The 288,358-nt window shown below is 39.1% G+C and overlaps 2 protein-coding genes across 7 annotated transcripts in view; both read left to right on the forward strand.

Annotated features, from left to right (window-relative positions):
- The first annotated feature begins 20,416 nt into the window (after positions 1–20,416).
- Positions 20,417–155,839, forward strand: LOC117703140 (uncharacterized). 5 transcript variants are annotated; one of them, XM_076928856.1, is made up of 78 exons: positions 20,417–20,925; positions 22,220–22,334; positions 22,500–22,673; positions 25,961–26,067; positions 27,296–27,433; positions 28,580–28,632; positions 30,418–30,446; positions 30,529–30,610; positions 32,241–32,269; positions 32,352–32,433; positions 35,869–35,897; positions 35,993–36,065; positions 38,042–38,112; positions 39,332–39,395; positions 39,960–39,988; positions 40,073–40,160; positions 42,415–42,593; positions 46,621–46,672; positions 47,077–47,126; positions 47,397–47,427; positions 52,306–52,355; positions 53,597–53,627; positions 53,987–54,036; positions 54,396–54,462; positions 54,783–54,829; positions 55,503–55,551; positions 56,527–56,576; positions 57,998–58,079; positions 59,703–59,731; positions 59,825–59,897; positions 61,163–61,236; positions 63,916–64,012; positions 65,925–65,998; positions 68,235–68,331; positions 71,207–71,274; positions 73,776–73,872; positions 76,844–76,908; positions 79,739–79,844; positions 83,026–83,066; positions 83,157–83,229; positions 85,048–85,121; positions 85,540–85,639; positions 88,115–88,185; positions 88,391–88,487; positions 89,909–89,943; positions 90,034–90,106; positions 91,797–91,870; positions 93,813–93,906; positions 97,105–97,169; positions 97,808–97,901; positions 99,573–99,643; positions 100,909–101,005; positions 101,873–101,949; positions 105,417–105,498; positions 108,212–108,282; positions 109,089–109,185; positions 111,193–111,260; positions 111,826–111,922; positions 112,517–112,587; positions 114,516–114,609; positions 116,452–116,522; positions 117,820–118,031; positions 127,335–127,368; positions 127,638–127,758; positions 132,119–132,329; positions 133,134–133,305; positions 135,458–135,528; positions 135,953–136,070; positions 137,578–137,762; positions 138,476–138,695; positions 139,385–139,500; positions 141,069–141,195; positions 142,809–142,877; positions 143,922–144,136; positions 146,136–146,358; positions 149,095–149,309; positions 150,241–150,466; positions 155,647–155,839. In XM_076928856.1, the coding sequence occupies exons 1-78, from the start codon at positions 20,687–20,689 to the stop codon at positions 155,674–155,676; spliced, it is 7,272 nt and encodes a 2,423-aa protein (XP_076784971.1). In that variant the 5' UTR covers positions 20,417–20,686; the 3' UTR covers positions 155,677–155,839. The 5 variants fall into 5 exon arrangements, with proteins under 5 accessions (XP_076784971.1, XP_076784972.1, XP_076784974.1 ...); XM_076928857.1 differs by having other exon boundaries at positions 65,928–65,998; XM_076928859.1 differs by having other exon boundaries at positions 65,928–65,998; positions 139,445–139,500.
- A 97,420-nt stretch (positions 155,840–253,259) lies between these two features.
- Positions 253,260–288,358, forward strand: part of Cers6 (ceramide synthase 6) — a 248,062-nt gene continuing 212,963 nt past the window's right edge. Inside the window, exon 1 of one of the 2 annotated variants that reach the window (XM_034494978.2) lies at positions 253,260–253,632. In XM_034494978.2, coding sequence (XP_034350869.1) covers positions 253,463–253,632 — 170 coding nt within the window. In that variant the 5' untranslated portion in view covers positions 253,260–253,462. The remainder of the gene's footprint in view (positions 253,633–288,358) is intronic. The other variant, XM_034494979.2, reaches the window with a different exon arrangement.

Below are 288,358 nucleotides of genomic sequence, written 5' to 3' on the forward strand. Positions count from 1 at the left end.
AAGAGATAATGTAAGTAGGAAAGTACACCAGGATATATTCTTGTCCCTGACTGGACAAAGGTGAGGAGCACATAGTCTTATGGATTTTGCCTTTATAAGCACCCAACTAGTGTAATCTGTGACTGTTCTCTGGGAATTCTGGGTATCGACCTAGCCAGTTGTCCATCCTCCTAGCTAGTATTTAATAAAGCTTGTTTCAAATTTGGCTCAAAAATTGTGGTAATTGTCTTATTCTTGCCTAGTGCGATTAGCGGGCTTTTACCAGACAGCTCCCCAAGCAGAATGTTCTCCATCAGTAGCAGAAATAACATTGAGGGGGTGTGGGATAGGGTGGGATGGAGAGTCCAAACCTGTGAGAATATAACATGAAGCAGTTATACTTAAAGACAAATCAAAACTAAGAAGTAATATGTTTGAGAATATACTTGAGACTCTATTCTAGGAATTAGAAATTATTAAGTCTTTTGGTTTTCTAGAAAATTCTAGATTGGCTCTTTTGCTGGAATCTGCAATACTGGAAGGTTGCTCTCATCGTGAACCTCTTGGGCAAAAGACTTAGAATATTTTCTTGGGTAAGACATTCCCTTCCTCATTCTCAACCACACTGAGTAGATTTGCATTTCATTTAATGGATCAGCTTCTTTTCACAGCAAAAGGTGGCTTAACTTTAAGTATGATTGTTTTCACATATTTTATATTGCTAAAAATTATAAACTTCTAAAAACAACATGTGTTTCTTGTCTCTATATACAGCCTGCGAATCTGTGGTAGCATTATATACATTTATTTGAAGTACACAACTCAAAAAGACATATGTCTCTTCAGGGACACAATAATATTACTTTTAATGTTTGAGATGCACATACTATAGGCAGTGACTGATGAAGGGGATATTTTTATAACCTAAAGAAAAAATTCTTTAAAATCCTCTAATTCATCTACTTATTCATATTCTCCCCCTTCAGAAATTCATTATAACTATTTATTATTATAACATTTGTTATTGTCTATGGAGTACACTTGGCTGCCAATTACATCAAAATTTATTAAAAATAATTACCTTTGTCAACATTAAAAAACTACTAGAAGGAAAAATGACATAAATCATTCATCATTTTATTAATTCTGTGACAGCATTTCTAATGAATTACCTCATCAAGTTATAGATAGGAAAACATTTCCTTCCCTAGTTTCTAGTGAATTAGACACTGAACACAAAGAAGGATTCTCTCATTATAGTACAACACAGCATTCTTTCTGAAATAAGGAGCTGCTTCCACATCTGGGAAGAAAATGAAATCTAGCCTTCCTGCAGTTCCTTCTCATAGGCCTTACAGAAGACTTAATTGAACCTGGCACTTCCTCCAGGGTTTCTCACATAAAGCTCACTGTTTATTACTTTTTGAGTAATTGCAAGAATGTAATGCATTCTTTAGATTGGGTGTCATAAATTAGCACCTGAATTTTGTTTTTCATTTTTGATCCTGGGTCCCCAGTGGGTACCAATGAAATCTAGCTTCTCTACTTTAGTCTTCATCAATGGCTATAGCCCAATCCCATGCCTGTCCTGAAATAAGTGTTTTTCTGGTTATCTCATGATTGTCACAGCTCTATACATTACTGTCTATCCTTTGGTTCAGAGCTGGTACCTCATGCTTGAGTTTCTGCCTGTAGCATGTTGTGATTCTCATTGGTAACTTAGGAATGGACTAACAGCACGGAGCTCTAGCAGGTTTGAGAGGACCAGGGATATATTATGGTAAGTCTCTCAACTGCCTTTTGAATACCATAGCAGTAAATTAGATTTACCCAAATAAATAAGATAAATAAAAATGACTATTGCTTGCTACATCAACACAGAAGATATGAGTCTTACTGGATGGTCATAACAAAGAGCCCAACTATGTTCCATGCTGGATGAAGAATTGCCAAGAACGGGTTGGGAAGAGGGTACTAGAAGAAGGTGGTGTTTTGCATGGGGCTAGGAGGTTACCAAGATTTGGACTGTCTGAAAGAGATGTTAAATGTGGGCAAGTTGGATTATATAAGGATAAATTCAGCTGGTAACATGTGATATGGTCTAAAAGAACTATCATTAATAATTTGGCTCCAGGTGTGGTAATTTGCAAGCTAAGACTAGCTATGACTAGGCTCATTACAACATAGGTCTCTAGGCCCCCCTCCCACCTGCTTCTACTGCCAAGGATTCTGTGTTTGAAATAGGAGAATTTATTTCTCTAACAAGGTCTCTGGAATTACTTTCATTGATGTTATAAACTATCTCTGAGCAAAATGTAGCATTTCTAGAAGATCAAACAATAAATGGAGTCTGATTGTCAGTGGCTCTGAAACTCAGGATGAGGAGTTTGTGCTTCGTCATTTAGGCTATGAACAACCTTGAGCAGTTATCAAAGAAGGTGGAATAGAATTGAAAAGAAGAATGGCATGCTTTAGGAAGGCTACTTTAACTACTGTGCTGAAAATAAGTTGGGAAAGGAGAGGACACGGTGAGGATTTCCAGAGCTCTATGGATACAGAAGAGCCTAGCTAAAGAAGGGAGCTGATACAACCCTGCGGCCCATTTTCCTTTAAACTAAAATCAAATTAAACACTATGTGTGTGATAGATTTTGTAAAATGCCTTGCAAAATTTTTAAGGTTATAAATGTGTAAACATAGGCTAACGTACTCAAAAAAAAATGTCAAAAAAATGCAAATGCCAGCTGGAGTGGCAAAAACTCGAATCTCAGTGAGCAAAAAGTTGAGGTAGAAGAATCAGGAGAACAGACCAAGCAACCAGCCAGCCAGCCAGCCAAACAATTACCAAGTCTTCAAATGCTGTCTAGGTATATACCTCAAAAAAAAAAAAATAAATAAAAGAAGATAAAAGAAACTCTGAGAGAATCTCTAGATTCACATTCTAAACAGTATGATTTATAAGGGCCAACTATGGGAATAATATATGTTTTCAGTATCCCATGCAGATATGTAGATAAACAAAATGTGGTTTGTATATACAATGGGGTGTTAGTCAGCCTTAAAAAGGAAGGGGATTTCTCTGGGCACAATGACAATAATTCTGGAATTTAAGAAAACAAGGTAAGAGGATATTGAGTTTGAGGTTAGCCTAAGCTCTATAGTTATTTCCAAATCAGCTACATCTTGGATGAATCCTAAACTTATTAGACTAAATGAAATAATCCAGACACAAGATAGTATACATTGTATGATTTTATTATATGAAGTGCCTAGAAATGGAGACAAGAGGACAGAAGTTGCCATATGTTTGGAAGAAGAGGACTTGGTATTTAATATGTATAGGGGCTTAGTTTGGTGTGATGAAGACATTCTGGACAGGGATGGTGGTGATGGCAAACGGAAAGATGCAAACACACCTGAAGTTACTGCGTTTGGAGAATTGTAAGTGAACATGGTAAATTCTATACTGTGTCTATAACCTGTAAATAAATAAGACATTCTCTCAGGTAGACATTCATTTGGTTTAGGTGGGCTGTCTTAGTTACTTTTCCAATTGCTGTGCTAAAATACCCTGACAAAATCAAGTTAAAGAAAGAAGGGTTTGTTTCCATTCAAGATGACAGTCTACCATGGTGGACAAGTGATGGTGGCTGGAGCTTGGCCAACTGGTTACACGGCATCCACAGTCAAGAAACAGAGCGATGGATGCTTGTGCTCAGCTAGCTTTCCTTTTTCCACAGACTCCAAGCCCAGAGAGTATAGTGACACCTACTTTTACCAATTAATGAAATCAATATAATCCCTTGTTGGCAGGTCCAGAGGCTAGTTCACCCCCTAGAGTTGTGTGCAGAGTCTTGTCTCCCAGTGATTCTAGATCCTATTAAGATGATAACACTAACCATCACATGTGTCCAGGAATCTTCTTTTTAGTAATAGGTCTAGGAGATTAAAGACATAAATTTGGGGACAAAACACCTCTATGTCAATATCTTGGTTCTATTTCCAATGCTGTGAAGAGACATCATGACCAAGGCTACTCATATAAAGGACAACATTTAATTTGGGCTGGCTTATAGTCTTTGAGGTTCAGTTCATTATCACCATGGGAGGCAGCATCCAGGCAGGATGCTGGAGGACCTGTGAGAGTTCTACATCTTGATCCTAAGGCAGCAAGGAAAAGACTAACTCTTCCATACTGGGAGGAGCTTGGGTACTAGGAGCCCTCAAAGCCTGCTTACACAGTGATACACTTCCTTTAACAAGACTGTACCTATTCTCATAAGGACACACCTCCTAATAGTGTCAATTCATGTGGGCCAAGCATCCAAACACATGAGTCTATGGGGACCAAACCTATTCAAAACACCACACTCAACTCTAAAGAAAATAACTCTTTTGGAGAAAAATTCTTTTGGAAGTGGATACTGTTGTGCACAATGGGAGGATTTTCCAGGTAACTAGAAGCATCCCCTAACCTGTACATAGCTGTTTAAAACATTTCTCTGACTCATGAAATCCAAGTAGCAGCCTGTATGCAGGGTTTGCTTCCAACATAAAAACAGCCATCTGGAAGTTTCCCTTTCTGCAATTCATTCTCTCTCTCTCCTTCTCTCTCTCCCTCTCTCCCTCTCTCCCCTCTCTCCCCTCTCTCCCTCTCTCCCTCTCTCCCTCTCTCCCTCTCTCCCTCTCTCCCTCTCTCCCTCTCCCCCTCTCTCTCTGTGTTCCAATAACTATTAGAGGAAGAAACAGAGCAGTGTAAACAGAGATGATGGGTTTGTGCGGCTGAAACAGAATGCCCGAATTTATGGCTTGAACTTTGCACAATTATTGACTGGCTGGGAGCCTTCTGCAGTGAGTATTAATTAATACAAATCAGGAAGCAGCTCAGCAGGAGAGAGAATAGGATATGGATGAGGATAATGGGAGCTAGAGACATGGAAACACGATAACAAATGTGAACAAGGATCTGAATTAGGGCCCGAATTATTTAACCATGGAGACTACAGAGTTGATCGTCCCCAGCCTGAACTTGGACATCACATTAATCTACTTTAAAGTATACTTACCATCGGGAAGATTTCCAGGAACTGAAAGGATAAAATGTATTTGACTCTTGCCACTTCAAATGGTAATTTAGGGGGAAGAACTCTCCTATGGTTTGAATCAGAAATGTTCCCACAGGCTCACGTGTTGAACACTTGAAGCCAAGCTGATCATGTTATTTTGGGAGGTGATATAAATTTTAGATGTATCCAGATGGATGAAAGAGGTCACTTTGGGGATTATATCTGGTCCTTAGCCCCTTCACATCCCTCAGTGTAGATTCTGTCCTTTGTAAGGCAAAGGGCATGCTTCTGCAACCATGACTATTTGCTTCATCATGGGGCCAGAAACAACAGAACCATTAAGCACCATTAAATGAAGTTTTGGGAGTCGAAAAACTATATTTGAAAGATAAATATCAAATACTTATCCATCTTAAAAGTATACTTGTATCATAATTGTCAGAGATTTACAAAAGAGTTCCTTGGAATTAATTCTTAATTCTGCCATATTCACAGTTTTCACACTGTGTCTGTCACTTTACCAGATCCTGTGGCAACTGTTTAAGAGTTAACCTTATCTCATGCTTCTTGTAGACTACTAGAGTCAGTAAGATTTGATTGCTTGAAACATCAATGATATATCTGGTTGCTGAGGCACAACTGTTTCCCTGTGTATAAGTGCATTGAGAAAGGAATTAATCAGGTCAACAGAAAAGAGAAGGGAGGTGTACTGATGACCACAGAATACTCATGTTCGCCTAACACTTTGTAATTTACAGAAGTATTTCATAGGCTTTCCTCTCTGTTCCACATCTAATCTGGAGACTTGGTAGTATTCCAAAAATCTGCTTTGAGGAAAGAAATGCTGAACATAACAACACAGTGCACAACAATTGTCCTGAACAGTTTCTTTCATATTTCCCACAATTTATTATTTCCCACAATTGCTAACAATTTATTTAAATTCCCTTATTTATCCCGCAAATGTGCATTGAGTATCGATGCTAGAGAGACATCGGTAAGAGAAAACATGTTTATATTCTCGTGGCTCATACAGTCTATGAAAGGTAAATGTTCTTAATTAAATAATAAATCAATCTAAATTTAGAAGTGTGATCAGTGCCCTCAAGGCAAAGTACATAGCTTTATGAAAGAGATATTTGGGCTAGTCGTTGAGGAAGTGACCAGTGAATTGAAAATAGGTACTGGGCAAGATTCAAGCATCCTCCTTGGGCCATCCTTGTTACTTAGTTTCTTTGGGTTTGTGGATTGTAGCATAGATATCCCGTACTTTATGGCTAATGTCTACTTGTAAGTGAGTGCACACCATGTGTGTCTTTCTGGATCTGGGTTACCTCACTCTGGATGATATTTTCTAGTTCCATCTATTTACCTGCAAATTTCATGATGTCTTTGTTTTTAGTAGCTGAATAGTATTTCATTGTATAAATGTACCACGTTTTTCTTTATCCATTCTTCAGTTGAGGGATACCTAGTTTGGTTCCAGTTTATGGCTATTACGAATAAAGCTGCTTATGAACATAGATAAGCAAGTGTTCTTGTGCTTAAATCTCATTCAGAAGGGAAATAATCCATCCGAGGTAGGTGGAGGGAGAAAACTGGGTGGGAGAGGGGATGAGGAGGGGGATGGGACTGTGGTCAGGTGTGAAGAGTTGGGCAGGAGAGAACTGGGAGAGAGAGTGGAAATCCACTGGGGGGTGGATCTCTTGGACTAATTGAAGACTTGAGACTGGAAGGTCTCCAGGGAGTCTATGGGGGTGAGCCTAGTTTAGACTCCTATCGACTGGGGATATAGAGACTGAAGTGACCACCTCCTATCTTCTATAGCTAGGTGGGACTTCCAGTGTAGGGAGGAGGACATCAACCCACTTACAAAAAATTTTTCCCTGCCTACTAGATGTGCAAGGATAAAGACGGAGTAGAGATTGAGGGAATGGCCAACCAGTGACTGGCCCAACTTGAAACCCATCCCATGGGAGAAAGCCAGCCTCTAACACTATTAATGATAGTCTGTTATGATTGCAGACAGGAGCCTAGAATAACTGTCTCCTGAGAGGCTTCATCCAATAGTGGATGGAAACAGAGACTCACAGCCAAACATCAGGTGGAGCTCTGGGAGTCTTGTGGAAGAGTGGATGATAGAATTGAACAAGCTGGAGAGGTCAAGGACACCACAAGAACACCTATAGAGTCAACTAACCTGGACCCATGGGGGTTCACAGGGACTGAACCACCAATCAAAGAGCATGCAGGGGCTGGACCTAAGCCCCCTATACATTTGTACAAGACATGCAGCTTGGTCTTGATGTAGGTGTCCTAACAATTAGAGAAGGAGCTGTCTCTGACTCTGTTGCCTGCCACTGGATACCCTTCCCCTAGCTGGACTGCCTTATAGGGCCTCAGTTGGAGAGGTTGCCCTTAGTACTGCTGGGACTTGATGTTCCAGGATAGAGTGGTACCCAAAGGGATCTTTTTCTATGAGGCATATGAGAGTGAGACTGGGTGGGGCAGAGGGAGGGGGAGCTGTGATCAGGATGTAAAGTAAATAAGTAAGTAAATTAATGGGAAAAAGGGGGGAAAGGGCACTGGCCAAAGTAATGGGTGGTGGGAAGAAATGGAAAGGGGAGGGCCCTGAGAAAGAATGGGTTGCTTTTAAGAACTGGAGGAAGGCTGGTGTGTCTTCAGCACTGGGCCAATGGGATGGGTCTGCTGTTTATATTAATCCCACCTTCCAGATGAAGGAAAGGAAGAGCAGAAACATGCTAAGACAGCCAGGCGAAGCCCAACCACGAGCACAGTCATTTTCTTTCCCTTGCTAGAGACCTTGATGTTTTCTACAGTTCAGTTTTTGCATTGTATTTAATGAGCATGAACGTGTAGTGCCAGACACTACTGCAAGGATGCAGTTGTACGAAGAGATCTCCAAGTGAGAAAACTCCAAGAAGCCAAGACAATGGTCTTGTGACCTCAGTTTTGTTAAAAACACAGAATTGTTCTTGGATTATCTTTTGTGTCTGTCCCAGGTGGGTGGATAGGAATCAGTTCACTTTAGATTATTCATTGCAAATGGCTATTGTTATTTGTTTATTTACCTCTATGGAAAAGCATTTTTTTTTTTTTTGCCTAATGTGGCTTGCCCTTGTGATTATACACTTTACCTATGTGATTTCTATTAACCCCCAGAATATGAACTGCCTAATGCTCTGAATAAAGTTGGCTATTGCATTAAAACTTTATTCTACCTCATTTATTTCTCCATTCTCCCAGGCCCCACTGGCTCTAGGGCAGTAAACAGGGTAGCATGGCTCAGGACGAATAAAATACATCTAGACAAGAAGCTAATTATGTGTCAGATAAAGCAGGGAGGAGAACAGACAGGAATGAGCTAGGATCATACAATCAGGGAGCTGAGCTCCTGTAGAAGGCTCAGGGAAGGGGTGACCCAAACTGACAAAACCAAAGATGATGAGGGTGGGATTGTAGTTTCAGGATCCTGGGTTTGAAATGCATATGGATTTGGCAGTTACTCAGTCTCCTAATAGAGGAAGAGAATCCGGGACACCTTCTTTTCTAGTCATCGGTACTAGGATCCATGTATATCATAAAACAATTTCACATGTGTTCTCTCAAAATAGCAGATGTGAATGGACTCACTGTCTCCTTACAGTGGTAGTACATCTGAATCTGTGGCCAAATATAGGGCTCAACAAAGTGGAACCAAACCCCCAAGATTCTTTGCTTCCATTTCCAGAAATTACTACAGGACAAGGAAAGACTACACTCAATGAGACACAATATTTTATACATAAAAGATACACAAGTGTTAGCTTTTTTCAAAGAATGGCAAAGCTCAGAGGATTAATATGTTTGGAAATCAATTTGAGGTTCTTATTCTGTTAAAGTGTTCAACAGACAGATGTGAATGGTTCAAAGATGTCTTTCTCTTTGCCATGCTGGATGGTTTCATCTGCCTCAGTTTTTTGCTGCCTTTTATTACAACCTAAGGTCCAAGGTTCTCTTAGGATTTCTGCAACTCCTTAAAGGGACATAATATAATTTTTGTTCTCATCCCCAATATATTTTGCCTGTAGTCTTTGAAGAATGTTGAGCCCTTTCACTGGGGTCCACGAGCCTACTAGTGGCTACAGTGTAACCTGGAAGAAGCTACAAAGCAACAGAAGATGCTCAGCAAGTCTCCAGTGCTCATCTTTGCAGCTACCAGTGTGCTAGTTCCCAGATAACAGTATCTCTTCTTATATACCCCACTTCTATATACTACGTAACATTGCAACAGGTGATATTTACATAATTAGCTTAGTTCCTTAATAGTATATGCTTTTACCTTTATCTTTGACAAAGCACAGAAGTTAGAAAAGACTGTGGATTTAATTGGACCAATTAACTCAAAATTGTCACATACAGTTATTTTTTTTAAAAAATAGATGTAAGAGAGCCTACTTTGTATGATAGATGAAATAAGAAGTGTTGGCCTGTGTACTAAGTCCACACTGAACGTATTAAGTACTTGAAGAACAAAATCAAACACAAAACGCAGCAATCATAACACAAAGCTCTGGGTAATAGGAGTTGGAATGGAAAACATGAGAGGAAAAAAACCCCTCATGTTCCTAATTCAGAATCCTCTGCATGATATACACTTAAGTATGTGCAGATGGCACCTGAATTGGGAAATGGCAACATTCAACTTCAAAATGAAATAAAGCAAGACCATTTCCACCAACCAAGAAACACTTACTACAGTGACTTCACTAAAGTCAATGTGACCCTTAGATGGGAAAGATCTAGTCAATATACAGTGATCCTCTTATCTTTGGGGTTGCATTTGGAGCTACCCCTTTATTGCATAACTGAAATGGGTGTGTTCACTTTATGTATCTCATATTTTCCACAAACGAAAATACCCATGAGAAAGTTCAATTCTCTGAGTCACCCAGACTCACAACATCTAACAATAATTTTCATTTAAATACTTGATGGGTTCTTGTGGCCATCTTATGGTACTTTGGGACTGTTATTGATTCAGCTCAGAATTACCTGAACACAACTATTATGAAATGGTGACTGCCAACTGATAACCACAGCTTACTAAGCCTTATTTGTGATAAGATTTTTTTTCCTATGTGTAAACACTCATGAGAAGATTTAATTTATAAATTAGACAGCAAGAGATGAACTACTGAGCCATCCAACTCACAATAACTAACAAAGTAGAAAATTACAACAATATGCTATAATAAAGTTCTATGATTACCGTCTTTTTAATCTCAAATTTTCCTATTGTATTTCAGTCAACATTTCCCCGTTTCCCCATTAAGCGTGGTGCTGTCATTTTCTACTTAAAGGAAACACTTTGTGGCATCTCTCTGCATATTTGGTTTCCAGCATCATTATTGTATCTTCAGTGACATTTCCGAGTCAACACAGGAGTAGTTAAACATACACAGCACGGTACTGAGATGGGCAATTGATAGTGTAGATGGGTAATATATTGCTAGTTTAACAGGTAGCATCTGCAATGAAGATGTGCAGACAAAGGGGCTTCATGTCCAGATAGGACATTGCAGGACAGAACATGATCTCACTCTACCACTTACAGTGACAAGGTTTAAGATTTTAGAATTTGGTTCTAGAGTTTTCCTCTTCTTATTTTCAGATTGCATTTGACTTTATCTCCCATGGGTAAAGCAAACCACTGTATGTATTTCTGTATATGCAGAAATGTACTTAGGGAGATATGTCAACTTGGAAGGCAGGTGAGGGAAGGCTTTTGTTTTGTACTTTATCTTTCTACAAAACCAAAATCCCAATGCTCATGTCTTAAATGTTATAAACATTAGTTTAGTTATCATCGTAAAGTTAGGTATGCATTTCATCTCGCTAGCTGTACAGGTCGGGTATGGGGAAATTATGCCAAACACTTGGAACTTCTGTCTCTCCCTGTCTTTCTGCATTGCCCGTTGCACAGCAGCCTGTAGAGACGAGACGTGCAAATAGTTTGCAAGGATTCTGAGCAAATTACATCCTTTCTTTTTCTCTTTGCTAGAAATGACAGTCTGAGCGCCTCAGGAAGGGGCTGCTGTGGAGGAATGATTCAGACAGTGTTTAAAAACAGCCCTCAGTTGCACAAATATAAAGCCAGCGCCAGCTCTGACATAACAGCTTCTCTTCCCTACAATTTTCTTCTTGCTCTCACCCCCAGCCTTTATCTACCAGACTCCTTAGTATTTATTTTAACCCAACATTATCTCTACAACATGCCCGGAAATTATTGTGCTGCTTCCGGGTAGGAACAGCCCCCATTCTCAGGTTCCCTCAGTCCTCGAGCTAGCTAACAGCGGGTGTCTGACCATTAGCATCTGGAGACAGACACTTCAGTTGGCCACTCTCTCCTTTCTCAATACAAGATGCCCGCCATATGGAAATTAATTACAGATCCTCAGTGATTCCATAGGATCTTATCCGGGTCCTTTCCATCATGTGGCGTTGTTCCAGTGACAAAACCATTTCCAGCAAAATAATATGTGTGACGGATTTGAGGTGCCTTGGCTTACTGACAAAAATTCCTATCTATTTTTTTAAAGTTTACAGCAAAGTGAACTTTAAATGCATGCCTCTTTTAAAGTGCACAAAATTTTGTTTAATGATCTGTAGAAGGAAGAATACCTTGTGTATACATGTAATTCAAATAAATCAAATCAAATTTTTCTTGCTTTCAGTCCTGGCTACATTAAGTCACACTAGACTAGACTCTCAGATACTTGGTAACTGCTCAAAGTGTTCCTTGATCGTCTTTTCTCAGTGTAAGGAACAGTGAGTTGTCGCTAGACTCCAACAACTCCAGTAACTGAAATCCATGTCGGCACTGTCTACGCTAGCTGCCCACGGAAGGGATCTGCACAGAGAGCAAGGTCAGGCAGCCTCATGTGGTAAGGATCTGTCTCATCCCCAGCCTCCCATACAGATGCACACAGGTGAGATACCCTGGGCCACATGAAGAACATTCTGGGAGCTTCAGCTTCAGATGCTCTGTGTTCTGTATTTTCACAGTCTCAAACTAAGGAAGAGTTTCTAAAAGAGACACCTGGTCCTGCTGCCATCATCGTGTTCCTCCTCTCTGGAGATGAAGCCCAACAGAGTCAACTACCCTGGACCTTGGAGCTCTCAAAGTCTGAGCCATCAGACAAAGAACATACACGGGCTGGGCCTAGGCCTTCCTGAACATATGTAACAGATGTATAGCCTTTATGTGGGTCCTGAACAACCGGAGCTGGGACCTTCCCAAAAGTTCTTGCCTGTATGTGAGATACGTTCTTCTAGCTGGGCTGCCTTGTCTGGCCTCAGTGGGAAAGGAAGCATCTATCCTCAAAGAGACTTGAAGCAAGAGGGTTGGAGTGGGGGAATACCCAGGGAAGTCCCCACCCACTCAGAGAAGAAGAGGAGGGGGGATGGGAGAAGGATTAATCGTAGGAGGGGGTGATAGGGAGGGGGCAGTGAGCAGGATGTAAAGTGAATACATAAAAAAATAAAATTATAAAAAAAAAAAAAGAAGAAGAAGCTGGGTTTGGGAATATGGATGAGCAGACACTGTGCTCAGAAAAGGGAAGCACATGATTCCTGACCTTTAGATCCAGGTTCCTGGAAATGGACTCTGCCATAATTTAATGCTGCCTGTAAGGCGTCCTCCCGAAGGCTTACCCTGGAAGCCTTATTGCCTTGATAATTATAGTCATTTTTATTTATTGCTCCTTATTTGAGCCTAATTGCTATGAAACACAATAAAATTATGCACACCATTCAACATATCATATTAACTAATGTTTCATTCCATTTAACCAGCTTGTGTTCATTCCCAGTTGCATGTTATTACTTGTGTGGCTCAGTTATGTAAAACTTTAACGGAGAAAAGCCATTCTCAGAAGCCAAGTCAAAGTAGGGAACCCTAGGAGCAACTATAGGAAGCTGACTTTCATTTATCTACATAAAACCATTTGAGTTTTTAAAAATCCTCTTTCCGATTTTTTTTTTTTAATGCCTCTCTGTGGGCCTGGCGGGAGATGCTCTTCCATGGAAGGATTCTGAGCTTATGTGGTCTGATTCCAAATTTTCTCTCAAAAGAATTTGATTAACTTGGCTTAGTTGACTCTGTCTAGTCCAACCAGCTGTGGTAACTTCATGGGAGACATTAACAATAAAAAGCAGGAAGAATTTGTAAGGTGGTAGGGTTGGGTGTCATTGATGAAACTCTTGGAGCCTATCTGCAGAGCAGCAAAAGGAATGCACCTTGTCCTGTAGAGTCACAAAGAGTGACTGCAGGGACCTGGTGTAAATAAAAATTTATCTTTTTATTGCCTCTTTATTTTATTACCTCTTGTGTCATTAACTGACTTGGGTTTGTTTGTTTGTTTGTTTGAGGAGTTTTGATCTTGTGTAATCACAAAATATATACAATACACACAAATATCTATGCAAAATTTTTGGAGACTTTCAGGAAAATATATCAAAGAACTTTCATTTATTTATGTTGTCCCAAACACTTACCAAAGGGTACTTCCACATAAATGCCTGTTTGGACAACGTTTTAAATCTGGCATGTAATATTTCAAGAATCCAGCAGAGGGCAGGACTCTCAAATGTAAATACTTTTTGCCAAGGCTATGGAAGTGGATTAGCAAGCTTACATAGAAGCTGTTGGCTTTCCGAAATAGGTGCTACTGTTAAGAAGTAAAAAGTAAGGAAATACTTTCAAGCCTTAGATGAATTTGTTGTTGTGCAGCCGCAGCCCCCGCCCCCCGTTTCAGTTTTTGCTTTTGCTTCAAAATCTCTATCCACTTCTCCACTTCTTTGCCCCTTTATGACAACCTACACTCAGAAACTAAAGCATTACGAACAAACGATAAAATAATTTAAAAAGAAAAAAAAACAAAAACAACAACAAAAAAACACCCACAAAATCAAAATCTTAGGGAATTCTTTTTTTCTGAGGACGCAAGTGTGACGTCAGTCCAAAGAGACTTCCGTTGCCAAGATGTATGTAGGAAGAAGTAGAGAGTGCTTTAAAGACAGGATGCTGAACATGGACACGCCTTTGGATGTTTTTCTCTGGTTAAAGACATCAATAGCTCCACAAGCAGCCTGTAGTTCTGTGGCTCTGGGGGAGTTACTGGATAGTGTTCTCTTCACTTATGAAAGCCAGATAACCTGCTTTAGAGCGCACCAGGACAGAGAAGACAGCTATATGCATAGTATCTAACGTCAGGCACAGAAATACGCCTTCAATGTGATCATCATAATAAATGCCTTATTCCAGTGATATTACATCCACCCATTATCACATGGATACGAGCCTACACTGCTTTATTATTACCCTTTTCATAATGACCCACTCTTTCTCCCATGACAGGCGGGCAGTCTCTGGGCCATTACTGTAAGGTCTGAACTGTAGGGAGAGGGCATGTTTTCCATGGGGAGCTGATACATCAGAGCAAGTACTGAGGAAAATGGCCAACGTGGGGACTGGTTTGTTGACTCTCTTATGGAAATTAGTTGATGGAGTTGGAGGCTATTGAAACCAGAGTATATTCCATCTGGGGGAAACGATAAGAGTTGTTTTCAAATATGTGAAGAAATAGGATCTAGAGGAGTCTAGACACCAGTCTAATTCTGCAGATCAAGTGGGGTTTGCTTTATCTATTAGCTGCCAAGGTGAGTCTCTGCCCCCACCTCAGCTTATGTCTGTTTCTCATTCAGCAAGGGGGTTCTTGAAGCTAATGTAGTGACAGACTGAGGGTAACAGTTTCTTAAGGGAGCTTATATTCCAGAGTCTAGAAAAGACACAAAAAGGTCTCAGTATGCCTTCCTGAGTCAATGGCACCATTTCCTCTGATTTGTCCTCCCCTCTGAGCAGAATGCTTGCAGGAACCAGGTTTTCTTTAAGAGGTAGCTGTTGGCCTTTCTGCTTGGATGAGAAGGTATTCTGGGTTTCTGAAGCCCAGGAATCACACAGTTTTGAGGTGGGACAGTGTGCCATAGGAAAAACATCCTGAGACAGGGGAGCCCAGGAACCTCATAACTCTGAGAGGAAGCCTCCTTAGCAGAGGTGGTGCAGCTCCCAGGGGAGGATATTCCCAGCTGAGCTTAGGAGCTCAGAAGCCTCATCTCAGCTCCTTCTCTTTGCTTCTTCTCTTCTTCTCTTCATTGCTTCTCGTCTTCTTCTGATGAGTCACACCAGGCAGCAAATCTCATAAAAGAGATGTATTAAAAATTCCAGGGTTCCTATGCTCATAGGAGGTTCCTATGCTCCCAGGAGGGAACAAACAGCAGCAAGAAATTAGACAGCACAGGGCTTGTACAGGGGTTTTGGCAGTGTGTGTGACACGTTCTAGGGTGGAGATTTCCAGGGTGAGGATTGGTGGGATTTCAAGTCCTGAGCTTGGGGGAGCTCAGGGATTGGTGAGCTTTCCTGTTCAAGGATTGGTGGATTTTTGTGGGAAGTTCAGGGATTGGTGAGTTTTTCTATGCAGGGATTGGTGGGTTTTTCTATTCAGGGATTGGTGGCTTTTATTCAGATGTTTTGCCTAAAATTTGCATGCTTTTGGGAGGGTCCTATTGAGTGGCTGGAGATGATCTTTGTGACAGATGACCTTTACAGAGACTGTAAAGATCTTTATGACAGTTAGGTCTGGGGGAGGGGCCAGGCTGCTGGAGCTCCTGGGTGAGGTGGCAGGATTTACAAAGTATACCAAGTTTACAAAGGGGATCCATAGAAGGGAAAGACTTTCCTGTCACTTGAGTGGCTTGAATATTCAAAAGTAGAGGTTTGTGATACTCAGCACCCTGCAGGTCTAACCCACTTCTACCTTGGCCAGAGCATAATAACATAAGCCTTCTATTAGTTTCAGTGTATCTGGTTTTATGTGAAGACCCTTTATCCACTTGGTCTTGAGCTTTGTACAAGGAGATAAGAATGGATTAATTTGCATTCTTCTACATGTTGTCCTCCAGCTGAACCAGCACTATTTGTTGAAAATGCTCTCCTTTTTCCACTGGATGGTTTTAGCTACTTTGTCAAAGATCAAGTGACCATAGGTGTGCGGGTTCATTTCTGGATCTTCAATTCTATTCCATTGATCTTCCTGTCCATCCCTGTACCAATACCATGCAGTTTTTAATCACTACTGCTCTGTAGTACAGTTTGAGGTCAGGGATGGTGATTCCCCCAGAAGTTCTTTTATTGTTGAGAATAGTTCTCTCTATCCTGGGTTTTTTATTATTCCAAATGAATTTGCAAATTGCTCTTTCTATCTCTATGAAGAATTGATTTGGAATTTTGATGGGGATTGCATTGAACCTGTAGATTGCTTTTGGCAAGATGGCCATTTTTACTAAGTTAATCTTGCCAATTCAGTAGCATGGGAGATCTTTCCATCTTCTGAGATCTTCTTTGATTTCTTTCTTCAGAGACCTGAAGTTCTTGTCATACAGATCTTTCACTTGCTTGGTTGGATTCACTCCAAGATATTTTATTTTATTTGTGGCTATTGTGAAGGGTGTCATTTCCCTAATTTCTTTCTCAGCCTGTTTATCCTCTAAGTAGAGGAAGGCTACTGATTTTTTTGAGTTGATTTTATATCCAGCCACTTTGCTAAAGTTGTTTATCAGGTTTAGGAGTTCTCTGGTAGAAGTTTTAGGGTCACTTAAGTATACTATCATATCATCTGCAAATACTGAAATTTTGACTTCTTCCTTTCCTATTTGTATCCCTTTGACTTCCTTTTGTTGTCTAATTGCTCTAGCTAGGACTTTCAGTACGATATTGAATAGGTAGGGATAGAGTGGGCAGCCTTGTCTAGTCCCTGATCTTAGTGGGATTGCTTCAAGTTTTTCTCCGTTTAGTTTGATGTTGGCTACTGGCTTGCTGTATATTGCTTTTACTGTGTTTAGGTATGGGCCTTGGATTTCTGATCTTTCCAAGACTTTTAACATGAAGGGATATTGAATTTTGTCAAATGCTTTCTCAGCATCTAGTGAGATGACCATGTGGTTTTTTTCTTTGAGTTTATTTTTATAATGGATTACATTGATGGATTTCTGAATATTGAAACATCCTTGCATTCCTGGGATAAAGCCTACTTGATCTTGATGGATAATTGTTCTGATGTGTTGTTGGATTCGGTTTTCGAGAATTTTATTGAGTATTTTGGCATCGATATAAGAGAGATTGGTCTGTAGTTCTCTTTCTTTATTAGGTCTTTCTACGGCTTAGGTATGAGCGTAATTGAACTGAACACCAATGGCTTACGCTCTAAGATCAAGAATTGACAAATGGGACCTCATCAAATTGCAAAGCTTCTGTAAGGCAAAGGACACTGTCAATAAGACAAAACAGCAACCAACAGATTGGGAAAATATCTTTACCAATCCTACATTCGATAGACGGCTAATATCCAATATATGCAAAGAACTCAAGAAATTAGACCCCAGACAATCAAAGAACCTTATTAAAAATGGGGTACAGAGTTAAACAAAGAATTATCAACTGAGGAAACTCGAATGGCTAAGAAGCACCTTAAGAAATGCTCAACATCCGTAGTCATCAGGGAAATGCAAATCAAAACAACCCTGAGATATCACCTCACACCAGTCAGAATGGCTAAGATCAAAAACTCAAGTGATAGTGAAAGGCCTAAGACTCCCCAGAAGGGGACTCCGGGGGACCCCACTTGAGTCTCAGGATGGCATGCACCCAAAGGACACATGAGAAACTGTCTTGTTGCAAGCACATGCGGCAGTTTAATGACAGAACGTTCCGGGCCGCCCAACACATCTCATGTAAGAGACAGAGGGAACGACCCCAAGGCTCCAGGTTTTAGAGATTTTATAAGGACGGAGTGGGGAGAAAGGGGGAACCTTCTCACGGGTACACACAATTGGCTGCTTCACATCAGCAGCTGTACAAGTCGAGGGGGCAGAGTGTAGTTCCTGCAGGTGGAAGCTTATCTAAGTTAGCATAGTGTCTAGTCTAGTTAAACTTAAATTGCAATTTCTTGGACCTTGAGAGGACCTCAAGGGGGAGGAAAGGGTTTGGAGGAGCACCAGATGGCCCATTATTCATTTAGACATACTCCGGGGCACATCCCTATTTTCTATTTAAAAGTGTCCTTGCATACCATTTTTTATCTATATGTCCAGCCAAGTCCTTGGGAGGCTCAACAGGCCTTTGTCCTTGGTCTTATAACTCTATATTTTCTGTAACTAATTAACTGAGCCCAAACCTGCTGACAGGCATTTTTAACTATTTAGGTTAGGGAAAAGGAATCACAGGGCCCTGCTAATTTTATTAGTTTGGGCCTATTTCAAAATTTTCTTTCAATAGTAGATGCTGGCAAGGATGTGGAGAAAGAGGAACACTCCTCCATTGTTGGCGGGGTTGCAAGCTGGTACAACCACTCTGGAAATCAGTCTGGTGGTTCCTCAGAAAATCAGACATAGCACTACCTGAGGACCCAGCTATACCGCTCCCGGGCATATACCCAAAAGATGCTCCAACATATAACAAGGACATATGCTCCACTATGTTCATAGCAGCCTTATTTATAATAGCCAGAAGCAGGAAAGAACCCAGATGTCCTTCAACAGAGTAATGAATACAAAAAATGTGGTACATTTACACAATGAAATAGTATTCAGCTATTAAAAATAATGAATTCAAGAAATTCTTAGGTAAATGGATGGAACTAGAAAATATCATCCTGAGTGAGATAACCCAACCACAAAAGAACACACATGGTATTTACTCACTGATAAATAGATATTAGCCCAAAAGCAAGAAACAGCCAAGATTCAATTAACAGACCACATGAAGCTCATGAAGAAGGAAGATCAAGTGTAGATGCCTAGGTCTTACTTAGAAGGAGTAAAAAAAATACCCAAGGGAGCAAATATGGAGACAAAGTGTGGAACAGAAACTGAAGGAGGGGCTATCTGGAGACCATTCCACCTGGGTATCCATCCCATGTGCAGTCACCAAAGATAGACGCTGATGTGAATGTCAGGAAGTGCATGCTGACAGGAGCCTGATATGGTTGTCTCCTTAGAGGTCTCCCCAGAGTCTGACATACCCAGAGGCAGATGCTCACAGATAACCATTAATCTGAGTTAGAGAGAAGACTGAAGGAGCTGAAAGGTTGGTGGCCCCATGAGGAGAACAACAATACCAACCAACCAGAGCTCCCCAGGGTCTAAACCACCAGCCTAGGAGCACATAGGAAGGGACGCATGACTCCAGCTGTATATGTAGTGGAGGATGGCCTTGTTGGGCATAGGTGGGAGAGGAGATCTTTGGTCCCATGAAGGCTGAACACTGAGTGTCGGGGAATTTGAGGGTGGGGAGGTGGGAGTGAGGGGTAGGTGGGGACACACCCTCATTGAAGCAGGAGAAGGGGGGATGGGATAAGGGGTTCCTGGGTAGTGGGGGGGGGGTGGGCTAAGGGGATAAAATTTGAAATGTAAATATAATATCTAATAAAAAAGAAAAAATAAAATAAGTCTTGTCTTACTAAAGCTGGCAACCCCCACATTAAAAATGTAGTTTTTTTTTTTTTTTTTTCTGAAAAGGTTATGATCACATTTAGAAGGAACTTGAGTCTGAGAGGCAGGTTCTCTGCCTTACAGGAAGGTGATTAGAAGGGCTTGTCCCATAGAGATGTAAATATGAGGGAAGAGCAGGCAGGGGGCGGGGCCACAAGATGATGCCACCAAGAAGGTTCTCATTCTGTAAATCTAAGGCTGAAAGAATTTGCAGAAATGTATGACTTGCATCACAACCGGTCTACTTGGGACTAGCTTGTGTTAGTGATGTAAGATTAGCTAGCACAATAACCAATCAAAAGGCTTATCCCTAGGAAGACCAATTCTCCTTCTCTTGGCAGTTAATTGCTTGTAGCTCTTCACTAAAACAGAAAGTTGACAGTAAACAAATCTCTAGCTCGCATTCAAACTCACAGAGGCTAAACAACTCATTACTGAATGATGAATGGGTCACAGAAGAAACCAAGAAAAACATACTTCCTCTAACTAAATTGAAATGAAAACGCAATTCAAGAAAACTTCCTTAACCACCCCTAGAACTACATGGAGAGGTGGTGTGGGCAAGGCCTCATTTGAGGGAATGTAAGTGGCCTCTCAAGCTGGGTTTTTTGTTTGTTTGTTTGTTTGGTTTTTGGTTTTTTGGTTTTGTTTTGTTTTGTTTTGTTTTGACTTATCAGATTCTACACATGCGCAATAAGCACCTCCCTTGCTGGCACACAGGACAGCCCTCTGAGTTGAAGGTGCACCCGCACGTGGCACGAGCCTGGGCACCCGCTTGCCTGGCACGAGCGTTGCTTGGCTACCGCGTTGCCAACTGCTCCTGCAGTTGAGAGCTACGATATCAGCTCGGAGCTTCCCTGCTATGACCTTGTGGAGACTTGACTCTGGGTTTTCTTTGATATCAAAATCTTTAGGAGCTGGCTTATTATAAGCTTCCGTTCTGGGTTTGGGGGCCCTTTTAGCATAGTCTTTTTGGGTTGGGAATGTGGGAGAAGCTTAACAGGAGGGAAGGGGCCTTCGAAACAGACATTTACCATGCATATGCTCTTCCACAAAAAACAAAGGACGCCCCTGGGCTTCTGTGATGGCCTGGATAATATCTTCGTGGGCTTTGGGAGCAAGGATGAGAGAGGTTGTCGACCGCCCAAATACCACGCCAGCTATGCACCTTATTATCCGATCCACAAGGCTGCAAGCATGGGTGACGTAGACGCAGTAAAGAGCTTTATCGAACGGGGAGCTTTTGCCATGGAACAAGCAGACTGGAAGTACAGGTAACGGTGTGGCGGGTGTTGGAGCAGTGAGAGAGTGGGCAAGTACCTTGGAAGGAGGGACAGTAAGTGGGGAGTAGGCTAACTTACTGTCTGAGGTAAGAAAAGAGAATCATCTGTCATTAATCTTCCCATACACATTTGGGAACGGTGTAACACCCAACTGGTCCTCATTAGCAGCGGAACGAATCAAGATCAGTGCTTCACATCCTTGACAGTTCTCCTTTGAGAGCACTTACTGGCCTCTTCAAGGGTTTCAACAAAACTACAGCTTTAGTGTAGCCATTGCAGAAAAGCATAATGATGTGCCATTATGGGGAACTGCATAAGAGAAATTTCTAGAAATGTATCAACTTCCCATCTAAAAGGTTTTTTTTTTTTTTTTTTTTTTTTTTTTTTTTTTTTTTTTTTATGAAAGTTGATACTTTATGTCAGTGTATAGCAGGTATTCACATGGTTGCATTTTCTACTGAGAGAATTTACAAGATTTTAAATGCAAGGACAGTTTTGTGTTCCCGTACTTAGGTATTCGCTTATCTCATCTTCTTTAGTTATGGGCACCATGTTCAATTCACAGCTTTCTATACTTGCAGCCTCCCCCAGCTCCTCGATAGTTTAAACACTCCTAAAGGGTTATCAGTGTCTTCCTCATAAGCCAGGCACGCTCACAACAAGGTTGACGGCGAGTTCTGATTTTCCTACAAGTGTTAGCTCCAGTGACTTCGGTCACATAGTAGGGCTCACTGGTACGTTTGCCAGTTTCCAAATCACTAAACTCATCTTGACTTTTCAGTGTTGTCCTGCCTTCAGGCCACTACTGTTTTCCAACCCGTCCTGGGCACATGCCCAGATTCCCAGTGTTCCCTGACTTCTATGGAGTCAGGTTTCTCTGCTTTGGTACCCTAAGAGGAGCAGGTCCCATGAGAACTGTTCAGCTCATATATGTCCTCCATCATTAGGGCTGTGCCTCTGAGGCTGAGTGCTCCTTGACACACATAGGACATTGTTCAGAAGGCTCATAGCAGAGTGCCTGGACACTGGGTCCGTGCTGCTCAACAGGAAAAAAAATCTATATTCTAATCCACAGAAACGGCTCACATTTGGGGGATGTTACCACCAGTGAAGTTGTCTGCTCTTTGTAATAAGAGGCAATACAGTGTCTTTTTCTCCAGGAGAAAATTAAAATTTAAAATGCGGAGTCATTTCAGTGCTACCTGATGATTCTAATGGCTTGTGTAAGCTTTAAGAAAATGCTTTTGAAGTTCATATTTTAAAAAAGCCCCTTTTGTACTCACAGGTCTGCTCTGCATTTCGCCTGTGTCTATGGCCATCCAGAGGTGGTGACTCTGCTGGTGGAGAGCAGCTGTGAGATTAGTCCAAAGGACGCTAAAGATGCCACACCTCTAATTAAGGTATACTATAGCCATCAGTTTCAGATGATATGAATTCGAAAAACATCATTAGATTAAAAAAAAAAGATGAAGCTATGTTATTTTAAAAGGCAACTAAGTATTGAAGCCCGAGGAACACTGATGTTGAAGTCTTTGACAATCTGTGTGTTGGTATCACACCCACAGGCCTCCCAATGCAGACAAATGGAATGCCTTGATATTCTCCTGAAGCACGGTGCCGACCCAAACATTGTGGACTGTAGCGGTAACACCGCTCTACACTATGCTGTCTACAACGGAGACATCGAAACAGCCACTAAGCTGCTTGAATACAAGGCAAACATTGAAGCAATAAACGAGGTATGCACTGCCCAGCTTTAATTCTAACCTGTAGGAAACAGGCAGATTTTTAATAGCCATGTGTACGGAGAGTCAATTTTCTGTGTTTTCAAAGCTCTAGTCCTTGGGTGAAAATGTTTTGAAATAACTCACTCATTGAAGATGCCACTTTAAATAGTGGTGCTTTGAAAGAAGTATTACATGGTACGGCTTTCTCGAATGTGTTTCTGACAAATATTTGTCAAAACAATGAATTTGCCAAAGCTCCAATTTGCCTGTTTTCAAGTCTTACAAAAGCTTTTTCTTGACGAGTTTAAAATGACAATTGAAGTAAATATTTGCCTTTGATATCAAATTTACCTTGAAGAAGGAAATATTTTATGATAACCGGACACCTGGATGCTCAGACAAGGAATTCCATGTGATCAAGCTTCGAGGGATAAATCGAAAGAAGGAAAGATAGAAGGGGAAGGTGATAAAAAAAACTTTCATGCAAAATTGAGGAAAAGATAATTGAGGGAAAGCATGAAGAAGTCTTGAGGTTTTTTTTTTTTTTTGAAAAATGATTCGCTTTATGTATATTTATTCTGTGCTCTACAGCTTGGTGATAATAATTCCTAATTAGAGAACATTACTAATTTACGAGCATGCTTAGAGAGAACTTTAGTAGTACTCTGAAGAAATCAGACTGTCATTGAATCAGTGGCAATTACACACAAAATAAAAAATAAGAGATTCTCCATGAAATGACTTTTGTCTGATAGAAATTGGCACTTGGGTAAGAGCCTGAATTCTGCTCTCAAATCTACAATGCTTTGATGGGATGTGGGGGAGTTTTTGACTGCATTTTTCGCATAATCAAGTTATATTTTGAATCCTCTATTGCTGCTTCTGCCTCTACTTTGCCAATGAAATGGAGTTTTCAGCAAAGATGGTGTTTGTCTGTTTCTCTCTTTGGGCCAAATCCTGAAATAATAAAGAGAACTGGTCTACCTGTGAGAGACAAGGTGGAAATGATGCTTGTCTGCTTCTCCACACAAAAGGAAGAACTAAGATTGGGCAGCACAATGATTGGGAGAGCATCTTCAAGACACACAAGTGTCTAGACTACACCTGTAGTGTCCGAGTTAGCACAAGTATTTAAATGTTTCCTTCGGGTTCTTCAGGTTCTAGAAAAGAATTTTAGTCTTTTTTTCCCCACACAAAATACAAACCATACCCACAATAAAGATAGTTTTAAGGTGGAGTCCATAGATTAAATAGTGTCCTTCAGGGACTGAATCCACAGTTAAATTCCAGGAGAACCTTATTTGATCCCTTTTTTAAATTAAAAATAAATTGTGGGTAGGTGTTTTGCCTACATGTATGTAAGTGTACAACATGCATGCAGTACCCACACAGGCCAGAAGAAGGTGTCAGATCTCCCTGAAACAAATTATAGATGACTGGGCTGTGGGTGTGCATGTGGGTGCTGGGACTGGGACACAGGTCCTTTAGAAGAGCAGACAGTGCTCTTAACTGCTGAGCCATTTCTCTATCCCCTGGATGATTCAGTTTTGTTTTGTTTTGTTTTGTTTGTTTTTAGACAGGGCTTCTCTGTGTAAAATCCCTGGCTGTCCTAGACCCACTTTGTAGATTAGGCTGGCCTTGAACTCATTCCTCCTGTCTCTGCCTTCAGAGTGCTGAGGCTGAAGCCCTGCACCACCACACCCAGCTCAAGGAGATTCTTAAAGAAATGTGGCTTTCAAGCTGCTCTCAAGTGATCAAGTCTAGAATGCTTTGAGCTCATTTTATCATCTGTTGCCTGTGAGGTAGGTGTCCCTAGTGTCTGAGGCCCATAAGTGCTCCAGTTTGCTACAACCCCCTTCATGTTACCAGACATCTACTTAGCTTCAGTGTGTGTTTGCAACAATTTGACGGTGTCTTGTGATAAAGATTTTTAAACTTCTAAAACAATTTAAAAGATATGGTAATTTTCTCCTCTTATTCTCTCAGAAATGGGATTGAACTTGAAGTGTTCAAAGTTGCCACTTAAAACTTTTTCTTTATCTCTGTCTTAAACATATGCATATTGAAATGCCCTCATGTATTTTAAGGTTAACTGTAGTTAACTCTAAAAGGTTTTGACAACTGCAAACAAAATTGCACCTTTCTTAGTCATAAAAGTAATATGTATAGATCAATGTTAGAATTATTATTGTTAAAACCATTGCCATTTTACTCATAGCTTATCTTATGGTTTGCTTAAAAACAGCTTAAAGTAGTAATTAAAATGAAACCAGAATAAAAATAGATTAAAAATAGCATAGGCACGGTCATGGTGTCATAGATCCTAGAATCATAACACTTAGGGGACTGATGGATCCCATGATCCCAAGATGCTAGGCTGGGCTACACAGTGAAATTCTGTCTCCAAAACAAAACAAAACCTCAAAACAAAAACAAAAAAACAAAACAAAAACAAACTAACCAAACCAAAACAAAAGCCAACTGCAATAAAGCCCAAAAGTAGTTGTGCTTCACAGTTAAAAGATAGGTCATCATCATCACCATCACCACCACCACCACCACCATCATCATCATCATCCTCACCATAAGAATCTTTTGATGCCCGTTCATTTAAGTGAGAGCCCACTTTCCTAGGTGACAGATGGACAGGGATTGGGAGTCTGATGACCCCACAAATAAAAGGAAATTAACAAGTTTCCTCTGTAACTGCAGGAAACCTCTACTCCTTCTCAAAGCTCTCAAACTGTCCGTTAAATGCTAACGTATGCCGTAAAAGGCAGTTAAAGTCAGAAATGCAAAATAAGATAATTTTTTTCTGTACTTCAGTTTTGTCACGTGCTCAGACAGGTGGTAATGCAATCGTTGCATTGGGGCACCTGGAAAAGAGATCGTTTCTCCATAACTTAGGTGGAAATACAATCCAGACAGAGGAGTTTAGCGTCTTTGCCAGCAACAATAAAGGTTTGGGTTTCGTGACTTTCGTTTTGGATTGTTGAAATAAAGACACAGAATCAAGACGCTTTTGCTAAGATGGCAGCTATCACGTGACCACAACATACCATGATGCATGTTTTGACAGAAGCAAAAATCTGTGGCAGTAGGAAGGGTTTGCCATGGATTTGGGGGGTGAATCTGTTATCACCCTGGGTGGGAGAAGTTCATGGAAAAGGATGGGCATGCGTGGGAGTCAGCGAGCTGCAGAAGGAACCACCAGCCATTTCCGGTCAGCGTTTATGATTTTGTGCTCAAGGATTTATTAACTTTCAGTTCATGACTGATTTTTTTTTTTATTTGAACAGAACAAGATCACACCGCTTTTGCTTGCTCTGAAGCAAAACAAGGAGAAGATGGCAGAGTTCTTAATCAACAACGGAGCAAATGCAAAGACATGTGATTTCCTAGGAAGGTATAAAAAAAAAAATTCTTGTACTTTAATAAAGTTAGTGGGTTTGACGATGTAAATATCATTCAAGACATGATGTTAAATTAATAGGAAGAAGTTACCTTTTACTTACTGCAATAACTTTAATCTAGACCATCCGTTTGGTACAAAAATACTTACTCAGCATGAACAACACAAAATAACATATAAAGGTCTATATTTCCTGAAGATATAAAATGATTTTGATTGTTTGCATTGCAACTTATTCATCGGGTAGCTAATTTAGATAAATGGGTTTCATCTTTTATTTGTTCTTAAGAACTTAATCTAAATTTTTTAGCCATAGTGTGGCTTTTAATGTCTTTCTAGTATTTGTCAGCTTTGCTTCATATATGTCTATGCTGTTTTCTTAAAAATAAGAATCTGCTGGATGGCTGCTTGCACCAAGTTTCTTTGCAAACTATTATTGGGGTATCCCAATAATAGTAACTATGAATTTCTATTACCTCATGGTGGTCTACTTTTTTTTTTCATTTACTCCGCTTTATTTTGAAACGTTATTATTTAGCATGGTCAAAAGAATGAAACGCTACATTTGTTGAAGAAGTTTGGATGAGTAAAAATCATAGCTGGGTGATAACGAAGAAACCTCAACATTCATGCAAGACTGAGCTTCATTCCAGCTTTCACACTTTCCAGTTGTGTGACCTTAGAAACTTTGCACATTGCTAGATTTACTTCCTGATTCAAAATCAGGGTTATGCCAGTGCCTATTATATATTATGCCCTATTTACTTCCAGTATATGATCATCTTCTACAAACCTTGCTGCTACTATTTTTATTAAAGTGATTTATTTTGTAATTATATTATTATGTTGATCATGCAAATAAGCTTTTCTCTTTGGATCTTCAGTTAAAAATGAATTATAACATACCAGACTAAGGAAGAAATGACTAATTCTTTACTTAAATATTCACCTACTTTAATAAATAGTTTCGGTATTTGGGAAAGGGCATTGAACAATAAATTCTACTCTGCAATACCTAAGTGGGAGAATGAGTTTTCTATTTATTTTCCCCTATTAGTCCTGGAGATACTTCACAGAAGGAATATCTGCACTCCCAAGATGCTAGTGTCTGTTAGTCAATGGTCAATTCTGTATATGTTAGCAATACTAGTAAAACATATGAAGAGAGAGGCTTAGCAATCTTACTGAAGTATCCAACAAGTCTCCCTCTCTGCACTTTTAGAAGCAGCCTTATGTATGCTGTAAGATGTGGGTCTGAACTTATCATCAAGCTGCTTCTTCAAAGAGATATCGATACCTTTAAGCAAGATGTTTTTGGATGGACAGCTAAGCGTTACGCTGTTGAGAGCAAAAGCAAAGTGTAAGTCTTTCCATTTACTTGTTAATTAACACGAAATGGAGATGCAACTCGATTACAAATACCACATCTTATCTATTCAGTTTAGGTTGTTTGGGAATGGCAGTGACATAGTCTGCCCCATCATTCAGAAACTAATCAAAGTTGTAGATGAATTAGAAGTAGTAATAGAGCCAGGCGGTGGTGGCACAGGCCTTTAATCCCTGCACTTGGGAGGCAGAGGCAGGCGGATTTCTGAGTTCGAGGCCAGCTTGGTCTACAGAGTGAGTTCCAGGACAGCCAGGGCTACACAGAGAAACCCTGTCTCGAAAAACAAAAAAACAAAAAAACAAAACAAACAAAAAAAAGAAGTAGTAATAGATGCAAGATTCTTTGTCTCAGAGTTTTTATTTTGGCTATGTGTGTGTAGTGAAGAGGGGGTGGATGCTGACAATTTAACCTGGGACTTCACATGACTTAGACAAGTATTTTGTCCAAGGATTATATTGCCATCTTTTTGGTTAGGACTTTTTAAACTCTGTAGGTGAAGAAAGTTTGGAAAACTCCAGTCTTGAGAGCATGTAATGATACTCACTATGTGACAAAGAATAGCTAATAACAAAAGCAGTCCTTAATATTTTTTGGTAACTTCAACATAAGAATATCAGATTTTCCAAGGAAATACATATGGAGTGTTGAGAGTTTAAAACAGTTCATTCATAAGACACAAAGAACCTTGTGGCTTTTCTATTTGTCATACATACTTAGCTTATTAAATCATACCAGCCTGGTGTATAAAAGCAGTAAAGTCATCATTTTTAAGAAGAGACATCAAACCTAAGAGAAATAACATGTCCAAAAACAAGCAATTATTGGCTATGAATGTAGGATTTCCTGAGTTCAGGACACATTTCCGTTATGCTGAGAAAACTTAGTTCATGTATGGAGTTGACTTCCTTTTGATTCATGACCCTTATACTCTATATCTTCCTTGGTCAGTTATAAGCTTAATACAATACAGAATCCACATGTTTGTAGCATATGTTTAAAAGTTCTGGAACTGTCATGGACAGTGCCTGAAATACTCCTTCAAGTGTAAAGTCATAGGCAAGTGATTTCATGTCAACACGGAATAGTAAATTGATTAACCATTCTCTGGGTACATTACAGTAGGAAGCTACTTATCGACTACGATGAAGAGAAACCGAGACAAAGATGTTCAGGTAAGACTTCTGACTGAACTTTCCCAACTGGAAAAAAGAGGGAACAAAGTTTGAAACTAAATATAAATTGAATTGTTTTTCCCCTAACTTGTTTTCTAAGGTCCTAGGGATAAGAATTTTTAAAAAAGAATTTATTTTATTTTAAATAAAATATTTAAATAAATATTTTAAAAAATTATTTATTTTATGTATATTAGTACACTGTAGCTGTCTTCAGACACACCAGAAGTGGGCATAAGATCCCATTACAGATGGTTGTGAGCCACCATGTGCTTGCTGGGAATTGAACTCAGGACCTCTGGAAAAGCACTTAGTACTCTTAACCGCAGAGCCATCTCTCCAGCCTGAGATAAGAATCTTTTTAAAAAAATAAATTATATAAAATTTTAATCCAGAAATCTTATCTAAAATTGTTTTTATTTTTCTTTTGAAATTTGTACATGGTTATATAGAAAGAAAAATACTTAAAAATCACATTTATTAAGTGAGTATGTTCATGTATGTCATAATCTTCCCTAATCAGCACTGAAATGTACTCATTTGGGCTCACGGTCACCTCCTCCTCATGGAGATGAGGTTTTAGTCCATCATCTTCACACTGATATAGGTGCACTGCTGATGTTACATTCACTGGGAACCAAATCACACTTGTAAATCGTAACGGTATACTTTATTCCACTATGCGTTCCTTACACCCAGCAAGAAAGCAGACGGGAATGCTGGTGAGAGGAGGGAAGTAGGAGGAAAACTCCTCTGGATGGGGGAGGGTGAAGAGAAAGGAGAAACCAGAGTACTGTATTGTGAATGTCAGGACCAAGCTCATTACATTGCATATTAACTTAGAAACCAATAAAATGTGTGTTCCTATTCCCTACAAGTGTACTTCTGTCCTAGTTTCAGAGCTAAGTTCCAGCAGCCTAAAAGAGCTATGCTTAGCCACCCATCCCAATGGGAGATGGGAATATTAACAGTTCCAGTACTGTGAAAACCAGAGAAACATTCAGTCAGTGTACACTTTGGGAAGAGGAACACGTAAAGAAATACCAAGCTTATCTTCAGGGTCCTGATTTAGGGACAGATAATGTCAGAATTGAGGCTGGCTGAAGATGTTGCATAATTCAGAAATCATGAAGGTGTGTCTGAATGGACACCGTGATGGTTCCGCTGTACAAAGTGACCTGAAGAGAATCCTTGTTGGTTGAGGGGACAAGCTGCTTCCCACCACATGATTGTTCCTGCTCCAGGGATAGCCTTGCCATTTAACTGACTACTGCCTTTCTCGGGGAGTAGGTTTCTCATCCAAAGTTCTCTTGTCACTGGGGAAGTTTTCACAGGGTAAGTAGGACTCTTTGGGCACCATTTGGGAGCCTTGAATGGGAGACTGTAAAAGCTGATTTTAAGTTGGCTCAGTTACTCTTTGTGAGTTCAGCCCTGAAGGGGAATGGTATACATGACACCTCACTTGTTTTTAGGAGGACATTTCTTTGGTGTTTAATATGCCTGTGTGCAAAGGTTAGTAGGCTGTGTAACACACAGGCCACAGATTTCAAACGGAGAGGTGCTGAAGCCCTTTTACTTTTTCAGTTATATTGCAGGCCTAAGCCAGTTGTTCATACTTTTTAAGCATGGTTTCTAAGTGCCTATTGGATCCGGATGAGTTAGAAAAATTAAAATACTTGATTAGAACTACAGGCTTTGTGAGAATCTGCTCATTGCCGAGCCTTTGTGAATCTTGGCCACCTTTGCTGTCCACATGCACTGATTATATCTCCTTTTGCTTTTTAGAGATTACCAAGAAAGATGCTTGCATAATGGTAAGAACTTTTATAATAGCATTGAATTACTAATTAGGTACTGTGTGATGTATTTAACACTTAACAATCACCTGTTTTAAAGCCCATCCTGCCTACCACGAAAGTGAAAGATTCTCCTCAGAGTGAAGCAGTGGAAAAGTCAGAGGCAAGACCATCAAAGTCAGGTAAAACTCACAGTTTAAGTTGCTTTGAAAAGAAGGTTAAATATTAATGTCCTCAGGCTGTCCATCCCTAATGCTATGTATCCACAAAGAGATGGTATAGGTTGTCATAGGCAGTAAAATGGTCGATCATTTAAGACATCAATATTTTAAAAAGAGTTATTAGCACACATAACAAGTGCTGAAAATAGGAATTTTGACTTAATTCTTATCCTTTCTTGTTTTAATACATTGAATTTACTAGATTTGGAATCTCTGTCTTTTATAGGCATTTAAGGAGGTTAGTCATGAGACTTGTTAGGTTTTCCCCAAGTTTCAAACTGCCCTCAGTGTGGTTCAAATGAGAACAAAGCCCAACGATAATTATGTGCATGTATCCCAGGGTGAGGCATCACTTTCCGTGTTAATGTGAAAGATACAAAGTAGGAAAGAAGGACGGATGCTTGAGGTGCAAATTCTGTGATCGCACCCATGATCCCAAACCTTTGGCGGTCAGGCAAGAGTCTCCTCAAACCTAGAAACTGCAGGTTAGCCTTGATACATAGTAAGGACCTTCTATTATAAACAGACAAAAAAATCCATTTTAATTCTACCAGGATACAAGGCCTTCTGTTTCTGACTCCAGTTATTTACTAGCTAACTCAGTGATCTCATAAGCTATGTACCTGATCATAGAATATAGCATTAAAAAAATTGATTATAATACATAATATCAAATTCATATGCTTCCCATTGTCATGTTTATGATTGCATCTTCGTTTCTCTCTTTAGTCAATTTGAATGACTTAACATTTCTAACCATTTCCTGGGGTGCACTATGATTATGTTCAGCTCATCACATTCCCATCCCTCCCTGCCCCCATCATCTGTCTATCCAAAATAGTCCATTTTTTTCTTTTCTGGAGCTGGGTTAAATTCAGGCCCATTCACATGCTAAGCATACAGTACCTGAGCTACCCTTTAGCTGTTCTCTCTTTGATGAGTTCAGTGAACATGAGAAACTTAACATGTAATAAACTTCATGAAAATGAGTTCCTCCAATATTGTGGAGTAAAATACAACCCGGCAACGAAAATGGCTTACGTGTGTTCCCTCATCTCTCATCTTAAAGTTTTTAACCTTCTCTTCTGGACCACTTCTGCAGCATCACTGGGCATCCGTTGATGACCTCATCAAGGAGCTCTATGTTGCTGACTGATGTGCAGCTCACACAGGGATTTCCCTCTGTCCCCACCTTTCATGGTCTTGTCCTTACTAAACTATGCATGCCCAAACAGACATGAGTGTGAAGTCAGGTAGTACTTCTGGGTGGAGGAAAGGCACCAGTAAGTGCACGTGTGGAGTCAGGGTGATGTTTCTGAACAGGAACAAAAGGACAAAGTGGACTGGCATGTATGTGTGCCAAATGCCATGAGGAAAACCAACAAACACTTATACGAATAAAATAAGATAAATTTAAGAAATTTAAGTGGAAAATGGGTGGAAGTTTTTTACTCTTTCACTGGTGTACTTCTGTCCTGTTGCTGTTCTTAATTGTGACCCGTTTCATGGCCAACCCTTGAGAAGTCCCAAATTGCTATCAGCGTTCCTCCAATGGGGTGCAGAGTTGATTGTGTGTCCCTTTGCTTTCTAGAGAGCACTTCGAAGGACACTTGCACAACGGTAATGACTTTTATAATAGCATTGATTTACTAAGTAGGTGCTATGTGACCTATTTAACACTTAACAATCACCTGTCTCAAAGCCCATCCTGCCAACCATGGAAATGAAAGATTCTCCTCAGAGTGAAGCAGTGGAAAAGGCAGAGGCAAGACCATCAAAGTCAGGTAAAACTCACGGTTTAAGTTACTTTGAAAAGTAGTAGGTGAACTATCATTGCCCCAGGCTGTCCATCCCTAATGCTATGTATGCATCCACAAAGAGACGGTGTAAGTTGTCGTAGCCAGCACAAGTGAGATTTTGGGCATCCATATTTCAGAAAAAGGCAACAAGCACACATGAAACGGTTCATTTGAGATTTTTCTCTTTCCATGTTTCAAAACCTTAAATTTAGCATTCTGGAATCTTTGTCTTTTGTAGGCACTTGATGAGGTTAATCATAACAGTCAGTTAGATTTCCCCAAAGTTTAAATTGCTAGAGGGTAGTGGACTGAATGGGAGCAGTGTGTAATGAAGACTGTGTAAGAATATGCCACAATAAAATGAAACCACTGTTCTTTACAACTTGAAAAAATACATTTGACATGTTTGGGGTACAGCTGAGGTGACACTCCTACAGTCTTAAGTCCCAGGAAGCCAGGCAACTGTTTTCTTGAGCCCAGAAGTAACCTGGGCACATATAAGATATATGATACCTATTCTTCATAAACAAGAAGAAAATCCATTTGATTTTGAATAGGAAAGCAAACCATTTATTAATGATCTCAACATTGTCCGGGTAATTCAGTGGTCATGTCAGTTATGTATCTGACCCTAGAATATAATATACTATTGGGTGTAATGCTCAAATACAAATTTACGCCCTTCCAAGTTTCTTATTTATATATGATTACACTGCTTTGCTTTTTTCTTCCTTCTCTCCTCATATTTTTAAATGAATTTCTAAAATCTCAACCACTCTGTGCATGTATCCGATGCACTGTGAACATGTTCATCCTCCCCAGGCTTCCTCAGCCTCCTGCCTGCCATCCTCCCAACTATCCCAAACAGTTGTCCTTTTGGTATTTTCACTTTCCCTTGCATCTTTTGTGGACCTGGGACAAACTTACTCCCATTTGTGTGGTAAGCATACAATGTACTACCACTCTGCCTGTTCCTGTTTCCTACCAAGTTGAATAAAAATGAAAAAAAAAAAAAAAAAAAAAAAGAACATTTCTCTGGCTCTTTTGCTCCTGCTTGGTTCCCTTGCTTCTGCCCCCCTTCTCTCCCCATTTCTCTCCCCCTCTCTCTCCAAAGTGCTCATGGCCAACCTCTACTCCTCTACTCTCTCTGCCTTTCTCTGTTTCTACTCCTTCAACTCCCCTTCTCATGCTCTGAATAAACTCTCTTCTATACTATAGATATAAAAAAGAACATTTAACTTCAAAGTATCCAAATGGGCAGCTTTAACATAGAAGAGGTGGCACACAATCTACCAAAACAAACAATAAAGCGATTCACTTGTATCCCTTCATATATTACAGTTTGTAAAAATTACTTACCATTTATTTATCAGTGCTTATGTTTGCATGCACAGGAAACACATGCAATCACACACATGTGGAGGAATATGGGTCAGAAGACAACTTGCAGGAATGAGTTACTACACACGTTCCAGTTACTGAAATCATATCCATATTACCTGCCCAAGTGTTTCATATTTCCGACCAGGTTTGAGTTCTTCAGGATTTAAAAAAAAAAAATTAACAAACTTTCTTCTGCAGTGGCAATAGATACATTTGTGTCCTAAATATTTCATAAAACTTTACCTCAGTGTAGGTCAGCTTCATCTTCACTCTATAGTAGTGCCTTCCATTTACTCTCTGTGATCTACTCATTTTTAAGAATGTTACATCCATCATTGCAATATGGGAAGTGATAAATCACCATTGAAAATATGAAGAAAACATGCTTTGGAACATTAGTAGCCAAGACTCCAAAAATGCATGAGCTACCATCATCTCAGTGTAGGGCTGACTATGCCAGACTCTGCATCCTTAACTTTCTCTTCTGGACCACATCTGCAGCATCACTGGGCATCTGCTGATGACCTCATCAAGGAGCTCTATGTTGCTGACAGATGTGCAGCTCACACATGACTTTCCCTGTCCCCACCTTTCATGGTCTTGTCCTTACTAAACTATGCATGCCCAAACAGACATGAGTGTGAAGTCAGGTAGTGCTTCTGGGTGGAGGAAGGGCACCACCGGTAAGTGCACATGTGGAGTCAGGGTGATGTTTATAAACAGACAGAACATAACGGCATGTATGTGTGCAGATGCAAACCATCACTTTGTATCCAAACTCAAAAAAACAGTCTTACTTAGTGTGCTTCTGCCCTGTTCTTGCCCCTTACTTATAGTTTCAGAGCAAAAGGTTCAGCAGCCCCGAAGAGCTATGTACATCCACCCACCACAATGGGAATATTAATGCTTCCAGTAAGTGTGAATGGAAGTAGACATTGGGAAGTGGGACACATAACAGAATCCAGGAGTCTCAGGCTTATCTTCAGGGTCCTGGCACAGGATTAGGTGCAAATAATGTCAGAATTAAGCCAGGCTGAAGAGCTGGTATAACTCAGGAGTTGTGGTCAAGGTGTGGTCTGGATGCACGCTGTGCCAGTTCTGATCCTGTACTACGATCTGAAGGGAATCCTGGTTAGTTGAGACAACACACTGCTTCTCAGGAGACAGTGGCTCATGCTCCAGAGACAACCCTGCCCTCATGGATAATTCCGATGCTGCCTAGATTTTTGTCAACTTGATAATGCAAGAACATCAAGGGAAGAGTGATGTAGATTAAGAAATTGTCTCTATCAGATTGCTCTTTAGGGAAGTTTATGGGGGAATTTTCTTGATTGATCATTGACTTGGGAGGGCCCCGTTCCCAAGGACTACTTCTGGGCAGGTGGTCTTAAGTTGTTTAAGAAAGCAGCCTGAGTAAGCCATGAGACGCAAGCGTTCCTCCACAATTTCTGCTTCAGTTCCTGTCATCAGTTTCCTGTCCTGAGTCCCCGTTTGGACAGCCCCTAATGATGTACTGTAACTATAAAGCTGATGGTCGCAGACATGTTAATGTAGCTAGAACTGCCTTCATTCAGGAAAAGGTTTACCCTACAAGCCTCCTTTCTCCCAGAACAGGCCTTACGATATTAATGTAGACCTCCAGACACCACTTGGGAGTCTAGATGGGGAAACTAAATGCTGACAGTCAGTTGTCTCAGTGACTTCAGCCCTGAATAGGACCCATGTAAGTTAGGTGTCACTTGTTCCTAGACAATACTCTCCTTGTTTAATATGCTTGTGTGTTAGCAGATGGTCTAAAGCACAGGAGACTAAGTCCAGAAAGAGGGCTACCAAGGTTTAATCCTGTTTTAAATGGCATTGTAATTCAAGTGAGAAGTCGTCATTTTTAGAAAAATAAATTTCTAAGTGCCTGTTAGATCATTTAAAACCAAAGTAAAAATGTGCCGATATGAACCTTAGAATTCTGCTCTTTACCATGTCTTCATGAATGCTGTCACCTTCGCCCTGTGCATGATCGTATTTCCTGTTGTTTTCTAGAGAGCACCGAGACAGATGCTTGCTCAACGGTAACAACGTTTATGATTTTTATCTTAAGAAACCAAGTAGATATTGTGTGACACATACAACATTTACCAATGACCTTATTTCAAAACCCATCCAGCCTACCACCAAAATGGAAGATTTTCCTCAAAATGTAGCAGCGGAAGAGGCAGAGGCAAACCCACCACAGTCAGGTAAGACTGCAGTTCTACTTACTGGGAGCAAAGTACACGAAATGTTAATACTCATAGGCTTCCCACTCCCACTCCACTGGGGATGGTGACATTTGTTGGGGCCAGTGCAGGTGGTGTCATTGACACTCATTTCTCATAAAAAAAAAAAATCCATGAGATGTCGACGAATGAGTTTCAACTTAGCTCTTTATCCCAATTTGTTTCAATACCTTACATTGACCAGTTTTGAATCTCTGTCCCTCATAGGTGCTTCCCAAGGCTAATCACGAGGCCCACCAGATTCTCCTGATTTACTCATGCTGGGACTGGGTACTATTGAGAACATTGCCTAAGTCAACTATGTATGAGTGTGTTATATGATTGATATAGGTATCTATTATCATTTGAAAAAAATCAGTCAAAATAGAAATAAAAAGTCTGAGACACAAATGCTGTGACATAACTCAGAGTCTCAGATCCTGGAGCCTGGAGTCCTGGACTAGCTTTGACACATAGCGGGATGGTTTCTATTCAAAGTTAAAGGAAAGCCCATTTTATATCTTGACAGTAGATCATTTATTAGTGATTCAGGTTTTTTCCAGTTAATTTACTGGCATCATTACATATGAGATATGATATAAATAATATATTTATTATATAATTATCATTATATAACATATAATGTGGTTAATTGTATAATGTAATAAATATAAATAATAAATCCAAACGTATATATCCTTCAAAGTGAATTAATTGTAGTTAAAATGTCTTCACTTTTACCTTTATTCTTATTTGCTTGTTTTTAGATCCGTTTAGGGCATTTCATAACATATGAGAAACACTGTGATCAAAGCCACTCCTTCTCTCACATGGTTCAGTAGAAGAGACACACAGAACCCCTGCTGGAAAGCATCAGGATCCCCTTTGTACTGACCATAGGGCTGTACATCCCAAAGCAAGGCCATGGGGATGTGATCCACAAAGTGTCCACAGCTGGCGGATCCCTGGGACCCTTCTTATTGCATTTGCTAGTTGTCCATGTTAATGACCAGGGTTCTGCTCTTCAAAAATCCAGATTAGTACTTTAAAAAAAATATTAAAATTCCTCTAGGGTGGAAATTGGTGTTTGTGTTATAAATTTCTAAGTATTTCTGGATGCTTCACTTCAACTCTGTCTAGTTTCATCTTCATTGTGTAATGCTGCTGTCTATCCACACCCTTTAGTGGAGACTCTATCTAAAAAAATGAAGAAAGGAAAGGAAAAGAGAAAGAAGAAGGAAGGAAAAGAATGTTGTAGCTCCCAGTGTATGAGTAGACGTGTTAGGAAGCATATACATCAATAAATTCCCATGTTAAGGTTGTAAAAGGAACTCTTAAGGCATGTATACAGCCTACATGAAAGCAATTCCTGTACATCCAGGGAGAGGGTGACAAAATGAGGGAAGACACAGTGTGAAGCATTTGTCAGAATAGTGCAGTTAAAAACGTGCCAGATGAAGGAGCAACTCCACTGATAAATATGTATGCAAGAACAGTATTTTGATGACTACATTTTTGAGTAGCTTAAAAGTTATTTTGAAGTAGAAAATAGTGTAGAGTATTTTTTTTCACATGGCATTTAAAATTTTTGTTGTTGGGGTTTTGTTCATGTGTGCTGAGTAGATTAATTGTGGACAAATCTTTGCAATGCTTATATGCCATCTTGAAAACATACAATGTCTATGTAAATGGTGCACAGATGCTTTGAATAATTGGATCTATTTTATAAACAAACTTTGAAGCTTATTCAAATAATTTCTTGGAAAAATACAGGTGCCATTTTTATTATCACTAATGTTAAATAGCTATATGTTGCTATATAATGCTCTCTTTCTCTATGTAATATTATATATATTGCTATGGAAAATGTAACTTTAACTCTTTTTAAAATCTAACTCTTGTTAGTAAGGTAGTTTCACCATATACAAGTGATATACACATGTCTGTTTTATGTCCAGAACCAGGCTTAGGAATGTCCTCAGAGGAAAAAGCAAAGACGGCTGACCACGATGAAAATGACTGGTCACTGGTAAAGTTTCAATTTCTCATTTAATATTGCCCTCTCTTTGACTGGAGATTAAAGACCAATGGAGTTTTCCTCAAACTGCCCTGAAGATTTAGCAGATGATTCCGTGTTTCATTTTTAGAGTGTTTCAACTAGTTATAGAACTTAGAATACTCTTAAAGGACATTGACGTGTAATTACACTTTGTCTGTGAGTGTGTAGACTGTTGGAGTTTCATTTGTTTAACCTTCTACAGAAAGTTCATGTAAGAATCAGACCTAATGGAAAAGCAGCTGAAGTCACAAACAACATACCAGTTACAGGCCACTGGGGTCAAGTGTGTAGTTTCATGTTACCAGCCAGTAACACTTCAGTTAAACTTTGAATCCTTCCTTTGCTATCTGATTGACTTCAGTGTTGTGTTACAAGAGAGACTAGGAAATTTAACAACCGCATTGGCCAGCCAATGACTAATCCTTCCATGATGGACCCTCCGGAATAAGTAGAGCAATCTTTCCTCTTTGTTTTCATCTCAGTGAAGGAAATCACTAAATACACTAACATTGTGCATTAGTCTCCGTGTCCATAAGAATATATTAGGACCAAATAATTTTATAGGGAACTATGACACTAATGTTATGTCAGTAAGTGGCAGCAATGGCCTTCTGACACATGGATACTCACATACATAACACACACCTCTCAACACACAAACTTGTATATGAACATAGGCACAAGGTAAATTTTTGCAGGCTGAATGAAGTACCATCTGGGATTTCCTGTTTATTTTCCATGTTATATTCTGCAGGTTCAGTTCTCAAGCTGGGTATCATATTTCAAAATAATATTTTACGTCCATTAAAACATTTTAAATAACTAATGTTGGGTTTATAGCAAGAAAATATTTAAGAATTTATATGTGTCGTAAAAATATTCTTTTAGGTCTGAAATACAAATAAGGTATTTTAAAGGTGGTTTCCTTGCTAAGGTTTTCATGAGATCAAATATTAGAATTTTTAAGACCGTGCTTGCTGTCAACACTCATGTTTGATTAAAGCCTGAGGAGCCATGAAAGAAAAGCACAGGCCTGATCAAGGGAGAACAGGCCAGAGTCTTTAGTGACATGGACTGACTCACTCTTAGTGTATTCTAATTAACTTTCAAAATAAAAAAAATTGTGTCGGATTTTTAGATAATGTTTAGAAAAGGTTATGCTACTTTTCCCTGATGTGAATTTTTCTAGAACAGTCATAACTCTGAGGATGAAGAAGAAAACAGCAAAGACATTACACAAGAAAAAGTGTTGGGTAAGAAACATTATTTTATTCAAAAGCTTTATTGAGAGCATGGTATGGAGAGAAGGTGCAGCCGTTGAGAGCACTCCTTGCTCTTGGGGAGGACCTGGCAGCCACATGGTGATTCATGAGAGATTTCAGAGGACTGGTTGCTCTCTTCTGTCCTCCACAGGCACCCGGCATGTATGTGCTACACATTTTTATGTACAGGCAAAAAATGTATACACATAAAGTAAAAAAATGTTTGTTCAACCATTTGTATGATTAAAGGGATGGTTTTTAAACTATCGTTCTGGAACTTTATCGTTCCACTATTTACTCCCATCAATTTGGAAACTTATTCTCAAAAAATGAATTGTACATTTCCTTTCAACTAATATGAAAACACTTTTGTTAAGTATGCAATCAACCAGCATGATTTACATTTCATATTTTATGCTAACCAGAGTAAATATTAAACTTAAAAGCATCAGTTTCAAGTAAAGCATGATTGCCATCCCATCCTGTCTCTTCATGTGTCCAGAGTGGGTACTGTCATATTTTATAACTTTGTCCATTTTCCCTATTTCCTTTTAGCATGGGATGAGAAAGATGATTCCTCGAAGGTAAAGGCATATACCTTTTTTCTTTAAATTATTAAGAATATACATTGTAAAGTATACAACATTTACTAAATATCCTGCTTCCAGCCTAAATATCCTATCCAGCCTACAACTATGGAGAAAAAGTCTTCCTCAGATGACGTAGAAATAATCGTGTTAAAACCATTCAATTCAGGTAAATTTTATATTTCAACAGAATCTGAAAAGAAAAAATATTATAACTGCTTACCATTTTCTCAATCTTAATTCTTATTCATTCATTTATTTATTTATTTATTTATTTATTTTTGAGACAAAGTTTCTCTGTTTAACCCTGGCTGTCTTGGAACTCACTTTGTAGAACAGGCTGACCTCAAACTCAGAGATCTGCCCCTCTGCCTCCTGAGTGCTGGGATTAAAGACACGACCCACCATGCTCAGCTCCCAAAATTAATTCTGTTCCTTCAATACTTGTTGCAAAATATGACATAGAGAAATCAATTTTCACTACTGCCATCAGTGTTCTGGGGAGACTCATTACAAACATAAATAGAAGGTTTGATTTGTTTTGTTTTAATATAGGGACTGGCTTAGAAGCTTTCGGTTTTTACGCTAAACAACGTGGGCATTTATAAAGGCTATCATTAGACATCTTAGATTTTCCCAAACTTTAAAAATGCTTACAAGAGATCCGAGTGTCAATATCCACGCCTCTATTTTCAGCCATTCCAGAGGCTGAAGCAGGACATTTCTTGTTCCCAGAAGTTCTGTGTTAGTGAGATTGCAAAGCATGATATGGTCTCGTAAAGAGGAAAACAGAATCATTTCAATTGTACATGCAGTCCATTTGTAATCTCAGCATAAATTGAGACGACATTCTGTAGGAGTTAAGTGCTGATAAATCCATTGCTAATGCTGTGTAACAACCATCAGATATACCGTTGTAGACTTTTGAGTAGGCTATGAATTAAAAAATCCTCCTACCTCTTTACCTATTATGTTAGCTGTTGCGTTTTCTTCCTTTTCACACTGGGGGATTTTCCCATTGATGTTGCACGGGCTTCTGTGTGTGTTACTCCTCAGACCTTCTCTTACTCCTTAGTATTATTACTTCTACTCAGCTTTGTAGCAACAAAGAGCAGAATTCTTAGAACAAGAGCTAAGTGGATGTCCTCAGAATTTACGGTGGAGTAGAAATATTGAGCAACATAGGATAATTACAAAGGATTGAGTATTTCTACATTTATACCATTTATATCTATCTATATATTTATCTATCATCTATCTGTCATCTGTCTATATATCATCTCTTTATCATCTATCATATCTATCTATCTATCTATTATCTGACTCTATCATCTATCTATCTATCTGACTCTATCATCTATCTATCTATCTGACTCTATCTATCTATCTATCTATCTATCTATCTATCTATTATCTGACTCTATCTATCTATCATCTATCTATCTATCTATCTATCTATCTATCTATCTATCCTCAGTAATTACTAGTATTTTGTACTTCAGGGTTTCAGATTTGTGCATTTTTCATTTAACACAATCACTCTCTTCTTGCCACCAATAAGGTTATTGAGTTATAAGGTTATAAGGTCTCAGTATTTCTGAGACCGCTACCTCTCTGTCTGCCCTTTACTTTCTTTTTTTAATCTCTGCCTTATTTTCTTCTCTGAATTCATCCACCCGCACTCATTCATTCTCCACTTATGCCTGTTCTCTATCACTTTTAGAGTACACAATGCAACATGAAGAAGTTAACCCAACTTCTCAAAGCTACACGACTCTCATAACCTCCCTCTGCAGGAATCTGTCTGCAGTTCTCTTCCCTGGCATTGCTGGCATTTCTGTCCTCAGCAGTGACTGTACAGATGCTTCTCTGATGAGGACTCTATTAATATTCCTCTCCATCCACTGTTGTTGCCCATGCTCTCATCCCCTCCTGCCCTATATCTGCCTAAAGTCGCTCTTTCAGTGTCAGGTCAGGCATCATCTCAAGGAGAGATACAGCACATTTCAAGAACACTTTCAAAAGTGCTGGGCCATCACCTAGAAAATGCACAGAGATTGATTCTTGAGCAAAACAAAGAGAGACTATAATTAGGTGGCTGAAAAGATTGCCCAGTCCCATCTGAGGGTGAAATGTATAGACACATAAATAAGTAGTTTGCCATAGTTACCACAATGAGTAGATCTTCCAACACAATGCTGTGGTAGTCCTGCTTATCTAGAGAGAGCCATCGTCAGGACCACTTGAGATAGTAGATGGAATCTTAATGGATAATGTCAGAGCATGTCACATGGTAAAGTTTAAGGTTACTTGGAGTTCCTTTGGAAAATAAAAACGTACTTTATTATTATTGATTTTAAGCATTTCTAGATATTGATATTATTGTGTATTATTTTTAATGTTTATGTTCACAAAATATATAGATTTGTCTGCAGAGGTAGTCATCGAAGTGTCATCAGAAGAAGAACAGAAGGGAGAAGACAATGATGGTGATGATGGTGATAATGAAGAAGGTGGTGATGATGAGGATGGTGATGATGAGGATGGTGATGATGAGCATGGAGGTGCTGACAAAGATGGCACCAGACACCCTTCACACGTGGTAAAGAAACATTTAATTTCTCATTGAATGTTTTCTTTTGTTTAATAGCATAGCCCCAGCCAAATGCAAACACCTTCAAGTCATCTTATAGAATCAATAGAAATTTTTAGTTTTTCTTTTTTCTTTTTTTTTTTTAAAAACATTCTATGTAATTATAAAGTTTAGAGTATTCTAAGAGTGTTCTACCAGTAACCTCTTATCAAATTTTATGCTCAGCTTTACAGCATTTTTTTTTCCATTTATCTTTGGTCTTCCATTTAGATCACCTCTTTAAATGATAAAAAGTAGAGACTGGCCGTGCCCAGTGGTTAAGAATTTGTGGCTTTACACTGTCAGTATCATTCAGATTACAGTTGGAATTCTATCTTTCCATCTCTCTTGATTTTGGCTCGTTTATGTAGACCTATACTAAAGGCAAATAGTTCACAATGCTATCTCTAATGTTTTGAGAGGACGTGTGGCCTGGACTTGGTGCAGACACTGCATAGGCTGCATGACGCTATCATTACGTACAATTAGAATTGAAGTATCAAACCTTTTCCTTCTGTTTGGTGGGGTTTTTTGTATTTTTATTTGTTACTTTTGCATTTTTTCTCTCCTTACCTTCCACAGATGAGTTCTCACAGCTAAATGTTCCCTTGCCACAAGTAGTGTTTCTGCATCTGATTTGTCAATCCACCATGATCTCCAACATTGCCTAGTTTAGTTACATGTTTCTGGTCAGGAGCCAAGTGGGGCTGCCACCCATCAATCATCCCATATAAGATTCATCAGAACTCATGCTTCTTTCATGGAAGGAACAACATTTATATAGTTATTATATGATTATTTGTGTTTATTGAACACACAAGACAGAAGCCACTAGCATAGTTTAATTCAAACCCACATGAATAAAATAGTAATAAAATGTGAAGTTTTACATTATTCAATTTGAGTTAATATAAAACATGTAGGCAGAAGCAAGTTTTTAATTCAAATTTAGTGAAACACAAGCATAGAAATGCATTATGTGGAATTACAAGGAATTAGAAATTTCTCAACATCTTAGTATTTTGAACATACTGAATATTAAGCCAAGCATGGTTGAATATGCCCTTAATTACAGCACTCAAGAGGTAAAGGAGGCAGATCTCTTAAGTTTGAGACCAGCCTGGTCTACATAGTAAACTCCAGGACAGCCAGTCCTGTATAATAGTGAGACCATGTCTCAAAAAGACAAAATACTATGTATCAAAGTTTAAATTACTGGCTATTTGGATTCAGACAATAGTTTGGTGAAGACTAGGGCATTGCTCAGAGGATAAAATGTTATACGAGTCCAAGAACCTGCTGATTTCAGATTCCCAGGCTTGATGATGTATAACCCTGTGCTGGGGGTGGGGTGGGCATAGGCGTATCAGTGCTGCTTGTTAGCTGGCCAGTCCAGCCAAAAGAGACAATCCTAGAAGAAGGAACACAATCAATCTCTGGCCTGCACACACACACACACACAGTCATAGATGAGAACATATGTGCACTCAAGAAGTTGAAAATAAACAAAAAAAATTTTATACGAATAAAGGCATGCACATACAGACACACAGACACACACGCACGTGCATGAATGCACACACAGACACATGTGCACGTGCACACATGGACACATATTTGCACACACACACACACACACACACACACACACACACACACACTGAAGAGCCCATTGTTTTTCGCTCAGCTACGCCTGAGCATGAGACCTGCCCTGGAGTGTTTGATATACCCACTCTCATTCCATTGAAGAAAACTGTTTTCCCCTCTCCTATCAGGTATAAATAACAAGTTCAGTTGTTAATTTTCACCATAGTGCCTAGGTTTTCATTCATTCATTTGTTCATTCATTCATTTCTTTTAAACAAAACAAAATAAAATGTAAGAAGATAAAATAAAAATTATCACATGGAAGCTGAAAGACAGAGGTAAAAGAACCAAGAAGACACAAGATACGGATGCTCACATGTTTGCACACTCAAGAATCCCATAAAAACACTAAACTGGAAGCCATAATATAGACATAGCAAACCTGGTACAGGCCCATGCAGGCCCTGTGCATGCTGGGTCAGCCTCTGTGAGTTCATAAGAGCGTGACTCAGTTGATTTACAGGGCCTTGCTTTCTTAGTGTCTTCCATTCCATCCCCTCTGGCTCTTACACTGTTTTACCCTCCTCATCCACCAGGTTCCCTGATCCCTGAGGGGAAGGATCTGATGCAGACCTCCCATTTAGGGCTGAGCAATCCAAGATCTCTCACTCTGCATAAAGTCTGCTGTGGTCTCTGTATTTGTTCCCATCTGCTGCAGGAGGAAGCTTCTCTGATGATGGCTCAGCAAGGCACTGATCTATGAGTATAGCAGAAAATCATTAGGAGTCATTAAATATCACTACTGTGTCCTTATTTTATCTCATTTTTTTTTTTTTTTGGCCAGTCTTGTTTGGTTTGACTCTGGCCTCTGGATCCTTGGGCCATCTAGTCTCAGGTCAAGTGCACAAGCTGCGCTGGTTATAGTTACATCTCCTGGAGTGAGCTTTCGGTCTAGAGCAGTTATCCAATAGTTACATTGGAAACAGATTTTTCTCGGTGAATATTTTTTATACTGAAATGTTTTCCACAAAATTTAGTATGCATATTTACATTGTATCCTGGATATCAGAAATTGTACATGTCAATATAATTGCATTCTATAGACATGAAACAAAAGCTGACCACCAAGACATTATTTCCTCTTATTTTGCCACCTCTGTTGTTCTCAGCATCTTAGGGTTCTGTATCCATACACATTAATCATGGCAGAATTATATTTTTTACACATATTTGCCCCTGAAACTCATATGTATGCCCTGAATGATGCCATCTAATATTTGCTAATGTCCCAGTGCAAACCTGTCTTTAGGACTGCTGAGTGACTTGTTTTCTCTCTGAAACCAAAGAGATTGACCTTATATTTGCCTGACTCCATTACTCTACACTGATCTCTATTTTCCCCTTTATCAAAAGTACTGTCAAGTGAGTATCACGAACTGAAGCTGTGGAAATGCTGGACTCAAGCCATCCTCACAATTTCACTCTTGGCTTTCTATCTGATTGTCAGGTTTCATATCACAAAGGTGACTGCATTTACAACCTACTCTCCTCCTCCTCCTCCTCCTCCTCCTCCTCCTCCTCCTCCTCCTCCTCCTCCTCCTCCTCCCCCTCCCCCTCCCCCTCCCCCTCCCCCTCCTCTTCACTGTATATGTGCATGAACATACACATGCTATTGCATGCCTGTGGACGTCAAAGGACAACTTTGGGAGTCTATTCTCTCCATTCAACACAAATTCTGAGAATTGAGCTCAGATCAGGCAGCCTTGTGTATCACACACATCTGTTGAGATGTTTTGCTGGCCTATCATCAACTATTTTGAAATATTTTTCTTACCCTTCCTCCCTATATTATGGCTATCTACTTTTCATAGTTGCAAATGAGATTTGTGTATAATGTTTTCTTCTGAAATACCTTAGTTCTTATTGTGTGGGTTGCCTGTGCGGTGAAGAGGAGTGGTCATCTTCTAACCAGAATGAGATATTTCTCTGTTGATTTGGCCTTGATCCTTGACCAATTCAGCTCATTACCATAACTGCAGTCCACTTTCTGCTCATGGTGCCTCATGTGGTGCCCCATGCCCAAGGCCTTGTGCACTCTCCCAGTCTGCTTTCTCTGTCTTTCAAATTTTGATATCATGTTTAGAACATTTCCTAAGAATCACACGAAGAATAGATTGTTCCTTATGTGATTGTAGTAAATTCACTTCAGTGATAGAAATAATGAACTAAAACTTTTCTCATTTCTTATCATGAGTCACTGACTCTATTTGAAAAAAGCATCTCACGAGATTGTGTCTAAAACTTGACAGAATATAAATATGTTTGCTTTAGTGACTGACAAAGTGAGTGAGTGATGGAGAAAATGAATGAAGACATCATTTCTGAAGTTTATTTTTCTTTTTCATGACAGGAAGAAGAAACACAGCAGCCTGCAGGGGAAAGAAACCAAGATAATCCTTCCAGTAAGCAAATGAATAATGATGATTTCACCTACGCTAATAGGGGGAATAACAGTAATAATGATGATAAACTTGAAAATTCCTGTGAAAAGTTTTTATGTCCAAGTCCCAATATGATAAAAAAAAAAGCACAAATATGCATATTTTCCCATAAGCATTGTTTTTAAATATCTTTTCTTGTTTAATTATTACTGTAACAATGTCTTTCTACAAATGCTTCAACTATATCAAATTTTGTCTTGTTTTATCAAAATATACAAACATTAAAGTGTAGTGATAACAGTGATAATATACACATGCATAATATATTTTTAAGTATGAGTATTTAACTTCACTGTAACAAATGCACTCTTTAAAAAAAAAAAAACAAATGCACTCTTTAATGTTTCTGTGACTACATTGTACAGATAAGCCGTCCATATTCCAGGAAGATGAAGATTCAAGTGAGCACTCTGAGGTTTGTCCAATACCATATTTGTTTTTGAAAAAAAACTGTGAATAATTTGTCTGTAGTAAATTCATTTCAGTAACACATCTCATGACTTAAACTTATTTTCTCATTCGTTATCAAATGTTACTGACTCTAATATAGAAGTTAATCTCTTTTATCTGTCTATAACTTAACAGACTAAGTATTTTTCTTTTACTGGCTGATATATAAATGGGTAATGGAAAAAATAAAAAAAACAATTTCTAAAGTTTTTATTTTCTTTGTTTTTCATGACAGGAAGTAGCAGCAGGACAACCCTTGGGAAAAGGTAAATAAGGAAGTCCTTCTTGTCAGCAAACAAATGATAATTTCAGTCATGATGATGGGTAACACAAAATGCCAAAAATGATAAATTTGCAAATATACAGGAAAATTGTTTTATGCTTGTATACTAAATGGTAATAAAGGCAGTACAGATACTCTAACCTTTCTGCCCAGATAGATCTTACACATTCTTTCTCAGAATCTAGCTCTGTGAGTCTACCTGATCCTTCCTCCTGTGTAATCTTTCAAAGCCCCCAGATCTAGCCAGAATCCCACATCTTGTGTTCCAGGCTAGACTGGCTAATCCTGCTTCCTCTGACACTTTCCAGGCTCTGATCAAGATCTGTTCTACCCCCCACCCCCCAACCTGTAAGCTCCTTTAGTAACAACCACATCCAAATCTTCTGCCCAGTCAGGTCATTCACTTCCTTGCCAGGTCTAGCAGGGTGAGTCTGCTTTACCCTCCCCTTCACACACATGACTCTACAGATCTATCTTCATACTCTAGGCAAGGACCAGGATGCATGTCTTGTGTGCCAGCCCAGCTCCTTTTCTCTACCCAACTTCATTCTTCTTAAGCCATATGCAACTTTCAGACCCAGCAGGCTTGCTTGTCATCTGATGTGTCTGTATTATAAACAAAACTCAACAAAGAACTCTATGTGCCCAGAGCTCATATCAAAAATAAAAACAAAATGAAATATTAAGACAGCAGTCCCTCTCCGCAAATCCACCAGTCTTGTAGAAATGTTTACTACTGAGAATTACATATATGAAACTAGGACACAGAATTTGAAATGATAATAACCACAAACTTTTGCAAAGTATTCAAGGAGTCCAAAGAAAACACAAAAGAACAGCTCAGTGAAGTCAAAGAGAATCCATGTCTGATTGAAGCCCAGGAAAATCCAGGATTTCAAAATAAAATTCAATAAATAGAAACATTGAAGAAAACTCAAGGCAAACTGTAGATGAAATTGAAAACTCCAATAGTCCAACCAGAAAAGTGAAGGGGAAGCTTTACAGGTCAAATGAATCAAACAGAAGATAGAAAATCAGGGCTCAACAGTCAAGTATATAATCTAGACAAGATAAAGCACAGGGAAAATTTAAAAAGAAAAGAAAATGAAACAACCAAAAAACAGCAGAAATGTGGTTCACCGTTAAAAGACCAAACTTCAATTGTAGGAGAAGGTGGAGAAAAAGCCCAGGTCAATGGCATAGGCCAGATCTTCAACTAGATCATAGATCTCCCCAAACTAAGGATACACCCATACAGACACCAAATAAAACCAGAAAAGAAACTCTCCAGGATATATCATATTTAAAACTCTATGTATATCCAACAAAAAAAGTATTGAAAGATGAAAGAGAAAAAACAAGCCACATATTAAAAGAAGCCCATCAGAATAGCAGCAGATGATTTTTCAGTGGAAATTATGAGGGCCATAAAAGCCTGGAACAACACATTACCATTCTTAAAAGACCACGATTATCATCTTAGACTAATGTTTCCAGTAAAACTATCTGCCATAGTTGAAGAAGGTAGAAAAAGTTTCATGATATAAACAGCATGAACACTTTATATGCAACAAACTAAACCAAAAGAAAATATAGGAGGTAATATTTCTGCTGACAAAAGGAATGGGCATAGCCAAGTGATTTTAGAAAGAAAACAAACACAGCTACAATTATTGAAATACAAAATACATGTAGAACACAAACAATACCAAAAATGAACAACAGAATGAGCCTAATCAACACACATTTCATCAAAACCTTTAAATATCAATGCCCTTAATTCTTCAATCAAAAGACACAGGTTGACTGAATGGATCAAAAACTGAAATCCATCTTTGTGTAGTCTACAAGGAACACAACTCAGCTTTACAGACAGGCACTGCCTTAGAGATAACAAGTGGGGTAAAGTACTCCAATCAAGTGGAATCAGGCAGCAACCGACAGATGCTATCCTAACATCTGAAAACATAGACAACATAGACTTTAAACTATAACTAATCAGAGGGGTACTTCATTCTAATCAAGGGAACAGCTAACATATATATATATATATATATATATATATATATATATATATATATATGTATATATATACATATATATATATATGTTATATATATACTTATATATACTTATATATATAAGATATATATATATTTATATATATATCAAACTGATATATATATACCAAACTGATATATATATATATATAACTGAATTTCATAAAAGTATGCTATTATCATTAAAGACACAGATTAATAGTAACTCATTAGCAGTTGGTGATTTAAATATTTCCCTTTCTTCAATAGAAACATCATATGGGCAAAAAGTAAGTAGAGAAACATCAGAAATAAATGATATGACACATAAAATGGATTTAACAAGTAGATTCACAGAAAATTCCACCCAAACACCAAAAAGTATGCATTCCTCTCAGTCTGCAGCCCATGAGACATCTCTATAGTAGACCACAACCTGGGACAAAAAGCAAAAGAAAGTCTTAAATTCTGAAAAGCTGAAACATCAACCATGTGTATCCTATATGACCATAAAGCAATGAAACTTAAAATTGACAGCAAACAAATTTCTGGTGTGCATATAAACTCATTGAGAATAATTACTCATTACTGAGAATAAAAACTCATTACTGAGTGTTGAATGGTTCAAAGAAAAAAACATAAAAAAATTCTGAGAACTAAATAAAAATGAAAGAACACCACAAAAACTCTGGAGCACATTAAAAGAAGTCCTTGGAGGGGGGTTTATGGCTCAGAAAGAGTGTAAATGACTTAGTGATATAACTTAAGAAGTAGAACAAGAACAAACCAAACCCTTGCCCAGTAAATGTCAAGAAATAATAACAGAACAGAAATTATTAAAATAGAGGCAAAGAAAACAATACAAAGGATCAATAAATCTGAGTACTGGTTCTATGAGAAGATAAATAAAATCAACAGACCACTGACCCAATTATTAAAATATATATATATAAAATGAATGTTCGGTCCAAAGTAGGACACCCCAAATGGCAGTGCTGGTGACAACGTCCTAAACAGGATTCTGACCAGGTAAAAGGAAGGATTGCTGTTGTTTAAAAAGCAGCTTAAGTCCAGCATTCCTCAGGAATCAGGTTTGGTAGGTTTCTGTTCACTAGGAACCTCCCTTAATCTGATTCTAAAGATCAATACCTCTCCCCTGCTAGCTAGTTTTATGTGGCAACTATTGACACAAACTGGATGTATCTGAAAGGAGAAAATCTCAATTGAGAAAATGCTTCCGTAAGATTCTGATATAGGGCATTTTCTTAATTAGTGATTAATGTGGAAGGGCCCAGCTCATTGTGGGTGGTATCAGCCCTGAGCTGGTTGTCCTGGGTTCTATAAGAAAGCAGACAGAAGCAAGCTAGTAAGCGGCAGCCTTCCATGGCTTCTGCATCAGCTGCTGCCTCCAGGTACCTACCTTGTTTGAATTCCTGTCCTGACTTCCTTCAGTGACAGAAATATAAACCAAATAAACCCTTTCCTCCCCAGGTTTTTTGGTCATGATGTTTTATCACAGCAGTAGTATCTGGCAAGGATACATAGTTCTAGGTCAATCAAACAGCCTTTATCTCCTCAAAGACACCCCACACCCACAACCTGGTGACTGCCATATAAAATCTGCTTGTTTTCCCATCATTTTGCTTTTCTATGTCCCCCCCCCAAGAGATAGCTTTGGCAGTTTGATCCCCAGTAAATCTTTCTACTCAGAGTGTAGTAGTTCATTGATTTCACTGTGCCCTATCTTACAGTGAGAAATCAAATTAACAGAATGGACAGGGAAATGCTACAGTAGATTCTACGGTCATTTAGAATGTCTTTATGGAATATTAAAAATACCTGCACCCCATTAAGTTGACAAATATAAGAGGAATAGATTTCTAAATTCAGCCAAACCACCAAAATTAAACTATGAATTCAACAACCTAAACAGACCCACAACAAATGAGGAGATTAAAAAAATATTTTTTAAAAAAGGTAAAGTGAATTCATAGAAAAATTTTACCAGATATCTAAAAAAAAAAAAAAAAAATACACAATCTTTCTTAAACTATACGAAACAAAAACAAAAAGATAACAACAACAAAAGAATCTGGAAGGAGCACATGCTAATACCTACGAACCCAGGATCACTATAATACCAAAACCTCATAATACACAACAACAAAGATAACTAAAGGCCAATATTATTGATGAGCATAGGTTCAAATATCAAAATATTCAATAAAATACCTGCAAACAGAATAAAATGTTCATCCAAAAGATTACCCACCATGACCATGCTGGCTTTTTTCAAGAGAGGCAGGGATTATTCAACACATTCAAGTCAATAAACGTCATAAACCACATAAATGGATTTAACGACAGAAGTCATTGATTCATGTTAATGGATGCAGAAAAAGCCTTTGATCAAATCCAACATGGCTTCATGATAAAAGTTCTAAAAAGGGTAGGACTGGAGGGGACATCCCGAAGTGTAACCAAAGCTACCTGAGAAGCACACAGCCAGCTTCATCACAAATGGAGAAAACCCTGGGTGAGTCCCAAATGAGTGGGGTGCGTTCTCATCCATGTGACCACCTGATACACAAGGCAGAGCGCGAGTGTGCACGATCCAAGCAAGGGTTGACTGCTTTATGTATTTTTAATTTCTTCCTTCATCCCTAACGGTGTCTTCCTGAAATGCATCACTTCTCTGAAATTTTTCTTAGTGTTTTATCAAAATATATAAACATCAAAATGTAAATACATATACATACATATATATTTAATTTCACTGTCACAAATGTTCTTATTAATGTTTCCGTAATTATATTGTATAGATGAAGAGCCCAAGTCACAGAGAGATGAAGATTCAGACGAGACCACTGAGGTTTGTTCAATATCTCTGTTTTTGACAAAAAGCTTTGAATGCTGTGGCTGCTCTATGTTCATTTCAGTTCTAGAACTTACTAATTAAGCCATTAATTTCTCATGTCTTATCATATGCCACTCACTGAGCTTGAATATGGAGGTTGAACACTGTATTTCTTAAATTCTGTATCAATTTTTAATTAAAATAGAATCACGTAATTTTCCTGTTACTTTCCTTTCTCTAACCTCTTCTAGATCTCTTCCCTACAACACACACACACACACACACACACACACACACACACACACACACACACACACTACAAGCTGATGAGACTTTTGTGTTGTTGTTTGAATGTATGTAGTTTTAGAGCCGACCACTTTCTATTGGCTAACCAATAAGATGGCCCATTCTTGAGAGACACTTTTTTCAGCAGTCATTAGTTGCCCGTAGTGCTTTGTGTAAGGGCGGGGACACTGAGATAGTCTGCTTCCAGATGATTGTGTGTGTTGGTATTACCAATGTTCTGGTCTAGTTTATACAGCCCATTTCTCCTATTTCTAGGAGACTTTTACAGCAAAGTTCCTGATATTCTGCCTCTTACAGTCCTACTGATCCCTCTTCATCAATGTTCCTTCAGCCATAGATTCAGGAGCTGTAATGTAGATTGTCTATTTGATGTGGGCTCCCCACAGTCAATCTATTAATCTCTGTATTGTTGTGTCCAGTTGTGGTTTTACTGATGGTTTCCATTTGCTGTGAAGAAAGGCTTCTCTGGTGTGGGCACACTTAACTGTGGGCTGTAGAATAAGATCTAGGATGCAATTAGGAATTATGCTGCTCTAGCCAAGTGGTGGTGGTAGAACCCTTTCTTAGAATCATGACCTAAATGATGTCTAGGTTTCTAGTATCAGGCATGATAATCTCACCTACTGAGTGATATTTAAGCCCCATTAGATAGGCATTCGTTGTGACCAAAACGTGAGTCTCACTTATTGCAATCTAGCTTTCATAGTTCCAGAAAATACTATACAAGAGGGCAAAGGAAGCAAGCAATACACAGCCCTATGGGGCTGCTACATCTATGATCTATAACAATGTTATCATGACAAAAGTTTAATCTGTGTTAGTGTCTCACGGGATTGTGGCTATGATGTTTAGAGTGTAAATATTTTTGTCTCAGCAACCAAACCATCTAGTGAGACAGAAGATTATAGAAGAAATATAATTTTGAAGTTATGTTTTTTTTTTCATGATAGGAAGAAGAAACAAAGGAGCCATTAGGACAAGGTAACCTAGGAAGTCCTTGTAAGCAAACAGATTACATACATAATGATGGGGGTAACAATAACAAAAGTGATAAATTTGCAAATGTGCATCAAGATTGCCATACTCTCAAGTACTGTTATAAAAAAGTACAAGGCGAGTGTCCTCAGACAACCTTTGTGACTTTAAAAGCTTTTTAATTGTCTTCCTGAAAAAGCTTTTACTGTTTAAATTTTTGTTTTTTTGTTTTATCAAAATATGAAGATGTGAAAATGTAGAGATATGGTACACATGTTAATAGCCATTCATGTATCTTTCAACCTAGGTATTGACTTGACGGCCCAAAATGTTTTCATTAATGTTTTCATGGCTTTGTTGTATAGATAAGACATCCATACCACAGACAGTCGAAGATTCAGCTGAGGACTCTGAGGTGTGTTGATTTCTGTTTTAAAGCTATAAATGACATAGCTTACAAAATTCATTTCAGTCAGATTTAATTTCATTCGCATATATGATGAATAAAGTTTTATTTTTCATTTGTTAGCTTATGTCACTAACTCTATTTGAATATAGAAGTTAATCTCACTTTTTCTTTAGCTTTTTAAAAAATTTTTAAATTTCTTTTTCTTTAGCTTCTGACAGGTTTGTATCTATAACTTGATAGACTGTATATATCTTTTTCCTAGTGACTGATACGGTGAGTAAGTGATAGAAAGAAAGAAATATACCTTCCAAAATTATGTATATGTATGTATATATATAAATACAGATATTTGCTTTTCATGACAGGAAGAAGCAAAACAGCAGCCAGTAGAAGAAAGAAACCAAGAGAGACATTGTCAGAGAACAAATAATGGTAACTTCAGTTATGCTCATAACAATAATAAAATTCTGAAATTGCAAATGTACACAAAATGTTTGATACTCACTTCTAGCAAGTTCCCAAGTGCATGTCCCTAAACAAACATCACTCTCTTTAAGTATTTTTTCTTGTCCACTTCTACTATAATAATTTTTCCTCAAAAAAATTGAATTATCTGAGATTTTTGTCTTCAGGTGTTATTTCTTTAAAATATACAAATATCAAAATATAGATATAAGATATGTAAGTGTATATACTTATAAATTCACTGTGACAAATGTTCTCACTAATTGTTCTGTTACTACATTGTTTAGATAAGAACTTTTCACAGATATTTGAAGATTCAAGTATGGACTCTGAGGTTTGTCCAACAGTTTTGTTTTAGAAAAAAAAATTAGTCTGTGCTAAATTTATTTTAATAGAACTAGTGAATCAGTCATTTAATTTCTCCTTTGTTATCATAGGACATTCTCTTTACCAGTATATAGAAATTAGTCTGTTTAAGTTCTTTATATATTTTAAATTAAAATAGAATTATATTACTTTCTCTCATCCTTTTCTCTTGTCTTCCACACCTCCCAGCTTGCCTCATGTCCCTCTTTCTCTTTCATGTCCCTCTCTAAAAAACTGATAACTTCTTTTCTACCGGTTAATATTGATACACACACTCATATAATTTCCCTTCTTTTGAATGGGGCTTTTAGTTTAGCTTTTTTTTTTTTTTGCCGTCAACACACGAGTGCCACTATTGCTGACTGGGTTCCATAGTTCCAGAAAATACTACCCAGGCCCCAAAGGGACAGAATCATTTAATCCTACTCAGATGCAACATGCATCAAACATAACCATAATTAGTGTGGCAACAGTTTAATTTCTTTTATCTTCAGCTTCTCACAGGATTGTACCTATAACTTAAAGACTGTAAATGTTTGTCTTAGTAACTGATGATAATGGTGAATAATGATAAGGAATGAATGAAGAAATATAATTTCTGAAGTTAGGTTTTCTTTCTTTCTTTCTTTTTTTCATGACAGGAAGAAGCAGCAGAGCAGCCAATGGAGAAAAGTAACCCATGGAGTCTTTGTAAGCAAATGAATAATGATGGTCTCGCTTATGCTAACAGTGGGGATAACACTAACAGTGACACACTTGCAGATATGCAGGAAGACTGTTCCATGCTCCTGCACTACTAAAAGCATGCATGCCCCCAAATAAACATCACTTTTTTTTACAAGTACATTTAGTTTTTAATGATTAAAAATGTATTCATTCCTCAAGGGAGTAATTGTTGCTTATAATTTTTTTTCCAACATCACTTCTTTAAAATATTTTTCTCTTACTTACTTCTTACTGTAAAAATGCCTTCCTGGTTGGTGGTTCAGTCTCTGGGAGCTCCCAAGGGTCCAGGTTAGTTGACTCTGTTGGTTTTCTTGTGGAGTCCCTACAACCTTCAGGTTCCTCAATCCTTCCAATTCTACCACAAGACTCCCAGAGTTCTGTGTGATGTTTGGCTGTAAGTCTCTCCATCTGTTGCAGTCAGCTGCTGGGCGGAGCCTCTCAGAGGACAGTAATGCTAGGCTCCTACAACAACTAGAGTGGGGGTGAGAGGGAGGGGTTATCCCCAACTCTGTTGCCTGCCTGTGGATCCTATTCTCCTACCTGGATTGCCTTGTCTGGCATCAGTGGGAGAAGATATGACCAGTCCTGCAGTGACTTAATGTGCCAGGGTGGGCTGGTGTCCAAGGGGGCCTCCCACTTCTCAGAGGAGAAGGAGGAGTGTTGAGGGAAGGGGCTGTGTGCCAGGGACTTGGAGGAAGAGGGGGCTGCGACCGGGATTTAAAGAGAATAAATAAATACATAGATAGATAAATACCTGGGGAAAAAAGTGCCTTCCTTAAAATACACAATTGTCTACAATTTTGTCTTGCTTTTTTATATTAATAAAATATAAAAATATCAAAATGTAAAGCAATTATACATGAAATATATACAAGCATATATATTTACTTTTACTATAATACATATTCTTATCAATGTTTCTGTGACTGCATTGTATAGATAAGAAGTCCATATTACAGAAATTAGAAGATTCAAGTGATGACTCTGAGGTTTGTTCAATGCCGACTTTCTTTTTGAGAAAATTCCTCGTACGAAGTGTATAAAGTCCTAACACTATTTAGAAAGAAATTTGCAACATAGTGTTTTGTGTCATGAAACATAAGCAATTGATGACTGTGGGACTATAAATTATGAACAGAAAAGGAAAAATTCACAAACAGAAAAAAATCAGTATGTGTGTATGTGTGTGTGTGTGTACATTGTCTATACAAGTGTGTATGTGCATGTGTGTGTATGTGTTTGTATGTGTGTATATATGTGTATATATATGTGAGTGTTGTCTGTTTATGTATATATATGTGTGCATGTATGTGTATGGAGGTGCATGTGCATACTTGTGTGTGTGGTGTATGTGAATGTTGTGTGTTTATGTGTGTATGTATGTGTATATATGTGTGCATGTATGTGTGTTATTGTATGTATGTGTTAAATTTTGGTTTCATATTATTTTACCTGTACAAATAATTTTTAAAAACCAAGATTATTTTTCCTTTATGGGAACAGTGGGTTTAGAATTACAGATACGCCGGGCGGTGGTGGCGCACGCCTTTAATCCCAGCACTTGGGAGGCAGAGGCAGGGGGATTTCTGAGTTTGAGGCCAGCCTGGTCTACAGAGTAAGTTCCAGGACAGCCAGAACTACACAGAGAAACCCTGTCTCGAAAAACCAAAAAAAAAAAAAAAAAAAAAAAAAAAAAAAAAAAAAAAAAAAAAAAAAAAATAGAATTACAGATACACAGCAATCTCATATTCCATGGGGCCATTGCAAAAAGGGTTGTACTGATGTCCTAGGTAAAAGGTAAAATCCCAGATTGTGGTCTCACTAAGCACATAGCTGAAGTGTCAATATGTAATAATACTTGGCTCTCTCTGGTAGTAGCCAGATACATTTTAGTTTCTTTAAACAGCAGGGCCTTTACTGTATTATACACAAGGTTACGGCATCTGCTTATCAGGCCTGTGCACTGTCTTTGCAGTACTCTGTACTGTGAGGTCTGCAGGTGCTGCACATCTGATTCTTCAGAAGTAGTTTTCTCATTCTAAATAGTAAGGATGCCTTGAAGCACTATTACTTTTGAGCACTTTTAGAAGGGTGGTTTTGTGAATGTTCTCTAATTTTTGGTTTAGTCTAGTAAACTGCCCTGTTCACTCCTTGTTGAGACTGTCACATTTGATAATATTTTGCTGCTTGGTGTCATATGACCTTTCCTGGTCAGTTCTCATAGTCATTGGCCATATGAAGATAAATTTGATCTAATAGCATATATGAGGTTCTTGGTTCAATGATTCTGATTTTTATACAATGTTTTTTTTTAAATATTCAAATCTGTTTCTAGAAGAGAAAGTTCAGATACCTTTGAAAATCATTAAGGGGCACTGGTGCAAATCAGTTTCGATGCTTATCTTAACAGAGTATATTTGAGTGGCTTCCCAAGAAGGGTATTGATCATTTACATGGTGCTGCAGATCAATCAGGAGATAAACACATTAAAGGTAAGAACTATACATCATGTAAAAAGCCATTTGGTGGAGCCTTTGCTTAAAGTAGAAAGGCTGATATATGATAGAAGTCAAAGAATATCATTACTGATGTTTCAGGAGCTTTGGGAGGGAAAAAGAGAGGGGGAGGGAGGGAAGATGAAGAAGAACAGAGGGAGGGAAAGACAGATAGAGAAACCGGACGTGGAGTGAATAGCAACCACTCAATTCTGTTCCTCACACCTCCTAGTTATCAGAGTAGTGGGCTGATTAAGCTTGTATATTCAATGATTAATCTGGATAAAATGCTTCTACTGTTTCTGAGGTTGTTATTTTTGAATGAGGAAATTGTCTTTTTCCTTGAGAGGATGCCATGATACTTCAAACCAATGAAATATTGTATGCAAACCACATAACAGAGCTCATTTCTTAGATACTGAAATTGCTTTGCACAGCCAATATTGCACTGACTTGAAACGCAACAGCTTGTCAAAACCTAACATTGTGTGAAGGTTCAGTTCGTTTTGATAACACACATTTCAACCCTGAACTCTTGTACATTATTTCCTTCTATTCTGCCCTTTAAAATTCAGTTGAAAAAAATTTATACAGTATTTTTGATCAGTGTGATCAGAATATTCTTTACTTTGAATTCATTTCCTTTTCACATGAATGGATCAATAAATTTGTTTTTTTTGTTTGTTTGTTTGTTTTTTGGCTGGTTTGGTTTTTGTTTTCCAAAATAACTTTTTCACTTTAGCCCTGGCTGTCCTGTAACTCACTCTACAGACTAAGCTGGCTAAGAGCTCACAAAGATCTGCCTGCCTCTCCTTCTAAGTGCTGGGATTGTGCACCACCACTACCCAGTAAATAAAATTTAAGGCATCTAAACTTGAAGAAAAACAGGCCATATAAATACCACACAAATGCATGCAAAATAAACTCATTTTATTAATTATTATTCTGTAATGAATAGTTGAGAACCACTTTCTTGATATTAAATGACTCGTGCTCTCGAAGAGTCATCACCACTGTGCAATTCCTAAATTGCAGGACAAATTGAAGAATGTAGTGTAAATGACTCAAAGGTATTTTGTGAAGTGTCTGTTCTCTTCCATTCTAGTATTGTTTCCGAGAGTTCAGATGTCATTGCAAGGGTTAGGTTTGATCATATATATTTTTCTATATCAACCACCACAACTTCTTTTGTATATTTCCTCTTAATATTTCAGTTAACTGCAGTCATAGAAATCTGTCATTAAAGATTTTAGTTTCATGTTTTATTAAAGCTAAAAACTTGTTTCACTGCAGGATATTTCTTCAATGTTGCTATATACAGCAAGCAAACAAAACTCTCAAACAAAACAAAAAAAAAACCAACAACACCAAAAACAAACCAAAAAAAAAAAAAAAAACCAAAGAAAAAACCCCTATGCTCCCCCAGTTTTCATGGAATGAATTTTCATGCAACTGTTAGTTTTTGACAGTTTCCTGCATTTCAGATCAGTGTAATATTGAATATGAGAAACTAGACCATTTATTTAGTTATTTCTAAAATTAGCATCAAGGTTTTGTTGCATCAATATAGGTCTGCTTTGACATGTTTACATAAAACTGTTTTGTCTCTTTGGTATTTAGAACCTTCAAAGAAGTATCCTCTTTTTAAGGTAATTGCTTTGATATATTCATAGAGGATCAATAACTGCACCATGTATATAGTATACAATGAGCACTAAGTATTTTGTTTCCAATACATGCAGCCCACCATTGAAATGAACGACTCAGTTCCTAAAAATGCATTAGGAATGGCAGAAGTGCAGACATTAACATCAGGTAACTTTTGTGATGAAAGTCTCTCTGGAAAAACGCCTTGAACTATTGGGAAAGGTTACAGCACTTACTTTTTCTTTTTTTGCTTCTAAATTAATGAAACAATTTGATGTAAATAATCCAATTGCCACTACTAGTATCATGATTTTTTTTACAATGGGAAACCTTTTAAAATTGTAAAGTGTGTGTGTGCATGTGCACGTATGTGTTGCATAATACTTCACTTCCCTAGTGAATTCCTTTAATACTCTAACCTTTCTTTAATGTGTTCTCTGTATTTATGCTCAGTCTCTATGTCAGTGGTTCTCCATCTTCCTAACCCTGCAATCCTTTAATACAGTCCCTCATGTTGTGGTGGCACCCAACCATAAATTTATTTTCTCTGCTACTTCATAACTATAATTGTACTACTGAGTAGTGTTTCAGTTGCTAAGTCCACTGCAAATGTTTTCTAATGTTTGTGACCCTGCTGTTCTACATGTTGGATAAGGCGTCATTTCTAGAAAAGGCATTCTGATATTTTTTTAATCGTTCTTGCTTTTTAGAACACAGGGAGGGAGCCAAAAATCACTTAGTGGGTGAAATAAACAGGCACCCAAAACAATTGAAAGAATTGCTGCCTCCCCTTCAGAGTGTAATGGGTAAATGAGTAAGAAAGTTATTGAACTTTCAATAAGTAAATAAAAATACTCTAGAAAAATCATAACATCCCTGAATTAGAGTGGTACTTAGTAGTACCTGTTAGAGGAAGATGACCAAATCGTGGGGGCCTCATATAAAAGTCTGAGCAGAAAGAAGACATAATACTTGTCCAAATGTTGTATGACCATACGTGGGACATTAAGGAGTAGGGTATTGACTGATAGAGGCAGTAAGCAATACTTTTCACAAGGTAAAGGATTACTGGGTAGTTTAAGAGATCCTGGTATGGAATAGAAAAGAAAACTGTAAATCCATTTGCTTCTCAGTTATTTTAAGCTAATTTCCAGCTTTGATCTCTTTTGTAGAGTGGTTGCATTAGTGGATGAATATGAGTACAGTGTGCATTAGAGATGGTGGGTTTAGATGTCCATTCAAGTGTCATATGCAGCTTTTGCATAATTAAAACAGTATTTTACAGAGAAAGTTATCTAGCTAACATTTAGGCCAATTAAACTTTTAACACAATCTCATTATTATTAGTTTAAAATTGTCTATTATTATAAATACTATCATTCAATTAATAAATTTATTGTAATTTATTTTTTTCTAAATCTATACATTTTCAGCAAATTCAGATTTAGAACTGACATCATCAAAAAATGAAATAAGTCACAGTGATAGTACAATTAATTCACCATTGGTATGTAATTATTTAAATTTTTATTTGTACATTAAATGCTGAGATTTGTGTGTGTGTGTGTGTGTGTGTGTGTGTGTGTGTGTGTGTGTGTGTGTGTGTTCATATGCCCATTTGCTTGTGTACCTGCACAGGCTTGGTGTGAACTTGCTACTGAAGGTTTGAGGTCACTTTTAAGTGTCCTCCTCCATCATTCTTCACACTATTAAGACAAATTCCTTTTCTGAACTTGGACTGGCTTCCCCAAGGTCCACTGATATTTTTTCTTCCCCAGTGCTAGAATACACTGCAACATGGTACCTACCTTTTCATGTGGGTCCTTGGAGCTTCTATTCAAGTTCTGATGATTGCAAAACCAACCTACTGAGCCATCTCCTAACTTGAGTACTGTCTTTTCTTAAATTAATAATAAGGTGAAGGCATGTGAAATTGTATTTCAGGTTATCTTACAGAATAGATTGTTATAACTTAGTATTTAATTATAAAACATTTTACCTTCTTTAGCTTCCATAGAATTCTTCAAATATGTTTGGTTTGATAGAAAAATATCACCCTTCTTTTAAAAAATTACAGCCTTACTTTATATGTAGCAATATAATTTCCATATCAAATGATAGCATAATAAAGTGATTTGATGTAGTTAGAAGGAAAAATTCAGGTTACAAAACCCTTCCCCACAAGAAATGTATTTTTTAAATTCACTTTTTCTACATGAGTCCTGTGGCAATGAACTCATACTAGTCACCTCTGATCCCCAGTGTGCTAATCATCAATGGAGTGGAAAGGGTATGCAATTTTCACAATCATATTGCAAAGAATAACATATATTAGATTCTTCTGCAATGTCAAAAATGGCACTTTCTACTTGAGTATACCATGGTTGAACTCATCTATCTACCACTGGAAAACCATAGACAAATTTTAATCCAGCAGGATAGCTCTTCCTGGGAAGGGATCACATCCAAACATATGATCCAGCCAGAGTGCAGACATGCTCTAGATTACAATATGATCTGGCTGGAATACAGACACATCTTTAGTACACACTTTTAATATCTAAAAATGAAGGTTAAGGTTAGTTTGTAGAAGGAAACAGCCATGTTTGACAGCACCATCTAATTGGGGGGCAGACAAAGTAATAAATCAGAGAAAGATTTGACAGAGTAGGTCAGAGATGGGATACACCCAACTCATTTGAACAGCAGAGGAGGACAGAGACTACTTGAGAGCAGTGTGAGAGGGGAAAAAAAAGGTGGTGTATGTGTACAGGAGTTTTACAGGGACAGTTGTTCAGAGACAGGTTACAGAGAGGACAAGCTAGACACAGGTGAAGACAGAACAAGTCAGAGAATGAGAAGGAGCCAGAAAATTAGAACGGATTTCCAAAGTTAGTATGAGACCAGGCAGAGCAATTCAGTCAGAAGCCAAGAGAAGCTTGATGGAATCAGTCAGCCTGGAAGATAAGCGTGTATTGTGATTAGAAGCTTCCAGGTCTAGGCCTAGGGATAGTTAGAACAGGGAAAGAAATGCTCTGGTCTCAGACAAGCTCTGTATGACAAGAGCTTGTCACACATATGCATGTGAGAGACAAGCTCCCACACAGCTTTGTTATGGCTCTCATCATTTCATCTAAAAAAATAAAAATGACATTTACACAAAATGAACAACTACTGTGATAGAGTTAAAAGCCACACAGAACTCCCCCTATGTGCATTCAGGCAGATTGTGTGCTTTTGCTGGTGACTCTATCTTTTCTTGTGGGGTCATATGATCTTTTCTATGTCTGTTTTCTAAATATTTAGACATTATCCACATATACCCCTTTGTACATCTCTACATGTACACATTATAGGCCAGAATCTGCTTGTGAGGGAGCACATATAGTCCTCATCTTTTCTCCTTTGGGTCACCCATTCTTCTCCAAGTGGATGACTGTAAAAAATTGATTGTCATCAGTTGTTCGAAATTTTCAGGTTTAAAGATTGAAGTCCTCCATGGGCTCTGTGGTGCCCTTCATTCCCTTCACGGAAGGAGAAAAACCTGAGGTCATAAAATCAATAGCAGTTAGAAAATTAATAGCCTATCAGAGAATGACTGCTTTCTGAGAGGGGCATTTTGGTGTTTGGGTATAAACAGTAGCTTTCAAACTTACTTTATTTTAGACAGAGTAAGTCAGAAAATGTTGCCGAAGATGTCATGTACTGTCTTTATTCACTATTATAGTAGTTTGTGTTCAAACATAACACTATGTAACTTTCTCACCTTTAGACAATTTTATGCAACATATGCTGTAGAGACATTCTTGGTGCCCTTGGAGTGTTCTTGCTGTTGCTTTAAATGACTAGGATTTAAATGTTTCTGGTATTGAGTATGTACTGTATGACAGGCAGCGTAACATTGAATGTATCAGATAAGGTCACGTGGCAGACCGACAGGACAGAAAAACAGGTAAACTAGACTTGGAGTCATGGTAGTCATTAATAAGAAGGAAAAGGTTTGGATAAAACCCATTGATAACATTAGCAGTTGCAATAAATTAGAGGTGTGGGTGGAACTCTGTTGTCAAAGTAAATTGCTGTATGAGACATTGAAGCTGCATCAGTTTTCAAAATGTCCACTTATGTTCTTTTAAAATAAGCTCACACATCTTATGCATATCATTTATATATTAATTTTTATCAGACTGTATTTAACTACATTCCACGGAAGGAGGAGAATGGTTATTTAACTGGAAGTGCACATCTACAAGGACAAAATACAGCAATAGGACAAATGAAAGGTAGAACTATGTTTTCTTAAAAGTCATTTGTAAAGTTACTTTAATCATGTAGGTCAACATATACTATTCAAAGAAATGTGTCAATGGTACAAGAATTGTATCTCCATATTCTACAAAGGTTGCAAATGAGAACATCATTAACCCAATTGAGTTAGTAAATAAAGAGTTAGGTGTTTAAAGATTGAAGGATATTAACCATAGAGAAGAGGAGAGAATAATGACCAAAAAAGAAGTGAGCAATGTTTGTGAGAGGAAGCAAATGCTGGAGAATATACTAAAATATGCAAAATAATAAAGTTTTTTTTTTTTTAAAGAAGGATAGATTGTATAGTGTTGAGAGAAGACTATAAAGGGATATTGTAATGCCTAAACCTGGCCAGAAACTAGAGCCAAATATTCTTTCTTCTTTTTGTCCTTGATGTTTGCTTGCCATTAAACTTTAAAGTATTCCACCATGTAGTCTATTTTTTTTACACTGGGCAAACACAAATCAATGTAGTACATCATATATAAATGGGCTCTGATGCCATGTAACTCATGACTTCATGATAGAATCATACAGAGAAGAGAATCAAGAAGAAGAAGAAGAACATCATGGGCAAATTGTGAAGATTAAGGCATAAAAACCAGAAAAGATTGCCTATATATTCTCTTTAACACTTGAAAACCAAATTTCAGTGTTGTAATTCCATGATCTATTATTTCCATTGTATAGTTGCCAAACCTTCTCATACAAGTTAGTAAGGAACATTCAACCTGTTTAATCTTGGAATTTAAAACTTCCAAGTGGACTTAATGGTTAATGACTTAATCATTCCATTTCACATAGTTTTTTTTAAAGCAATAATTAGACTTACAGTTTTACTCCTTCAGTAAGAACTAATTGTGCAGGGAATGGGAACTGACAGTTTTAAATCTTAAATATTCAGAACCATTGTCTCAGTTCAAGCCTGAATCATCTATATTTGGAGATAAGGAAAACATGGCAGCAGGAAGAGAAGGCATGATGGCAGGAACAGGAGCCTGGATGGTGCACTTTCTGTCTGCATGGGTGACCATGAGGTTGCATTGGGCTAAAAAGCCCCAAGGCCTGCTCCATGCCAGGGTCGACTTCATTCAGCAAGGCGCCACCCCTTAAACCATTCATCACCCTCCCCAGCCAGTGCCAGTAGCATTCAAACACCTGAGGACATTTTACATTACTGTCACAGCACATTCATTTTCCTTAGAAAACATAGTCACGACCAATGAAGATTTGCCTTAGTAACCTGGTCTCAAAAGTAAAAATATTCCAGGAAATTTCAAACATCTTTCCACATATAAGGATAATGGAATAGTAATTTTTATGAAGGTAACTCAGGACATTTTAATTTTTCTCTTTAAGGATGTTTTAAATGGAAATAAAATGACATCACATTGCCCCTCCTTTCTTCCTGGTGATAGGCTATTTTCCTTTCATTGTTCTGTTGCAAGTGCGAGTGCGTATGCTGCATTTATAAATGCAAATGGTAGTCCCTTTTTACTGTTTGCGTGTGTATGGCTCCAGGGCTGTTTCTGTTAGTAGTTAGTCATAGAATGTACAATGAGGTAGAATGTTCCTATGACATTTTAAACTTTTATAGCAGAGGTTTTGTTCATATATGTTAAATTCACGACTTTGTAAGTGAATCTTAGGAATTAGATTCCTTGAACCTATTAACATCAAATATCTTTGATGTACTGAGATTATGTGTAATTACCTAACTAATTATACACTGAGTAAATATTCAAGTATTAATGGTAGTTTAAAATGTCTCAATAAGATCCAAGTTTTATTATTAGCAAGTTTTATTATTTGAAGCTTTGGTATTTATTATGACTACAGTTTTAGCCAATGTTTCATTATAGTATAATTAACATATGCCTTCACCAGCAGAGCCAGCAGCTGATATGACATTAAGAGAAGAGGAAGAAATTGATGATGACAGTGACTATACCCAGGCTTTTGTATGTGGACCCGTATATTTATCCTATAATTTGATATGTTTTGATGTTCTAACAATGTAGCATAGGTGAATGAAGTGTAATTTCAGATTACTATATAGAATGACTGATCATGAGTTACTATTTAGATTTTTAAATATTTACATTGTGATGGTTTTTAGGATATTTTCAGAGTCTAAATTACCTTAGAGCTAAACATGATGTTTGAATTTACTACCACATACCTGGTGCTAGCCTATGCTCCCACTTGTACAACTGTCTCACTATGATAATATATGAAGATAAATATCATATCTGATGAGAAGTCATTTAATGTTACAGTCTAGACAATATGGTGACTTACAAGTTGGATTCATATAGAATGTGACTGGTTCAATGATTAAAGATTTGACATTCATGACTTCTTCAGTCTGTATGATTCAGAACTTAAATAACAATACCCATTAAGAGAATGTCTACTTGCAGAATGTGACATTTTGTTATTAGTATATAAAAATATTTCTGAATTATCTACATTTCAAAGAATCAAATTAGGAAATGTCAAAATACTGTTTATTCTTAATGAAAATTATAATGAACTTAATATAATTCATATTGGTACCTATTACTACAAAGAATTCACATTCCAAAAACTTTTAATAAGCATATGTTATGAGAATATTCTCATTGATACTTGAGGTAATCGGATGGGTGCTTTATAGATTTTGAAATTGCATATATTTTTTCCCATTTTATATGATAGATAGGCAAGCATGTAAGATTACACATAAGGTTTTATGACATGGTCACAGAAGAATAAAACAAGAGAACAGAATACACTCATAAGTCAGAATATGTGCTTCAGTAGAAAATAGAATAACATTAACAGTATAGTCATTATCTAGCCAGAGTTTATCCCTCTGAGTATGAAATTGAAGATCAGCCTTATATTGAGAACATCAGTTAAGTTAATCACTTGGACCATGCTACGTAGGACATACAGTACAAAGAATCACATCTATTCATCATTAGATTTGGGAATTACTGAGATGTAAAGAAAGGTACACATATTTTAGTCACCTTTATCCTTGTAATGTATAGATTAATGTAATGAGTAGCTGTCATATTTCACAATATTCTTATACTCCTCTTCTTATTAAAACTTATTTTACACGTTTGAAGTTCTCCTTCAATTGGAATACAGTATTATTCATACTGATATTTGCCTATTACACAACACAGTCTAACACTAATTCTCTTTACTACATTATAATTTCCATTCTGATTTTTTTATTATTTAAATATTTACAATTAATACTTTGGTTTTCTAGCCCCTGTTTGTCTAGAAGAAACTGGCAGTATAATTTTCTTGACATATGCTACTTAGAATACAACCTTACTAGCTGCCTACTCTCCTTTTCCTTCAATATAATATGTCATTGAAATTATTCCTATTTATTCATATTCTACTATAGTAAGTTTCCTCATTTTCAGTATATTGTAAAAATAATCATTTTTGATTAATTTGATTAATTGATCAATCATTTTCAGTATATTGTAAATAATAATGTTATTTTTTCCTTTTGGCCACTTAGTTCCCATCAATAGTGACTCTGAGACTAATTATTTATTATCAAATGTCTAAGCCACAAGCGTTGGCTCAATCCTCGACTAGCTTGTAATTTATTCACCTGTCCAAACTATTCTGTCTCCTGCAAGGTTAGTTACCTCTCCTTTAGTCCCAGTCTTCCTCTTTTTTCGTGTCTCCTCACCATCTCTTGCAGCATTTCACTCAGCATCTCCATCAACACATTTTTATTCTCTTACTATTTCTCAGAATCCTCACTCTTCCTGCCAGTATCCTTCCTTCTATTTCCTGCCTCGGCTCACTGGCCACCAGCTTTTTTTTTTTTTTTTATTGACAGGTGATGCTGTATAAGAGATTATCTTTACAACATATGTTTAAAACTATCCTCTTATTTGTCTAGGAATGCGTGTAGAGTTTAGTGATCACACTTTTTCACCGTTAACATTTTATTGTGATGGCTTTCCGTGGTTTAGTTTATGTAGTCAGTAGCCATAAGAGGACAAGAGAGAAACTTGATATAGGTTACCTATATGAGGTTCTCTACTGAGATGATGTTTCAAATACATTCCTCTCTCCATTTTTCAGTACTATTCTTTTTCAATAAGAAATTCACTTGTGTGTCATAAGTGACTGAGATTTAGTGAAAATCATTTTTAATATCCCTCCTAACAGAATATCTCTGAGACATATGGATTAAAGAAGATTTTGGGTTATTTACAGAGGATACCAAACCAACGAACACAAAATTTGGTCACTGGAGGAATGGCTGGTAAGGACTATCTTATTTTAAAGCCATTACTGAGTCTGAGGAAGTATCTCAGCAGTGGATAGTTGAGTCCAATTCCATGTTCTGTCAAAAGAAATCTGTCAATGGGACTATTCCTTCTAAACCAGGATACCTGATACATTCTAGTAGCCAAAGAAATTCACTGTTTTATGTATTTTAAATTAGAAGAGAAGTTGAGTTACAGCAAGAACAATATGAATGGAACAAAAATATCAACCTCCCGAGGCACAAGGAACATCACAGGGGATAGAAAAACCATGAGAGCCAGAGGTTGGGGAGGACTGCCATAAAGCTGTGTCTTCTGGACACGAAAGAGCCATTGCACATGAGTCACAGCAGCTATGGTTGCTTGTAGGAATTCTACATGACATCAAGCCAGTTAACATCCCCACATGGATTGGGGATGGTTGTATGAAGCCCCATCTCTAGCTGAAGCATTAAATGTCAGTTGATGGCTACTGTGAGAGGGAAAATAATTTTGTTCAGGTGTGCAGTGTTTGGTAGGTTGTACATGTTCTGGTGGATGGCTCAGTACTCATATGCATATGGGTAGCAATAACTTGACTCTGTGGACTGTAAAAAGAAGTAAAGGACATTAACTTGGAAAAGCATGTATCTGCAGGACTTGGAGAGAGAGTTGGTGGAAGATATATCAAAATATATTGTATATATGTATGACATTCTTAAAGCAACTTTCAAGCAAAAGTAATCATAAGGAATATATGTCATTCACTTCTGCAAAATTGGAATTTGATTGTTCTTAAGCAGGTATTATATACATTTGAATATATTCCCAGGTATCCTAATATCAGGAGTAGCAAAACAAAATGAAATACAGAGCAGACAGGTCATGAGCCATAAGTTTTGAGCACAGGAAATAATAACCAAGGCCTGACTGTAGAGGAAGTGTGTGAAAATAAAGAAATTTTTATAAAATGAAAGACAATGTACTTTACAAGTCTGACTGTAGATGAATCTAACACCTAACTGTCAAAAAGAAAAAAAAGCAGTATTTTCCATCACTTTTCCTTCCTCACTGTTGGAAAGACATTAGAAAATATTTACATCATTCTGTAAACCTGTGCTTTACTTTCCTTGGTTAAATGTAGAGATAGATTTAAGTCATACTGAAGGGATCCTGTGGCATCCTGTCTTCTCTTCAGTGACCATTTTAGATAATAAGATGAATCTTCATAAACAGAAGGCAGTTTTCAAGGAATTGGATTTGAAACTTCTAAAATATTTCTGTCTTCACATATAGTGACAAGAACAATCATTGCGATATGGACATAAGGTTAAAGAAGAAGAGTGGTTAGAAAAATTGTAAGAGCCAGAGGATCATGGCATTTGCTGTGACGCTGTGTCTTCTGGGAATGTGTCTTCTGGGAATGTCAGAAGCTACACCCAGGAAGTCTCACAAATGAGGCTGCCTAAACATGAGCTGATCAAGGGCAACACCAACAGACAAGCTGATGTGGATGGAGGAAAGCTCAAGAGGCCTCAGCACTACACAAAGACCTATGGGAACTAGGGAAGGCTGAGAGTGGGAGCAGCAGCCTTCTCCAGTGAAGAGCACACTTTGTTATTCAATACCAAACCCTGGAAACATACATATAAATAACATTATACAGACTAAGCTGGTTAGTCTGATATACATACAAACATGCATTCATACACATGCATGCACACATGCTCATATATACGCACATAACAATAATTAAAATTTAAAAGAGAACAAGCTGGGTATATTGTAGGATATTGTGGGAGGTATTAGAAAAAGCACTGGGCAGTGTGATCCTGCTAGCTCCTGGCCACCACCACATTCTCGATCTAAGTTCCAACACTAATGGCACCGGTTAACCAGAAGTGCTGGCCCAGGGCCCGCAAAAGTTGGCATGGCTGCTGCCTCTACTGGTCAGCTCCATGGACTCCATGGCTCTAAGCATGGCCCTTAGGCCAACTCTGCCACCCATAGTGGCTCAGTTCAACTCTAGACAATGTCTGCCATCCTCACAATGCCCGGTAGAATGAAGACTCTTAATGCTTAAAGATTATCCAATGGATTTATATATTAGCAAATGCTCAATACACAAGATGCCCACACAATTAGAATTGTCAACCCAATTACCTAACCTTGATATTTATAACTATCTTAGACTTGTTGAGACACACGGACATCCACTGCATGTCCATCTTCTCTCCTCTCTCCTTCCCTTCTTCTTCCTTTCTCATTTTTTCCTCCTCCCAACCCCTCGCTCCACCTACCTCTTCTACTGCCCAATCACAAAGCTCCACTGCAAATACAATGGGCAGGAAAAGTCCTGCAACAGTAGGTTTGGAGGAAAGCAAGGAAAGGGAAAAACAATGTAATTATAATGATCTAAAAAAATATTTAAATAAAATAATTTTGCTGATTGAAATGCATGTTGTTCAGCTATTGAGACATTCAGATACTGTGATATTGAAAGCAGTGAGCATTGCAACTGTGAATACACTGGTGGTATTGCACATTAAAGTTTGTTCATTGATACTAAGTTGATGATTTGTAGATAAATCTTTTTAGATTCATATTTTTCAAAAATTGCAATCATTTTATTTTTTAGCATTGAACAAACTTGGGTTTTTCTGAGTGATCCATCTGTCTGTCTATATTTATCAAGTTTTGAAAAATTACAACTATTTAATACAGATTACTTTTTCAAACAAAGATTAAGGGGGGTTAATCCATTGACTGAGAAATAAAAGTTTAATGTTTAATTTTAAATTAGCATAAAGTGTATTTTTATGGAAGCTTCATTTTACCTACCATCTGTCTCACTGTAGCTCATTTTAATGAAATATCTGTCTTTGCCTGCAGAAGTCAAAGAAATGACATCGAGAGAAGAGCAAAGCCTTGGTGTGAGCAGTGTCAGCAACCACTCATGGGTACGCAAACAGTTATTTACTTTTCCTCTTATAAGGATGGATTTTTTTTCCTCACATAATATATCTCAGTTTTCCTTCCCTCTGCTCCCCTCAGTTCCTCCCCACCTCCCCTCACATCTGGAGCCACCTCCTTTCTGTCTCTCACTAGGAAACCAGCAGGCTTCTAAGGGATAATAATAAAATACAATAACACAAACCAAAAACTAACACATTGAAATTACACGAAACAAGCAATCAGAAGGAAAAGAGTCCAAGATAAGGCACAAGAAACAGAGGCTCACATAGACATTAAACACTAACCTGAAAGCCATAATGTATGTGCAACGACCTGAGCAGACCTATGCAGGCCCTGTGCATGTTGCCTCAGTCTCCATGAGTTCATACATGCATTGATCATGTTGATTTACAGGGCTTCATTTTCTTAGTGTCCTCCATTCCATCTGGCTGTTACACTGCTTCTGTCTCTTCTTCTGCCAAATTCCCTGAGTCCCGAGAGGACTTGATAAAGACATCCCATTTGATGCTGAGTGTCCCATAGTCTTCCAGTCTCTGCATTTTGTCTGACTGTGGGTCTCTGTATTTGTTCCCATCTGCTGCAGGAGGAAGCTTCTCTGATGATGGCTGGGCCAAGCACTGATCTATGAGTATAGCAGAATGTCATTAGGAATCAGTTTATTGCTACTTTAAAACATTAGCACAGTAGTATTTGGATTTACTCTAGGTTCTAGGGCTATCTAATTCTTGGTTCTTGAACATTGAAGCAGTGTTGGATCTGGGTTCTGTCTCTTGGAGTAAGCTTTAAGTCAAATCAGATATTGGTTGTTTATTCCCATGAGACTCATGCCACCATTACACTGGTGTATCTTTCAGGCAGGACACTATTGTTGATCAAATGGTTTGTGGCTAGGTTGGTTTTTGCATTTCTACTTTGGTAGCTTGCAGGACACCTTTCTGTATCACTCATACTAGAATGTATGAGTGAAGATTTTATGTAGGCATCAGCCAGATACCTTTATGTTCAATACCTTGTATAGGTGGTATTTTCAGCAATAAAGTCTTGGGTATACAAATATGTAAAGTGAAGATTCTTATTTAACAATTTGGTTTATAAAAGTGGCATAGAAAAATAAAATAACATGTTAAATTATTCTGTGTAATACTAGATCACAATTTGACTTAGTATTTATACAAATATTTTAGCTCATTTATAATTAAAATATTCTGAGAATGCTCTTGTATTTAAAAGTAAACATCACCTTTACTTTGTTGCAAAGTCTATTTCTGAAAATTGCCTAAATCTACATAGAAATAAACGTCACAACATACTAAAGAGTTAAGATCCAAATATAGTCTCATGAACAAGAAGATAATTAAATCACTTCTAGGCCTATATCCTCTTTCTTTTTAAAGTACCATCTAATTAAAATTATTAACTGGTTAATTCTGTTCTGTATCCATCCATCCATCCATCCATCCATCCATCTGTTGTACTAATGAGAGTGAGTTTCAGTTTGCTGCACTTACAAATATCCCCTTATTCTTTTGGGAGGTGATTGTTGAATTTGGTATTCCTAAGTATCTTTCTGCTCACAACTTCATTTATTCATCAGTGGCGTTACCAAGTGACATTTATTGATGAGATACAAGAAAGCGCAACCTCTATATATTAAATACAGGAAGCCTGTAAAAACAAAGGGTCTTGGGCACTTTTATATATTATAAATATTTGTTCAATTCATCAGGCAGGTGTTGAAATTTGATTTAAAAAGGAGATGCTATGAAACAAGGCCATGCCAGAATGTTCACTTTACATGGCCATGTTAGCACCAATTCCTCCATCAATGAAAAGGAGATGTGACTTAATTTAGAGGTTTGACATGAGGTTTAATATGATAGCATGCATTTTAATTTATGTTACCATTTTTATTGTATTGTTAAGATGATCATGTTGTTACCACCAGGACATTGGAGGAGACACACTTTTATTTTGCTATTTTTTATGATGATCGTGGTAGATTTTTCTGAGTCTTTATTTTTGGTTGTATAATGCTCCTAACTGTATTCATGTGTGAATTGTTTTGTTATAAATGGAAGTTTAACACATTTGTGGTGGTGACTTCAATTTGAAAATAATGCAAATTAATTTTGGCATTCATTTTCATAAAGGATAGTTCCTTATGTGGATATATGCAATATAATAGTCATTCATTTACACAATTACTAACAAATAATTAAATCGTTCCTTGTTGACAAGTATTTAAAGCCACTCTTGTTTCTACCACAATGTTTTTTCTGGGTTTTTATGTTGGTTTTCACTGCTAATGACCATGGGATGATGAAAGTTCTTTGGTTTAGATATGCACCCTGTTCAAATGACAGGATTCCACCACCTACTCTCCTCATCTCTCATATTCAGAGCTTTTGAAATGAGGTATTCAGATGCCCTCCGATGGGAGAAGGTTATGCTCTGCCACTTATTTTTAATATTATTTTTTAAACAGACATTCTCAGATCTTCTGCTACAGAAGGTAGATGTGAGTCCTTTGATTAGAAGCAGAGATCAGACTGGAGAAAATATGGCAAGAGAAGAATCGAAAGGTAAATTCCATATTTTTATGAGTAACCTTTAAAGAAATGTTTGTATAAAACAGGAAGGCTAATGCATGCTGGCCCACAAATATATTTACCTATGTCTCCTACAGTAAGAATATGGTAATAAAAATGTGTATAATGCACTCTCTTGAGTGTGACGCTTAATGCAGCTGAATTGCTAAATAGATGAAACTAAAACTTCAAAGTATCTTAGGAGTAGAACACAAGGAAATAGAAAGGATACATGGTAATGAACACCAGGAAATGTATTTAGTATAAGAAGTAACAAACTTCCAGGACAGCCAGGACTACACAGAGAAACCCTGTCTCGAACCCTCCCCCCACCCCCCAAAAAAAGAAGAAGTAGTAACAAACTGAGGAGGGTGTGTAGAGGCATTTGTAAAACACTGAGTATCTGAGAAATCAATGCTAGGATATAGAATTATTAAAAAATAAAAGAAGCTTGTCTGTTAGCTCACTGTGTAGAGGCAACAGAAGCACACATGTAAGTTTAGATCCACCAAGGGCAGTTCAAATGTTTATTTGGAAATATATGATATCCTCTTCTGCTTTAATGTTGTAGACATGAGATTACATAAGGGACAGTCAAAAAGATTTTTAAAGGTAAAGGTAATAAACTGAGGTTAATCGAATTATGAAAGTGATTGCATATGGACCATGGTTTCTCAAATTTGTTGAAACGCCATGATAAAGTTGACATTGGAAATCAGCAGCTCTGCTAGTCTGTATTTGTCACTAATTAATCAAGAGACATGTCACCAAATACATAGTTTCTGAGGCAGTCATCAATGATCTCTGTAAAGGATCATTGGGTGACAGTGTGATAGATAGATCACAACAAAAGGAAGGATAAATGTTCCAAAGTGAGAAAGAAAAGAATATTTGAATTTCCTATTGGGATCAGCCTATTAATTCTCCATAATATAATGTAATCTGTTGTTCTGATTGCATCAACACAAACTTAATTACCACAATACTTGTATAGTGGATGGGACATGTTCTTAGCTCCTTGTAATCCCAGATGCTGGGAGGTAGAGACAAGAAAATACTAAAAGTCACTGCCCAAGCCAGTCTTGCCGAATCAGCCAAATCCAGACCAAAAAGAATGTCCATCTCAACAAATAAGGAGTATATTTCCTAAAGAACACCATGGGACTTTGACTTTGAACACACACACACACACACACACACACACACACACACACACACACACACACATCGACAAAGCAAAAATTCTGAAGCATCACTCATAGCTGCAGTATAGATTTTGGCAATTCATTACCAAGTTTTTGGCTCCAAATTTGTTAGTCATAAAAATCTAATTATTCAAGTGTTAATACAAAAGCAGCAGGCATTTTAAAAATGAGTACCACTTGATTATGTCATTGCTTCATTTAAAGAATTCTTAAAAGACTAACACAATACATGAGACCAACTTCATTTTTCAGGACAAGACATTAAAGTATCCATTTCTGAAGTCAGAATTGCTATAATGGGTGGAACTGCACCTACTCACACAGATCTGATGACTAAATGATAACACATTTTATTTTATTTTTATTCTTTTTTCTGTCTTAGTCAGGGTTTCTATTGCTGCAATGAAACACAATGACCATGAAGCAAGTTGGGGAGGAAAGAGTCTACTCAGCTTACACGTCCACATTGCTGTTCATCACCAAAGGAAGTCAGGACAGGAATTCACACAAGGCAGGAACCTGGAGGCAGGAGCTGATGCAGAGGCCATGAAGGGGTGCTGCTTACTGGATTACTTCCCCTGGCTTGCTCAGCTTGCTTTCTTATAGAACCCCAGGACCACCAGCCCAGGGGTGGCACCACCCACAATGGGCTGGGCCCTCCCCCTTGACCACTAATTAAGAAAATGCCTAACAGCTGGATCTCAAGGGCGGCTCCTTTCTCTGTGATAGCTCCAGCTTGTGTCAAGTTGACACAGAAAAACAGCCAGTACACTCTCCTTTCTGGGTCAGCATAGTTCTATCTGTGCATATTTGCAAGTATTTTCTGTGTACCCATGAATAGTTGTGAGAAGGCCAATGTCTCAGGTCTTGTTCTACCTTGTTTGGGGACAATTTCTTATGCCACAACACAGAGACCTCTGTTTAAGCTAAGCTGGCTCGTCAGTGAGCCCAAGCTAACCCCTGTGTCCCAGATATCAGATGGCAGGGTGACTCTGAAAAGAGAGAAAGGATGCCTTCGACAAAGTGGACAAAACCTTCTTGAGTTTATCTGTGCTCAGACATGGAAAAAACAAGTCTATTTTGATGATAAAAGTATTGTTGCTTAAACCGCTCTTTACTCTTCTTCCTCCTGTGTGTGCCACTTACGAGTGTATATGTGTATGCTATGGCTCTTGTGTGGAGGTCAGATGACAACCCGAGGAAGTAGGCACTCTCCTTCCCTAGGATTGAAGTCAGGTGATTAGGCTGAGTGCCAAGTCTCTACTTGTTGAGCCATTTAGTCAGCCACAAGTGATTGATTGATTGATTGATTGATTGATTTCTTTCTTTCTGTTTCTTCCTTCCTTCCTTCCTTTCTTTTTTTTTTCGTTTGATAATGAGAACAGTTCACACTAAAGTTGAATACTTTTTCTTAGCATCTGTGCACTTAAATTGATTTAATACATTTCTGCGTGAATCTTTGGAATCATTTTATTCCTTTTACCCAGAGAAAATTAGTTTGTACAAATTCTATGTCCACACATATATATGTATATATTCATATAGATATGAATGTGTTCTATAATAACAGGTGTCTCTCAAAGAATTACATCTTCAATTAAAGATTATTTGTAACTAAAACAATTCCTAGAGAGGATAAAGTTTAATATTTATTTTAAGTACGTTTGAACAATATTTATTTTCAAATGTGTTCATCCTATGCGTCGTTTTGTTGTATTTTATTGTATTCACATATACCTCTCCATCATTATAATTACCAGGCAACAAAGTGACACCCATAGAAAAGCTCAGAAGGCATGACAGCAGTGCAAGTGTGGAGTCACTGGTATGTAAATATTTAAGGACCTTATTTAACACTGCTTTCTTTCATTTAGCTAATTATAATGTGTAAATAAAATTACATTCCTGGCTATTTCACAATTTTGTTTAATTAAAAGTATTTATCACATAGTAATTTTTCAGATCAATCTAGAAGACTTCATATGATAATATAGATTGCAGGGTCACAAAACTTAATTGCAGTGCTCAGTAAGAGTATATGCATTTTCAGTATGAAGGCATGTTTGTGCTCACACATAAACATATCTTGCTAATTTATCATCACCTAAAGACTATAAATTGACAAATTTTACAAAGTTACTATGTCCTGCCATTAGTAGACCTGCTGATGGTCTTAGTACAGATGATTCATGTTGATTTACATATCCAAGGAGATTTCATTTTCAGAAAACTTTTCATATATATGTGTAGCAGGAGATATTGAAAACTTGGCGGTCTATCTCGCTAGCTCCCTGGCCTCCCCCATGTTCCCACTCTAGGTTTCCAGACTAACAGCATCAGAGGCACCAGCCTGGGAGTGCCAGCCCTGGCTCCACAAGACATTAGCGTGGCTGCTGTCTGTGCCAGTCAGCTCTGTGGAGTGGCTCTAAGCATGGCTCTTGGGCCAACTCTGCCACTCTCATAACGCTTGGCTCAACCCCCAACAATATCCTCTGTGCTCATCGTACCGGTAGAATGAAGACTCATAATGTTTAAGATTATTCAATAGATTTATATATTAGCAAATGCTCAATACACAAGATGCCCACACAATCAGAATAGTTAACCCAATATCTAACCCTTTGATATGAATAACTACCCGAGATTCCTAGAGACACGCACGTCTTCCTCCATCTTGCTTCCTTCCTCTCCCCACCTCCACGTTCTCCTTTCTTCCTCCTCCCAACTCTTTGCTCCACCTTTCTCTTCTGCTGCCCAGTCACAAAGCTCCATTGCAAATACAATGGGCAGGAAAGGTTCCTGCAACATCTATGTAGCATTTTAACATTCTAAATAGGCTTGAGATACTCTATGCTAGGTTTCAAGGGTTTTGACTTTGAACATACTATTGTTATTACCTGTCTACTGCATGGTAGACATTATATCGGTAATAACTCAGATTAGCAACCATGGCAGAGGTAGACGAGTATAGAGTTAGTAAGGTATAAACACTTATAGCTTAAATATATGCTTCACACAAATAAAGTACAAGATCTTTTACTATCAAGACAGTCTGTAATTACAGTTGGTTGGATTTGGAGTGGAATACCCTGTAGTTACAGTAAATTGTTGTGTGTAATATTTAAGATATACTAAAAAAAAAAAAAAAAAAAAAACTGGGGTAATGTTAGCTATGCCAATGAATAGGAGTGTTCCTCAGGCAACTCTTCTGACTGGTGAACAGCCAAGAAGCAGGGATGGGACAAATATCAGCGTCACCCTCATCCTCACAAAAGACAGTACATTTTAGACACTAAGTGAATTCTTGTGCTTCTTAGTGGGCTTGCGACTCATTCCTAGAAGTTCTCACTTGGTAGTGTTTACGTTGCATATCCTTTCTAAGGTTTGCAGAAAATTATCTAAATGTGGTCTAAAATTAAAATTTCTTAATTTAATCCAACCTATTTTCTTACTGTTAAAATTGTTATCATCAGATATTAAGACTCTTTTCTAAATTCTTTAGCTTAAATAAGCAACCTGCAATGTCGACCATATTGGCAGTGTGCCAGACAATCTACCCTTTCACTGGCCAATGCCCTCTTTTCCTTCAACATATCGATAATTGACTATTCCAAGTCAATAATACTCTACTACAGCCATCGTACTGATAGGAATTTGTTTACATCTATAAATTTTATAAGTGTGCTCCCATTTTTCAAGAAATTCAATGTAGATTTTTGTTTTTCATAAGTATATTTTTGTTGACAACTTCAACGTGTTTTCTTTTATAGCACCCATTATTTATCATGGCCATTACTAGATGACAGTAACTAAAGAAGCAGCTACAGATGCTTATTCACCTAGGTGTTCTAAGTACAAAGGGCTTATTGATTTTGCATGGTGTTTATATTGTTACACAGAAGAGATGTTAAATATTGATTTAAAAGACTCTATATTGTGGTACAAGGCCTTGTGAAGCCTCTGTTCTACCTGATCTCATTAGTACAAGATTCTCCATTTATAAAATGGAGATAGATTTCCATTAAAAATTCATCATGGGAGTATAGTTGCCATAATATAGACTAACTCTAAAATATTGATAATGAGTTTTTATTTTCAGGATAAGAAATGAGACTGAGATATTTTTTTGTTTCTTGTCATGGAAATATCTTAGGACGTCTATGGAGCTTTACCTTTGATGGTGGCATGTTTCCCTCACTACACTCATTTGTCAGTTGCTTTATTAAAGATGGGAACATAATTGTGTGCTCTACTTATTTTAATTTGAAAAATACAAATGTTCTCTGGAACATGTTTATATTTAGAAGGAATCGCGTGTCTACATGTGTGAGTTCAGTTTCATTTTTATATATTGGTGTAAATAATTTTACTCCTGTCTTACACACTACCATATGTATTTCACACTACCATATATTTGATACCTACTACTACTCTTCCTATAAAACTGGTTTTCATAGCGTTTTATGTTCTTGTTTTGTAACGTCCAAAAGAAGTCCAAAGGTGGAAATGATAGAAAGGTATATTAACAGTTTCATAAAAATGACATGCAGCAGAAACAAATCTTTCCTTAATTTCTAGTCTTTGCTTTTAAAATTAGAAGCTGTAGTTTCTTGGAAGCTAAGATGACGTTTCATGGAACTCATTTTTCTTGTTAGTCTTCTCAGTCTATGTCTGAGCGTCCTCCTGAGGAGCAAGATGTGGGTCATTTGCCAGATACTGCAGCTCTAAGAAGAGAAAATACCAGAAATGGTGGAATGAAAGGTATAAAACATATTTTATTAGCAACCTGTTGATGGGATATGTATTTAAATCATGACAACCAGTATTTTGTAATAGACATATTTTTACTTATTAATTATATAGTAAGTCAAAAAAGAAACTAAATGGTAATAAGATTGATATCTGTTCCTAACTTAGCAAACCCTGTAATTGATTTTGCCAGTAATCTAGCAGGATTTTTAAGTAAGTTATAAGAAATGGTACTACCATAGGTGTGGTTTCACATAATGAATTCAGAGAAGACAGGGAAATGAGAGAAGGGGGAGTTTGGAGTATATTAACAGAAGGGAGTGTAATGTGGTTAGAAATGCTTCCATTGGGTTCATAGTTTCAAAAATAGTCCCCATCTGGTGGCAGTCACTGGATATGCTGTCACTCTCCTATAGGTGAGACTGTTAGAGAAAGTGAGTCACTGAAGATAGGTTGTAATGTTTTCTGGCCTAGCCTCACTTGCATCTACATTCTGTGTGCTGACTGTGTGTCCCATGTGGCTCTCTGTTCTCTTGCCTACATTCCTTCTCTGCCAGGGGGAAGAAAGAGCCTAAAGCCAAAATCCTGACTAAATCCTTCTGTCAAATTGTATCTTGTTGTGTATTCTGTCCCACCATGAGCAATTTAGCTAATGTGCAGAGGAGTGTTTGAAAACAACCAAAATCTTTTTAAATTAATGATGACACAATGAAGATGGTTGAGGAAGAAAATATTATTCTAAGATGAAACTGGGTATTGAAAGTACAAAAGAGAATTTCATCATTTCTTTCTTCTTTATGATGGTGATGGCATTAACATATATTAATAATACACAGTTAATATATAATATTAATTATATATTAATTATATTATAACATTAATATATAATATCAATTATGTTTTATTAATAATATAATTATTGCACAATTAACATATACTAACTATGTATTATTATATAATCATTACACAATATTATATGTTAATTATGTATTATTAATACAATTATAAATTAATTGTATATTATTAATATATTATAATATATTATTAAAATATATTATATTATTAATTATAATTAATATATAAATAATATATAATGTGCTATTGATATAGTATATTATATTAATAATTAATTGTATAATTAATATAATTAATAATTAATCATATAGTTAATATATTATATTATGATATGTTGTGTATTGTATATAATAATATATTAATATAATATTATATATATTAATATATCATAGTAGTCATCATGAACATGTATGTTTTATTTACCTAATATAAATAGAGACAAAGTTGTAATTAACACATGAAAAGAAGTCAACATCATATAAAAGGTTGCTCTTAGGATAGTAACTAACTTTTAGAAGGAAAGAAATAGAAGAAAACCTCAGGTTCATCTGCACCATGACAAAGGAAGCTATAGCAGTTCAAGTAGCCACTCTGAAATGTGTCATTTCTTCTGTAGTTTTGCGAGTGTAACAGCAGGAGTAAAAGACTGGATTGTAGAGAGGTAAACTGAAGTTACAGATTCGGGACATAGAATATTGACAACAGATGTTTTTCAATTTGGTGAATAATCTCTGGTGTACCATGGCAGACTTGACATCTTGACTCAGCAGCTGTGTGATTATGGGTTATCCTTGGTTGTAGAAGTATCTAATCTACCACGCCTACGCTGAGAAGCAGTTATTAAATATGTTATAGTGATCCACTGCTTACTAAGTAGATACAACCAAAACAAAAGGAGGGTTTGCTTCTGATTCTAATGAACAGGTAATTTACAAAGAGATGAAAGACAGTTTCAATTTTTTTTACAGTCAGTATATAATTCTCTAAGTATGAAAATAGGTCCTCATTTCTTATTTTATGATACAATGATACTACAGCTAAGTACAAAAGAAGAATGTGACATATATAAAAATTTAACAGAATGAAGTCTATAATTCTAGTGATTATTTACGTTTTAAGTGAGGTATTTCCATTGGGGAAGACAAACATTTAATTTTGATAAAATAGGAATTTGTGTTTAGGAAATTCAAGAGTACTTCCTTCATGCATTAAACCCAGTAACTAATATTTATAGAAGGATAGTTTGATGGAAGCAGAATTAAGTGCTAGTATTTTAGCAAGGTCATCATTTAAACTCTTCTCGTAATACATGTATATTAAATTCTTCATTCCATCACAAGGACCCTGTTTATGCAGGTGATGTCATCACTAATAGAAATCTGTGGCTGGTTTCATACTAATGAAATAGATGTAAACAAAATGAAGTAAAGACCAATATGGAATAACTTTATATATTATATATTATTATAATTATATATAATTAATAATATATTATTAAATATACATGTAATGATAAAGAAAATACACTAAGCTATTCATTTCCTGAATCATACAATTGTGGGTTATAGTTCATATTTTATGGATTTGATCTGTTGAAAAGGTTACAAACACCCATTCAATTCTGATGTTCTGTTTCAATGACAAAACCAAAGACCCACTAATTCCAGTGCTTGATTTACGTACTTATCTGGATGAGTTGATCTAGAAACCTTAAGGTCCCAGTCTAGGGGGAAAATGTAATTATATCAGCACCCTGTGGGTGTTTTACATAAAAAAAAATTAAGGTGTATAACCAAGCACTGCAAGTTCATGAAAAATTTCATGGATATGATGACATTCTAGATTTCTTAAATACGATCTCATCTCTTTATTCTTCCTGAATTACAAGGAATTATACACAATGACATAAAAATGTATTGTGAGAGAATGAATGCTTCTAATATATGCTAATAGAAACATGGTCTTAGGCTGTTTCCATGACCTGTACAGGGGCGGTACACCCCCTGTGTCTCGTTTAGTTCTCTGATTAGAGAGCCCATTCTTCACTTCTCAGCATGTTCAAACCAGTATATTTGCCTTTTCCTCCGTTATGCTCATTAGAATCATCATCTAACTCTGAAAGTCATACTTTTAAGTTAGGCAAGACTTTATTGTTACTTCTATCAGTTTGTTTTCCTCACCAAAACTAGAAACAGAGACAAGCAATTATCCCCAAAGACCAACACCAAAGCCATTCCAATGCCCTAAGTTAACTGCTAGGGTTCAGATCTTTGCGAGTTTTGTATGATCAACAGTTTCTTTTGCATGGTTTTTACATAACTGATTATATACCTTTTAGTATTTTCAGATTTTTCAAAGGAAAGTCCTCCTCAGCTCAAGGTAATTAATGTTATATTGTTCCATGTGTAATTGACTGCGTGTTCTATGTAAAAGATATTCATCGACATATTTCCCTCTGTATCTACACAGCCTACTGTTAAAAGGAAAAGTTCATTTCTAAACAGAGCAGTGGCAAAGAGGCAGGAAAGGTCGTGGGAATCAGGTGATTTGCTGTATTATTTATTGTGGTGAGAAGTAGTTTAAAATATGTGAAAAGTTTACCACGTTCTTATCATTCTGTCTTTGCACACCCAAATCTAAAGAAACATTTACACATCCTTCTTGACATTGGCATTTGAATAAACGGCAGAGAAAAGTCCGGGGGTGGGAAAAGCTTTAAAATGTAAACTTACTTGGATAGTTTAATGTGTATGACTCCCCATCCTAGAGTCCACACAGCTTGAAATCCTATACCAGTTGAGAAATTCTCATTGGTTAGTGATTGTGTGTTATTTTTTTTCTAAGTTTAGAGCTAGTTGTTGGAGAAGTGACAACCACTGAGAATTCTTGTGTTTTCTGATACTATGGAGATTTTAGTCAAATTCACTCAGCCTTTGGAATTCAGGCCTATCCTGAAAGAATGGAACTATTTATTGTTCAGTGTGTGCATAGTAAAGTCACATTTTCTTTCCTCCTGGGTTTCATAGCCAATTGAAACTATGCACTCAATCTTCTATTTACTTTGCCATGGAACTCAATATCAGTGCTGATTCACACTTAAGGTCCATCGCTACAGATCATGTGATTCATGTGATAAGATCACATGCTATAATGTATATAATGTATATAATATATATAATGTATATAATATATAATGCTATAATGTAACATAATCTTATATATGTGAATGTTTCTTATGAAATAATCATTTTAACTAAGGATTATAAATGATTTGCTGTGGATGATACATAAGCCACAAATTTAAGTGCCTGCCCAGGACATGGTCACTCAGCTTTTTACTCTGTCTCCCCAACTACCTCTACCTACTTTCGTTTGAGCATTATAAGCCAGATCTGTCTGTTACACTAATGTGTTTTATAGATGTGTGTTACGTCCCCAACTTGCCTGGTAATTTTTCAGGTGTCCATTGTACTTGAAAAAGAAGTCACCTGGGGCAAGACAATTACATATGTCACATCATTGCATAACACTGTGTAACAGACACCAAGTAGTCAAGTGACATTTAACAAGTTATTGAAGTTCAGCTTTCACTTTTCATACAGTTCTTCAAGTATTGAGTATTCTTTCATCCTTTCATTGGACTTTTACTTACTTAATAACATCAGTATACACTAACAGAGTATTGACATATAACAGGAATATTTCTGGACCATTTCTTGGGCTCAAGCCTGTGGCCCCTTATACTGAATTTTTCTTGCATATGTCACATGCTACTGACAATTCCTTTGTCTTAAATATGGAAATACAATTAAAATGAATAAAAAAATCCAAAACAAATAAAACATGAAATGCTTGATTCCTTACAAATTGTAAGTGATTGTGTGTGATTCAAATTTTATCTTAGCTTCCACTATGCTGTCTATCCCTAATGTAGGCATGAACATGGGGCACTTAAAAATATTAATCTCTAAGTACTCCAACATGTATGATATTTTAACAAGCAAATTTTGGTCAATTCTGTGACTTTGAATTTTGAAGTATCTTCCCTTTGCTCACATTCCCAAGCAAGCATTTCCTATTCCTCACAAACTCATGTTTTTTGAAGTAATTTTAGCCTCCACCTATTTCTAGCATATTTTGTTCCCACAATTTCTACCCTCCCATGTATTGTAGAATACATGTAAGGCTTTCATAACTACATCTTTTAAAGAATTTTATTTTTAACTTGACAGTTAAGATAAATGAGCAAATTAGATGGGAAGCTATTAATTTTAAACAATTTAAAACATATCTATTGATATCTGTAGAATTTCAGGTGACCTGCCATTTTATTATATTTTAAATATTTTTATATTATCAGCAGAACCTGACAATGAATTGACATCAACAGAAGAGCAAAGAAGCCAGGCAATTAGTGAAAGGTCTGAGTCACTGGTATGTAAATACCAAACTAAAGGTATCACTTATTACTGTGATGTTTACAAGGTAGCATAGGTGGTTAAAATCACATGCCATATTGACCTATAGAAAAATTGCTCACTATTTAGTATTTAGTTAAATAAATATTTTATCTCACTATGATTGTTAAGATATTATTAGAATCAGCAAGAATTCAGAAATAAACTTTGTTTTTCCTTAGTTAAAAATATTTTTCTGCAAATGATCTATACTTCTATGTGTGTAAAGCACAAAAGGGCTAATTTTTCACAAAGAAGTCTGAAGAGTAAGCATTTGAACATTGGAATGAAATTAAAATGAATAAGGAAATCTTTAAAAAAATAAAATAAGTATCACTTGGCTCCTTAGGAGTTACTGGAAATTATGTATTACTAGAATTTAAACTTAACTTTAGCACGCTGCCACTGATTGTACTCAGCAGAAGGAAGTTGTGGAGCATTTAACTGGAGCTGAAGATCAAAGAAGAGAAAACCAGACAAGACACACAATGGGAGGTATGAACTACATTTTATATATAGACCTCAGATGGAGTGTCTGTTTAAATGAACTGGGACAACACATGCTAGTAGACAAAGCTCCTACGTTGTTTATATATAGTCAAGCATAAGAGACATTGAATTGTAGCAAGCTTAGGATGTAATCCAGTGTCAAAACTACAACAGCTGATTCATTAGATCAACTACAGCTAGTGTAATATTTGAGAATTCTAAGGGACAATAATCACAGGTGTGGAAAATAGGAAACTGAGTGATGGGGAAATAAAGGGGTGCATGGAGTGATCAAAAACCAGTTTAGGAATATGTGGTCTGAATGTGAAATGATCGTGTGTTTGAACATTTGTTCCTTGTTGTAGCAGCAGAAGGTTGTCAACTCAATGTAGGTGGAACCCTCCTGTAGAGAGTATGTGTGTTGGGCTGGGCAAGAGTTTTAATAGAATTTTAGGTAATGTCCCAAACACACAATATCCATGTTTATGGGTGTACACTCTATTTCTGTCCTGCCCCTTTGTTCCTACAGAGATCTTCATATTTCTGTAGCTACTTCATATCTGAAACAGAATTCCTCAATGGGTCCTAATGATGTAGAACATTTGGGAGTACAAATGGATCATAGTCAGTGACATTTAATACATCATTTAGTTATAATAATCAGAGTGATATCTTCCAGGTTTTCCAATTAATACATCCATTGATACAGTAATAATTAATTATATACTAACTAGCTATTGATAGTTTTGAGCCTTAAAATGATTTCTAGTTGAAGCCCAATCTTTCTGTAAAGTTATTTCTTAAATGAAATCATTCATACCCTGCTGATAGTCCTTCCTCTACAATGTCACATTGATCCACATCTAGGACTGTTATGACCATGGGGCACTTTAAAATATTAATCACTAATCATTTAAATCTGATTTATGATGTTATAACAATGAATATATGCCCAGACACTAACTTTGCATTTTTGTGTCTTGTCTTTTCTTTCATATTCCCTTTTGTTCCCCCAATAATTTATATGTTTTAGTGTGACTATTATCTTTCTCCTGAATTTCTTATCTTAACAAGTTCCAACCTTCTATGTACCTAACAACAAAGTTTTGATTAAGTCCAGCCTGACCTATTGGAAGCCCTGCATTCATGCCTTTGCTGAAAGTCTATACATATCAATCCCTAGTATCTAATAGAGTATTAGTAAATTATTAATGAGTAAGATAAATTATGAATGTTTTAAAAATATTATTTAAATTTCTCCTTCCAATTCATCATCTCAAACTCTACACATTCAACATTTTTTACAGTCGAAATATTAATATACAGTAGGAAAACAGGTAATTGTAAAGGACTCCAAAATAGAGGTGCCTATTTTTCTAAAAAGATGGGCAATCAATGAAAACTAAACAGAACTGATTGAACTTTCACAGAAGCAAACAAAAGGTAGAAAAGTTTTAAATTATATGTGATGGCTAGTTTTGTCAACTTGACACCACCAAAATCCACCTGGGAAGAGTCTCAATGAGATTGTCTAGGTCAGGATTGCCTGTAAGTATTTCAGTGGGGGATTAATGTGATTACACTAAAGGAGATGGCAAGACTTGTCCACTGTAGGGGTATAATTCCCTAGAAATGGGATCCTGAGCTATATACAAGAGTGGAGAAATGAAGCTGAGTCCAATCATGTGTGCACTCATTCTCTCTAAGCTGGTTACTTCAAGTCCCTGACACACCGACTTCCATGCAATGAGGACAGTAATCAGTAATTGCGAGCCAAGGAAAGCATTGTAGAATAAAAAATGCAGTATTCCAATCACAGAAAAAAAAATTAAAAATTCTAAAAACTTAGAAATAGAATCTAAACTCAATTTAAAAACTGATGCAAGATTTCTTTTTGCCAATGTACTAATCACAACAGCAGGAAGTGGGAACTAAGAAAATATGTATGTGTTCATAGTCACTGCACAAAGACTAATGGGCTATGAATATGAACACGGTGTCCTAACTCTTCTGTAATAAGGCTGAACACAGTGCATACTGTGAATCTGAACACAACAGTATTCTAAAATATTGTGTGTATGGGTTTGTTTATTAATGTTAACTTGAAGGATTTGTGAATAAAATTTTGAAGTCATTCAACACCACTGAACTCTGTACAGTCTACTGTCAGTCCACAGATATACATAAATCTCGAATGACTATAAGGATCATATAAAGTAAGTAGTCTCAACTAAACATAAAGGGTCCTCAAAACTACAAAATTGGAATGAGTGTGATTGAATTATAACTATGGAATTCTTAGGGAATAAATGAAAATATTAAAATATGAACACATAACTAAGCAGTAAACATTGTTATTTAGTTTTACATAACACTTCCATTTTATCCATGCATTAGTCAGGGTTCTCTTGGAGTAACAAGACTTACAGAATGAAACTGCACTGCAGTTAATGTTACTTTAATGTTTGCCTTCACCTGTAGCTGTATGCAAAGAAGTGACAACCACAGAAGAAAAAAGGATACATGATAGTCCGAAAAGTTTTCAGTCACTGGTAAGTAAATATCTAAAAGGTTTTGTATAACGAGACAACACAAAGAAAATTTCTTGTCATATTTGGAATAATTGTTCACACCTTATTTAATTTAAAAAGCAATCTTCAGCCAGATTTCCCAGTCCCACTGCTTCTGCATTGAGATATTCATATCATCTTGAAGTCATATGGCTTTCTTTGCAATTCATTTCTATAATTTTAACAGGTTATCCCCCAGCCTCATCCAATGAATGAGGCTATTATTTGTCTTACTGGGACTCCAGGTCAAGAAAGAGAAAATGAAGTGGATATGGAAATGAAAGGTAAGAGCACTAGTTTATGTGTAGAGACTTGAAGTGTATAAATCTGGAAACACTATTTACACTAGAAGTCAACATACATACCTTATAACATTAGCCAAGTTAAATGGTTATAAGAATTTGGTTCAATCCACTCTCTACAAATGTGAAGTTCTCTATGCCACTAAAATAGCTGAGTTGTGAAGTAGGTTAAATGTGAGTTATTGTCTGAGAAGTAGCATAATGAAATGCAGCCCATGGGAATGGGATATGAGAAATTTGTTTAGATAAGGGAGTTTACCAGGAACAAAGTGGGGGAGGGTATAGAATAATGTGCAAAAATAATGACATTTGTGATGGTTTATATATGCTTGGCCCAGGGAGTGGCACTATTAGGAGGTGTGGCCTGTTGTGGTTGGTGTGTCACTGTGGGTGTGGGCTATAAGACCCTTACTCTAGCTGTCTGGAAGTCAGTATTCTGCTAGCAGCCTTCAGATAAAGACATAGAACTCTCATCTCTTCCTGCACCATGTCTGCCTGGATGTTGCCATGTTCCTGCTTTGAGGATAATGGACTGAACCTCTGAACCTGTAAGCCAGCCCCAATTAAATGTTGTTATTTATAAGACTTGCCTTGGCCATGGTGTCTGTTCACAACAGTATAAAATCCTAACTAAGACACCCTTCTTCAGAAGAGGAATTAAATAACACTAGAAAGACCAGCAAGCAGGTTGGTCTTTGAAAGCATAACTGGGTCAGTGGAGCAGAGCATATGTCTCCATTCCTATTACCATCTTCACTATTGGGAAATGTCAATATACCAATACCCTTTGTCTATTTTGATAAAAAAATAAAAAGAATATTTCATGGTATACCTCCAATTATTGCTGCTAGTGAAGGTGTTGATAAAAAGCAGCCCACATTAGTTACAGTGCAGTTTTCATCATTTCTCTGTTCTTCCTGGATCACAGAACTAATGAGTAGCAGGATAAAGTGCTACTGTATGGGAGAATGGATGTTCCTAATGTGTTCCAGTAAACATATGTGTCCCAGTGATCACATCAGTGTGCACAGGAGCATATAGTGCCCCCTCGGACCTTGAGTTTGTCATCTGACCGGAGATCACATCCCTTGTCACCACTCAGCATGTCCAAAGTGCAGTTTGTGCATTTTCATAAGTGATGTTCATTAGCCTTGCCCAACTCTGAAAAAGTCCTACCTTTAAGCTTACTTAAGAATTCATCTTTATTTTTCTCACTTTTAGTCCTGTTTTTTTTTCCTATCACAAACTAAAACACAAACAATTATCTCCAAAAACCAAAATCTAGATCACAATGTTCAATGTTAACCACTTGGAAAGATTCACTCTCTTATTACTACTGAACTATTAATGGATTACTTTGTCTGATTTTTGCATAGCTGACTCTATTCCTCTTCATGTTGTAGGCTCTCCAAAGGAATATCCTCCTCAATTCAAGGAAGTACGTGTTACATAGTTCTTGATATGGTTAACTTCATGTTTTATAAAGTGAAAAATAACCATTAAATTTCTTCTGTCAACGTTCATACAGTCTACCATTCAGAGGGGAAGTGTGTTTGAATACACAGCTGTAGTAGACATGCATGCAAGCACAAGCGAATCAGGTAATTTACAACATTGATACCGTAGAAAGCACGTGAAAATGTGGACTATTTGCCATGTTCTGACTCTTCCATTGTTATGACCCCAAATCTAAGGAAATAATTTGTCAATTATTCAGATGTCCTTGTTGGCATTGGTGTGTGAACTACAAAAATGCACACAAATATTAGAGGCAAGATTTTAAAAATATGAGTCCACATGTTTGGCTTTCTAAGTACAGTTGTCAATGAAAATCCTTGACCAGTTATGCATCTTCCACTGTGTAATGATTGACTTTTGCACCCTTTCCAAAGCTTAAAAATAATTATCAGAAAAGTGAACATCGTTGAGCATGCTCATGTTTTGTGATTCACCTGGCCTGTAGTATCCAGGGCTTTCTTGAAGGCTACAGTAATTTCCTAAGGGTGAAGACACATGTTCATTTCTCCTGGAAACCACAAGCAATTGGAAACCTACACTCACCATGGCATTCAGTGTGTCTGCGCTGATCATAGATCATGTGACTTAATATAAATATTACAAGATGAGTTCATGCCACGAACAATTTTTGAAACAACATTTCCTAGCTCAGGTCTGAGTCTCATATTTACAGAAGGCATCCTCTGACACATGTGCTTGTTCTGCTGGTGTGCTTTACCCATGCACAGCACTGATCTGTGTCAGGCGCAAGTGTCACAATGGGATACCTCAAAAACATTACTCTAAAATGCACTGGTGCTGTTTTAATAACCAGAATCTGGCTGACCTCTTCACCTTTGCATTTTCATCTGTGCTCACTTTTTGCTCCCATTGCCAAGCTGCTGGGGTCTGTTCCTCACCGCTCTATATATTTTAGAGTAAATATAGCCCATGCCCATTTCTTTCTTGTGTTTTATAATTTCCAGGTTTCTAGGCATCTGACTATATACTATTATGCCTCAGGGCAGGCATACCATTGGGAAATCTGCTGGTGACTTTCACATTGACAGGGTAGAATTTCCTGTTCCTACGTAGCATTTATCAGTACTTCAACCAATAATAATTGACTAAGCAGAATAATGGCTTATTACACAAACACGATAATGAATGCTGTTCCTTCCAATCTGTTACGAAATGATATGCACATGTAGAATGATTTGATTATTTAAGCATAATAGAAACCATATAAAGTTATGAAGGATCCCATTTTAGAGATACATAATTTTTAGAAATCAATTTAACCAATTAATTAAGACTTCCCACAACTGATGGAATTTAAAAAGTAGAAACAAGAATGTTAAGTAAATAGACAAAGAATTTTTGATATGTTTGCATCTTTGTGCATATAATACAGAAAACCAGCAATATTTCTGATATGAAGTTGAGAATGGTGTACCCTGTGAATCTCAATACTTAATGGTATTTTCCAACTTTGTGTCTAGAGTTCATTTATGTTGACTGATTCATTTGTGGGTAAATGTTTAGAATTATTGAGTTCTCTTTATCTCACAGTATCTAATGTCTGATATATGTTTGCATGAGCATGTGTACCTCACAATATATTAAACATTCAACTAAATAGCTTTAAAATGATCACTTGGAAAAAACAAAACTCCGAATCATTATAACTATGTTTAAATATTCAACTTGTTCCTTTATAATACCCTCATTTTATTTATTATTATTATTATTATTATATTATAGTTAATCTAAATAAATGTATTCATTTGTCAGAAGAATCGGGCAATGAAGAAACATCAGTGAAAAAGATCACAAGGCACGGGAGCCATCAAAGTATCCAGTCATGGGTATGTAAGTAGTACATTGATGAGTCTCATTCAATACTGTTTTGTTTAAGAACATAAAAAGGCAAATATAATTACGTATCAAACAATCAGAACAATCAGTCACAGCTATGTTCTTTATTTAAAATATATTTTATCATCTTATTATTTTAAAAAACATTCTTGAGTTACTTATTGTTGCGGGCAATGTTTAAAAATCGGTGCCTGGTCTGGCTTGACCTCATGCAGCAGCCATTTTTCCGTGGCTCAGGCTCTGGACCCCGGCTCCAGCTATGTAGAAACATGGGCCCTGGCCCACAGAATGCCCCCATGGGGGATGTGTCTGCCAATCCACCATGCTGTATCCACAAAGCTCAGCTGAACCCCAGATAATACCCGCCATGCTCATGATTCCTGGAAGAAATGAGACTCTTAAAGCTTAAAATTTATCCAAAGGATTATATATTTGGAAATGCTCAATTACTAAGATGCCCACACAATTAAAGTTGTTACCCAATACCTAATCTTTTGATATCAATTGTTACCCGGGACTGCTCTCAACCAATTCATCCTCCTCCATGGTTGCAAGCCTAGCTTTCTAGTCTCCTCTCTCTCCTCCTCCTCCTCCTCCATCCCACTCTTTGCTCCTCCCACATTAGCTCCTCCCACATTAGCTCCTCCCCAATCACTGAGCTTTATTGCAGATAATGTAGCAGTAGCAGGAAATTATCCTGCTACAACTTATATATTCAAATTGAAATCTGACCTTAATTTTGTTGTTCAATGTCCTTGTGAAAATCATTTGAAACTTCATGTGTTAGCTCTATAAAATAATAACTTGTTAAACTTAAAACACAGCCTCAGGAATAAGCAGACCATCACATCTCCTAAAATCTCTTAGTCATTGCATATCTGGCAGTTTCTTCATGTCAGTAGCTATGATTGAAATGACTTAATACTTCCAAGTACCTTTTGCCACAGTTCTCCTTGTAAGAGATCGTTTCCAGTCTACCTTTTAGAAATACCTTTCTTTTCTCTGGGAATGGAACTTTGAGTTTGGCATTCGAATGTATCTTCTTTATTGACAGTTGACACATTGGTTTTATTTGATTCCACCTGTTTATTGTTACTACTGCTACATATGTTTATTGACTGCACGTAAGAAAGCACCAGCAGATGCCTCTAAACACATAGGGCCTTTTAGGTTTTGCACAGTAAGGATTAAACATTTGATGAACTTACTAGCTTATACTTGTTAAGAAAAGACTAAGCACCCGTGACACCATGCCACACTTGGTGTTCCTATTGTGTGTGACTCGTTGTCATCAGTTCCTCAATCTATGACATGGGAGTAAGATTAGAATCAGAGGTGCCACAAAGAGCTTTATATGTTGTTATGTTTTAACTATTATTATCATTATTCTATGATAACACTAGGATAGAAACAGTACTTGACCTTTAGCAAATAAATGAAACACACAGACCTTTTGCCAGTTTTCACAGTAAAATCACTCAGTGCCTAATTACTTGTGTTGGTTTGCAGAAGCTTCGGGAAACTAAAAGCATTTGTTTGCACATTGCTTCATTGCAGACAGAAATTTCAGGCATTATGGTGGTGATTTTACTATCAAAAAGTTACAAATAACACTTGGAATTTATTTTTATAGGTTAAAGATATTAGTTATGCATTTGATATAAACTCTCATATTAAATTAAAAAATTATCCTAATTTATCTTTGCTCATTGACACATACTCAGTAGCCATTCTGATTCCTAGAAAATGTTTCAGATTTCCTTCTTCGTGTGGTGCTCACTGTGAGAGAAATGTGAGGTTTTCAATCTGAATGACATGGTTTCCCATACATGTTGCCCTTAATTTCAGTTTAATTGCTTTTGGAATAAGGCATCCAGATACCCTTTATAAAAAAAGATATTTTACAGCTCATTTTTATCTTAATTTTAACAGACTACCTCTGAGACTTTTTCTCTGGATAATGTGGTTCATTTAGCTAGGACTACGGATGAAAGGCCAGAAAATATCACAAATGCAGAAGTGAAAGGTAACACGTGTGTTTTATGTGCAACCCTTCGGGTGAATAGTTATGTAAATTAGAAAGGTTGGATTATTCTACTCTTCAGATACACTCACCTACTTCTCACATAGCAAATTAAGCTTCAGACAAGCCCTGTGGAAACAGTTTTTGCAAATGTAACTGAATGAACTGCTAAAGAAATTGAGATACCAAATACATCGCAAAGTTTCATAATGTCTGAGGAATAGCAAGGCAAAGAAGGCAGAGAAGGGAGTATCAGAAGAGCTATTGAGGGACAAAAAGGAATCCATGAAAGTATGTGTAAAGTGTGTGCAGGTAGTGAAGTTCTCTAAAATTTGAAACATGGGCTGCTAGATATGTCAGAAAGATGAAGTCTCTACTGCTCGCACTATCTATGTATCGAGACCTCAGAAGCCTGTCTCCACATCACTCTTCCATTTTGAGAAGACAATGAACATTTACCTACCCCTTCCTGCACAGCAACATTTGGTTTTTAGAGGGCTAATAGAAACATAGCTGGTATGTCATCTAGGAATAGGAATTCATGTCCAACATTGGTTACTACTCAGTGTAGTGTAAATATCTAACCAAATGAGAAAACCAGAGAGACGAAAAACGGTAGGTGTGTTTTCAGATGGTCAAGTCCACCACGGAAGTCCAAAAATATGTTTGGAAATGTGTAATTTCTTCTGTGGTTTGAATGTGGTAAACATAAGGAGGAGAGACAGACTCTTAATCTGAAACAGAAAAATTGAGCCAACAGAATAGGCAGCCATCTATATCAGCCACCGTCTTATGATCAGTTGTGCCGTGATAAAACACTATGATCAGATGCAACATGGGCATTCAGGGTGACTCATCCCAATCATGGTAGCAGTAAGTGCTCTGTGCCATGGCTGCAGCAACCCAGGTTGAAAGATAAGTTGGAGAGAAAGGAGACCATTTATCGTTCAGGTAACAGTCCACCACTGAGGGGCATCAGAGCAAGAACTCAAGCAGAGTAGGAACTGGGAGTCAGGAACAGAGGCAGAAGCCACTGAGAAATGCTTCTGATTGGCTTACTCAGCCTACTTTCTTGTACATCCCAGGACTGTGTGCCCAGAGACGTCACTGCCCACGTGGCCTAGGCTCTACCACATCAACCATCAATCAAGACAATATCCCACAGAAATGCCAATTTTATGGGGGCATTTTCTTAACACTCTCTCTTCCTGAAATATGTCTCTAGCTTTGTATCAAGGTGACAGAACCCAACCAGCACAGCCATTGATTCTTACCTTTCATAGATGACTGTTGAAGATCACGACAGAGCTGACATTGAGATTGAGCGACTCCAAGATGCTGGATTTGTCTATGAGTTATCAAAGGTTCTGGTCAATCAAACATTGTTTAAGGAGTAGTTATCAAGTGGTCTTTTAAAAGATCTATTAGACAATTATTTGAGGCTTACAAGAACTTAAAAAAAGATAAATATTGTTTTAGCTCTTTTCCCATTTTAGAATACAGCAAAGTTCAAATGAGATGAGGAATAAAAAAGGTTTAGTTTCTTATCACAAGCAGCAAATTCTCTACAATGTTCACTACTCCTGCAATTCTGATTTTATAATTCTTAGATACTGTGCCAAACTTAGGGAGAATGAAAGGGTCAGTATAATTTATGAAACTCATATAAAATAAGAAGAATGAGGAAAATAGATGCTGAGATGGGAAAATGAATGGTGGGAAAATTATAGAGTACATCGAAAAAATAAAAATCAGTTTCCTTCCTCTAAGCCCTCCTGTTTACCACACATTGTTCCCTTTCAAATTAATGGCCTCTTCTTTTATTTATTGTTGTCCAATGTACACGCATGCATGCATGCATGCACACAGCCTCAGGGTCTATATATGTTAGTATTTCTAAATGTATGACTCCACATTCCTCAGCTCACCTTGAAAGTCCTGCACCAGTTAGTGACTCCTGTTTTGATTAATGTGTGTGTCTTTCCCAAAGCTGGCAAATAATTATTGGAAAGGTGGAAAGAATTGAACTTCTTGCATTTTCCAATACAACCAGAAATTGAGACCAAGGTTGGCCTGACCTTGGCAATTCAGAGCTCTCCTGAACAGCACAGTGCTTTTACAAGGCTTGCAAAAGGAGGCTGCGGTTTTGATTGCTTCTGTTTCTTCTATTTAGTTTGTCATTGCATTTAGTCTCTGCTGTCATAGGTTGTCCTGTTGCTACAGATCAAATGACAGAATATATATTGCAGCATAATATGATAGAATGTAACCTAGTCAGGAAAATGTAATCATTTTCTCTTCAAAGTTCACCCTGAGCCAGTGAGAAAGTTCATTGGCCAGAGAGAATGTGCGCAGGCCTAATGACCTGAGCTCACTCCTGGATCCCACGAGGTAACACGAGACAATGACCCTTCAAACCTTCACATGTGGGCCTTGGTATGTTGAGTGCCTACACACATAGGCAGACATACAGACATACAGACATACAGACATACAGACATACAGACATACAGACATACAGGCATACAGACATACAGGCATACAGACATACAGGCATACAGGCAGGCAGGTAGGCAGACACATACAAAAATAAATGCATAAATAAATACTTTAAAAAATAATTATGTGTTGGTGTGTATGTAATTAATCATAAAATTTGTGCTATAAGATAAATCCAAACTGCTTGCCCACCCAATCTCTTCCTAAGTACTACTCCAACTGTTCTACCCTTTATTGTTCCTCCTCCATCCCTCCCCTCTTCCTCCTCTTTTTTCTCCTCCTCCTCCTCCTCCTCCTCCTCCTCCTCCTCCTCCTCCTCCTCCTCCTCCTCCTCCTCCTCTTCCTCCTCCTGCTCTACCCACTCTTTGTCCTCTACAGACATTGATCTTGGAGCTCCTTCCTTCTTATCCTTCTTCTCTTCTTTCTGTTTGAGCAGAACAGACAAGGCCCTCCACATACAATATCCACGTATCACAAATGGGTGATATGCCTCTATATGTCAACCTTGAATGATTCCCAGCATTATCAAAGATATTTAATTTATAGCTACACATTAGGTTTTCTAGAAACCATGAATTGAGATGGTAAAAAAAATCACCATGTATTATAACTAAGCTTAAACACTAATTATTTCTATGTAATATTCTCACGTTTTCTACTACCACAATAAATCTGATACTTGTAAATGTGTGTGTTCATCAGCAGTTCCAGACAAAGAAATAATATCAACACGAGGACATGACAACCATGGAAATGTACATTCATTGGTATGTAATGTGCTATTTTAACAAGATAGCATAAGCACACACATATAATTAAATAATATACCACCATATTATTATCTGTTGCCCTGTATCTTTCTGAAAATTACTAGATCCTGCAAGTGTATCAACTTCATAACATGCCAATTAGTTAAGGTCAAATTACAGTTCTGTGACTGAGCAGATAAGTAAAGGTTTTACTTTCTACCAATCCTCCTCTTTTGTCAAAGTAATATCTGTCACCGAGACAATTCTAGTCAGAGATATTCTATGACATCAACTGTTCTAATACGAGTTAACTTTTTTTAGGATTTTACTTGGTATCAGAATGTTCGATTCTGCTTTACATAGTATTTTCCTTTTTGAAAACATACAATTTTTATTTTGTTTTATGGAATTCCTTCAATTATCATTGTCTTCAGTAAAGACATTTATTGGCTAGACATCAGAAGAAAACAACAGAGGGCTTGTTGAGCTTTGCAAGCTAAATAAAAATATCTGTTGAATATACAGAGCAGATTTGGGGTATTGTTTAAGAAAACTTTCTTTCATGAAACAACGCAATGCTGAAGTGTTCCTTCTCCATGATGTATTTTAAATGTAGTATTTAGATTCCCTTATTTTTTTTATATTAATGTTAACAGACTACCTCTGAGACTTCTACAGATATGGCAGATGTTCATTTTTCTGTGACTACAGACCAAATACTAGAAAATACGGCAAATGCAGAAACTAAAGGTAAGATCTACCTTTAATATGCAGCCCTTGGAAGGAATATTCATGTAAGTAATATTTAGATGAGTCAGATGGAACAAGTTATTCTACTAGACAAAGAGACTGACCTATTTCCATATAGTAAGTTACATAGTAATACAAATGATGTATTATCTACTATCTGCCAATGTTGAGATGTGCCACTCTCATGGACCGACTCCTGCCAGGCGCCAGAGCAGGGTGAGAGCCCCGCATAGTACCTCTCCGAACCGCCCTAGGCCCGTGGCAGGACACATGCGGGACCCACCCTTTACCCAACACACATCACCAAGCTCAGTGAATTTTATTATATTTGTTTACTTTGTTTCAAGCCATATTTTGGTGCTTTTTAAAAATATAATAAGCAGGGTGTAGGGTCCTGTTCTAGGCTTGTACATTAATTTATTTACCATTCATATTATACTGAATTGACCTTTGCTCCGGGGTCCTGAATATTCTGGAAACATTCCCTACACATTATGCATGCATCATTTGTTTTGAACTTTCATCTAAATAAAATCATCCTCTGTTATTTATGGGTGTTCTACAATCAGTTTTTCTTGAACCACATTAAATCAATCTACATCTAACGCACATATGACTACGATACGGTTAAAACCTTGTCGAGTAGCTAAAAGCCATTTGTCATGTGTTGACAATCAGAACTTGACTGAACTCTTGGCCTTCTCTTTTTTTTTCTCTAAGATTTCTTTTTTTCTCTAAGATTCTCAAGCTGGTGGTGGCGCACACTAACTCATCTGAGGAATTCTTCCTTCTATCTGTTTCCACTTATATTTCTTGTTTTTATCTTTTCTCCTTTTATGCACCTAAACTCACAGTTGTCTCAGTCCAGAATTATTGGAAATTCATCCATGACCCTCTCTCTCCCTGGCAGGATGTAATGCCAGGCTCCAGCAGTTAGCATGCTTTCAACAAATCATTATGGAGCGAGATAAGGAATCTTGTCCCTGCCAATCCGTTAGCAAAGGCTCTACACTTGTAAATTGATGTGCACTTGAAAGATTAACATATATTAGGAAAACAGCAAATGCTATAAAGGACCTCCAACTTGAAATGCATGTTTATTTTATTTTCTAGAAGTGTACAGCTGACCAGTGAAGACATTCCATAGCTGGTTTGTCTTTAATAGACATAAACCAGGATGTCAGGAATGCTGCAATGTGGTAGATTTTTGTTCACATCAAAAGGATAAAATATCTTCTATTAATGTTTTAGTTTCTGAGAGTTTCATGCATATGCCATTTGGTTTGGAAAATGTACATTATTCATTTGTTTTTTTTATGTCAAGAATAGTGCACTGTGAATTTGAATATTTCAGTGGTATTTTAAAACTTTGTATCTAGGGTTATTTATTTATGTTGAGTTTGAGGATGAATCTTTAAAATCACTAAGTTTTTTTGAAACTTATAGAATATAGTATCTATCTAAGGGATATACTAATATTTTGTTTGGTTATGAGTATATCATAAAATATTAAATCTTCTCCTAAAGGTTAAGTGCCTTTTAAAGCATTACTTGTGTAATTAAAGATACATTTGTTTTTACTGTTTAAACAGATCGATTTTTTTCTACATAATCTTTGAACTGACATTGATTCATAGTTAATGTTACATAAATATATTAATTTACCAACAGATTTATGCAAAGAGGCAACATTAACAGAAGAACGAAGAAGACATGATAGCCCTGGGTCTGTTCAGACACTGGTATGTAAACATTTAAATTGATGCTACTCACTTGACAGCATTTTGTTTTTTTCAACAAGAGAACATGGGCAAAACAAAATTACATGTCAGGATATTATATAGAATAACTGGTCATATTTGTGTAGTTAATTTAAAATAGTTTACCATATCGTATTTCTTAGAATGCATGGAATGTCTTCATACATTCAAAACTCACCAACATTCTAGCAAATTGAGATTAAAATGCAGTCTCTTGAATGAGTAGATAAGTCAACCTCTTACTTTCAACACAACCTCTTCTTCCTTCAAAGCAGTGTCTGCCGTTGAAATGATTCTAATTTGTTGACACTCTTGCTCATTGACCTGGTAAAAATTAGCTCCAACTTTCAAGTTCTAAAATCTCCTCATTTGGGGGAGAGGGGAACACTAGTTCTGTATTATAAAGTACTTTCTTGACTAACAAGTTGTTTGCTTTAATAGGATCTGTTTGTTGTTCTCATAGATAGATGGCATTTAGTGACTAATGTCCAAAAACATCATCAAGTGATTCTAAGCATAAAGTGCTCTTTGGGTTTTCCCTGCACATATTGAATATGTGAATACAGAGACCAGACTTTTGTACAGTGGCAAAGGAAATTGTGTGCTGTGAACTGAGACCATGTTGAAATAGCCATCTCATATCAACCTTGTTAAAATCAGATTCTCTATGAAATTTGGGTTCTATGAATTTGTGTTTAGTTTAGATATTTTATATGATATTATACATTTTACTTACCATTTTATTTAACACTAAGATGGTAAAATTACTTTACTATAAATACATAAAGTGATATATATATTTTTTGCTAAGTTTTCTGGTCATAATACCATACTGCTCCAAGTCTCCAAATTGGATTAGTGGAATGCTTAACTGCCTGTATTCATTTTATAGATGCTAAAATATAGGCAAGAATTTCATAGATGAAGTAATGATTGTAATAGGCAAAAAAAATGAACTTTGGCTTAATTTTCCTAATCAAAAAGTATTATTTCTGCAGGTATATTGTAAATTTCATTTTAAATTTTTAACAAATAATGTTAGCAAATCCTTACTTCTTATCATTTTCTTGACATCATGTCTTTTAAAATGCTAGTTAGACTTGATTTAGAAAGCACGCCTAGGGCTCTCAGATCAAATGCATTCAATGCACTATACATTTGTTTTCTAATCTCTGGAATGAGAATAGAATGACCCTAGAAAAGAGCAGAATAATTTTGTTCAACTCATTTTTATGCTAATATAACAGATTGTTTGTGAACCTTTCCCACGGCAGAAGAACGGGAGTCATTTAGCTCTGACTACAGATCATAGAATAGAAAGCGAAGAAACCACAGGAATGAAAGGTAAGACATAATTTATATGTAGTTCTTGGAAGGAAGAGTCAAGTAAATCAGGAGGATAAGTATATTCTACCAAACAAAGATTCTACCTATGTCTCATGTAGGAAGTTAAGTGCTAATGGGACTGATGTCTAACCCAGTTTCTGCATAAGTTGAAATTGAGTGTGGCATTAAAGCTGCTGAATTGCTCAATAGATTATAGGGTATTGTAATATCTGAGGAGTGGTGAGGCATAATAAAGTACAGAAAGACAGGGAGATGAATGATTAAAATGGTGCTGAGCATAAGGAGTATAAAGAAATCACAAAAGCTTTGTAGAGAGGACAATGATGGAATTCCTTAGAAAATGAAATGCAGAGTAGCGGAAAGATGGAAGAGATAGAATGATTGCATGTTTAACCTCATCAAGCCAGCAAGGCACTGATTTGCATTCCTCTTTTCCTCTCCTCTGTTGGGAAAGCGTTGAATGTGGTAGCACTTCAACATGAAAGCCTGTTTTTTTATAAGGTTACTAGAAACCTCACTGGTGACTCCTATGTGAATAAGTGCTAATGTGCAATAATGGTTTGCCTCTCAAGATGGTATTTTATAGATCACGGTTTACATAACCTGAAGCAAACTAGAACCTCTCCAAATGACAAATATAGACCACACTTACATTCATGGGCACACATTTATTACACAATTAAAAGTATTCCCTGTGGAATTAAATCTTCATGTAAAGATGTAGGGCAATTGAGCACCTTCATTAGCTGTATAAAAATTCAGGTTTCATTTTAATATGCTTAAACAGATGAATTAATATTCATGGCTTTCATTTAATCTACAATGTCATAAAAGTTCCCTTAATTAAATATGTGCATTTATCAGCAAAACCAGACGGAGGAGTCATGACACCAACAAAAGAACAAAGAAGACAGAAGAGTGTGGAAAAACTGGGGACACTGGTATGTAAATGTCAATTGAAGTTTTTATTGTTGTTCTACAATGTAGCTAAGGGAAATAAAAGTACATGTCACATGACACTATTATAGATGTATATAATTTGTAATGATTTGGTTTTTAATTTTGAAGTATTCTACTTCATTATGATTTTTAAAGCATTCTTAAAGACTGAACAAATTCAGAGAAAAACTTTATCTTTCCTTCTGTGGCAAATGACTTTTTGAAGATTGCTCCTGTCTGCCAAGTGCATGAATACTGTATTTTGAATGTTGGATCTTTGGATTACTGGTGTCATATAACTACATGAGATGTATTTCAGCACAAAATAAGTGACATGAATGCCCATGACACAGTAAAACCTTAGAAGTCATAACACATGGTTCAAGTGGAATTCTGTAAGCAGAGTTAAGTGCTGTGTGTGACATTCAGCTATGCTGCAGGGACTAAGACTGTGCCTGCCATGGCCATGAAACAGAGTGTAGACACATTGAGTAGAGAGTACAATAGATCATATCTGTTCATTCCTTGGTTCTTTCGTTGTGGGATAGCCTAGTGGCAGATGACAGATAAACACTGTCATACTTAACTTTATGCTTGTAAGGCAGACAAAAACACTGGCACATTTCAAACACTGACTACATATTCTTATGCTCACCTTTTGTTTTTAAATGTACGCCATTTCTGTTTTATTTACCTCTATGTTACTCATTTATTTAACAAATATCTATTCATTAATTCTCTGAGAATTTGATACAATGTATTTTAGCTATATTCTTCCCTCTCCCAGCTCCTCCCAGAACAAGCCCCTCACACTACACATCACCTCACACTACACATCAAATTTGTGACTTCGTTAAAAAAAAAAAAAAAAAAAAAAAAAAAACACCTCAGGCTGGCCTCAATCTCATGATCCTCCTGCCTCTGCCTCCTTCAGCAAATCCTACTGGCATGCACCACCACAACAGGCTTTCTCAGAAGGGAGAACAAAATACTCACAGAAGGAAATACAGGGACAAAGAGTGGAGCAGAGACAGAAGGAAAGGCCATCCAGAGACTGCCCCACCTGGGGATCCATGCCACATACAGTCACCAAACCCAGACACTATTACAGATGTCAAGAAGTGCTTGATGACAGGAGCCTGATATAGCTGTTTCTGGAGAGGCTCTGTCAGAGCATGACAAGTACAGAGGTGAATGCTGATAGCCAGCCATTGGACTGAGCATGGGGACCCCAATGGAGGAGTTAAGGAAAGGACTAAAGGAGTTGAAGGGGTTTCCAAGGCTCCAGCTGCATGTGTAGCAGACAATGGCCTTATCTGGCATCTATGGGAGGAGAGGCCCTCGGTCCTGTGAAGGCTCAATGAGCCAGTGTAGAGGAATGCCAGAGTGGTGATGTGGGAGTGGGTGGGTAGGTGGATGGGAGAGCACATGCATAGAAGCAGTGGGAGGGGGAAGGGGGAGGGGGTTTGTAGAGGGAAAACCAGGAAAGGGAATAACATTTGAAATGTAAGTAAATTAACTATCCAATTTTAAAAAAAAAGAAAAATAAAAAAAACTCAAAAATTAAAGTTGGCATTATCCATATTCTGTTGGATGTATGATCTTCCTCCAGGTCATGGTTGACCTAACAGGGATCCTACCCTTAAATACAGCTTAGTCTTTCTCTTCTAGCAATTATCAATTGTCAAAAGCTCCTTAGCTAGAAGTAGGTAGGACTTGGTGTCACCACACCTACTCCACTGCTGTGACTCCATCTGTGTGAATGCCCTCTTTCCTTCAGCAAACGCTGCTCCTCTGCTGTCCTTTACTACCTATGCCTCTACAATTTTTCCATCCATCCCCTTTTCACAGTAATCCCTGAGCCTGTCACTAAGACATTCTGGTGTATTCCCCAAGTTGCAAATCAGTTTCACATCGTTTCATATCAATTATTTTTGCAGGGCTGATGTTTGCAGGGGATTGTATAATCACCATCTCATACACATATTTCTTATTCCTTATGACTTTATTCAAATATTTTACTTTTTAAGAAGACCTTATTTTTATGAGTGTGTGTGTTGCCTGTTAGAAGTGTGCCACATGTACACAGTGTCCACAGAGGCCAGAGAGAGCATCATATTCCATCTAGAACTGAAGCTATAGAGGTTATAGGCCACAATGCAGGTGCTGGGAACAAAGCCTGGCTCCTCTGCAAGAGCATTCACTGCTCTAACAGCTGAACTATATCTCCAGTCACTCAAATACACTCTTATCATGACAATTGTACAACTATGGTCATGTATTTTTTAAAAAAGAGATTCATATGAAGTTAATGTATAGCTATTAGCAAGATGTTGTCTACATAGGAAATATGAGCACTAATTAAACTTCAGAGGCTTCTTTTGCTACATATGCTTCTCTTCCTTCAAAACAGCATGTCAATAAAATTCTCTTAAGTGCTTAATACTGACCTTCAACAAATTTCAAAGAAGAATTTATATAAATCTGTAACATTCAAAAAAACCCTCTATTTTCCTCTAGAGACTGTAATGTAGAGTGTGCTTTTCTAAACTTCATTCTTTATTGCCAATTGTCATTTAATTTCTTTAACATTATCCAATTATTTACCATTACCATGATGAAATGACTTACTAAGCAAGTAGCCACAGGTGTCTGTGAACACAGAAAGCCTGGTGGTTTCTGTGGTGTTCAGTTACTATCACTGAGCACACAGCAGAGATGTGGAATCATTGTTGTGACATAGACATGTTGCATTTCGTCTTCATCAGTTTCTTCCTCTATGAATAAGGGAATGTATTGGCTTCAAAGTTTTATCATAAAGATTTCATGACATTCCACTGTGTTTTAATTTAAATATTGCTTTTATTCTAAGACTGAGATGGGAATGCCAGTTTTCCTAGAAGTAAGATATCCTAGACGTAAGATATACCCATGTGTTTGTTTGCTTTTGGACAATAATATTAGACTCTGATAAGTCTTCCTAATTTGTAGTGGAAAGCTTCCTCACTGTTTGTACTTATTTGTGAGTGTCTTCATTGAAGACTGGAGTTTTATCAATGTATTGCAGTGATCTCAATTTGAAAAATTCCAAATTTCTTTGGATTAATTTTCATAGGTGAATTTGTGCATTGGCTTTTTATTTTTAAATATTAACATAAATTATCTGATGTTTTTAAGATAATATCTCAATTTCTTTTCTTAATATATCCTTGATACCTACTATTATATTAAAAAAAATGTTCCTGCTGGTCTTCTAAGTTTGATTTTCCTAATCTAGGTTTTATTTTGGTGTATGAAGACCAAACATAGACTTGATTTAGGTAACTGATATTAGGTTCTCTATTCAAATGATGAAGAGTCCAGTAAATTCTTCCTTTAACATCTAGTCTCATTACTTTAATAATGGGAAATTTTGACCTGATACAAGGAATAGATTTTTTGCAACTCACTTTCAAAATTATTTTTCCAGGCTATTTCTGAATGTCTTCCACAGAGAAGCATTATTGATCATTTAGCTGCAAGTGAAAATATGACAAATAGTGAAAAAGAAGGTATGTTCTAATGTTGAATGCTACCCTTTGATAGATGTTTATTTACAGAAGAAGGCTGTTAAATATATTCTAGTAGACAAAAAAACTTGAAGCAAAAGTTGGGAACTAAGAATCAAACCTAATTCAGTTACCTAATCAATTGAGTGTGCCATTGAAGGGTTGAATTATTAAATAAATCATTCATTGGTGTAATATTGGCAGAGTACTAGGCATAGTGAGGTCTAAAGAAGACACGGAAATGAATGGTCAGAATGTTGTTAAGAGTACAGTGAATATTGGACACCAGGGAATTGGCATGTTTTGGTTTGAGCATGCATATCCTTCATAAACAAACTTAAGAGTATGATCTGTTTATCATTGGGTAGAGACACCATCAGGATTACAATGTGAACAGTCATGCTTCCTTGCCAAGATGGAATATACCCCTCAAACCACAAACAAGAATAAATACTTCTTCCTTCCTTTTGTTGCTTGTTATCAAATATATATATACACATAACCACCTGTCTTATCAATTACATAAGTGTTCATGCATAGTTACATACATACACATATACCTACATATGTGTATATGTACATACATATAGACAGACATATACATATATACATTTGGTGGATGAGCCAGAACCCCTAAAGCCACAGATACACATTTGGTGGATGGATCAGAGTCCCCCAAAGCTACGCTTTATTCCTTCTCTCAGCCTCTTTTATGCTTTTTTCACAAAAGGTCTCTATAAATTTACCTCATAGATAAAGGGAGAGTTACAGAAAGATGTTAATCATAAGTTCAAAGCAACAGTTTCACATGGCCTTGATTTATCATAGTTCACACATGTGGCTTCATCCTTGGACCTAAATGAATGTTTTTTTTCCTTGATCACAAATTTGTTTTAAGCCTGCTTTCTTTTCCTAGTGAAATTAGCCCATAACATGTGAAGGTTTACAGGGATCTATTTGCAGCTTTGTTCCATAGAAGGCTTGTGATTTAGGAATTCTATAAAATCATTATCTGGAATTTCAAAATCATCAATTTGTCTACACTGCAATACTACATAAAAGTACATCTTCATATTGATTCTGCAGCAAATCTACCAAATAGGGTAGGCTGATGCCCAGGAATCATTAGACTATGTAATAGTGACAGAAAAGACCTATCAGTAGCAAGAAGCAATCCTGGGATGAAGTCTCTGGCTACCTTGCATCTTAGAGCTCACCCACTGCAAGCCATGCCAAACAGTGGACCATCACCAGAAAATTCACCTACTAGCCATATTACTTTTCCTAGATGGCTTCTGACAGTTAAATTCTCAGACTGCCCTGTAATTCCTCAATAGCTCCTTCCAGTAAGAAGGAGGAGAACATCCTAAACAGATCACCTACGTGTGTTATGTAGGACAAAACCCCATGAGAAGGAAACTGAGCACATTTGGAGAAGCTGAGCACACTCTGTGTCACTTACTTCTGATTTCACCTGCTTTTTCAACCGATGAGCAGTGGATACCATTTCAGGGTTTCAGGTTTATATATGGATGCTCTTAGTAACACAACATTTTAAACTGTCATTTTGATTGCTGTATATTTCTCGAAATAGTCTCTGAATTCAAGTCTGCATCATCTTACTTTCAATAATTGTCTCGAATTTACCCTCTGACACATATGTAATATTCTGCTAGCGATCTTCTACCACGTTGCATTGATTGCCGTATGAGCACAGAGAACTTTGAACTATTTATCTCTAAGTATTCCTACGTGATTTGTAATCCTTTGGCAACTTGAATTTGTCCTAACTAGGAAATTGTTTGTCTGTCTTACATTTTTTGTTTGTTTTTGTAATCTCAAGTTGGTATTGACTCTTCCTTTTACTTCATACATTTTAAAATAATCCTTCTTTCCATCTGTGTCTGCTATTTTTTGTCTTCCCATTTTCACCCTCTTATGCACCTAACCTCGCTGTCCTTTCTCACTCCAGACTTACCTGATAGAAATCCATCCCTGAATCATTGTATTGACTGGATATAAACCCAGACTCTAGAAATTAGTGCAATTTTAATAAATAATGGCTAGGTGAAGCTTGGCTTTTTGAATTAAAAAAAAGTGGTTTAAGAACTTCTGCATCTAATCCATTAGCTACAGTGTGAAATGATTGGTTGCAATATTAATGTTCAGAGGGAGACTGATAAAGAACTCCAAATAGAAATGTCTGTGTACTCCTTGAAAAACACATCCAACAATAGAGACTTCCTATATCTGGCAGTCTTCCCATGGAAAACAAGAAACAAAGTGAACAAAATATTTTTGGATGAATTTGTGTTCACATACCATGGATAAAAATAACAGTAGTCATGAGGTTTCACAATGTAATTGTGAATACTTCGGTGGTGTTTGAAAAATTTGTGTCTGAGTGATTGTTCATTTGTTTTGAATTAATCAATTTCAGGGTGAACACATGAAATGCTTCAATCCTCTGAACCTGGTGCACTCATGTGTCTGTTTCAAGGAACATATTTAACCCTTAGAGGACCACAACTATCTCATGAAATGCTAAAGCTTCCACTAAAGATTCAGAGTATTGAAAGTGTTCTTTGGGAAAAATGAATCTTGAAATTTCAATTTAACTGTGTCTAAAGTCTTGTATAGAGCTCTCTGTAACACTTTGACAATATGATTCATTGTATTACAGTTAGAATTGTTTAATATCATTATTTCTCACCAGTTACGGTCAAAGAAATGGCATCAACAGAAGAGCCTAGGAGGAACAATGACAATGAAAAAGTCCCACCTTGGGTATGTAAAGTTTCATACCGAGGACATTATCTAATACTATTTTAGTTTGAAAGTAGAGCTTGTAAGATAATAAAATTGCACGTGCAATTTTCTTATAAAGATAATTGACCACAATTATTTCATTTTGAAAGTATTTTTACATTTGTAATTGGTTAATATTCTATTGTATCAGTCGCACTGATAAGGGTTATTTTCCATTTGGAGATTTATTATCACAGTATATATACTTAATTAACATTTCGATGACAATAGTAAGGTACTGTTCATGTCCTATAATAAGGATCCAGAGTGAGAAACACAGTTTTACTCAGTTTTGTGGCAGTAATACTAGACGTCTACAAGTCGTCCTACATGGTTAATAAAGTAAACTATTAATGCTGCATTAAATTGTGAGTTCTTTGGTTGTGGATGAGAGTTTAACATGTATGATATGACAATTTTAATTTGAAAAAACCTACAAATTAATTTTGGCATAGGTGGGGGTATCATTTGTGTGTTGTGTGTGAACAGTGTATATTTTCATTTTTATACTAGTAACAAATAATCTTAAATGTATCGTTTTATATTTTTGACACCTACTCTTATATCTACAGTGGCCTTTATGTTGATGTTCATTGTGAATGTCCATAAAAGATCAAAGTTAAACTGTAATTGAGTAGCATGTCTAAACTGTTCTGTTCAAATTGCAGATTCTGATGAAATGTTTCCCTTATTTTGGCTTCCTCGCTGCTTTGCAAATTGAAACATTGATCTTCCCTCAGGAGGCAAGGATATTTAACTAATTTTTAATATTATTTTTTTCACAGATTGCTTCTGCACTTCCTTCAACAAGAGAGCATCTGGGTCACTTAGCTGACACTATGCATCAAAGAAGAGAAAATAATACAAGTTTAGAAATGAACGGTAAAATCTTGATTTTATGTGTAGCTTTTTGAAGAAATTGTTACATAAATCATGACCATACTAGTGAATATAGATATTTGTGTATTTCTATCATAAAGTAGATTAAATGGCCATAAGAATAATATTTAACACATTTTCTGCAAATGCAAAATGGAATCTATCACTAAAGCAATTCAATTGCTTAGTAAATTACAAGGCTGTAGCATTGGAAGAGCAGTAAGGCTTCTCAAAGCATAGGGAGGACAAGGAGTGAATGATGAGAATAATTATCAAGTGACAGAAAAAAAAAGAAAACACAGAACTGTGTATTTGATTCAATGAAAATAGTGAAATTCCTGAGGAAATGGAAGTATGGCACTATAAAATCAGAGAAGATGATCGACCTTCCAATATGTAATGCTGTCAGGAAGAAGATGTACATGTTTCCCATCATCTTGTATTTTTTGCCTTTGGGGAAATATGAAGCATTGTAATATCCCATCCTGGTGACTGATGTTTGATTTTCTTGTGCTATATAGAAACATGGGTGAATAGTCATATATGAGCATTAATCAATGCCCATCAAGGATTAATTTTTAGGATAATATCATATAGACCAAAATAAGAAAAACGGAAAAGAGAAAACCAGAGGGGAAGTTGTACCATGTCAAGTACACAATGGCCATATTTTAAAAATCCATTTAGAAATGTATTATTTATCCTGCCCCTTAGGTAACAAATATGATAATGAAGACTAGATTTAAAAAGTGGAAAATGAATAAATAAAATAGAGAACATGGTTTAAGAACAAAAATTACATTCAAAGAAAGTTAAATTGGGATATTATTATGTATGAGACCATATATTGAACATAAAGACTCAAATCTGATTATCATGTATTGAGGATAAAGATAGAATTCATATTTCGATATATCAAATTTTAGTCTCTGGATTTGTCCTTGGCTCTTCCAGAGGTTTCTTCTCAACCAATCACATACTATGAAGTGCAGTTATCAGAGATCTATATTTTAAAATCCATTGTATAATTTGAAGCACATCAGAACCAAAGGAATACCTATTGATTTGGATTCTGAGTTGTTTCTAGGGAGCAAAAAAGTTGAAATAAAATGAGAAGACTAAAAAAAGCCATTTTGGACTTTGTATATGCATTCTCTTTGCTATTTAATGGTTATATAATTCTAAATCTATAGTTAGTAGATACATGCATTCTATTGTGATGATGTAAGCAATCAATATACTATGTACAGATAATGTCAAATTATCTAGTCTATTTGTTTCAACATTTCATGCATACACAATGTCCATGTTTACTAATGTGCTTTTGTCACCAGCCCTCCTCATCCTTCATCAGGAGCTCCTTACATTCAAGAAGAGAAGATTTCAAACAAGTTATTTAATTGTGTTACACTCATATAGAAAGTTGTAACACAGAAAATTGAATTGCACATTTTGTGAAGTTGAACATATTACTATTTTAGTTCTTATCTCATTTCATGCAGTTTTATGAGTGATGATTGGGGAGTCACTGGGTACAGTATGTTATATGTTTATTTATTTACTAATAATTCAATTTGTTCTAATGAGGAATTAACAGTTTTCAGTCCTGAATATTCTTATAAGCAGTCCTTCATTTTAAGCCCATATTGTGATTTTTAACTTTTGTCATAAGTAAACTTATATGTGCATATCTTGCTACTATTTCTTCTTCCACCACACATTATGTCTATTATGTATGACCATGGACAATTTTAACATATTAATCTTTAGGGACCTATTTTATTATTTCCTTTGAGAAGCAAAGAGTTTGGATCATATTCATCCTCCTCATCATACCCTTCCAAAAACCCACCCTCTTCTCCACCCACCTAGCTTTGTGTATTTTTTAAACCTGTCAAGACCAATTTATGCTGCCCAATTGTTCTTGAATGTGTGGCTTTCTATTGGAACATAGTCAACTTATCACAATATTTCAGTTACTTATACTTAAATGCATCCATTTGTCATTAGAACCAGAGGAAGTAGTGAGATTACAAGAAGAACAGAGAAAGCATGACAGCCATGAAATTCAGTCATTGGTACGTTAAGTATTTTACTTGAGAGTTCTCATTTTATGCTTTTTTTGTTTGTTAAACATACTCAGGAATGTCTATTTTGATTTGAACTCTTTAGCATATTATGGAGTTTATACATATTGAGATTTAACTAACTTTGAGAAAAATATTTGGTAACAGAATGAAGCTGCCATTCTGTTTTAAATATATAAAAACTCTAAGAATTATAAAGAGCTAAAATATTTTCATTTAAATTCTAAAGTGAGACTGAAATTTTGTGTTTTGTGTGTCTATTGTGTGTGCAGTGTTCTCATGTTTAAATTTGCAGCATAAATAATCTTCAGTATTTCTTTACTAGTCGACATGTGTTGACAGTAACTGTTCTATAAAAATGTTTCTTCTGGCTTTCTACATAAAAAAAAAAAAAAAAGCAGCCATTGACAAATGCTAGACCTTGTTTTGTTAATGCATATGAGGTTCTTGCTAAACGGCATAGGGGTCAATGCTTTTTTTATGAACCAGGCCAGCTGCTTTTGAAATGAAGAACTCAAATATGTCTTACTACTTATTTTTATGTTAATTTTAAAAGATTGTCTCTGAGCACCTTCCACAGAAGCATGATGCGATTGGCTTAGCTGTTACTATGGATCAAAGAAGACAAAACAAGACTACCACAGAAATGAGCGGTAAGATCTATATTTTTATAAATACTGTTGAAATAATATTTATGCAAATCATGAGAATCAAACATATCAGTAGGCAATAATGTTTACTTGGAGAAATTCATAGAAGGATTGATATTAATTGCATCCATGTCCAGCCTCCACAGGGACATCTCACACTTGGCATACTCTCAGGCAGTCATACACATACAAACATAAATGAAAATAAAATCTTACATTTTACACATAAGAACTTAAAAATAATTTTTAAAAAGTTTGAAAAGGAATAGAAATAAATATTATCACATCATAACCAAGTTTGTTTTTCTACTTATTCATGATGTTATTCCACATTATCTCCACATAACCTATATTATTTTAACTATTTCAATTCTAGTATAGTGACATTCTAATCTAATACTTTTGAAAACTAATAAAAAATATCTTGTAAAAAATTAAATCAACTAACGATAAAGTATAATTGAACCTATACCTTATACAAATAAAAATATGGTTCTTGTACCTACCTTTAATTATTTTTATTTTAATAAAATATATTCATCTTATCTGCCATTTAGTTGTAATTTATTTTATTTAAATATGTACATTTGTCACCAGGTCCATGCAATGAAGAGACATCAACAGAAGATGAAGGAAACTGTAACAGCCATGAAAGTGTTCAGTCATTGGTATGTAATAGTTTAAATTGAAGGTTTTAATGTAGTTTTAACAAGATAACATATAATAGTTTGTATGTTTTAACAAGATAACATGTAATAGTTTAAATTGAAGGTCTTAATGTAGTTTTAACAAGATAACATATGCAAATGAAATTACATATCATATCATATTATAGGATAGTTGATCATATTTCAATATTTAGAATCAAAATATTTTAGCCCATTATTATTCTTAAAGTATTTTTAGAGTCTTCATGAGTTTAGGGCTACACATTATCTTTCCATTTCTTGTCAAATTTCTTTCTGAAAATTACTTGAGTCCCTAGTGTTTAAATTCAATAACATGAGCAATAGTTAAGATATCAGTGTGTATTTTAAAAAACATTAATGTTTTCTATTGTGGAGGATGAGGTGTGGAGAGAGGGATTATATAGGTGTTCCATTTAGGGACCACCACTCTACCAGTATCAAAACTCTTGTTTCTGATTTAGCTATTGTCCACTGGAGTAAGAAGTCTGTTGGGTGAAGAATCAGTATAACACTTCTGTATGGGTATCAGCATAAATATTTAGAAGGCAATTTGAAAATATAACCACTTAGCAAATTAGTAGGTTTCCCCTAAAACATATGTTTCCAGCAATGGATTCGACCAGGCTTACAGACCAGATATGAATGTCTTCCTATGGAGTGAGCCAAAATTCAATCAGAAAGTGGTTGATTAACTCCATGACAGACATGAAATTATTGTCAGTTAACAATTGTTTAGAAACGGGTGTCATTTGCTTCATTGGATGTAGCTTAGGATTTATTTATTTATGTATTTATTTATACTGGGTAAACAACTACCCACGTACACTCAGGCAAGTAACTCTAACTAAGGTCAGCAGGTCACACAGAAGAAGAAAGGAAAGCATCATGAAAACATGTTGGAATATGGGTTTCAGTAGAAAAGGAAGAGAATACGGAGGAATGAGAAAGGAGTATGAGAGACAGAAAATATATTTGTTGATTAATATACAAAACTGTCAAACGATTTAAAAATTTTAAAGATTTTTAATATGTCTCTATTATACATACACATACACACCCATTAACACACCCATACACACACACACACACATACACAGCCATACACACACCCATACACACGCATGTAACTGTGAACCTTTCTATGCCTTACCCAGTTCCCAAATAATGACACAGAGTTATATATTTATTTAGTAGCTTTTGGCCTTAGCTTTGGCTTGGCTCCAACTCTCTCATAACTAAATTATCCTATTTATACTAATTTAAGTTCTGTCGCATGGCTGGTTACCTCTCCTCAGTTTTATATGTCCAACTTCATCCATGTCTTGGTAGCAAATTTTCCGTGTCTCCTCAGAGTTCTTCTCTATACCTGGAAGACCCACATTCCTATTCTGCCTTTTGCTATAGACCACAGGCTGTTTATTTTAACCAATCAGAATGTACCTTAGAAAGACAAGGATGAACAGAGATACATCTTACATAACACAATGTACAAAAATATCACTCCAACATATATATGTTAAATTATGTTAATTTATATGTTATATTTTATGTTATATATAACATATATGTTAAAATCTTTTAAATTTACATTTTAAATATTCTATTTTCCAGAGAAAATCTATGTATAATTTTATATCCAAAACTCTTCATTGTTGACATATGCCATCCAAGAGTATTATTCCACCAGCCTTTCATGCTTGGTTTATGTAGTAATCTATAGCTACATGAAAATAAACCATCTTGATATAGACAAGCTTGTGAGGCACACTACTCAATAGTTTGAGTTTTAATATAATCCTCCATGATATTCTAGTGTTGTTGCTTTGAAATAAGAAACTAAGCTGTCTTTTCCAGTAATGCATGAGAGATCTTCATTAAAATCTTTCTTGTTAAAATGATTTCAACAGGTCATCTCTGAGCCTCTTGCACAGGAGGATGTTGTCCATTTACTCAAGATTGCAGATCAGAGGGGAGAAAATGTGGCAAATGGACAAATGAAAGGTCAGAACTCTATTTAGTTCAAAGCAATTTGGTGGAGTAATTACTCAGGTCGGGAGCCCTGGTATATGCCACGAGCCAATGAGAATTATTTATTACGTATACAGAGAGTTCAAATAAAACTCAAATGGTAATAAGCTTGCTATCAAGCTCAGCATAGGCTGCAAATGGGAATGCCACTTTAAACCTGTTTTAAGATACTTGTGCATCTGAGCAGTGTTGAGTCATAATAAAGAGCAGTGCAAAAAGGAAAATTAATAAGAAATGCACAAAGTACGAGGAGTGCTAGGAAAATGAAGCAGAAATTTGTCGAGGCCTGCTCTGCCCCACGTTTGGGGGCCAAAATGTTGCGGACCACTCTGTCAATGTTGGAACCCGCACTGCCAAAAGCCTTGGGAATAACTTGTTAGCCCGCACTGCCCCAAGCTGCTCCAGTCTGCAGGTCGGGGTTCAGCAAGAGAGAGAGTGAGGACAGAGGCCAGGAATGGAGACCAGACAGAGTGTGATTCAATCCCGTTTATTCTTCAGTCTCTCTTCTTCTCTCCAAGTCCCTAGTTCTTAGTCCCTAGTGCCTCCAAGTTCCAAGTTCCAAGTGCTAAGTGCCTAATGCCTACTCCCTAGTTCTTCCGAGTTCTCTAGTCCAAGTGTCTTCTACCTAATGCCTAATAACTATCTCCAAGTTGTACTGAACTCTTCTGTCTGCCTCTCGCCTTTTATATATCTCACTTCTAAACCACGCCTCTAAGTCATGCCTGTAAGTCATGCCCTTAGGCCTTGTCTCTAAATCTGATCTCTAAGTCATGGCCCTAAGTCACACACCTTTAAGTCTCACTCACCCAAGGGAAAATCCTGGGTATCTAAAACAAGATGTTATCAGAGTGTGCTCAGGTGTTGTAGGCTATTGTAATCAAGTCTATTGTCAGGGTATATGGCTCAAGATGGCTGCATGGATGATAGCCACCTTCTGCTGGCTCCCCACAGAAATTCATGATCGTGTGTATGGAAAGAACACTAAGGGCTCTCCCCTCCCCCTGTCTAGGAACGAAAGAAGTACGCATGCAACACTAGTTTAAATTCCATGTGTCAGAGTGACACTAAAATAAAAGTTGATAAAGTGGTAAAGAATTCAAAAGAGGTGCTTGCTCTAATGGAATAAAATTGCCACAGTCAGTGATGACTTCCCACCATGGATGAGTCTTAAGAGAAGAAAGAAGCTTTACAGAAACATGGACAGAGTGCTTTCGGATGGAGGGGGCATCATAGTCATAGATAAAAGAGGGAAAAAAGAGGATTTCTGATGAGTCAAATGCAGGTTATTTAAGCATCAGGGCCAAGATAGAAAATGGTGTTCAGGGTGAGTTCGAATGTTTCCGTGGGATTTAAAAGTGTTGTCTCTGAGGGTTGGTTCATTGACATCATTCTATTTCTGAACTAGTTGGTCCAAGTAAAATACTGATCGGTTTGGTAATTTCCAATATTTGTTGGGAAATATATACCCAAGAAAAGGGAATAAATAGTCAAGTAATGATAAGTCTTAATCAATTTCTTTTAAAAATAAAATTTTTAATTTTAATTTTATACATATTTATTTGTACATTTATATATTGTATTTTTAATTTTATACATATTGGTCCATTTATTTATTTATATTTTAGGGGGGTTACAGGGACACATGAGTACACCTTGAGGGAGTCAATTCCTCCTTCCACTGTGTTGGTCCTCAGTCACCAGTACTGGCAGCAAGTACCTTCATCTACTACATCATCTTTCTCTTCTGTGTTGTTATGAAGATTGTTGTTTATTGAACCCCTCTTTATACTTTGTTTTAAATTCTTGGGTTTTCAGAAAAAACAAGCTTCTATGTGACATCCAGAGACCAGAACAGGGAAAATGGCAGTGAGAACAGCCAGCCATCGGTGTGTAATTCTTTAATCCAAAATTCTCATTGAATGTATTTGTTTAATAATGCAGCATAGACCAAGTAGAATACGATTTTATAGTTCACTGCAGAATTTATAATGTTTAATATGCAACTGGAAAATGCTGAAATGTATATAGAAATTAGAATATTCATACAAAATTTTATGAAGTTTTTCCTTTAAAATGAGTAGAAACTGTTGAACCTTTGTATCCCATGTATATGCCTCCTTACATAATAAAGCAATAGCAAGTTGTATTTGTGGTCTGGATAATAATTCCTATTAGGTAAAATTTTATTGATTCCTATTGACATTCAATATCTGCAATGTCACTTTGTCTGCCACTTAGTCAGACATCACTTTTGAATATGAGTGCTTCCTTCTACAAACTTACTTTACCTTCATTGTTTGGGATTAAAGGTGAGTGCTAATTTTGGTAAATTTCACACAATGAATTAAGTTTATTACAAAATTGTAATGAGGTAAGATCACTGCTCATATCTTAATTCTGACTCAGGCTATGGCAAATTTCTTTTTAGTTTGAAGTACCTGTCAGTGTTTTGGGGAGCACATAAAATAAAGGATAAATCTTAGAAGATGAATTTCAATTAGTTTCCTAATTTTTTATGTCCATTATCACTCAATGGCTAACTTAATTTTATTTTAAATTAATTGTAAATTTGGTATTTTAAAAAATTACCTTAACAATAAGCTTAAGAATCAAATCAAATTAATGTTCATAATTACATCTTTCAAAAAGAAAACCTCTCAGGAACCAAAACCAGGTAAGAATTGTGACAGATGTGACATCTGTACTTCCAACTCTTTCTCAAGCATAAATGAGAAACTGTTGATCAAACAAGAACAATTAAAATGGAAAATATTATGCAACTGATCACACATCCACTAGAGGAGAATGTACATGGAAATTAACGTGTACTTTATGCCTGGATCATCTCCAGGCTTTTCACCTGATACAATGACTTGTTACGAGAACCACACAATATCACAGTCTCTAAATCAACACTTTAATGTGCAATCTTGCTGGTGAAAATAAAAGGGGACATGTGTGTCTTTCTACACAGATGAGTCTTACAGACAGTGAACATTTTACATAGAAAAAAGTAATTACAAAGAAAACTATGACGTGAAGAATACTGTAGTGACAGTACCGGATTACAGACAGAAGCAGGCCTTGTTCATTAAAATTATGAAAATGGAACTGAGTTAAGTAACAAAGTAAACAATTTTATTAAAAACTGTCAGTATTCTTAGTAACAAACTTTCATTGCAGCTTAAGCAAAAAAGGAAGACAGGACTCAGCACCACGATGGACACAGTGGAAAAGCTGTCTTTTGGCAACACTGCTGCTGCTCATGGTGGTGGTGGTGGTGATGGTGATAATGCATCTGCTACTTCTGAAACCGGAAATGGATTCATCCAACAAATGAATTGTGGGAAGGCTCGGGACCATCAATTTCCTGTTGAACAAAAAAAGCATGTTGGGTAAGTGTGGTAATATTTAGTAGTGTATTGTTGTTATTGTCCGAAGTATCTGATTCTCATTTGACCCAGTGTTCATGCTTTTATTAAGAATTTTCAGCCTTGCACTGACATGAAAAGACTATAATGAGATACCATTGTTTCTCATTATACTGATAACTGATGTATTTGAAGGAAAATAGCAGGGCTGTAATTTCTGGTGCAGTATTGTTAACTAGAGTTGACAAATACTTTTTGATGGATAAATTTTTAGCAGGTATCCCTGTTTCTTTATCCGTTATCCACAGTTTAACTTCCACAATGAAATCTTTGGTTGGTATTAGAACAAAGATACTAATTTAACAGTCACATGTTTGGGTGTCAGGTTGACAAGAGATGTGGTACTCATAGTTAAATTGTTACTTTGACAGGATGCGTGCATAATAACAAAGAGACAAAGCCCAATGGGCCTGTTTGAGAATGATTATGCACATTAAGTTACCTGAGGAGGAGAAAGCCACCATTACTATGGGCAACATTGTTCAATAGGCTAAAGTTCTAGACTGAATAAAGAGGAGAACATGAGCTACCTTGAGCCCTTGATCCACACTAATCCCTTCCTTCCCAAAGTATTCTCTGTTGGGTACTTTTATCACAGCAATAAGGGAAGAAACTTACACAATGCACTAAACCACAAGGGGGTGCTTTTTCTATAAACAACCAGATAGTAAATATCTGAGTCTTTCTTGGCCATAAATTCTCTGTCGCTGCAGTCCAAAAGCTCAGTTAGAGACAACACTTGAATAATATGAATAATTGTATTTTAAATCACAGCATTTTCAAGGGCTAGACTATAGATCAGTGGTACACTGCTCAGCTCTCATGGGACTGCCCTTGGTTCAAATACCCAGCAGCACAAGAAACAGTTTAGAGAAAAACTGCAAGCAAATAAATTGCTGAATTCAGCCAACAGGGACTAAATCGATAACATTTTTGGCTAGTTACAAAATACTGCTAATACAGGGAATTTTCTGTTTAATATAACTCCCTTTGTAACCATATTTTGTTATGAAGCACATGATATTTTCACAATGTCTTTGTACACATGTAAAATAAGCTCTCTTTGTAAATGTAGCCCATGTTATGCACTTTTCCTTTTTATTCTTACTATAGAATTCATATTTAATATAAATAATTACTTTGAATACTTATGGTTGCTTAGAGGAAAGTGCCCTAAAATTAGACGCAGTTTTTAATTTAAACTTTTTGCTTTTTTGAGTTTATACATGACTATTGTATTTACATTACTTCCATCCCTCCTTCTCCCTGTTCCAACTTCTCCAACTGCTCCCAACTTCACAAATTTATGCTTTCTTCATAAATATTATTGTTATATATGCATATCATACATACATACATATATAAACATATACATATATATGTATATATGTTTTGTTGCCAAAACCACAAAAAATGTAGCACAGATTGAATTATTAAGTCTGTTTTCTTGATGCCATTTTTCATAAGCAGTGAACCCTGGCATTCTTGTGCAGCGTTCAAGCCTAGTGTAGCACTAATTTCCTCTTGTTTCAGAGTGTCCTCCACTTTCAACAGGTGTAAGTTCATAGGAAACATGTAGGTGGCAGGCATGTACTTCTGCTTCCATTTTCTTCCCTGAGTAGAATCACTTTCTCGGGATTTTGTTTATGTGTGTCCTGTTTGTTTCGATATGATTTTCAACAGCTCCTCTTTTCTATGTGTGTAGACTTTCTTGTGCTCAGACATACTTTTACTCAAATGTCACATTGATTTATAATACCTTTATCATTTGTGTTTTGAACTTGGTGCTTATTGACCTTTCCTTGTGTGGGGCTAGTATTTCTTGCATTTTAGTTTAAAGGCAAATAAAAATAGAAACAGTTTGTAATATTCTCCAAGTACACTGCATTTTTATGAATGAATCAATAAATAATGTCTTTGGGATCCTCAGGCATGTACACAGAACCACAGATATGGCATAGTTACAAATAATGAAAAGATTTTAAGGAAAAATACTGTAAGAAAAATACCGAATGTGAATGTCAGGTGACCACCTGCACACGTCATATTCCTGCCTTACACTTTTTCTTCTGTGATAAACCACAGGCTCAACAGTGACCAAAATAAACCTTTCCTTTCTAAAGTTTCTTTCTGTAGGAATTTCATAAGAGTGGGAAAGCTGACATACTATGGAACTCTGTACAAGTTGGTGTTCCCACGCTAGAGAATTTTTACTGTTAAAGGTAACAGTAATAAAGGAAAGAGAGAAAAACTACAAAAGCTGAAACTTAATGAAGTGTCTTTAAAACAACATTTTCTTTTTAACTTTTAACTAGTGTGTGTGTGTGTGTGTGTGTGTGTGTATAAAAGTTGTCAGAGGGGCATCAGCATCAGATCACCTGGAACTGGAGTTACAAACAGTTGTGAGCTGCCTGACATGGTGCTGAGTATTAAACTCAGGTCCTGTGCAAGAGCAGCATGTACTTTAAACCACTGAGCCATTTTTAATAGGTTTTATTAGTCTAATTAAGTGTGTGTATCTGTTAGGAGTGTGTATTATGAGTATAGGCACTTGAGGTCAGACCTTGTAGAGAGGTAGTTACAGATAGTTGTGAGCGCCCTGATATGGGTGCTGGGAACCAAAGTCTGATCCTCTGAAAGATTATTATCTATTCTTAACTGATGAGCCATCTCTCCAGCCTCTACAGTTCCTTTTTCACCTCTAATGGAAATTTTTAGGCTATGTTTCCATGCTGCTGCAAATCACCCAGTTGAGACAGTATTTTTACTGAGCTTAATTGGATCTTCATATCCAAAGATTAGAAGATTTTACATGCTACCTTTAAGGATTTATAGCAGAGTACTTTAAAATGCTGTTTAGTATACATTTTGTGGCAACTAGTTATTCATTCTGAATTGGCTCAGAAATGCATTAAACCAATATAGCTGTACATTAATATGATAATCTAAAATTAAAACTATCTCACTCTGGTTCCTTCCTATCTGGGCCCAAGTACTGAGCAGATCCCAGGCGGCAGCTCTACCCCCAATCTCACAAAACCCAGAGGAAGCTGGCCTCCCAGGAGCTCTAACCCAGGCAGTAACTTAGATACGGAGACAGCAACACCCGATCCAAACAGGGAGTAATTGGGACCCACTAGGACCCAGGAATTCACTCCTGGCCTGAAGCACTGGTTCTTTCCAGTCTGTGCCTGAGCACTGAGCAGATCTTGGGCCCCATCTCTAACCCCAGTAGTAACACCCACCCCACATAGTACTGATACAACCAAGATAATAGGAAGGAAAGACTCCAGTCAGTGACAGGGCAGGTAGCACTAAGGAGATACAGATGGCAAAAGGCAAGTGCAAGAACATAAGCATCAGCAACCCAGGGTACTTGGCATCATGAGAACCTAGTTCTCCTACACAAGAAAGTCCTGAATTCCCCATATTACTAGGAAAGCAAGATTCAGATGTAAAATCACTTCTAATGATGATGATAGAGGACTTTAAGAAGGACATAAATAACACTCTCAAAGAATTTGAGGAGAACACAGGTAAACAGGTAGAAGCCCTTAAAGGGGAAACACAAAAATCCCTTAAAGAATTACAAGAGAACACAACCAAACAGGTGAAGGAATTGAACAAAACCATCCAGGACATAAAAATGGAAGTAAAAACAATCAAGAAATCACAAAGGGAGACTACCCTGAAGATAGAAAACCTAGAAAAGAGATCAGGAGTCATAGACACAAGCATCATCAATAGAACACAAAAGATAGAAGAGAGAATCTCAGGTGCAGAAGATACCATAGAAAATATTGACACAACTGTCAAAGAAAATGCAAAAAGTTCTTAACACAAAATATCCAGGAAATCCAGGACACAATGAGAAGACCAAACCTAAGGATTATAGGTATAAATGAGAGTGAAGATTCCCAACTTAAAGGGCCAATAAATATCTTCAACAAAATTATAGAAGAAAACTTCCCTAACCTAAAAAAAAAAAAAAAAAAAAAAAAAAAAAATGCCCATAAACATACAAGAAGCCTATAGTACGCCAAATAGACTAGACCAGAAAAGAAATACCTCCTGTCACATAACAATCAAAACACCAAGTACACAAACAAAGAAAGAATATTAAATGCAATAAGGGGAAAAGGCCAAGTAACATATAAAAACAGACCTATCAGAATTACACCAGACTTCTCACCAGATACTATAAAACCTAGAAGATCCTGGACAGATGTCATACAGACCCTAAGAGAACACAAATGCCAGCCCAGGCTACTATACCCAGCAAAATTCTCAATTACCATAGATGGAGAAACCAAGATATTCCACAACAAAACCAAATTTACACAATATCTTTTCACAAACCCAGCACTACAAAGGATAATAGCAGGAAAGCTCCAATACAAGGATGGAAATTATACCTTAGAAAGATCAAGAACATAATCCTCTTCCAACAAATCCAAAAGAAGATAGCCACCCAAATATAATTCCACCTCTAATAAAAAAATAACAGGAAGCAACAACCACTTTTCCTTAATACATCTTAACATCAAATAAAAATCAATTCCCCAATTAAAAGACATAGGCTAACGGACTGGATATGTAAACAGGACCCAGCATTTTGCTGCATACAGGAAACCAACCTCAGTGACAAAGACAGACTCTACCTTACAGTAAAAGGCTGGAAAACAATTTTTCAAGCAAACGATCCTAAGAAACAAGCTGGAGCAGCCACTCTAAAATCTCCAGTCTGAGAACACAAAAGGAGGAACTCATGGCTCCACCTGTATAGGTAGTTGAGGGTGGCCTTGCCTAGCATCAGTGGAAGTGGACAGCCTTGGTGCCTGAAAATTTGGATTCCCTAGTGTTGGGGAATTCAAGAGCAGGGCGGTGGGAATGGGAGGATGGTTGGAGCACACCTTCAGTTAAATAGTAATAGGAGGAGAGGGGATGGGGTAAAAGGTTTGGGGGTGAATGGAAGAGGAAATAACATTGACAGGTAAATAAATAAAATATCCAATTAAAAAAACAGATAATGGGTATGGCAATTGTAGTTGAACAGTCTAGACTTTTTGTCAATAATTTATTATGGGGATTTTGTATAATCCTCAAGGACAAGGTATTGTGGAAGAGGCCCATGAAACTTTAAAAACATTGGTGAGACATACTGTTGCTGAGACAAAGAATGACGCCAACCTGTGAGCTTGTTTAGTACCCTGATAAGGGTGGCTGGGGAGCTATATTGGACATATGTTTCTGACCCACCTTTGCTTGACTATATCCCAGATGGGACAAGCTGCCTTGCCTCGAGTTTTTAGACCTTGTGGAATAGGGAATTGAAAAGAGAAACTATGTCTCTTGTATTCTTCTTAAAGATGCCAAGCTATTAGGACTCAATCATGTACTGGTCTAGAAATCAATCCAATATGGGAAATCACAGTCTAATGTTGGAAGACTGGATCTGGACTTTGTCAGGAACATATTTGGAAGCTAACTGTAGCTTTCTATGATGTTAGGATAGCAAGAGATAATGTTGGGACAGGATCTGGATTTCAAACAAGGGTTACTGTATGTTTTAAGGATCTTTTAATTGTCAAGCTAAAATTGGTTTTGTCTCTTCTACAGCATTTATTGTAAGTTGCATTGACTGTATAATTTCCAATTATATTAGTGTGTTGAAACCTGGCATGTCTGTTACAGGGGTCTATCAACCAGCTTTTGTCTCACTGCCCTGAGTATTAGAAAACCTTGATTCTCTGAAAAAAGCTTGAAAGTGCTGGAAGAAGTGAGTTAGGCTTTAAGCAGAAGCAAGAGGGTAGCAGGCTTGATTATTGCTGGTATAACAGCTTTAATTCCATTAATTGCTAGCACCACTGCTTCTGCAATAGCATTGACACAAGGAGTTAAGACAACTATTTTTGTTAACCATCTAGCAAAAGATGTTACTAATGTATTGAGTATACAAAAGGATTTATATAGGTATCTGGAACAATGAATGATGCTCTATAACCCATTCAAATTATCTGAAGGAGGTTCAGGGTTCAAGAGTTAGGAGCCATCCCAAGTGTCATGACAAATATTATTGGAGTAGTGTTACTTTTGAAATTCACAATGATTGTCATTATAATTTTAAAAAGGTTTAAAGACACCTGTAGGATATTTAGCATAATCTTAACACCTCTCTGGGTGTGTTAACTTTGCATAATGAGATTATGAATTTAAAGAATGCTGCTCTGTTGACCTTTGATGCTGCAGATAATCCCAATAAAATTATCCATGACCTGAGCCCAATAGTTCTATTTTGGACAAACCTCAGGAATGGCATATATTGCTTGGTCAGGCTAGCCCTTCTTGTCCTGGGAATACTTTTATTCCTGCCCATTGTGTTGAAGCTTATCTTTAACAACATCAACATGTTGTTAGTCAAAGTACATGGCTTAAACCTGAAAAAGGACCCCCGGACAAAATTATTAAATTACCAGGCTGGCAAGCCAAGGACAGGTAAGATTCTCCACCGAGCCTTATCAACCTAAGACAGTAGTGCAATGCCTTTGATAATGCATATTCCATGATGGGTAAGGAAGGCATTCTTGTCAGAATGACCTAGACAGGCTCAATCTTGTTAATGAAATAAAAGGGCGGGAGAGGTGGAGAGCCTTTGGGGCTGCTTGGCAAGAAGCTGACATGGGCCAAAGGCAAGGAAAGGGGCTGCTTGACAGGAATATAACATTGGCCAAGGACAAGGAAGTAGGCTTCAAGCAGGAATCTGACATTAGACTAGAACAAAGAAATAATTTCAGGTAGGAGTCTAAATTGTAGGCTACAACAAAGAAGTAATCTCAGGCAGGAATTGTTGCGGCCTGAGCTGCCCCACGTTTGCGGGCCAAAAATGTTGCGGACCACTCTGTCAGTGTTGGAACCCGCACTGCCAAAAGCCTTGGGGGCTAAACTGTTAGAGCCCATACTGCCTCAGGCTGCTCTGGTCCTCAGGTCAGGGTTCAGCAAGAGAGAGAGAGTGGGCACGGACTCGAAGAATGGAGACCAGACAGAGTGTTTATTCTTCAGTCTCTCTTCCTAGTCCAAGTCCCAAGTCTTGAGTTCCTAGTCCCTAGTTCCTAGTCCCTAGTGCCTCCAAGTTCCAAGTTACTTCTTCCAAGTGCTAAATGCCTAATGTCTAATAATCTTTCTTCCGAGTTCTCTAGTCTAAGTGTCTTCTTCCTCAATGCCTAATTTCTACTCCAAGTTATACTGTACTCGTCTGTCTGCCTCTAGCCTTTTAAATGTCTCACTTCTAAGCCATGCCCTTAAGTCACACCCTTAGGTCTTATCTCTAAATCTGATCTCTAAGTCAGTCATGCCCTTACATCTCGGCTCTAAATCACAGTTTTAAGTCTCACACACCCAAGGGAAGATCCTGGGTATCTAAAACAAGATGTTATCAGAGTGTGCTCAGCTGTTTTAGGCTATTGTAATGAAGTCTCTTATCCGAGTATATGGCTCAAGATAGCTGCAAGGATGATACCCACATTCAGTCGGCTCCCCACAAGGAATCTAAATATTAGGCCAGAACAAAAAAGTAATTTCAGACAGGATTCTAAATTTTAAACTAGAACAAGGAAGTAGGCTTCAGACATGAAAATGACCTTGGGCTAAGATAGGGAAGTAGGCTCAGATACTTTGGTCATCCTGATAAACCTTTAGAAACAGTGATCATGGGAGTGTTCACATAACTTGGTTTAATGCCTTGCTTTTTCTTTGACTATTTGCGTTTATTGTATTGCTTATTCCTAAACTATTTATATCTATTGTATTGCTAGACCCTCAACCTAGAACTGACCTTATTATTACATGCATGTAATCAAAATGGTATAAAAGCATAAAGAAAGAGGGGGTACAGGATAGGGGGCTCTAGGGAGGGGAAATGGGGAAAGGGGATGACAACTGTAAATAAATAAAATATCCAATTAAAAAAAACTATCTCACTATTTTAAAATCTTTATGTAATAAAAACATGCAGATGCATGAGTCATAGCAAATATATTTTAATAATTCCTTTTTCTTTTGCCATAACTATCATAGCTATATATCTACCATTTTATTGGATACTGAAAAATATCAGCTATATCAATCTAATAGCTGTGTATTTTCTGCAGAAAAATGGAGGACTTATACAAAATAGAAGATTAGAACAAAATAATGTAGCATGAGTCATTGCTTTTGGATTATGAGGTTCTAAAGTATTTAGTTTTAACTTTTTTAAAACTATTTTACTTCTATTTACTTTTTACTTTATTTTTTATTTTATTTAACTTTATTTACTTTTTTCTTCATTTACTTCATTTTTTACTTTATTTATTTATTTAACTTTATTTACTTTTATTAACAGTTTTGTTGGCATGCATCATGCACACCATAAGAATTTGTTTACTGCAGGTGTAACTAGTTGAATAGATAAATTCACTAGTTGAGAAATGTCTTTAGACAAACAAACCATTTGTTTATTGAATGTCAATTTCCAAAATTGTCTATATATTTAGTTTTCACATTTCTTTTTTTTTTAAAAATTCTAATTAGGAAAAATACTTATAACCAGAAATATAATAATAGTTTAAATCTACATACCATCATTTGAACTGAAATATTTGAGGACAGATACAATGTTCACAAAGTAATAAAAAACCTGTAGCCAGCATTCTTGGTTTTGAATTGAGTCTGCCACTGACATTCTATATGTGCTTAGTCAAGTGCTTTGGTCTTTCTTAACCTACCCCTTTCATTTATAAAATGCTGTCATTTCCCTCATATAGTCATTGTGAGAACTAAACTGAATTTAGATTGTAGTGAAGGTCCCAGCCAAGCTCACTCCTATCTTCACTGCAAGACAATTTCCCTTCTTTGGGGACTTACATATTATTTTTCACTTAGAGTTAACATTCATTAAGATTTATTTTTATAGAAAATGATAATATGAAAGTCAACATATTTCTTTTCATAAAATAAAACTAGTAATATCATTATTTTCTTGTTCCATTTGCTCTCAGAAAGTTTGCTCAGAGTTTAATTATCTGTATAGTTTTAGTAATAAATGTGTTTTTTAATGTTACTTTCTATTTTACTGACTCTCACTTGTAGTTTATCACATTTGAAATAGTTTATGAATTTTTGAGTAGGAGAAATAACAAATGCTTGTGTTTCTATAAATATAATGGTTTTCAGTATTATCTGTTCTTTTCATATTTAAATGTTGAGCAGAAACTTTTATCTTCTTTCTAGGCTGAATAAGAAAACATCTGGTGAAAAGAATAAGGTATTGTAAAGTAAATTTAAAACAGTATCTCATTCAAAATAATTTACAAATAAAATGATGATTATGAAATCTGGGTGAAATAAATACATGATAGAAACTAAAGTGAAAAGGTCTAGAATTTTTCATTATCTGGTGAAATTTATATTGAAAATTTCAAATATAAGAAATTGTAATCATAAAAAGACGGATAGGTGGGATACTGGTACATTTACTATGTAGTATAAGTATTGAGCACTTTCCAATATTATATATATTTTTTTATTTTACAGGCTCTGATGTATGTGGCTGCTATGGATGACCAGTTATCTGAATCATTCTCTGAGGATTATGACTTGCCTGATTATGACAATATATTGATGATAGTTAACCAACTTCAAATGAAGTACAAAGGTAAGGCCACCGCATAATTGTAAAGCCTGTAGTACAGTGTCCAGGGAAGTTTCAAAGTCAGAGTCTGGCCTGTCCATGAGGACTTTTATCTAGTTATATCTTTCGTGCAGTGTGAGACGTAGGGATGCAGGTTAACATGCTATTTTCCCTGCACATTTTTGAAGAGGTTGGCTTCTCACTAAGTCACAGTTTTGAAAACTGTTAGAAGTAACAAGTCTATAGGAGGTTGGGTCCATTTGCTAGTGTGTCCTGCTGTGCTGGTGCCTTGCTGTCCTTGTTACCATGGCTCTGTAGCTTTAAATCAGCCTCCGCAGGGCTCCATGAGATTACCATGGCTATTTGAATTCCTTCTGAATTCTAACCTTTTTTCTCTCTCATCCTGTTAAAAAATTTCATTGAGGTTTTGAAAAAGATTGTACTACTTTATTATCATTACCAGACATATATCAGCTTTGTAATATAAATTCTAATATCCTGTGAGTATGAGCATTCTCTTCTGATGTCCTCTTCAATTTCTAGCTTTGCAGTGAGAAAATTGATTGTTTATTAACAACTGCCACATTTTCCTGGGCAGTGCTGGGCACAAGCTTTTAATCCCAGCACTCCGGAGGCCTGGTTTACAGAGCAAGCACCAGGACAGCCAGGGATACACAGAGAAATTCTGTCTCAAAAGAACAAAACAAACAACAAAACAAACAAAACAACAAAATGTTTTTTTTAATTGCTACATTTTCTCTGTAGCTGATTTGTCTACAGCCACAACATATGCAACTTGAAATCAGTTAACACATTTTCCAACGTATTTCTGCACTCATTTTTATTCACCCTTATAATTCTGTCCAAAACAGGGAGAATCTATAGGTATAATGATAAGTTCTTTTTTATTATTCCTTCTATTCTTTTACAACCCAGTCATTATCCCCCTTCAGTTCTGCCCTCTGACAGTTCCTTATCCCACTCCACCTCCCCCTGTCTCCAGGAGGATATCCCCAGTCCCACCTCACCCCACTCCCCACCCCTCACCAAGCCTCTCCATGCCCTGGGGCCTCAAGTCGCTAAAGGGTTAGGCAACTCTTTTCTCACTGAGGCCAGACCAGACAGTCTTCTGCTGTATATGAATTGGGGGACTCATACCAGCTAGTGTCTGCTGCCTGGTTGGTGGCTCAGTGTCTGAGAGATCTCAGGTGTCCGGGTTTCACCCTTCTTTATGAGTAGATTTAATACTATGTTCAGTTAGCAGAGTGATAGTAGGCTCGCCACTAAGGCCTCTGAATTTCTAGCTGTAGGTTCTTAGTCCAGAAATGGTACCAGATCTGGGTTTCATCTTGTGGAATAAGGCTTAAATCCAATTGGAGAGTGATTAGTTACTCCTATGGTGTTTGTGTAACTATTGCACCACTGATCATATCTTACTAGGTCAGGTGTTAGCTTTAGCTCTCAGGATTCACAGATGGCTAAAATTATTTTTCTCCTATGGAAACAAGCACAGTACCTTCCAGCACAATGAAGGCTAGCCAGTAGGGATTAACCTTCCAGCCAGTAATAGCTTAATTTCTCCACGTTCTATGACTCAACTTCATGGCGTTTTCAGCAAAGGATTTTACTGTCAAATACTGCAGGACAACCACAGCATCGGCAATAACTTGTAATGTTTTGTGGTCTATGGGACTTCACTGGCCAACAATTCCAAAAAAGTTACTAAATTTCTAGCATGGAGCTTTACATTTATTAACCTGCAGTGTATCTAATCTAGTAGGGGCACAGTTGTTCTGTTAAAGGGGAATTACATTTAACACACACTCTCTCTCTCTCTCTCTCTCTCTCTCTCTCTCTCTCTCTCTCTCTCTCTCTCATGTGTGTAAGCTTCTACAGTAGTAAATATTTTCATAGGAAGTTTTAATAATGTCTATAGTGTTTGTATTAGCTACCCTGGCCTACCACACCCCATCTCAATTTAACCATTCCTGTTTCACTAATCCTCTTTAAACCTTGATACCTCAACTTTCTTTCTGCCCACCTTGAAGGCCTCTCTACCTACTATGCTTTTCCATAATTTCCTGACTTCTTTAGGCATTCCAAATGAAACACACCTATTTAAAGCTGTGAAGCCATATTCTTGAGTGGGAGAAAACAAGTGGTATTTGTAAGCCTGGGTTACTTCACTCAAGAGTGATTGTTTCCAACTCATTCCGTTGTCCTATAAATTGCATGATTTTGTTTTTCTTAATAGTTGAATAATATTCCATTTAACTCATTTTGATTATCCATTAATTTGGAATAAAACATCAGTGAACATTTTTGATACTCTATAATAGTATATGGTATTATGATATATGATATATGATATATGATATATAGTATATGGTACAGCTGAATCATGTGGGATTTTTTTGAGGAACTTCCACACTGATTTGCATAGTGGCTACACTGGTTTGCATTCATCTCAGGAGTAAATAAGTGTTCTCTTCTTCCACATCCATGCCAGCACTTGTTGTTGTTGTTGCTATTCTAAGTGAAGTAAGATGAAATCTCAAGGTAGTCTTAACATATACTTCCCTGATGGTTAATTATGTTAAACATTTAAAAATGTTTACTGGTCTTCTGTATTTCATCTTTTGAGAACTCATTTCTATTAAACTTTTATTTTATGTGTGTCAGTGTCTTTTTTTGACTATATGGCTGTGTCCCATATTTATGCATGGCCAGAAAAAGGTACTAGGTGGCCTGGACTGGAGTTACACATGGTTGTTAGCTGCTTTATGGGTGCTGGGACTCAAATCTGAGACCCTTGAAAGAGCAGCACATATCATAACCACTGACCCATCTCCCCAGCCCCATGTCTTGCTTTTCACTTGGGTTGTTTTCTTGATTTTTTTTTTTTTAGTTCTTTGTATATTCTAGGTACTAATCATATGTGATGTGTGTGTGTGTGTGTGTGTGTGTGTGTGTGTGTGTGTGTACCTGGTTAATAATTTTTTTTTCATTCTGTAAGCACCCTCTTTGCTGAAGTGGTAGTGTTCTTTACTATATGGAAACTTTAGTTTTATTAATTTTTGGTTTTAAGTCCTGAGCTATCAGGCTCCTGTTCAGAAATTCCTTTCTATGCCAATAAGCTCAAGCACAGTCCCTACTTTTGCCTGTATCTGATTCAGAGTGCCAGATGTTATGTTGAGGTCTCTGACCCATTTGGAGTTGAGTGTTGTGCAGGATGAGAGATGAAGATCAAGTTTCACTCTTCTATGAGCAAACTGTTTGCCTACACCAGTTTTTTTCTTATGCATTGGCCTGAATAACCTCTCATGCCATGGAATCTAGACATTAGCAGAGAAGAACTATTTACCTGTCAAAGATAAGTATTATCCATGCCTGAAGCACACCATCCCATCATTTATTTGGTATACATTAGTTTTCACTTTCTCAATATTTTTATGTCTTCTTTGACTACTTTTTGCATGTGTGTAGCATATTTTGATTTTGTACACCTTCTTCTATCCTCCTTTATGACTCTCCCACTTTCTCTGGATCCCTTCTCCCCAGCAAGTTTCCTTTCTATGTTCCTTTTTATAAGGCCTACTTCATTCTAACTAGGTTTGCTTGAGTGAGCATGGATGTGGGTTGTTTACTGGAGTACAGGGCAATATTCTAGTGGCTATACCCTTGCAGGAAAAAACATAGTCCCTCCCTTCCTCCAGCGACCATTAACTGCCAGGAGCTCCTCAGAAAACAATGGGCACATACGACTCTTCTTCATCCATGATAGAATGCTGCCTAGCTCAGTCTTGTGGAAGTCTCTGCAGGTAACCATAACTGCTGTGAGTTACTGACTGCAGTGGGCATGTCATGTCCCAGCCCTATCCCTTATCTCCCAGCCCTTACATTCTTTGTAGTATTTTATGGTTGCATGTAAGAGTATCACAGGTCAGAGTCTATTTCTCCTCCTTGCCTAGATAGGAATTTCAGCAAAGCCCAGCCCACTGTCTAGATTCTCTAGGATGCTCTTCCCCTTCTGATCAGATGTTTATTATTCATCCTTTTGATTCCTAGTAGGGCAGTCTCTTCCTATGGAAAATCTTTCTGTGTACAGTAGAAAAAGATATTCTATGGAACCCTAGGACTCTACTTTGGTATATATCTAAATTCATATATCTAAATGGTCATCTTATTTCGTCTTTTCTACCAGATTTAAGCTAAATAAAAGCAGTTAATTCAAAGCAAAAAAAATCTTAGTATAATACACTCCAGACTGTAGGCACTCAGTCTGCCGTCATTTACCACGAATGACAAAATAAGAAAAGGTACAAGCCTGTGTATACAGAATGTGCCCATGTGTTTAATTTATATCCACTCTTTCCTGATGCAGATTCTGGAAAACCACTGGAAATTCAGGAGACAGTTCGTTCGTATAAAATGTTAATAGAATGTAACCAAAGTCACTCAGAATTGCTTATCAAAAAAAGTAAGAAGAAGAGAAACCAAGGGAGCAAAGTAATGAAGAAGCCACGAAAAACAGAAAAAGCAAAACAGCTCAAATGCAAAAAGGAAGAGCAGGAACTAGATCTCATTGATGTGGGGTATGGTTGCTCCCACTGCGGAAGTGTGAATGAGCAGTCGGGGCAGACTACAGATTTTTTCGGGAAATATTTAAGTGCTGCATTTTCTTGTGGAATTCTTACATGTTTCCCATTTTGAGAAATGTCTATTAAGTTCATTAGCCCATTTGTTGGTTGAATGATTTCAGGGTTGGTATTTAATTTTAGAATTACACTGGAATATAGGATTGTGTCCTTTGCAAATCACATCTTCCTTTCCCATTGTCAGCCGTTTAACTTATTTCTCTCATCTTGTCTTCTCTCTCTCTCTCTCTCTCTCTCTCTCTCTCTCTCTCTCTCTGTGTGTGTGTGTGTGTGTGTGTGTGTGAGAGAGAGAGAGAGAGAGAGAGAGAGAGAGAGAGAGATTTTATTTGTATAGCACATGGTGCCTTTGAAGAAGCAACAAGTCATTTTTTCACTACCATTTTTATCCAAAGCAGCAATGAGAAGCTTCATTTTTCTGTTAATTCTAATATCACATTATTAGTATTTTTAAAAGGCAATAATTTAGCAGCAGCAACAAGAATGTGCACTTTTCAACTTTTCACTTTTCTAAATAATTTAAAAGATCCTTTTCTATAGTCACAGACTTGCTAGTAACAGAGACTGATCAATTCCTTGAATAGTCCTTAATTATGCCCCTTCTAGTCCATATGTGTTTTTTAGAGATTGAATTGTGAAAGCAGAGATTTTATTATCCTACATAATATAAAATCATGTAGGATAATAAAATGAACTTACTCTTTACCAAAATGAAATTTTAATGTCCTCATGTCCAATTTGCAGATCACCTGAAAAACAAGAAGTGCAAAAAAGAAATGCTGGTGGTTGCTCTGAAAAAGAGAAGAAACAATTAGCTGAAGAGGAACAACAATACAAAAGAGAAAAGCAACAACTGGAACTGCACCTTAGAGCACAAGATACGGAGCTGCGGCACCTCAGAAATGATATAATTAAGGTAAAATGTCCTACTTCTCCATCTGTTTAAATAATGTGACGTGACTTATAATCGGTACTCAATTCAGTGCAGGGAGCCTTTATGGATAAGAACATGACAAGGAAACAGACAGCTTGGAATTCTCAGCATTGTATTAATGTAGTAAGCCTGCGCTCCCAGGAACTTGAAGTGTCTACTCTGCCCCACCGACCCCAGTTCTGGAAATGAGCTAAAAGCAAAGAAAGAGAGAGAGAGAGAGAGAGAGAGAGAGAGAGAGAGAGAGAGAGAGAGAGAGAGAGAGAGAGGAAGGAAGGAAGGAAGGAAGGAAGGAAGGAAGGAAGGAAGGAAGGAAGGAAAGGAAGGACTTAATTAGAGACTTAACCAGAGAACAAAGTCTATGATGGGCATTTATTTTTTTAAAGATTTATTTATTTATTTTATGTATGTGAGTATACTGTCCACTGTTCCCATCTTCAGACAAGGGCAAAAAGTAGCCACATTCTTCACCAAAATATCACAAGAACAGTCTCTAGGCAACATATTGAAATTCTCCACTGAAACCTCTCGGGCCAGGTCCACACAATTCAAATCACTCTCAGTAACAAAGTCTTCCATATTCCTACTAGCATAACCCATAAATCCCCATTTAAAGCATTCCACCGCTTTCCAAATCAAAAGTCCCAAAATCCACATTCTTCCAAACAAAAGCATGGCCAGGCTTATCACAGCAATACCCCAGTCCCTGGTAACAACTTTTATCTTAGTTAGGGTTTTACTGTTGTGAACAGACACCATGACCAAGGCAACTCTTATAAGGACAACATTTAATTGGGGCTGGCTTACAGGGTCAGAGGTTCAGTCCATTATCATCAAGGCAGAAACATGGCAGCATCCAGGCAGTCACGGTGCAGGCAGAGCTGAGAGTTCAACATCTTCATCTGAAGGCTGGTAGTAGAAGACTGATTTCCAGGCAGCTAGGAGTAGGGTCTTAAACCCCATGCCCACAGTGACATGCCTACTCCAATAAGGCCACATCTACTCCAACAAGACCACAGCCACTCCAACAAGGCCATGCCTCCAAATACTGCCACTCCCTGGGCCAAGCATATTCAAACCATCACAGTTACCCAGTGGTGTCCTGTCCAGTGGGGCATTAAAAAGGGGTCCGGGGAGGTCACCTGAAAGAAAGTTGGGGGGCGGGGGGATACAGGCAAAGACAAAAAGAATGGCGATCTGTCTATAGGCTGATCAAATCACAATTTTTATTTTTCCACACAGGGGTTATATACACAAAAAGGCAGGATGTGGGGGAAGGGGGTGACACAGGAGCATAAGTGTTTAAGGGGAATACAGATATCTTCCAGAACAGAGTATCAGCTGGGTGAAGCTTCAGGGGACAGGTCACTCTGACTCCACCTATGATTCACTTGTCCCTATCTAAGTTGGTATTATCCATCAAGGTTACTTATTTACAAGGTTTATGACTGAGACCTGGCAGCTTTCCACTAAAACTGCTTATTTACCATAGCTTCTAGCCATCTGTTTCAAGGTTTTTTTCACAGAGACCCGAGACTTTGTGTTAGCAGGCTGACTTAGACCTATGGCTGATTTTAGGCCTTCAGGTAAGCAAAGCTGCCCCTGACACTGTGGGAGACTGGTGTATTTCACTAGTTTGGCTCTGCCATTCATATGTGTGAAATTTTTAAATTAGTTAATGAAGGGGTGCTTTGACTATAAAAATAGAAATGCTCACCACAAGCACCCCTTCTGGCTTTCCCTATAACACCAACTTTGCCATATGAATTTCTGAAATTTTTTATTTTAAGCACCAAGTGTGATGAGATACACAGCTTGACCTCAGTGTGTGGGATGTGGATACAAGGAGAACAGTGAGTTTAAGATAAGCTTGAACTACATAGTGAGATAGTATCAAAAAAAAATCCCAAATTGAAAGGAAAGATAAAAAAAAATGAGGGCCAACAAGCTTTCATCTGAGAGACTGACTTTGTCAAGCCATAAGGTCCCTGTTGCAACAAACAATTCATTCACCTTGGAGAAAGAGCTTAAATGCAGTATGAATGATCCAGTGGGATCTGGCTGTCTTCCTGTCAGAGTTCAGCACATGGAGAGTTGATAAGCAGATTAATGTGTCCTGTCTTTCTCTTTCTGTTAGTTGCAAGAAGCACAGCATCCAGAGACAAAGGTTGAACATGGTGACAACATGGCAAAGGAACACCTGCAAAAGTATGATTTAAAGCACTACATAGGAGTGTTTGAATGGTTATAATAAACATAAGCTGTGTAATACTGGAAGCACAATGATACATGTATCTGCTTAGAGTCTACAGAAGCCTTCCATGAATTATTTGCAATGTGTATTTAGGATTTTGGAAGCAGTTCAGAGGTAGAGGATGTGAATTGCATAAGGTTGACATTCTGGGGGTCCTATCTCCAACAAAACTAAGGGAAAACTAATGTCTAATTGCTCACACCCCATTCTTCACATTAACCACCAAAACCCAGATATAGATGAGATGCATTTACCAAATCGCCTACTTTCCAAACATTTCATCAGAAATACATATAATCAGATACAAATGTTTCTTAACTTTTTTTTTTCTAATTGGATAATCTCAGAGTAATTAATAAAAATATACCTACCTTTCAGGATTGAACATGAAGTTTTCAAGTTAGTAGAAACCGTCAAAAAGCAAACAGAGACAATAGAACAGCTTGAGAGAAAACTACCAAGTGAAGATAAAACATTGACAGAAACTGGCCATCGGGTAGGTCAGCCGTTCATTCATTTCTACCACACTGAAGTGGAGATTTTCTTTCTCTAATCATTGGATGTAGGAATATTGTAGGCACCAATAGAATTCTTATGAATAGAGATGTTTATATTACCACCACTAGTGCCAGCCCTCTCAGTTATAAACCCATATAATCAACTATGTTGATAGTAATATGCTAATGGAAAAGACTATAGTTTGTTTTCAGCCCAAGTTTTAAGAAATGCTGCATTTCACTCTCTTCATTCAATGATAAACGCTTTGATTTTTACATTTTTTTCCATTCTGACAAAAATGGGCTGGACATTGCTTTGCAGAAACCTATTAGAGTACCATTATATTTCACAAATCTCTTAATCTTCCAAGAAATTTAATACTCTGTACATTTCTCAATTTATTGTGAGCTCTGAACTGTCAGTGAGTTTGGAAAAATAATTATATCAACTGTGGAGATTTAATGATAGTAATCACCATTCAGCATTGTTTCCAAAGAAATGTGTATTTCTCTTTGGAATCTTAAAAAAGGAATTAATAGCTGTTAAAATAGAGATATAGCTGCTATGTCAAGCAGGGTTATAATAGAAAACTGATTTCCTAGTGTTACAGATTCAGAGCACATTTGTGTGTGTGTGTGTGTGTGTGTGTGTGTGTGTGTGTGTGTGTGTGTGTGTATTTGTTTGTTTGTTTAAATTCACTTTGTTTATTAGCTTTCAAGGACCTTAGAGTCCAACCTTGTCAAGGATTAGTGCATATAATTCTTGGATGCTAATTCATAAATGTCTAATGAAGGGAATCCAACTGTTAATCAAAAAGAGTAGAACCCTTATGTATTTGTCCATGGGAATGAACACTACAATACTTCATTGTGAAGACTCCAGTGCAGTGGGGGTCATTGCGTCCATGAATTGTTTTCCTTACATGTGCTAGCTCGATTAAACAGCAGCTCTGTTAAACAGTCTCCTCTCAGATGAGGTAAGGGCTTTGTTGGCTGAACTTTCTTGTGACAGCAGAAGCTCCATTCATTTGAACGCAGTCATTGGGACCTGCAGGTCTTAAAGGCAAGTTGTGTGATGTGTAAAAGCATTGTGGCTTGACTTGCTGCTTTTCCCATGTAACCAAGTATAAGACAAAGGAAGAGGAGTGGTGATCGAGTTCCTCAACCTTATGGTTTAACCCTGACTGTACTGAAAATCATTTCATCATCCTGTTTTATTCACCTATCATGGAAAGGTAACTGTGTAATTATATATTGATTAATAAATATTCAAATCTCTTTCAGACTTAGCAACTGAAATCAATGCATACACGTATACAATAATGAATCACTTTTTTATAATTTAGATTAAATGCAGTAAACAAGGATGGTAAATGCTTTACCGTCCGCCGTTTTCCATACATTTAAACTTTAGCTAAATTATTGGCTAGAAGTACATAATGCACTGTTATTTATATTATGATTATTTAGTACTATCTCTTCTCAAAACTTTGTAATTTTTTTCAGACACAAGCAGGACAAGAGTTCCTTAATACTTTCAGAGAAATGTATACGACTTCAGTAATGAGCCAGCTGGAACTCAGAATTCAACATCTGGAAAGGGAATTCTCTGAAATTAAGACCCGAACACATGAGAATGTTATGGTGCTGGAAAACTATGTCAAAGTTCATCAGTCACATAAACTGATGGAGTGAGTAAAGCCCAAGAGTCATATAGAATATTCATTCTACTCCTTAATCACCTATCACAAAAGTGCATTTTAACAAAATAGTATCATGGACATAAACACTAACTAGAAAATATAATCTTGGAAACCACTGATGACAAATGAACTGAGCTTCAGGAAGCAAACCCAGAATGACATCTCCCCTTTATTGGTGTATATACTTGTGTGTTTGCTCTTAGTAGTCACATATTTTATCTTGCTTTCTTAGTTTTTTTTTTTCAATAAGTTAGTTGATGATTTTTCATTAATATACCTATACTGCTCCAAATTTGCTTCTCTACACTCCCTGAAATATAAATATTGAACACTTGAACATTTTCTAGAATACAGTAGCATAAACTCACAGTGTCAAGGACAACTGGCATGTCTCCTCTGGGTATCACATCCAGCTAGGCAACTTGCCTTGGTTCACATCTGAGCATTTCCACTAGAGAAAAACCTAGACACAAACAGTTCTTTTAAACATTTCTATTCTTCACAAAGGCACATTCACAGCATCGGAAAATATTAACACGGCATGAAATAGAGAGTATTTCACATGGTGCTTCCAAATAATTCCTTCTTCGATGTGTGATGCTTGATGGGAGGCAAATAAACCAAGTTCTGTGTCAAATGAGACACATTGGTTGGAGGTGGGGAGGGGAATGAGATACTACTTGCCTTCCCACTCTTCACAGGACTGAAGCTAAGCTGAAGGAGGTCACCACCCAATTTGTCATGCTGATTCAGCACAACACAGCATTACTGAACTTGCTAAGCTCCATAATTGTCTCTGAGTGTCCCTGCATGACAAATTTTCATAGAAGATTGGAGAGCCTCTTTACCCAAGAAAACACGGTGACTCCCACTTCAGGCCCACAACCTTCAAATCAGTCCATAACAGCCCACCTAGATACGGTTAGTTGCATTATTAAATTTTTCCCCTCTGGGTAACATAATCTGAGATTTTGATGTGCAAACTACTGAATTGTTTGGTTTTTAAAAGATTTTAATTTTTTCATTCTTAATTATTTAGATTGGGGGGGGCAGCAAGCATGTTGATGACAGAGGACAACTTGAGGAAACCCCTTATCTCTTTCAAATGTGTTTCCTAGGGTTTAGGACTGGGTTGGGCAGGCTTGGTCAAAGATAATCTTATCTGCACCACCCTAACCCTGGCCCTGTTTAGTGTTTCGAGAGTACTGAAAAGGCAAACTCCTATGTGAATGCATGCTGTTAATGATGGTGCTTTCAGTTAGAGCCAGTTGTACATAAAGTACAGTCCGGAGCAGGCATTTCCCAAAAGTGAGATGTTTCTAGGATTAGTATGAAATGCAACCACAACTAGAAAAACCATTATTAACAGGCATAAGTTAAAAAGAAACATGTTTTGTTGAGTAATAAATGTCAGAGATATAAAAGGATGAAAATGTCAGTCCATCTGAGTTGTTTTAGGAAAAGTCCTCTGCTTGCATTTGTGTGCCTGGTTGCCAGCATACAATTTACAACATTTAGAGAATTCGCCTAGATTCCCAAACCTGTGAGAAATGGGTCCCAGACAGAATAAGTTCTGTATTTTTAAAAACTAACTTGCCACCTTTTCAAAGCCTACGAATGACATGGACGATTTCAATAAAGCACTCACCAAGTCGGTTCTGTCTGCACAGTCTGAGCTGCATCAAAAAAAGAAGAAATGTCTGGAATCAGCTAAAGAGAAAATTCTGTAAGACTTTAGCATTTCATATCTGTTTAAGCATTCATTCTTTGTTTTCACCATACTTGTATGAAAAGCAAAGTAAGAATCCATTTTGTATTTGCATTTTCCTACCTGAATTCTTCTAGATTAAAGTTTATCTCAGAAGTTCTAAACAAAAACCTTAAACCAGTTGTTCAAGGCCACATTTCTCTTTAATGATGTTGAAACAATAGCAGTCAAGTCTTTGATATTCAGCTACACTCTTCATCAACCCTATGGTTTGGTTTTGAAAATGTTTTCTTCTTTTCCTTCAGCCAACATTTCAATATAAAATATCTCTTCAGACTTTAACCACATCAAAAGTCTCTCGAATCTGCTTATTTCCCCTTGATTTGTTGTTGAGACACAACATAAACAAATCACATACATTCCACCTTCTAAATGTCTTCCATATGCACCTAATATGTGCATATCTGAATGTGTGCCCCTCTGTCTGTGTGTCTACATGTTTGTATTCATTCATTCGTTTGGGGTATGTGCACTAAGGCTTTTTCCTGTGTACTGGATCTTTCTCCTAAATGAAGTGAAAGACGATTGAAGAAGTTGTAGTTTATCTAAGTCAATTTTATTGGATGGTTACTTCTACAAGCTCTGTGCTTCCATTGCCCTAGTATATTTTGCAGGTAGGGCAGCATTGCAGATCAAAGGTTATATGACTGTTTTTGGTATTTATGTTTCTCTTACATTATCCTGCAAAGTATATATACCACACCAAATCCCATACCAAAGACTCTAGAACACAGGGGTGAAGTTCTGTACATGTACCAGCTCAATCTCGCTAAGTTCAGTGAGTTAGGTGGGTGCTATTTTTAGCAATTAGATCTTGCTGTCAGTCAGTGGAGAGTAATCATGTTCCATATATAATTCAAGTTTTAAGCAGAATTCATGGTGCTATATTGTTTAGTGAATAAAGAATGGAAATAAGATCTGACTCAGTTTATATTTGTTATTTTCCAATATTTCCATGAAGACCTCATTGATTCCTTGGATATAAATGAGCAGAGAAGGAAAGCTGACAATAGATAGATATAAAGATACATACATAAGATAGATATAGAGAGATAAATGTAGATATAGATACCTATAAAGATAGATATATAGTGAGATATAGATGACAGACAAATAGATGATAGATCGATAATGATAATGTATATAAAAGCATTTGTGTTGTGTGTGTTTGTGTGTGTGTGTGTGTGTGTGTGTGTGTGTGTGTCAGGAAAACAATGCTATAATGTTAGTTTTCATCTTTCCCCTTTTGTGAATTCTGGGGACTCAGTTCATGAGACTTACACAAAAAGTTCCATATTTGCTGATTCATCATTTGGCCCCAATGCGAGCTGTTTACATGCTGTATGTGTCTTAAGAAATTCCTTCATATTATTTACTTGAAGTTATAATTTTTAAATGCTTTCCAATAAAGTTAGTTTGAACAAGTAAGAATCATAATTTATTGATTTTTATGTGTTTGCACATAACATATGCTTTATGTTTACTCTAGAGAAGTTGTCACTAATTTAATCTTTACATTCTTGTAGAAGTAAAAATTGTTTTAAACCAACAAAAACATCAACTGTGTGTGAAAATGGAGAGCATAGTTTCTCTGAAGTTTCAAATACCAGGCAATTTGAAAAGAATATTCCAGTTGATGAACAACAACATGAGGTACTTTTCTATGAATTAGGAGACCCAAAAGAGTCAGTTTGATAAATAAACCCCTCTGTGCTTTAACAATAAGTGAGATGTTTTAAAAATACTATCAAGTTGATATTAATAAAAAAGTTGTCAGTTTTCTATAAAACTATATAAGTTCTATAAAAAAGAACAAGCAATTGATTCTCTTTTGTCTCAAAACAGAGTTGATATCTCAAAACCAAGCAACAAACATTGTAGGCTTAGATTTTTTTCAAAACCTACCTTAATAATGATTCTTCAACCTCCCTTTTAGCCCATCACTCACCAGAGGTAAGGGAAAAGAAAGCTTAATAGGAAATGGGAGTTGTGGGCCTGTTTAGAAATAAGTTTTTTGGGTAATTCCAATCTTTGTTGTCAGCATTTCAGTCCAGTAGCAAAACACCAAACATGAATCAGCACCAACAGTTCATGCCACTGAGCAAACACCAAACACAAATCGGTAACAGTGGCTAGACCCAGAAGAAACCACAAGGCTCTGCCCACTAGGCAAGAGTCTGCAGCAGCAGCAACAAGAAACAGCCAGAATACCACCAGAAGTTCTTCGGTGCATTTCTTTCCATGAAGTCACAACAAGTGAAGATCAGTGAAGAAAGCAAGGCGAACCAATGCAAGAATGCCATCAGGAAAAGTCAGCATCAGTGAAGCCCAACAAAGACTAGCAAAGAGCTGCAAGGAGAACCAATGCCACAGTGTCACCCACTGTCTGTTGGGTTATATTTATACTTATTCTAAATATCATATGACCATTTGTCCTGTTAAGTGTCTGCTCTAGTGAAACATCACATGCTCTTTCACCAGGCAGCTTCCAGAAAAACACATGTCTGCTCTCGGTAAAAAATCCTCTTATGTATCTGCTTCAGCACAACATCCTTTCATAAGACAGCTTCCAGAAAAACATCACATGACACAAATGAGTCTCCAACAAACCCAGAAATTCCCACTTTAAAACATTGTATGATTATTTCCATATCACAAATATGAAGTTAACTTTAGAGGATGATTTAATTGAGAAAAATTAGCATATGTAAATGTGAAGTCGTAAATAGTCAAATGAAACCTAGTCTATAGAATTCCCATATTTGCTATTTTGCCAATTCTAAATAAAATTCAGTGATTACAATTTTAAGTCATATTCCACAATGATAATAGTATTTAATAACAACAACAACAATAATAACAATAATAAAGTTAGCCTTACATAGTCTATGTACACTGCACTTATTTCTCCAAAGGGTTAGGGATCATTGTTGAATACTGGACAGGAAGAGTGTAATATCAGAGGTAGTGAATGACTAACTCCAAGTAATGTCATTTATCAACTATATTTAAAATTGTTTGTATCCCTGTTTCCCAATATTCTATAGTTCCTAATTTTAAAAAATTAAAACATTTACAGAGTTGTGAGAATCTAAATTGAAAGGATGTGACATGAAATTTCTTTCCTCAATAGTATCACATTCTTTAAAGGAGATTATGTGAAATTCTACACAGGTTAATTTCATATTTATCATTTGACAATTTATTATTCAATTCTCCAAAGTTTAGTGGGTTAAACAACCTTCATTTCATTCTAAAATCTACAGATTGAGAAGACCTTGGCAAGGACAGATGATGCCTTCTCCAACGACATTCAGCTGGAACAGACTGAAAAGGTATAAGGCTGGAGTGTTATTCCCTAATGTATCTGCTTGCTTTGGATACTGGCAGTAGCTTCATTTGAAGTAGGGTGGTGGAACACTCATGTAGGAACACGTAGGCTTTCCTGATGCCCTTACAACACGATGATAACATTGATGCGAAGTACTTTCTAAACGACTGTTGAAAATCACAAGGCATGAATCTTATCACATCTGTTTATTAGAAGCAAGTTTGAGATTTTTCCATATGACATTTGTGGAATTGAATATTACAGAATGACAGGTTCTCAAATTATTGTTATATTATGTCCTAAAAAGGTATATAACTCAACCATTGGAAATAAGTCTCATTTACATATAACCTTATCAAATAATCCATTATTGTGGATGAAACAAACTATTATTTACAAATTCAAAAAACACTCCGTTGTTCACTGTGAGGGCTGTGTGGAAGACAGAGAGGGCAGGTCACATCTGTGTTGACTTGGTTAGGGTGAAGGAACTCACTCCCTAAAGAAATACTTAAATTCATTTTGATCCCAGCTCAGTTAACAGTTCCTCTCAAAGGTGATTCTTCTCCAACCTCCCTCTGCCAGGTGTCTTGTAGCTGCTGTTTAACAACAATCACACACCGTCAGTTTTTGTGTCAGTTTGATCTCCTTATGTTGTTGCTTTAACAGTCACCAGGTTTAACAGACAGGAGCCTTTCTGAAGTACTTGTAATTTTATATTCTAAGTCCATAGTATAACATACTCTGAAAATTATTTTTAATAAAAATTATTCATTATCAATACCTTTAATTCATCCTGTGACTTTTTCAAAATATCTACTTCCATGGGCACTGACATGAGAACAATTTAGGGCTCAGTAGCTATGTCAGCACTAGAGGACTTATCTCCAATACATCAGACTTACTTTGATAATTCCACACACAAACACAAATACACAGACATAAATGTACACATATTTAAATGTTCAGAGTTACTGCCCCAAACTAAACACATAGTAGTTCTTGTTATCACAATTAAAAGAAAATATATCTTTTAAATTTATTTCAGATAGTAAGAGAAGATCAAGAAATGTTTGACAACATACCAGGGAACCACAATGCCTTGTTCATAAGCCCAAGGGAATTCAAATGTACAAATCTGGAATCTGAACACTCAAAAGAAACAACTCATCAAGCCTTATGTAAAGCTGAACCAGAACATTATAAGGATCCCTGTCTAGGATGGGTAGCAATGACAAGTTCGTCATCTCAAGGACAACTAAGGCAAGTCAGTAATTTGTCTCTGAAAAACGATTGTTAGTGAAAGACATTGATGAGATTCCATGGTGTGAAATCAAGCTAGAGAATATAATTTTGGAAAGCAATCTTACTAAGTAAACTTTCTTTTAATATGCTCACTCAAAAATAGTTGCTATTTATTTTACAGGTTTGGGTTGCATGGTGCTCTCCCACACAATCGCTTAATAATGTACATTTTGTTTAGTTATTCTCTTGTAAAATTGCAGATCAGAATACCCATGAATTTATGAATTAAAAGTTTAATTGTTATCTGAGTATTATAATATATGTACCAAGATATATAGTACTAATGCTATATAGGTGGCCACATTCTAACACTTTGCCAATGGACTTTCAACTGTATTACCTGGTGTTTCCACCAGAGGGTTCGTAGGGGTGGTCCTCCTAAGTTGTTCTGTGCTGTGTGAAGTAAGGATTGCAATGTAGGGAAAGGTTAACATGAAGGCAAAGATAAGTATGATTTAAGAGTGGATAAAACAGGCCCTTGTTCATCAGGAAGGGTGTGTAGAGACAAAATGGTATGGTCCCATCTCTGATGAATTGGTAAGCATGGGAGGAGCTGTCTATAAAGCTCATGCCATGCTTACCATGTTTTAGTTGCCACTATAAAGTTTTAGTTGCCACTATAATCAAGGAATTTATCATGGACAATTATTTCACACTGCTTCTTGGCAGATACAAGGGCCATTTTAGCAGGTAGCAGTTTAACCTGCAGAGCCACACATGTGTGACAGCCATTTCCCTGACCCCTGCATTGTATTTCTTTTTAGTTTGGAATCTATAAATATAATTATTTCCAGTTGAATGTTCAGATGTTGTTTGTGGGGGAGGGGGATGTACTTGCTCATTTGCCACTATTAGAAGTCATTCATGGGAAAATACACTGAGTTCTGCTTGGCCATATAGAAGGAATGGTGTGACATGGTTTCCTGCCCCTGGAACAGAGCCAGAAGGTCATGGGCCTCCACAAGTGTTGATAGTTGCTGGGCTTGAGGCTTGTTTGTATTATATATACACACACGTATATACTTTCTGTTCCTCTTTCCTGAAATATTCTCTCTGCTAAGGTTACATACAGGGAAATGTCCTCTTTGCCAAGGTTAATGACTCCATGATAATCAGTGACAGCACAAGTCTAGGATGCAAGAGTGTAGCATATCTCAGCAAAATGGTAAAATCTGGGACCTTCAAGATAGCCCTTAAGGCTGTGGAAAATAACTCTGAAAATATGAGTTCAAAAATATATAATTTCATAACTATGCAAATGAATTATATAAGGAGCTTCTCAGACCTAAAAGAACAAAGGCACCTGCACTATAAGCCAGCTTGTCAGAAAATTACAAAGTCAGGCAGATACAAAGGCAGGCAGATTCCTGAGTTCAAGGTCAGCCTGGGACAGAGCTAGGTTAAACCCAGGCATGGTAGGAATGGTAATCTCAGGGCAAGATCCCACCTAACTAGCTTATTGTTTGTGCTTACAGAACCAGGCAAATATCTGAATTTATCTGCGATGTTAAAAAACAAAAAACAAACAAACAAACAAAAAAACCCATGTGTGTGTTGTCTTTTTGTAAGAATCAGGGTGCTGAGGTCATGGAATACTGACTTAAGGGGGTCATGGAATGCTGACTTAAGGGGGTCATGGAATGCTGACTTAAGGGATAATCATAAGGGAACCTGGGGTATTGGCTAAAATGATATGTAAATAAAAGACTGGGATTTTGATCTGTAAGAGAGGAGCTATTCAGAGAGTTTCTGGAATTGCAAGAGAAAGCTGTCTCAGTAGAGAGTTATCTGGAAAGCTGTCTCTACCAGAACATAGGCCATCAGTTTGTAACCCACAATTTGACCTTGAGTCATTCTTTCTCAGCTCCCAGATACCCTTTCCTCAAAACCCCTCTCCAAGATGAGGCTGGTCCTTGGTAACAATTAGACTTATGCTTGCCTTTGGGAATCTTCACAGGTCTAAGGACAGACAAGATGGGTCCATGATGAGAAGGAACTTCAATAAAATGGAAGCTTATACACCTGCATCAAACATGTGCATGATGAGCTCTGATTCAGGGTTTGGATCTGGACAACTCTACAACAGTTTAGGATACAGCAGAAATGTCCTGCAAAGAGAACCCTTAATGACAAGCTCAAGACCACAGCCCTTTGAGAATTCGTTGAGCTTCCTAAACAAGGTGAGTTGTGCTGTTTTTCTTTGGTTTCCGGTGTCTTATATAATTGTGTTCTTAATTGAGTGGCATGCTGTGTTGGTTAATTAACTCATTCATCTTAAATTAATCTCACAATTTTGTGTTAATAAAGAAACCAATTGTATACATTTTAAAATCCTTGGAGACTGCATTTACAACAAATAGTCACTTGAGTCATTAGTTATTTATATTTATTATGATGCATATCTTTATAGGCTTATGTAAATTAAATCTTAGAAAATTACCATTGTCTCAGGTCATCACAGGTAAACTTTGTAAGGTATTGGCTCTGATTTCTAAGTGGTGTTGTTAGGGATCAGGTTCATAGTAGTCTCAATGTATTTTCCCAGCATCCCAAGTTTGACATCATATTGAATATCTTGGTTAACTGCCTACAGTTAAGGAAATCTGAAAATACATTTTTCCCTGAGAATACTTTTTATGAAACCTGTATATTTGCTAAATCAAAAAGAAAAGAAAAATGTTTTTATTTTTCTGTCTTATTTACATACTGATTTCAATTTTTTCAGTGTGATTAGTGCTGTGTAATCTTATAATAAAACTAATTATCTATCTATCTATCTATCTATCTATCTATCTATCTATCTATCTATCTCACTCAGTAGACCTGGCTGCCTTGAACTCAGAGATTCACCTGCCTCCACTTCCTGAGTGGTGGGATTAGAGGCAAGTGTCATGACCACCAGCTAAAAGTAATTTTGTTAATCAAATATTTCAATTGTAAAAATGGAGGGTTTTTCCTTGTTTTTACTTGAAAGGATGATGATTCGGAGGTGAGAGCTATATAAAAAGTCTTCACATCACAACCAACGTGAAAATATAAAGTCTGTCTCTCCTATCTAGTGTCATGAGTATACTTTCTATATCCTCTGGAATTCCAATAGGAATCTTGCCAACAAGATATCTGTTCTCTCAGAACCCCAATTCGTTTTTTATTAATAGCTCTTTATATTGTTTTCCAATTTATTTGTGACAAATAACACTTGATATGTTTATTAATGGGAATTTAGTGTTTTTAATAATTCCCTTGGTTAAAGTCTTATTTATGAAAACTGACAAGAAATGTGTTTACTTGGCAGTTCTGGTGACTGGTGGTTTTATATTGCTTCTCACTGGCATTGTCATTAACAAGTCACTCTTACTTACTATGGGCTTCTTTAAAAGAAACTAAATTCTGTAAAGTCCTCTTCTGGATCTCTTCAGAGCCATCATTTGCCAATTTATTCCAATTACCCGAAATTTAGTGGATTAAAGAATACTCACTATGTTTCTCAATCTCCGGCTTGAGAAAATCTTGAAAAGGTCGGAGCCTCTCTTCTTCACTGACATTTAGTTGAGAACAGAATGGGAGGCTGGTATCCCATGCAGTACTATTTCCAACATGTCTGCTTGCTCTGAATGTTGCTATTGGATGCTGAGGAATTTGATATGCAGTAGGGTGGGGTAGAACACCCATGTGGGAACACCTACACTTTCCTTGTAGATTGAGGAAAGTGTTATTCTGCTTATACTTCCTATCCAGTGTCATGACTCTATGCTGTTTATCACAAAGGAAGTCAGGACAGGAACTCAAACAGGGCAGGGACTTGGAGGCAGGAGCTGATGCTGAGGCCGTGAAGGAGTGTTGCTTATTGAATTGCTCCTCATGGCTTGCTTGACCTGCTTTCTTATAGAACTCAGGACCATCAGCCCAGGGATGGATCCACCCACCATGGTCTGGATTGATCACTACTTGAGAAAATGTTCCACAGCTGTATCTCATAGAGGCATTTCCTCAACTGAGACTCTTTTCTCTTTGATGACTCTAGCTTGTGTCAAGTTGACATATAAAACCAGTCAGTACAAATATTAAAGAATGACAGGTTTTCAAACTACTATTATGAAATGTCCTCTGGTCAAAATTCATATAATTCTCATCCTTGAAAATTATGCCCATTTGCACTCAACCCTATCAAATAATCAGTTATTATGGATAAAGCAAACTATAATTTACAAATTAAAAGACACTACCTTGTCCACTATGAGGGCTGTGTGGCTTGTTCACAGAGAGGGCAGGTCACATCTGTGGTGACTTAGGTAGGATGAAGGAGCTCACTCCCTAAGTAAATGCTTCAGTTCATTTTGATCCCATGTCAGTTAACATTTCCTCTCAGAGGTGATTCTTCTCCAACCTCCCTCTGTTGACTGTCTTGTAGCTTACGTGTAAAGGCCGTTCCTTTCCTCATGGCTTTTGCATCATTTTTCTCCATTGGCCTTTATGACCTTCATGTTCGTCTTTCCGAAGCACATATGGCTTTATATTATAGGTCCAGAGAATAACATACTTTGAAAATGATTTTAATTTAAATTATTCTTTCTTCATGTGTTTCACTCATTATGTATTTTTTTCAAAAATATCGAATTACATGGCAATAACATGAGAGTGATTCAGGGCTGAGTTTATAGGTCAGTAGTAGAGGACTTAAAACTAATGGCCCAGAGCCTACTTTCATATACCATAGTATACACACACTAAGCCTAGATCCATTTTAATTTGTTTTTTAATTCAGATCAAGTGTAGACATATAGTTGATGAATATTTTAAAGCTCTATTTTTCACATATTTCAATGTTCAGAATCACTGACCTGAAACTATAGTAATCAAACATGTACATGTATTGTTAGCACAATTTAAATACATATATTTAAACTCTTTTTCAGGTAAGAGAAGAAAATCAGCAAACTTCTTATGACAAAATAGGAAACCATAATGCCTCATTCATAAAGCCACAGAAATCTACACTTTCAAACCTGCAGTCCAAACACCCAGAAGAAGTAATTCATCAAGCCTCATGTAAAGCAGAACCAAGATACTATGAAGAGCCATATCCTGAAAGGATAGAAATGACAAAGCCATTACCTTATGATCAACTACAGTAAGTATATAATATATATCTATGTAATATATATGTACATAAAATATGGAGGGAAAGAAAACTAATGTCAGTAATTTGTGTCTGAAGAATAATTATCATTGAAAGACATTCATGAGATTTTATGATGTGAAATCAAGCTGAGGAATATAATTGTGGAAAACTAATGTTTAGACTGTAAAGATCAGAATACCCATGAGTTTCTAAATGAATACTTTAGCTATTGTTTGCATATGATATCCAAGCTACGGGGTCTAACAGTACTAGTGCTACACCAGGGCCACATTCCAGTGCTTTGTTAGTTGACTTTCAACTGTATTACTTGGTGTCCCCACTAGAGGGTTTGTACAGAGGCTCTTCCTAAGGTTTTCTGTGCTGTGTAAAGTCATGAGCAGAAGGTTACCATGAAGGTAAAGATAAACCATAATTTAAAAGTGGTTAAAACAGTTCCATGTTTGTTGGGAAGGAGGTGTGGAGACAGAATGGCTGGCCATGTCCATGGTGAGATGGTGAGCTCGAGATGAGCTGTCTGAGAAGCTGCTTCAGTTTGTTTTTGCTTGTATTTTTAAAAACAGAAGTTATCCAGGGCATCATCTACACAGTTCCTTGGCAATTACAAGTATTTCTAAGGACACCATCAAAAAATCTTAAAATAGGGCCATTCCATCAGTTTAACCTGCAAAGTTACATACACATCAGTGACAGCCATTTCTCTGCTTCTTGCTTTGTTTGTTTCTTTTTATTTTGGAATCCAGACATAGAGTTCTTTCCAGTTCCACTTTAAATCACAACTGTACAAATTACCAGACACAGCTACAATGTTTAGACATTGTTAGGTGGGAAAGTCATTTACTACCTGCCCCCTACCCCATTTTTAAGGAGTCCTTCAAGGGAAAATGAGACACTCTTATATTTGCCTTTGGCATCTTCACAGGACTAAGGACAGGCAAGATGAGTCCTTGAGGAGGAACTTTGATAAGATGAAGGCTTATAGTTCTAAGCCAAACTTGTGTACAACAACAAACCCTGCTCCAGGGTTTGGATCTGGACAACTCTACAACAGTTTGGAACACAGCGGAAGTCTCACGCAAAGAGAAGCCATGATGCCAAGCTCCAGGCCGTATCATTTTGTGGAAAGTCTGGATAGCTATCTATGCAGGGTCAGCTGTGCTACACCTTTTGATTATGGTTTCATATGTCTGTTATAATTCTTGTTTTTAATTTGGTGATGTAATTCACTCATTGTAAATTAATATCACAATTGTGTATTAATATAGAAAGAAAATCAATTTTACACACTTATAAATCCTCAGAGCTCTCACTTTCAGTAAATAACTTTTTCTTAATTTGAGTCAATAGATGTGACTACTAAAACACGCTGAACTTTCTTTAAAGGCTATAAGGGAAACTAATTTTAGTGTTTTGCTGTGGTCACAGGAAGACTTAAAAAGGGATTGGCTAAGCCCCTAATTAACTTTGGTTTAGCTCAAGTTCAGAGTAATCTTAAGAATATTCCTAAGCTTGACATCCAAACAACTACTCTTGTGTGAATGTTTCAAGTTTAAAGGAATCGGAGAGGAATGCTTTTTATGAAGGGTCTATACCTATAAGTGTCAAAGAAAATTAAGACTATTCCCTTAATTTCTGCTTTATTTACCACATGTTGATTTCAGGTTTGATTCAGTGTAACCACTATTGTACACTCCTTAATATCATGAAGGCAATTTTCTTAAGCCGGATATAATGTTTCAAAGTGAGGTTCACTAAGTTTGTGGACCTTGCCCTCAGACGGGGATTCAGAGCTAAGATTGCAGTTATATAACTCCCTTCAACTGCTACCTCCTTAAAAACCCAAGTTGTATTTTTCCTATCCACTCTCATGTGTGACCCCATGCTATCGCCGTGCCCTTGTCCTTTGCAGTTGAAATAGGAATATTTTTTATCTAAACATATGGAAACATATTTTCTTAAGATTACAACTTATTTCTCTTTTTTTCATTTTTAATTATTGGATATTTTATTTACATTTCAGATGTTAACCTCTTTCTCCATTTTCCCCCCACCCAGGAATCCCCTATTCCATTCCCCCTCCTCCTTCTTCTATGAGGATGTGTCCCCACCCACCCACTCCCACCTCCCCACCCTCGACTTTCCCCACACTGGGGCATCCAACCTTCATGGGACCAAGGACCTCCTCTCCCACCTGTGCCCAACAAGACCATCCTCCCCTACATATACAGCTGGAGCCATTGGTCCCTCCCTATGTGCTCCCAGGCCGGTGGTTTAGACCCTGGGAGCTTTGGTTGGTTGGTATTGCTCTCCCCATGGGGCTGCAAACCCTTTCAGCTCCTTCGGTCTTTTAACTCCTCCATGCATGAGCATGGGCGATCTTTCCATCTTCTGAGATCTTCAATTTCTTTATTCAGAGACTTGAAGTTCTTGTCATACAGATCTCTCACTTGCTTGGTTAGATTCACACCAAGGTATTTTATATTATTTGTGACTATTGTGAAAAATGTCATTTCCCTAATTTCTTTCTCAGCCTGTTTATCCTTCGAGTAGAGGAAAGCTACTCATTTGTTTGAGTTGATTTTATATTCAGCCACTTTGCTAAAGTTGTTTATCAGGTTTAGGAGTTCTCTGGTGGAGGTTTTGGGGTCACTTAAGTATACTATCATATCATCTGCAAATAGTGATATTTTTGACTTCTTCTTTTCTGATTTGTATCCCTTTGACTTCCTTTTGTTGTCTAATTGCTCTGGCTAGGACTTCCAGTACTATATTGAATAGGTAGGGATAGAGTGGGCAGCCTTGTCTAGTCCCTGATCTTAGTGGGATTGCTTCAAGTTTCTCTCCATTTAGTTTGATGTTGGCTACTGGTTTGCTGTATATTACTTTTACTATGTTTAGGTATGGGCCTTGAATCCCTAATCTTTCCAAGACTTTTTACTATGAAGAGATGTTGAATTTTATCAAATGCTTTCTCAGCATCTAATGAGATGTTCATTTTTTTTTTTAGTTTGTTTATATAGTGGATTACAATGATGGATTTCCAAATATTGAACCATCCCTGCATTCCTGGGGTAAAGCCTACTTGATCATAATGGATGATTGTTTTGATGTATTTTTGGGTTCAGTTTGCGAGAATTTTATCGAGTATGTTTGCATCAATATTCATAAGACAGATTGGTCTAAAGTTTCTTTCTTTGTTCTGTCTTTGTGTGGTTTAGGTATGAGTGTAATTTTGGCTTCATAGAACGAGTTGGTAGTGTTCCTTCTGTTTCTATTTTGTGGAATAGTTTAAAGAAAATCGGTATTAGGTCTTCTTTGAAGATCTGATAGAATTCTACACTAAAACCATTTGGTTCTGGGCTTTTTTTGGTGGGGAGACTTTAATGACTGCTGCTATTTCTTTAGGGGTTATGGGACTGTTTAGATGGTTTATCTGCTCCTGATTTAACTTTGGTACCTGGTATCTGTCTAGAAAATTGTCCATTTCATCCAGATTTTCCAGTTTTGTTGAGTATAGGCTTTTGTAGTAGGACCTGATGATTTTTTTTTTAATTTCCTCAGTTTTTGTTGTTATGTCTCCCTTTTCAGTTCTGATTTTATTAATTTGGATACTGTCTCTTGTGCCCTCTGGTTAGTCTGGCTAAGGGTTTATCTATCTTTTTTATTTTCTCAAAGAACCAGCTCCTGGTTTTGTTGATACTTTGTATAGTTCTTTTTGTTTCTACTTGGTTGATTTCAGCCCTGAGTTTGATTATTTCCTGCAGTCTACTCCTCTTAGATGTATGTGCTTCTTTTTGTTCTAGAGCTTTCAGGTGTGCTGTCAACTTGCTAATGTATGCTCTCTGCAGTTTCTTTTTGTAAGCAAATTGTTTTCCATCCTTTTACTCTGAGGTAGTTTCTGTCTTTGTCACTGAGGTACGTTTCCTGTATGCAGCAAAATTCTGGGTCCTGTTTATATATCCAGTCTGTGTTAGTCTACATCTTTTTATTGGGGAATCGAGTCCATTGATGTTAAGAGATATTAAGGAAAAATGATTGTTGCTTCCTGTTATTTTTGTTATTAGAGGTAGAATTATGTTTGTGTAGTGCAGTGGTTCCTCTAGAATGAGTCTGAATAAGGTGTCTTCATGGGAGCAGACCAGCTAGGTATCTGCCCCAGCCAAAAGAACCAAGAGAGGGGCAGAAGGGGAGTGGTATTCTGGAGGAGTGGGGTTTGGGTGCGTGATGGGGTCCTGAGTGCCCCAGGATCCCAGTAGCAGCTCTGGGGTGTAGGGTTGTGGGAAAGAGTTCTTACCCACCATTCTGAGTGCAGTGGTTCTTTTATGATAGCTCAGGAAATCGTGTCTTCACAGCAGCAGACCAGCTAGGTGTCAGCCCCAGCCAAAAGGGTACAACTTATTACTTTTTTAAAATTATTCATTCAGCAAACATTGATATAGTCATTTTAGGGGAATTTAACATTTCCTAGAATTTTTGGTTTGGTTTGTTTTGTTCGAGACAGGATTTCTCTGTGTAGCACTGACTATCCTGGACCTTGCTCTGTAGACCAGCCTGGCCTCAAAATCAGAGAGATCCACTTGCCTCTGTCTCCCAAGTGCTGGGATTAAAGGCATGCATAACTACCAGGATGTTACAATTTTTTTTATTAAAGTTTCAGTAAGCATCTGTGCATCAACACCTGTTGCAATGGTCACACAGCCTGTCCCTTGCAAAGTGTTAAGAAAACATAGCGCTTGACACAGTTTGAGATGAATATCTACTACTGGAACAATTTTTGATCTAGGGTGATTTATAAAAGAAAATACTTTTTAAAAATAGAGTTAGTTATTTTATTCTGTATATACTGTTATTAAAGCAGCCATTTCAATCAGTAAACATTGATGCCTATTTTTCAGGATCTTTTTGATCCCAGAAAATATCATGGACTCATATCAACTAGAGCCTCGGCTCTCTTTCTCCCATAACTGACATCTTTAAAATCTAAAATGTCCTAATAAGTTTTGCAACTGAATATCATAAAAGGGAAAAATAAATACTTGTACTAACACCAACTAGATCCCAAGCAGCTACATTTTTTCTATTGTTTTGGGAGCAGCAGCAGCAGGAGATGAAACCAGACAGTGGCTAGGCAGCATGAGGAAGCACTCTAGTGTCCAGGGGCTGCTGCTCATGCTCCAACCAGTTCTTAATACACTAGAAAAGAATTTCAGGATTAACCAGAGAGCCCAAGCGAAGCAAACGGATGCTTTTGTTAATTAAGCAGAAAGGCCAGCATATTTGAAGAGAGTAGGGTGGGACTGAGAGGAACGCGCTGAAGATCTTGCCCTATGACTGGGACTTTGAGCCTACTGAATCGGCCACCAAGTTTAGCTCTTGGGGACAGCGCATGTGCCAGTCCCCTTCTCTTCTCCTTTAACAGTGTGGTTTAAATCACTCCTTCACATTTCACAAGTAAGTGAAAAGGTGTCTCAGTCAGTGGGAATGAGTCAAGTTCCTGTTAAAGCCTACTTAGGGTTTGCCATGCGAAGGAGACACAGAGCAACAAAACTGAAGCTTCACTTGTGCCTCCAGCCTGTATTCCTGTCACTACTCAAAGCAAACTTATTGTTAAAACCTTTGGTCAGAATCCAGGTGGCATAATATTTTAAATATCATGTAATTCCCCAGAATTACAAATGACAGAAGTCATTTGTCACTATGACAATAACAATTTCTTCTTTTGTGTACTTAATGTTTTGAAAATTGGCCACAGAGCATGTTAAATTATTAACTTTCTGAAGGTAAAATTGAATATTTTAATTCATTAAGGTAAAATATCACATTATATTTTCTTTAAGGGCATATTATTAGAGTCATAAAGTGATGCATTTGGAATAAAGAGTTGAGTTAATTAATCGTTGTACCAAAATACAGAAGCCACATCCCCGATATGGTGTGCAAAAAGTAGGTAAATGGTAATTGCAGTTGTTACCCAAAGCAATCTTAGCAACATTCCACAACTAATCTATACCTTTAAGCATAATTTCATTTATCTGATCTGACTTAAGTGATGTCTTTCAAACTATTCTCCAAGCAAAGGAGGTCTCAAAGGATTTTTCAAAGGTCACATTTGCCAATTTTATATGCTTTTAATTAGCATTCAGAACATTAGGTGTCAATATAGCATTTCAGAGCACGCCTTATCTCTGTGACAACCCCCTCCACTTTTCTACCTACCTCTTGAACCTACCCACCCACAATAGTATAGGCCACGTTTTCTGAGCATCATTCCTGTAATAGTATTTCTTGTTTAGCAGAAGTCTTATAAATATTATTTGAATTTTTGCAGACATGGCAGCAACTTCATAACCACTGCTAGAGAAGACAAAGATGCTACGTTTCTGAAATGCACAAATTAAGCTTAATCGGTTCTGAAATAAGTTATCATAAATAATAAATGACTTCAATTTCCTTTGATCTGCTGATACATTCTACATTAAATATTTTTGTTACACACATGAAATAAAAGATGTGAAAATGTATATGTTTCCAATTATTCTTCATTTATTAATCTTTCTACTCCTCTTGGCTTATTATTTGGGGGGGGGGGGTTATGCTACCACAGGGAAGGGAAAAGGGAGGGCAAAACAGTCTTGGATTGCCCTGTTGTTCCCCACCCCACCCCTGTATCCACAGAAGAGCTGCCAGCTCTTCTCCATTCTCCCTGAGCACTGTTCCCTCATACTGCTGGACTCCTGGTCTAGCAAGGAAATACTGCAGTGGCCGATGTGACTGGTGATGGAGACAGCGGCCACCCCTGGTTGCTGCAGATGCCAGGGAACAAACCAAACTGCTGAGCAGGCGAAGTCCAAAAAGATGATAGCCCCAGAGGGAGAGGCAAGCACTTCCTCAGTTTCTGCCTGCCTAGTCCCTTCCCTGTCCAGAAAGCCAGTGTGAATGGAGAACACCAGGCAAGGGAAGTGGCTGACCAGGGCCCTTTTGCAACCCCTGTCCCTTTTGCAGGCTCTTGAGGGCAGGGTCATGGAGAAATAAGTACTAAATGAGAAGTTGGATCAGGTAGATGCTGCCTGTGCCCTGGAACTTCTTCTGGGAAATTAAAGCACTCTGCAAATCTATGTGATGGGCATCCATGGAGCAAAGGGCAGACATTCTGCAAATAAAATAGGAAAAGATAGTTACACCCCACCCCAAATGCAACCCAAACCTCATAGAGTAGAAGTTATTCAGTGGCCCTCAGAAACAGTGGCTTTATTGCCTGAATAAATAAATGCTATTATAGAAATTGTACCTGAATTAAAGGTACAATTTTTAATAAGAGTTTGAGGTTTGGGCTAATTGATGCTTTTGTATAGCCAAGTACAAGAAATTGGAATAGAGAAAAAACAAAATTTTGCTTAGGTTTAAATAATTGGGCAGTATAAAAGTAATTTTATTCTGGGTTGTTCCTACATCCCAGGGAAAAGTTTCTGTCCTTTCAAAGTTAAGAAGGTTCTTTTCTAGCATGGTTGCAAGAATTAGCAATTTTTTTTCCTGACTTCTCAGCAAATAACAAGCAGTAAACCTACATTATTAGAGTCACACTCTAATGTTTTGTTTAGTCTTAAAACAGTGCAAATCCCTATGATGAATTTAGATTTGAGATATCATAAGAACAAATAGCATACTAGAAATATCTATTACTCTCTTGTGGAAACGAGAGGTTGATATTTAAGAGTTATATACTCAGGATGTAAATGATAAGCATGTATGTTAAGACTTGCCGGTTGGCTTGATCATTTTTAAGTTAAATATTGTTCTTAATAGTCATGCATGCACACCATGTGTTTGGGTCAAACACAAGCCCCATTCCTTCCCTATCCCTGCCCCTCCCAAAAGACTTTTTCCTCCACAACTTCCTGGGCTTTTTCAATCTTTATTTTTAAATTTATTCCCTTGGTGTCTATTTAGTGATGCCTGTATGTACGTGCATATGGGAACAGGATGGAGTACTGGCAGCCTTTCAGAGACTACACCCCTAAGGAAAACTTACTCTTCCTAGCCCAGTAGCCATGAACTACCAATACCTCTTCAGACAGGGGTGGGTCATCAGGAGCCACATCCTGCGTGCTGGTAGGTTGGCTTGCTTGGGTTTTTGCAAATCTTGTGAATGTAGTCAGCAGCAGCCGCTGTGAGTCCATGTTTGCAGTTGCACTTTTGTATCTTTCAAAATGCTGTTTCACTGCAACCATCCACAACATCTGGCTCTTCCAGTCTTTCCCCCTCCTCGTCCATGATGCTTCCTGAGCCTCAGTGACATAGATGTCCCAGGCAGAGCTGAAGACTCCACAACCCCTTATTCCCTGCTTTTTGACCAGTCATGAGTCACTACTGTGTTAATTGCTATCTACTACAGAAAGAACCTTCTCTGATAAGGATTGAGAGGTGCACTAATTTAAGGGTTTGATGTAGCAAGCTACCTCGCCGATAAGGAGAACGCCACACTCAGGATTCTTCTGACAGCATTTATTGAACAGCTCTTCAAGATGGTGAGGTGGAGGGAAGGACGCCGAGCTCAGAAAGCCCGCTGCTTAAATAGAGCTTTGGGAGATGTGCAGATCCCTCATTGGCTCAAATCTTTCATCCAATTGTCATACTCGGTTTTCGAGCCATGCGCAGGCGCATTCTCAAGTAAAGCTTCCGTGAAAAACCAGGAAGCAGAAGCCTGCGCCATCTTATAATGGCAAATGCGGCTCCTCACATCTCCCCCTTATTAAACTGCAACAACAATCGAGGACTGTTAGGTTGCCGATCTAGCCCACCGTTCTACCGATAGGCGTTCAAGGCAGTTAAACAGTACGAGACCCTCCACACCTTTTATCCCGTGCAATGAAAACCTGAGCCCCGAGAAGTGTGGAGGACCACCACTAGGATACCTGGTGCAATGGGAACACGAGCCCTCAGGATATCCTGTTAAGTGATGGTGTCTCATTGTTTAAGCAGATTCAACCAGGCTTGAGGGGATGTTCCCTGCTCCACGGCAAGCAATGCTTGCGTGATCACCACCTTATCCTTTTGATGTTGTTGTTTGAATTTGCAGAGCAACCAGAGGATAAGCAGCACTCCCCCAAAGATCATGCAGCCAAATAACCCTACCCCCACCCATTCCTTAAAGAAAAGTATTTATATACACAAGCAGGAGAACACAGGTGAAAACATTTTACCACATGCACCATACAGCTGAGGTCACTAAACAGCAAAACAAGCTATATGGGATAAACAATATATTTATCAGAGTGTGCTTCAGCTGTTATAGGCTTTTGACTAAACTGTTGATATAAAAGCAACACTCTTTAAGGCAACACACAACTTCCCCTGTTGGAGAAGTGAAAGGTCTAAGCCTTGTAACCACAAATTTATACCAATGAAATCCTTGAATTTTGCATCAGCTTAGTAACAATTATACAGATTAAGACAGCCTAATATTAACCACCTCAGTCCCCAAGTTCAGGGAATTGGGGCGCCAACTCTTCATTAACTTCTTCAAGCTGAACATGGGCGTTGACTTTTAGAAGAGGAATGAGGGGAAGGGTAAATTGATAAGCATCTGAAGTCTGTCTTAACTGCATCCAGCTGGAAGTCCAGGGCATCAGTGAACATGCAGGTGATAAGATTCATTGTCCAAAGCTGTGTATTCTGCAATATACAAATCTCAAAACAAGTTTTAGTATCAAGATAAATTATTTTGATTCTCTGGAATCTAGTGTTCCGGAGGCCTACCTCTGTCATGTCTGATCCATATAATTCTGGAAGACATAACTACTACCTTAATGACCTCATCAGAAAACACATAGAAAAACCTTTTTTTCCAAATTAGCCTTTCCTTAAGCCAGTAACCAGAAAAACCTTTACATTGAGTTTTTATCCAGAAAAATATAACTATATAACTCAGAATCACACCCATTTTGAAAGTTAAATCAATTAACATTATCATGCTTAGCTCTGTCTAGAGCAGCCTTCTATTTATTCCTCGCGTCTTTAAAGCCTTTTTCATCTGTTTTTACTCACTTATTTCTTGCCCCATTTTCGTTACTATACAATCACCTTTGTTTCACTTCCGAATTCAACCAGCTCTGTCAGTCGACTGGTTCTCCAGCGCAGGGTGTCTTCCACTATATCCCGCTTACTGGAGTTCAAACATTGAGGCTCTGTCCAAATTAGCCTTTCCTTCTTAGTTTTCTTCTCTATCCTAGTTTTCTTTTCTATTTTATTAGCGCTCTCTCCCTTTTCTGCTTCTCATAGGCTATCTTGTTGTTAAGCCAAACAAGATCCACCATACCTTGCAGAAAAGCGTCTAGACTCTCCACGCCGTCAGTTCTGAATCCTCTGCGAGCCAACAGGGTCCTTCGTGACTGGTCAAAACTCCGAGATGTTCGGCTTCATCCCGGGTTTCGGTTCCACTTGTGACACGCTACCTTGCCGATAAGGAGAATGCCACACTCAGGATTCTTCTGACAGCATTTATTGAACAGCTCTTCAAGATGGTGAGGTGGAGGGAAGGACGCCGAGCTCAGAAAGCCCGCTGCTTAAATAGAGCTTTGGGAGACGTGCAGATCCCTCATTGGCTCAAATCTTTCATCCAATTGTACTCGGTTTTCGCGCCATGCGCAGGCACATTCTCAAGTAAAGCTTCCGTGAAGAACCAGGAAGCAGAAGCCTGCGCCATCTTATAATGGCAAATGTGGCTCCTCACAGTTTGAAGGTAAGTAATTAGAAGGGTAGTTTATTACTATGCCCTGCCAGTTTACACTGGTCCATGCCCACCGCTGCCCCAGAGATAGTGGCAATCGGCTGGATGCAGTGGGTAGCTAGGGGGCCAAGGTCAGGCTACCGAGCAGAAAATGGCTGCAGTAGGCTGGAGCACCCATCTGGTTGGGCCAGGTCTAGGTCCAGATGAAAGTTTCAGGAGAAAGTACCCTTTCCCAGAATATTACAGCTCAATAAGACAGGCACTCTCAGAAGGTCTTTGGTGAAATAACTCGTAAAAACATTTTGAGGTGGCTTGGGATCTAAAGTCAGATGCTTGCTATTGGCTTGGTCTGAGATGTTAGGGGTGCCTCTAACATATGGAAAGACTTCAGGTGTTGTCCCTACATGGCTGATTGTCACAGTCCTCTCAATGGGTTGTCACACTCACATGTTCCAGGACAGGAACCTGGTCTGGAGTAGATTTAAACTCCTATCATTCTCAATTGTGAGAATAGCCAGGGTTCCTGAATCAGCTTGACCTTACCAGGTTTTCTGTCTGGTGTCAGGGTCCACTGCCCCACAATGCCCATTTAGCAGAATAACAGTAATTTCTTCTGTGAAGCTTGGGACTTAACCAGCCATGGTTCTGGCTCAGTTAATTAGTACCTGGAATGATGTCTACATTATGAACTTGGCTTTAAGCACAATCAGAAAAGGATTGATTGCTCCCTTAACACTTTTGCCACTATTACAACAGTGGGAGTAAATTGCCAGGCCATTTGTGAGTGTGACTCAAAGGTTTCACAGCTGGATTATACTGATAACCTTTCTCCTCCAGTAGCATACATAGAACTTTCTAGCACTGTGAAATCTGGCCAATAGAGCTTTCAGGTTAAGATGAACCTGACTTTTCCATATCCTGTGAGTATATGTCAGATATACGGTGTCTTCAGCAACAAAGTGCCATCAAGTTCTGGAAAATAACCAATAGCAATAGCAATAGCCTGTAGTGGTTTGGGGAGGGCCCATGAAACTCACTAATGACTCAAAAGCAAGTAACCCATTCCTGACGGACTTCTTATTTGATGATCAGTTATGTCTGGTGAGGCTTCTCTCCAATGCCCATTGTAAGGTAACTCCACGCAAACCCCTTGTGTATAAGTGCATGTTTTACAAAGCTCCTATAGTAGTAGGTTTCTATATCAATGTCAAAGCTTTTTAGTGTTAGTTGTTCCTCTTCAGCCCTGCCTTCCCACCCCCACCCCACTAATACAATCTATTTCATTATTTCATTCCCTCTCTTCACACCACCTGTGTTGGAACACCTTTCCTTTAAATACACCCCACAGTCTCTCACTAGTCTCTTGACTTCTATGCATGCTCTGATTCAATCAAACAGTCATCTCTAAAGAGCAGAGCTAGCATGAAGGGCATGGGCTGGAGAGATGGGTCAGTTTTTGATGGCACTTACTGCTTGTGTGGAGACCTCAGAACCTATATGATGGCTTAAAACCTATAACTTCAGTTCCAGGTTACCTGATAACTATTTTTAGGCCTCCTACATGTGCTTAGTCATTCAGGCACACACATACATACACATAAAGTAAAAGAAATAAATACTAAGAGAAAACTCACCCAAAGAACCAAGCCTTTAAACCTGAGCCTTTGGGGGCACATAAGACCTGACCCATCACAAACTACTATAAATAAAACTATTTTCTTCACGTGTGTGTGTGTGTTGTTGTTGTTGTTGATGTTGTTTATTGGTGTATGCAGTAAATGGAAATTTTTCTTGACCTCATGTATCTTGAAATTTTGCAGGTTTTATTTGTTAGTGTTGAGAGTTATTGTGCGTATCCTTTGGGAATCTTTTGGGTTCTAAGATATCAAGTCCTCTGTAAGTAGATATATGCTGACTACTTCTGTTCAATCTTGGAAGCATTTACTATTTTTCTTGTTTAATTTATCTAGTTAGAATTTCAAATACCATGTAAACCCCAGAGGTAAAAGTAGACATTTAGAAAGAGGTGGGTTTTGCAGAGGGCTTTGGGGCTTTTGAGTCATAAACATATGCATACAAAGGATGCAAATAATTAGCATTATGTGTATTTCTCAATATTTTTTCAAAAGCAAGTGGAGCAAACGATAAATGATAAATATAACAATACCAGATAAAGACCGATGGAAGGCAGATGGTTTTGCAGTGTGTACAGGGAGAAGTGGGGAACTGATGTGCTTTGAATATCCAGAAAACTGACAAGCCACTGTCATTGTATTGGACACAGCATTATGAACCCATTTGTAAGGAGAAAGCCAAGGCTCTGATTTCATTTCCTTCCTGTTCCCTTCCCTTCTCTTTTTCTGTCCCTGGACTAAGAACCAGTCTGGGTTTATTAGCCCAGTACCCACATCTATCCTAAACCACCACCCAGGCCAAGAAAGCTCCATGAGCATTCAGCATCACCAGTATGCTCACAACTGTCCTACATTCTTTGAGATCCTCTGAAGATCTTCAGGAAGAAGCTTCCAAGAGATAACCCACATGAAAGGGCTCGACCTATTGCTGAGGTAACATTACCTCAGCTACATGAAATATATGTGTGGTGTTCTCGAGTTCTGTCCTCTTTAAACAACTCCAGGCATGTCAGTATGAACATGTGTATTGTATAGGACATATACAATTTCCTTTGCGGAGGAAGATCAGAGAACACTTGTTATGTAATGGTTGATACCTGACTCAAGATGGCATTCATACGCTCCCCTAGTTATAAAAGCGGGGAAGTGAACTTTCCTTCACTGCTGTGTTTTCCTGGTTTGAAAAAATTGTGTTGGGGTCCATGGAACAGGCTTGTGATCACTGTTACTTGTGAAACCAAAGCTGAAAGACTGTAATTTCTAGACTTGCCTGCCTTACAGTTCATGTTCAAGACCAGCATGAGCAACTTTATGAGACCCTCCCTCAAAGTAAAGAGAAAGAAATACCTGGGGGTATCTGAGTGGTGAAGCACTGACTAACATGAGCAAGACCCTAAGTTCAATTCCAGTACTACCTAATGTGTTTGAACTACAGTAAAAACTTGTGTTTGTGTGTGTGTGTGTGTGTGTGTGTGTGTGTGTGTGTGCGCGCGCCTCTGTCTATGTGTGTGTGATTAGCATGTAGAGTTAACAGGACTTTGAACTTTTTTTTAGCAATGAGATGGGGCTTTGGTGTGTGGTTTACTGTGGATGTCTGATTTTTGCTCGCCCCCTTTTGTGTGTTTGAGGAAATAGAATTAAGTATAATGGTGAGAGTCGGACACTTAGATGTGACTTGTTTCACCTACTGATGTAGCATTTGGCACAGTGACAGGCAAGCGTAAATCTGTTTTTAGTGTCCATACTTTAGTACCAGGGTGCTTTTACTGTCTCCTCTGAGTATGCCAGATTCCAGTCTCAGGTAAGACCAAGGTGTCCACCCTTGCTTAATGTTAGACATGATGGTAGTAAAGTCGTGACCTGCTAAGGCTTAGCAGTTTTTTGTTCCATATTCGTGCATGTTTTAGCATTTATACCCATGGAAGTACATTCATCCAAGGGCCTCTAGCCACTGCTGTCCTAGGTGAATTGTTCCTATGTCTCTATTTGAGGCAGCTCTGTCCTTCTGTCAAACCAGTATTGCCCCACAATTTATCAGAGAGCTTCTCTAAGCCCCTCATACCTGGATTTGGTTTAAACTGGGTTGAAGTTTAGAACAGAATGAGAACATTGTTTTTTTCTGAAAGTCTCACATCAAAATACAGGGACCACAATTACCTGCTTCTTTATTGTGGTCTATAAGTGAGCACAAAAGCATCCTTTCTCCAGATGGATTGGAGTTTGCGTATTGATAAAGATCTACTCCCTAAGAGGACTCTTTCCTGAGGCGGGCGTCATGCCCTGATTCAGGTCTGAGAGCCCACATGGGGCCATTGGTCCTAGAGGCAACTACAACGGAGTTTTCCCAGACACTGCTCAGCACTGGTGCTGGGGCCCAAGCAGGTGCAGGTCCACTCACACTCCAGAGGAGTCCCTTCATGCCAGTGTTATTGCTGCTCTGTCCCCTAGACACCTCAGCACCTAAGCTACTGTACAACCTGAGCCAAAAAATGGTGGTCACTGTGGCAGCTGCGGTCCCTGGTGTCCCAGTACGGAGCATGCTAAGATGAAAGCCACATGCTCCTCTGGAACCCAGGTACATGTGGAGTCTTGGAACTGCAGGAGCCCCTGGATGAGATGGAAATCTAAGCACAGAAGCCCTAGAATACATCCATAGGGCTTCCGGGCCAGAATCCGAGGGCACAAGAATCACGTGCCTGGGAACTGGGCAGGATCTCAACTGTGCAGCTATCCTGGAGACTCTAGGCCACATCCAGAGTTTTCCAGGGGGAGCGGAGGGTGTGGGGGATATTGTAAAGGCTCGCAGGGCAGCTTTCGGGGCTCTAAAGATCAACAGCTTTAAACCTCCCAGGGAAAGACCCCCTTCCAGTTCTAGCAAGCTGGGACTCAGCTAGGGACTGGGATCTTTTCAGAGAACATGGAAGATAAAAGCATCTTCTGTCTTCCACATTCCAAACCTACCATAAGGTCCTTCCAAGAAGACTATAGCCAAAGAGGAAGGTCAGTGACTCAGTAAGTACCCTGTTCTAGTCTTCCACAGTAAGACGGGAGACACAGGACCAAATTTATGCCTGTGCTGCCCTCTGCTGCTCTTTCTGAGATCTGCTGTTGCCTGTAGTTGGTGAGTCTTGCTTTCTGTGACAAAGGACTGACCTCGCCTCCCTCATCTGGTAAAGCTTTTTGAACTATGTGCAGAGAATAAATTCTTGAGAAATCTGTATCTGTTGGGCACCAAAGGGCTTCTAGGCAGGCCGGATGGGGTGTCGTCAGGGCTGAGTGAAAGAGACCCGATGTTTGGAGAGTTCAGAAAAAGAGCAATGCTATTCCTACAGAATGACAAAATGTGCACGCAGAAGGGGTAGGAATAGATTTTGAAGGATGGATTGGAAGAGGCTGGCACAGGGAGGCTATTCCAGCTGGTGAATGGCATGCAAAAGCCCCACAAAGTGAGCCACTGCCAGGGTGGCAGGGACAGGAGGAGCAGGCTGTGGATAAGAAGGAAGTTGAGCTCTACGGTGAACGGGAAACCACAAAAGGCTTTAGATCAGGGTTGACATGGAATGTAGAATAACCAGGACCAGCTTTCCATGTGACATCTACTTACTGATCATCCTGATGGGATGGGGAATGTCACACATGTAAAGATCACCAGCTCTAACCTTAGCCCCTTCCCCAGACTCCTATCTAATCCCTTGGAAGACACTGCTGGGCTTGTTAGTGTCTGTTCCAAGACTTTGATACTAAAAATTTTTCATGATTAATATTTCAAACTCAATTTATTGAGATAAAAGTTCAAAGCTCTATTGTGCTTTTAAAAAAATAGACGCAAACCTTCCTTACATTCTGCCACCACATCCTCCCTTGATGCACCCCTCCCACGGGCATCTTTCCTGACTTCCTCAGTACTCCAAGTCTAACACAAAACTATTCAAAGCTGGGGTCTCCATATGCACATGCAGCATTTGTCGTATTTGGCATAAGTGTTTCTGAATTTGAAGAGGAGGAGGAGGAAAAAGGAAGAGGAGGAGAAGGAAGAAGAGGAAGAAGAAGAGGAGGGGGGGAAAGAAGGAAGGACAAAGACTAAAAATGAGGACATGACTGCTCCTAGGTATGGCGGAGCAGAAAGTTTGTTATACATATGAGGGAGAGCATAGGCAGAGGCAGGGACACCTGGACTTTGGATGTGACCAGCAGACAGCTGGGTCACGTGAAGAGAAGGTAAAGGGGAGAGGGAAAGAAAGGAACCAGGAACAGCTGCCAGCCAAGAGGCAAAAAATCAAAAGGAAAAAAAGTGTTTAACCAAATTAGGTTATAAAGGGAGGAGCAGCACCACAGCACCACTGCAGGGACTGCCAGTCACTGAGGAGGGACAGGAGCTCGACCCCACAATGCATAGAGGCTCAGCAGGGAGCCTTATGGTACTGTCCATGGGGTCCCCACACTGGGCACCTAGAGCCTCTCAAGTGTGCAGTGGGGAAATAGAAAGATCCTTCCACCCACGTATGAGGGTAGACATTGTAAGTCAGGACAGGGTGACTGCTTCCCATCCAAAGCCCTCAGTGAAACTTCTGTAAGACCCTTTGCCAAAATCCCAAGGCAAACCCCAAGGGTCCGAGGCCGTTTCCATCAAGTTCCCAGTTTCCTTTTCCATAGGAACTTTACAAAAACAAAACAAAACAACAACAACAAAAACAAAAAACCTAGCTCCCAACATGCTTCCATCTTTCCTGGATCACAACATAGAAGTATTACACCTGTACAGTTCCCAATCTGGCCTTGCCTTGCTCAGATAAAACTTTTTTTGTTAGGTATTTTGTAAGGCATAAATTCTATATTGTAATGTCCTATGCAAAAGAAAAAGATTAATGAAATTGTGAATTTTATTGTTTTAACATGTATGCATGTTTAGTGATGTTTACATTTTGAAATAAAATTTATGATTCATTATTTTAAAAAAATAAATAAAGGGAGGAGCAGCTGGAGAGAGGGTATCCCAGCTCTCAGCTGGAAAAGGTTAGGGTAGGGACCAGAGTTTGCCAGCCAGGAGGATCTTGTAACAGGTAAGACTGAATGGATTCAGAGTCCACTTAGACATGTTAATAGATGCCTCAGTTCTCTGTCCTGGGTTTGAGAACTAACACTTTTCTGTTTTGTCCATTTACCTTCAATTTTCATGATTTCATTTTTCTTTACAGCCAAATAAAATTCTATTGTATCTATGTACACAGTGTTCTTATCCATGCGTCAGTCTTCTGTGAACATCTAGCTTAACTGCATGTCTTGGCTTTAGTGAATAGAGCTAGAAGGAACATGGATATGCAAGCATCTCTGTGGTAAGATATGAAGTCCTTGGGGCGTGTGTCTAGGGTACTATAGCTGGGTCGTATGGTAGTTTTATTTCTATGAGAGGGTTTTTTGATTGTGTGAAAACATCTAGACTGATTTCTAAAACAGCTACACAGGTTTGCATTCCCACCAACAATGTGTAAGCATTCCCATTTTCCCATGTCCATGCAAGCATTAGTATTGCTGATGATGGAAATTCTCACTGGGGTGAGATAGAAGTAATTTGAACTTCATAGTCTTGAAAGCTAATGATGTTGAATGCTTTTTAGAAGTGTTTATGAGCTATTTGTAATACTTTTGAGAAATTTGTTTTATTCCATTGCCATATTTTTAATTAGATTTTTTGTGAGTGTGTGTGTGTGTGTGTGTGTGTGTGTGTGTGTGTGTGTGTTTTCTTCATACATTCTAGACACTGGCCCTCTGATGGATGTATAGATTCCAAAGATTTTCTCCCATTCTATTTACTGCCTCTTTACTGGATTGACAGTTTTCTTTGCTGTATAGAATATTTATGACTGAGGAGCCTTGTGGGACCCCAAGAGCATCCTGCCTCCCCATGGACCTGCCCACCACCCCAGCTGGTCTGCCTGGGACAGCCTGCAGAGGTGAGTGGTGCTCACAGTCCCCTGGCACCATTGTCTAGCTCTGGCCTTGCTCCTTGGTCTAGAGAAGCCCTGCAGGACCCCAAGAGTGTGCTGCCTCCCCCGTGGAAACCTTAGAGAACCCCCAAACTAACCAGCTTGGAACTCTTCCCAAGTATCTATCCTAATTGGATCTGCCCACCACCTGGCAGGTTCTGATTGGGACATAGCCTGCAGAATAGGGTCCACCAGACACAACCTGAAGAGTGGGGTCTTCCTGAAGCACAGTCAACAGAGCAGGATATCCTGACCACCATTGTCTGGCCCATGGCTCTCTCCATCTTCCTGAGAAGTCTTGTTGCCATCAACATCATCCAGCTAACACCAGAGAAGAACAGAAGCCCAAAGGAGAACATAAGAACACAATCAACAAGACCCAGGGCAATGCAGCACCACTGGAGCCCAGCTATCCTGCTACAGCAAACCCTGGATATCCTAAAAAACTGAAACACAAGAAGATGATCTTAAATCCAATCATATAAAGATAATAGAGGCCTTTAAAGAGGACATGAATAAATCCCTTCAGGAAATGCAGGAAAATACATTTAAACAGGTAGAGGCATTAAATAGGAAGCACACAAATATAAAGAAATACAGGAAAATAATCAAACATGTGAAGAATATGAATAAAAGTATCTAAGGCCTAAAAAAAAGAAATGAAAGCAATAAAGAAAACACAAACTGAGGCAATCTTGGAGATGGAAAATCTAGGCAAGAGAACTGGAACTACAGACTACAGCATCACAACAGACAGAATACACATCACAGCATCACAAACAGAATACAGGAGATGGAAGAGAGAATTTCAGGTGTAGAAGATAGGACAGAAGAAATCAATATATCAGTCAAAGCAGAACGCAAAATCTAAAAAGTCCATGACACAAAACACCCAGGAAATTTCAAACCTAAGATTAATGGGAAAAGAAGAACAGGAGGAGAAGGAGGAGGAAGAAGAGGAAAAGGAGAGGGAGGAAAGAAGAAAAAGAAGAAGAGGAAGAAGAAAAAAGTGGAGGAGGAGAAAGAGGAGAGGGGGAAGAAGAAGGAGGAGGAGGAGGAAGAGAAAGAAGAAGGAGGAGGAGGAGAAAGAAGGAGGAGGAGGAGAAGGAGAAAGAAGGAGGAGGAGGAGGAGAAAGAAGGAGGAGGAGGAGGAGGAGGAGAAAGAAGGAGGAGGAGGAGAAGGAGAAAGAAGGAGGAGGAGGAGGAGAAAGAAGGAGGAGGAGGAGGAGGAAGGAGGAGGAGGAGGAGGAGGAGAAAGAAGGAGGAGGAGGAGGAGAAAGAAGGAGGAGGAGGAGGAGAAAGAAGGAGGAGGAGGAGGAGGAAAGGAGGAGGAGAAAGAAGGAGGAGGAGGAGAAAGAAGGAGGAGGAGGAGGAGAAAGAAGGAGGAGGAGGAGGAGAAAGAAGGAGGAGGAGGAGGAGGAAAGGAGGAGGAGAAAGAAGGAGGAGGAGGAGAAAGAAGGAGGAGGAGGAGGAGAAAGAAGGAGGAGGAGGAGGAGGAGAAAGAAGGAGGAGGAGGAGGAGGAGAAAGAAGGAGGAGGAGGAGGAAGGAGGAGGAGGAGGAGGAGAAAGAAGGAGGAGGAGGAGGAGAAAGAAGGAGGAGGAGGAGGAGAAAGAAGGAGGAGGAGGAGGAGGAGGAGAAAGAAGGAGGAGGAGGAGAAAGAAGGAGGAGGAGGAGGAGGAAAGGAGGAGGAGGAGGAGGAGGAAAGGAGGAGGAGGAGGAGGAGGAGGAGGAGGAGGAGGAGGAGGAGGAGGAGGAGGAGGAGGAGGAGGAGGAGGAGACAGGCTCAAAGGCCCAGAAAATATCTTCAACAAAATTATAGAAGAAATTTTCCCTAACCTAAAGGAAGAAATGTCTATAAAGTTACAAGAAGTTTACAGAACACCAACAGATTAGACCAGAAAAGAAAACCCTCCTGCCACATAACAATCAAAACACTAAATATACAGAACAAAAAAGGAAGGAATTTTAAAAGCAGCAAGGGAAAAATAGCCAAGTATCATATAAAGGCAGACCTATCAGACTTATGCATGATTTTTCATCTGAGACCTTAAAAGCTGGAAGGGCCTAGGCAGAGATCTTGCAGAGGTCTAAGAGATGTCATCCCAGGCTACTATACCTAGCAAAACTTTTAGTCACTATACATGGAGAAACCAAGATATTCCATGACAGAGCCAAGTTCAAACAATACCTTTCCACTAACCCAGCCCTAAAGAGGATACTAGAAGGAAAACTCCAACGCAGCAAGGCTAACTATACTCAAGAAAACACAAAAAATAAATAATTTCACACCATTAAAACCAAAAGAAGAGAAACATAGACACAGACACACAGACACACACACACACACACACACACACACTCAACCATCATCAACATCAAAACAATAGGAGGTAACAATCATTGGTCATTAATATCTCTCAACATCAATAGGCTTAATTTACCAGTAACAAGACACGGGTTAACAGAATGGATGTTGGAACATTTCTCAGCAACAAAGATAGTCATTATCTCAGTACAAAGAGCTGGAAAAAGGTTTTTCAGGCAAATGGACCCAAGAAACAAGCTGGAGTAGCCATTCCAATATCTAACAAAATAGACTTTCAACTGGAAGTAATCTAAAGAGACATGGAAAGACACTCCCTACTAATCAAAAAAAAAAAAAAAAAAAAAAAAAAAAAAAAAAGTCTACCAAGAGAGTATCTCAATTCTGAACATCTATGCCCCAAATGCAAGGGCATATTTGTAAAAGAAACATTACTAAAGCTTAATCATGCATTGAACCCCATGCATTAATAGTGGGAGACTTCAACACTCCACTCTCACCAATTGACAGGTCATCCAGACAAAAATGAAACAGAGAAAGCATGAAACTAACAGAGGTTATGATACAAATGGACTTAACAAATCTCTATAGCGATAAGCCTTGAGTCTCATTCTTGTGCATGCTGAAATCAAGGTTTCCCAGTGCGCCATTGTTGATGTTGTTTTTCTCTCCAATATATATTTTGATCTCACTGTCAAAAATGAGGAAGATGTGTATAGACCTATGCCAGTGTCCTCTAGTCTATCCCACTGATCTGTGCATTTGGTTCATGTCAGCTCCATGGCTTTTTTTATTATTTATGGCACTATAGTATAATTTGAAGTTTGGATGTGAAATCTCCCACCGTATCCTTTTTCTCCAGAATTTACTTGACTATTCTCGATCTTTTGTGCTGCTGTTGAAATTTTGAGATTGTGTTGTCAATGACTGTGAAGAATAGCTCTGAGAAGGAAGGGGGAGCAGCAAAGAACCTACTATACTGCAATTAAAAATCAAAAACTGAAAAATACACAATTAAAAAATGTAATCAGAGGAAGAAGTAGTAGACCACTTGTGGTATGTAATAGAAAGGGTAAAATCCTGGTAATTAAAGGTTGGGCATATACTACGTAATGTGAGGAAACAGGCTATGGGGACTAGCAGAGAATAGGGTTAATCAAAACTAATAATGCATGAAAAAACTTTATGGAAACACGTGTTTGTAAGCTAATTGTATATACATTTTTTAAAGGAACTTGCTGAGGGTATCTACCTGCATTGGTGGATAATGGTTCTCTGAGAAGACATTAAGTGGAAATCTCAGTACCAGGTATTCCCATACTTCCCTACGAGTTGTTGGTCAAAGTAGACTGAGATTCCTAAAACAACATGGGCTATTGCCAAGACTCATGGTTACATAGCACAACTGGATAAGAAGACCCATTGCTTAAGACACCACATGTTTTGGTTTCAGAGCATAGAGAAATGAAGTTGTAACTGGAAAAAGTCACTCCCTGCTGGCTGGCTTTCAGAGTGTCAGAAAGAAGGTGCTATGTGGTCACTAGGAAGGAACTCTGTCAATAGTCTTATCTAGCACTGGACCTTACATCCCACAATACAGACTTATCAGGCAAAACAAGCCAGTTGCAGCAATAGTAGCATGAAGGAACCCAGCTAGTTTCTTACTGTATTCAAGACCTGCTCATAGGAGGGAAATCATGCTTGGTACAGTAAACCTCATCTCATAGTTCAGGAGAGCACAGACCTTGGGGGAGCATACCCATAGCTAAGAGCTATTGAGAATTGATGGAACTCTCGGGGTTTTTTTGTTTTTGTTTTTGTTTTTTCAGGGATACAGTCCCTGAAAGGCTATAGATGGTTGTCCTACATCCATACACGTGCAGGCAAAACTAAGTAGATTTTTTTTTTAAGATTTATTTATTTATTTATTTATTTATTTATTTATTTATTTATTGTATATGAGTACACTGTAGCTGTCTTCAGAAACACCAAAAGAGGGCATTAGATTCCATTACAGATGGTTGTGAGCCACTATGTGGTTACTGGGAATTGAACTCAAGACCTCTAGAAGAACAGTCAGTGCTCTTAACTGCTGAGCCATCTCTCCAGCTCAGTAGATATTTTTTTAATAACACATGATGTGTCCCTAGTCTCTTTAACCATTCCTGAAGGCACAGAGATACATCATTGACCTAGATCTATTCTCATGCTCCACCATAGGTTCCTGGAACAGGGGTTCCCACAGCAGATTTCCTGAGACTAATCGTTCACCAAGCTTTGCCCTAGAAGAGTGACCACCATGTGGGATCCCCTGGAGACAGTGATCAAGGAACCTGCTGATCCAGGTCTGCCTCTGCCCTCAGGGTATCCAGGCACCACTGTGTACCTAGCTGTACTGGAAGAAATGAAGCTTACTTAGCCAGGCAAGTGGGTTAGCAGGATCTCAGCTCGGCTGACAAATGCAGGAGAAATAGCCTTCTCCAGAGATGGTTTTCAGTGAAACAGCTTTCTTTATTGGGGTTAATCAATATAAAGCTTGGGGAGTGAGTAGGGGTTTTCCAGTGTGAGTGTACATCATTGGCAGGCCCCAAGTGCTGTGAATGCTTCATTTACATAAAAAAATTTCAGGTGTGTGTGCTAGACATGTCCATATAAGGAGAGGGGACATTTAACCTGTAATTTGGCCTCCCAGCTCTGTGACTACCTCAAAGGTGGTGGAAGTCGAGGTTTGTGTGTGCTGGAATGTGCAGACCCAGAGCAAGGAGGAAAATGTTTGGATCTTGCAAAAATCTCACAGCAAGGAAAGACTAGAGTTGCTGCCACACTCAGAAGCTGGATGCGCTTTGTTTCAGGCCATTATCTGTTTCTATAGTTGAATCACTTCTGCAGAAATCATTCCCTAGCTTTCCAAAGTTCCCCATAGCCACACCTTGCCAGTAAGTTATGAATAAGGTTTTTAAGATTCAACAGATGACCATCATTTTGAATTTCACATTCTGTGATTCCTTTACGCCAACACACCAGTCTGCCTTTTCTGCCATTGATCTTTCTACTGTCAGCTTGCTTTTATAAACCCAAGTTATTGAAACGTTGGAGAGTAGAATGTTCCTCATCCCTACACAGACTTCAGGGTTTCCCCTCTAGAGACAACAGAGTTTAGTTTAGCGTCAACACGGTTTGTCACCCATGATAAATGCCGTGTAGTCTTTTTCGTATAACTACATAGTTGGATTTGATCAGATTCTGCCCAGGAAGAATGCTTTCCCATTAATAGCAGGAAACTCATAAAACTCCTGGATGGCATTAAATCAGAGTCCTAAGATCACACAAATATAAAATGGAAATAGATGCAGTCAATAATAAATAAGTAGAAACTGGCAAGTGATAAGAACATTTGAATATATCTGAGATCTTTTCCTAGAACTAGAAACGATCAAGTCAGAATTTTCTAGAAGGATTTAAATAGGTACTGACTGATTTGGTCAAATATGCAAATAGTCTCATCAAGGGCCTCTTGGGAAAAAGACTTAAAACACTTTCTTAGTCAAGACTAAGGGATCATCGCCATCCCCACCCTCAACTGCACTGAGTTTTGAATTTGATTCAGTGGAAACAGCTTCCTTTTGTACATCAAAATGCAGCATAACTTTAAATGTGATTGTTTTGCCGTTGAGCCCATATTGCTGAAAATGGCAAATGAAGAAAACAAGCATGTTTTTCCTGTCACTACAAGTGCTTATGAATCTTCAGGAACACTACAAACTCATTCCAAGAACAGGACTCAGAAAACAAATGCCTCCTTCAGGAAGTATCATTCTCCTTTTAGTTAGATATGGAGTTATAGGCCATGACTGATGGGGACATTTTCTTCTTATAGCCTAACGGATAAAACTCTCTAGAATCCTCCTAATCTTTCTCTATTTTCTTTCCCCTCAACAAAATTAATCAAAAGCTAGTACATCTATTATTCTTTTGAATACACTTGGCCACCAATTACATGAAAATGTATTATAAAAATGATTGCTTTCATCCTCATTAACCAAATATCAGGAGGAAAACTATCGTAATCACTCATCATTCTACTAATTCTGTAACAGAATGTCAGATAGGAAAGCATCCCCCTTCCTGTTTTCCAGTGAATTAGGCACTTGAACACAAAGGACTCCTCCATTGTAACGCAGCACAACATTCCCTCTCGAATAAGGAGCTGCATCAGCATCTGGGAAGAAAATTAAATCCAGCCTTCCCACGGTTCCTGCTCATAGGCTTTGTAGGAGACTTAATTGAACCTGTCACTCCCTCCTGGCTTTCTGACAAATTTTAGTGTTTATTCCTTTTTGAGTTATTGCAAGGAAGCAATCAGATTAAAAATAGACTTTTAGACTATATGTCCGCCTTCTGTCGGCTCCCCACATGTCATAAGCTTTAAAGGAAAAAAGAAATGCTTTCATATGTCTGCCTAAATTCATAGGACTGGGCAGAGCCTATGAGGAGACTGGCACCTGGTCCTAGACCCTGGATGAGTACAGATGGAGTCTCCGACCCCTCTTCAACATCTGACACTACAATACAGTCTCAGTATTACACTACTATATATACACATATGTTATATAAGCATAAACATGTGTATGTGCATATATACAGGCTTTATCTGGGAGCTTAAACGACTGTCAGTCCTCTTCACACTACTGGCTGCCCCTTGTTTCAGGGCTTGTAGCGCATGGCTGAATTTCTGCCTACAATGTGTTGTTATCTTCATATATAATTTGAGAGTGGACTAACAACTTGGAGCACCGGAAGGTCTAAAGGGACTAGGGATATATTTTGCTAAGCTTCTCAGCTGCCTTCTGAATGCAGCAGCAGTGAAGGACATCTATCCAAATCAGTATAATCCAGTTACTGCCTGCTCTGTGAGTACACAGGGCACTGGCTATGCAGACAGCTGCTCTTCCATCTCAGACCCATGCTGAGAGAAAAATGCCTGGAGTGAAAGGGATAGAAAGAGGTGATATGAACAAGATCTCAACCAGTTTGAGGCTTGGAAGTTGTTTAGCATATGAATTCGTTACAAGTGAGGTTAATTGTGGACAGGAGGGGCTGTATGAGGATGCATTCAATGGGTAGCATCAGGCATGCTCTGAAAGGATTGTCACAAGTAAGTTGGGTACAAGAGTGGCTCTGAAGCTCAGAATGACCTGGAGTTCTTAAGTCTCCCAAGTGCCACGAAGGTTTCTGACAGAAAGTGCTTGAAGAAGCTTGAGGAAAGTGCATCTGTAACAAGTTCTCAGCTAATACTGACACTGGTAGACCAGAGCCCAGGGAAATGACGGCATCATTAGAACACAAGGTCTGATGGGGTAGGGAAGTTGACTCGGCAGTTAAGGCCACTTGCTAACTTTGCAATCTGGTGTAGCTCCCAGCACCCACAACCTTGTGGCTAACAACCAACTGTAACTCTGATCTCAGGGGACACAATACTCTCTTCTGTCCTCTACAAGTAACAGGTATGCACACGGGGCACACACACGCATGTAGGCAAAATGTTCATACACACAAGATAAAAATCCTTTTTTAAAGAGAATATGTGATGGTTTGTATATGCTTGGTCCAAAGAGTGGCACTATTAGGATGTGTGGCCTTGTTGAAGTAGGTGTGTCACTGTGAGCGCAAGCTTTAATACCCGAGTCCTAGCTGCTCAGAAGGCAGTCTTCTCTTGTTTGCCTTCAGAAAAAGATATAGAACTCTCAGCTCCTCCTGCACCATACCTGCCTGGACACTGAATGTTCCCACCTTGATGATCATGGACTGAACCTCTGAACCTGTAAGCCAGCCCCAATTAAATGTTGTTCTTTATAACAGTTGCCTTGGTCATGGTGTCTCTTCACAGCACTAAAACTCTAACTAAGACAGAATACAAGTTCTGAAAAGATGAATGAAGCCTGATTCTAAATGGCGTTGAAAGGAGTTTACGGTTTATTGTTTAGGTTCTGAAAACTGCATTAAAGTTTTCAGTGAAACTGGGGTGGCAGCTGTGCTGTGCTGAAAATACCTTGAAAAAAAAAAAAAAGAGTTTCACCAATTATTTTAATGGTATGGAGGTCAAATCGTTGGTTCCTTTAAAGGGTTGGGAGAGCCACATTAATAAAGTGACATGATGCAATCACTCCATTAGTCTGACTTAAAGTAAAATACATTTTAAAATATGTGTTCTCAACTTCTCAGTACACACCCAAAGGACTGTACAGCCTGCTACTCAGATGCATGCTCAGTCATGTTGACTACCACTCTATTCACAATAGCTAGAAAATGAAAACAACCTAAATGCCCTTCAACTGGTAAATGGATATGGTGCAAATACACAATGGAACGCTACTGAACTCTGGAGAAAAATGAGATTGTGACATTTTCAAGCAAACGGATGGAACTAGGAAATTACGCTGAGTGATGTAACCCAGACCCAGAAAGACAAGCGTTGCATGTTCTCCCTCACTTGTAGATCCTAAAGCTAAATCTCTAGAAGTGATTATGGAACCTGCAATAACCACAGAAACCAGGAAAGTAAAAGGCTTGAGAGGCAGGGAGAAGATAGTAGGATACACATGCTGTGAAAGAGGAAAGAAAAACAAGAGAGAGTACTTTATGTGAGGAAGGGTTCAGAAGGAGGGTAATAAATACCGAGAGAGAGGGAGGGAGGAAAGATGGATAAAGAACACTAAAGATGATTGACAATTCATCAGGAAATATTATTTCATGTTTTTTATTTAAAAATAAAAACTTTAGAATATGTTAAGTATGTGTATACACATTTGTGAATAATTCAAGTGAAGTTAAACCACTTGAAGTAATAAGATCCATTGACTATCTAACAAAGACCCCAATGTCAGCTATGGGAAATTTAAAGTTAAGTTAAAGTTAAGACCCTATTGCTGAAGACTCCACACACTTTTTGGGGCTCAGTACTTGGAAGAATCTAGCTGGAACTAACCTAGAAGCTCCACCCCAACAACAAGCTCTTAATGTTATCAGTAGATGCTGGAGGAGCTGCCAAGGGAGATAATTAAAAATTCTATCCTGCTGAAAAGCCAACCACAAACATGACCAGTATGACAAGATACTCTCAAGGGTAAATAGTGGTAATTATATATTAGGTTAGGGAGTGACCAACAGCCATCTAATTGGATCTAAGCCCAATTTAATAAGAGGGAATTTGTATCTGATACTGTAAATCTGTCCAACATCCAGTGCTGGTCAGGTCATGGACCCTATAGGAGAATCTACCATTGTTTCTAAATTAGTATATTTCCCAACTGCATTCTAAATCCCTATCCTTATATATGCAGAAAAGTGAATAGGCTAAGAATGTCCCTCCCTAATTGATATGTATACAATATAATCCCTAAACCTAACATTCAGGGGCTGTCATTGAAGACAGGACTGAAATATTGAATATTGTTAAGAGCCATGAACTCTGCTATGAGATGATGTCTTTTATATCACAGGAGTATCGCCAATATTAATGTAGTTTCATAATCAAAACCTGCACAGTGACACTGCCAGTGAACATCCCAACATGGTTGAGCTGAGTCTCATAAGGCTCCACCCTTAGATAAAGATATCTCTCTCTCTCTCTCTCTCTCTCTCTCTCTCTCTCTCTCTCTCTCTCTCTCTCTCTCTCTGAAACACGATTTTACTGTGTAATCCTGGCTGTCATAGAACTCACTCTGTAGTCCAGGCTGGCCTCAAACTCACAGAGATCTCTCTGCCTCTGCCTCACAAGTGCTAGCATTAAAGGCATGTGCCACCACCTGGCTGAGAATCAGTCTTCTTGATACATCTCAGGGTAGGTTACCCAATCAAAGAACTAATCTTTAAACACATACACATATGAGAAACACTAAATAGAGCTGGCTATGTGAGTGTTTGTGCACAGATGTGTGTGTGTGTGTGTGTGTGTGTGTGTGTGTGTACACTGGGAATGATATAATACAGTACTTAGTTCTTACAAGCCCTAAAGAGGAAAAGTTACTCTCTAAAAGAAGATAAGGTAAATTCTTTATTATCTTAAGTGTAGTTATGTCAGAATTATCAGATTAATAAGATCTCTTCAAATTTAACTCCAATATTCAAAAACTTTTTTACAGTATCTGTTACTATAATATATCACATGATCTATATCATAAATGTTAATATGAATTACCCAATCTTATAAGTCTTCTAAATTAAGCCATGCAGTAAGACTTGCCTATTTGGAACAACTTGGAAGTTCTGAAGAGTGGAAAAGTCCATCTACATAACAATCCATAAGAATGATCTGACTCTGCGGAGCCTTTTTACTGAGCATGAGGGAATAATTCCTGAAGTGACAGCATCTAAACGATTTCATTTCTTTTTCTGAACAGCTTAAACTCAGGCCCTCTCAGTTTCAATTTGGTAACGAAACAAATAGTAGTAAAAAAAAAAATTCAGTCTCCCACAGAACTGACATATTGGTCTTCATCTGGATTGGCTAATTTTAGATATGCAAGTGTTATTAATGTGTTTGAGTTTAATGAAAAACAATGTAGTATATTAGTAAACAAAAGAATCCAGGCTAGATAAAACTGGTTTTAAAATTGTGCATTACACTAGCCATTTCTCTGTCTGCCTGTATAAATAACACAGTCCTGGGAGTTCTACCTCCCTGGAGGTCTCAGAACCTCTTTTCTTCTATGTCATGTCTTACACACTCCTGTGATGTTTGGAATCAGGGCATACTCAGAGAATACAAGAGAAAGTTGGAATCTGGTAACAAAATCACATTTATCTTCAGTATATAGAGACATACATTGTGAAGGGAAGAAGGGAGAGAAAGGGAAAAACAATGGCTGTATTCCATGCACTTATATTTTTAATAGTAATGTTAAAAGGTATTAGTTACCATGATACTATGTAAACATGCCAATTCTTACAAAGAGAATAATTTAATAAACTTATTAAGACTTCTAAGCTTTTTCAAGGTCACATGTCATGTTTTCTCTCTTATAGATAGGATCAAAAATGTCCCTGAAATGCCATGTGCTATATAGGCTTGGGCATGATCGGGAGATAATACAAGCTTTAGGATATAGAGCACAGTCAAAAGAAGTAGGTCACTAGGAGAGTATCTCTGAAAAGTAAATTCATTTGACCCTGCCTGCCTCTCTTCCTCCATGCCTCATCCTCCAAGTGGCTTTCTTGATTAAGCCTATCTTGGGCTTAATCCAACATTTCATCAATCAGTCACAAACAAAAAGACAGGAAATGTGGCAAGTGTCATAGACCCATCTTGTGTTGGACTTGTGATAATTGTATCCAATCTATAGACATTTGAATTCTGTGGAATTTTGAATTATCCTCCTGCCCATTTTAGGCCTTTGCCCAATGAATACCTAAATAGCCAGTCTCCTTTTAAATCTATTGCATTTCCTAAACATCATTTGTTTTGATAAAGCTTGGGTTCCTGTTGGTCCAGCCGACCCATCTCCATTTTCTTTGGCTGCATTACCAGCTTCCCTAATATTTATTGGTTTGACACTACCATAGTTTCTTCACTCATAGGTCTGATATCTCAGTGCCCCACCTCTCTACTTCTTTCCCTTGCTCCCCGCTGCCTTGTTTTCTCTCATAAGCTTTTCCTCTAGTGTGACTTGGGTTTCTCAAGTGTGTACATCTTTGATTAAGTGGGTTCCTGGCTTCTTAGGAGGAAATAGTCTAAGAGACAGATGCTACTAAACTTGTAAGTCATGGGTTCTGAAATTAATACATCTTCCCTTCAGGAAAATTCTAATTAAGTGGTCATAAATCTGCCCAAATTCAACAGTAATAGATCTAGGCTCAACCTCTCAATCAGAACACTGTCAAGCCATTTGAGGCTATCTTTAATATGTCATTTTCCTTTTCTCTTGTTGTCTCCAGGGCTTTAAGCCCGGGTAAGAATCTTGTTGTATTTGACTGAAACATTAGGATTAAGATTCCAGTTCCAGTACCATAGAGTTCTTAATCTTCTACATGTTTTGTTTTGTTGTATACTCTGGTTATACCCTTTGGGGCACAGTGTTGAGCTGCCCAGATATCTGTGTTAGGAGCAAACATTATGCTTTGTTGTTCTTCTGCTATAGAGACTCATTTGCATCGTAAATTATGCTCTGGAGAAGTATATAGGTTTCATAACAACTGAGTGCACAGTGATTGCTCTGCACAGTATCCATCTCCCCCATCATTATCCGTTTACTGCATCCCTCCATTATTCCACACATACATGTTGATTATAGGTGTTGAAATAGATGTGTATGTCCTCGAGAAGCACATGGTCTATTGCTGGTCTGATTAAATAATCACACAGAACAATATAATCTTAGAACTGAGATTAGTGGCCTTACAGCAAAGAATTAGTACATTAACATATTATTATATGAAGTGGATGTTTGACCTAGTCATTGAGAGAGTGGCACCTGAACTGATACAGAAGACAGCGCTTTGGCTAGGGTAAGGAAAGAGGATGCCTGTGATCCAGGTACAGGAACTGCTTTCCCAAGAGCCCCCAAAACGGCAAGATGGTTATGGGTACCTTGAAGAAAGCTGCTGCGCCTCCAGCACTGGTCTAATGCTGTCAATTCTGTTGTTTATGCCAACTCCATTTTTGCAGATGAAGAAAATAAAGCCTTCCAAGATGGCCAGGTAATAGCAAAGCCAGACCAGGAACAGAATCCTTCTCATCCCTCAGGTTCTGCTCCTCCCATGAGAGTGTGAGACAAGCCCGTTCTGCTGTTTGTTTGCTTTCAGTTTCTATAAGGAGGACAAAAATGAAGCACAGACAGTTTAAGAAGAATACAGCCCGACAAGAAGCTGAACCACTGTAGCAGAAAGCCCAGAGGAGGTACAGAAAGTCATTAGCTAAGAACTGAAGGTAAGGGTGCCAAGTTCCTGTGGAAGACTTGATGAAGAGGTCACCAAAACTAAAGCAGCAAAATGTGGTAGTGAATTCCAGTATTAGGGTCCTGGGTTTGAAACAGCTGTGGGTTTATGAGTTATTCTATCTCCTCAAAGCTGAATATGACCAGGCACCAGGGTGCTGTGCTCTGCTCTGCTCTGCTCTGCTCTGCTCTGCTCTGCTCTGCTCTGCTCTGCTCTGCTCTGCTCTGCTCTGCTTCACTTGCTCTCTCATAGTCTTCAGGGCTAGAATCAATGCTCTTCTGAGCAAAGGTGTTTCACTGTTATCAGCTCTGGATGGGGTTGCTGAATGGACTTGGAGCCTCCTTAAGTTCCTGATGACCCCTAAAGTAGCTGTTCCTGTGGATTGGACAAAGAGAGACCAAGGCCTAAAAGACTTTACTTCCCATCAGAGAATATTCTATACCCAAAACAGGTCCTTTCAAGAAGTCACTAGAGGCTAAAGAAAGGCTGCATTAATGAAGGGGAAACAGTAGTGTACATAATGACATGTAATGACATGGGGATGATACTATTTCAAGAAGAAAAATCCCCAGAGACTTAATATGTTTGGAAATCAATATTTAAGTCTGCATTATATGGAAACTTCCAGCAGAAAGGACATGAAACTCAAGTCTTGCCTATGAGCAGGCAAAGCTAGAGGGACAAGCTGGGTTCCAGGAAGTAAGGCAGAAAGATCAAAGTAGATGCTCAGCCTGAGTAGAAAGAAGATTGAGTGAGTGAGTGACTAAGACATTTATAGCTGCTAAAAATTCAGACTCATGATCCTAGCTCAGTGAACCAGGACCTTATTGTGTGACAGATAATGTCAAAAAGAATTCTCCAGGGCCACCCTGGAGGATGTTATCAAAAAGAGGAGCAACTTGGCTGTGGCTTCCAGGAGTGTCATCATTCTGACTTGACCAGTCAGGTCTGCAAAGAGGCTGACTCTCTGTGTGTAGCCTGGGAGTTAGAAAATTCAAAGGACTGAGAAGAGAATTAAGTCGAGCAAACAGAGCTATGTAAAATCTATGTCTGCAGGCTCTCTTCTAATCCGTATGAGTTTACATATCTAGGGACAGGGAGGGCCTTGGATATGAGTTCTTTGAATGTTTGTGTGTGTGTGTGTTGGAGGACAAGGGACGACCACAGACGTTACTCAGAAGCCACAGTGTTAGGGACCTCACTAATCTCATTAAGTCATCTGCCCAGCAGACCCAGTGCTCCTCCTATCTCTATATATCCAATGCCAAGATACAAGAATGTGCACGTAGGTTGAACAATCAAACTCCAGGCCTCCAGTTCTACAGTGAGAATATTCCTGATTAAGCCATCTTCTTCAGGCCCATGACTTCTAAATGTATTTCTCAGGAACGGTTAGGGGCAGTAAATCCAGTTAAGAATTGAAAGAAATATGCTCACATCTGACTGCAAGTCTATGAAGCAGCCCAGGTTAAACCCATCTGAGTCAGCCTATAGTACTGATAGAGAGTAAAACTAATTGTTTTAATGCACTGTTTGGAACCATTCTTTAGGAATAGAGAATTGAAACATCACCTCAGGCTTCAAAAATCTTGTTCCTGATGGACTAGTACCTCTTTTAAGTCCCTTGTGACCCGCGTGTCCTCCATCTTGTGCCTTCAATATCTTTAATATCTGTGGAAAACTCATGAAGGATGATGAATGGGGAAGGGGTCTGTACTGACCATATCTAGAAGTAAATCTAACACTTCTTCCACCTGCATTTCATAAGGCAGAGCTCATTTGCAGGTTTGTGCTTGACCCAGGGATGGCTGGGAAATGTAGTCCAGCTGTGGGTTAACTGTATAAAGGTCAATCTCTATGTCACAAACTAATTGAGTGTGAGGTAGGAGCACAGCAGTATGACACAAACATATGAACGTGTCAGTCTGTTCCGTTCTAATGCCCCTTTATACTTTATTCCCTGGCCTTTGTAATTATTCACCACCAGAAGTGACACCTAAGTGTCTGTGACTGGGAGGAAATGGTCTTGTAACTTGAAACTAAGGGTGCCTCGAATCAGGAAATTCAGGCTCTGGAGATAGTTTCTATCCATCTTCTGGTTCCTGATCCATATTTCCAACACTGAGTCTAGTTCTGTTAGGCACTTGTGGGTGTTGCCTTCCTTGCCATGCTGAAGTTGATGGTTTGGTTGGTCTCTGAAGCCTTGTTCTTGTCTGCCTTGGCAGCTTTTTGCTTCCACTGGTGGTGGTTCAGTGTCTATTTTAGTACTTCTACCTCTCATGGGCCCGTTGCACTGTAACATGTACAGATGAGATGTCCAAATGAATGCTAGCCACTTGCAGGATCCTGAACAAATTGCAGCTTTTCTTTTCTCCTTTCTTAGTGAGATAAAGCAGTCTGAAGGATACAGGAAAGAGCTGCTGTGGAGGGTGGAAAAAATGATTCAGTGTTTTAAAACAGCTCTCATGTGCACAAGCCAGCTCTGAGACAACCGCTCCCTATCTCCTACGATTTTCTTCCTGTTCTCACCCCTATTCTTTATTCTCCTGGACTGTTTAGTATTTATTTTAATTCAGAGTTCTACAAAATGCCTGGACGTTATTGTGCTGCTTCCCAGTAGGAACAGCCCCCATTCTCATGTTCCCTTCAGTCCTCTCGCTAGTTAATAGCAGGTGTCTGACTGTTAGCATCCGGGGACAGACGTGCCAGTCTGTCATGATTTTCTCCAATGCCGCTGTGTGGTGAATAGTGATAAATACTGAACAGTCCTTTCTATGATGTGGTATCGTCCCTGTGCTGGAACCACAGCTGATTAGGTGATGGGGGAACGCCATTTTCAAAGATACAGGGACTGCTTGTGAGGTACACTGGGATGCAAAGGCCCTTGTCTCAACACTATGGTCAAAGTTTGTGGAAGAAAGAGTATTTCCAATCTTTCCATTTTTCTTGCTTTCAGTCCTAGCTGCGCTGTCACGCTAGACTAGACTCTCAGATACTTGGTAACTGCTCAGAGTGTTCCTTGATAGTCTTTTCTCAGTGTAAGGAACAGTGAGTTGACACTAGACTCCAACAACTCCAGTAACTGAAATCCATGTGGGCACTGCCTACGCTAGCTGCCCACGAAAGGGATCTGCACAGAGAGCAAGGTCAGGCAGCCTCATGTGGTAAGGATCTGTCTCATCTCCAGTCTCCCATACAGATGCACACAGGTGAAATACCCTGGGCCACATGAAGAACGTTCTGGAAGCTTCAGCTTCAGATGCTCTGTGTTCTGTATTTTCCCAGTTCCAAACCAAGGAAGAGTTTCTAAAGGAGACACCTGATCCAGCTGCCATCACTGTGTTCCTCCTCTCTGGAGATGCAGACAGGGAGGAAGCAGAGCCTGGGAGTATGGATGAGCAAGGAAGGTGCTAGAGAAAGCACTTGATTCCTGGTCTTTAAACCCAGGTTTCTTAAGATGAACTCCATTATAACTTGGTACAGTCTGTAATGTGTCCTCCCTATGGTTTACTCTGGAGTTGCTGTCTTCACTTTGCTTCCAAAATATTTCTAGTTATTTACATTTATTGTTCTTTATTTGAACCTAATTGCAGTAGAATACAATTAATAAAAATTCTGCACACCATTCAATGTACCATATTAACTAGGACTTTATCTTTTTTAAACTAGATCCAGTTCATTTTTCCATGTGCCTTGGCTTATGTATGTACTTTAATGTGGAAATACATTTTACAGACTAAATCAGAGTAGAGAGACATAAGGAGGGATTGTGACTGTTGACAAGAAATTGAACTCTTCTCAGTATCCAGGCAAACCCTATTTTCCCCTCTTTTTCTTCTGTTCATCTTGTCCTCTCTCCCCACACACCTGACAGGATGACCTTCTTGCCAGAGTCTTGTATTTCTGTGACCTCCATTCAAACATCCATCAGGAACTGATGAGGTCATGTTTGTTATCAAAATAACCTAATTAGTACGCCTTAGTTGACGAGTCTTGGTCCAATCAACGATGGCTAATTTGATAAGCAAAGCATTTCAGGGAAGCTCATGGTGCTGAGGTGGTGGAAAAGGATCATTTGATTTGTTTGCGCTTTTGTTATGTCACAATGTGTCACCTAAGACACAGTATTTACCATTATTGCTGCTGTTCCTTTGGGCTCTTTAACCCTTTTGTTGTTGTTGTTGTTTTTATTTTTTTAAGGCTTTGGGAAATCAGAAAATATATAAAATGAATATAAATACTTATACTAAAAGAATCCAAATCATGAGGAAAATATGTCAAAAATCATCCCCCCCAAAAAAAAAAGAAAATACTTAATAGTAATTATAATCATATCTGAGACCCAGGTAGGCAAACGTTGAAAACTGGCCTGTAATATATCATGATTCCAGCAGAGGGCAGGCCTCCCAAGCAAATGCTCATCCCACAGCACCTCCTCTAGAGAGAGACCGGATTCCAGCCAGAGTTGGCTGGTTCTGGCAAGACTAGGTTCCAAAAAAAACCTATTTTGAAGACTTAGATAAATTATTAGCTCGGTAACTATGGTGACTATCTGTGCACAAGCATCTCAGTTTTTGTCTTGCCTTCTGAACCTCTGGCCTTGTCTTCCCTGCACTGTTAATACTTCTATGCCTCCTGACTCCTAAAAGGTATGAATAGCTGGAAAAATGATCATTTTTGTTTTAAAATAAAATTAAAGTCTTGGGGGATTTATTTATTTACTTACTTGACCAACAACACACTTGAGAGTATGGCATTACTAAATGCACCAAAGTGAGGAGGGTGTTGGTATTCAGAGAAATGAGGCACAGGTGAACAGGCCTGATACTTTGGGTAAGCACTTGATCATCTGTGTGGCTTTCTAATACTAAGACCATGCTGTCCTCACCCATGATAGCAGAGATGACAAAAGAACCCTCCTTGGGTCTTCTGAGAGTGAAGCGCCATCTCTACGGAACTGCTCACCTTCTAGCATGGAAAACGCCTTCAATGTGATTATCATAATAAATCTCAGTGATATTACACCCACTCATTATCACATGGATACGAGCCTACACTGCTTTATTATTACCCTTTTCATAATGACCCACCCTCTCTCCCATGACAGGCGGGCAGTCTCTGGGCCATTACTGTAAGGTCTGAACTGTAGGGAGAGGACACGTTTTCCATGGGGAGCTGATACATTAGAGCAAGTACAGAGGAAAATGGCCAACGTGGGGACCAGTCTGCTGACTGAGGGTCACAATTCTTTAAGGACATTTATGCTCCAGAGCCTAGAAAAGACACCAAAAAATTCTCATTTAAGCTTCACCGAGCCAACGGCACCATTTCCTCTGATTTGTCCTTCCCTCTGAGCAGAGTGCTCGAGGGAACAGGCTTTCTACACAAGGTAGCAGTTGTGATACTCAGAGTCCTGCAGGCCTAACCCTCATTCTGCCTTGGCCTGAGCATAACTCAAGTCTTGGATTACTAAGCCTGGAAACCCTGGCCCTGAGTGACTACAGCATCTACATATGCTCTCAATGTTCTGAGCTGTCATTGAACTTTTGACTTTACTCCAATGCCCAGCCCTACTATAAAGGGCACCTATTTACTGACTACTGAAAGTTAGAAGGGTTTTTTTTGGGGGGGGGGGGTCCTCCTAGGCAACTGTTAATCTAAAATATTAAATGATGAAAAATGTAAAATTTACATTCACATTCCAAGGAAGCATGGGAGACTCTGAGACGCAGAGTTATACCCTGCAACATAGGATGCTGCTATGAAAAGGGAGTGGTTTCCTCTGTGAGAGGTAGGATGGGGACAAACAGGCTACACTATCATACTATCAAGGAGATTCTCATTCCCATTCTAAGGCTGAAAGAATTGAGACATATGTGACTTTCCTCAAAGGTCTTTACTTTGGACACCATAGTGGAGTCTTAAGGAAAATAATCAAATGCTCCCACATAAAGAGTTAGAGTCACATGGAGAGCTAGCCTTGCCTTGGTAGTGGCTCATCCACTCAAGTGCTTGCTGCACAGGCATGAGGACCTGAGTTCAAATCCCCAGGATCCACATAAAAAGCTGGACACAGAAGTATGCGCCCGTGTTTCTAGTGCTAGGAGGCCATAACAAGAGGGTCCTCAGAGCTCACCAGCCAGCTAATTCAAGAGATCCAGGCTCAGTGAGGGACCCTATTCCTAATCAAAACAAAAATTGGACAGTGATATAGAAAAATGTTACACATTGTTCTCTGGCTTACACATATAATCTCAAATATGTGTACATATTTATACATAAATACATCCCATGGGGAAAGGGGTTCCCCTAGTTGGAGAGTCTCTGATTCATCTTCTTTGGAGGGCAAGAATATACCAAAAGCCCGAAGCTGTTGGTACCCTCAGAATACAACGATTAGAAAAGAGGCGCAGTCACAAAATCATCCCCAGCCCCTTCTGTACACACTGGCCACAGAAGCTTCAAAGCTCTGCACCATTTCACAGTTCACAGGCTTTTCCTTCTACACACATTTTGTCACAAGAACTCTCTGAAATCAAGAGCAATGTCCTCATTGCAATTCGTTCAAGAGCACATGAAGAAGTGGTCAAGATAGGATTTGACTTTGCCTTCAGGCCGTATTCTGCTATGGCGATTCTTGAGCATAGCTTGCCCTCACAGGTCTCTGGCACACTCCTGGCAATAGCAGTATGTGACATTCCCTGGTGTGTCTTTTGGAGGCTATAGGTTTCTACTACAGTGTCTCCGCTCTTGCTAGACACACATTAGAGGAGGTCAATGAAGAGAATCTAGTCACTCTGTGGTTAGATATGATGCCTTGGCATGAGATCAAAATTGCAATTGGCTGCTCAGGAGTCACTGGCTTTACTTACAAGAATATCATGAGCATATCAATTGCCAGAGAGTCAAACTGGGCCTAGCACCCAGTTAGATTTTGCTTGTGGTATCTCATGTGTATCCACATGAGAGAAAAACAGTTGAAAGGAGAGCTTTGTTCTGGCTCATGGATCCATAGGTTCAGCCTATGTTTGGCCAGCTCCACTGCCATGGGTCTGTGGGGAGATAGGAATCATGTCAGTATGAGGGCATGGCAGAGCAAAGCTGAAAAAGAAAGACAGAGGAGGGAGGGAGGGGGTCTGAGAGGGGGGAAGAGAAAAGAGAGAGAATGGGAGAAGGAATGAGAGAGAGAGAGACAGAGACAGAGAGACAGAGAGAGACAGAGAGACAGACAGAAGGGCAGCCTAGAAAAGTAGCTCAAGTAAAATGCTTGACTTGCAAACATTAGGACATTAGATCAACCCCTATAATCTATGTAAAAAAAAAAAAAAAAAAAAAAAAAAAAAAAGCCAGACTTGGTGGCAGATGCTTATAATCCCAGGGCAGGGGACGTGATGTCAGGAACATACTGGACACTCACTGGCAAGACAGCCTAGCCTAATTGGTGAGTTCCAGGCTGGTAAGAAAGTCTGTCTCCAAAAACAAAGTAGATGGCTTCTGAGGAACAACACCCAAGGTTGTCTTGTGTATTGTCCTCTATGTGTGTGTGGACTGCACGAACATGCACATACTCAGTTTTTGGAAAGAGAAAAGAGTAACATAGTTTCCTATTAGAAAGGAAAATGCAAGCTCTCTAGTTCCAGATGGTCTGCTAAGTGTACATAGGAAATCCGAGAGAATCTTGAAAAGTGGTATAAGGAGGAAATTGCTGGAAAGTTGCTAGGTCCCTGACATTTAAAATCAAGCCAGCAGAAATGGGCAAGAAAACCAAACACACCTTTAGAGTAAAGTGTATACAAGGTTACAAGGTTGACAAAAAGAAATGTAAACGTCTATGTTGAAAGTTATAAAGCATTCATTTCCAAAGAAAATTAAAGACAACCGAAGTCCAGATGACCCATTACCATGGATTTGAAGAGTTTATTTTGATAAGTTAGAAAAAAAAAAAAAAAAACGATCTGCAGTTTAACTGCTAGTATCAAAATGTCCATAGGTTGGGTTTTTTTTTTTTTTTTTAAAGACATTGCTGGGATGAATCTTAAACTAGATGGCTATGTTAAGGATGTGAAACAATTGGAGTTGTGAGAAAAGAGAGGTTCTGCAGAGTAAACAAACCTGATTTTCTAGTTGATAAAGCAGCAGAATCAGAGAGAGTAGTGCCAGAGTCAAGACAAAGGCAACCCGGTCTGTGGGAAGGAATGAGGAGTCCCAAAATAGCCTCCAGCTTAGATGGATCACTTACTCTTGGCAAAAGAGAAGGACTATTACTTGGAGACATCAGAGCTTCTCAACAACTAGCTCTGGAAAACTTAATAAGTGAACTTTGATCCACGCTGCATTCCATATGCAAAAACTCAGAGCAGACTGGATAATAAAAGTATGTGTGAGACCTTTTGAAAGACAATGTTGATACGGTTGTTCTTTCTATGGGGTTGCCATCCCCTTCAGCTCCTTCAATCCTTCCCATAACCCTTCCATAGGTGTCCCTGACCTCAGTCCAATGGTTGGCCTTAAGTATCTGCATCTGTCTCAGCCAGCTGCTGGTAGAGCCTCTCAGGGGACAGCCATGCTAGGCTCCTGTCTGCAAGCATATTATGATATCAGTAATAGTGTCAGGGTTTGGTGCCAGCCCATGCATGGGATGGATCCCAAGTTGGGCTGGTCACTGGATGGCCTTCTTGGACCCCTCAGAACTTCCAGAAACTAAGTCACCAACCAAAGAGTATACATGAGCTGGTCTGTGCACCGCCCCCCGCCCCCACATATGTCTGACCACAATGGGAGAGGATGTACTTAATCCTGTAGAGAATTGATGCCCCCAGAGAAGGAGTATGCTGGGGGGTGGGTTTTGGGGGGTGAGGAGAGTGAGGGGAGCACCCTCTCAGAGGCAAAGAGGAGGGGGGAATGGAGTGAAGGAGGGGGAGCAACATTTGGAAACTAACTAAATAAAATAATTCCTTTTATTAAAAAAAAAAAAGAGAAAATGTAACGTAAACTTGTGTGGCTTCAGAATGGGCTGAGAGAAGATACTTGCAAATGATGTATCTTATAGGTAATTCACATAAAAAATATTTGAAAAGCTCTCAAAATTCTACAGGAAAAAAATAGGCAATCAAGGGTGTAAACACACATTCATCAGATAAGATACATTGATGGCAAATAGGCACGTGAAGAAGTGCTTAAAATATTTAATCTGCCTTCAGGGAAAGAGCAATTCAAATCAGAATGAGGTATGTTTACATTTATTCAAAGGCTAAAATAACTGACTATCTAGAGCATTGGGACGGACACTGTTAGAGTCTAAACATGAAAGTGCCCCACTGGCTCTCGTGCTGAGGCCTTGTCCCCAGCTGACTGACGGTGCTATCGGGAAAGTTCTGGAACCTTGAGGAGGTGGGACCTAGCTGGAAGAAGTAGTTCACTGCATATGGGAGCTGGGCTAGGGGAGGTGCATCTTTGGGGTCTACGTTTGCCCTGGCCTTTTCTTATCTCTTTCTGTCTCTCCTTCCTCGATACTGTGAGGTGAGCATGTGTGCCCTCCTACAGTCTCCCCTGTGACTTCTCTGCCTCTGCTCAAGCCTCAAAACAATGGAACCAGCAGTTCACGACTGAGATTCCTTTCCTGGAAGTAGTTTCTGTCAGGTGTGTGTCACAGTGGTATAAACAACAACAACAGCAACACAAAACCTAACAGAGAAACGAAACATCTCTGTACTTAAACTACAAGTACTTAAAAGGTAGAATATAAAAAACCATGCATTATCCTGAAGTCTAACAGCAATAAACACAGTAGAAACTCACAACATCCCCCAAAGTGTCCTCAGGTCCCTTTGTAATTGTTTTCTTCTACTGTTTCTTGCTGCCTGCCCCTTGGTATCCAGAAAGCGTGCTTTTGTCATTACTGGGGTTAGTTTGCTTTTTTAGTCCTTTATATAAGCTGAGTCATATAGCATGCATGGTTTTGTCTGGTTTATTGGTCTGCCATATTTGTTTAGCTGCCTCCATCTTATTCTGTATATGAGTGGCTCATTCTTTTTTATTGCTGAGTAGAATTCCATTTTATGGATATGATACCATTGGTCTATCTGTTTATCAGTTGAGGAACAGTTAAGTGTTTTCCAAACTGTGGGTTGTCATTGTTAACTTGACTGGGTTCAGGGTCACCCAGGAGAGACAGCTCTGGGTGTGTTGCTGAGGAAGTTTCAAGAGCTGTCAATCTGATAGTCAGTGATATACCATCCCATGGGATATAACAGCTAAGGAGAAAATCAGATAGACCTCTCTCTCTCTCTCACTTTGCTTTCTGACTGGCTCAGATACAAGAAAACACCCATTACAGTAGCTGTGAGCCCCACCTTCCACTAGTCTCCCCTGCCATGATGAATGGCATCTTCAATCCATGAGCCAAACTAAACTCCCCTCTGTTCCTTCTCAGATCACATCAGCAAGAAAAGTATTACACAAAACAAGCTGCTATGAACATTCTTGCATGATATAAACCTTGCTTTCAGCAAATAATTTGATTAGAAGGACTGTAGGACCGCGGCCATATTGGGTGTACATTTAATGCTTTTGTAAAACTGGCAAGTTACTATTGAAACTTTATCAACTGTGAGATCAGAGTCCTTGCTCTTCTCCTCCTTAGAAATGAGGAAACTTAACTCAGAAGTCATGTCAAGTTGCTCAACACTGCAGAGTCAGCAATAATATACCAAAAATAAACTTAGTTCTCTGGACTCTACACTCAGAGAAGTTTCGAGAAGCCCATGGACATTCCTAAATCCTTTTTTTTCTTACCATTAGGTTGAGACTAACTGTATTGACAGAATCATCTGTCAATTCCAACAGTTGGAATTCAGAGACCTTTTATTAAATATGTTTTCCCTGAAACATTCTGTGTTAGTTTGTTTTCTGTTACTTGAAAAACACCATGACCAAAAGCAACTTGGGGAGAAAGGAGTTTAATTATCTTGAAGCTTGCACTCTGTTGTGAAGGGAAGTCAGGACAGAAATCCAGGGCAGGAAGCTGGAGGTAGTAGGAGCTGTTGCAGAGGCCATAGAGGGGTACTGCTTACTTACTGGCTTGCTCCTCATGGCTTGCTCAGCCTACTTTCTTACAGAACTCAGGACTACCTTCCCTGGGGTGGCACCCAACCAAAGTGGCAACTACCTCCCACATCAATCACCAATCAAAAAAATAACCCACAGACTTATGCCAGACAATCTTATAGAGACAATTCCTCAGTTGATGTTCCTTCTACTCTGATGACTCTAGCTTGTGTCAGATTGACAAAAGTAACAACAATCCCAACCCCCTAAGGAGCCCATTCGTCTTATGTGTAGTGTATGTGGCATTAGGAGATGCCATGGCAAGGGAGCTTGACACATTGCCACTTATTGCTACCCTTGCATAAATAAATCACTTCAACACCAAAGGACATAAAGTTCTATAATCGAAAAACCATTTATATTTCTATTTGTTTAATCTAGTCTTTCTTTAAGCATGTTTGAATGTAGAACTGTTTTTCTGCCTACAAATTGCATCAAAATAAACACTGTGTTAACAAAAACATGTGTTAACTACATAATAAACGTTATCAGAATCTGAATGAGGGAGCCAGAGCAGGATAAGAGCACCTTAAGAGTATGAGGCTCCCGCAGGCAGCATGAATAACACAATGCAAGCCGCAAGTCCTGGAGAGGAAGAGCTCTTGCTCCCAGACGTCTCCCTGAGGCATCTGTACAGATTGTCAAAATGCCAGAATAAATCATTTTACTCTTACAGAGAGACAAAGCCTTTTGGGACTTGTTAATTTCAAGCCGCTATTCTTTGCCATTTGGAGCTTTGCTTCAAGCCTCTTCAGAGCTGATGAGCAAAGACTGCCAGCCCTGGGTAAGTGGGAAGCAGGGCTCTCGAGTCCAGCAGATTATGGGTCCTCATGCAATTAAAGTGGAGTGGAAGCAAGGGAACAATTTGTTGATCTCCGTGGCCTTTTGTCTGTAGAAACCAAGTTATACGATATACTTATGTCCAGATCATATTTGCAGTCAGGGAAGGTTTCAATTTTTATTCAGACTATGTGGATTGCCTCTTATGGCTACCAACAGCCTGGGGCATGATCTGCTTACCCACCAATAAAGGAAGTCACCCCAAATCAAAACGGTGAACATTGCAATATTCAGAAAGTATAGCTTTCCAAGTCTCCATTTTTACATGGTGTCAATGATCGCAGGCAGAGGGATGGAGGAAGGGGCAAGGGGGTGGGGTGCTGGGCAGGTCATTCTCCACTTTTCCTATCTGATCTGTGTTTTCCATTCTTCACCTTGCTCTGGCCTCCAAGTCCTTTACTCTCCTCTTCCTGTTCCCTCTGGCTTCTGGACGGAGCCCCATAAACAACTGAATCTCAAGTTTCTTCAGCCATCTCCTGCAACCTCCTGGCCTAGCTGGGCTTGCCCAGTGTCTGCCTGCTTCTTCCTTCAGCCCCAGCTCCTGTCATCCACCACTCTCCAAACTTCATGGTTCCCCACTGACTTTGTGTAGCTATCTTCTCTGAATTGAAACGTTCCCTCCTGGAGGAAGAAGGAAGCATCAAGACTGAAGAATCTCAGAACATTAAAAGACTCACAAGGCCCCAGTCTAAGGTTATAAAAGCAGGGGTGGGGCGGGAAGGGGAAGATGCATTCCTGAGGATCTGCCTGCAAAATAGCCTGAGAGCTCTTGGACTACAGCTTCCTGGGTTGTCACTCATGCCAGCTGGGCGGGCTTTCCGGTGATGCCTCTGCCTTTAAGTCACTCACGCTTTCATAAGGGACCCCCTCCTTCCTGCTTCTGTAAGGAACTTCTTGCTTCACCGAACTAGATTTGAATGGATCTGTTTGGTCTTTGTCTTTGGTGTCTTATGTGGAATGAATAAAGGTTTGTTCATGTCTCCCTGGGAGAGTTCACACAATGCTTCACACACCCTGACCCCTGCAGGACCAGGGATTGAGAGGCTGCCCAGCAGTGTTAATACCAGGGGCTTTATCACCTCTTCCTTTGATCCTACTCTTATGTCAATAAGACATCTCCTTACTAATCTGTCATGATCAAGTCCATGAATGTGCTGTTTCCTCTTATAATTGTGACACACAGCCCTTTTCTAATGTTGAAATTCCTTCAGAATTACTTAATAGTTTGTGCTGTTACAGATTGCGCTATGAAAATCTTTCGAAACAGCTGCTCTCCTTTGAAACAGTGAACTTTTAGGAAATGGACATGTTTACAAGGGAAGGTATTTGGTAATCAGACAGTAAGTGAGAACTTTTTCTCAGTGAGCCCAGGAAACTGTTTTTAATGGCTTTAGACTGGTAGTCAAAAGTGCCTGTAGCCCCAACATGAGAGACTGAGGGGGGAGACCATAAAGGGGAGGCCAGCCTGGATTACAAGGTAATCCTAGTCTCATAAAAGGAAGACCTCTTTTCTGGCTTCTTCATACCCATAGGAAGTCCTGGGATCTGCTGCTTCATCCTAGACCGTCCTCTGGCCTTGCACCCCAGACCTGGGACCCTGGACAAAGGATAAAGTCAGTTACTTCCCTTGTCTCCCAACTGCAGCCACTAGCATGAGGAAGCCAAGAGGTGCTGTAACAGGATACATTGCTTTCAAATTCTTCTCCTTTCATTCTTGTTTTGCTTCCCAGTTTCTGTTTCCTATAAAACACCCCTCTCTTCTTTCCCCTTCCCTCCTACAATTTAAGGACATATCCATACTGATGGGAGTTAGACCTACTGGCATTTTTTTTTTTTTTTTTTTTTTTTGGCTTTGGGGGTTGTTGTTGTTGTTGTTGTTGTTGTTGTTTTGAGACAGAGTTTCTCTGTGTAGCCCTGGTTGTCCTGGAACTCACTCTAGACCAGGCTGATCTTGAGAGATTTGCCTGCCTCTGCCTCCTGAGTGATAGGATTAAAGGCATGTGCCACCACTTCCCAGCTAAGGCAAATGTTTTAATTAATAATAAGAATAAAAGACTGGATTCAAAGTCTCTCCCCTAAACTTCTTTTCTAAATCCATAGCCTTCCTGGAAGGAAGATGTGGTGCTGAGTGTGTTGGGAATGGCAGTCTAGCCTGTCCTTCTCTGAACTACGTTTAGCTCCTCTCACTATTACAAATCACCACGGTGCTTCGTTTCTGCACACATATGACATGTTTTGAACTTGTTGACATCTGCACATTCCTGTGGGAAGGATGCATATTTAAATGTCATCCACAAAGAGCTATAGTCCAAAAAGCCTAAGTGCAGCTGCTCCAGTGAGCAACTAACAGGCGTCCTCCCATTGCTGCAGGGAAGTCCCCACTGAAGCTTTGCTACAAGTTGAGAGAGGAGTTCTTTACTGTCATAATTACATTATTGTATTCCTGTATTTCAAGTGGATCTTATCTCACTTCTCCATTTTCCCCTGTATCATATGACACAGTTTTCAAAAGCCTCAGGTCCTTAACTGGTCTCATTTGCTTTGCCTCCCACTCTCAAGTAGAATAAAGAAAATGAGCCTACTTTCTGATGTTTGAATTGATCAATCCAGGCTTTTTGATGTTAGCAAATGGGGCTGTTTTAATGATTCCATTTTTTATAGTGTGCTCAGAGGAGTTGTTTCTCTGAAAGCAAAAAGAAGAATGTGGTTTATTAGGATCCTATAGTAAGAGTGTACAGTGTACACTCTATTAACAAGATGAGACAGAGCCATTCTTGTCTCAGAGATTTGTGAACAGAAGGGTTGTTGTTCTTCTTCTTATTATTATTAGTAGTAGTACTATTACTTTTGTCTGAAATTTAGGTCTCATTTTAGTGGTTTCTTTCACAAAACGAACAAAACAGGTGGAATGGAAGATAACAGGTGGAAGACAGAAATTACAATTTAGCAACTTGAGACTATCTTAATTTTGTAAAATCTCCTACTTTATGTCAGCTTTGCATAGAATTATTTGATGTTTTTACTTTTTATTTATAGTTGACTTTTTTTTTTAGACAAGGTTTCACTATATGTTCCTGGCTATCCTGGGAACTCTCTACGTAGAACAGGCTCAAAGTCACAAAGATCTGCCAACCTCTGCCTCTTGAGTGCTAGGATTAAAGGTGTGCACCACTAGACGTGGGTCTAATGGATGTTTTTAATGACAAGTTTGAAAAAGACTAGAATTTTCGTATTTACAGATGAAACTCTTCGTCTCTGTTTACTCAAGTCCTGAGATGAAAACACACGGTTGGTTCTCGAACTGCAGCATATGGTTTTGTGTTCTACAAAAGAGGACACACAGGAGGTAAGGTAGTTCTGAGAAAGGACTTGCCAGGGCCTGGCCTGGTTAGCTGCAGCAGAGGTCTGAGAGACATCAGCTGTGCAAGGAAGCCCTGGCTGGGTAGGGGCTGTTGAGTTCCACTGCATAGCCAGTTGCATAGGGACTGCTGTGTCTAGATCTGGGCCTTGGGGCCAGAAATGTCTATAGCATTTACTAAGCAAAAAGCAAGGCTAGGCTTGATGCCCCTCTACCAGGCAGGTGTGGCCAGTGCACACACCAAAAGAGAGCAGTGTGCACAATAGAGTAGAAAATGGAATCGGGGCTTAGAAACAGACTCAGCTGTAGAAGTGAGGTATGGGGGTATGAGGATCGAGACACATAAGCAGAAAGACCAGGAAGGCAAGATGCAGGGATTGAGAATGTGCTTGGCACTCTCCTGCCATTAAATTCTGATCCAATCCTAGAAACGTGAGCTATATATCTTCAGACCTTTGGACATGTCTTTCCCTGTACTCAAAACCAGGAAGAAAAAAAAAGCTGCTTCTCTGAACTTGTCTATAACACACTGCTTCAAGACACACAGATGTCCGTGTCCTTGCTTGGAGGCAACTGGCAGCTATCCCATTAAAATTAGCTTGAAGCTGCCACAGTAGAAGGATCTACTTGCTCCTTTACAAGCGCTGCTGGCTGCAAGGCCTCAAACACTGCCCCTTAGGCTCTCTGTTCTCCTGTGCTCTGGTCCCTGTCTAATGTTCCCTTGGTAAGTGATTAACAACTAGCTCTTAGGGAGGGGAGGGATAATGTCGCTAAGCCCACATGCGTTTATTGCAAATCTCCCATGTAGAGGTGTACAACACATTTTATTAGTTTCATGTGGGATTTGTTACTTATCCCCATTAACGCTTACTTTATGAAGTAGTTGAAGTGATTTGCGTGTTTTTATTTTGTTTTATTATTTTTAATTGCATGTCTGTGTCTGTGGGTGGGTATGCGCACATGGGGTACCAGGAGCTGAAGTCACCAGAGACTATGAACCACCTGCAGTGCATGCTGGGATCTGAGCTCCGGTCCTCTGAAAAGGCAGCACACACACTTAACACACACTCCAGCCCTGTTTTAAGGGTTTTAATCTGCTGCCTGCTGTATCGTCTATTTCCACTGACTTTATTTGGCTTATATATTACAATCGTTTATAGTCTGTTTTTGAGAAAAGGCCTTGCTATGTGACCACACTTGGTCTGAAACATATACTATAAGCTAATCTACCTCAAAGTTGTAGCAGTTTTTCTGCAGCTGTGCCCTGCATGCTGGGATCTGAGATATATGCATATTATGTTTGGCAAGAGTTTATTATTATTATTATTATTATTATTATTATTATTATTTAGTTACTTGATATGTATGTTTGTGTTATTGTGTGTGTGATGTTTATACTTGTTAGTGTAGGTGTGGAGGCCAGAGGTTAATGGCACTTTTTTTTCTTTGATCATCCTCCACCTTTATTTATTAAGGCAGGGTCACATGAAGCATCTGACTCAGCTAGACTACCTGGCCAAGAGCATCAAGTATTCACCTGTCTCCTTCCCCTGCTCACAGCCCTGGAATTATGGCCAAGCATCTGGTTCTCTGTGCTTTTTGAGTCCCCATTGTGGAAAAAACAAAAAACAAAAAACACCTTTCTTGGAATAGGTGACAGGCTACTGGAGTTCTTTTCACATTGTCTTCTACACACTGATCTCTTTCGAAAACCACTGTTCAATTGATTACCCATTGTTACAGTCAAAAGACCTTCTGCATAAAGGAAGGACCAGTGTCTTAGGCCAATATACATTATCTTTGAACAAATCTCTAAGAATGGTCATGAATTAATAGAATCGTGATCTTGTTTCTTATAAGATGAAGTAGGATTAGAAACTTATGATTTTTGACAATCGTTTTAAAATAATTTACTAGGCAATCTGTAAATGCCTTTTTCAGAATATAAAAATCTATATGTTGCAAACCTGGAAGAGATTAGTACTAATTTTTCTGAGAATGTCCCTTGTTTAGAATTTAGACTGACATTTACATTAGAACTGCCTAAAATAAATTGATAACAACTCACCTGTTCTGTCCTTTGTTTCTAAAGAAAAGGGATCAAACATCAGTTTTCTTATGTAACACATGACTGTGATCTTGTTTGTGTGTGGCTGGAGGAAGATTTTGGAATGGGTTTACATTGCAGACAAGCACTCCTTACCGCTCCCATAACATGAAAAGTGTATATTAGACATATGGCTGGTATTACGGAGCCCTGGGGGTATCTTTCATCTTGAAAATGTCCTCAAAGTAGACCCTGGATTTCAAATGGTTTTTCTGCTTTGTTCATATAACAATTCTCTACTGAGTTCACAGGCACCTTGCCATTAAGGGAGTTCCAGTGTAGAAAGAATAAGGAAAGTTAAGCTTTCACACCTAGTGCATTGCCTCATCTTGTTGTAGTCTGAGTGTCCCCAGGGCAGATCATTTGCCTACTGTCTTTCCTATACTAGTAAAGAAGAGATTAGTACAAGCCAAGCCTTTGATTCATTAGATGTTCCTCTAAAGGAGGAACTGCCTCTCTAGTGTTAATGTGCCTTTCCTTCCATCCCTCCACTGCCACTGTCCTGAGTTCCACAGCTTTATGCCTGACTGACTTATGATTCCCTTATGTTTTACCCAGACTGCCCTTCAGTGCCATGCCGGTTGACCACTCCTTTCCTTTGAGATGCTGTAACACCTTGATGACATGTCTACAACCTCATGAAAAGCACATGCTCATCGTATCCAGGACCTATGAGCTAAGAAATGTCTTTATCTGACATTGCTCAGAGCACCTAGTACATGACAAATAGACATAGATGTGTATTAAACAGATGCAATTACGCGCGCGCGCACACACACACACACACACACAGACACAGAAAGAGAGAGAGAGAGAGAGAGAGAGAGAGAGAGAGAGAGAGAGAACCTTAAATGTGTGTAGAGATTCTTTCTCTAACTATTTTTGAGACTGCTTAGGCTCCTTCTGTGGCTTCACTCTTCCCTGTCTCACAGGTGCAGATTTTCAGATTTATGGATCCAGCAGAGGTTACAAGACTAATATGTTCTTAGGGTCTTACTAAGACTCGGAATTACCTTCTTGCTCTCCCTCAAAGAACAATATAACCTTATGATTCAGTGTGTCCCAAATAGAGAGCTAAGGGTGATATTTCTTCATAAAATCACCAAAGAGCCAGGATTCCCATTATTTTTTTAGGCCAAAGGTTCACTTCTTGCCTGATTGAAGCTGTCATGTAAAAGATTTAAGCCTGTGTTCAGAAGTGGCTCTTGAATATTTTCGGATGATGGAAATATGGAAGTCCAAAAATTCAGAGGTTTTATTCTAGCATTAAAATGTTGCTGTAGATAATGTCTCTAAGAGGGACTAACAAAAACCTATGCATAAGTCAAAGAACCTTAGGATCCTTCCCACCCAGACAAACTCACTCAAATAGCATTGCAGTAGAGAATAAAATACTGTCATTTCATATTTGGAAAAAATAGTTACATTAGAAAAAATATATATGTAAATATATATGCATATATTTACATTTGTATATATATTCCTATGCTCATTTGTGTATTGCATGCATCTACATCTGTGTATATATATGTGTGTGTACGTGTGTGTGTGTGTGTGTGTGTGCGTGTGTGTGTGCTTGCCTGTACATTCACATGTGGAGGCCAGAAGTCAACATCTAGCATCTTCCTCTATCACTCTGTACCTTCTTTTTTGTTGTTGGTTGATTGGTTTGGTTTGGTTTGGTTTGGTTTGGTTTGGTTTGGTTTGGTTTGGTTTTGGTTTTGGTTTGGTTTTGGTTTGGTTTTGGTTTTGGTTTGGAGAGAAGGGCAGGGTCTTTGCTGAATCAGAAGTTTACCATTTAGGCTAGACTGGTTGTCCACCAAGCCCATGAAATTAACCTATCTGTGCCTACCAGCTCTGGGGTTACAGACCCAGAAGGTCACTCCCAGCTTTCGTGTAACGTTCTTGTGTACCAGCTTTTCATGGTACTCATGGTGATGCAGCAAGCCCTTCACCCACTGGACCATCTCTCCAGGCCTGAAAAGTGATTTTTCAAACAGATTGAAGAACTAAAGAAAGACCAAAAGGAATAAAAGCAGTATGTCAAGCATCCTGTCAGTCAAATGTGCTGAGAATGTAGCTGTCCTTCACTCTCCATGGAGGACTGCTTGCCAAAATTTGTACATACTCAGGCTTATTTTCTAAAATGACATACATATAGCCTATGCAAAGCCTCATGTACACTTGAACTTAACTCTCAAAGACTTGTGATCCCTGCCTAATATAAATATTGTATAAATAAGAAACTGCTATCCTCGGTTGCTTAGTAAATGTGGCATAGAAAGAAGTGGTATATGTTTAATACAGGTACGAGCTTGAAAAAAAAAATGCCCTCTATCTGTGGTTAGCTCAATCCACATATGCAGAACCATTGACTCAGAAATGTTATAGGAGATATAATGTTATGTGGAGACCAATGTCTCCACAGTGTTAGAGACAAATGTTATAGGAAAGAATAAGGCTTCACAGCAAATCAATTTCTGAAAAGACTGATGAAGAAACATCATCATACATACTGCCTGTCCTATTTAACAACTTCTTCGTTCCCTTCCATTTCTTTGGCCATCAACGTAGTGCGTTGGTTGAGAGCAGACTGCTCTGTCTTCTGATTCTGAGCCTTGCTGCTGTTCCACCTCCCTTACTTGACCAGCTGGGTGGCTTCTTTTGCTCTGAGTTAAGTAACTCTGACCTGTGTGTTAAACCAGCCCATGGGTGTGACTGTGTCTCTTTGGAGACATCTGTCCCCACTATTCACTAAGGAGAAACAAGAAAGAAGCAGTGTACCCCTGTGATACACAGAATAGTTTGCTTTCTGAGTCCAATGGTTCTGCATCTGTGGGTTGAACTAACTACAGATAGAGCTTCTTCCTATATTAAATGTGTACCATTTCTCTTCTGCAAGTGCCATGTTCACTAAGCAACTGATGATAACAACTATTTATATAGTATTTGTATTAGGCAGGAATCACAAGTCTTTAAGAGATAATGTCACGTGTACACTTATTTGATTGCTTATTTTCCATCAAGAACTAATCTGCCAAGGATTCCCAGGACATCATGAATGGTAATGAGCTAATAGTAATAAGCCTATCTGCCTGATCACCTTCCCTTTGGTAATAAATCAGGAACACAAGAAAAAATAGGACACACAAGAAAGGAATCAAAACTCTTGTTCCTAGAAAGAGAAATTAGGCATCTGAGAGTAAGGGGAGAAAGATTTAAAGCCTTTGTGTATATTGATTTTATTTTGCCATATACATTTAGGGTTTTTAAAAATTTTTTATTGGATATTTTATTTACATTTCAGATGCCATCCCCTTTCCCCATTTCCCCTCCCTAGAAAACCCCTATCCCATCTCCCTTCTCCTTTTTGTTTTTATACAGTTTTTTTAAATTTTAATCAAAGGCTTCATAAGTTTGGTAATGCCCAATAACAAGATTTCCATACAATCAGAAGTGTAACCCAATACCCAACCTAGATATATCAACTATCTTTGACTGGTGGAGACACGTGAACATCTGCCTCACTGTCTCTCTCTCTCTCTCTCTCTCTCTCTCTCTCTCTCTCTCTCTCTCTCTCTCTCTCATCACCTAGCTCCTCCTTCTCCTCCTCTCCTTACTCCTCCTCTTCCTCTCCTTACTCCTCCCACCTTAGCTCCTCCTACATATCACCCTTCCTGTTAAAATAAAACTTTTCTCTCAAAATACAATTAGAGCATAACTATACCAATTTGTATCAGTAAGGTCCAAGATAGACCTAATACCCAGTCCATCATTTTGTTGACTAACCAGAACCTCTGTCATCTCTCCTAAATAAAAGACTTAGTTCTGAACCTGGCTTTTTTCTTGGCTTTAGAATGAATGTCAGTTGAAAACCATCCTCTCAAATTTTTTCTCTCAAAGTAAACCGACAGGATTGGCTATGAGACTATAAGTCTTTGACCCTGTCAGAAATATTTCAGTTATCCAGAATAACTGAAATTATGGGAAGCACAAAGTATAGCTTCTAAAACATAGCCAATTTATAGAGACCACTGAACACCTTGACAGTCCCTATACTACAGAACGTTGGAGCATCCGATCTTCAGCCTTTTGGCCCAGGATCATCTGACAGACCTGGTGATGCAGAATTATTAAGGGCTGATTGCTCTGTCTACATTTAGTTTTTTAAAGCTGTATTTATTAGTGTGTGTGTGTGTGTGTGTGTGTGTGTGTGTGTGTGTGAACTTTGAGACTTCTTGTCCTGTACATTTTCCCAGCTTAAGAAAGAACATTTCAATACATGTGCCAACTTTCGAAACCTTAAGTGATCACACTAGTTGAAATAAGCGAGTCACAAGAAGGTAAATACTGCTGCATCGTTCCACTTACAGAATACAATATAGTACTCAAAATCATAAAGTCAGACAGTGGGTTGGTGGTTTCCAGTGGCTGAGGGAAGGAAGGAATCATGTTTTGAAAACATTTGGGCATGGAGTTAAAAATGTAAAACACTACTGCTCTAGGTAGCTGAAACCCAATGATGACCCTGGCCTACAAGCATGCAAATCATTAATATAAAACTTTGAGGGAAACAGTAGTGTGTGAGTGGTGTGTGTGTGTGTGTGTGTGTGTGTGTGTGTGTGTGTGTAACTGTGCAATGTCCCTAAAATGCTCCTGCCTTTTCTTTCCTTTAAAGAACATTAAACCACTAACTACCTGCTTGCACAGTGCTGTTCTCCCACTATCCACTGGACTTATCTAGACTACTTGTCCTAATCAGTCATTTGTTTGTTTGCTTTCCAACAAGGACTAATTTGTCATGAATTCCCTTAGGGCATTCTCTGTGTCAGGACATCGTGAGTGGTAATAAGTAAAGCTGGTCCCACATCATTCTGGAAACAACATCTTTACCAGAAAGCCCCTGAGAAATTTATCTGGAGCTGAGTAACTTTGCAGAGCTCAGAAATCATCCCACTTGGTTGGCTGCCCAGAATGCCTCAGGAAAGCATAAGCTTGAAGGAGTAGTCACTGAGGGATTGTACGTTTCTCCATGCCTGACCGCTCTAGCTTCTCTTCATTGGAAGAGAAATAGCCCTATCAGAAAACTTCCACGCAATCGTAGTATTTCCTGTGTGCATCTTACAGTTTTTCCTAAAATTAAGCAAGCCCATCTTCCAGCATGTGACTCTTGCTGCCAAGATAATATTGTTTAGAAAGGTATCTTCAGAAAGTTTCCCAGGCAACTAAAATGTTGGCAGGATATCACTGAGAATAATATGAAAATAACGAGTGGAGAGAGGAGGTGGAGAAAGCATGTCAGTGTGAGAGTGCAGTCTGTCATGTCTGAGGTTCTATGAGGGCTTGGAAGAGGCTATGCCAGAGAAGTGGATATAAACACACAGGGAGATGGTGAACAAAATCCTCTGCCAAACTCAGGGAGCCGGATGAGGAAGGAAAACAGCAACACACAAGGGAGAGACAAGAACCGAAGAGCTCAATAGTAATTAGTGGCTGCATATTCTACAAAGACTTCATTAATATTCCCATGCTACGGAGGGGCAATTGCAAGGTACTGCACATCAGCCTACTAATAAGTATGTGTATTGGGCTCGTAAAGGAATGAGAAAAGTTGCTCCTGTCGCTTGCTTTCAAAGCAGGTTGTCAAGCGAATACTGTATTATCTTTTTCTTCCCTGTCTGGATCCTTTCCCAGCCCTGTAAATCACATCCATTGTTTGCAATGGTATCTCTGGCTGTAGGGGTTATTACCAATGGGCATTTTATTTTCCATCATGTGGTCTATAAATTAGGGCATGGAGACTTGGTACAGGTTGAAAGAACATGAACAAAAAATAGAGGTTTTTTTTTTTTTTTTTTTTTTTTTTTTTTTTTTTTTTTTTTTTTTTTTTTTTTTACAGGGGATGGGATTAGAACCTTTTTCATGACAAGTAGCATTTATAAGTAAAGCTGGGGTTTTTTTGTAAGTATAACAGAAGTCTAATGATCACGCACTTCTGCACTGAATATAGTTGTACGAGGAAGGATTCTCTTTTCTCATTTACACCACATTTTAAAATAGCAAGTGAAGTAATGCTTGATGAATTATCATTTAAATGTGTCTTCCTTGTGGCTTATTTTATTTCTATGGAGCTTATTTAAGTATATACTTATATTCAGTGGCACCCAATACAGTTCATATCTTTAAAACCTGAGGGAATGATTGTATTTTAATATCTGCTCAAGGCATGTCAGATTATAAACAACAATTGTGGCAGAAAAAAAAATGTAAAGAGAAAAGGAAGAGGAATACACTCAGTCTCAGAATAATCTTGCCTTTTAAGTAAACAATGCATAATATTTGGGCGTGTGTGTGTGTGTGTGTGTGTGTGTGTGTGTGTGATCTAATGCATTGGCTTGAACATTGTAGTTTGGGTCTTGGTAAGGATTTTGTACTTGTACTACAAACAAATTAGTAAATTAGAAGGCAAAGAGCCTCTAGGAGAAAGAAAATAAGATCTTTACAGCATTAAGCTATTTTGAGTTTGTGTGGCAGTCTTAGAACAACAGCCCTCCCAACAGCTGTAACCTAATCTTAGGAACTATGAAATGTTACCTTTTGTGGAAAAGGAGATTATGTAGAAATGACTCAGCTGAGATCATTAGAGAGCATCCTGGTTTATCCTGGTAAGTTCGGTGCTATTACCAGGAGGGTTTTTGAAGGAGGAAGACAAGATCAAATTCTGAAGGAAAAAAAAAGTAGTGACCATTGAGTCAGAGGAAGAAGGGGGGTCAAAATCTGAGACCCAGAAGGTGACCTCTAAAGGTCAGAGAACACAAGAGAGCAAATTCTCCTCCCCAGCCTTCAGAGTGAGCACAGCTCCACAGGCACCGCACAGCAGATACCAGAGTTTCCAAGTCATTAGGGAATACATATACATTATTTTAAACCTCTGAGTGCATTAAAATTTCACACATCTGTATAAACCAGTGCATAAACCCAGGGAAAAACAAGTAGGACTCATATGTTCATCTCACTGTCACTCACAGGGAAGAGCCAGTACTCACATTTTCAAACAAGCAATATACACAAGGAATTCTTGGAATGATGTTCTAATTTTTTTAAAATTAACTACCATGACCATTACCCTGCTTATATACAAACTTTCATTACTTACATCAGGGACACAGGCAGATGCTATAATTCACTTAGTGATATTTAAAGTGGCTTTTGAAATGGGGTTTGGTGATTTAATAGTGGTGGCAAAGGACTGATAAACAGTCTCACTTATGAAGCCCAGGCTAATATCAAACTGGTTGTCCTCCTGCCCCCACCCTTGGATTATCAATGTGTACCATTGTATGTGGCTTAAGGAAATGTCTTTTTTGTTTCCTCTTAAGACTATAGACTGTATTGAACCTTTACACATTCACAACACTCCAAACTAGTAAGTTACACTGGAAAATGCAGCCAAAGAAATTCAAACTGCTACTGTGATGTGTTTTATACGGACTTTCTTTTTCTTCAAAATCTTTGAGTAAGGTTTGTTCTCTATCTTTTCTTTCATTCCTCCCTTCCTCCTTTCTTCATTTATTCCTTTTCCCCTTGGGAACGTGTCCCATATATCCCAAATACCTGAACTCTATTTATCCTTCTGCCCTAGTCTCTAAGTAGATGGAACTGTAGGTGTGTGCACGCACACGCGCGCGCGCACGCACACACACACACACACACACACACACACACACACACACACACGCACCCACGCACAAACACACACCCCTTATTTCTTCTTTGGTATAGCTTATGTTTTAGGATCCCTCTGAGACGACTGATATAAACAATGAAGTCCAGATGTATCAATTAGATTTCTCAATAACAAAACAGGATAGCTCAGAAAATGGCCCATGAACTGAAACAGAGCCTTCGGAACTTCTTAGAAACCGACAGTCCCGCCACCATCTTGACATTGCTGACAATGTCACCATGGACATCACAGCTGAGAGCACATCAGTACAGTTTATGTGTTGGTGCTGAGCTTGGACCTTTGTTCCACTGATACTCACCTTCACTTCGACTCTCCTCTTCCCTTGGAGAAACAGATGCTCTCAGAGCCACTGCCTTCTTCTCAGTGGGTGTCTTTTCCCATTTCTTCAGCCACTTACTTCCTTTGAGAATGCATGGCAGAAATAGCTCAGTGGGTAAATGTCAGTTATGGCCATGGCTCTTGCCACGAAGGAACTGGAAAAGTGAGAATTTGACACCTTCATCTTAATTACTAGAAAGTAGGATTTGCATTCCACAAAGCTGAAATGGAACAAAGGCCCTGAACACAGAAGACAATACTCAGACATCAGGCAAACCAAGCAGTTCTTTACATCCACTGTGGGTCTTCAGATTCTTGACGTTTTCTCTTATAGACCAACTATAAGGTTTGGTTGCTCTTATCTTTTATGAAGCAGAAGTGTCAGTAAGTTAAGAGTTTTAAGAAGAAGAGAGAGATGAAACAAGACTGTGTGTGCACTACAGTTGAACTTGGGTGATGGGAACTAAAGATTTAAATAAAAGAATGAAGAAGACACTCTGCAGAGTCATATTTACTTGGGTATATATTGATTCCATCCCTTTAGAAAGGTGAAGAAATCTCAAGTACTTGCAATGAAGATTTGAGTGGATTTTCTTCACAGGTGTCAATCACGCTATCAGTCATGAGCCGAGAGACTCTATTTCCACTGGGTAAATATTAATAGGAGCTTAGTGGTTCTTTGTATCTGTTTTTATTTTTTTTCATATAATTTTAAAAGTAAAAGTAGTTTTAGCTTCTCAAGGAAGTAGTTTTGCCATTTAAATAGACACCATCAGTCTCTAACATTTGTTCAACATATTTGTCTATTCATAGTAAAGCAAAAAAAAAAAAAAAAACCTAGAATGTTCTTTAATAAAAACACAAAAAAGCCAGAGTTTTTTTTCTTCTTTTAATTATTTTAATCTACAGATTTAATTTCAAGAATACTAACAATTGGGTCACAAATTTAGATATTCTTCAGAGGAAAATATTTAGATTTCAAACATTGAATATCTATGTGTGAACATTGGTACAAGAGTTCTTCTCTGTCATGCCCATTGTCTTTTCTAATGTGAGAGTCTTATGATCACCTCTGTCTTTCCAAGCCTACTTTGAAATGGGATAACTTATCCAGAAGAAATGTGGTCAGTGAGGTGGGTGATGGTCAGTGAGGTGGGTGGTGGTCAGTGAGGTGGGTGGTGGTCAGTGAGATGGGTGGTAAGACTCAAGAATCAGCCAGTCTTTGCCTCTCCAGCACTTGCCACAACTATGTAATTGCTTTCTGATTGGATTTCAGGTCTTGCTGTGGTTTTGTTGTTGTTGTTTACACATAATTTTTGAGGGGGTTGTTCATAAAGCTATACAAGACTGGGGTTATTCTTCAAAACTATATTTGTAAAAGAACAGGAAGAAGGGATATATCCAAATAAATTTCATACATAATGTCTTCTTGAAGAATTGTCAACAATCTGAGTCACAAATTAATAAGTGTGTGTCTGTGTGTGTGTGTGTGTGTGTGTGTGTGTGTGTGTGTGTGTGATTTCAAAATGTGTTATCTTGCCTGGAAAACAGTAAAGAATCAAGAAAGGACATCTGCTTTATTATATCAGCATGCTTTCTGAAGCTTATTTATTATATCAGCATGCTTGATGTACAGGTTTTTCTTGTTCCTTGAGTTCAAACACATATCTCTATCTCTACCCTGGGACATTTGCATAGCATGTTTTCTCTGCTTGCAATTTTTCTCTCAGGGTTGTTCCTGTGGGCCACCCTCTTGGAACCCTTCCATCTTTTTTCAAGACAATATCTAGCTTTTCTATCTAGACTGTCCCATCTTCTTTTCACCTTGATGCTTCTTTTTTAACTGTTTTTTCACCTCTAGCTATTTTCCACTTTCCAATGATCTGTGTGGCTGTCTACTGTCTTTTCTCCCCCAAGAGAATGGAAATCCACAAAGACAAAGATCTCTATCTGATTATTGTAGTTGATATTTACCTAATATTCCAAACAAGGCCTGGTGTGTAGAAGGTGATTAAGGTGATTAATACACTATTATTAAGGCAGGATTTGCCTCTATCAAATAACACTGTCATCAAAGTGATTAACTGTTCTGCTGACTTTTGTATTCTCTTGGTTTGTGGGTAAGGACTAATTTCCTTCAATCTTTCTCTTAACATTTATTTGAACTTTGTTGTAATCGTATTTTTTTTCTGTATTGAGGCACAAGATGTGGTATTTGTTCTCTTCATAATGACAACACATCCACTCCTGCAGTAGGTTACCAGTTTTCAGTAAGTGTTCTTAATTGACCTGAACTGGTTACTAATGGGAAAGAGTTAATGCTTTTCTGTGGCAAGATAATGAAGGCAGACCAAGTGAACAGGGATCCACAAACCTGTCACCATTTTCCCTTTACTAGCAAAAGAACCCCTAACTTTCTAATCATAAAACTCAAAACCAGAGAATGCATTGATCGTAAAGGAAATTGCATTAAATAGAGAAAGGAGAGGGACAGCATGCAGTCACCATGGGGACAACATTAGTTGTCATCAATTTTTGGATTGTTTCTTATATCTCTGGAACTATATCTAATACTTAAACTACATTATTTTATTGAAACCGCCCCCACAAGAGCCTTATTTTGATATATTGTTGCTATCACTGTTTCCAGGATGAGAGAGGGAGAAACCTAAAATCTTCAGAAACTCATTAGACTGCATACCAGCAACAGACAGAGAAGGCTTCTGGTCTCTCATCCTGAGCCCACCTGCCAAGGATCTCAAACCTTTGAAGGATGAAAAGGCACCAGCCATGGTATGACCTCCAAATGGGAACAAGAACATGTTAGACACACATTGTCATCAGTGTAGACACATATTTAGTAAAAGCTAATATTAATTGACTAATCTATTCTAAAAAGAAGCTCAATGATAAATATTTTAGTTTGTGTCACAACTACTCAACCCTGCTACTAAATTACAAAGGCAACCATAGATAAAGTGGAAACCAATGACAGTGGATGCAGCCCAGAAAAAAATTTATTTATTAAAGAAAAACAAAATGCTGATGGGTTGCATGGTGTGATTTATCAATGACTTTGTTGCTACAAACCTGTTTTGGAGAAAGCTGTTCTGGAAAGTTCAGAGACAGGAAAAGAAAGTACAGACGAAGAAGTCGAGGGGACAAAGTAGCATCACAGAAACCCAGTGTGTGTGTGTGTGTGTGTGTGTGTGTGTGTGTGTGCGCATGTGTGCATGTATGTGTGTATGAGAGACAGAAAGGAAGAAAAATGCTAGTGCAAGAAAGGTTCTCAAGGTCGTGTAGTCTAATGTATTCATCATATATTAAAAATCTAAATGAGACTTGAAGAGTGAGTAGTATCTGCTATGACGAGAGTTAGCTTCCTTAATGGTGTGTCTGCTGGTACACTGGCCACACTCCAGAGCAGGCCCATCGCCCAACAGTACTTGAACAACACAAATTGGATTCAATAAATTAAAAAAAAAATAATAAAGAAGAGAACTTGAAATCAGATGGGTAGGGAGAGGAGGGTGCATCTGGGAGGAGGTTCAGGAGGGAAATGACTATGACCCAAATACATCATGTGGAATTCTCAAAGATGTAATAATTTTTTTTAAGTTTCTCAGATTTTCTAGAAAAAAAAAAAAAAAGATGTTGCTCTTTACACAACAACACAGCGATGGGCGCCCATGTCCTTTGAAGGGAGAGAAAAATACAAATAGAACATTGAAGCTACAATTTCACACTGAGGAGATTTTGAACATCTTCATTGGCTTTGCAAGACTTCAGGTTTATACTGGTATGGCAGCTTAAATGAGATGTCCTTATAGTCTCAAATATTTGGATACTTGCTCCCCAGTTAGTAGCACTATATGAATAGGCTTAGGAGGTATGGTATTGCTATAATAAGTGTATCACCGGGGAGAGGGATTTGAGACTTTAAAAACATATCTAGTGTATGAGTGCATGGTACCTGCTTCATGCTTGCAGTCCAAGATGTGTTTCCCTCTCTAGCTACCACCTCTACTCTGACATTATGGAATTTTATCTCTCTGTAAACATAAGTCCAAATAAATCTCTTCTATAAGTGTCTTTGCTAGTGGCATTTTATCACAGCATCAGAAAAGTATTGGATGCAATGGGTAATGGCTATAATGCGAAATACATTCAAGTATCTAGAAAAATACCAGTTCAATCTGGCTTTTTTTTAGAAGCTCTGTGGAATCATGGCCCTTGCTCGCAAACATACCACTGGCTAAAGCTTCCTTCCTGGGCTCTGATGTTGGGAGTCTGCATCCCTTAATAATTGATCTGAACAAGCCACGGGAGAAGAGGCTGTGCAGGAAAGACTACAGATGCAGCCTCAGCTTTTCAGTCTTTTATTGCTTTGAGGGATGTGACAGAATGTTCACAATGTCTACATCTGGACGTTTCTCATCACAGATGATAACTGCTTTTATTTTTCCATCTTGCCAGTTGTACAGATAATGGAATCTTTTCTCCCACTGACAATGAGGAGTCTATGCACAGAGACAGACCAAGACAATTTAATGGCAGTTCCAGAAGGAACCATAGAAAACTCACTCTAGCTGAGATTAGGAGAGACTTGATGGAAGAGGCAGTAGGCCATCAGCCAATCATCTTAGTCCATGCTCTCCCACCCAGAACATGTTCTTTTCAGGGAAGCATGCATATCTGACTAGTGAGAGGATCCAGATGCACCACGATATTCTCATGCTGTTCACATGTATGCATAAGTGTCTAAATGTGTAAGTATGTAAGACACTGAGACAGGAATCATGTCATTAGCATGACAAATCCTTTCTGAAAAAATTCTCTATTAATTAACCCAAGGGCACCAACTTAACAAAAATAATTAAAGATTCAAGCCAACTCAGGTCTACTTCCATTCTGCTTTGAGGGATTATGTTTCTGGTGTATGTGGCTATGAAAAATAAAGTTTTATTGATTCCTTCTCAGCTATCACAGGCCTCAGGCTCTGAATAAATCTGTCTGTCTGTATCTGAAGAAAAGATAAATTAAATCACAAAATGTGCATCCATGAGTCTATTGATCTGAAGCACCTGACTCATCCTCCCTTGGCTTTGGAAGACTCTCATGTCGGCTGTCTTCTCTTCATGCTGCCCTAACATTTGCTCATCTGACCCTTCGACATTACCTGCTGCTTCTCAACTCTTTATTCTTCAGTGCTGAACCCCAGACTGTGTTTTCTTTAAGCCTTTCCACTTTCAAAAGTTATTCTGTCAGTTGGCTTTCTCTTGCCTTCCTCCAGATTCCATCATTATAGCATTGCTAATATTACTCTAGTATTTATCTTTCTTTAGGTAATTCAATTTTGCTATCCAAGTTATGCATACGTGTTGAGAAATCCTGTGCTCTGGGAGGACAGGTCTATAACCAGACTGAAGTCAGAACAGGCATGATTTACTGGCAGGAGACACTCATAATCTCTGGTCTGTTTTTATTTCTTGGAAAAAGAAGGGAGTGCTCATCAGATCCTCCCTCACCAGACAGTACAGCCACCTTCTCTCTCTTTCTCCTCTGCTTTCAGCCAGATAGCTAAATGAAAGGGGACTCCAACTATGCAGAGGTCATTACCCATATTGGGTGAGACAGTATGTTTATGCAGCTGCAGGAGTTACCCAAGTTCCTGTAAATAACCCAATAAACTTAGTGGTTCGTCAATATAGAGGTGGGTGGAATTGTTTTTGTCATTGTCTCCTGTAGCTTGGGTGACTAGAAACAGACTCTGAAGATAAAGTAGGACAACTATCGGGGATTTACTGTGGAATATAATATCCAAATCTGATCCTGACAAGGAATCAGATTTTTTTGGTAACTTTCTTTTTTATTTACTTATTTTTTATTGGATATTTTATTTACATTTCAGATGCCATCCCCTTTCCCCATTTCCCCTCCCTAGAAAACCCCTATCCCATACCCACTTCTTTTTGCTTGTATACATTTTTTTTAATGTTAACCAATGGCTTTATAAATTTGGTAATGCTCAATATCAGTCAGAGGTGTAACCTAACACCCAACCTAGATATATCAACTATCTTTGTCTGGCGGAGACATGTGAATATCTGCCTCCATGTCTGGCCCCCCTCTCTCTTTCTCTCTCATCACCTAGCTCCTCCTCTCCTTACTCCTCCCACCTTAGCTCCTCCTACATATCACCCTTCCTGTTAAAATAAAACTTTTCTCTCAAAATACAGTTAGAGCATAACTATACCAATTTATGTCAGTAAGGTACAAGATAGACCTAATACCCCGTTCATCATTTTGTTGACTAAGCAGAACCTCTGTCATCTCTCCTAAATAAAAGACTTAGTTCTGAACCTGGCTTTATTTTTTCTTGGCTTTAGAATGAATGTCAGCCGAAAACTATCCTCTCAAATCTTTTCTCTCAAAGTAAATAGCAAGGATTGGCTATGAGACTATAAGTTTTCAACCAGTTCAGAAATCCAGAATGACTGAGTTAACTGAAATTATGGGAAGCACAAAGGATAGCTTCTAAAACATAGCCAATTTATAAAGACCCGCTGAACACCTGGACAGTCCCTATACTACAGAATGTTGGAGCATCTGATCTTCAGTCTTCTGGCCCAGGATCATCTGACAGACCTAGTGATGCAGAATTATTAAGGGCTGATTACTCTGTCTTGGCAGATATAATCAGGTGACTATTCTGCAAGTGTGTCCTTTTCTGGACAGTGATTTGTCTGTAAATGGAAAGAGGCAATTCTTGCCTAGTGCTGACTTACCACAATTGGAATAACTCCAAAGATGCTCAATTTCTTCTTAGAACCCAAGACAGGAAGCTGTCAGGAGCAGACAGGTCTCTAATCAAAATGAACATTAATACAGAAATATTTGTAACATCAATTCTGTGGATTTCTGATGTTTTGAAAACCAACTATTTATGTAAGGCAATCTGGACTGTTGTCTGTTAACTCCTTTCAGCTATTTCTAAAGAAAATATAGAAAACACCCTAACAATAAACTCAAAGCCATGAATTTGCTATAGGCCCTTAACTCACAGGCTAACCATCTCAAATAAGTTTAAAAAGTTAAAGAAGGACTGGGTCTAAGCCTTGTATTCCTAAATGTGTTATACAGGCGCAATGCCTATGATAGTAGCAATATTCATCTCACTTTTATATTAATAAGAAGCTTGTACCAATGAAAACCTTAAATTTGAAATCAAAGTAAATTTTGTACCATTAAAGAAATTATAACTTCATCTTAATAACAATTATACATATTTCTACCAGTAAGTTATGGCTATGCAATAAATCCTAGCTAATCCTCCCTGTTCCACCAAAACCACTACTTTTCCCTAGAAAGACAGCCCAATATTAACCACCTCAGTCCCCAATCCCAGGGAATGGGGGCGCCAACTCTTCATTAACTTCTTCAAGCTAATTATGGGTGTTGATATATTAGAAGAGGGGTTGGGGGAAGAGTAAATTGATGAGCCTCTAACACTGTGTCTTCACTACATCCAGCTGGAATTCCAGGACATCAGAGGTTTGAGCAGGTCTGCTCAGCTTGCCTGATGAGTAGATACACCAAGGCTCTGTATTCTGCAATATAAAATTCTCAAAACAAATTTTAGTATAAAGATAATTGTTTGAATTCTGGAATCTAGTCTTCTGGCGGCCTGCCTCTATCATGTCTAATCCATATAATTCTGGGAGTTTCTATGAGGGTGTGCTCCCACCATCCTCCCATTTTCGCCTTCCTGCTCTCAAATTTCCCAACATCAGGGAATCAAAACTTTCGGGCACCTAGGCCCTCCACTTCCACTGATGCCTCACCCCTTACCCCATCCCCCCCCCTCCAATTACTATGAGGGTGTGCTCCCACCATCCTCTCATTCCTGCCTCCCTGCTCTTGAAATTCCCCAACACTAGGGAATCCAAACTTTCAGGTACCAAGGCTGTCCAATTCCACTGATTCCTGGCAGGCCACCCTCAACTACCTATACAGGTGGAGCCATGAGTCCCCTCCCCCCCCCCCTTTGTGTTCTCAGGCTGGAGATTTTAGAATGGCTACTCCAGCTTGTTTCTTAGGACCATTTGCTTGAAAAATTGTTTTCCAGCCTTTTACTCTAAGGTAGAGTCTGTCTTTGCACTGAGGTAGGTTTCCTGTATGCAGCAAAATGCTGGGTCCCATTTATGTATCCAGTCCATTAGCCTATGTCTTTTAATTGGGGAACTGAGTCCATTGATGTTAAGAGATATTAAGGAACAGTGATTGTTGTCTCCTGTTATTTTTGTTATTAGAGGTGAAATTATCTTTGTGTGGCTATCTTCTTTTGGATTTGTTGGAAGAGAGTTACTTTCTTGCTCTTTCTAGGGTATAATTTCCCTCCTTGTATTGGGGCTTTCCTGCTATTATCCTTTGTAATGCTGGGTTTGTGGAAAGATACTGTGTAAATTTGGTTTTGTCATGGAATATCTTGATTTCTCCATCTATGGTAATTGAGAGTTTTGCTGGGTATAGTAGCCTGGACTGGCATTTGTGTTCTCTTAGGGTCTGTATGACATCTGTCCAGCATCTTCTAGCTTTTATAGTATCTGGTGAGAAGTCTGGTGTAATTCTGATAGGTCTGCCTTTATATGTTACTTGGCCTTTCTCCCTTACTGCATTTAATATTCTTTCTTTTTTTTGTGCACTTGGTGTTTTGATTATTATGTGACAGGAGGTATTTATTTTCTGGTCTAGTCTATTTGGTGTACTATAGGCTTCTTGTATGTTTATGGGCATCTCTTTCTTTAGATTAGGGAAGTTTTCTTCTATAATTTTGTTGAAGATATTTATTGGCCCTTTAAGTTGGGAATCTTCACTCTCATCTATACCTATTATCCTTAGGTTTGGTCTCCTCATTGTGTCCTGGATTTCCTGGATATTTTGTGTTAAGAACTTTTTGCATTTTGCATTTTCTTTGACAGTTGTGTTGATATTTTCTTTGGTATCTTCTGCACCTGAGATTCTCTCTTCTATCTCTTGTATTCTGTTGGTGATGCTTGTGTCTATGACTCCTGATTTCTTTCCTAGGTTTTCTATCTCCAGGGTAGTCTCCCTTTGTGATTTTTCTTGATTGTTTCTACTTCCATTTTTATGTCCTGGATGGTTTTGTTCAATTCCTTCACCTGTTTGGTTGTGTTCTCTTATAATTCTTTAAGGGATTTTTGTGTTTCCTCTTTAAGGGCTTCTACCTGTTTACCTGTGTTCTCCTCAAATTTTTGAAAGTGTTATTTATGTCCTTCTTAAAGTCCTCTATCATCATTATTAGAAGTGATTTTAAATCTGAATCTTGTTTTCCTGGTGATATGGGGAATTCAGGACTTTCTAGTGTGGGAGAACTAGGTTCTAATGATGCCAAGTACCCTGGGTTACTGATGCTTATGTTCTTGCGCTTTCCTTTTGCCATCTTTATCTCCTTAGTGCTACCTACACTGTCCCTGACTGGAGCCTGTCTTTCCTATTATCTTGGTTGTATTAGAACTTTGTGGGGTGGGTGTAACTACTGGGGTAAGCACTGGGGCCCAAGATCAGCTCAGTGCTCAAGCGCAGACAGGATGTTGCCCAGGTTAGAGCTCTGGGAGCCCTGTTTCCTCTGGGTTCTTAGAGATTGGAGGCAGAGCTTCTGCCCAAGATCTGCTCAGTGCTCTGGCCCAGACCAAAGTGAACCAGTGCTCCATGCTGGGAGTGACTTCCTGGGTCCTTGTGGGTCCCAGTTACTCCCTGTTTGGGGTGGACGTTGCTGTCTGCTTACCTAAGATAATGCCCCGGTTAGAGTAGTTCCTGAGAGCCCCGCTTCCTCTGGGTTCTGTGTGATTGGGGGCAGAGCTGCCTTCTTGGATCTGCTCAGTTCTTGGGCCCTGACCGGAAGGAACCAGTGCTCTGGGCTGGGAGTGACTTCCTGGGTCCTTGTGGGTCTCAGTTACTCCCTGTTTGAGGTGGGCCTTGCTGTCTGCTTACCTAAGATACTGACTGAGTTAGAGGGCCTGGGATCCCCGCTTCCTCTGGGTTCTTAGAGATTGGGGGCAGAGCTGCCACCCAAGATCTGCTCAGTGCTCTGGCCCAGATAGGAAGGAACCAGTGCTCTGGGCCAGGAGTGACTTCCTGGGTCCTTGTGGGTCCCAGTTACTCCCTGTTTGGGATGAACATTGCTGTCTGCTTACCTAAGATACTGCACGGGTTAGAGTAGTTCCTGGGAGCCCCACTTCCTCTGGGTTCTGTGTGATTGGGGGCAGAGCTGCAGTCTTGGATCTGCTCAGTTCCTGGGCCCAGACCAGAAGGAAGGCAGGAATTAGATTTCTTAATGTATGACAATGCTAGGTGGTGGTGGTGCCCTCCTTTGATACCAGCAACTCAGAAGGCAGAGGCAGATAGCTTTCTGTGAGTTCAAGACCAGCCTGGTCTACAACCAAAGCTACAGAGAGAAAAGGAAGGAGAGAAGCAAGGAAGGAAGGAGAGAGGGAGGAGCTACAAACATCTGCCATTCAATAGACATGTACTGTGAACAGGATAGTTTTGGAAGCACAATTATCAGCATGTGGCTCACAGCAAAGTTTGGTGCTATCTAAAACAGTTTCTGTGTCAGAGTGGGACTTCCACATTGATGGACTTGGGTTCAGTTAATTTTGGTAGATTGTGTTTCCTTTCCTTGTTCCGAAGTCTCACCAATGTAAAGGGAAAGTCATCTCTAACATCCCAGTATGTTCTGCTAAATCACCATCATTTACAGAGTTTATAAGCAAAGATGGAGAACTCTGGGGCTGGGTCTTTATTTGTGTGCCAAGAGTTTTGAGTAATTTTAATTTTGAGAGACAAACAAGGGCTTAATTGTGAATCCCATTATAGAAAATTTTCAAACATATGTTGTAAGTTCTCGGTCCCCAAATGTAAATGTACAGATCAAATTGCCAAAAGTCTTTTGAAATTTCTTTTTCTCACAATCTCTGCTTACAACATTGAGTCATTTTCTGACTGGGAATGATTGGGTATTGGGTAAGACAAACACAGACAAAACCAGGAGGGTCCTAAAGCTAAAGACACTGTGGGAAAATTCTGAGTTCCTTTAGAAGTCCAGTGAAGGAGTGGGCCAGCTCAACAGAGGATGGGGAGAGGTCATCCTCAGAGATTTCCTCATCCCATACTCCCTCCTTGCAGAGTGCAAGATGTGAAACTTTAGTGATCAGAATGAACGAGGTAGCGGTGCAGGCTCCCCTGAGGCTTACAGAAGACACCAGTGACAAGGGATTACAACATACTCTTTGTGTAAGATGCCAGAAAGGCAAGTGCTGTTGGAAGTGCATAATAAAGGTAGAAGACGGAAAGATTAAAGTCTGTCCTGGAACTTATTCTGTGTAGTGAGTTTGCTCCCACTTCAATCTCTGAGCACCGTCTATAGAAGACTGAATAGAGATGAGCCCCAAGAGCACTTTGGTACACTTGTATGTTTCTTAAGGCTCTAGCACATTTAAAAGAAAAATAGAGAAAAAGACAGGAAAAAAAGAGAAGAAGAATGAGCCACCTTTGGTGACACACGGCTGAAATCTCAGAACTCAGCAGAATGAGGCAGGAGAGTCATGAATTTTGTCCCCAAAACCAAAATAAATAAATAAATATAAACAAAGTGAAATAACAGAATAATAGTGTTAAAATAATTTAATGGTATACTAGTGACCATTAATATGTATGTTAATTTAAATTACAATTAAGTGAAAATATGCGAGCTACCCTAACTCAAATCATGAAAAATATAAATCCATCCTGTACATAGACTTCACTTCCAATAATAGAACGAACAAAAAAGTTCTATAATAAATTTATCTTTGAAGCCTATCAGTACCTCTATATGATACTATAACTCTATGTAATTCCGCAGTAAAACTTCACAACTGAGTCCCTTTATGAAGGACATAGCTAGGCTGATTGTTTTTCTTTGCCACCTCTTCCTTCCCTCCTTGCTTTATGACCATCTTTTAGAAGCTTAGACTAGATTGTAGACCACTTAAGAGGAAAGACCGTGACATGTCAGTTGTGGGGCAAGAGGATGAGGAGATGGGGCCAGGTGTTGACAGGCACTGTGGCGGCAAAACACGTGGTCCAGGTCAATGGGATGGAAGGAACAGGTTATAGAGGGTGGCATAAAGCAGGTCATGAAGGAAGCCACCTAAGGATAGGAGATGCTCAAAGTAGCTTTTGACCCAGTCTTAGTGCTCTGGACATGTCTGATAAATTCTGTAATGCCGGTGGGATGGAGAACTGTTAGGTGGACTTACTTAGACTCTTGTCTTAGTTAAGGTTTTACCACTGTGAACAGACACCATGACCAAGGCAACTCTTATAAGGACAACATTTCATTGGGGCTGCCTTACAACTTTAGAGGTCCAGTTCATTATCATCAAGGCAGGAACATGACAGCATCCAGGCAGCCATAGCGCAGAAGGAGCTCAGAGTTCTACATCCAGATATGAAGGCAGTCAGGAAGAAACTGTCTTCTAAGCAGCTAGGAGGAGGATCTCAAAGCCCACCCTCACAATGACACATCTACTCCAACAGGGCCTTCCCTTCTACTCTTGCCACTCCCTGGACCGAGGATATACAAACCACCACACTTCTCTGTAAAGCTCCTGGTATGTTCATTGTGCTCCATCCTCACAGTTTACTTCCTTAAAGGCTTTTGTTCTCATTCTTAATGACTGTCATAGCAACACTCACTTTCAGAAATTGTTGACATAAACATTATTTGGGGGAAATACACCCAAAGAGAATGACCTTTATTTTCTTTGATTCCTTTGATTCTTTTGATCTCCAGCATCAAAAGGTTTTGGCCTGATGTCTGGGATCGGGTGCCTGAATTATCCAGGGGGATAGGGAGCATGAGAAGAGGAAGAGAGGAGGAATTCTGAGCATACCAGAATTGAGGGCCAGCCTGATACTCAGTCAGGTTTCACTGCACCCTCATAGCTCAATGCAGAAGTGGCTTGAATGTGAAGGACCTCCAACAGAGGTGGAGAAGCCATCCAGGCCCACCATGCTATAGTGGCAACACATTTCAAATAGGAAAATGTGCAGCAGACCTAGGAGAGGTATTCATATGCAAAACCAAGTACTAGGAAAGGTACAGCTGTCATGGGCTAATTTTGGGGTGTCCTGTTGACAAGGGGTTGACTTGTGATGGTTAACTTCCCTTGTGAAACGAATTCAGTGTTCAAAACCTAGGGTGTCAGTAAAGCACAGTTTACAGAGAGGTTAACTGAGGAGGGGGACAAGCTCTGAACCTGGGTGACTTCATCCCACAGGCTGAGGTCCCTAAATGAATAAAAATCGAAAAAAGAGAAAGCCAGCAGACCAATAGCCTTGCTTTTCCCCTGCTTACTGTGTGGCACCAAGGACCAGACTGCTCCCATTCTCATGTTACCCCTCCCCATTATCTGAGCTGTGAGCCAGAATAAACTTCTCCTCCATTGGGTTGCATTTGGTTACAGCAAGGAGAGTAAAGCAACTGATACAATGTAAGGAAGAAATGTCAGAGCCCACAGGAATGGTGCCGGAGGAGGCTGTTAGGCAATCTAGAGGAGGCATCGTCATGGCCATTTGACAATATTTCTTTTATCTGGGTTCCCAGAATGGTACACTCTTTCTAAGAGAGACTAGAACACCAAGGCCTTGGCATTCCATTCCCAAGAGATAATACATGTAAGTTATAACAAAAAGAAAGAAAATGAAAGTACACGATATTCTTTAGTGCCCACAGACTGCCTCACCAGCAGAGTCGTTTTGTGCTTGTTTCTTTGCTCTCATCCCCACCCTGAAGAGGAGAGGAAAAGCTGTACCTGGCTGGCATGATTATGAGAGGCCAGAGACATGTCACATCCTCACTAGCCCTTGAAGGGTCTCTTTAGTCAGCTTCACTCCACTGGGAGACAATTAGAAAATGATGGATAAACAAGTTGGGGGAAGATTCCAGAAGAAAGTTTGTTCGTAAACTGAATAGTCAGTATATATCATAATCCAGGATAACCTAAAACAGAAAATAGATAGGTCAAATCAAGTGCAAGTGCAAATGATGTAAATGAATTTGCACCCTGTTTAAAAATAAATAAATTAAAGTTTGGTTTCAAGGTCCTCCGAGTATATATTGTCTAAACAGTAGCAAGGTTATTTTTCCAGGGAACATCACAAAAGAGTTGGTTTCAGTGTTTCCCAGGGAATTTCCAACACTGAAGTTTCTCCTGTGTCATTTCAGGATGCTGTCATCTGTGTCAGACCCCAGCACTCAGCAGTGTGGAGGGGCTTTCAGGGGGCTTCTGCTCATGAGTCTACTTACTTCTGTCTAAAATGAGTGCCAAGTTCAATGCTAGTGAAGTCTTTAACTCTTTTCTAGGATGACATTTTGTTTCACAAGAAACCACTCATAAAGACCTTTGTTTATAAATTCATATCAACCAATCTTCTACCAAACCATGGATTTATCTCTATCAAGCCGACAAAGGTTTTCCACTATTTTTAAATCATTGCATTCCAAAGATCACTGTGGAAACTCTACCCTTGAACATTTCCTCCAAAAAGGACTGCAGTTCCCAAAACCAAGCGTAAGAAGGAAGCCTTCTCAGTGTGCTCTCGTTGCTACAGAGAGCCAGGTTTGCACATCCTATTTCCCTGAAAATATGTTTCCATAAATATTTTATGATTTTTCTTCCAGTGTCTACATTGAATGCCTCTTCGAGGTGGCACATGTGTGCCTGTGAGACTTTACCAACGACTCCCTCCACCCAATGGCACTTAGGATGGAATCTAAGCCCTGGCTGCAGCTAAGGGAACCCTCCACTCCACTGCTGCATGTCCAGCCCACAGTCACTATTTTTGGAGATTGCAAAATGAGGCTCATATTAACTCCTACTTCACAGTATTGTGCCAATTAAAGATGATGTGGAAGGAAGGGCTGAGACTGACTAACTGCCTGGAAGATTTCTGTAGCTGGCTGTGACTGAAGCCCAACCCAATGATAACCTGTGAAGCTTACTAACGGTGTTAAATATCCCGTCTGTTTCCCAAATATCCTCACTCTGTTGGGGAAATGAGTCATGAGCAAGCCATTTTCTGAGCATGCTATGTCACTGGGAGCATGTAATACAGAACAAAACAAGTCAAAAACAAAATAAAACAACAACCAAACCAACCAGCCAACCAACCTTGAAGGTCAACCTATAAAGACTATGGCATTCAGGGGACACATTTTCTCATTTATGCATATTTTGCTAGGAGATGAATGCCACTTAGGTAGCCAAAGGTGGGTAAACACCAACTGAGGCCAGAACAGACACATTTGAGAGCAGATCACAGATTAGGTGTCCTCCACACACTGCTCTAACTTTCAGGCCTTTATCGTCTTCTGGGTCTAGGTTAATTTTCCTGTGACTTAGGACCCATAGAAATGTATTATTCTTTTAACATCTCCCTGGCTAACACCTGTTAACTCATTTCAATTGACACAGGGTTGGTGTTCAAATGAACAAACTTGAATTGGCCAGTCGTGGGTAGGGGTGAGAGAGGTAACACAATAAAACCACAGAGAGACCTATGTGGATTACACAATTTCTTTCAAGGCCCTTTACTTCCCTTGTACCTTTCTCCATTCTTTCCCTTTGGCACATTGAATACCCTCGCTGAGTCGTGTGCTGGTTAGTAAAGAGATAAAAATAAAAGGCAGGGGTTTCTTCTAAGCCAAGAAGTGTGGCGGAGGCTGCAGGTCATATAACAGGGTGCCTGGGCCCATTTTGCAGATTTGATCCTAAGTTTGTCAAGTCCCTTGCTAGCTCATGTAAGTCTGGACCTCTTTTTGAGCTCCCCTTATCCTGTATTCCAAACATGTTTTTCCACTGCATTTCTGCTCAGCAGCGTACTTGCTTTCCTTTTGAATGCCACCAGGTGGTGCCTACACAGACACCAGAGTCCAAAGTTGACCCACATTATTCATTTTGGATAAATTATAGTGAGTTTATTGAATACGTTAGCTTTAGTTGGGGGTTAACTACATTATGGTCATTACGTTTTGTAGGATCACAGTCAATCTTCGTGCTTGGCTGTATTGTGTGCCAGATGTATTCACATTCTTTCTTTCTTCAAAATTGACATGGGGGTGGGGGGACACATGTGTGGAGGTCAGAGGACAGCTTGTGGACTCTGGTTCTTTCCTTCCACAGCACAGATTCCAGGGATTTAACTCAGGTCATCAGGCTTAGTGGCAAGTGTTGTCCCATCTCATTGGCCTCACGTCATTACGCCTTTTGATGTTTCTAAGAGTGCCTTGAAGTCCGGAAGGTAAGTGATTTTATTTATTCCTCTTTATAGGTGACAGAATGACTAGACAAGATGGCTGAGGCCTCACGAGTGCTGAGAAATGGAATAAGGACATAAGGCTGTTCCTCCGATTTTATAGCCAGGCAATTTGCCTAGCACTGTGCTGCTGTCACTAGCTGAAGAGAAGAAACACCTCAGTAAACCTAGGTCTAAAGCTGGAGGACTGCTGCCTCTACAATGACAGAGTCCACTAGCCAACACTACCTGTTATCATCTACATAGATCTCAAGATGTCCTAAGTGTGACATCTGCTCTTTTCCTGTTCTGTAGCCGAGGCCAACACGCATTCACCTGCCGACTTGGAGCTTCTGTCTGCATTCGATGCTCTTTCTGGGCTGTTTTATTTTATGAGAGGCTGATCTGACCTTTGCTTTATCCCCCTTGAACAAAAGCCCTTAAACATGACAGACATCTAAATTGACGTGTAAATGCATGACTGCTTCTTTCTCAGTATAGAAAAGAAAAACAAAACATTTCCCTGGTAACCAGGTTGCCATACCCTCGCAGGAGCTCAGCTGTTATTATGAAAAGCTAAAAATCTGTCTTTGTCTTCTCAAAGGAGCCAAACAATGACCTTCCCTCTGAGCAATTAAAAGATGTTTTCAAAGTTATTTTTTAAACCATTAAACTGTGGCTTATCTCATGCCTGTCTTTACATGGATGAACATGTACCAAGCCAGTGACATTATAAGTATATGTAGAAGGGGAAAAGCCATGACAGTTGTGAAGTGCCTCCTGGCAATAGACATTGTGCTAATGGTTTAAAATATTATTACCTCTCATTTTAACCTTCACAAGAACCTCACTCGGTAAGTACCTTTATTATCTGTATATTCTACATGAAGACACCAAAGCTTAAAGAAATGAAGGAGCCGGAGATCAAACTGAGCAAGGGAGCAAAGATTCATGCCTGAAGCTACCAGGACATGGGTTTGAGTTTGTGTGCTTTCGTGTTCTGTTCACCTTAAGGCTTCCTATGTTTTGAGGAAAGTCTGTGCCTGACATCCTGTGGAAGTAGGTTCTAACCGACTCATGCTAATAATGTTGGGGTGGTTTTAAAGGAAGTTTTAATGTCAGAAATTTATCTTGCATGTTCCTCTAACATTAAGATGTAGATAAGAAAGAGGCCTTTGGGGGAAGAAGGACATTTGAGTTCATTGAACTCTAATGCATACCTTTGGCCTTGTATGCTAAAGACTTGAAAAGGTCTTTGTAAAAATCTTAGCTGTTTCTCTTGTGTAAGTTTCATCTTGTGGCCACTGATTACTGATTGTGAGCCAAAGCACTGTGCTGTGAGCAATGACCAGGAAATGGCACCGGCAGCAAGGACGCCACCACCAATGTTTATTCAATGCACATGTATTGCATGGGCTAGTAATGGACTAGTTATTGTATTTGGTGCTAGAAACATACAACTACATTGGTTCTTTCTCATTTTGAAATATTTTCCAGATAGGAGAGGAAGAGAACACACATTTCAATAAAATATGGTAGTGCTGGAACAGAAGTATATTTTAGGTATCATGGCTTTACAGAATGCTTTTGGGCAGCCAGCGCCTCTCAACCTGTGGGTCACAACCTCTTTTCACAGGGTTTCTCATGGTTTATGCTACCTTCGGTTGATATTCCTAAGAGGTCTCTCTTTTCTGCAGAGAAATGGATGGAGGATGTGGGGGAGGGGACACTGGGAAGAGGGGAGGAAAGGGAGCCTGTGGTTAGGATGTATTGTATGACAAAAGAATACATTAAAAAAAAAAAAGACCATATATTCCTAAGACCATAGGAATATAGATATTTACATTATGATTCATAACTGTAGTAAAATTAGCAACAAAATAATTTTATAGTTGGGAGTCACCACAACATGAGCAACTGTATTAAAGGGTTGTAGCATTAGGAATGTTGAGAACGGGAGGATAAAAAATTTCCCAAGTCTTGAGTGAAGAAGCAAGGTCTCGGTGTTTAAATGAAGATCAGTTGAAAAGGGGTTTGGTGATGCCCGGGCTGGAATAATCCTAGGTTGGTAATGAATCGGCCTTTGGTGAGATTTACCCCTGCCCTTAATTTTGGCCTCTCAAGCGTCTCCACACTGGCGAACTTGGACCCCCAGCCCTGCACTCTTTTTTTCCAGTCGACTTTGTAGTTCTTGTTACTTCCCCTTTCTAGCTCCTGTTACTTCCCCTCTTGCCTCTTTCTCCACAGACCCACTGCACCAGTTTTCCCATTCCTCAAGGCCTGATCAGATCTAACCTCACATCTGAGGCCTCCGATGTCCACACCTCCTCAAAGTGAGGACACTGCTCCCTGATGTCACCATGCTTCAGTTCTGTGGGAAGCTTTAGCCAGATCCTCACAGACCCTATCTTTCCATTCAGGCTGATCAAGATCTGGGACTTAACCTAAACTGGAATGAGGTAGAGCCTCCCTTCTGCTGTGGGAGCTGAAGATGTCTGTGTCTTCTCAGCTTCCCTGAGAACAGAAGTTGGGAAAGACATGACCAGGGCTGTATCAATCATGTGTGTTTACAAATTGCCTTCTTTGCATTTCTCTTTTCCAATACACTTAGGGACTGAAATTCCATTTAAAAGGGGGTGGGGGGAATTACTTGAATTTCATCTCAAGAGAATCCTGGTGGCAGTCTAAACTAATTGGCATTTAGAGACCCAGAGTCAAACATTCAGAGGAGCTCGGGAAACCCTGCAAGGGAACAGGAAGTTGGGGGAGTCAGTGGGATAGAAGACACCAGGAGAACAGGGCCCACAGAATTAACTAAGTAGGGGTTCACGGAGCCTGCACTGGGTCTGTACTAGGTCCTCTGCACACATGTTGTGGTTGCTTAGCTTTGGAGTAGGGGGCAGGTTGTTGGACTTCTAACAATGGGAGAGTGTCTCTGATTCCTTTGCCTGCTCTTGGGACTCTTCTTCCTACTGGTTTGCCCAGGCTTGATAGGAGAGTTTGTGCCTCATCTTATTGTATCTTGTTATGCCATGTCTGGTTGGTATCCCTGAAGAGAAATGAAGTAGTCTCTGTGTGTGTGTGTGTGTGTGTGTGTGTGTGTGTGTGTGTGTGTAGGGAGGGTTGCACTGGGAAAAGGGGAGGGAGGGGAACCTATGGTCAGGATGTATTGTCACTTTCAATAAATACACAATGACTGTGTATTTATGAGGTACAGTGTGACAGTTGAACTCATTCATCTTGTGTGACAATAAAACTAAGGGTTCAGCATATCCATCACCATTAGCATCCCGTTATATATGGATATTCAGAGTTCTCAGTTCTGTGCACTTTACCTGTCTACTACATTGTTGTTGCCCATGGCATTCACATGAAAAACACACACACTGCTGCTTATTGTATTTTCCTTGTGGCCCTGGGTGACTGCTATCATAGCACTAGGTGTTTCTGCTAGAGCTTTGATGGTGCTAATGTGAGCATACCTTTCAAGCTGTACAACCACCAGCTGAGGGTGTTTGGTATACACTTAAAAGGAGAGCTTTGGTTTTAAGGGAGATTTAATTTTTCTAAAGATTTATTTATATTTATATTTATTTTTATGTGGATGGGTATGTTGCCTACATGTACAACAGGTGTGCCTGGTGCCTGTAGAAACCAGAAGAGAGCATCTAATCTCCTAGAACTGGGGTTACAGGTGATTATGGGCTGTCATGTGGATGCTAGGGACTGGAACCCTATTCTCTGCGAGAGTAGCAAATACTCTTAACCAGTGAGACATCCTCTAGCTCGAGAAGTCTCACTTTTAATCACTTTTAAATTGTATGGATAACATAATGTTTAAACATTGGCATCATGAGATTTTGACTTTATCAAGTTAGGAATCCTTGGGAAAGATTCTGTGAAATGACACAAAGTATCCTGGAAATTTTAATTGAGATGAAATAACATAGAAGAGAGTTAAGTCTGAATGTTTTATGTGTTTTAAAATACCAGTAAATAATTATTATACATTTGCAAAACAACAAACAATATGTATGTGAAACTAATATATTTTTAAATGTATATTATATATGTGTATAATATATATGTATAATAGATAGATAGATAGATAGATAGATAGATAGATGATAGGCACATTGAAGCTATAGTCTCATATCATATGTTATAAATTACACATCCTGGAAAGAAAAAGGAGAAAAAGCAGGCAGTTTAACAGAAGGTTAGTTAAGAACTGTCCACCTGCCTATCTGTAGTCATTAGCTGGCGTGTGCTCAGTGTATAAGTAAGGGGTTTAGTTGTGACTTTCTGTACGTGCGAGTAATGCGCTTTCCTTGCATTTGCTTCTAGCCTTCTTCCCCTGAGTTTTTAAAATGCATTTCACCTGTTTGATTCTGAGTCAAGTAGCTAAACCTGAACAACCAGAGGGAACACTGTTGTTCAAATCTGCCACCTGTATTGTGTTAGAGATACTTGTTCAAGGTGTGAGTCAGGTACGCGAGTCACCGAAGAGCTCTAAAGAATCCTTCTAGGACTCAAGTGCCCATTCTTCTTCTTTTTCTCAGACAGTTGAGTCACTTGGTACTCGCTCTTTGTCATCTCTCTCACTTTTTAACACCCCATCCAGAACACTCCCTGGTGCTTGAGTTCTCTCTCCTTCCTCCTCTTCTTCCCTCCTTCTCTCCCTCCTCCCTTCTTCCCTCCCTCCCTCTCTCCTTGTTTAGGCAGATTCCTATCACTATTTCCTTTTTTTTTTTTTTGTCTTCGTTGGTTTCACAATTTTGACCTCAGGATTTTTCTCAACATTTAAAGCAACTTCCAGTTTTTATGACTGCTGCTGTGCTAAGGTAGATTTTTATCCCCGAGAACCACTGTGTCTTAATGTAGTACAGACACCTCCCTTCTAGGAACGGGGCCAAGTATGCTAACTTGGTCTGTCTGTCTTTTTTTTTTCCCTCTTTTCTTTTTTCTTCATTCTTTCCTTCTTTCTTTCTTTCCTTCTTTCTTTCTTTTTATTCTCACACTGACTCAAACAAGTATTATGCATGGCATTCTGGGAATGCTGAAGTCCACCAAGACAGTCTGTCCCACTCTCTGACCTTAGGAAACCTGCATTGTGTAACATAAGAGAGTGAGTTGGTTACCTTTCTAGATGTTGTCATAAAATACCTGACAGGAGCAACTTAAGGGAAGTTTGTTGTGTGGGCTCACAGTTTAAGAAGGAACATTCCACTGTGGTATAGAAAGCACGCCAGCAGGAGCTTCCTGGATATCTTGGTGAATCAGAAAGAGACATGGATATTATTATCAAAGCCCCAGAAACCCACTTCTGCTAGCCAATAGGGAATACTGAAGTGCTCAAACCCATGAGCTCATGTAATGCCAAGCAATGATCAAGGTCTTTGGATGACAGGTCATTTTTTCTTAAATTAGTACAGTACTTAGAACAAAATAAAGCACCTTGTATGTGGTATGTGATTTTAATTGTGTATAGAATATGATACGAGTTTAGAAATGACCTAAAGGAGCAGCATTGGCCAGACAATTTCCCTTGCCACTGTGCTCAGCATACCACCTTTAAGTCTTACTCCTCTACATTCATGCTTAAAAAGTAATTGCTTAAAATATGAGCAAGTGCCAAATTCTATACCACATCCATTCAGAATCAGAAACCACGAGTGTTTCTTGTCTTTCAGTGTTTCTCATTCTATGACTGACTTTTCTAGGTTTTATGACAAGAAAAATACTTGGCTATAAAAATTGTTCTTTCCCTGTTGTAAGTTGTTTTGTTTTATTTTTGTTTGTTTGTTTGTTTGTTTGGTTACTAAAACCTCTAAAAAACATTCCATGGCCCATGTCTGTCCACATTAAAATTCTGGAAGCTTCTGGTAACTGAAGATAATGGAGTTGCAATTTCTCTATGGTGCAGTAGAAGCTTGGCATTCCCCCAAGTTTCCATTAAGCAGTTTGGCTTCACAAAAGGTTTTTATTGATTTCTGCTACCCAATTGAAATATTCCCCCAAACCAATATTAGATCAGCAGGTGATAGATTACTGGGAAGGTAACTGACTGGAGAAGCAATTTTATTTCATGCTGAGGTTAGCTTCTATTAGAGATGGCAGGTTAAGGTAAGGGCTGTAGGTATGGCTGAAGTCCCAACAGATATCTTATACCTCTCCTATTACACTTCAGACTTCAGAAGTTTGGGTAGAACTTGTCTTAGAGGAGAAAAAAATGAAATCTACTTATGCAAGCTAATTCAAACACAAAATTAAAGCCCTCTGGGTTCTAATGTGGTTCCTCATGTACTTGGGTTTCTCTACACCTGAATGCCTGTTAAGAAAATCAAAAAAAGGGGAGGCCTCACTCATCTCAAAGGTTTGCTTGGTAACAGCTTTGTTGGTTGGTTGGTTGATAGATATTTTATTCAAATATCTATCGTAAGAGAAAAACATTATGTCTTTTCTTCCCATCCTCATAGCGTTGCCATGCATTAGCTATGATTACTAATTGCCTATGGTTGCAAAGAAATTACCAAAAGCTTAAAGGCTCAGAAGGACAATCAGCCAATCAACTATTACCTCCTGTGGTTTCTGTAGCTCAGGATTCAGACAGAACATAGCATATTCGTGTCTACACCAAGAACTTTGGAGACTGGACTCTCCAGTTGTCAGAGGTAGTGAGTGGATGCTGCTGCCAGCTCGAGGCCATGGCGGTGGAGCACACATGGCCTCTGTGCGTGGTATGCGAGTCCTCACAATATGGTGACTAGGTTCCTAAGTCATGTTCTGGGAAAGTGCACATTTCAGTGTCTATTGCCCCATGACGTCGCTACAGTCAACACCACTTCTGGACTATTCATATGGTTGAGAAAACTTCAAAATTCAGTTCAAATCCAACTGGAAAGTATAGAGAGCCAATTTCCTGCTCAGAGAACACCATGTCTCTTCGTGAGGACAGCATATGAAATGGAATTTGTACCGACAAAGCCTATTTTTGAAAATACATGTTATGTGCATTTTTTTAAAAAAAAAAATTTCTGTGTATGCAGTATATGCATGTGTGTGTTCAGATGCACAGCTTAGTGTGGTGTGTGAGAATGTGTGTGTACCAAAAGTCAATATGAGATGCTTTCTATTATCTCTTTCCAATTTATTTTTTGAGACAGTTTGTCACTTGCCCTGTAGCTGAACAATTGATATATACCAGGTGACAGGAAAAAAATAAAACAGGATCCTACTATCTCTGTCTCCTAGCACTGGGATTGCAGGCATGTACAGGCCTTTTATGTGGGTTCCATCTATCCACTTTGTGGTAGGAATGATGGGGCCTCCTCTATGTAAATTCCAGGGGCTGTGCAGCTGCAAAAGGATCTCCTACAGGAGAACCTAACTGAGGACTACTTGAGAGACCAAGGCTTGCTGGCACAAACAATGCCAGCCAATCAGGAACTGCTGTTTAGAAGCGAAGCTTTCTTGGGACAAATGGGGCATGGATGTTAAAGGAGCTAGCAGCAGCGTTCAGAGAGCTTGCTGTGGCATTTCTAACCTGCTCCAGGAGTCTGTGTTGTTGACTGCACCACCTCACCTCCAATCCCCAAGGGCAGGTAGGGTCCAGCATTGGGGAGTAATCCAGGGCACAGGCAACACCACTTGAAACCCTTGACCTTGTACAGAAAGCACTTTGCCCACCGAGCCGTCATCCTAGCCCTTACACACCTGTAGTTTACAAATGAGGCTTAATGAGAATAAATAAATAGCTTGTGGTCTTGCAAAGTGGAAAGAAAATCAAAGAAGTTTGCTACTTTCCTGTGTTAGTTATTTTTCTATTGCTGTGTTAAATCACCAGGACCGAGGCAACTTCTAGATGAAGGTTTTTTTTTTTTTTTTTTTTTTTTTTTTGACTTACAGTTCCAGAGAGTTACCTGGCTCCTAGGGGAAGTGCAACAGCAAGCAGGTACGGCCTTTGGAGCTGGAAGCTGAGGAACTTGAAGCAGGAAGCAAAGAGAGTGAACTTGAAGTGGAATACATTGGTAAGTTCTCAAAACCCACCCTTGCAGCAAGGCCACGCTTTGTAACCCTCTCCAAACAGTATTATTGAAAGCATTCAAATGCCACCGAGTATGGAGGAGTGTCTTTCATTCAAAGTACCTATTTCCAAAACCCATTGTTTGAAAAAGAAAGACACCACTATATAATGCTACCTTCTAACCCGAATTCGTCCCAGCTTTAAGTTTAGAAATAATCAATTGAAAATAATCTATTCACATTTCTATCATTAAAAAGTGTGCCGGAGCTGGCTCAGAGGTAAGAAAACTGTTTACTCTTTCCAGAGGGCTGTGTCTCTTTTGTCCACAGAGTCCTTGGCTTTCCCTATAGTAACTGCCAAGTCTTTGTTTCCTGAGTCAGTAGCCAGTGTGTCTGAGAACACAATAAGGACCTGTGATTTCTGCTTCAACAGCACAGAGGTGAGGGCAAAGACCCATATCTCACTTCTGGGACACACTTTGTCTTGTCACATATGCAGAGGAGTAACCCTCTCTCTCCCAAGAATGACAATGTCCATGAAAGATAATCCTTCGACTTTCTCCTTTATCATTGGTGACATTAAAACCCAGCAAAAAAATATGTCCCATTCAACCAATGTGCTATCTTTGTATGAGCCACAATCCAGCCTGCCTCTCTAAAGTTAACTTCTCAAGAGTTATGAACATTTATTACTTTCCCTCTCAATAAAGTGAAGTAACTAAGGGCCTGTCTGATGGCCTCAACTGTGGGACTGGACAGGAAGAAGTGTGGCTCCTGTAACGCTATCCTTGAGAGGAGAGTGCCCTGTGGACACACAGATAATTGAAGCTTACCGGCCAGGCAGCATAGCAGAACCCATGAGCTTTGTCTCAAAATTAAAGGTGGAGAACAGTTGAAGGAGACACCTAGAATCCCTTGGCATGCACGCGCGCGCACACACACACACACACACACACACACACAAAACAGAAACTCTGAATTCTGGGATTAAACACACTCATCAATTATTGATGACCTCATAGTTTTTATCAGCACAGTGGGAAGACATTTGCCATTTTAGCTCAAAGAACAGTAACTTAGTTTTCCCAGAATAAAAAGGACTAGCCCAAAGAGAAAACTTCTTTTTGGCCACAGCTCTAAGCTGTGAAGAAAATTTCCCAGGCTCCTCTAACTATGCGTCAAAGCCACACTTGGCTTTTCTTTCAGAACTATTTGCAAGTGGAAAATTTTCCTACTGTGGGAAACGTACTGTACTGTTTTTTGCCTATCGAAGGGTTAAAGGAATCAAAGGAAGTCGAATAGAGGTTTCAGCATCAGCCACACTCTGCATCTCCTTTATATTAGTTAGGTTTGGGTTTGTACCTATGACCCCAAGACTGCCTGTGTCTTTACTCCTCCCTGCTCTAAGAGAGAGCCTGGCCTGGTGCTTCCGACTGTGAGCTCCAGGTTTAAAGGGACAGGCTCTAGGACATCTGCAAAGATGCCATCCAGCAAAGGATCAAAGTAAGTGTTCCTCAAAAGTCACACTCTCCAACTGCTCAGTTATACTCAGTTGCGTATAACCCTTGTGGATAACAACAGCTTTCTTAAATGTCTCTGAAGCACAAACTCACCTATAAAATGCAGTGTTAGTACCTAGTGTGCACGCACACATGCGTGCACACACACACATGATGTACCTACAAAAGTAAATATATTTGCTCTACCAAAATGCTTCCAATAATGTGGTCATTTTTCTAAGATGCCACACCCATTTCTTCTAACATTACCTGGTCCACATATGAAAACCGGCCAGACAAGAGGTAAGCGATGGCTTCACATCACACCACTGGATGTTCCTGTAGGGTATTGGCATGGTAACAAGCATAGTAGGGGAACGAGTTGGTGTACTCCTGAGAAGGAGGAGGGAGGGAAGAGTATCGAAGGAAAAGCACAGGAGATGAACAAGCAGCCTGTTAGACTCTCAGGAAGGCTGGGGGCTGTGTTCAAGGCTTTCATCTAGGTCTCCCAACAGCCGAGTGCAGTAGATAATGACTATGCATGTATGCAAAAATGCTCAGAGAAGGAACTTCAAGTTTAAACATGTAAAGTTGTCCTAAGTCACGTGGCTTGTAACTGGTGAAGCTAAGCTTTCTGCTCAAGCATTCTTACTCCATGTTAAATGGAGATGCTCAGTGTGTCACAAAACAGGCTATGGGACTTGTCACAGGTGAGCCTAATAGAAGGAAGTTGGACCACTGGGTCATGCCCTTGAAGAGGATATTGGGACACACTGGTCTCTTCTCTTGGTAGATTACTTTCTCTTGGGTGTGGCTGTGTGAAGTGATGACATAACCTCTCCATGGCATGGTTAGAAAGAAGGTTTTTATTGTAGGGATGAGAGGTACATTTAAGAGTCCAGAGGAGAGAAAGTAGACTGAATCTGACCAGCAGACTGGTCATGGCCAGGGCTATCTGAGACAGGGAGAAGAGCAGAGGATAAAGAATGGAGAACCCAAAGTAAGAATAGCAGGGTCAGAAGGAGAAGGAGTAGTGGGGAGTTGGAGGGAGTTCAGGGTGGGGGAGGAGGTAAGAGGAGCTAGGATGCCAGCATGGACTTCAAAATGTATAACAGGTACTTGTGATACTGAAGGAGCCTGGCCCCACAGGTAGCCATATGTTTCTTCTTCTGGAGAAATGACTCTTTTTTGGTAGAGGGAAACCAATTTCACAAGTTCCTGAAGAATGATGGCTTTTGTCTGACCATCAAAAATCCTCCTGTAATCCAGTGGCTGGCTTGTCTTTTGTCAACTTGACTCAAGCTAGGATTATCTGAAATGAGGGGAACGCAATGTCAAAATGGCTTCTTAAGAGCCATCTGTAGAGCATTTTCTCAATTAGTGATTGACGTGGAGGCCCCAGCCCATTGTGGGCAGTGCCATCCCTAGGCTGGTGGTTCTCAGTTCTCCAGGCTGAGCAAGCCATGAGGAGCCAGCCAGTAAGCAGCATCTGTCTATGGCCTCTGCATCAGTTCCTGTCCTGACTTATTCTGGTGATGAACAGTAATGTGGAAGTGAATAAACCCTTTCCTCCCCTTCTCTTTTGATCATGTTGTTTTAGTGCAGCAATAGAAACCCTAACTTAGATACCATATATGAGAGAGATGTACAACTGCCTAGTCCATGGAGAATGGGGTTCATCACTGTAATGAAAGTTAGATCACAACGGGAGGAATCACCACAGGGTTTCAAGCAAAGGAAAGCACTACTAGACTTCGTTTTTTTTGCTTTGCATGTTTAAGTGTCCCACAAAGGCCCATGCATAAAGGCTTAGACACAGTCTATGGTGCTACCAGGAGATGAGCTAGTGGGATGAAGTTAGAGTATTGAGAGAATGCTCTGGAAGATTCGGGAAACCAGGCTACTTCCTGTCTCTCTTGTTTTCTGGCTGCCACAAAGTGAGTAGCTTATTTCACTATACACTCCTTCCTCATATACTGCATTGCTCTAGACCCCCAAAACATGCCAAACATGTATTGACTAGAAAATATGAGCCTAAACTAACCCTTTTTTCTTATATGTTGGTTTGTCTCCAGTATTTTGTTATGGTAACTGAAAACTAACAAACTTTAAGATCTTTGGGACAATAGTACATATCTATTTCTCTGATATGTATTGGTTGCTGTTTCTGAACACACACACACACACACAATTGGGGAATAAGCCCAGAGCTTTGCATGTGAGAGGGAAGCACTCAACATTCTATATTTCCACCTTTCTACTTCTGATTTTAAGATAGCTTTAACTAAATTGCCCAGGCTGACTTGCAAGCTTCTTGCCTTAGCTACTTGAGTAGTCAGCATTACGTGACTGTGCCACCAAGGTAAATACATCTCTCCACTACCATTGTCTCCTGCCTCCTGGTTTCTGCCCTGTTTGAGTTCCTGTCCTGACCTTTTTTTTCAGTGCTGATCAGCAATGTGGAAGTATAAGCCAAATAAACTTTTTCCTCTCCAACTTTCATTGTCATGGTATTTCGTTGCAGCAATAGAAATCCTAACTAAGACAGTCCAGTTTGAGCCCATTTCTGGATATCTGGAGTATCTTTTGGAGTTTGTGGAATGGGAGTTTTCTTTGGACCTGACAGTGACAAAAGGACTTACAAAAAGAAACAAATGTGAAACTAATGTGAACAAATGTGTGTTTGTTCAGAGAGAGAGAGAGAGAGAGAGAGAGAGAGAGAGAGAGAGAGAGAGAGAATTTCTGGAGCTCAGCTTCTTTTCTCCTGTTTATTCAATCTAAGACTCCCAGGTCCTGGGATGGTACACACAGCCTGCACTCAGGGTAAATATTTTCTTACTTAAAGTTTTCTAGAACTATGGTCATACCCAGAGGGATGATGATACTAAATCCAGACCTAGTTGAGAATGGAGATGAACCATTGGCACTCCAATCTTTGTCAGCTTGACATACAGACATTACTTTCTATCACAATACTTCACTCTGAACCAACTACAGTCTCCTTTCCATCTCATGGTGCATTTGGTCCATCTCTAATTCTATTTAATAGTCCCACTGTTCAAAAGGCCAAAGTCTCTTCTGAGACTTGAGACAAGTTCTTAACGGTGATCCTTTATAAAACAAGAAACAGGCTACATATTTCTAACATTCAATGACATAGAATAAACATACCTATTAGGTGACAGTTATGAGCTGGTAGGTGGTGGTGAATGTCTTTAATCCTAGCACTTAGGAGGCAGAGGCAGAAGGATCTCTATGAGTTCAAGGCCAGCCTGATTCTACAGAGTGAGTTCCAGGACAGCCAGGGTTATACAGAGAAACCCTACTTTGAAAAAACAAAACAACAACAAATTTAAAAAAAAGAAAAAAAGAAGGAAGAGAGAAAGAAAGGAAAGACAGAAAGAGAGAAACAAACAAACAAACAATCAAACAAACAAAGGTGAACGCCATGAGGTCATGAATGTAGTAAGGAAAGACAGGGCCAAAGGAAAGCACATCCGGGTACAGCTAATACCAAACCCAATAACCCTTTCTCTGGAGTCTGGAGCTCCTGATGGAATGACTCCTTGAAAGGACTTAGGTGGCCCTGCCCCTGGCTCTGTTGCCAACAACGCATTAGAGCTTGACCTTAGGCTTGCTCTATTTTGCCCTTGCAGTTCTGCTTAGGTTTTGACATCTCCAGTGTCTTGGAATTCCTCTTGGAACTTAGGTGTCACCTTCCCAACTTCATGGTGCTTTCTTTTTTTTTTTTTTTTTTTTTTTTTTTTTTTTTTTTTTTTCCCAGACTTTGTCCCCAGGTCCAGGTGTCACCTACAGTAAAGTGAGTCTTTCTTGATCAACTAATCCTTCCTAGATGTACTCTCAAAACATGCTTAGAATCTATAATGATTCTAAGTCTAACCAAATTGGCTTTGAAGGATAAACATCACACCTGTTTTGTTACATGTTGGCCATCATGCACTGAGCAGCTTTGCTCTCTACCATGGTGCTTTCTCAATCAGCCAACTGACCATGGACTGAAATCTCTAAAATCATGGACTAAAATAAATAAATGTTTCCTCCTTTTAAGCTGATTATCTCAGGTATTTTGTACCAGTGATGGAAAATGCACACATACAACCCTGAACTCCCTCACAGTTCTTGAGACTGTCTTTTGCTGTTAGCTGTTATTTCCCAAAGAAAAGTCAGTAAGACTAAGACTTTTTGGCTACTTGATGTATACAAATCCTAGTGAGGCTCTTGGATGACAGAAATTAAATAAGAACTAGTCTTTGCTTGGAGATAGTCAAATTTAACAGACAAGCCAAGATGTCCCAATAGAAAGGTTCTTTGTGGTAACCCCAAATTGATAGGGATTGTTTCTGATTCTGCTATGACCCAGGGAAAAAATCCCAGCAAGTAATTTTGAGATTTAAATTAATTTACTGTTATAATTATGATCAGTGGAGCCTAAAAGGAGGAGAGGCAATCTACAATGAGGACGTGGTATGAAGAAAGCAAGGCTTGCTAGAATACATGATGGGGAGAGGAGAAATGGATTATGGGAGAAGGGAGCTGAGTGGCACACAGTTTGGGAAGCAGCTTCAGGAAATGAATCAGGAGAGGGGAGTGAGGGAGGAGACACACACATACAAACACACACACACACACACACACACACACACACACACACACACACGGATAGGCCTTCTCTATTTGTCTTCCATTATTCCAAGTAGTTTGGGCTGCCCCAAGATCACTGAGCAAAACCCAACAGGAACCTCATCTATCATATCTGGGATTCTAGTACGGTCATCTAAGTGAAATTTTATAGTATTTGTCTTTTGGGCAGTTAAATGTTGTCTATTTTCCCTTAGTGTAGGGGAAGAAAGAGACAAGAGAAGAGAGTGAGAGAGAAGAAGGGAGAAGGGGAGTGTAGCCAAGGGAAGAGAAGAGAAGAGAAGAGAAGAGAAGAGAAGAGAAGAGAAGAGAAGAGAAGAGAAGAGAAGAGAAGAGAAGAGGAAGAAAAGAAAAGACAAGAAGGGAGGTAAGAGGAGAGGAGAGGAGAGGAGAGGAGAGGAGAGGAGAGGAGAGGAGAGGAGAGGAGAGGATTGGATTTATGCCTAAACTCTAAACCAGAGGTCAAATGACTCTTGACAGGCATTTCTAGGGAGGGCAAAGGTTCCCACGGGTGAACCTTTGTATGTATAGGAGGAGAATGTGTGTTCCTCTGGCTTCACAGTAGCCTGGTAAAGGGATGTGTATATGGGTACTTCATGCGTATAACCCTCCCCCTACCAGCAATCACTTAATGACATCAGCTCATCATTTTAAAAACACAATCATTTGTTGTCTGTTTCATTTTGTTGTGAGGGTTGGAGTCAAACCCAGATCCTGAGGTGTCCTGCCCTTGCTGTACCCCAGAGCCACACTCTATTTACCTCACTTTAAAAACTGTTAACCTTGAAAATTTGGCAGGCATTTCTCTTACTTAACCCGTGAAGTTTTCAAAATGATTTGGTGCTCATCTTGGCTACTCCAGAGAAGTGGTGTTCATGACTGACATTTACGAAGACTCCATGTGTAACTACTTGACATTTCCGGGAAAGATCTGGAATCTGGGAAACCAGCATGTTCCCTGACTGTATGATCACTTTATCTTGACCATTCTTGGGAAGCCCAAGCAGATGCTGATGCTGCCTGACAGAGGGAAAGAGGGTGTGGATCTTACAGAAGAAGACACAGCAGTAGTTTTGCCCAAAAGAAAATTTCTCCCATCAAAATGACTAATTTATAAATGACTTCTTCTAGAACAGCCCATGGCTTTTCCTTGAGTACTGAATAGCCCTGAAAAGTACCTAGAAAGTGCAGTATAATGGTGTAAGAGGCATAGATGCCACAATTCTGTTTAAGAAGGTTAAAATTAAGCCATGAGGTAAATGCATGTATGCATTCTTAGCAAAATCATTCACTCCATGGCCCAAGTAAAACTAACAGGATTGCAAAGCTGTCTTCGGTAGCTCAGAACATGGGATTTCTAGAACAAGGAGGAGTTCTAGGCTGTGAGACCAAGGCTTCCTGAGTTCACCACACTTCTGACTCATTGTTAGTAATTGAGTTAGATCAAAACGAGATCCACTCTGTACATAACTATAAAGAGAGAAAACATTGCCCATTAGCCATAATCATATGTATGTACTTATACCACGCCAGCCACTGTGGTATCAACTTCACACTTTGCACATAGATCTTTTGGCATGATAACAGGTATGATGGCACCGTTTATATTGCATTGTACCTGTGTATGTCAGTCAGGCTAATTTGGAAAGTTTTTGACATGGCCGGTTTCCAATACTTTAGAGTCCTTTCTGACTCATTGTTAGTAATTTTACCACACTGGGAACCTCAAAGAATTGGAGTAGCTCTTCCCTCGACCTGGGTATGGAAAACCTAAATGGGTTCCTCAGCTCCTGGTATCGAAGAGAACACCTGAAAGTTTAAAAGCTATGGAGGCCAAGCCCAGCCTTTCAGATGTTGTGGTCAGCACTGCTCTGAGCTCTTCCCTAAGAACACGCTAACAGGCAGGACTAACCTTTGGAAATTGCAACACAGCTCTCTCATCTTATGTGTGAACACAAAGTTCACACGTAAGAATAGCATACTCAAGAGATTTTTAAAAAATTATCACAAAAAAAGGAACCAAATCTCACGTTTTAGGTCCATTTACAATTTTGTGTTAGGTCACATTCGTTGCTATTTGAGGGCACACAGCAAAGTCCGCGGGCCACACAGACTGAATACACCTGCAACACTTTCTGTGTTCTAGATTGTGGAAAGAGTGGGTTTTGAACACCGGGTAAACATGTCAAGTGTGAGAGGCTACAGGTTCCCACGGAAAGACAGCACCAGGCAAGGAGCCATGGACCCTGAAGCTCAAGGAAGTGAGTAACATAGCATGCACATTTCAGGAGCTAATCCTGCCAAGGGCTCCGTGTGGATTCTACTGTGACTGATCCCGGCCTAACAAATCTGAGATGGATATTCCCGTCCACAGGCTTCTATGAGTGCACTCGGTTTCAGAGCCACAGTTATTCTGATTAAATACCTGGGCCCTGCGTTGCCTGCCCTGGATAAGCAGCTACTTTTTGGAGCTCCACTGGCAGAAAGATACTGCTGTGGCTTTTGTTTGAGATATTGTTAGAGAGAGGTAAGTTCGGCATGAAAACAATCTGCACTTCATTCTTTCAGCAATGATTTACAGAATAGCTATGGTGTGCCAAGTGTTGCCCAAGCTGTAAGGTAGAACAGTGACCAAGACACCTATGCTCTGCCCTGCACGCTCCTGGTAGGGCCAAGGTTACAAATAAGTAAATAAGTAAACCTAGAAAGAGCCCGGATGGTCGTGAGTGGTATAAAGAAGATATGAAGAAGATAAAACTGGGTAATTGGATAGAGTCAATAGGTAGCAGGTTGTAGGGTCAGCGCTGCCTCCAGTGAAAGTAATACTTGGTTTTAAGATGTACCTCTCTCCGTAGTTACATGAAGCTTCCTGGCTAAAGTAAAATTTGAGGAAAAAATATAAGCTACCCAGGCAATACAGCAATGTTCAAAAATCATTATTACTCAGTTTAACTGGTATCTCCTGAAGACAACTCTTGTTTCTGTGGAAAGGGAAGGCTGCTAACTGGTAAGGAAGGTGTCAGGGTTATTTGGTTACTCTGGGCAGTCGGGGCATATGGCCTGGTGCTAATCGTAGCCCCATTCCCTTCCATCTCTTCTGTTTGCTTCTCGGAGCTGGGAGATCAAACCCAGAGCCCCATGGCTTTCAGTCAAGCCAGGTTTCACTCACATGTGTGTGTAGCTCATTCCGTACATTTTTGATGCAAATAAGTTAGCTATGCTTCCATTGCTTTAATGAACGTCTGCGATATTTGACTTATAACAAGAAGAGGGGGTTGGTTTTGGTTTTGGTTTTGAGTTCATGAGATCAATTGGGTCTGCTTTGGGCCAGAGAGTGTGTTGGAATGAAACTGTTTTCCTCCTGGCCAGTAAATGAAAGAAGATAGAAGGGCTAGGTGTGTGTGTGTGTGTGTGTGTGTGTGTGTGTGTGTGTGTGTGAGAGAGAGAGAGAGAGAGAGAGAGAGAGAGAGAGAGAGAGAGAGAGTTTCCCATTCAACAGAACTGCTTCAATGATCTAAAGACTTCCCACTAGACCCCACTTCTTAAAAGTCCCACCATCTCCTAATAGTGCCAAACTGAAGACCAAAGCAGCATATGGGCCTTTGTAGTGCATTCTAATTCAACACTGTAGCATCTATACAGAATTTTTAAAAGAACCATTATTGTATTGAGAGGAATAGGTGGGTAGCTGGGTGTGTCTGCATGAACTGATTATATCATGTGCATGCAGATATCTGTGGAGGCTGAAAGAGGTCATCAGAACCCTTGGGAAGGGACCACCTAATATGGGTGCTGGGTTTGAACCCAGGTCCCCTTAGAGAGCAGTAAGTCATCTTAACTGCTGAGCTGCCTCTCCAGACCATTTTCCTTGACAGTCCTTTTGAGGTATGATGGATAACATCCAGGAAACTGCTTTTGCAAACCACATTGATAATCTGTCTTACTATTTTACTGTGACATCTAAAGTCTTTCCTTCTTTAGCCACCATTTTGTAGCCAGTGAGTCCCAGAAACACTTCCAATATATTGAATGTAGAACAGCAATTGCTATTTCATGATGAGAAAGCATTCCCATACTTCCTATAAGAAGATGATAAAACTGTAACAGGTAACAAATAATTAAATCTGAAAGATGTTAAGTGCCATTAATTAGTTTTGGGGGGATTTTGTTTCCCAACAGGAAGAATATTCTTCTGGCAGTTTGCCACATCAAAACTTCTAAACTTTCTCTTAAATTTAGATCTGACCTCAGTTTCACATCACACATGAACGCTGAAGAAGTCTCTTAAGTAGAATACTTTATAAATATTTAAGAAAATCTAAATAATTAAGAAATCCTCTGGATTTCATTATGAATTTTGCAACAATTACTGGGGCAGTCTTCTGATAAAATGTATGGCTGGTGAACTCAGCATGCCTAAATCTTCTAATTACATATGTCTGAACAGATTTTTTAAATCTTACTGATTCTTCCGGTGTTGTGAAGTTTGAGTGACTTTAGCCATTATAAATGTTTAAGACAAATAAAACACCTCAGCCTGACACATCTGACATACAAAATTCACCAGCTTTAGACTGTCCAATGCTTCAAGGCAGCAGACAGTCTTACAGTGTATCGGTCTTATATTCAATTCAAAGAGATGAATTCATTCAGAATAGTTGACAATAAAAATGTTCCTATGTAAGCACCTGTGCTCAGGTGAATTTAATTTAACAATAAAAGAGAGGTTCCTTGTTTGATCACTATTCAAATTTGTATAAATGTTTTTCATTTTAGGAGAATGACTTTTCTGTATGGTGAGATAAACATACATTAATAATTGTCAAATAATAACTATTTCAGAATCAGACACGAACACTCTGACTTAGGGGTACTTCTGAAGGCAAAATCAATGATTTCCGAGTACAGGAGAAGTTCCCTTGGAGTGACTTCTTTCTGGGATTCACATATGAACACGAACTCATCACAACTGATAATAAAGCAGCTGTTGAGAGAAAATAATACCATGGTCCTTTGACTGAATGTCATGTCTCGACAGCACAGAATGGCTTCTGATGTGTAACTTCCCACTAATCAAAGTAGCAGAGTTAAATTCAAACTTCTAGGGACGGAAACTGGTAACTCACCTCGTAATGGTCTGTATGCTAGGAAAGAGGAGAGCACACCTACCACCCATGCTGTCTAAAACCCTTTGAAGTGCTTCCCCTTTGGACCTTATAGGCAGCTAGAACCATATTCTCTCTGAAGATGTCAGTACTTGGTAAAGGCAGACTGATTTGGATTTTCATGTGCCCCTTTTACTTTCTGAATAGGAAGTGCTTCTCTCTGATAGTAGGTATCCTCTATTCTCCCATGCCTCCAGTTTTTGGCTTCATCCCCTTGCTTTCTGCCCTCTATGCAAGGAGAAATTTAGAGTAATATAGTTCCTAAAGAATTAGTGGGTAGTCTGTCGTTCAAACACTGTGCTTTTTGTTAAATGCTTGCCACTAGATGCCTTACATCCATAATGTTATTGGAAAGCTACAACTATCTTCTGAAGTATGTGTTTTCTTTGTACTGGGGCACAGAGTTGTTATTTAAGATAGTCATGCAACTAATACACTATGGCTCTTACTTAGAATTTAAAAAGTTGACTTGTTTCAACTATTACCCTACAGTGTTCTGTGCCAGAACCCCAATCCTCTGCAAGAACAAATGCTCATAACTGCTGAGTCATCTCTTCAGACCCTCATTATTTATTATGCAGATTAAAATTTCCTCCTTTTTCCCATGATAGGAAGCACAGTGTTTGAATGACAGGGCTACTGATTTGTTTGGGAACCAACTCCAAACTTTTAAGAAGATAAAATTAGACTTCCAAGTATATTAGTCAATTGTCCTCGGTTCAGGTCTCTGGATTGACACAGATTGTATCTCCTTAATGTCCTCCTCTATTGGAGCTCATGTGTCACATCTCCGAGTCACGTTTTCATCTCCAGTTCTTGGCCTACTTCTGCGAAGTGCCTGGGGTACAGCTGCTTTCATTGACTGCACCTGTTCCCGGAGCTCCTGAGTTTAAAATACAGGATTTTGAAATCATAACTTCTTCATTTTTTTTTGTCTGCATATGTCTTCCGGAGTTATTTGTACAGTGTAAACTACCTGAATCAAAACCCAGTCTCTTCACATGTTTCTGCAAAGCATCAGCAGTGCTTAAGCTTGATGGCAGCTCTGGGGTGAAAGGTCACGGGCAACCACAAGTCGGGTACAGAGGCCCTGGAGTCAACCTCCTTTTCCCTCCTCTGGCCCCTCCTTACTTTGCCTTTAATGTGCTAAGTGAAAGCCATCTCTGAAGTAAAGGCCCATTCTGCTGTGAGGGCAGACTCTCCACAAAATCTGAGTCTTCCTTCCCTGGAGAAAGGAAATATTTGAGAAACTGTAAAATCTGTAACAGTAACAACAATAAACACCTCCAAGTTTATAGTAAAGTCTGTGCAATCTCTCTGAAAGCCTGCTTTCATCCCATGTGGTAGGCAGGGTTATCTCCATTGTACAGGGAAAATCCTGAAGTTTCAAGAGGTTGAGTCTTTAGGAATAAAAATTTCCAAGGAACTATCAATCATCCTCTCTCTCTCTCTCTCTCTCTCTCTCTCTCTCTCTCTCTCTCTCTCTCTCTCTCACACACACACACACACACACACACACTTTGGTAATTTAACATACATTAAGTGACTTCTTGAGAGTTCCATATTCATCACTAAATTGACTTATTTTCCAGATTGATTCCTTGCTTTACAAATAATAGTATTTCCTTTGAAATATGATCTCCTATATAAATATAGTCTGTCGAGTGTTAAGACGAGGAGGTAACCCAAGCCAACAGATATGAGTGACTTGCCTAGAGTCATCGTATTGTCAGTGAAAACATAAAAGACAAAGAGGGAAAGAGTGGATGGCCTGTTTGACCTTTGACTCACTGTTTTCAGTGTCCTTCACTTTGTTTCCTGCCTGGTCCCTGAAGTCATTTGGGTTGTCAGCTGCTTTTCCAAACATGGCACTCTCTTGGCCTCTGTGGATATGATAGTTGTAGCTGTAATTCTCCTTGAGTCTATGGCTCATAGCAGCTTCTAGCTTTGCTATGGAATGAGTGGGAATTTTCAAGTCTCTAAAGCTATTACTTGACATGAATTAGTTTAGCTAGTGAACTCAATTAGAAGTTAGCCAAGCAATTTTCACCTTGAATGTGGTCACTTGGTTCTTTTCTTATCTTTACAGATAAATGGACAGACAGACAGACAGACAGACAGACACACACACACACACACACACACACACACACACACACACCAGATTGATACAGGTGACAGATGATTCTTACAGTGCCCAGCTGTTACTTTATTCTTTTTTTCAGAAAACTTTGAGCCTCTCTTTCTATCTTTAATTTGAAAGAAGTAATGAATTCTCTATAAATCACTAGTTAAATGATTGATCATTCTGCAGGCAATTTTTTTTCTTTTTCTATAGACATCATAGATGCAAGTAACCACTGGGTAACATGGGCTACCACTCAGTTATTCCTATTACCTTAACACAGCATTAATTAGTTAAAAAAGTAAGCAAACATCATGGAAGATGATGTGACTAGAGTTCAATCTTTCCTGAGCTCTAAGTTTATTTATACAATATAAATACACTATCCTCTTTTACATATGTTAAAAACTAACAAGGATTTGCTGGACTTCATATGATCATGTATTTGCTAACTATTTTCTAGTAGTCAGAATTGAATGTCATGCCAAAACTGAATGATTGCTTTGTTAGGCAAAGAGTTTTTTTATTGTCAGAGTTGTTTAACAAATTAGACCTCGTCCAGTCCTGAAAAGCTATACTCTTATATAAAGCCAGTAATTTAAAGCAGTATTTTAGGCCATTTACTCCTCCTACAAATGATCCAGATGGAGTGTTGAGCTTCCTTTTTCTGTTTGGTTGGAATAGTGAGAAGAACTAGGGAAATAAATCAGACGGCCTGGAACCAAATGCTGCTCATATATAAGTATGTATAAAAGTACCATCACGGTCGACTATATCTGTTAACTGGGATAATGTGTATGTATGAGACTTTATGCACATAACTTATGTGATTTTAAAAATCCCTAACTGAACAGCCCATAGTCAAATAATCTGGCCACATCTTCCTTTCCCTTGGTTGTTTTGCAACATCATGGCATACTTAAGTTCTACTGGATTCTGAAGCCATGGTAGTAGGTTTAAATTTCTGGAGGGAAATTAACACTTAAGCAGACATATTAAAAATAGACACACAAGGATCCACCCATTGGTTTGATTTATCTCGGAATACCAATGTCACCGACAGGTGTTATGAGAGGTTTTCAGAGACAGGAGCTATCAGGAACGAGAAAGGGAAAAACCATCTTCAACATTATTTGACATGGTTTTAGGAAAGACTGAGATGGCAGGTTCTTATTGTAACTCACAAGATTCACAGCTGGATAAGGCTGACAAGTAGTTTTCTCTTCTAGTAGTGTACATAGCATCTTTCTGCACTAGGAGTGCTAGACTGCAGGGGTGAAGCCTCCAACTGAGTACCAGACCGACTTTTCCATGTTCTATATATGTATGAGGTATCTTCAGCAACTGGGTCTTCTTGTTAAATTCAGGAGGATAACCAATAGCATTGGCAATATCCTGTAACATTTCAGGGAGGGTATCTGTGGACCTCATTCCCCAACAATTCAAGAAGAGGTAACCTGTTTCTGGCCTGGTACTGGGGGGGGGGGGGGGGGACTTTACTTGGATTATATCTAGTTGGAGTATTGTCCCTATTACAGGATGTCTTATATAGGGTTTTGCTGCTGTGAACAGACACCATGACCAAAGCAACTCCTATAAGGACAACATTTAATTGGGGCTGGCTTACAGGTTCAGAGGTTCAGTCCATTATCATCAAGGCAGGAGGGTGGCAGCATTCAGGCAGGGATGGTGCAGGAGAACCTGAGAGTTCTACATCTTCATCTGAATGATGCTAGCAGAATACTGACTTCTAGGTAGCTAGGACTAGGATGTAAAAGCCCATACCCATGGTGGCACACCTACTCCAACAAGGCCATACCTCCAAATAGTGCCACTCTCTGGGCCAAGCATATTCAAATCATGACAAAAGGTAATCCTATATAAGTTACTTTTATATATGGTGTACCTGAGAAAGCTTCCAAAATAGTGGGTTTCCTTATGGCTTTTTCAAAAGGCCTTTATTGTTAGTTATCACTTGCTATATTCCCTCCTCTACCGTGTCCTCCCATACCCCTTCCCACTTAATCTTCCTATTCTACTTTTCCTTTATTCTGCTTTATAAAGAGAAATTCTGTTTACCCTTTCTTGGGAGAGTCCCTCTTCCTTCATGCTTACCTACTAGCTATCTATATGTATGTAAGTATACATTGTGTTGCTCTGTGTCCACAGAGGACAGAAGAGGGGATCAGATTATCTGTAACTGGAGTTAAGAGTTGTAAACCAGCATGTGGTGCTGGAAATAGAACATGGGTCTTCTGCAAGAACAGCAAGTGCTCTTAACTTTTAAGCCATCTCTCCAGCCCCATACTTTATTTCTGAGGATGTACATGTATGTTAGCACATTTTCTGAGGATGTGCATGTGTGTTAAGTAGGTACAAAGGTAGGGAATCATCTGGGAGGATGTTGGAAGAGCCTGCTATTTAAAGGTCATAGTCCTTGATCCTCTTGGACTTGAGTTTCATGCAGGGTGATAACCATGGATCTATTTTCATTCTTCTACATGTAGACATCCAGTTAATCTAGCACCATTTGTTAAAGATGCTTTTATTTTTCCATTATATGGTTTTTGGCTTCTTCAAAAAGTGCCATAACACTTCATAAGTGTGTGGGTTTATTTTTGAGTCTTTGATTCAATTCAACTTTATTGATCAAAGTGTATGTTTTTGTACCAATACCATACACGTGTTTATCACTATTGCTCTGTAGTATAACTTAAGGTCAAGAATAGTGATTCCTCTAGAAGTTCTTTTATCGTTGTTCAGGATTGTTTTGGCTATCCTGGGCTTTCTGTTTTTCCATATGAAGTTGAGAATTGCTCTTTCAAGGTCTATAAAAAATTGTGTTGGGATTCTGATGGGGACTGCATTGAATCTGTAGATTCCTTTTGGTAAGATGGCCATTTCTACTATGTTAATACCACCTATCCATGAGCATGGGAGACCTTTCCATCTTGCAGATGTGCAGCTTGGTCTTCATGTAGGTTCTAAACAACTCAAGTAGGGACTATCCCAAAAGCTGTCGCCTGTACATGGTATATGTTCTTCTAGCTGGGCTGCCTTGTCTGGCCTCAATGGGAGAGGAAGCGCCTAGCCTCGCAACGACTAGTGCCAGGGGTAGGGAGATAGTCAGGGGACCCTACCGGCTCAGAGGAGAAGGGGAAGGAAGATGGGGGAAGGATTGTGGGGGTGTGTGTGACCAGGAAGGGGGCAGCGAGTAGGATGTAAAGTGAATAAGTTAAAAAAAAAAAAAAAAAAAAAAGGTCATACTGAGGAATGTCACACAATCCTTGCAAAGTTACAGGTCCTGCTGACCTAACCATTCCTGGCTTTGCTTCATCCTTCCCTACCTGGTGTGTGGTGGTGCAGGGGCACCTGGAGGGAAGCAGCCAAAAACAGAACCACAGGAGGAGTTAGGGGAGAGGAATGAATATGATAAAATGCATTCTATAAAACTCTAAAACACTAAATAAAAACTATTGAAATAGAAACAAAACAAAACAAAAAGACTAAACACGGGCGGGGACACAAGCTATGGAAAGTGTTCTGTGTTCTAGATATTCCTCTTCAGGTTTGACACCTTAGCTTAGCCTCAGTCCAGTGCTGTTAGTTAAATAATACTCATTTCTTCTTTTCAAGTTGTTGGGAGAAGCGGAGTTTCTTGAATTCTTATTGTTGGTCTGCATACTGACTACCTGTTGCTGAAATCACTTACAAGGGCACACGCCATATATAGAACAAGTCAAAATCCCATAGGTGGGCAACTGGTTAAAATCAACCAACCAACCAACCAACCAACCAACCAACCAACCAACCAGACAACCACCACTAACAGCAATAGGGCATACATATGGCATCTTTGCCAACTACAGCAGGAAAGTTTTGTCTTCACAAGGAAACTACAGGAATAAAATGTTGTAACATTCCCTTTCATTCCCAGCTCCCTTGTTGGCTGAGTACTTAAGAGTGCCTGCTGCTCTTGCAGAGGACTGGAGTTCAGTTCCCAGCTCTCAAGTCAGGTAGCATAAAACACCTGTAACTTTAGCTCACGTGTACACACACCCACATACACAAAATTAAAAATATTTACAATCAACCAAGTTAGTGTTTAAAATGAAAGCTTGCTTTTAGCACTATATATGTATACATACATACGTACGTTCACACATGATTATGTTTGTGTGCATGTGTGTGATCTGAGCGTATTTATTTATGGCGCTATAACACAGCTCCCATGCTCTAGTCATAGATAAAACACAGCCTCATTAAGAGTCACAGGCACATCCCTTTGCTCCATGCTAAAGGCTATCTGTAATCCGGCGTATCAACAATGTTTTATTTGTTGCTCTTATCAGATTTATCTCGTCTTTCCCCCACTGCTCGTGCTTTTTAAAAATCCTACTCACTCGTCATCATCTGACTCCATTTCTACCTCTTGACTGGGGTTCCCATCACCTCTTCAAAACAGACTGTCTCTTCTTCCTCTGAGCCCTTCTGGCTGTCCTCCTGCTCCCAAGATGTAGAGATTCCTTATATGTGAACTCTAATGTATATGGAAGAACTAAGGTGTGGGGGTGCACCCAAGGATGAAAAAAAAAAAAAAAAAACTGACTTAGCTTTGTTGATAGTTTACAGTTTTCTGGAAAACCAGGTGTATTCTCATATTCTGCTTCATATTCAGGTAACAGCTATTTCCCAACTGTAGTGCAGGCAATGTATACTCCTGTCCCTCAACCAAAGTTACTTTTCTGCCTTTTCTTCTGTTCCTATTGTTTACCGCCGCCATTCATTTTCTCATTGAGCCATAAACTTGCTTGCTTTCCTGCAGCAACGAGTAGAAGATCTTATTGTACAGGTGCAAACTGGCATCCTTGGAAGTTGCTGTCTCTCCCGTGACAAACCGTCCTTTGAGTCTTGATATGTGTTCTCATAGTAATACCTTGGATATTAGGACTCCTGGATTAAAGTAACAGTGCTATAACCAGATACGGAAAATTTCCACAAGGTTAAACTACTTTGTGTAATTTAAAGATGAGAAGGCAAACAGCACCCATGTACTGTGTGGGGCCTGAAGCTAAAAGCTGACGGAACTCTTTGATTTTTACTTAATTCTTTTGGGGTTGACTTATGCTTTCTGTAGCAAACTAGCTTTTACTTTCTCCGGCTCTACAATGAACTATGGAGGACAGTATTCTCTAGGTTTAAAATCCTTGAATCCAAGTGTTTACAAAACAGGCTGCTGACCAAACTTCCATTATCTGAAGAAGGACCTTCGCTGCTATCTGAACCTATCCATGGATTAGTAAAAATATGGTCAGATAAGAAATGATGGCTCATTCTATTGTTTTTTTTCATAGTAATTATTTGGGTAGGGAGTGGTATGATGGAGCCATTGCTCGAGGCAGATATTGTAGACCTGCAAAAGTGGTGTGTGCTTTACAGTATGCAGGTGCCGAGGGGAAGACTTTCCATAGGCCCTTTCTCCTATCTAATCTCATGGTAGCTTCATGATAGTGGGGTAAGATAGACACCATCCATAAGTACCTCACCCAGGAGGGCACGTGCATGCTTTTAGAACCCAAACAACTCATTCAAGGTTCTGACAAGTAGAAAATCCTTCTTCTAGAATGGCCTGACAAAAATCCATCTTCTGTAATATCCTTCAGATCCCAGCATATCCTCAAAGCGAGAATGGTGCCGGGTGAGAGAGGAGCATTGTCTATTGTTCTCTTATTGGTTTCTTCTCTGTAGAAATGCAGTTTCAGAGAAGCAGGAAAAAGGGCATAGTCGAGCGAATCGCAGAGAGGAACTGAGGGTGAGTTCCAAAGCTGCTCACCCATGTTCGGAACTGGGGATGATGACCTCTCTTCTCTAAAGAAGATTCATTTCAATGAGATCTCCCTTCTTCTACCCAGAAATGGACAATCCCTCCCTGGTGCCCACTTTGTACTTCCCAAGAACTTAACATGGAACACTGAACTTAACTTCTCAAATGGTAGCTCCACCTAGGATGTTTCCTTTTGGGGAGGAAGATTTTTAGAGTAACGTCGACTCATTAAGTCAATAGTTTATGTACCAGGTTACAGAAGAACAGAGATGAAGCAGGTTTAAGTGCTGGACTTGTGTGACAAAAATTTCAACTTTTAAACTATGCACTTGGCACTTTCTTTAAAATTTGAAAGTACCATGTTTAATAAAATATATATGATTGTACGTACACACACACACACACACACACACGGGTTTCTTTGTTTTGTAGTTTTAGTTTTCTTTTGTGTGTGTTTTTTTTTTTTTTTGGACGGGGGTTTCTCTGTGTAGACCTGGATGACCTGAAACTCATCAATCTATAGATCAGGCTGGCCTCAAACTCAGAGATCTGCCTGCCTCCCAAGTGCTAGGATTCAAGGAGTGTGCCACCACACCTGGCTGATAGATATATATTTTTGAAGCTGACATTTTAGAGACACTATATGTTGTGTTGATGGTGCGTGACGGCTTTGGGGAGGAATGGTTGAACATTAACTTGGATGGCAAAGGGAAGGCTTTATCCAGGGTAAAATGAAGGAAAGAGAAGAAAGACATTTTAGGAAAGATGTTCCATGGACAGGAAAACACACACACATAAAGACTGTGGGGGTATGGTAGGTATGTTCGGTAAAGAGCAGGGAGCCATGAGAGTCACGCAGAGGGAGGAGAACACAGGAGATCAGAGAGATAATAAGGAACCAAGCATCTTAAGACATTATAATGGCTTTGACATCTGCTTGAGGGAGAACAGAGATGAAGCAAGTTTGAGTGTTGGGGGCCGACTTTTAGCAGAAAGTAGCTATCAGCTTTGCAGCCATCTTGAGCCATATACCCTGACATGAGACTTGGATTACAATAGCCTACAACAGCTGAGCACACTCCGATAATCTTGGTTTAGATACCTTGAGATTAAAGGTGTGTGAGATTAAAGGTGCGTGAGATTAAAGGTGTGTAATTTAAGAGTGACTTAGAAGTGTAGAGATCAGATTTAGAGACAAGACCTAAGGGCATGATTAAAGGTGTGACCAAAAGGCATGGTTTAGAAGTGAGACATATAAAAGGCAGAGGCAGACAGCAGAGAATCAGACTATATAGAGAGAGAATCAGACACTTCAGAGAGTACAACTTGGAGTACAACTTGGAGTAGGAATTAGACATTAGGTAGCAGGCACTTGGAAGAGAACTTGGAAGAAACTTGGAGGCACTAGGGACTAGGAACTAGGGACTAGGAACTTAGGACGAGAGACACTTAGAGGAAGAGAGACTGAAGAATAAATGGGATTGAAACACATTCTGTCTGGTCTCCATTCTTCGAGTCCGGCCTCACTCTCTCTCTTGCTGAACCCTGACCCGAGGACTGGAGTGGCAGCTTGGGCCTGGATACAGTGGCCGCCAAATGCGGGGCAGCCCGGGCCTCAACATTTTGCTCAGGCCGTGACATTTTAGGCCACCCACAGTGGGGCAGCCTAGGCCCCAACATTTGAGTACTGGAATTATATGACAAAAATTTCAACTTGATCACTATGGCCAAAAGATGACAGTATAACAGAACACAGACAGAATTGGGTGGGGGGGGGAAGGGGTTACTGGGGCTACTCAGATGTGAAATGTTATAGCTGTTGACATCAGCTGGTAGCCAAACAGGTGGTGGAGGATGTAAGGTTATAGTTTTAAAATGACTTTGGGAGAATTTGTGATGTCAGAAAGGAGGTACGCAAGCGAGAGGGAAGGGGGGAAAGTGGCTGCTTCCTTTTGGCCTGCACCATGACCACAGGAAGGAAAGGTTTGGAGGAGAGATTAGTCATTTGACCAACCAAAGAGAACTGCTAGGGACTGAATATTTGTGTTCTCCCCAAACTCAATGCACTGGCATTTGGAGGCTAAGCCCCTGGGGTGTAATTAGCTTACAAGGATGAAACCTTGGGATGTAATTAGCTTATGAGGGAAAAGCCTTGGTTAGTGTAAGATGATACCAGGGTGCATTCTCTCTGTCTCTGCAACAAGAAATTCTCTGTGGAGACAATCACCTGTCAGGAAAAGTCCAGGAAGGGTGTCTTTGCCACACGCTAGACTCCCTAGACTAACCTTGGCATTGGACTTTGCCTCTGAAAGTATGAGAAACACATTTTCATTGATTGAGCCTTATGTCAAGCAGCCTGGATTAAGGCAGGAACTAACCTTTGCAATCACAGCTGACCTTGAGTGATGTCAATGGGTGGGGAAGGCGTAACTGGAAGCTCAATAAAGAACAGGAGGTGAGAATCTGGAGGCCTTGAGAGTTTGGTTTAAAGGGAGGGAGAGAAGGAACAAATACTTTCCCCCATTATCTACCAAGTCAAACTTTGGTTCCCACAGTATTTTCAGAGGTTACTGGACCAGTTTCCCATAATGCTGCTGTTACTATCTGCTGTCACCATCATCACGCAATTCATTAATCAATCACAAATGCCTAATTTCTTGTGCTACTTCATAAATCAAAATTAGGGGCCTTGTTCCTTGGGGAGCGAGCTCAAAGAGAAGCAGTACTGTAAAACGTGGCAAGAAGGTCAAGGAGGGGGGTGAGGCTCGGGTCGGAGGCAGAAGTCTCTTGCCAAATCATCCAACCCCAGTTCCTGATTTTCTTTTAGCACTGGAGAGGATGATCCTTCCCCTCCCACTCCTTCCTCCTTTGCCTTTGCGCCCCCTACTTCTTCTTCTGAGGTTCTTTTTCAGCGCAGGGCTCTCTCGCTGGAAGCTCGGCCCCTGCCAGGCTTCTTTTCGTCTCCCTGCGCTCAGGAAGAGGACAAGAGCGCAGAAACTCCAATGGGCCACGAGCTGGAGTTCTGATCAGGTGCGACCCAACTTAGGGCTGGGACAGAGGTGCGGGAGGCGCTCCAGGTGCGGGTCCGGAGCCCGAGCCCGGCCCGCAGCTCCCAGGGCGTGGGCAAGCCGGCCGCGTGTGCCTCGGTGCTTGACGGGAACACTAGCCAATCAGGGCGTGCGGCCAGACTGCCACGTGACAGGCGAGGCGGCCCTTTTCCCAGCGCGGCCAGAGGGAGGAGTGGAGCCGATCCCGGAGCCTGAGAGTGCAGCGGCCGCGGAGGAGGCGGCGGCAGGCGGAGCGGCAGCAGCACAGGCTCCCGGCCAAGCCAGCGCGCATCCCTAGTGCCCTGCGCTGCAGAGAGCTCGGAGGAGCGCGGGAGCAGCGACACAGGAGTGGACAAAGCAAGATGGCTGGGATCTTAGCCTGGTTCTGGAACGAGCGGTTTTGGCTTCCGCATAATGTCACCTGGGCAGACCTGAAGAACACGGAGGAAGCCACCTTTCCGCAGGCAGAGGACCTCTACCTCGCCTTCCCCTTGGCCTTCTGCATCTTCATGGTGCGGCTCATCTTCGAGAGGTAAGAAGGGCCGGAGTGCCTGCTCTCCTGCACACACGCACACGCGTGCACACTCGCCTGCTCCGTGGCGCACGCCCCCGCGCTTGGGCTCACACCTCCCAACCTTTGTGTTCACTGTGGGGTCCGCGATCTCTCGGCCCGGCTGGCTTCTAGGGAACTAGATAGGGTCCAACTCGAACGCGGATTTCCTCCGGGGCGCCACGAAGGGGCGGCGGGGCGCTTGGTCACCGCCCGCGCTCCTCCTTTCCCGGCTTCCTCCTCCTAGAGAGGGTCGGCGAACAAAGGTGAGCGGAGGCTGGCCGCAGGGAACCGCTGCGCCGGGGGCTCGGCCGCCTCTCTCAGAGCCGCACTAGGCGCTTCCAGGCTGGGCTTGTCCTCCGAGGCTTGCCGCCACCCACCTGACAGCCTGGAACGATGGGGACGCGCGGCCGGGAGGGAGGAGGAGCGCACACACTTCCAGCCCTTCCACTCCAGCACGCACGCGAGCCGCGCTGCAGAAGAATTTGCCCGGACCTTTGGCTGCTTCTTGCTCCCTGGCTTCCATCTGTGACACCGAGTTTTAGGCCCTCGGTCCTGGGAAAGGGGTGACGACAGCACTCCGGCTCGTTACTGGTTTCTTTAAAAGAGGGCAGAACAGGACCGGTGCCCCTCGAAATAGTCCTTTGAATCGATAGTTGAACCCCGTGACTAATCATAAGCGGCTTGCTGGTACCGGAAGATACTTGAAACGTTAAAAGAACTGCCACATAATTCTTGGTATGAGTCCTGGATTTGGCTAGATCTCGCCATTGTATCCGCACACAAACTTGTGTTACTCGCATTGAGTCAGCCTTAAGTCATGGAACTAGATTTTGCCTGCTGTGCATTCAACACTCACTCGTGAAACAATATCGGCACCGCACACTTCTTTCTTTTTACTAAAAAAAAAAAAATCGTCTTCCTATTTCCTCCTCCCACCCCCATTCATCAGCGAAGGCTGAGTTCTTAGATCACAAATACCCATTTCTACTCCAACCTCCCTTCCCTGCCTCCAGCTCACCTTGGCTGTTTCTCAGGCTGCTGCTGTTATCTTGTTTACTCTTGGTTTGCCTAAAACCATTTTTGAGGATGTCAGAATGTATCTTTTGTGTCTTTTGTTGCCTGAAATAGCAACAAAGCTTCCTGGGAACAAAAAAAGTCTGTTTTGTTCTAAGGAAGGTGTGTTTTTCAATGGGCAGTGTTGTTGACTGTGAACTAAGTCAGCTGTTGCCATGCTGAAATTGACTCGCACAAAGAACGGGACAGCCTCTATTTTAAAAGGATTGGAATCCAGTGCAAATATGTCATTGATCCAGCGCTTGAGTCTCACTGTGACAAAGCTGGTGTGTGTGTGTGAAGGCTGCAAGTATGTACCCACAGAAAATAGGAACTCGGGTCCAACCTTGCTATTTCTGCAAAGACAAGCTGACTTTCAGGAATAATAGCAGGCTGTTGCCTGTGCAGGCACAGTATAGCCGGGGCACCTCACGCAGTTGCCGGATGACACCCGATGAAATCTGTGTGGATTCACTTTGGGTACCTACTTTAAAGGATATCTTTAGTTGTAGATCTTGGAGAACAGAAACCAAGGCAGGTCATGAACCATATGTGAAAGCTACATCTCCTCAACATTCTCTCTCATTCTGGTTCTGGGCTCTTATAAGTAGGTTTGGAAAATATTGAAGATAGCTTGGTTTGTGCTTAGCTTTCTTTGTCTACACACACACACACACTCCTGATGTAATATCAGATTTAAGGTTCAGTTTTCTTTTTCCAGAAATATTTTTCTTCCTAGCATAATCTACTGACTTAAGAATTTATACAAAGGGATCAGCAAGAAAGTAGTGACGTGTGTGTGTGTGTGTGTGTGTGTGTGTGTAAGTGTGTGTGTGTGTGTGTGTGTGTATGTGCTGTAGAGGCCATTGATATGAGTAAAAGAGATTGAATTGATTGTCTAGGAAGTGAATAATGACTCTTTGTCACCCTTGTGTGGTGGGATGCTGCTGACTTGGTAGAGGGTAACTACTTTGTTTCTTTCTTCTATGGTTAAGACATGTAACTTTAACTATTCAGACCCAGGTCTCTAAGTCAGAGAGCAATTACATCTGGAATGAGAGGTTCTGTATTTTGGGGGTTTTATCAAACCCAATGTACACACTCTGCTAGTCAACCTGTGGTATGCATCTTGCCAGTGTCAGCGTAGCTGAGCCAGACCGTATTGTTAATCTCCCATTAAGAAAAGTCAGTAATGTTTTTGCAGAATTACATACTTGAATGTGTCTTGAGTATGAAACATTTCTCTCCACACAGGAAAGCTCTGAAGAGTTGGGTCTTATCAGTTGATTTGTTGGGTCTTATCAATTGACTAGATCCAACTTTCCTTTTTTTTTTTTTTTTTTTTTTCTGCCACTCTTGGGGTATGACAGAGGAGGCAGTAGTGGCCAGGGCATGTCATTTTACAGCAGCATATGGAGAACAATATGGTGTCCCAGCATGGCTGATTAAAAATAGAGCAGTGTAAGGTCACTGACTTGAGCCTGTGGAACACCCAGACCTCCCTCCTGGCTGTTAGTAGCAGCCTTGTACCAACCTTAGCCCTAGAGAGAAATGAAATGAGCCAGTGTGCTTATAACCCTATTAGCAGAGTAAAACTGTTAAAAAACAAAATACCATCTCTTCACACCCTTAATCCCAGCACTGGGGAGGCAGAGCCAGGTGAAATCTCTCAGTTTCAGGCCAACTTGGTCTACAGAGCAAGTTCCAGGATAGCCAGGGCTACACAGAGAAACTCTGTCTCAAAAAGAAAACAAAGTGAAAGATTGAAAATTATAGTGTCTCCTATTATATTACGTTGGTGATTTGATGACAGGAAAAAGGATACTGGAGAATGTAGAATTCTCATCTGTTCCATGTCTGGATTTACCGCTTGGTCCAGTTCTTCAGACTGTCCCTGGGAATAATAACAAAGGCTTCTTCCAACTTCGCTTTCTAAAAAAAAACGTGTCATACATGAGAAATTAAAGTTTGGTTGAGTTCCTGATTGGAAATAAAACTTCTTGGAATTATCCTTATGAAAGGCAACTTTACTGTATTTTCTTCTTGGTGGATTTAAGAGAGATGCAGACAGTTCTGACCACGATCAGAACAGCCAAATCCTAGCAAGCATGTATTTCAGGCTTGATCTTGATCCTGCCGTAGATCTATTTATTCTTCAAAACCAAATGGCCATTGTAAGATATTCTTTAGTTGTTATTTACGTTATAGAAAATTTTTTTTATTTTTATTCTCTCCACATGAACTGACAACAAAAAGTATATTTGTGTGGTAAAGTGTACTGCAGTGTGAGAAAATTTGTCACATGAGCAAACAGACCTATAACCTGAGAAATTTTTTCTCAGTTGAGTATTCTTCAGAGTTCTTAAACAGTGTGCACAATATTATTTGACACAGTTGCCTTCCTAAGTAATAGATCTTAAAAAGACGTTCCTCCTAACTAAAACTTGGCCTACCTCTGTCTTTTGACCTCAGTCTCTAGTCTCTTGTACTCTGGAGCTTCTAGTAACTTATACTTTACTTTCTGCTTATGTGATAGTGATCGCGTAAAGTTGGAAGATGTATGTGTATGTGTGGATATATATATGTATATATATATCCACACGCACATGTGTGTGTGAAGATTTGTATTTACTTATATATATGTATATATATATAAGTATATGAACATACATGTGTGTATATATAGGTATACATATCTGTGTATATATGCATGTATGCACACATAAACACACATACATTTATATATGTATTTATATGAACATGTGGTATTTGTTCTCTAAATACCTGGCTTATTTTACCTCACATATGTTACAAATGAAAGACATTCTTTTCTTAAGGTCAGCGAGTGCTCCATTTTGTGTATATAACTCATTTCTCCATCCATCTGTTAGCAGATACTTAGCTGGATGAATCTGGCAGTTACCGATCATGGTGCAATGGCAGTGGGATACAGCTAGCTCTTCACTGCTTTCAAGTCTTCTGGATATGAAAAGATGGGGGTGGGTGCTGGCTGTGGGGTAGGGCCTGTACTTTACCTTTCCTTCCACATCTCTGACTCGTGTGGGTCTCCTGTATTTGAAGATTGCTGATTATTATCTCATGGGACTCTGAGAGAAGTTAGCCATTATGTTTTGGGAAGCAGAAATAAGCCTTCTCAGAATAAAGAGGATTTTTTGTTTATTTTTATAGAAATATTCTAGTCAATCATTTTAAAAGTGTTTTTCTATTGTGTTTTAGAACAAAAGACTCGTTTGGGGTGTTATCACTTATGCTCCAAAACGTTACAATATTCCTGACTAACCAAAAGGAACCTTCTACAGAGAAAACAGTGGTTTGATCTCTTTGAGAACTCTTTTTGTTGGAATCCAGAGTTGAGCTGACATCTGACTGGGTGAGAGAGCAGTAGCTCCTGACTGACAGGGTGGCTTTCAGTGCCACACCACAAGAGGAGCGTCATTCTTCAGGCGTCATCCCCCAGCCCAGATCCAAAGTGCTCAGATCTAAAAGGGCAGTGTCTTCCCAAACCTTATCAGGGCACAGGAGTCTTAGTTTTGTGGGAGGGGATGTCTAGCTAGCAGGCCTTTTCTTAGGGCTTTTCTAAGTCTCTGCCTTGCTGATGAATCAGGTAAGGGCACCTGAGCGTCATGGATTGGGAAGACTGATGGAGTGGGGTGGTGTGTTTGGGTCTGTGGAGTTAGAGGAGGACTAACCAGGGAAACGTACAGGGGCCGATTTACAGCCAGTACTGACAGGTGTTACTATAATGAAGTGCAGGTATCCTCAGACACAGTTCAGAAGAGAGGGCTAACCTTCACCCGAGCATTCTCTCTGCGTGAACTCAGGGTTAGATATTAAACTCTATAAATGTACCTTACTTAGCTTATTAGATAAATGGTCTTCCAAGAGATTAAAATTGTATACACCTGCTGTGTCACAGACAGATAGAAGAGCTAAGAGCTGGGTTCTCGCACAAAGAGATTCTTGATTATGGTTTTTTACCTGGGGTGGGAAAATTTTATTACCATGGATTCTTTGTGTGTGTGTGTGTGTGTGTGTGTGTGTGTGTGTGTGTGTTAACAAATAAAAGGGACAATATTATTTGAAGAAGTTTAGCATGAGTTATCATTCAGCAAAATTAAAGATCTGCATTATAATGGTGTGCTAATTTGTAACAGGCTGAGCTGGGGTAAAAGGTCTGATTCCCTTCTTAGTGTGCAGTGCTGTGGGACAGTAGGGGAAGTCTGTGAGAAAGCCTGACACTACCACAAATGACTTACTGACCTTACATGTTATGAAACCAGGACCCAGGCTCCACTGGGGTTTTTCTGTGAGCCTCTGTGTTCCCCTCGGGGAGGGTGAGCTGCAGAGTTCCTCTCTGGAGTTCCTAGCTTGTAGAGTATTTCAGAAGTAGTTGTTTGTGGAAATGGGGTTTCAGATAAATTTCTTCCATGGCTTTGCTAGACATCCCCGTGTCTTCCCCAAGGCCTCACTAAGCCTTGACAAACACTGGAGCCCACACACTCACTGCATGTGGAACCTTGCTTTAAGTTTATTAAGTTCACCCTTCTCTGCAGGGGGGTGGGGGTGTGTGGGGTGTACATATGGGGGGGTGTCCTCCCCTGCTCAGAGGAGAAGGGGAGGGGGAAGGGAGAAGGATTGTGGGAGGGAGTGACCAGGCAGGAGGCAATGAGCAGGATGTAAAATGAATAAGTAAAAAATAAAATAAAAAGTTTACACTTCTCTCCCTATTACCAGACAAAACCAGATTTCTAAAGCAAAATTTTATATTTTTATCCTTTTTCATCTTCTTTTGACCACTTCTCAAATACCTTTGAGTCAGGGTATTGAGGTGACCAATTTGGTTTGATCATATGGTTGGATTACCCTTTACCTTTTTGTTGTTTAAACATGCTGGCCTCTTAAAGCATATCTGCCATTTTATAGTAGTGGTACGTTGATAGCGTTATCCTTAAGGTTTTATTTTTCTCCCCTCATTCTGCACTTGGGATGGATCATTTTGTTGGGTTTAGAGGCTATTTTCTAGTTCTTGTAGATTAATCTTTCAGTTCCATTGATTTCTTAAAGGCATGTGTTCTAGAAATAGCATTTCTAAGTCCTAAGGAATAACCACTCCAGTGTTCTTGATGGATACAGGTTGCCAGCTAGTTGTCTAGAAGGACAACAATTCTTGGCAGTCCTTGGGAGAGTGCAGATTTCCTAGGAGACTTGAAGAGAGTTCTCTGTTGGAATATGAATTCTATGTGTGGACTCCTTGGAATTAACTCATTTTAAAATCAGTCAGTGGCTAACATTTTGCTTTCTCTGAAGTCATGCATATTTTCTTATTGAGATGAAGAGATAAGGTTTTATATTTGTTTTTGCCAGAGGAGTGGTGATCCTCTTCCCCCCCCCGCCCCTCCTCCTCTTCTTTTTCCTCCTGCTTCTCTTTCTGTTCCTCTTCTTCCTCATGTTCCTCCTCCTAAACTTCTCTTCCTCCTCCTCTTTCCCCCTTCTTCTTCCTCTTCCTCCTCTTTCTTCTCTGTCTTGTCTTGGTCCGTTTTCTGATCATGTTTACACTCTTGTATTTCTTTCTGCCTCCCGCCTCTCCCTATAAGCATTTTCCCATCAGGAAGGTTTCTGAGTACAAAGTAGAGGGATGCTGTCAAGAGAAGGGAAGTAGTACATACTTGAGTTTGTGGTGGAGAGATGGAGAGGCAGGGCTGGGATGAGGGCAGAGACAGGAAGAGTAAATAGCTTTTCCAGGAAGGGACCCTTAGAGATAGTGTCTAAATTTATTGCTATAATTCTGAACTTTTGACTAAAAAAGGACTTACATGCCAGTTAGATGGCTCAGCTGTAAAGAACATGTACCACTCTGGCAAAGAGGACCTGAGTTTGGTGTTTGGTAACCAGCACTTGTGCGTGCGTGTATGCGTGGGATGGGGAGGTGCCTTAGACTAGCTTTTAACTCCTTCTCCAGGGACTCCATATCCTCTGGCCTCCACAGGCACCTGCACTCACATCTATGTCCATAATTAAAACTACTGAAAGTAAATCTATAAAAAAAAAAATGATAACTAACTAATCCACACCCCCAAACCCACCAAATGCCATCATGTTGTTAATTTGGTTTTAACATCTGAAACTGGAGAAGACGTGAGCCAGGAACATTCAGATGGCAGCAGTTAAAAAAAATTGTACACTTAAAAAATGATTAAGGTCATACCCTTTGTGTTCAATTCGTTTTACTACAACAACAAAAGAGGAAAAAATAGAAATTTCAATGAGTTAAAAAAAAAAGTCACTCCCTAGACATAACTATCTTCAGTGCTGTAGGTCTGGCGCCTTTGTAGGTGAAACAGATGTGCCACTCCTCTTGGTGTTGGTTCGGTGCATGGGAGGGGAGGGAAGATGTGTTGAGATTCAGAGATCAGGGGCACCTGAGCTTACTGAGCTTTTGTGGAAGACACTTGCATAGAAGAGCTTGTCTCCTTATTTTATTTATTTATTTATTTTGTTTTTCTTTTATTTTTTTATTTTATTTGGAGAGAAGTTCTCACTATGTAGCCCTGGCTGGCCTTGAACTCACAGAGATCCGCTGGCCTCCGATTCTCAAGTGCTGGGATTAAAGGCGTGCACCACCGAGGCTAGCAAATCAGTTTTGTTAATCAGCATGGTACAAGGCTCTGGAAAGGCACAGTGCATAGCTTCCCAAGGGGTGTTCAGGGTTCTAGAAGAACTCAGTGTGTGGTTCTCTTACATCTCAGGATTGCAGTAAATGTATCCTGGTCAGTACAGGATCCATTTCCAACAAGGACAACAAGGGTAACTTCTTCCTGAGCCATGGGCTATCACTGATGGTTCTGAGGAGATTGGGAGAGATGAGATCAGGCTTGGTTCTCTTTCCTCTTTCCATTCTCTGTCACATGCAGTTTGTAAGCCAAGTGATTAGAACATTTGAATACTTGAATATAATTTTCTGAAAGCTGCATAGTGCATTGGCTCAAATGTGTCAACAGATACATGCAGAACACTGGTTTTGAAAATCGATTAAAGTGTCTAGTCCATGTATATAACTCTGCTTTCTTTAAATCATCTGTGAGAGTATTTGTGGTATTTTCAAAAAGGATTTTTTTTTTTTTTTTTTTTTTTTTTTTAGGATGGACCTCTTTCTGAGTGCTAGTGTTTCCTGTTCGGGCCTTTGCATTTATTATCTCAGAATTGGATTGTGGGGTGTGGTGGAAATAGCCGAATGGTTTTTAAATTACAAGAGACAGACATTCCTTTACTAGGTAATCTCTTTGCACAGTGACCTAGGACTAACATTTGCTGGGACTTGCCATTGTCTGCATAAATGTCACATCTTATCTAGGAAGTGTTCAGGTTACAAGCTATTCCTGCTTTCCTGGAGCTGCCTGAAAGCATGGCTCCTTTATTTTCTGTGCCTCCCTCCTTCCCTCCTCTCTCCTCTTTCTCATTAGTGAAGATGCTTTAGAGGCACTAGGGGCACCAGGAAGTCTCAAGAGAGGGAGAGGGATCATTTAAAGTAGGGAGAGGACATGGAGAATTATCTAAACTCTTATATAGGACTATTTGCCCAGTACCAGAGAGAGTTGCCAACTAGTCTGAGTGGCTCTGCAAATCTTGTTTTAATAGATCACTGTTTCAAAGCAGAGTGAAGTGACCTGGCCATTTAAGCAGAGCAGTAATTTGGACAGAGTATCCTGAGTGTCAGAAAATGGAGAAAGTAGCAATCAGTCACTTCGGAGTTATAGAGAGTAATGGTGTTGTGTGTCAGTGGGCGTGTCTTCGGGAGCATCAGAAGGCGTGAAGAGGATGGCGCATTGAAATAATTAGTTTTGTATGTTTCCTGCACTTAGTTAGACATGTACAGCTATGACTAGAGTTAATAGGTGCACAGAGAGATAGCAGAAAGGTTATACAACTTGGGTTAAAGTCTAAATATTCTTTTACAGCTATGGAGCAGTAAACTGAATTATCTGGAATCTGTTATCCTCAACTGAAAAATGCGGGTAGAGATGCCCTGCTTTGTAGTTCTGAAAGGGGACCCAATTAAAACCACACATAGTGCCATTCTGATGTGGTAGTATAGTGGTTAGCACCTACGAGGAAGTAATATTCAGTAATGGAATTCAGCCTGTTGGTGGGGGGAGGCATGGAGAGGGTACTATGGTGCAGGCTATGAGGCCCATTTATGTACTTGACCCTGGGACTGGAGGATTTAATTGGTCGAGTAAATATTTAGTGTTGGGACTTGAAGCACTCTCTTCAGCAATGTGTCTGCCTGGTTAGGGAGGAGAACACAGGCACACCCCCTCAACTGTCTATAATGAGCACTGTGCACCAGGGACTACTTGTTTGGTTACACAGAAGAGATCTGTTTTGAAGAGGTAATGGCCAGTGAGAAGCCACATCAAATCTGGATCCCTGGATCCCTGGATCCCTGGATCCTGCACCTTTGACTGGGAGGTCCTGGGAGAAGCCTTTCTCTAGACTTTTCTAAGGAGACTCTATTCCTGTCTGTGGAGATTACCTTACAGGTAATCTTGGCTTACCTCTCACTCCTGGGCTCATCCTGAAGACTCCGGTTTGTGTTGCAACCACTGGTAATAGCAAACATAAAAATTGACATTCATGTTGACTAAGGATCAGAACCTTATTCTGGCTTTGCTACTTACTAGGCCTGGAAGCAGGTTAACCCCCCCCCAAACACAGTTTCTCCATAAAACGTACAGTTAGTGTGAGGTCAGGATGAGAATGGTTGGAAGAGGGGCTGCTTTTCCTGCAGGTTTATTCTGACGCAGTCACTTTCTTGGCTGTGGTGGAACTCTGACATCCATTTAGCCGACCCTACTGTGCATGATGAACACACAGAGACCCACTTCCTGTACAGACCCAGTCATACCTATGGCAGGACATCTCCACTCATTGGAATTGTGCGTTCTCTATTCTCTTTTCCTCTTCTTTCTTAGGTTTGTCTTCCGGGAAGATTCCGATTGTTCTAGTGGTATCTGTCAGGACAGCCCTAGCAGCTTCATGAAGAATGGGGTCTTGGCTACTTCCTACTCATGTAATACAGTTTGATGGGCTTGGGCATTAATAACCAGATACCTCAGAGCTCCTTTTCTCCTACTAATGCTCCCCAACATGGGAAAGCAGCAAGACTGACACTGACTGATTCCTTTTAGAATTTGAGGTCCTGTGGATTACTTCCTTTTGATGCTAAAGAAGAGAAATAGAGCTGGAGAAACATCACGGCAGTTAAGACTGTGCACTGCTCTTACAGAGGAAGGAAGCTCTTTCTACCACCTAAGTCGGGTGGCTCATAGCTGCCAGCAACTGTAGCTCCAGGGTATCTGATGCCTCCTCTGGCCTCTACAGGCACTACACTCGTATGTGCAAACTCACAGTCACACAATATACACACAATTAAAAAGTTAAAATAGAAAAAAGGAGAAGGTTCAGTCTATTCCCATTGAGATCATATTTATAAAGAAACACAAGCATTCAGCATGGGCTGGAAAAAATATGTTCATGTCTTTTACATTAGAGAAACAGATGAGTACCCCACATTTGCTCTTGTGGTATGGTGTGGTGTGTGTGTGTGTGTGTGTGTGTGTGTAGAGTCTCTGACTCTAGAAATGCGGGGGGGGGGGGTTGCTCTCAGCCATAGGCATTTTTCCAGCTAGCCATAATTTAAATATAATTTGTAAATGTCTCGCCATGTAAATAATACTTTAAATCTGCCACTTTGGAGAAAAGGGCACTGACAGAGTATTTTAGGGTGATTTAGTACAGTATTTGTGGTGGGTTGTCCTTTAAATGAGGAAGTGAGGCAGAGAGAAATAAAACCACAATTTTTACAGTGGTAAGTTCAAAAATCGCCTTAGCCAAAGTTCAGCGGAATTGTGAACTTTCCTGCTTTGAAGGAAGTTGAAACTTACTCATTCTAAACTAGTTCAGTCTCCCGTGGGTCAGCCAGTAGTTGGGTACTGACGTGAGGGTGGGGTGGTGAGTGCTTGCCTGCAGTAAAGCGAATTATTATTTGTAGGTAATATTAAAAACGTAATAATAAAAACTGACTCAAAGTTGTTATGCATCCAGGGAAGCCAGTTCTACACACAGGTATGTTAAAGTGATAAAATACTCTTCAAGAGCTGAGTGGCCCGTGACACCACTGTCACACATTGTATGGGACACCCATAATCTGAAGCCACACTGAGGAATAATGGCCAAGATGCAAAGCTCTAGCTCTCTTTAGATGGGCATGGAGAGCTGGTTAGCCTTAGTGCCACCGTGGGATGGTGACACTCAGGTCCTGGCAGAGCCTGTAATCTGCAGACAGTGCCCTTGTGGGAAGACCCTCAAGTGCAGGGAGAGCTAAACTCACCATCCTCTCCCACTAAACACATGTGTGTCACAGCCAGGGACATTCACACAGCAAAAACAGTTGTACTGCCTCACCCTACAGAGACCCAGAGTGACTGTAGAAATGACACTCCGTGGAGACTGAGTTGCATGGGCTGCCTGCCCCATTGTTCACATGCCAAGATTTGTGACTTTTTTTTTTTTAATGAAGGGTATCAAAAGACTTTCCATAAAGTGTGGGTGGTGGCTTTCAGGTGCCCAGGGCCAGTTCTCTGTGTACTGGCTCCTTCCCACCCACACGTTGACCCTGTGTGTCACTTGAACCATGTACTCTCCTCCCCCACCCTGTTCCTGCTTTTGCCACCACTGTGTGTTCCATCTAGCTTGTTAAGCTGATTGTTGGTCAGCCACACTCAACAGGCAGCTTGTGGCTTGTAAAGGGAAGGAGACAGTGCTCAAAAATAGACGCACAGGTGGTGATTGTCCACCAGCTGTTATTTCTGCGGCAGGGGCAGGCCAGCAAGCACTTTGCTGCCCATGTGTCTTGTGAGTCTGATTGTATCAAGCTTTACAATGTGTGACTCTTGGCTTTTGCTAGAGTTTAGGTACTTGTGTTTACTTGAAAAAATGAGACTCCGAAAACAAACCTGTCACCCGACTATGGCTTAGCGTTTGAGGAGCGGTGTACTAGGAGCTTCCAGGCATTCTGAGGTTGTCTCCCTCAGAGATAACTTTAGCTGTAGCTCTCTAAGTAAGAGCTGGGTTCATGATTGTCAGCCCACCCTAGTGGCCCACCTCAGCTGTCCTCATCTGGGCCAGAGTCAAGTCAAGCCGTGTGAGACTAGAGGGCAGCTACTGGGCAGCAGCTGGGGCTCACTCCCGCCTGGGGGCCACTATATCCCATGTCCTTGCCATTTTATATCTTAGTTCCCCTCTTGCTTGAAATAGGCTACATCATCAAATTCAAAGTGTACGATATGCGTGGAAGCAATTTGAGGGACGCTAATTGACCTTTGGCCCTCAGCTGTTGCTAGCTGTTCTGTTACCACTTGTATCTGCCAGAGCAATGGTGAGTGGGACCAGTCTACTACACGGGGAGTCTTTGGGAGTTTTGCTAACCTCAACATTAAAGTTCTTTTTTGTTTTGAAACTGTAATAAATAACACGGAATAACCGGTCACAGTGTTTTCAGACAATCAGGTTTGTTTCTCTCTCTCTCCAGAGTTGAACATGAAACAAAAAAAGCATTGCATTGAAAGCAGAAGTCAGCTTGCCAGCCTTCCTATCAGTGCCCATTCCACTTTGTTCGCCAGTGTCTAAACCTTTACCCAACATTCAGATAATCCGAGGAATTTGAAGCCTTTCATATTGTCTAAAGTGTTACTAAATTGGATGCACTTGGTCCTGGGAACTTTTAATTTGTCCTGTTTTAAAAGTCCATGGAAGAGTGAGGGTGCTACTCTGAAGGAGTAACAGGAGATGGACTTGCCTTTGCAAGCAGAGTTAAGTACATTAAGTACGTTCTTTCTTGTCCTGAGGCCAGGGCTCAGATTTGGAGAAAGTGAGACCCAGAGAAAGAAGGGAAGTGAGGGAGGTGACATTGATTTTGTTGATTTTCAGTGTGTGCCATATCCAGAAAGACCTAGAACTCTGACTTGGACCAAAAATTGGTGGAAATTGATTCGATCACAGTATTCCCTAATGGGTATTAGCACTAACTGTAAACCCCAACTCTCAAATATGTAGTTACCACTTACCCAACAAACAGTTTTATGTTTTTTTTTTTATTTTGGTCAGTATGTACAACACATACAGAAACATGCACAAAATATGCCTTTCTGAAGAGATCACTGATTTATCACAACACAGTGAGCCCACTAAAGATGTTTTTATTAATTAATACTTTAATAATTAAAGCTTTTTGACATTAGACGTGTCAGCTCCTGGCTAGGAAGAAGATAATGAACATCAAAGGACCTCCATTTGAAGATGACAAGCTAGCCACCTGGCAAAGAAAATGCCCTAACTCATGTGTTTAACTAGTAAGACAGACTAAGAGATCAGTTTTAGCTTCCTTTCTCATAAATTTTCTCTTAGTTAGTATTGACCTAGTTTTATAAATTTAAGAAAAAGTAAATTTCAGAGTAAAGATATAAAACCTAAGACAGCCAACAAAACTCGTGACTCTACCCAGAGCTATTGGTTTCCTGTGAAAGACAATGTTGGCTCTGGTCCTGGCCACCACCAAAAATTGAATGCTTTTTCTTTTCGGTGGGGGGCAGGGGTTGAGGGGAGAGTATGCACACACACATGTGCTTGCACTTCTATTTTGGCTGTCAAATTTAATGTTATAGTTGGGAATGTAGCCCAGTGTATAGTGCTCTCAGGAAGATCCAGATCCAATGCCTAATAATACAACCAGTAGGGGAAAAGCAAATAAAGAAATTATTTTAGAAAAGAATGGGAAGAGGATGTAAGGCAGTAAGCAAGAAAGAGAAGGGACAAGTTAAAATACCCATTTTCTTTCTTATTTAAATTTATTTTATATATATACGTATATGTATATATACGTGTATATATATACGTGTACACACACACACACACATATATATTTGAAATTTCCCTACACATGGACTAAATTTAGGTCACTTTCACCCTTTTCATTCCCATTTTAGTTCCTCCCATGTTCCCGCTCCCCAACCTCCATCAAATTAAGACCTTTCCATCTTTTATCATTATTGTTAAACACACACCACACCCCTTATACATGTATATATAAATAGAACCTTCTGAGTCTATTTTGTGCTGCTCATGAGTATATGTGTTTAGGGCTGACTGCTTGGGATCAGATTAACTCTCAGGGCTCTCATCCTTGGAGAAGACCAAGTCTCCCTCTTTCAGCGGACATTCGTTGCCTGTATTCTTTGGCTGGGATGGGGTTTTATGGTACTGTCCTTGTACCCGTCTTATTTAGGTGACCATGTTGCTAAGATATCATGGGTGCAGCTTTCCTGCCGCATAGAGAAGACAGTATGTCACAGCAGACATTCTGGTCCTTCAACCTTGCACTGTTATTCTGAACATGTTGAAATACTATACTGTTTTGCATTTAAAACGTACACTCTACTTTAAAAAAAAAAAAACGTGTTTTTCTGAGTTCTTTTCTAAGAAAAGTTTTTTATTTCATATTTGGCTACATAACAGATGCCTATAATGATTAATACTGCTTCCCTATATTGGAAACATTTTAAATATTTAAAATTACCAACCCTTTAAACATTGTTTAAAATATTACTTTAAATGTCTCCAATCTCACTGAGAAACTCAGTGCAAAAAGAAAACAAAACCAAGTTCTGATTTCCATTCTGATTCCTCAGTTCTTGCCTTAGATGTGATCAGCATGAGAATTGAATATGTTTATATCCTTCTAGAATCCTTTTAGTTCATTATCTTGGGTATAAAGCAGATAGATTGGAATTATATTTATTTAAAACAGAATGGTCGACTCTGAGTTCTGCAGTAGAACTTTGCCTGTCTTGAGTGTTTTCCAGGGCGGGCAAGTGTAGAGTAGTGGTCTTCTTTTTAGTCTGATACAGTATTGCATCCTGTGCTAGAGTCATAGTTCATTCAGATACTCTATAAATGCTTTCAGAAACAATGTTACAACTTCATTATTATATAGAGACTTGCTTGTACTGAGGTGTCAACTCCATACTTACACAGAGGTAAAAGTGCTGGGTCAGAGTATGTGCAAAGCTAAAATTGCTAATGTTGCCAGAACCTTTCAAGAAACACTGTAGCAATTTATGCTCTGTCTCAGCACTGTATGGGGAAACCCATTTCTCATAGCCTTCTACCTTGCTGGGTTTGCTCTCTATAAGGAAAATGGCTTCCCAGTACTATTATAGCACCACATCTCTCTGCAGAGGTAAACATTTGGTTCTTACACTGTGTTTTAAGGTTTTTGCATCTGTATGAAATTGTTAAAATATGGGGAAAAGCCAAAATCTAATGGCAGGAACATTTATTTCTGTACCACTTAAATTCAGTGATTCTTAATATTTTATCATCTTCCCAGATAGCATGAAAAGTAAATTGTAGCTATCATCACACATTGCCCTTTCGTCTTTGAACATATATTTATCTATAATGATAAAGATATCCCAGAGTGGCTTATTAATAGTAAATGTTTGAAGATATGTTTTATATTGTAGAATATTTTTATTTTTTTTTCTATTGGGAATAGAGGGATAGCTTTAAAACTCTAGGGACTTTACTTGGTGCTTATGGATTTCTAAAACTATTACAGAAAGAAGATTGTACATTAAATTCAATGATTAAATTTTATGACTGTATAAAATATAAGGCTAGAAGTGAGAGTTTAATGACAAATGGTTGATAAGATGAAGTGTTTTCCTTAGTGTTCTATTATGGCTAAGGGTTTGAACGAGGAAACCAACATTTATAAATACTAGCTACATGATTGTTTGGACACACTATTCCTGTTAGTTAGGTAAGCCTAAGACAACAGGTTAGAATGACCCTCTATGTTATTTATCATACCATTTAACAATGTATGATAAATTGTTTGTTAAACAAATAATCGTAGGTCAAGTGTCAGGATTCAGACTACATACTAAAGCCAAGTTGTGCTATTATTATTTCTAGTTCACATAGAAAGGATGAGTAGTTAAGATGTAAGCTATAACTTGCTTAAGCCAATTATTAGACAGAAAAAGAAATCACAATGGGGCAATTTTGAACAAGAATGCCACCTGTAGGTTCATATATTTGAAAACTTGGCGCCCAGTTGGTGGAAATGTTTGGGAAGGATTAGGGAGCTTGTCCCTGTTTGTAGACTTTGAAGGTTCATGTCATTCCCAGTTAGAGCTAGTGTGCTTGCTCTCAAGCACTCTCACTTGCTCCCCTGCCTTCTGCCTAGTGGTTATAGATCAAGATGTGAACTCTCATCTCTTCCTCTTCTCCAACAACATGGACTCTAATCTTCTGAAAACATTAAACCAACTTAATCTTGGCTGTGGTGTTTTATCATGGCCATAGAAAAGTAACTAAGACACACTGTTACATTAACTGACATCTGCCTCTGTGCCTTCTTTCTTATCCTGGGACATAACCTAGCTCCGTGTACTTCCTCAGAAGGTAGGCGCTAAAGAAAGAAGTAACTCACGTGGATTACTCTTCTGTGGTTGTGACAAAACACCTGATAAAAGCAACTTCAGAAGCATGGGTTTATTTTGGCTCATAGTTGAGAGTATGGTCTATCCCTGCAGGGAAGAAATAGCAGAAGGAGCTAGAGAGAGCTGGTCACATGGTATCCATAGCCAGGACCAAAGGCTGGCGAGTGTGAGTGCTCAGCCTTCTTCCTCTTTATCTTTCAAGACTGGGACTCCACCTGGGTAATGTGTTGCCTACATGTAGGGTATGTCTGCCCATCTCGATTTTAATCCAGTCTGGAAATTCCCTCAGACATTTGCCCAGAAGTTTATCTCCAAGGTCATTGTAGACCCTGCCAAGTTGACAATATTACCCATCACAGCATATATCTAATTTAAAAAAGTGCCCATCAGTATAATAGGAGGGTGAGCAAATGATTGGCATGACGCACCCTCCTCAGAGACAGCTGTAGAATTTTTCCTATACATGATCAAGCATATTTGTCAGTTTAAGATACCATAACAGAATGGATGATCCAAACTATATTCATTTATTTATTTTTTTACAGTTCTGAGACTGGGAAATGCAAGGTCAGAATATTGGCAGATTTGGTGTACAGTAAAAGCTCTTGTTTGCACATAGCCATATTCTTGCTAATAGGGAAATAGAGAAAGAGAAAGAAAGGGAAGAGTAAGAGTGAGGAGTGGTGTGTGTGTGTGTGTGTGTGTGTGTGTGTGTGTGTGTGTGTTATATAAGAGAGATAGGGGATCTATCTCTTATGTCTTACAGAGCACTTATACTTGTCCCATTCAAGATGGCTCCTCTGTCATCTTAATCACCTCCAGTATCCCCACCTCCTAATACCTTCACAATGGAAATCAAGTTGCATGACCTGTTGTCATCTTTATGATCCTCACTATCTGGCCAGGTTTAGATTCCATGCAGCTTAAATGGTTCTTGCTTACCACTCTGCTTTTCATCTCAGATTTGGGGTGCCATTTCTTGTCTTGTTTTTATGTTTTGTCTTGTTTTCAGAGTTGTTCCTTGTTTTGCTCTTTACAGTGATTTTATTCACCATGTGTAATGAAAATGTTCTAGTCTAGTGGCTTATACATTTTAGAATCCTTGATCCAAGTTGAATTAATCTTAGTATAAGAAAGGAGAACATCAATTTTAATGTCAGGAATGAAAACTCTGCATTTAGTTTTCTTCTCCTAGTTGGCTAGACAGTTGTCTTAACAATTTATTAAATCATATTTTCCCTCTGTTTTGAAGTTCTACTTTTTTAAAAATCATACTCTAAGTCTCCACTGCTTTCTTTTTAAAGTAACATATCAGATAGTGTATCCTACTCTCTGGTAATGTTAATTTCTTTAAACATTTTGAACACAGAGTTTTCAAACTCTGATTTAGATAGTGTTGTAGTCCCCCATTTAATTAATCTTCATCTTTATTTATTTCATTTTAAAAATTTCCTATTCCAAATGATAGTCACAAATAAAGTTTTATTTTTAATTACAATTTTGGATATACTGAGTACATGTGCTTGTTTGTAATTTTAAGTGGTAAGCTTCCACAGCATCTGCATCTTGTGTGTCACACTCCATCTAACTGAGGAAAAACTCTACATGGTGCCATCAGTGGTCCTTTCAGGATGCCAGCATATGCCAAGAGTGGACAGCAGTTGTTTTGAACTTGGTAAGCATTGACCCAGTAGGTGTTGTGTCAGTTCTGCACAGTTGGTACTAACACCAGGACCAGTTCCCATGGGGATAAATCTCCCCTTCCTAACATTTCAACAAAGAAATCAAACATGAACTTGAAGACATGCCTATGGGAATCATTCTTGCTAGTCTCAAGGAATGGTAGGATGTAAACCATGTCTTATTGCAATAGAGCATTCTAGAATACTCTAGGGGTCTGCTTATGGCATGAGTATTATGATTCCTGTACTTCAACTGAGGAAGAAAATGTCCCCACTGAGTCTACTTAGTGAGCCAGAGCAGATTAGGGTTGCTGTGTTCAAATTTTGATACTGCCAGTTTGTAGAACTGTGAACTGGAATAGATGAAAGAAGCCCTCTGACCCTGTGAGATAGAGGTCACACTGACCTGAAGAGAGTGGGGATGAGGGAGGGAGAGAGATGGGGGAGAAGGAAGAGAAGAAGAAAAAGAAGAGGATGAGGAGGAAGAGGAAGAAGAGGAAGAAGAAGAAGAAGAGGAGGAGGAGGAGGAAGAGGAGGAGGAGGGGAGGAGGAGGAGGAGGAGGAGGAGGAGGAGGAGGAGGAAGAAGAAGAAGAAGAAGAAGAAGAAGAAGAAGAAGAAGAAGAAGAAGAAGAAGAAGAAGAAGAAGAAGAAGAAGAGGAGGAGGAGGAGGAGGAGGAGGAGGAACAGGAGGAGGAGGAGGAGGAAGAGGAATAGGAAGAAGAAAAAGAAGAAGAGGAGGATGAGGAGGAGGAGAGGAGAGAGAGACTATTTGATCAATAGTAGGTACTCAGTTGAAGGGTTCTGCTTCCCTGAACTTGAAGAAGCTTGTATGCCTGGCTCATCAGAATGCTTTCATCAGCCATCTACAGGGACTCTAAATTACTTTCCAAGCATGTTGGAGTTTAAGTCTATGTGCTCTTTTCTTCTGTGGTTTTACCATAGAGTATGTAATTTCAACTATTGATTCTAAGGATAAGGAGAAGTGCCATGAGTAATGTGGGGTGATATTTTAAGCCTTTGAATATACCTGGGCACTCAGTTGACAGTTCTGCAGACTGTAGTAATAGAATTTCAGTGCTGGAGAAAGATTTTTTAAATTACTGAATTGTTAAGTTTTACAGACAAGGAAACAGATCTTGAGGGTTATTGGATCAACTAAGATCACACATTTGTGTGATACTAGTGGAAGAGCCAGGATCAGAAACGTCTATCTGATTCCAGTGCATCTCCTTTATTTACCTTTTCATAGCTTATTTGCTAGGGCAGACTATCCAGAGTCACCGTGGTGCCTGCAGACTGATGTCTGCGTAGGATAAGGGATGTGTGAGCTTAAGGAAAATAAATGTTTTTGATCTTTTGCTTTCTGAGGTCCTGTGCCACGCCCCCTACACCCCGTCTCCAGACAGTCTCTTCTTGACTCACCAGCATAACTTCAACTGTGTGACACTAGATGTGAACCACTAAATTCAGGGTGAGAAGTGAGGATTGGGGGTTGTCATGCCAAACAGAATAAGCATACATTCAAACCAGAGGTGTAAAAATGCCAAGACCATGGGCAAGCCAGGGGAGCTGTAAATTGCAGCTAGAAGTCTTTGATGAGAGAGAGAGAGAGTCAAGGTATTATGAAGACAGGAATAATGGATAGCACATGCTATGTCAGAAGCACATGCCATATCAAAAACCCATGTCATATCAAAAGCACATGTCTCTTAAGCAAATGCTGAGCACTGATCAGGACTGAACTTCAACAATATCTGTCTTGAGGATCTTGGAAGATCTGAGGAGATAGCTCAGTAAGGATGCTGTCTGCACTAGTATGAGGACCCCAGTTCACACCTGAAAAGCTAGACAGGGTCATTCAAGCCTGTTACCTCAGCCTTGCAGAGACAGACTGGAGAATCTCTGAGCCTAGCAATGGCAAAAAGAAGTGGGACCCTGGGTTTCCTGAGAGACCCTGTCTCAAGAGACTAAGATAGACACAACCTCCTCTAGTATATCACATGCGCGCGCGCGCGCGCGCGCACACACACACACACACACACACACACACACACACACAATGTGTGTGTGATGCTTCTAGCTCATGGACAGCCAGTTGACTTTGCACCTGACTTTTTGCCTAGGATTTTAATTTCTGGTCAGATCTGATTGGCTGCTGTTGATTCTTGTTCTGAGGTATGAACCTTGTGTGAAGTGAATTAAGTAATTTCACTCATTGAATGCTTACCCATCTTCATTGGCTCCGTGACTCTGGCTTCCATAGTTTTATCTTCAGATCCTACAACTCATTTTGGTTTTGGGTTTAGTGAAGAAAGAAAGCCTTAAAACTGTCATGTGTCTTAAACAGGAGTAATGTTGAAGTTGTGGCTAAGTTAATGTCCCATGTGTTTCCTTCAAGTATAGGTTTACTTATTGGTCCAATAATAATAGGTCATTTCTATATCAATACAAACATTATCTTCTTGGATCTTGATGAAAGTGAAACAGTATCTGTCTTGGCTAGTTTTATATCACCTTGATATAAGCTATAGTTTTCAGAGATGAGGGAGCCTCAATTGAAAAGATGCTTCCTCAAGACAGGGCTTGTATGCAAGCTAATGGAGCATTTCCTTCCTAGCCCATTGTGAGTGGGGCCACTCCCACTGGTGTCTGGTTTCTAAATGAAAGCAGACTGAGTAGGCCATAGAGAGTAAGCCAGTAAGCAGCATCCTTCATGGCCTCTGCATCGGATCCTGCCCCATTTGAGTTCCTGTCTTGACTTCCTTCAATGATGAACAGTGATATCGAAGTGTAAGCCAAATAAACCCTTTCCTATACCACTTTCTTTGGTCATAGTATTTCATCATAGTAATAGTAATCCTAACTAAGACAGTACTCAAACTGGTTTTGACTTAGAAATCATTTCCCTTTAGCAAAATGATAAAATGTTGTAAGCTTAGGCTGATGTTTTAAGTAAGTGTAGAGAAACCTTCACAAACACTGTTTAGAGACTCCCTCCTCCCCAAATTATTTTAACTAGATATGATTTTAGTCTGTCCTCCAAAGTTTCAATGTTGAAATTTAATCTTTAGAATAAGGCAATAAAGAGTTATAGAGATGGAATTTGAATATGGTATCATTTGGCAAAGCTGCTGTATGAGTGATTTCAGTTGGATAAGGTCATCAGAATAGAGCTGTGGTGATTGACTCTTCGTGGCTTTATAAAAGGGAGAGAAACTAAGAGACAAGCCATGTATCTCCTCTCTCTGTGCTTTGTGCTGCCGTGCACTGCTTTGGGACTTCCAGCAGATTGATCATCAACAGATATGGACCCTTGACTTTGGACCAGATTTATGAGCCAAAATAAATGTGTCTTGTTTATAAGTTACCCAGCTTCAAGCATTTCACTGAAATAACAGAAAAGAGAATAGGATAGAAGTCTCAGAAACTCAGCTCACCTGAATAATTTTTATTGGTAGGATCCATGGTTGGAGTACAAGGGTAGAAATAAATTACAGCTTTCAACCTTGAATCATATTATAAATACATATTTAAATGAGGTTTTATGTTTAGACTTGGAGAATATCAAGTGGTGATTGTTGTTAGAGTTCAGCAAGAAGCTAAAACAGCTTATTTTGGACTTGCCTTGATTTGAGATGAGCTAAGACAAACGTTAGTTTCTTATTTACCCGCTGGATCTAAGCAGTCAGTTACGATGGTTTAAATGGATAGATTTGGATATCAGTGTCATGGGGACAACCTACAAACATACATGAGTAAACCAGAGAGATTGATGGAGTCATTAGCTCCTGTGGGTTCCACTGATGCCTCCACACAGGCTCAGAATCCCCACTATGGACATTCCCTACCTCAGGGTGCCAGCCTTCTTGAATACGCATGGTACAAGTTGTACCTTTTTCTTCTCATACAGTGAGTCATACAGTGAGTGGTCCTCCTTCTGTTCTCAAATCGTACATAATTCATGCAAAAATATGATCTCAGCTGTGTCAACTTCAAAGGGAGGCAGCCAGGCATGTGTCTGGAAGGATTTGCTCGGGGACTAGTTCTGTCTCTCATTTTACAACTGGAGACTCTATCTTTGATCATGTCAGTAGCAAGGAGCTGAAGGCAGCTTTTCAATTTCCAGTCTTATAAAGCCTTCTGCTTCCCCACACCCTTTAAATTTAAGGAGATTCTTCAGGATGAAGGCTGAGGACATTTGACATAATTATCTAGCTTTTATTTGTAAGCTAATCTTACAACAGCAACAAAAAAAGTATTATGTGTGAAGATTGAGATAGCTGCTAATGAAAGATCTACCACCTACTAAGTCTTCTGATGTTTTAACTGGTGGTGAGTTTGGTCCTAGCTCAATAGAGAATGAAGCTGTGTCTGCTGCATGAACAGTCTGTACAGTGTGGAAAGCAATAATACCTTAAAAAATGTCCAGCACACCTAGAACGCTCACAATGGTGGAGGAGGGTGACGGCGTCATGACTATGGCCAGCATCCATTTCAGTTTTAGAGTTCATAGAAAATTCTGTGGACTGCCTCAGGCAAACTCTGTGAAGTACCTCCTGCTTTTACTTGTGATTGAGAGATGTGGATATTAGGCATACAGAAGTACAGTGGTCCATCCAACATCTTTTTATGAAGACTACTCAGGGCACAAGCTTGGTGTGAAGAGTAGAAACCCCTCTACTTGTTGGCTGGCTGACCTAGGGCTGGGTGCTGGTACTACATTCTCAGAATTCATCTTCTGTATAAATTATCTCATTTATTCCTGTATAAAATGAGAATGCTAAGAGACAGATTCTCCTAAGAGGATGACTTTTTCTTGTTTCTTTTAATTTGGGAAAGCAGACTGGGTTTGGTATTGGCACGGAACTTGACTCTTTTCCTCTGGCTCAGAGGGACACTTGGAGGTCTGACCGTTACACTGTAGGGAGGCAGAATCAAAAGAGAATTCTGTGCTCATCTTCATATGAGCATAGAAGACCCTGGGGTCTTTAACTTTGAGAAAGGAATAAGACTTGTTTTCCTATTTCTAAACCTCTAGCACAGTGATGTTCCAGCTATTCTGGCCATCAAAATTGCCTGAAGGGACTTTAGAACAGAGCCTACACCCACCTCAGGAATTCCTGATTCAGCTTGGATCAGGGATGCATTCCTAACAAGTTCTCTGGTAATACTGATGCTTCTGGCCCAGGAACCAACTTTGGGATTCATTATATTCAAAATACTGTACAACACATTCAGAGCTAAAGGGGAGGTGATAAGTTATTTCTCTGCTGGTAAAATGAGCCAATTCAAATGAAATTAGATCATACTAAATGCAGGTTTATTGGGAAGCTGCTCTTGGACAAGTTCACTGGCCCCAAGGACTGAGGCAAGGGAAGTCACCATGGGGAGAGAGGGGGAGAGTAGGGGGAAGAGAAAGAGAAAGGGCAGGGGACACGGGGACACGGGGGGGGCGGGGGAAGGGAGAGAGAGAGAGAGAGAGAGAGAGAGAGAGAGAGAGAGAGAGAGAGAGAGACCAAAATGTCTTGATTATCTAGGGAAGAGCCTGTGGGGGAAGGGCAGCCCAGTGCCTGGGCTGGAAAGCTCAGGGTTGGGGGCAGGGTGTGCCGGGAAGGGATTGGGGGATCCTGGGAGAACATGGAGGCCAAGTTTGCTTTGGCATGTAAAATTCTGCCCTTTGTCCTGAGTTCTGAAACCAAAAGGAGGCCTATCTTTTAGCTTATGAGAAGAAAGTACCACATATTAATGCCAAGAGCTATGTACTCCTAGGAAAAGAGGTAACATTCACTGTAGCCACAGAAGAAGAAGAAGCTGTCACAGTTGACAAAGAACCATATATCTTCTGGAGCTGAGGAACTTCTCCACAGTTGCTGGATATGTCTACTTCTTGATGGCTGTGCTCATTAGTTTCTTTGTCAACTTAATGTAAGTTAGAGTCTTAGGGGAAGAGGGAACCCCAGTTGAGAAAATGATTCTATTAGATTGGCTCATCACAAAAGTCTATGAGGAAGATGTTTTTTGACTAATGATGGAGGAGGACCCAGCTCACTGTGGATGATGTCACACTGGGCAGATGGCCCTGGGATATGTAAGAAAGCTGGGTGAGCAAGCCATGGAGAGCAAGCCAGTAAGCAGCACTTTAACATGGTCTCTACACTCATTCCTGCCTCTAGGTTCCTGTCTTGCTTCTTTCATAAAGACTATAAGCTTGTTTTGAGACAAACCTACCCAAGGTGGTTTTGGTCATGGTGTTTTATCATAGCAAATAGAAAAACAAACCCAAACAATGGTATCAAAAGGGAGACTGAATTAATTCATACTCAAGTCTTCAAGATGGCTGAGCAGGTAACAGTGCTGACCCAAGGTGCAAGTTGTGTCACGTGTACTGAGTCATATGTACCCACAGACACACATTGTACTTATACATACAGCAATAATTTTAAAAGAATGTATAAACTCATGATTAAATTTCAAGATAATTATGTATTTTTTGAGATAAGAACAGGTGCTTAAGCATCTACTTAAACAAATTTCTCCTATTAGAGGTATTTAAGTCTTGATACACTGGTATTTCTAACCCCATGAAAGAGTCATCCATTTTGAAGGGCGTAGGAGGAGGGCTATTTCTAGAAATAAACCTTTGGGGCTGAAATCGCATTTCCTAGTCTCACAAGGACTAGAGTTCACCTTTGCTTTTTGTTTGAAGTTTTTTTGTTTGTTTGTTTTTGTTTTGTTTATTGTGGTAATTGATTTATCTACTTATTCATTTTCCAAATCATAGGCTGGCCTGGAACTGGATATGTCTTCCAGGTTGACCTCCAGTTTGTGATGATCTTCCTGCCTCAGACTTGGGGCTGAGGGTTGGGGTTATAGACGGGCAGAGCCACACAGACTCTTAATTTTTGTTTATTATTACTTATTTTGAGACAGTTTCTCTCTGTGTAGATTTGTGATCCTTCTGCCTCAGCCTCAAAAGAAGCTATAGCTACTCCAGAACACCCAGCTGGAATGCACTTTAATTATGATAAAAGAAACGGAGTGAGTAGTGAGTGCACCTCAGGCAGATGGGGAGGGAGGGTGTGAACCCAGTAAGCAGGCCATCTGCCACTGAGAGGTGTTGGATGTCAGCTGTTTCTTATCATAACACAGTTTAGGTTTGTGAAATTTGAAGAAACAAAAATACCTTGCATTGCTGTTTTTAAAATTTGACCCTTTGACCCTTAAGCAATATACACAAAGGGTGTAAAGGGTATAACACCGGTGACCTTGCTTTCTAAAGAGTAAAGGTCTGGTATTCTGGTTTATAGGGAAGTAAATGAACGCATACAGTTCCCAAAGGATCCCATTGTTCCTTATTATTCATATCTTTTATTATTGTAATTCTTTTTTTGTAGCTGATGGGACAGCAGAGAGAGATTATAACCTGAAGGCCACGGTTGACACTGGTGCTTACTTTCAGGGGTGTACTTCCTGTACATTTTGATGAATGGGCCATGTCATTTGGTCAGAATCATACCTGGGAACATAGTTGCTGTATCAACATTAAAAAAGTGTATAGTTTATAAGAAACCAAAGGATCAATTTACTAAAATGTCTGTACTGCTTTCCCACCAGCTATAGATGAAAGTTTCTGTTGTTCTACACCTTCACCAGTAAGGGGTGAGTGTAGGGGAGTGGGATGATGGGGTGATTTTTTTTGTTTGTTTTTGTAAGTCTTTGAGTTATGATAAGTCATAATCTGCATATTTAAATTATACATGACAGTCACGTTTCATATGCTAATTTTCATTGGCATGTCTTGGAGGTCAAGATTCCTGTGCTGTCTTTTTTTTTTTTAAAGATTTACTTATTTTATTTATTTGAGTACACTGTCACTGTCTTTAAAAATACCAGAAGAGGGCATCAGATCCTGTTACAGATGGTTGTGAGCCACCATGTGTTTGCTGGGAATTGAACTCAGGACCTCTGGAAAAGCAGACAGTGCTCTTAACCACTGAGCCATCTTTCCAGCCCCAAATGTGGGACCCAGGCTGGCCTTGAACTCATGATCCTCCTGCCTCTGCCACCTTTAGCAAATCCTACCAGCCTGCTCCACCACAACTGACTCCCGTGCTGTCTTTTGTCCACTCTTCAACTGGACATTTCCTTATGTTACTTTGTAGATTTTCTTTGTGTAGCCACAATTCCTTTCCCACATGTTGCGGCCCGTGCTGCCCCACGTTGGGCGCCAAAAATGTCGAAGGGCCGAGCTGCCCCATGCTTGGGGGCCAGAAATGCTGAGAACTGCACTACCCCACGTTTGGGGGCCAAAATGTCTCGGACCGTTCTGTCAATGTTGGGACCCACACTGCCAAAAGCTTTGGGGACTAACTTGTTAGCCCGCACTGCTCCAAACAGCTGGTTGGGGTTCAGCAAGAGAGAGAGTGAGGAGGGACTCGAGGAATGGAGACCAGACAGAGTGTGATTCAATCCTGTTTATTCTTCAGTCTCTCTTCCTAGTCCAAGTTCCAAGTCTTGAGTTCCTAGTCCCTAGTGCTTCCAAGTTCCAAGTTTCTTCTTCCAAGTGATAAGTGACTAATGTCTAATTCTCTTTGCCTAATACCTTATAATTCTTCCAGCTCCAAGTCTCAAGTGCTCTTCTTCCAATTGCCTAATACTTAATAATAATCTTTTCTGTCTGCCTCTCACCTTTTATATGTCTCGCTTCTAAGCCACGCCTCTAAGTCACACCTTTAAATCATGCCCTTAGGTCTTGTCTCTAAATCTGATCTCTAAGTCACACCCTTTAGTCTCACACCTTTAAGTCTCACATACCCAAGGGGAAATCCTGGGTTTCTAAAGTAAGATGTTATCAGAGTGTGCTCAGCTGTTGTAGGCTGTTGTAATCAAGTCTCTTGCCAGGGTATATGGCTCAAGATGGCTGCAAGGATGATAGCCGCCTTCTGTCGGCTCCCCACACCCACACATGTTTTGCTGAAGGTTTTCAGTTTGTGGCTTTCCCTCTCTGTCTCCTAAATGTATCTTTTCCAGAGGTTAAGTTTTAAATTTGAATCTGCAGACTAACTTTTCTACACTTGATTGAACTTTTCTCTGTGTAAAAACAACTGTGGTCATAAGTTTCTCTGAACTCCCTTTGGACTTTTTCTTCTAGGAGTTTTGTTCTTTTTATGCTGGGTCTATGAACAAAGGTGTCTAGATTCTGCCTTTTCTCAGTTTTGCATATCTGGTTATTACAGACACGTGTATTGATAAGATATCCTTGCTTGAACTCCTTTTGCTGCTCTTTCAGAAATCCTTTGGCTGTGTTCATATAACTCTCTAAAGCAGCAGTTCTCAACCAGTAGGTTTCAGAATCGAACAGTCCTTTCACAGGAATCACCTAAGACCATCAGAAAACATAGACATTTATATTACGGTTCATAACAGTAGTAACATAACTGTTAGAAATCAGCAACAGACATCAGTATGAGAAGTTATATTGAAGAGTCATAGCATTAGGAAGATTGAGAACTTCTGCTTTCTTGTTCTCTCTCTCTTTCCTCCACCAACCCCCCCGGGGTGTGTGTGTGTGCGTGTGCGTGTGCGTGTGCGTGTGTGTCTATGTGTAGGTCAGAGGACAACTTCAGGTGTTGCCCCTTCTTCTTCCAACTTGTTTGAGACAAGGTCTTTGTGTGCACCAGGCTAGTGGGTCAGCAAGTTTGCCAGGATTCTCTTGTCTGTGCCCCAGTCTTGCTGAAGGAGTGCTGGAATTACAAATCAGGTGCTATGCTTCTGGGCTTTAAGTGAATTCTGGGGCTTCAAACTCATGTCCTTAGTTTATATGAAAAGCGCTATCTTCCTAACCCCTGCCTTTGATTTTCAGTTGTAAATGTGGGACAGTTGCTTTGGCTCTCCTTACAGGTCATATTTATACCCCTGGCAGTTGGCTTGTACTTAGCATTCCATTCTTCCAGATACTCCTTGTGGTATAGAGGCAGGGAAAAGCCGTATGTCATTCCCCCTTTCCTCTTCACTTATCAGGACTATGCATTGATAAAGTCAAATCTGTTCTGGTCAATGAATTTAATAAACTCTGAAATTCCGTTAAGTCTTTTTCAGGCTTCCAGGAAAGGACTGTATTAAAGGAGCAAGCACCTATATTGATGAGGAGCTTTTGGTCTGTGTCCTAGTTTATAAAATTAGAAATCATACTGTTCTTTCTACAGCAAAGTGCTTTTTGTTCTTTAAGACAAATCAGACCACAGAAAATATGCTAGGACACGAACGGTGAGAGAGAGCTGTGATAGTCCACGTGCAGCTCAGGGCTCTGGCTTTCCCTGCTTTATTTTATACTTCCTGTAAGGCAGTTCACTATTATTGAACAGCTTTCACGGAACTTGGGAACATATTGATTACATAGTTTAGACAACTGATGAATATTTGTTGCAGAAGTTTCTATCTCCTTTTTAAATATCCTTTTCTGAAAACCAACTAACCAACTATCCGACCAACCAGTAAGTTACAGTTTCATATAGACACTATGTAGGTCAGTGTAACTACCTAGTAGAAGCTCCAAAGCCTTAATCTTGATGATGTCAGTGCCATCTTGTAAAATGCAGTGATAGACACAACTCATTATTAATGTTTACACATTTTATAATAGGAATCTGTAATTCATTATTAATGTTTATAAAATGTCACAATGACAATAATATATAGACATACTAACACAGAGGGGGAAATTGCACATGGGTTCCACCCTTAGACAAACGACCACAAGCAACTAATGACTGCTAAGAGAAGAATTAGTCTCTTCCAGGGATGAACCCCCTAATTAGTTATATACTGTAAAGTAGCTAGCCCTGAAATTATATATACAGAAGCAACACTAAATTGTTTTTATATTTATATGTGTACATATATATGTAACAATAATAATCAAAGAAAAAGAGGCCATCAATTTGAGAGGTAGTGGGTGCTTGGAAGGTGTTGAGAACCGAGCTACCCCATGCTTGGGGGCCAAAATGTCGCAGACCGATCTATCAAATGTTGGAACCCACACTGCTAAAAGCCTTAAGGGCTAAGTTGTTAGAGCACGCACTGCCCCAAGCTGCTCTGGTCTGCGGGTCGGGTTTCAGCAAGAGAGTGAGGACGGACTCGAAGAATGGAGACCAGACAGAGTGTGATTCAATCCCGTTTATTCTTCAGGCTCTCTTCCTAGTCCAATTCCCAAGTATTGAGTTCCTAGTCCCTAGTTCCTAGTCCCTAGTGCCTCTAAGTTCCAAGTTCAAGTCTCGAGTCTCATCCAAATACAAGTGTCTAATCTCAATTGTCTAATCCAAGTTCAAGTGACTAATCCAAGTGTCTAATTCCTAGTTGCCTGTCTCGAGTCTCAAGTGCCTACTTCCTAGTTTCAAGTGTCTAATAATCTCTTCTGTCTGCCTCTCGCCTTTTATATGTCTTACTTCTAAGCCACACCTCTAAGTCACACCTTTAAGTCATGCCCTTAGGTCTTATCTCTAAATCACACCTTTAAGTCTCACACACCCAAGGGAAGATCCTGGGTATCTAAAACAAGATGTTATCAGAGTGTGCTCAGCTGTTGTAGGTTATTGTAAACAAGTCTCTTGTCAGGGTATATGGCTCAAGATGGCTGCACGGATGATAGCCGCCTTTTGTCAGCTCCCCACAGGAAGGGGGTTGAGGGAAGAAATGGAAGGGGAAATAATGTACGTATTTTTAATTTTTAAAATTTTACTATTTTATGTGTATGGGTGTTTGCTTGTGTTTATATCTGTATATGATATGAGTGCCTGGTGACCTTGGAGGCCAGAAGAGCAGGTTGGATCTCCTGGAACTTGAGTTACAAATGGTTCTGAGCTGCCATATGAGTGCTGGTATGCAAGCCTGGGTCCTCCGGATACAAAAAAAAAAAAAAAAAAAAAAAAAAAAAAAAAAAAAAGTCAAATACAGTTGTGAGCTGCTTTCTTCTGTGTGCTCCATGCAGCCTTATTTTTGTTTCAGGCGCCTCTGACAGCCTTTTTTTTTTTTTTTTTTTTTAGGCGCCTTTTTCCCGTTGCCTCTGACAGCCTTTTTTTTTCAACTTAAGCTGCTTATTTAAATAATCTCCTCACCATCATTTTCTAACCTAGGTGGCTATAACTTGTAGTGAGAATTCCACACTGTTCCAAATGCTTCTAAAGTCCTTTGTGAGCATCTGGAACATAAAACCTTTTCCAGATATTTAGTGCATTAGTTATGTTTACTCTGGGTTTGCTTTTTAAATCAGTAGTTATAGTAACTTTGTCTTATACGATAAAGCCATAAAGGGAAAGAGCTGATCTATTGGATAAATCATCAATGAACATAGCTCAATAGTTTTTTTTTAATGACTTTTTAACTAGAGGGAGAATAACCATTGCGAATAAGTATGTTAATGCAGAAAAAATTGAGAGGCAAATACGGAATTGGCTTTGGTTAATATAGCCATGATGGCTTTGATCACTAGTTTTGATCATTGTACATGATAAACTTTGTCAAACATTTAATGTGACTGGATCTTTCTATTTAAAGTGCATTTTGTACAGCCATCACATTGCTGCTTCTTTTTAAAGAATTAAAAGTCCCAACTGTCTATGGGATGTGTTTAGATCATTTATATTTATTGTAATTACTATAAAAACTATAGATATACCATTGTTAATATTTTCTGTGTTTCTTCTGCTTTTGCTCCTCTTTCTGTTTCTTTCTTATTTTATTTGAATCATTTTATTATTCTAATTCAACTTACGGATTTTCGATCCCCTTTGGAAGTAGTGGTGTAGAGTTAATTTTGCACCACTTCAAGTGAAAGGTAGAAATATTAAGTAAAATGTAGATCACATGGTTCCCTCCCACCCATCCATGTAACAGTTATGTGTGTATATCTACCTATCCTGAGAAACCTAGTGACTGCTGTTAGCAATCATATGCATTTTAAAGAAATTAGAGAAAAGCCGCTTATTTATCTGCACTGCTACTATAGTTCTCCAAGTTATGGAAAATTCTTATTTCTCCTGGTGGTTTTTTTGGACCCTGAAGCACCCACTTTTGTAGGATTGTAGGGTTGAAGGCCTGCCACTTGGGGAGGCTGAACATGGGGAGTTTGACAATGCTTAGCTTATCCAATGCTGCAGCCAGGGCCAAGACACCTCTCTCGGGGTGGGAAAGTGCAGTCTGAGATGTGGGAAAGCTCGAGCTGGTTCCAGTCCCCAGCCTGTGACAAGGCTGGGACTGTGGGTTTTCAGGCTCTTGGACATCCAACCATCACTTGGAGTCTTAAAAGAGCAGAGAACGGAGTCAGGGGCCTCGGGCTGAGGACAGCATCTACCTTGGGCCAGGGGGAAAGGGAAGCTCTGGCTTGTACAATTAATTGGGGGAGATTGTCCTTAGCTTGGTGGTGGTTGTGGCTGGGGATGTAGAGATGTCTTCTAGGAGAGATTAGGCTGTGGCTCTGTAGGCGAAGGCCTTCTTCATGGCTCCCCACAGTGGATCTGGCTGAAAAGAGACAATCCATGGTTCTAAACAGTTTATTGGCTAATCCCTCTGGGCCTCTAGGTACCTCATTAGCATGGAGAACTCTGTTTTGGGTCTAAGTGACTGTGGTCCTTTCTTTTCCTATTGTCTTGGACTGAGATGTTAGGATGCCTCATCTACAAGTGGAAAGGCTTGGGAGCATTGTCCCTACATGACAGATGGCCACAAGTGTCTATCAGGGGCTGTGGCTACCTGTCAGGTGCCTGGTGCCAGGAGCAGGTGAAGCTCCTACTGTCCCTTCAGGGTCTCTGGGGCTTCTGCTTCTCAAGTGCTGAAATCAAAGGTGTGTGTGTGTGTGTGTGTGTGTGTGTGTGTGTGTGTGTATGTGCCACCATGCCTGGCTTCTTTTTCTTCCCTCTCTTCCTCTTTCCCCTTTCTTCCCCTTCCCTCCTCTCCCCTCCCCTCTCTTTTCTTTTCATTTTTTAACATTTCAAATAATATTTTAGCCCTTTAATTTCGCCTACATAATTATCCCTAACTCTGTCATTGTGTCCTCTAGGTTGTCTTTTGGTGAGGCACTTATGAGTTATAGCCAATATTCTGTGTCTTTTTCTTATTCATTACATAAGTAATATTTTATTCCCAGAATGATCTAAGGTAGTAATGTCTTTCTTTTCACTGGTTTGGACGATGTATATTGGACCCTTAAAGATGGCTTAGGAAGGCCAACTCTCAGATCAGTAAACAAAAATCTACATAAAGCTTCTTAAAAAGTATTTAAGGTGATGTCAGCTTATAAACATTTATAGAGAACCAAATTGTAAACTTTTATTTTCAATTAAAAATGAAGCTCTTAAAAATATCAGCTTGTTCAAATTTTAAACAATTTAAAACCTTTTAAAAGTACATTGAGAAGACCCAGGCAGAGTGAGTGACACATGCTTTGTAATCCCAGCACTAGAGAAACTGATGTAAATATAAATATAATAGTATTATATTATTATATATTACATTACCATATTATAATTATATATTTATATAAATAAACACATCACATATTTATATATTTATATAAAATATAAAGATTATAATTACTATATCATATTATATAATACATTACTATAATAATACTTATAAAAGTAGCATAATACTAAGTAAAATGGGTTTCTAGGTAAACAGCATAAAGATGTGTGTCACTTAGGGAAAACAGATACTTCCATGATGTTTCTTGTCCTCATTGACCTGTTGTCTGGGCTATCTCTGCTGAGTGGTCCTGGGCAGTCATGGTATAGAAGAGCAATACATCCCTTGTGTTTCTGCCTTGTGTTGCTCTCTTGACAGTACATGTAAGAGTTTTCTGTCTGGGAATATGGGAACCTTTGTTTATAGTATAGCTGGTGTTTGGAGGCCTGGCCTTGGGGACACTCTCCTGACCCTCCCTCTTTTATTACAATTTTAATTCTTCTGGAAATTACAAGGCTGACTGCTATTGCAAAGAAAACGTCCAATCCAATTTTTATAGCGTATTGTCCGCTGCCTAGAACTGGAACTCCACCAGGGGGATAGCGTTTGCTGCCTTCTACTCCCTCCGTTAACCACAACAAATTCCAGCTTCTCACCTGCATACAAAAGTACTTTGGGGTTAGTCTTCATGTTGTAAAAGGAGAATGTTTGAAAACCCTCTCTTTTCTCTCCCTTCCCCTACCTAGAGCTGTTCAGCATTTAGTCAAAAGTAAACTGTTTTACTGAAAGTAAAACAGCAAAACAAATTTATCTGGTTGTTGTTTTTTTTTTTTTTTTCCATTTTCAGATACATAAAGGAGAGCAGAAAGGCTAGTCATCACTCTAAAATCGTGAGTCCAGTTTCTCTTGCAGGTTCTTCCTGTTGTTCTTGGACAGTCCTGGCCTCAATATCCATTTACAGAAGGAAAGGTTATCTGTTAAATGACTAAGGTTTCCACAAAAGAAAAACAGTTACGAAACACAACTGTTCGAGGGTCAAAGGGCAGCCCTGTGAAGACTGAGCCCAGGTGGCACTTCTGGTCATACTTTCATTTTCTTTGAAGTATGATTTGTAGTGCACTGAAGTTTGTTATTGAGAAAATTTAAAAGGCACTCTTTCCCCAAAGTAATCTGACACATTGTAAATATGGTTGTCATTTCCACTGCTTTCTCGTGCACCACCTTCATCTGCTCATGACCTATGCCGCAGAGCAGGGTGGTTCCTGTTTTGCTTTTGCCTTTGGACACATCTGGAGCAGTGGTATTCATTAACTAACTAATATTCACCCCAAGTTTAATGAGTACAAAAGAGTCTTCCACAAAACCATCCCAACCCAGCTGTGTTTCTGGAGGCACGTACTTCTTCTTATGTGTCTAGAAGTATGGGTCTCTGCCTCTTCCTGACTCCTGTGAATGTTAACACCACATGCACTGCTCCAAAGTGTTATCAGGCATATTAGCAGTGTTCTACTTAGTATTTATTAAATAAATTCCCTCCCAAAGGTCACACAGGTGGTGTGCCCCCTCCCCTCCTTTTGGCTATGCAGAGACTACAGAGTGAGTAATCTTGTCTGTATGTCATATGACACATACACATGTGTTAGCATGATAGCTTTCAACAGTCCTCGACTGGCAGAAGAACTGTTAGTCAATGTTCCTCACAGACCAGTCCCATGAGGTAGTAACATCATGCCAAGTGGTGAGAGATTTGTGTTACACATGGTCTTAGGTTAGATATGATAAAACGGGTGCTGGTGTTCTTAGTTTAAGGGTTCTCTAAGAAAAGGGATTGTGGTCTGTTGGCTCTCCAAACTGTCCCCAACACCTGTCAGACAAGCACACTGTGTTCTTCTCTATAGTGAGTGTTCAGTTGTTAGTGAGCATAC

Source organism: Arvicanthis niloticus, chromosome 2 (genome assembly GCF_011762505.2).
Source record: "Arvicanthis niloticus isolate mArvNil1 chromosome 2, mArvNil1.pat.X, whole genome shotgun sequence".
Classification (NCBI taxonomy): Eukaryota; Metazoa; Chordata; class Mammalia; order Rodentia; family Muridae; genus Arvicanthis; species Arvicanthis niloticus.

Excerpts from the sequence above, each read along its gene's own strand:
- LOC117703140 (XM_076928856.1), top strand. The coding sequence starts at position 20,687 with ATGCATATGCTCTTCCACAAAAAACAAAGGACGCCCCTGGGCTTCTGT. Across the intron at positions 40,161-42,414 it reads GTTAAAACCATTCAATTCAG|ATTTGTCTGCAGAGGTAGTC; the intron begins GTAAATTTTATA and ends CAAAATATATAG. Across the intron at positions 109,186-111,192 it reads TACAAGTTTAGAAATGAACG|AACCAGAGGAAGTAGTGAGA; the intron begins GTAAAATCTTGA and ends ATTTGTCATTAG.